This window comes from Denticeps clupeoides, chromosome 13 (genome assembly GCF_900700375.1).
Source record: "Denticeps clupeoides chromosome 13, fDenClu1.1, whole genome shotgun sequence".
NCBI lineage: Eukaryota > Metazoa > Chordata > Actinopteri > Clupeiformes > Denticipitidae > Denticeps > Denticeps clupeoides.
Window position 1 is genome coordinate 8012472 of NC_041719.1, and position 288358 is coordinate 8300829.

At 44.9% G+C, this 288358-nt stretch overlaps 9 protein-coding genes across 19 annotated transcripts in view; 7 read left to right on the top strand and 2 right to left on the bottom strand.

Annotated features, from left to right (window-relative positions):
* Positions 1-9516: 9516 nt before the first annotated feature.
* On the top strand, positions 9517-14782 carry tal1 (T-cell acute lymphocytic leukemia 1). The gene is made up of 4 exons (XM_029000775.1): positions 9517-9664; positions 11355-11912; positions 12370-12458; positions 13222-14782. The coding sequence occupies exons 2-4, from the start codon at positions 11452-11454 to the stop codon at positions 13659-13661; spliced, it is 990 nt and encodes a 329-aa protein (XP_028856608.1). The 5' UTR covers positions 9517-9664; positions 11355-11451; the 3' UTR covers positions 13662-14782.
* Positions 14783-18166: 3384 nt separating this feature from the next.
* Positions 18167-20065, top strand: pdzk1ip1 (PDZK1 interacting protein 1). The gene is made up of 4 exons (XM_028999848.1): positions 18167-18362; positions 18776-18896; positions 19176-19262; positions 19344-20065. The coding sequence occupies exons 1-4, from the start codon at positions 18296-18298 to the stop codon at positions 19414-19416; spliced, it is 348 nt and encodes a 115-aa protein (XP_028855681.1). The 5' UTR covers positions 18167-18295; the 3' UTR covers positions 19417-20065.
* A 121-nt stretch (positions 20066-20186) lies between these two features.
* patj (PATJ crumbs cell polarity complex component) lies at positions 20187-98592 on the bottom strand. 5 transcript variants are annotated; one of them, XM_028999844.1, is made up of 49 exons: positions 98475-98592; positions 97971-98002; positions 97557-97614; positions 97276-97454; positions 95183-95359; positions 94743-94882; positions 94339-94504; positions 89438-89566; positions 87462-87692; positions 86478-86580; positions 86301-86389; positions 85893-86034; positions 85253-85387; positions 82756-82835; positions 82546-82602; positions 82330-82464; positions 81302-81463; positions 80940-81008; positions 80666-80860; positions 72387-72593; positions 72046-72153; positions 70787-70990; positions 69445-69508; positions 69144-69246; positions 67902-67979; positions 67450-67521; positions 67047-67224; positions 66838-66948; positions 65352-65420; positions 64148-64265; positions 39714-39910; positions 38451-38542; positions 33821-33890; positions 32105-32206; positions 31736-31825; positions 30695-30763; positions 30341-30479; positions 29437-29543; positions 28774-28857; positions 27721-27914; positions 27329-27476; positions 26523-26609; positions 25863-25986; positions 25236-25273; positions 24945-25067; positions 24718-24822; positions 22619-22722; positions 22205-22328; positions 20187-21871 (listed from the first exon to the last, which is right to left on the bottom strand). In XM_028999844.1, the coding sequence occupies exons 3-49, from the start codon at positions 97576-97578 to the stop codon at positions 21725-21727; spliced, it is 5667 nt and encodes a 1888-aa protein (XP_028855677.1). In that variant the 5' UTR covers positions 97579-97614; positions 97971-98002; positions 98475-98592; the 3' UTR covers positions 20187-21724. The 5 variants fall into 5 exon arrangements, with proteins under 5 accessions (XP_028855677.1, XP_028855679.1, XP_028855675.1 ...); XM_028999846.1 differs by having other exon boundaries at positions 30695-30760; positions 98234-98560; XM_028999842.1 differs by having other exon boundaries at positions 98234-98560.
* Positions 98076-105766, top strand: tm2d1 (TM2 domain containing 1). Its single transcript, XM_028999847.1, has 7 exons — positions 98076-99151; positions 99575-99648; positions 99738-99846; positions 99918-100009; positions 101485-101558; positions 104533-104652; positions 105504-105766. The coding sequence occupies exons 1-6, from the start codon at positions 99018-99020 to the stop codon at positions 104641-104643; spliced, it is 594 nt and encodes a 197-aa protein (XP_028855680.1). The 5' UTR covers positions 98076-99017; the 3' UTR covers positions 104644-104652; positions 105504-105766.
* A 13873-nt stretch (positions 105767-119639) lies between these two features.
* nfia (nuclear factor I/A) lies at positions 119640-209865 on the bottom strand. 5 transcript variants are annotated; one of them, XM_029001900.1, is made up of 12 exons: positions 208560-209865; positions 204642-205170; positions 156272-156337; positions 152407-152481; positions 147198-147315; positions 144930-145057; positions 143332-143382; positions 139638-139766; positions 134585-134748; positions 132665-132830; positions 132344-132435; positions 119640-125719 (listed from the first exon to the last, which is right to left on the bottom strand). In XM_029001900.1, exons 1-12 carry the CDS (start codon positions 208584-208586, stop codon positions 125705-125707), a joined length of 1560 nt encoding a protein of 519 aa, XP_028857733.1. In that variant the 5' UTR covers positions 208587-209865; the 3' UTR covers positions 119640-125704. The 5 variants fall into 5 exon arrangements, with proteins under 5 accessions (XP_028857733.1, XP_028857732.1, XP_028857734.1 ...); XM_029001899.1 differs by having other exon boundaries at positions 134570-134748; positions 208560-209862; XM_029001901.1 differs by lacking the exon at positions 143332-143382 and having other exon boundaries at positions 134570-134748; positions 208560-209862.
* A 43332-nt stretch (positions 209866-253197) lies between these two features.
* On the top strand, positions 253198-272910 carry frem1b (Fras1 related extracellular matrix 1b). Its single transcript, XM_029000734.1, has 36 exons — positions 253198-253333; positions 254126-254498; positions 254700-254794; positions 254881-255158; positions 255256-255455; positions 255560-255883; positions 256187-256295; positions 256388-256519; positions 258161-258505; positions 258856-258998; positions 259256-259452; positions 259519-259609; positions 259703-259870; positions 260077-260285; positions 260496-260589; positions 260664-260916; positions 261000-261194; positions 262515-262700; positions 263018-263214; positions 263459-263684; positions 264304-264448; positions 264992-265133; positions 265876-266071; positions 266490-266754; positions 268082-268496; positions 269730-269931; positions 270009-270153; positions 270473-270602; positions 270672-270744; positions 270832-270981; positions 271293-271549; positions 271644-271691; positions 271880-272077; positions 272250-272368; positions 272473-272558; positions 272690-272910. The coding sequence occupies exons 2-36, from the start codon at positions 254265-254267 to the stop codon at positions 272887-272889; spliced, it is 6447 nt and encodes a 2148-aa protein (XP_028856567.1). The 5' UTR covers positions 253198-253333; positions 254126-254264; the 3' UTR covers positions 272890-272910.
* Positions 272911-273260: 350 nt separating this feature from the next.
* On the top strand, positions 273261-277511 carry atpaf1 (ATP synthase mitochondrial F1 complex assembly factor 1). The gene is made up of 9 exons (XM_029001232.1): positions 273261-273470; positions 274229-274337; positions 274651-274695; positions 274912-274974; positions 275043-275093; positions 275184-275231; positions 276594-276689; positions 276769-276876; positions 277101-277511. Exons 1-9 carry the CDS (start codon positions 273262-273264, stop codon positions 277293-277295), a joined length of 924 nt encoding a protein of 307 aa, XP_028857065.1. The 5' UTR covers position 273261; the 3' UTR covers positions 277296-277511.
* A 235-nt stretch (positions 277512-277746) lies between these two features.
* On the top strand, positions 277747-282088 carry rab3b (RAB3B, member RAS oncogene family). 2 transcript variants are annotated; one of them, XM_029000325.1, is made up of 5 exons: positions 277747-277898; positions 278182-278444; positions 279754-279872; positions 280517-280641; positions 280718-282088. In XM_029000325.1, the coding sequence occupies exons 1-5, from the start codon at positions 277823-277825 to the stop codon at positions 280900-280902; spliced, it is 768 nt and encodes a 255-aa protein (XP_028856158.1). In that variant the 5' UTR covers positions 277747-277822; the 3' UTR covers positions 280903-282088. The 2 variants fall into 2 exon arrangements, with proteins under 2 accessions (XP_028856158.1, XP_028856159.1); XM_029000326.1 differs by lacking the exon at positions 277747-277898 and having other exon boundaries at positions 277993-278444.
* Positions 282089-283573: 1485 nt separating this feature from the next.
* Positions 283574-288358, top strand: part of nrd1b (nardilysin b (N-arginine dibasic convertase)) — an 8811-nt gene continuing 4026 nt past the window's right edge. For both annotated transcript variants that reach the window (XM_029000255.1, XM_029000257.1), the window contains exons 1-19: positions 283574-283672; positions 283855-284064; positions 284145-284373; positions 284455-284536; positions 284626-284779; positions 284889-284962; positions 285417-285512; positions 285663-285785; positions 285913-285970; positions 286254-286327; positions 286431-286500; positions 286627-286704; positions 286782-286902; positions 287040-287098; positions 287189-287243; positions 287490-287594; positions 287692-287815; positions 287899-287985; positions 288183-288302. In XM_029000255.1, the coding sequence (XP_028856088.1) occupies positions 283886-284064; positions 284145-284373; positions 284455-284536; positions 284626-284779; positions 284889-284962; positions 285417-285512; positions 285663-285785; positions 285913-285970; positions 286254-286327; positions 286431-286500; positions 286627-286704; positions 286782-286902; positions 287040-287098; positions 287189-287243; positions 287490-287594; positions 287692-287815; positions 287899-287985; positions 288183-288302 (1888 nt within the window). In that variant the 5' untranslated portion in view covers positions 283574-283672; positions 283855-283885. The remainder of the gene's footprint in view (positions 283673-283854; positions 284065-284144; positions 284374-284454; positions 284537-284625; positions 284780-284888; positions 284963-285416; positions 285513-285662; positions 285786-285912; positions 285971-286253; positions 286328-286430; positions 286501-286626; positions 286705-286781; positions 286903-287039; positions 287099-287188; positions 287244-287489; positions 287595-287691; positions 287816-287898; positions 287986-288182; positions 288303-288358) is intronic.

Sequence of the window (288358 nt, forward strand, 5' to 3'; positions counted from 1 at the left end):
CATCAGAAGTACTTGTTTACGGTTCCTCAGTTTCAGTTCCTGGCATACCACGTCACACACACGAACAAACCAGTCTGCTAAACCTGCTCCTGGACAAGGAAATTACCGAGTGTTGACCGAGACACGTGGCAGGGGAAAAAAAAAAAGCTCAGCTGCAGGAGGGACACTCCTGGCCAGAAAGGCCTGAGGTGCGTCGGCGCTCGGTCCAACAGGTTCAGAGGGTCCACGCCCTTCACCAGTAACAGCGACGTGTCACCTGCTGCAATGCTGACAAACTCGGAACTCGGGTTCTGTGAAAGTCCGCCCTACGTAGCAGGCCGTGTCGCTTTCACTGCGTGGCGTGGTTAAAATGCGGCCTGTGAACCAGTTCCTCTTCTGATTACTCAACACAGTCAGCTGAAGAAGAAGAAGGAAAAAAAAAAAAAAAAACGCGTGGTTTTCCGTGATGGATGTACTGTCACTGGTTTATTTCATTTGTCTCAATAAAGCAATAATTTGAGAATGTGTGTGTAAATTGATTATGCACTCATATCTTCCAATGTGTGCATAATTTCCTTTGGGAGAATGAACACGTTGGCGGCAGTTAGCCCCGTTAAGTGGGATGAATGAGATAATTGAAACCTCGAAGGCCAGCAGGAAGCAGGGGGGCACGGTGGGTGTTGTGGGGAGGAGGCGGCGAGGGTGCGTGCGTGCGTACGTTTGTGTTGTCACGCGATCGGGGGGAAAGATAATGACCAGTGCCTCTCACTTTTGGGTCGGCACGCTGTGGCATTCGATACTAATGCAGGAATCCCGGGAAGAGCCCCGGGGTAAAGGGTGTGACCCTGCATCAGGCCCTGACGCTCACACGGAGCCTGAAGACCAGTCCATGTGTCCCGTAAGGAAACGATTGAAAAATGATTCAGTGGTGCAGACGCTGCCTCGGCAAGTCCGGGCTTGAACTCAACCCAGAGTGTGAACTCTGATGCCCTTTTTTTGTTTCTGGAAAACAAAATAATTTCACTTTCTTCGCAAAAACCCTTCAGAGTGTGAAAAAATATCAAGGAGTCAAGTAGTGGTGAAAGTGACAAAAGGCTCCAGACAAAGGGGCCTGTTTCAGGGGACGGCCCTCCAATCAGGACCCCATCCTGAGAACCCCCACAGGGGTCACAGGCTTGTTGGGGGAGGGGTGTGAAGGCGGGGTGGGAAGAGGGGGCGCATTCTTTTCAGGGGCGCCGTGGCAACCTCCCAATCCCCCCTGGATCTTTCAGCACTGTTTTCTGCCACACACCACCCCTGCTAAAAAACACAATACACAAACAGCATGGCCTCCCCCTCCCCCTGCACGCACGCACACACCCTAGGGCCACAGGGGCAGCCACCCCCCCCCAGCACCCGGCCTCATTGTTCAGACGCAGCTCCATCTGAAGAGGGGCATAAATCACAGACGCTGTGATCCTTTCACACCTATCCTTACTCCGCGTAACAACTGTCTTTAGCAGGCAGGTGACGGGGCGGTGCTACTGAGCGCACGTTGTGTTGTTTCACAACGTATCATTAACATGTAGTGGTGAATATTTAGAAGATAGTGAATCTTTTTTTTCATTGTAGGTAATATTCTAATACTTTGAAATACTGATTTTGAGCCATCAGTCATTGATCCTTGTCATCAACAGAAGGATATATTGACTTTATGTGTAATGGGGCATTATTGAAGCTAAAATTGTGAAAACAAAATGGCCTTTTTCACCAGCAGCATGCATGTGTTAAATGTAAAATTCCTCTACAGCTATTACACACCCTGAATCCTGGTTTTACTGTCCTACGCAGGCATGGTGTATTAATCGGATTTAATAATTCAGTAGATCTCCTGTGCCTGGCATGTTTATGATCTGTAAGATAATTGCAGTGTCTGTGGCATGGGAGCACGCGCCTCCGTTCTGAAACCGTGGCGATGATTATCCGCTACGCGCCACGCACATGGTGCTGCGGGCCGCCTCGTGTGTCTGTCTCGCCACGGTGAGTGGAACAGGGCATTCCCAGTGGAAGGTAAACTGCACGCCTGTCAAAATACGCCCCCCCCCGCCAGACCTGTCTCCTTCCCAGACACTGCAGCTCGGCAGACAGACGGGAGCCCCTGCACCCTCCCCCTCCACTTCCTTCCAGCCGGCACATTTCCCCCGAAGATGGCCTGACCTGGAGCCAAGAGGTCAGAGGTCAACACCTGAGGTCCATTCATATATATGAGTTATATTCTTATGGTTATGCCTAAAGGCAAGGGCCACGCATACGTGTGCCCAATGGTAAGCAGACAGATATATACATACAGGCAAGCACAATAAAATGCATGAACACACACACACACACACACACACACACACACACCTCCATGCCTCCAGCCTTATTTGAGCTTAATATGAGGTGTCTGGGTGCGAGGCACCCTAATGTAATCAGTGTAAAGCCAAGTGACAGACTCCTGGAAGCCCCCCCACGCACTGATGTCACGGCTCCAGAGCTCTGCTGCCATGCGCGGCCCGCCTGCACCGCTGGAAATGGGAGAGAGGGAGACATAACACAGAGATACCGAGGTCACTGATGGACAACATCTCCCCCTCAAACACAAACACACACACACGCTGCAGCCGGGCGAGGAACGGAGGGAATGATGAAAAGATGTGGAGGAAAGGGGGGGGGGGGGGGGGGGGGGGGGGGCGTGGGCAGGGTATTTATAGAGCAGACTTTACCGCCTGCGGTGACGGGGGGATGAATCACACACAACAACCTAGAGAGATGAGAGGGAGCGAGTGAGTGAGAGAGTGAGGGGGAGAAAAGGAGAGACAGAAGAGGAAGGGGAGAAAGAAAAGTGTGTGTGTGTGTGTGTGTGTGTGTGTGTGTGTGTGTGTGTGTGTGTGTCACATTTGCAGCTGCCTCCTCGCTGGGCTCATCTCTTTTCATCCCCCTCTTGTTCTCGCCCAAACAAACCCGTTTATAGACGTATCTCTCCACCCACTCACCTTCACATGCACACACACACACACACAGACAGTCTTTCACTGAGAAGAAAATACGAATGGCACGAAGAAGCTCCATTTTCACTAATCCACCAGGTTTCTGAGATTTTAGCCACAGCCCTGATCTCATTAAATTATGATAAGCCCCCCAACCCTCCACAAACCGCTCTGGGCGCAACGCAGCCTCCCTCATAAACCTCAACTAGTGGCGTCAGGAAAGTGTGTGAACCCCTTCCAAGCCCCCCCCCTGTACGATCATCGCCGCCCCACCACTCACCAGGGCCGCGAAGCGACACGGCACACAACGTCCAGAACGCGGCACCGCACACTGACCCCATTTGTTCGCGATGATGCGTGACCTAATTTCTGTGCTTCACTTTCCACGCCTCAGCCCCTTGCTGGCGGCCCGTACAGTAGCGCTACAGTCTGGGTTTACACGGGTTCGAACCAGAGCCTCACATGGAGGGTCGTGCACACGTGGCTTCGCTTATTAGTTAAGCGCGGTGATGTGTGAACAATCCACTCAGGTGGCCTCACGAAAAAGCCCGCCAGCCAGCGGCCAGGAAGTGGCGCGACGGTTTGGTCTTTTCGGAGGTGGAAGTGTCAGGATTGTTTTATGAGGTTGGGGGGTGTACAGTTGCTATTTGTTGACCAAGCTGTTGCTCTGCTCTGTTGCTCAGAAGGTTTTCTCGTGACGGGAAAGGTAGAGTGACCTGGTTTGGGCGGGAGGAATGTCATCTGAGAGAAAACTATTTTTTTCCCAGAAACCCACGCTCTGGTCTGAACAAAACCAGGTTCTTGTATGGCCTTATTTGGGCAGGGAGAGTAACGACAGAGGAATTAGAGGAAGGAAAGCGGTGCTACGCCATCTAGTGCCGGTTTTGCATTAAAAAGCTTGCATTTCACCGCAGATGAGGTGTGCGCTGAAGGAAAATGCCAGTACACGCATTTCCTGGGCAAAATGCACAAAAGACTAAATACATTTTTGGATATTATTAATTCCCACACCAAGCAACAAAGACACCATGTATTGTTTTTTTTTTTTTTTTTATCGTGACCAAATATATATGTAGAACTATTAAAAATACCATAAACAACAGTATTTAATTTATTTATCGATTAAAAGTAAGCGTGTGCTTTCATGTGTGTGACGTAACGGCACAAAAAAAGGTGTCGCATCGATTGCAGGGACTTTGGCGCCCTCTAGTGGAAAGATAAATCCTTTAAATTAGAATCATGCATTGCAGTCTTAAACTGGACCGCATTTTCAAAGAAATCACACAAAACCTACTTACACTCCCCTCACCTTTAGTAAGGCTGCAGTAGTTGGTGCCGCCTGTCTTGTTCTCTGTTCAGTTACTGCCATTTAGTGATAGTGAAGTGATTGTCATTGTGAAACACTGCAGCACAGCACACGGTGACACAACAAAATGTGTCCTCTGCTTTTAACCATCACCCTTGGTGAGCAGTGGGCAGCCATGACAGGCGCCCCGAGAGCAGTGTGTGGGGACGGTGCTTTGCTCAGTGACACCTCAGTGGCACCTTGGCGGATCAGGATTCAAACCTGGCAACCTTCAGATTATGGGGCCGCTTCCTTAACCACTAGGGAGTTTCCTGGTTCGGAGAGATCACGTCACATCTCCCACTACCCATCCTCACCACCTTCTATAGAGGGACCATTGAGAGCATTCTGACCAGCTGCATCACTGTCTGGTTTGGAGACTGCACCCTATAGGACCACAAGACCCTACAGCGGATAGTGAGGACAGCTGAGAAGATCATCGATGTCTCTCTTCCCTCCATAATGGACATTTACCACACACGCAGCATCCGGAAAGCCACCAGCATTGTGAAGGACTATACACAACCCTCACATGCACTCTTCACCATCTGGAAAAAAGGTACCAGTCTGCCAGACTGTGTAACAGCTTTATCCCACAGGCCACCAGACCCCTGAACACTCAGGACCTTTGCACTCTGGCCTGACACATTCACTATTAAAACTACTGTTTTATTGAGTAATATATTATCTTTTAATGCACCACTCCACTTTGCACAGCGATATCTGCACTGTTTTAATTTTTTTGTCCATTTAGTATTCATTTCACTAGTCTGTCTCATTGTTGTCTACGTGTTTTTTTCTTGCACTGCCTGTGTCCCCAGTTTGTCTGTGTCGCACACGTAACTTTATATCAGTATGTACACTTGTTAGCACCTGGATCCGGATAAATCAAGAAATCTTTTTTTCTATGTATGTTGCTGATATGACAATAAAGCTCAACTTCAATTTAATTCTTCATTTTCAGCATGGCCAATGTCATGCCTGGGTCTGGATGGCTTAAGGAAGACGATGGACGGCGAAGGGGAAAGGGAGAAAACAGTTTATTGTGCAACCAAAACAAAACCAGAGGGATGTCTGAAAAGCACTGAGAACCTTGCGCTGAAAAACAGGGAAGGGGCTCAGCTCGGCCCTGGGGCTGGCGTCGAGATCGTCAGGGTAGTCCACACACTCACAGCCGCTCCAGCGGAATACTCGCACCCCTCAGGCTCGCGGCAACACCACCAGTGTCCTTCAAACATAAACTCAACACCGACTTCAGGTTTCGAAGCGGATTAGACACGTGACACTCGTTATCCCATGAGGATCACTATCCGTGGCGGGGGACCCTGGTGAGGGAACGTGTTGAGCGACGCCAAGCGCACACTAGGGAATTGGGGCGCCCGCGGCCACACACGACGCGCCGACACAGACACAAGGTGTCAGAGCGTGTCAGAGGGGGCGGAGCCGGCACGGACGTGACAGCCAACCTCCATGGACTGTCCTGCTCGACCCCATCTGATAGTCACCTGCCACGTTTCCTGGACACTAGTTCATCAAGTTGACCTCTCAAGGTTTTCTTCCTGTTGGAGAGACTTTTTTCCTGCCACTGTTGCCTCTGGCCTGCTCACCTGGGGCTTTGAGAACTGTTCGATTTGTTATGCGCTTTGTGACAATGTACACTCTAAAAAATGCCGTATAAATAAATTGATCAATTGATAATAATCCGTGACCTGTAAAAAAAAATTGGCTAAAATATATCTTTATGCAAAAGGAATCACATCATAAATCTTCTTCTTTGTCCTTTGGCTGCTCCCTTTAGCGTTCGCCACAGCGGATCGACCAGTCTGGCCGTCCGCACAACTGAAACCGTTTTGGTGAAAGTTTTACGCTGAATACCCTTCCTGATGAAAGCCTCCCTATTTACCAGTTCTGAGGCCAAGAAATGCACTGTCACATGCATCCCCAGTGGCCGGGTTAATGTCATAAACTAGCGTACAAATCCTTAATACACCCACATGGGATAAAATCAAGCGATCATGTCAAATTTTGTGATGAAACTCCTCTTTCATGTCTACAGCATAATTTTATATAAGATAAGGTGGTACACTGTTTATACTACACAAATGAAAAATTCTATCCGTGTGCCCTAGATTCAAACATAACCCAGCCACAACTGGTCACATGTTCTGGAACGGGATTTTTCAAACTTTTTCAAACTTTTTCTCACATTTTTTGGTGACCCAATCGAAGCTGACCCCATAGTTGCTCCCACAGAATCCTTTCTACAGTAGAACACAGTCATCCATATTCGGGAAGGTTTACAATTAAATTTGTGCATATTTTCATAGTCTTCCATTTGAAATATGCAACAATATGGCGTATTACTGGGCAGCCTCTCAACACAGTCCACAACTGATTCAGCACCGTGTGATTGAGCCTGTACCAGCCCACTCAGCAATGCCATTTCCAAACAGGTTTCACACGGATTCTCAGTGGGGCAGTGGTGGCCTAGCGGTTAAGGAAGAGGCCCTGTAATCAGAAGGTTGCTGGTTCAAATCCCTATCTGCCAAGGTGCCACTGAGGTGCCACACTGCTCCCCGGGCGCCTGTCATGGCTGCCCACTGATCATTCAGGGTGATGGGTTAAATGCAGAGGACAAATTTCACTGTGTGCACCGTGTGCTGTGCTGCTGCTACAATAGCTCATGGACACAGTGGTAGTAAGTGGGATTTGAACCTGGGTCTTCTGGTTCATAGGCAAGTGTGTTACCCCCTTGGCTACTACCACCCTACTTTCACCCACACTGTCCTAGATAGAGCACCAGCGTTGAACTCAGCCACCAAGTCTAATCCGTCTCTCTCTGAGCTGCTGCCATCATAATGGACATATGCTGCCAATTTGTGGGCAGTGGTGGCCTAGCAGTTAAGGAAGCGGCCCCATAATCAGAAGGTTGCCGGTTCGAATCCTGATCCACCGAGGTGCCTCTGAGGTGCCACTGAGCAAAGCACCGTCCCCACACACTGCTCCCCGGGAGCCTGTCATGGCCGCCCACTGCTCACCAAGGGTGATGGGTTAAATGCAGAGGACAAAATCACTGTGTGCACCATGTGCTGTGCTGCTGTGTATCACATGTGACAATCACTTCACTTCAACAGGACTAAAACCTACCCTGCACTGTCCAGGACCTCCAAAAACAGACAGATAATTTTCAATTTGGGACTAAAAACATTTACAGCATTTATCAGACGCCTTTAACTAAAGCGACTTACAATCAGTAGTTACAGGGACAGTCACCCCCTTGGAGCAATTTAGGGTCAAGTGCCTTGCTCAGGGATACAATGGTCGTAAGTGGGATTTGAACCTGGGTCTTCTGGTTCATAGGCGAGTGTGTTACCCACTAGGATACCACCGTATTAAAAATGTCCAACCTTACTATTACACCTGATGGACTGTTTCACTTGGACAAAGAAAGTCTTTCCTTGTGTGGAGAAATGGTTAAAGTGTGTGTGTGTGTGTGGGGGTAACACCGATCTACTTTGATGGGACAGACTAACATGCAGAATTAACTCATGATGCTCCGAGTGTGTCCAAATTAAACGACATTTAATCAATCGACGTGGGTTCTAATTCATATTGAATTTTGCCACCCGTAACACTCGTGTGTCTGTGCCTGTCGTGTTTCCTGTGGTGGCTTCGTGTCGGGGTGTGGCAACGCGACAACAGTGGGGGGCGCTACAACATCACGCGTCTCAACCAGCGCGGTTCCCGTCCAATTTCCCGCCAGTTGTCATCGAATCTGGCGGGAAAACACGCCGACCTATTTTCAGGTCAGTCAAACGTCCTTGGAATCCCCATAAAATCAACTTTATTGATCACAGTAACGCTAAAATACCAATGATTCATATCCACACAGTCGTTCATTTCCCCGCGTCACGAAGTGCCTGTCAGTGCCACGCCCCACCGGAAAAGGGGGATCCGGGTCCTGACACCCCGGTAACTGGGGGTCGTGACTCGAGGGTCGTGATGGTGGAACAGCACGATCTGAGCTGGGAGGGGTGCAGAGATAAATCAGTATAAAAAAAACACCAAAACAGAAAAATACTTCAGTCGATCTCGAAGATGAAACACAAGCATCGTATTTAATTAGCATATTTATATATTTGGGGTAATTTATACATTTCCGCGAAATTGGGTTTGAATAGAAATAAATGCATGGAAATAATAAATATTCATTCACAAAGTTTGAAATATTGATGTGGTCTCCTAATGCACTAGACACTCGTGTGAATTTGGCCAGTTTTATTGCTTCTCCTCTCCACGATGATGCAGATTTCCCGCCACACGGAGCAGGTGAAAACGGCGACTGGACAGGCTTTCCGATATACGAGGGGAGCGGGTGGAACCGGTGGAAAAATGAACCACAGCACAGGAGGGTTCCTGCTTCTCCAGGGAACACCATCGTTCCGTTCCGGGATTATTCTAATGGTGATGGTGATGATGGTGATGATGATCGGGCCTGCACCCTCGTGGTCGGCGCCTGACGGATGGACCCGGGGGTCGGTGGCGCGCCGATAGCGTCTTATCGCCCCCCCGGCATGGTGGTCCTCCGAGGTTTACACGGATCCCAGGGCGGCGCTTCCCAAATCGCTCGGATCCCGCGCAATAAACCAACAAAAGGCGCGGAGATCAAGGGCGCCCAGATAACTCGGCCTGATATCGCCACCTGATTTTTTTTTTTTACATCAGAACCAATTACATAATATTTTATATGTATTTACTGCACGTGATCATTAATATTCATTAAAGCAATTAATATAAAAAAAAACGTTAATGAGGGAAATGTGGACTTGAACCTGTAAGCCGGTCATCGTTGCTGGATGCAGGAGTAAATAAGTATTTCCTTATTTATTTCTTCATCGGGAAAATCTTGTTGCGAATGTGTTGAATTGCCGCTAATTAATATGTGCGTTTTTACAAGCCCACCTATATTAAACACGGACTTATTTTTATGCATATCCACTCGTAATATAGTTCTATAATTTTTCCCCCCTTCGCGTTTGCCCTCGATAAAAGCCAAATAATAATGATTCATTTCATAAATAATGGGTTTAAGGGCTTATCGAGCAGCCACTGGCCGCTGCTGGCCTTATCTCGGCCGGCCACATTGCTGCCGTGTTCCGCTCCCCATGCTGAGCGCCCTGGACGTGATGTGGAATTATATAGACCTCACTTCCACACACACACACACACACACACACACACACTTACACCAGTGCATCCAAACCCCAGACATGGATGACCCTCCACAAAATGGCTCCGCACACTCCCTAGCATCAACCGCAGCCCAGCGACGGTAAGAGCCGCTCATTAAACAAAATTTCCGAATTATTCGATCTGGCGGGGCGTCCCGGCGACGGCAGATCGGATTTTTTTTTTTAATACGTTCGTTTTATTCCGTCCAACGAAACGAGGCCCGCGTCACGTCGCGGTCGAGCTCGGTCGAAGCTCGGGACGTGTTTGTTATTCCGCATGAATTTGGGATTTATGGATTTATTGTCGGCGGATGGTTTCGACGGTTTAATAATAAAAAAAAAACCCGCCGCTATTAATATCGGAAAAGTCTTTAGTTTTCGATGTTTCGTTCCCCCCCCCCAGCGTTCAACACCGATCTGAGAATAACACGGTCGAGGGAACCACTCCTCAAAGCCCCGCCGGATTCTGGAAAAGAATTTATATTCTCTATTCACGGAGCCAAACACTTTACAAATAATCATACAAAAAAAAAAAAAAACTATTTAAACCGACCGCATAGCTGAACAGGTGATACGGAGTGATCTGTTTTAAAAAAAAAAAACAAAAAAAAAACGGGCTTTAGAAAATTATTTATATAATCACGTAACCGGAGAGGCTGTTCGATGCAATTAATAATACACAGCGGCAACTCGATTAATAATATTCTAATGGAAATTAAATGGCAACTATAATAGACAGCGAATTTGAAGACCGAAAACCGTGATGCGGTTATTGATTATAATAGACGATTGGTTTGATTCGCTTCTAATTCCCGATTTAGCGGGACTCGCGGGCTGCGTCCGTGGTCACGTGTTTTCCCGGGGACGGTGACGTCGAGGTCAAGGTCGCGCCGCGGATCCGTGACCGTCGGATCCCCGATAATAAACTCGGGGTTCCCACTGCACCGGGCCGCCACGCAGTCCCGGTGCAGTGGGAACCCCGAAACCGCCTGGCCTGGTTTATCTGGTTGTGGAGGAATACCGGGAATTACTGCTTATCCACACACACACAAAAACAACTTACGTAATAATGAATATTATGTAATTAATATGAATTTTGTTGAAAATGTAATAAGAATGCGGATAAGAGCAGACACGTCAGATATGCAGGCTTAGCTGGAATTCGACGGGTTTTCTCTCCCACCGGGTCACAGTTTTTTTTTAAGGAAAGTCGTTGAATGAAATAGTTTTTTTCTTCTTCTACTTCTTGTTTGCAGACGTGGAGAGGTGTTCACGCCGGAAATGAGCAGAACGATCAGTTTTAAAAAAAGACCGAACCCCCAATTTTCCACCTGCGTCCATAACACACGTTCCAAAATGGCACCTTAAACGTCTAATAGCCAGAATGGAAATATATGTCCATAATTCAGATTTTTCCCCCTAGTCAAAGTGAACATTTCAGATGTCCACAGCGAAATTGCTCTCTCAGATTCCCCCCTACACCATTCTTCCCAGGAGAAATGACGCCACGTCACCCAAAGGGACATTTCGTGTATCCAGAATGCGCAATGTACAGATTCGCATTTTACACGCCTACAATCCACAATGTTGGACATGCAAAAAAAAAAACCCCACACATAACCGATATTTCTCCAAGTAAGAATGTTACTGTGGCTATAAATATTTTTTTGCTTCAGCACAGTATCGCATTTCCCTGAAGCAGAGCGTGAAAATCTTTGCATGTTCTGGCGTCGGTTTTGGAGAAGTCCTGCGTCCTCGTCCTTCTGTCTGTCAATGTCTTTTTCTTTTTAGGTGAAATTGAGCACATTGCTCGGGGGACTGTCAACAGAAGGCGACCGGTCGCGTCGCGCATGCTGAGCGCCACCTTCCCGGCCGAGGGAGGAAGAGAATGATGGAGAAGATGAAGTCGGAGGAGCCGGAGGAGACCCCCTCCGTCCCGGCAGAGGCGGGCAGGAAACAGGAAGGCACGACCGCCGGCACGACGGCGTCGGAGCCCTCGGCAGCCCCGCGGGGAGGGGACTGCGTCCCGGGGGACCGCTGCAACGGGACCGTCCTCGTCAACGGCGTCACCAAGGCAACGGCGCACGGCGAGCCCAAAAAGGAAGTGGCGGTGATCGAGCTGGCCAGGAGAGGAGGAGGCGGCGCCGACATAAAAGGCGGGGACAGCGCGGCGGACGGCAGCCACACGGTGCAGACCACCGAGCTGCGCAGACCGCCCGTGCCCCTGCCGCCTCCCCGGGACCCGCCGAGCGAAACTCGAATGGTGCAGCTGAGCCCGCCCGCCTTCCCTCTTCCGGCCCGGGCGATGCTGTACAGCAACATGGCGCAGCCGCTGGCCGCCATGAACAGGTATGCGGGAGAGACGTCAACCCTGCACACACGCAGTGGGGATGCAACCCTGCATGCACGCCGTGGGGATGCAACCCTGCATGCACGCCGTTGGGATGCAACCCTGCATGCACGCCGTGGGGATGCAACCCTGCACGCACGCAGTGGGGATGCAACCCTGCACGCACGCCGTGGGGATGCAACCCTGCATGCACGCCGTGGGGATGCAACCCTGCATGCACGCCGTGGGGATGCAACCCTGCATGCACGCCGTTGGGATGCAACCCTGCATGCAAGACATGTGGATGCAACCTGCACGCACGCCGTGGGGATGCAACCCTGCATGCATGCCATGGGATTTATTGTTTGTTGCATGCATTCCTTTGCGCGCGCACACACACACACACACACATATATATATATGTTTTTTTTTTTGTAAGTTGGATAGATGGTAACCGCCTGTGTGGCTTGTTTTCAGCGGCTTTGGGGGAGACCCGGAGCAGTACGGCCTGTACCCCAACCGAGTGAAGCGTCGCCCCGCGCCGTACGAGGTGGAGATTAGCGACGGTAGGAGCTTTTTACATCTTTAATTAAAAAAAAAAAAACGCTGACTCTCATAAAATGCAGGATTACATTTGTAAATTTGTAGTCTCAATTCGCTGGATGATTTTTGTGGTTTTATCGTTCGTTTGGCATCCACCTCGAGTAACAAATACGTGAAAATATTCGTATTTTTGCCACGCATTATTAGTGATAAAATTATTAATGGCCTATGTAGAAGATGAAATTATATTTTGGTAGCATGGGATAAAATTGATGATCGAGATGGAAATTTGGGATTATAAAATATCTGAAGACATTAATCACAGCTCCACTAACACAGCAATGCATTATTTTAATTATCCAAAAGCCCCAATTTGAAAATGTGAAGCTGCGTTTTGGACCCATTTTAACATACAGACCTTTAAGGAAAGAGCTGAGATTTGGAGGTGGAGGAGAATAAATCTATGCAGTGGCCAAAAGTTGCAGAACCGAAGGCGCAGTGTGTGCAGAGCGGAGATAAACGGTCACTGGCTGTAAAAATGCAAATGAACGTGAAATATGTCTTCAATGCAAATCATTAAAATCATAAGAACACAAAATGCTTGGTGGTCCCCACCCTTACCCCACCTTTACTCTGCTCTACATTATATATCTTATAAAATCTGTGGCAGGTCACTATACTGATTATGGTGGTTCTCGTTTTCTGTTTTACAGGACATTAAATATCATCATGTTTCGGTGTATGAGTGTCGCATGAATGACCTCCCGTTTTCTCTCTGTCATCCAGGCTCCCAGCCGAAAATCGTCCGCCGAATCTTCACCAACAGCCGGGAGCGCTGGCGCCAGCAGAACGTGAATGGGGCCTTCGCTGAGCTGCGGAAGCTCATCCCCACCCACCCACCAGACAAGAAGCTCAGCAAGAACGAGATCCTGCGCCTCGCCATGAAGTACATTAACTTCCTGGCCAAGCTGCTCAATGACCAGGACGGCATGGTGGTGGGCGGCGAGGGGGCCATGCGGCCCCAGGCCGCCAGAGAGGCGGGCCTGGTCAGGGAGGACCTCCTGCAGGAGATGCTGTCCCCCAACTCCAGCTGCGGGAGCCTGCTGGATGGAGATGGCAGCCCCGAGAGCTTCACTGAGGACCCAGACTCTTCAGTGGAGTCCCGGCCGGCGGTCCGAGGACTGAACCACCCCGCGCTGCCCTTGGATGGAAGCAACCCACGGTGATGGAGCTCCGCAGGAGATGATAGTAGTTTATTACAGAAATAAACATTTGATTCGATTGAAAGGCTCTGAGGAGCATCCAACCCAACCCTAAGCGGGAGTAGATACCAGTTATTGGGAATGTTGATGTTGTGTACAGACTCAAACCTTTTCTTTCGCTTTATTCTCCGGCTCAGCCACCACAGGATGCCCACCTAGTATCTAATGGTGGTACAAGAAAGGTGGACTGGTTTTCAGGTGGGTTTTTTTTTGCCCTACCTGCTGTTGTAAGCAGGCATTGAGCAAAAAATAAATAAATTGGCCGTGTGGAATGCCAAAAAAATCCAAAAGACTTTCAAAATGGTACCCTGCCTCCCCTCTCTCCCCCTAGAGCTGCAGGTACAATTGATGCTCTGATGCAAGAATGTTTCCTCAATGATTAGCACAGTCATGGGCTTCACAACATGTATTTATATCTTCTCCTGATATACGAAGCAGCAGGCAGCAGTGCCGGACCAGTCCAGATGCAGGAACGAATGCTCGCTTGTTATTGTAGGCGTACGTCTGCAACGCGTCCGAAATTGCAGATATAGGTTTTCAAGGTTTCACTCGACACAAAGGGCTCTAGCGTCCACACGAGCAGACATTTAAAGTTGGCCGCTGGCAATGTGAGGTACAAGTGCAGCGCTCCATGTGTACATAAACCTGGACTAGTGGTGTACATCCGTATTTAATGAATAATGGACCGCTTGGGTTAAGTACTGTTTCTTTTCATTGTGATTATGGTACATTATGATCATTGTCTCCTTCATCACGCACTCCTCTTCCCCGTCCATCCTCACCTTTTCTTATTTTACCTTTCCTTTTGTTGAAACGATGAACGGAGGTGTTCGGTGCGTAAGTGTTCTATCACTGTATTTGAACTTGTTGGGGTTCTGCTTTTTTTCAGCAGGCTATTGAGTAACCAGTCTTGGTACCTTTTATTCTTTTGTGTATTCAGCAACAAAAAAATAAAAGTTATTTTATTGTGACACTTAGTAGGGATACAGCCTTTGTTGTAAGGTTAAAATGAATATATCTATAAATATATGCAATGTTATATCACAGAATTTTATATGAAATAAAAAAAGTCAACGTTGAGAGAATGTCTGTTGTGGGGTGGTCTCTGTTTGAACCTCGTCGTCTGACTTGATTTATTGTGTCCAATAGCAGCGATTGGTGACCTTCTAAGACAAAGGGACCTGAAATAGTGCAGCTGATTAGCTGTTATTTTCCTATGAAAAATAGCTTCAAGGAATTGTGTTGTCGTAACCTGAAGTGAGTGGAGGTGAGTCTGCCTGCTGAAAATGTTAAAACTTGAAATAGAACATTAGTGAACATGCAGTGGCGTCCATCTTCCCCACCTCCACCTTCTGCAGCTTTCTTTACTCTTCCTGTGGAAACGTTAGAAGCACGAGGCTGCAATAGGAGTCAGAAAATCAGATTAAATGTGCCAGGTGCTTCTGCTGCAGTATAACATGAGCACAACCATTACAGCATTTATCAGAAGCCCTTATCCAGAGCGACTTACAATCAGTAGTTACAGGGACAGTCCCCCCCTGGAGACACTCAGGGTTAAGTGTTTTGCTCAGGGATTTGAACCTGGGCCTTCTGGTTCATAGGCGAGTGTGTTACCCACTAGGATACTACCACCCTTTGTCTTAATTTTCCATCAGGACATATTATATTACACTGTTCAGGATGATTCTTTCTATAGATGTTTCTGCATGTGCTATTATTGAAATCTCACCATGTTGTTGTGATGTCAGTATTTTCGTTGTTTGTGCTTGCAAAAATATGCTGTATTTATAAAGCTATGACGGGTGGTTTAAAAATTATGATATTAATTTGCCACATAAACATTACCATAATAGCATTATGTGCATATTAAATGTGTAGTTATTCATCTGCCCTGATCTGTTGATGCTTTGATCTTGGAAATGGAAAACTCTCTGGTTGAAAGGTTAGAGGTCACCGTGTCATCATTAGTGTTTTATGTGTTGTGATGACGGTTCCCATCGCCTGATAAGCATCAAAGCTAATCAAAAAGCTATTGGCTCCCCCGCCGCTTCCCAGCAGGATGCTCTGTATGTGTGTGTGTGTGTGTGTGTGTAGCCCCGAAATCTCTGCAGTTCCCAGATCAGACTTCCCATTATCAACACCACTGACCTCCCTGCCAGCCCATCTATCTTCGCTTTAAAATTCACAACGGCACCGACCGAGAACTAGGATTTATGGAATGAGCACAAATTTTCATCATGCAGCAAGCGGTCAGTTTCTGATGCGAGCTGATGCACTCCCAGAACTTGTATTTAAATGAGGAAATTGCCAAGTTAATTGGTCAATTAACCAACTCTGGATACGGGTGTCTGATAAATGCTGTAAATTGAAATGTCATACTGCAATCCTGCGTGACAGGGTACGAAGGGAAGTGCATGGAGTGATGCACCCATCATGCATATTTGGTCAGCAACGTTAACGAATAATCATACTTTTGGATTTTTTTGCAGCATGAAGATGAATCAATGTCTAGGTGTGAAAGAATGAGACTTTCTCACACACCTTAACACCACTGGGAAAGTGAATTTACACCAACACAAAATCTGGGTGAAAATGACTCTGCTCTGAAATAAATTAAATTCCAGATGTATTCAAGGAGACCAGGGTAGCGTAATTCTGCTCCAACAGCTGAGTGACGAGGAGGAAAAACCTCAGTGCAGCCCAAATATTCCCTGATTAAAGCGAACTCGACTTTAATCTCAGTACAGGGACTTCTGCAGCCGTTCAGTCTGAGCCGCGTTCAGCATTACCTGCAAATCCCTGCTCTGCCGATAAATGACTGATATATCGCTGCATAAATACACAAATAGTCCATGTCAGCCAAGATAAACATGATTAAAACCTACTAATTGGTTTAAGAAAGGATTGGAGAAATGCAGGAATCGCATGTACATGAAAGCAAAAAAAATAAAGGCTGAACAATTGGACATTTCTAGATAATCAATGTCCGTTGTGAAGCTGCTCACTGATCTCGATATGACAGTGCGAGCCCTCTGACTGAGTGTTACAGTCTAATGGATTCTATCAAGGCCTTTTCCCCCCCTCTTTCTAATTAACTGCAGCACAGTCCTCCCCATTTCCCATAAGAACCCGATCGGAACTCAGACCCTGATGGATCTCGAAGGGCCGTCACAACAAAGGACGCAGCCACGGACGGATTACAAAGAGTGAGAGGAATGTCATTAACCAGCAGAGATAACTAGACAGGGAGAGAAAAATCAATTAGGAGACCCCTCCCTCTGAGGCATTAGGTTGTGAGATGGCCCTTTGGGGGACGCTGGTGGTCCCAGTGAACCTGGGAGGGGACTGGTTCTCATCCCTGCTGTAACGCGGCGGCAGGACGGCCTGCTAGGTTCTCTCAGGCTCCTATCAGCACCACCATCGGTGGCAGGTCCCGAGGGGCGGGGGCGTGTTCGGCTGGGGGCGTGTTGATGAGTGGGCCTCCTGAAAGGAGCTGCTAATTTGGTGGCTATTGAGGAAGCGTTGGTCAGAACAAAGCACTGAGAGAGGGCCACTCACACCGAGTTGTGGAGCTGGCCAGAGCCCACGCGTCCCTGGAGACCTCCACCATAACAGTCACCGCCCCTTCTCTGCACCATCAATCAAGACCTGTTTATCCAAAGTCTCCCATCACAACACATTCAGCATCTATTCTTCTGTACTGTAGTAGTGGCGCTAAAGCTGTAAGATAAAAGCGTTCGATTGGTAAAGAACATCTGCAATTCTGTTTTTTGTGGACAATCAGTAGAATTCCTACAACAGGAAAGATGTCCACCACGGTGGACTCAAGGGGCAGTGGTGGCCTAGCGGTTAAGGAAGCGGCCTCGTAATCAGAAAGTTGCCGGTTTGAATCCCGATCCGCCAAGGTGCCACTGAGGTGCCACTGAGCAAAGCACCGTCCCCACACACTGCTCCCCGGGCGCTTGTCATGGCTGCCCACTGCTCACTCAGGGTGATGGGTTAAATGCAGAGGACAAATTTCACTGTGTGCACTGTGTGCTGTGCTGCTGTGTATCACATGTGACAATCACTTCACTTTCTTTTCTTTCTTTCTTTCTCTTATTTCATATCATTTTGAATGTGTAATAGTGGGAAACACGCTCTCCTATGAACCAGAAGACTTACCCCACTTACCCTGAGCAAGACAGGGGGGACTGTCCCTGTGACTACTGATTGTAAGTCGCTCTGCCATGGATGTAAAAGTCCTGAAATCCTCCCGGATAACCTCGAGTGAACAGTGACAGAGAGGTCGGCGTGCCGCCTCTTCTCCCGAGAGAATCATTAAATCCACAGTCCTTACACAGCACTTGTTTCACCAAGTTCAACGTCGAATGAACACGCCACCGCCCTTAAAAGATGTTTTGAAAAGAGAACTTTAACCTGCGTCGAGAAAAAAACTTGGTTTGTGTTGCTGGGAGGTAAATCATTCACTGTGCCAGGGCCAGATGCTGCGTACGAATATTTCTTCTGTTCGCTCGGCATCGCAGGACAATGTTCTTCATGTGAAGAGCTCACCAGGGGACCGATCTGCTGTTTGAATTCCGGCGTCTCGCTTCGCCATGGGGAAAGTCACCATCGCTCTGTCCCAGATAGTCCTTATCCTGGGACTGGCTGCAGCTCAAGCAGGTAGGGAGGTTTTAACTGCACTTATTACTGCTGGATGTTTCCTGTACAGAAGGTGCATGGCTTTGCGTACGAGGAGAAGGTGAAAGGGCTCGTCACGTCAAGTGCTCGGCTGTGCCGGAAACTTGAAGTATGTCAAGGCTCTTCATTTGTACAAAATGCCGTTGGGCAGAAACAATGGAGTAAATCATTAGATGAGATGAAACACAAATCCAGGAATTTTATATCCTGCCGCCGTTCTGAATACGGAAATCCGTACCGTTAGGACCTGTCCAGCGCATGATCATGCAACTCTCCACGACCACACTATTCAGGCATTCCATTAAAAATGTCTTCCCAAAACAACAACGTCATGTCCGTCCCGTAAACGTGTTGTAAATGTTGTGGTTTAGAAGGATTTCGTCCCCTCTGTCCAGGTACCACAGAGGTGGAAAGAGCGCTGCCCAGCTGGCTGATGGGAATTATCGCCGTGGTGGTTTTCCTCTTCCTCGTTTTTGTCGCTTTCCTCGCCAATAAGGCCTGGTGTGAGGAGCCCAGGTAAATCACAGGATCAAGTATTCGACCATGACCCCGATCCGCCAAGGTGCCACTGAGGTGCCACTGAGCAAAGCACCGTCCCCACACACTGCTCCCCGGGCGCCTGTCATGGCTGCCCACTGCTCACTCAGGGTGATGGGTTAAATGCAGAGGACAAATTTCACTGTGTGCATCGTGTGCTGTGCTGCTGTGTATCACATGTGACAATCACTTCACTTTATTATTATTATTATTTATGGTAGCCAGACTTAGTTTTAATGAATCATTTTTTCTGCCAAGTCACGAAACTAAGGCGGGTTCCCCCGAGGCCTGTGACTACGCCATGACCAACGGCTCTACATACGATGGAGCGATGGAAGCAGTCAGGTAAGCCTGCCCTTCCATACTCATAAACGTCCACAAGTGTTGAAAAAGAATCGTGTTTTTGGACAAGTGCTCGTGTTTCAGGAGCAGAGACCATCGGGACGCGTATGAAAACGTCGCTGCCTACGCCGTGGAGGACGCCACCACAGTCATGTGAAAAGGCGGCTGGCCTGAAACACTCCACCTGGCACCGGCCTGCCTGTGTTCTGGCCCTTTATGGTGAATTGTTATATTTATGGAACCACAAGAAACACGCCTTCGCACAAATTTCCTTTTAGACAAAACAATGTCAAACTGATGATCTGATTTTGTAAGGATTTGTGGAACAGCAATTTAGATCATTCTTTACAGTTTCACACACATGCTAAAAACATCATAATTGTCAAGCGGTCTAATGATGCTGTCTCAGTAGCTGCTCAAGCCAGCAACATTCATACAGTAACACTTCCGATGGTCCCATTCTATAGGATATTTTTGTTATTGAACTGAGAGTTCAATTTGCAGTAGTGGCTTTCACTGAAAATGGTCTTTGCGTGATAATTGTAATAAATAACTAGTATTAACGATGATATTACAATAAGTCCTCATGAAGCATGGCAACCAGGTATCAGATATATTTCATCTGAACAGAATGTGTGCATATTAAGACAAATGTCCAGCTTAATAGTTGCCGACAAATTCCAGGCTGTGGCAGTTAAAATGTTTCCTACCTGATTATGGTAAAATATCGATGACACAATTCATGCCTTTTAAAAACCTTTTTTAAAGAGTTTTAAATAAAGACAGTAGTTTTTTTGCACAACCAATGTGAGTGGTTTTGAAATAACCTTTGTTTATTATAATCAAAGTGAAACTGAAATATTCTGATTTATTAAAGCAACATCAGTTATTTCTTTCATTTTTAAGAAGCAAAGGAATGCACACTTGCAAAGTTCATATCCATTTTATTATTACACCATATTCTCTTCCTGTTTGACTTCTTTGGATGTGAAACCATGATTTACACTCAACTGGCATGGATGAACACAGCGAAGTGGCACGACCAGTCCCACTCGGGACAGGAAAAGACATCACGCTTCTCTTTTGACATCACATCCCTCACGAAAGCAACCCGACGCCAGTTTCAAAAGTAACCACCATGTTTAAAATGAAGACAGAGCGAAGGCAGACTGACAGATGTGAGGAATGTAGAACAAGGAGGAGGGAAGGAGGAAGACTATCAGTCTGATGTGGTGCAAGTTCTGCAGCAGCATCTTGAATTTGTTTCTTTTAAAGGGATTAAAAAGCAAGCAGGTCTCTGAGGGGTAAAACAAATGAAATGCAGGGAATTTTTCTGTTCAGTCGCAGTCTCTGTATCGTGATCAGTACCACTCCCCTTAGCCAGAACTGGTTAAAGAGTCCCCTGCAGAAAAAAAAAAAATACATGGATTGGAAAAGTGTGTGACTTCCTGTGTGTGTGTGTGTGTGTGTGTGTGTGAGTGTGTGTGTATGTGTGTCAGTGTGACATGTGGGGAGGACAGCATTTGGAGCAGGATATCCTTGCATTGTGAACTTCACACAGCTGGCAAAGTGTAAAAACCAGGAGCTGCAGGACATTATGAATGATTTCACATAAATTCTTTTAAATTCTATATATTAAATGATCATTTATAATTATCCGTACATGAAACTTGCTGGTCAACGACACTATTGCTACAGTAAATTAAAAAAAATCATAAAAAAAATGAAACTGAAATGTATGAACTAAAAAAAAATATACATGAAAAGGATCCGATATAAAAATATGGCTCTAAAAGCAGCACAGGGAAGCTTACAATGTTTCTGACATCAGGACAAAGCACAGAAATATTAAAATATCTACTGGCAGGCCAGACAGACAGACAAACAGAGGCAATAGTCAGCAATGGTGTCTACAGATCCTCCTCAGATTCCTCAGGTCCACGCAGTAAGACACGCAATGTGTTTTCCAGCTTCTAATCAGGGTCATGGTACGTCACTAGTCCATCATTATTAAATTCTCTGGGGTGTTAAGGCCAGGTTCAACCAGGAGATGGAGATAATGGCCATTTGCGTGTGTGTGTGTGTATCCATGTGTGTTTCTGAATGAACAGGGATGCTCATAGAAATGAGAAGGCAAAATGCTCTTTTGTTCACATAAATCTTCACCTGAAGGCAGTAAGTCTCTGCTGTGGACTGTCCCTTCTGGGTATTTGTGCTTTCTGTTTCATTGTCCAGATTCTCACGAGTGAGAGTTTCCCTTTATGTAGCAGCCCACCGTGGGGAGTGGAGGTTTTCTGTTGTGCACAGAGGAAGTTCTGCTGGCAAACGGCATACTTAAAGGGCTGAAGGCGGGGACAAGACTTCAGGAAAAGTGCTGACGTCCTCAGGAGTCTCTGGGGGACCGACTGGTCCTACAACAGGGCAGCGAGTGCGTTGTTGTGGTCCCTGGGAGTCTGAGCTGGTGGTTAGGAGAGTACGGACAGGGTGACCGCGCCCCGCTGCTTCTTCAGGATTGCCACGGCCTGCTCGTGTGTCACCCCTTCCAGGCTCTCGCCATTCACAGTTAGGATCTGGTCACCACGCTTCAGACGCCCATCCACTGCTGCTGCCCCCTGCAGGTCAGTTAGACAGTCATTTTATTATCAATATAACTGATACTAAATTCTCTAATATTAATATAACTGGCTATCTAAAATAGTCACAAACTGCCAATGAATACTAACATGAGCAAAACATGACAAAACAGGAAGATCAAACAGGTCTGATACTTCAGGCATTTTTATCTGATTGTTAATTAACCGCCCCCTGGTGGTCATAATGTTATATTTATTTCAGCTGCGTCAAAGCATCTTTTATTCCCATTCCACTTCCTGGGTCTCAGTTTCTCACAATGCAAATTTATTATGATTTTAGGATTTTTAAGTTGCACTTCACACATGAATTACCTTGCTGAAGACAGTTTTGACATAAATGGGCAGGTCCCCATGGGGACTGCCATAGCCACCCACAATGCTGAAGCCAAGTCCCTCGCTGCCTTTCTCCAGTGTAATGTTGTTTGGCTTTGGAGGTCTGGCAAAAAAGAAAAAAGAAAAAAAAAACAACACACGTTTAAAATGGCACAAAAGTGTATTACTGAAGACAAATGGCATTGTATAATGTTCTAATCCTAAAAAACATACAGTAGTACAACTATTCTCTTAACACAATAGTATTTTTATTCAAATATAATGCTATTATATACACAATATGTAATAATGTTAGGATTTTTTTTCTGCAACCCCGTGCAAAAGCTGGAGGTCAGGTGACAGAAGAGGTCGTACAGAGCAGTGTGCACACAGCAAGGAGGACCTAAGACTCACTCCGTCTCACTGTTCTGAATCGCCGTGTTGTTGCTGAGGCTGGAGCTGGTGGACATGCTCTCCACCTGACTGGCAATAGCACTGATGTTGGTGTCAGCTATCACCTGCCAAACACACACACACACACACACACACACACACACACACACACACACACACACACAAAGGAGTGAATTCACACACAGCTTAAATGTAAATTTTAATTTAACCCACACAGTTCTGCAGTGGACCATAGTCATGGTGTTCATTAGTTTGTTGTTATTATTCAAGTAATTAATTGTGATCTATGAATGCTATTCCGATACGTTAACAAAATAAGAACTCATATACACAGAGAGCCGAGGCTGATTCGAACAAGTGCAGTAGAGAGAACATATATATGTGTGTGTTCCCATCTGTACTGCGGTTTGTAGCAGGCAGGGGGGGCGCTGGCCATCGGAATCTCTGCCAAACCGCACCATCGCTCGCCTTCATTGCGGGAAAAGTAAAAATGCCTTTGTTTACTTTATTTTCCCCTTCTATTAAACCCTGTGACAGCTGGCAGGGCACTGGCAGGCATTAGGATCTTATTAAAATAATTATATATGTATACATTAATTTACATATTTAATTAACAGAGGCTATTTAAAAAAAAAAAAAAAACAACAACAACAAAAAACAAGAGGCTAATTAACGAATGGCTTGCCGACTCTATGAGCAAGGCAGTGGAACACTCCCCAGCCATTGTCTGCACTTATCTCGCTGACACACCTTCATAGGAGAGGGAGAGCAAGCAAGACAGAGAAATGCATTATGGGAATGCAGTTGAGGAGGGAGGGAGCCATGCACGATGGCTTCCTCCATATTTACACTGTATCTAATGTAAAATTCCTAGCGAGTTTCTCCATGTCCAAGTAAATCCAGAATCCACTGCGCATATGACAGGGACAAAAACCGACATGTGTGTAAGAGTGTGCGACAGACAGAGAGAGAGAGAGAGAGAGAGAGAGAGAGAGAGAGAGAGAGGGGAGAAGCGTAATAAACAGTAACTGTGCTCCTAGGAGGCGTAATCAGCGGCGTGCAGACTGGGCTCCCCGTGTTAAAAACCGCCGCATTCCTCCTGGAGAGCAGCAGATAAAACCGCATTTGCATAAAGGGCTGGGATTATCTCCCAGCACGAGCACAACCGCCAGCCAGCTGCAGGGAGCTGATAACACAACAGCAGCTCGATGGCCCAGTGACACAGCACCAACCACTTTCACACACACACACACACACACACACTACAGTCACCCACCATTTACCTACATGTATAAAATTTACAAACACTACAGCACATTACAACATTGGTTGACAGCACAAGCACACATTCATAAATGCCAGTCCAAAAACCATTCAAATACTGTACCACTGTACTATGGATTTTAATTATTATTATTTTTTTGTATTATGGGCTTAAAATCAATATATAAATACCCCACGGAAATCTAATAAATTAGACCATACAGTGGCAGTGGTGGCCATAATCAGAAGGCTGCCAGTTCGAATCCTGATTCGCCAAGGTGCCACTGAGAAAAGCACCATCCACACACTGCTCCCTGGGCACCTGTCATGGCTGCCCACTGCTCACCAAGAGTGTTGGTTAAAAGCAGACGACACATTTCATTGTGTCACTGTGTGCTGTGCTGCAGGGTTTCACAATGACAATCACTTCACTTTCACTTTCTTTCCCTTTATTATTCAGTGAAAAGAACACAGTCATATTAGTACATAAAGTAAATTCCTCCGGCTTTGGGACAAATATGTTTCCTTTAGCATTAAGCCTCAAAAGCCCTGGGGAAGAATACCATAATCTTAATTTGCACACAGTAATGTGAGTCAGCAGTATTAATGTGAAGTGACAATTCATGTGCTGAATTAAAAAATATTGGCTTCTTCACCGAAATGACTAAATGTGTGCGAACATGGTCATCGTTCAGGTTGGAATTTTCACTCACACACATGACTGCACACACAACCTGTCAACCATATCTATTTCAACATGCATAATGTAAAATGAAGCTTGATTTGGCAAAAGAAACATAGGTGTTATTTTCTGCCAAGAAGAAGAGAAATATCACCTGTAGGCTAATGTTGCCATAAGCGTTTTTAAGCATGTTGACCACCTCGCCATGGGACAGACCATCCAGAGACTGAGAGTTGATGCTCACAATGCGGTCCCCCACCTGTGGAAGACATGCTTTGTTTTAGCATTTCCCCCCCTGTGATTTGAATGTGAAATTAGTAAGAATGAATTGTCCTGCAGCAAGTTTCTTTTGCGATGGCAAAACTTGAAATGCACTGTAACCTTGAGTCGATGTGTTCGCGCTGCCACACCGTTGGCCTGGATCATGGCAACAAAGATGGGAATGTCACCCAACGGGCTGCCCTTTCCGCCTGCAATACTGATACCCAGAGCATCGCTGGGACCCTGCGAGAGAGGAAGCGCGTGAACGAGCGAAACAACGAGAGCTCACCAGCAACATGCCTGATACGGGACACAACAGAACATAATCACGAGCGCGGGATCAGAAAATTGTGTCACAGTAGTGCCGCTGGCGTCAGGTTGAATGCGTGCCACAATAATCAGGTTCCTTACGCGCGTTATCTCCACGGTGCGGAGGCCGCCGTCTGCTCCTGCAGGGACAGAGAGAGACAACACACACACACACACCAGTCACAAGAGTCTCACGCTCGCGTTCTCATCTTACACCACCTGAGAGGGGCTTCACACACCCCCCCAGACAAACATCAGCTCAGGTTAATTAGTCTTATCGTCAAGCGCCACTAATTCGGAGGTGATGAAATGAGAAGAGAAACAGCGTATCGTATTGTCTGCTGTCTCATTTCATGTAATTGCCATCGTTCTCAGTAAATTAACAGTGTCCTGTAGCGCATTAAAGGCTGATAAAAATCAAATATTAAGCCAAAGTGTCCTTTCAATGGTTTGTTTTATGAGAAGCACTTAAAACTTTCAAATTCACACCATATACAAACTGAAATTAAAGAAAACACAAGATGACAAAACAAATGGCCAACTGGAAACAACATATTTGAGGGTTTTGTTATTAATTCCTCATTAAAATAACGGTATATTGTATTTTTTAATAAATGCCTCCCACTTGTCTCTATCCATCGTAATGAACTTTTGTGGATGGTTTGTATTTGCCGATATAATCCGGCAGTGGGGAATAAATCACTGTTACCGATCCCGTGTTCGCTGTACCTGAGCTCTTGCAGGACAACTCGGCCGCAGGCCTCCTGCTGTTGCTGACAGCCTGTGTTGACAGTGGGATGTTGGCTGTGGGCACAGACATGGTGCTGCTGCTGCTGGCACTCACGTGGCTCATCTGCAGAGAGAGGCAGAGGGACAGGGTTCAACATGGACCCAATGACACGAGAGAGGTCCTCAAAACCTCTAATTCACAAAGGTCTATACTGACACGACGCGCACATAAACTTGTGTAGTTATAGAGTCGTTGTGAGTAACTGACATTTTTTTCAGCATTTATCAGACGCTCTTATCCAGAGCAACTTACAATCAGTAGTTACAGGGAGTATCATTAGTCCCCCCCTGGAGACTTTAAGGGTTAAGTGGCTTGCTCAGGGTATTAAGTGGGGTTTGAACCTGGGTCTTCTGGTTCATAGGCGAGTGTGTTACCCACTAGGCTACAAGCACCCCATATGTCCTATTGTCCATCCCACTGGTTCCCATCTAGGCTGGAGTGAGATGATATGAGAGGGTGAAGGGGGAGAGTGAGCAGTCACAGCCTGGTTAGGTGTGAGTAGCGTGGGCATGCAGCTCTGAGTGGGAGCAGGGGATGAGTGCGCATGAGGAGGAAGAGGAGGGGGAGACATGCAGGCCCCTTCCTCTTCACTTACAAACCTGGCTCCCTTGGGACGTGCGTCTGGATGAGATCCAGGAAGCTGCCTTCAGACGGCCGACCTCCAGCTGCACCTTCCCCCTGGCACACTGCAGGGCACAGTGCATGGAAGGGCAGGTGACTAACGCAACCAGGCCATCACACAGCAACAACTAAGGCCGACCAGGGCACTGCTGGAATTAAACTCCACAGACTCTGCACGTCACCACCTGAACCAGTTCCTCTATGGGGTATGACTCCCTTTCTACTACAAGTCAAAACATTCTCAGGACTACGTGACTAATCACATTGCTCAGAACTTTGACTCCTGCGATGATGCTCTTATAAAGATTACAGGCCTAGGAACAACTTGAGTTTGATCTCTAGAGAGCAAATACAGGCTGGAAAGATCTACAAGGAAGAACTACAAAGACTGACACAGACACATTATTTGTTTGTTATTATATTATTAGACACATTATTTGTTTGTTATTATATTATTAGACACATTATTTGTTTGTTACACTTTATGTGTATTGCATTCTAAATACTGTACATTTCATATTCTATTGATATGATTTATCGTAATGTGTTGCTTGAGAGACAACAACATTCAGAACCAAATTCCTTGTGTGTGGCCAACAAACATAATACTCATTCTGATTTACTGAGCCACAGTGGTTCAGGTGCATTCATTAAAAGCCCAGTGGCGACATCTGGTGGTTAAAACCAGTAGCACAGTCTGGAGGTAAAACCCTTTTTCATGTAATCCTATTTGGGGAGTATTAGTGTAAGCTGGCCATGCTTTTCTGCTTGGTTTGCTGCTCACCTTGAGGATGGCAGCCACTGTCTCCTGGGATGCCTGCCTCATGTCCTCTCCGTCTACAGACAGGATCTGGTCACCCTGCATCAGGCGACTGTCCAGGTCTGCTGCTCCTCCCTTCACCACATCTGAGATAAACACACCAGTGCCATTCCTACCGCAAATGAGGGGGGAAGAGAAGGCAGAACAAATGACAGTGAAAGTCAGCTATGCTTCATTATGGGCACAGAAATACGACCTTGACAAATAATTTGATGCTGGTTGCTAGATGCTAATTGGTGCTATTAAATGACATTTAGAAGATAAAACCATTAACTAGTTTCCTTTGCAAGCATCATTAGCGTTACAATAAAACACAATTACAAAGTTAAGTGCTGCTTTTGGTATTAATCCTTGACCTCTTGCCAACGATGCTGAGGCCCAGGCCCCTGCCAGCTTTTTTCTGCAGCTCCACAGGGAACACGTCCAGGTTCTCTTCATCTCGGTACTGGGCCTCATCCCGCAGAACTGTCAGGCGCACTTTGGCTGGAGTCTGTCGGAGAGCGGCGATGGCCTCCTCATGTGATGCACTGCGGAGGTCAACACCATTCACCTACACAGACAGACAACAAAAGAGAAGACACAAACAAGGTAAGAGCACACATTAGCTTCTAACATGCTGGACTTCAAGAGGACACGATGACCCCAGGAGAACAGGCAGATTCCAATGGATCCCTGAATGACTTTATGAAATGAAAAAAGATTCAAACCGGCAAGCTTCTGATTACGGGTCCGTTTCCTTAACCGCTAGGCCACCACTGCAGAGTCCTCTGCATTTAACCCAACACCCTTGTTGAGCAGTGGGCAGCCATGAAAGGCGACTGGGAAGCAGTGTGTGGGGACGGTGCTTTGCTCCTCACCATTGGCACCTCAGCGGCACCTTGGCGGCTCGGGATTCGAACTGGCAACCATTCAATTATGGGTACGCTTACTTACCCGCTAGGCCACCACTGTTCATCATTTACATAATGAACAAAGCAACATTAATCAATGAAAGTGCCAAATGCACAAAGTGAGTGTGATTCAAAGCTGCCAGTGAGAATATGGGCTTCTGAATATTCTAAAATTGTATACATTGAAAGAGAAAAATGCACGTTATTTCATTATAACATCTAGATAAAAATTTCAGTTAATAATGCTATTTCTATCAGTCATTAGAGATGTTTCCTAATGGCTTGACAAGTTTCAACACAAAAACACATCTATCTTCAAACTGCTGCTAACTAGGCAAAAAAAAAAAAACAGATATTCCTACAACCTTGCAGTGCTCTTTATGATCCACTAGAGGGAGGCATTGCCACAATCAGGCTTCAATTGTTAAAGGGGCCGTAAAGGGGACCATACATTATTACTATGTCATTCATGGGATGAGAGATGTTACACCCTCTTCTGACAAGGGAATCAGTCCTCACCTCCAGGATCTGATCTCCGGCCCACAGACGGCCATCCCGTGCTGCTGCCCCCTCCTCATACACCTCATGAATCACTATGGCATCCTGAAGGGAAAAAAAGAGGTGTGTGTGAGAGTAAGAAAGGGCAAATGTATATTATATTAGTGCTGCCATTCATCCACTAAAATAATACAATAAAGGTGGCGAAAAAGACAGAAAGTTCTAAAGAACTAAAAGGACAGGAAGTGCACAGGTCTTTAAATAAGACAAAAAGCTTTGAAAAACATCAAAAGTTTCAGTAAAAAAAAAAAAAAAAAAAAAGTAAGTAGCTTTTTCAGTAATTCAGCACCAGGTCTGTGTACTGCCATGGCCTCAGGCAGTAGAGTCTGAAAAATGTAGCTTTGGGCAAAAACTGGTGTACTGGCCCTGTTCAGTAAAGCATAAAAAAGGTCGTGAACCTAGTGTGATTGACCTGTGAAACTAAATGTATGGACATGTTATATACATAATATAGTAATACCATAATTACAGCCAACTGACACTGACTGCAGTCCAGCTCTAGCCCTTCTAATAAGCAACATTTTCTTATTCTTATGTGGTAAGCAGCAAATAACAACAAACTTCAACTTCAACTAATTCTGCATGAATGAGATCAGTTTGAGGTCCGATTTTAAAACACTGTACCAGCTGGGTGTCTTTGCCGCCTACAATGCTGAGGCCAAGCCCAGAGCGACCTTTGGAGATCTCAATGATCGTCTCTTGCCCAGGGACAATGGGGCATGTGGCAGGATCTGAGAGAGAGAGTGGAGAAGTGTGAGAACAGTGAAATGTAATTTTCGATTTGAGAACAATTACCAAGCATTAAACACTCATTAAGAAGACCATAGATGCAAGTGCTTTTTTAAATGAGCACATGGCTGGGTAACTCATTTTGAAAACTACCATCATTTTAATTATTTGCTGGCTTCTAATTCCTGGATAAGTAGTCAGTAGCAGATAAGATGTGCTACTCTCTCCATTCAGACACAGAGCTTATTACACATACAGCACCCTGTTGATCATGCACGGGATATAGGGACTGGCTGGCTGGAGGCAAACATGCTCAATCATGAAACAAATTGTGATCCTCTCCTCCATGTCTGCGGTACCCAATCACAAGAAGAAACCTGCCTCAGGCATACGCCAGTCCACCTGACTGAAACAATCAGATCAGGGCTGGAGGCAAACCAAACTAATTAGGAGAAGCAGAGAGATATGGGAAGGCAAATAAAAAGACTGCATAAGTACACAGGTGCTAGTGTAATAAACATGTAATATATGCATAACACATCTGTTATTACCTTTCCTGATGTTAGCTTTAGACTTAAAAGTAATCAACCAAATATCTAATTATTACCTTGTTGATTATGTGAGGACATTTAAACCTCACATAGCACACAAGCATTCCTCGAAATCAAAGTTCCTCACAGCTTGTACAAGGGTGTTTCTGACAAACTGAATACCAGCTTCTGATATATATTCTGTGTGTGTGGGCATGCCTTCTGTTTCTTCTGAGTGCAGTACAGTTGCGTGTATTAGGACACCTTACCTTTGCTGCAAAACTCAAAGTCTGGGCTGATGCAGGAGGGCGTCACAGTCACTGCTGTCGGGAGGGAGACAGGGACTTCGAGAGAGCCCACGGGAGTGGGTGTACTGGAGTTATGCGATGGTTTTGGAAGGCTGGGAGACTGTGTACATGCACAGACACACACACACACACACACACACACACACACACACACACACACACACACACACACACAAACACAACAACACTGTTTGTTGTTTGTTTTAACTCTGATGTCTCTGGTGTGCAGTTTCATAGCGTAATGATAGCAGACAGGGTGCATGTAGCAGGGCAAGAGATTCAGGCATCTCATTGTCCTGTGGTCCGCAGACTCACCAGCTCAGTAGCCGGTCTAGTGGGAGGTTCGGTGGGAAACTCGACAGCTTTCTCCTGTGACAACACCTTCTGAGAAAAAAGTTTGAATTAAATAGATGAGATATGAAGTTGGTGAAGGCAATAAGGCTTATTGTCCCCAAAAATCTGCCCTGATCAAAGCGGATGCAGTAAAAACTGATGAACTGAGATCAAGGTTATTGTGACAAATTAAAGCAAGTCTCACCACTGGGGCAGTGGTGGCCTAGCGAGTAAAGAAAACAGACTTGTAATCAGAAGGTTCCCGGGTCGAGCCACTGAGCAAAGCCCTGTCCCATACACTGCTCCCCCTGGCGCATGTCATGGACGCCAACTGCTCACTATGGTGATGGATTAAAGGCAGAGGACTACGCTTGTCAAGATACTGAAATTTCAAACTTGAGCTTGAGACAAAGGATTGTACTTGATACTATTTTCGATAGTAGAGGGGGAGAAAAAACAAACACAGGAACACAGACAATTTTTAAAAAAGTTAGGATACACACACACACACACACACACACACACACAGACATACATACAAATACTACATAAAGAAATTAATAAATAGATAAAAAATAAATACATTAATGAATAAATGTTTTAGAAAAAAAACACTTCTCACTTATGTCGCAAAAGTGTGAAATAAATGAGTGTTGTGCGATAACATACTTATAAAATGCAGAGAGACGCGAAGAAACAGCCATTGTTATAGTTAACTTACTTAAACAGTATTGCTTGACAGAGGCAATTAAAATATTCATATTATAGGGACAGGCACTCTTATTATAAAAGATATTTGAGATCAGGGGATTAAGGCTTTTAGCTTTCAGTGATGCATGTAACCTGTGGATGGGAGCAGTGGTGTCTTAAGAAACATAATCAAGATTTTGCCCTATTAACTCCAGGGATCAACACCAGGGACAGCTACCTTTGCATACAAATTAACTACATTTTATTAATGCAGAAACTACATAAAGTGACCGATTCTACAAGCCTTCACTGCTGAATTTGGCACTCCCTTACCTTTGACACAGATTCCCCCTCTTTGACGTTCTTCAAAGGTGCCTCTGGAGACTCTGGAGTGCTGGTTGTGGAGGTTGCACTGACTGGCTCCTACAGAGGAAAAAGAACACAGCAGGGAATCTCATCAACAGCGCCATACAGGTTCAGCTGCACTGAGAAGCCAAAAAAATGCTACTGGCTGACTGGCACTGCAAATAGCAGATGGGCGGGAGGCACCTGTTACATATTTAATGTTAGTGGCGGTTTTGTATCACTGAATATTGTGTCACTGGAGCTGGGAACAGTTTCAGAAGAGAACATCTGTATGCTCATTTTTTAGTGCTTTGCTGAAGTCTCTTTTTCATGATCGAATACCTCCAAAAAACTCACCTTGATGAGCAAAGACTCAGTAGGGTCCCTGCTGGGTGGTGCAGGCTCTGGTGGTACAGGCTGGTCAACAGGGGACTGCAAAGTCACTGTGCTCGACTGTGACTGCAACACATTCACACAGAAATAGCAAAGTAATTAATACCAGTTCACATCTGGGTGGTTGTAGCCTAGTGGGTAACACACTCGCCTATGAACCAGAAGACCTGGGTTCGAATCCCACTTACTACCATTGTGTCCCTGAGCAAGACACTTAACCCTAAGTTGCTCCAGGGAGACTGTCCCTGTAACTACTGATTGTAAGTCGCTCTGGATAAGGGCATCTGGTAAATGCTGTAAATGTAAATGTAAATGTAAACATCTACACCAACAATATTAACTGTGCATTAACATCCTTACTTATTTATATTCATACAAATCATAGAGCAAACACATAACAAACTGTATTTAAACATACACACACAGTAACACACAATATAAATAACAGAATGATTATGAGGCAAAATATATACACATTATGAGATGGAGAACATATATAGAATGAGAATAGAGTACAAGAATACTGAATATGAATATTGTACAGGTGAACGGAGGTAGCCAAGTGGCTTAGAATCTTGTTGTCTTGATCACAGCAATTGTGAAGTATGTCAATCAAACAATTCAGCAATGGAACTATTAAATAAAGTGGCATATTAAATAAAGGCCAATGGACCACTGGAGAACATATTTCTTAAAAAACTGAAAATAAAAAGCAACAGATAATAAAAAGCACATATGTCCTACCACAAAGTTCATGGCTTTAATCTATTTAAGTTTATATTTCATTTCATTTTCTCTTTCATAATGTTTTGTGTAAAAATATATTGTGTTTTTTGGTGCAAAAAAATCTATCAAAAACAGTTAATGTTTTTATGATTATTGAGGTTCCAGCATGACACCAGTAACCTGCTTCAAATGTCTTCATGCCGTTTAACCCACTGAGTCAAAGAAATATTGCCATTGGCACAAAAATGTGTCAAATATCACATAATATACACTGTTCAAAAAATAAAGGGAACACTTAAACATGTTGTTATGCCGCCACCAGAAAATAACCAAGAAACGTCATCACGATGTAATCGATTATGTTCTGCACTGCGTCGATGCAGAATCGTCCACATCTGCATTGCGATGCATCGATTATACAATTAATTTCAACATCCCTAGTTGTTAATGGTGTGGGGTGGCATTTGTTTGGGGAGGCCCCACACACCCCTCTGTGTGTTCGCCGAGATGAGATCCTCAGACCCCTTGTGAGACCATATGCTGGTGCGATTGGCCCAGGGTTCCTCCTAATGCAGACAATGCTAGACCGAATTTGGCTGGAGTGTGTCAGCAGTTCCTGCAAGACAAATCCATTGATGCTACGGACTGGCCTGCCTGTGCCCCAGACCTGAGTCCAACTGAGCTGGGAGATCACCTCTCACTCGGTCAGCCAACACCACGTTGCACCACAGACGATCCAGGAGTGCGACTCCAAATCCAATTTGATTTCAATTAATAATTTTTGTATAATTATTTATTAATAATTCAACTACGAACAGATTAAAGTATTTAATAAGAATATTTCATTCACTCAGATCAAGGATGCCTTATTTTTGTGTTCCTTTTATTTTTTTTTTACAGTTTCTCTTTGAGCAAGATTATGCATCTTTTTCTATTAAAAAGATTTCTACTTACCTCACTGGACAAGGGAATAGGTGGAGCAGGGAAAGGGGCGACTGCCATCTGATTGATGGCATCTTCATTCCTACATGAGCAAAAAGAAATGTCAATACATTCAGCAGTCCCATAGTTTAAATATAACATGACTATGTATTTAGAAAGAAAAATATTCATACTATTTGGACTTTTCAGTACAAGCTGTGCAGATTTTTTTATTTTTATTTATCATGACCTATTTTAACTTGCATGCACTTGCATGAACAAAATCTGTGCCTCATAAATTCAATCTGCAGATGAAGTTTAAAATTAGAGCATTGATGCTTTCACACTCACACAGACACACACACTGTGAGCAAAGCCATCTAAGAGTAAAGTGTTTCGATTTCTATTCAGTGTTTATGTATCTCAAATCCGAAATTCATCCAGTCAAAAGGATAAAAAAAACAAATGACAGTTTGCGAAATATATGCTTAATGATATGGCAATACTACATATTCATATCAATAAATATAATAAATATAGCCTAGCCCTAGTCCACTCATCCACTTAGAACACAAATCACTAACGTAGGCCTATTCACTATTCCTAGAGCCTACTTTAACTAATGAAGAGTGCCAGTGAATGCGTTTATTCTGCCTCAACTCTGCTCTAGAAGCATCAGTTGTGCTAAAAGCAAGGCAGCGCTCTTGCACGCTCTAACAAGAACACAATCACAGTCCCTCAAGGAATGAAGTATGAAACAGCCTACAGACGATACAGCCCACAGCATGGGAGTGGCTCAACAGCACACGCAGACTATGCAAGCAACTGATCAACAGATGTGATAGCACAAATCGATTTGTAAAAAGATTCAGCAGAGTCATTTCCCCCACAGCAGAGACAAATGGAAGTTGCCACAGCGATAACAGTGATGAAAATTCCCCTATATTCATTTTGATTAAGTCAACTTTCACGAGTAGCACGTCAAATCAACTCACAGCACAACACGGAGTGGAAATGTGTAGCGATAAATTATGAAAAGGTGTCACCCGGTGCAACAGAGAAGGGTGAACGCCGGCATCTCTGCAGAGTTCCTCCTAACTGTCACATGTCATCAGAGCAAGCCTCGTCGAAGCCCTTGGACACAGTCCCTCGGAAACTGGCCTCCACGTTCTCCCCGTTCAGTGCCCTCCTCCCTTTGGCAAACTGTGGCGTACGTGCTGAGCTGCCAGTGTCCTTCCTGGGCCAGGGTGGGCATCGTCCCCCTCTTCCTTCCACATGAACAGAACAGGTGTCTTCGCCGGGGAGCCGGCGCGTGAATCCAGACAACTCCTCAGATGCCACCGAGCATCTGCTTCCCATGAAATGCTCATGGCAAATCATCAAGGACCTCCTCCAGCACCCCCTCCCCCCCTTAAAACCCTCCTCTTCTCCCATTTTCTTTTCCTGCCTCCTTTATTACTTCTCACCAGTATATGTAACCCTTTTCCAATTACTGATAATGTTTTTTTTTTTGGTCAAGGTGAGGACATGCGAGGACAGGGAATTTATGACTCAATCCACAGCCTCAATGAGTCTCACAGCAGATACAGCAGATATAAAGCGGGTCTGACAGGGTCGTAATGTTGCAGCATGAGAGGTGCTGGTGGGTGTGTCACATGGCACTAACTCATATCGGCGTATAATGATAACTTGAGTGCTTTGAGGTCATCGGGAAAGACACGCTAGGCTCTGCCGTCGCATTTCTGTAAACATTTCCCACCGACCTGGTGTTTCCATGGCAACGTGCTCGCAGACCCTTGTCCTCCTGATCTCCCATCTTCCTGTTACAGCCAACCTCTGACCTGGCGTACAATATTTATAGTTGACTGCGGAGCTATGTTGTTGCTCTAAGAGCCCTGCAGCCACAGACCGCTGGGGAACCGAGTGCAATCACAACATTTTCTCAACAACAGCCTGTGCAGCGCTCTGCAGACGTGTCAACATTCACCCTGACGCTTGTGAACGGAGCGTGCACATTTCATCAAAATGTGTGACAGTTCGGATGGGAGGATGTGAAATGGATGTGAGAAGCCCGGCTGTGACAAAAACACGGGCTGAGTCAAATATATGACAGAGGTCAGCTTAAGATCAGGCCTGCGGAGGAAAGTTTGCTGGTTAACTGTGTTTATTATTGTGGACTGTTTTCAGTATAGTTATGTAACCATTTATTTTCATCTGTAATGCCTTCTAAAAATTAGGCAATTTCACAAAAAAGGATTTTGATTTATGAACATATTTTGTTATAACCTGCTCATACACAATTAAATGTATGAGCAGAGTAGCTACTTATGGTCAGTGATGGGCCAGCTCACAAATAGAAAAACTATTTAAAAATGAAGGTTTTACAAATTAAAATAGTTTTTATTGGAATTCCACAGTTCATAAAACTATACCGCAGCTACCAGCCATACTGTGTGTCAACGTAAGTGCAGAACAAGCATGCAGAATGGATCAGGCCAATGGTACAGAGTGGTACAAGGATACAGGTATAAAGGTGTGAGGTAAAACTTGCAAAAATGTGAGCAGGGCTCACTGTTATGAGAGCAAATGCCAGTCACGTTAAGCATTTGTATAATGTTCAGTTCAGTGTTCACAACAAAATATGAATGCATATCATCATCGTGGCATGTTACCTGGTTCAGGTTTTCATCTGTCAACACAAACTAAAGGATGCTACATGTACTTTGTATGTTTTTTCCCCCTACAAAAATGAGTTCAAATAAAATGAAAACAAAAAAAAAAAATAAGAGGAAAAAGAAAAAAATAAATCAAAAGAGCACTACTGCCTGAAAGAAATCCCATAGTTGGTAAAATCTCGGCTCGGCCCACAGGACTAATCAGACACACGCATGAGTGCAATTTTATCACATCAGCCCCCACCCACCCTAAAGGCCGCATCTATTATCTGATGATTACTGCTGACATTCTCCTCCAGGGCATCTCCTTAGTTATGGATGACATATATAAGATCAGGTCTGAGGTCTGAAGCTGACATTTCAATTTCCAGAAATCACACAACTGATTAACTGATTACTAGACAAGGTTCATTCTACAATACATTCTGAAATATCATCAAAAAATGTTATTCAGAAAAGAGTTCTAAAGTAAATACTAACGGTTACACCAGTTACATAAGTAATTTAGCATCCCATTGCTGCAGAATAAAATTACAAACAGAAGCATTCCCCTGCAATTTTAAAGCAACATCTAAATTGATGATGCACAGATAATGCACAGGCAACCCACTGAGTTTAATTAAGGGGAGCAAGAGAGCGCTCCTCCAGAGAGATTATTATACCAGCCGGACAGCAGAAACGAGCCATTATTAAAACATCTGCTCACCAGCACCTTCATATCTACACGCCCACACATAAGCCACATACACGATGCAATTTTACCCCCAAAGTCTCAAAGGTATGGTGGAAGGTGTGTGGGTGTGGGGGGTACTCAACATGACACAAAGGCATTGTTGTGCTGCTTGATCATTTAACTTCCAGTAGAAGCCAGTATAATAGAGCGGTATGCTAATGTCCCTATTTCCCAACCTAAGAGACACAGCAGTGAACATCTCCGCTGGGGATTTAGAAAGGGCAAAGCGGTGTGGACAAGAAGGAACAAATGGGTGGAAATGAAACCTTTCCTTGCAACTATTCCCGTCAGATGCTACAAAAGAGGGACGATAATAAATGGTCCACCAACAGAAACTAACCACAGCCAATAACCACAAACACAACCATATCTAATAAATATGTACATACGTAAATAAGTATGTGATGCAGATTTCAAGTTTTCCTGTATACAACAATTAGCCATAAAAATATGACAACCCAAGAAATACACAGGGGGGGGACAAACAATATTGACCCTTTACGTTACAAGCAGACATTTCCATGGAGACACCATTTCACTATATGTGATTTTGGGCTATATAAGAAACAAAGGTTGTTGTTGTTGTTGTATTTACTGCATTGTGTGTGACTAACAATCAGTATTTACAAAGACCGTTCCCCTGGAGACACTCAGGTTTAAGTGTCTTGCTCAAGGACACAATGGTAGGAAGTGGGGTTTTAACCTGTGACTTTGCGGTTGTCTGGTTATAACTGCACGGGCACCTTGACTGGTCTGGAGCTATGCACTTTTGGCAGGGAACATCCCACTTTTTTTTGGAGATGCTACATCGCTTTAAGGACAAAATGTTCACTTACTGTCTAGTACATGCCACCTACTTCTCCTGTGAGTGGTTATGACATGTTTTTGTATCTTGCAAACGTTGCATTATTATTATTTTTTTTAAATAAATATTTTTTTTGTTTTTAAATAAATAAATACGATTCAGATTCTCCTTTATCTCAGTGTGACAATTGAATCATAGCTGCTAACTTAAGACTCTTTTCCTGGGGAACTGCAGAGTACTGTATCCTCAACTGCTTAAAGTCCCTTTTCAAATGGATGCCAATAAAACTCCAACTGTCCATACTCAAGTCAACAATGCAGAGGCATGTCTGAAATCTTTATTAGCAATCAAAGCAATTGGAGTTGTAGCAATCTGTGCAAACTTGTGCGCAAATGCAGTATCAACAGACACCTCAGCAGCACTCTGCAGTCGCTTTGGTCTCGTCCTTACCTGATTAGAATGATCTTGACCTTTGAGGGAGCACTCTTAATGATCGCTGAAGCACTCTGGTGGCTCCTGCCGTACAGAACCTGGTTGTTGATCTAGAACGTGAAAGAGTGCCCATGGTGATTTTGAGAGACACAAACTAGGAAACCTGTCTGAGATTGGGTCCCCGCACATAAAGCACTGGAAATTAAATGACTAGCTTCCCATTAATCTCTGACAAAACCATTTGCCAGTAATGGCTGGCAAATCTTTACAGGCGTAGTGATGTGTTCAGGTCCACTGGAGACGGATAATGGCGAAAGGTCATTAAGCTCACACACTTTGGCAGGCGCTGCTTGCGCAACATCCAGCGGATGAATTTTGATGCCACTAAATTGGCAAATAGATAAGCTGATAAGTACTCTGCCGGGCACAAACACAGGCGTGCAGAAATCATTTGCAACCGTCATCAAGACCGACATGGAAAAACACATCTCACTATTCAAGGCCGATGCCAAAACATCAATCAGTTTGTGGTGCTTTCATGCAACAATATTTGGAAGGGCTGCCGATTCATAAAAGAAGTGTGTTTGTGTGCCAATACCATTGTGTTCTAGCAGACGGCTTGTTTTTTTATTGTTGTTATTGATTATGTTGTAACGAAATGTAGCTAGACAGTTAAAGAAAGACAAATGGAGCAGGAGGGAACGTGTCAGGGAACAATGGCGAAATGATGGGCACCAAAACAGAACATGCTATTATGTTTCACTCAGCGGCGATTAAAGGAAAACTTTTCAAGGGGAATAGCTTTCCATTACACTCAAAGACTTCAGGGCCCTGGGGTTTTGATGGAAATTTGGCAGTAACTCAGTCAATGTCCAATTTGGCATGTCAAGGCTTCACGCAAAAGTTTGACCTCTTTCCTCCAGATTCATTGCACCTTGTTGACCTCCTCAGAGACAGAGGAAAAAATATCCTTCCATCAATCCAGTGCAGGCGCCACAGCTGAAATCAGACGGCCTGTCCCCTCACTGTGTCCACAGGGGCCCAGACAGCCTGTCATCTGCCTGACAGTGATGGAAATGGTTCATTTTCCCAGAGGATGAATGTGGGCTCAACAGGAAAAGACTATTACCCAGAGTACCTTGAGGAAGCGCCGTTGGCTACAGTCTGGAGATAGTGCCACAAGGACATTACTGAACCAAAGCCAGCCTTAGGGAAGGCTGTCGTGGTGTATTTGTCAATAAGAATATCGATGTCACTGTATTTGTGTGTGCGTTTATATACCTCTAGGAGCTCATCGGCAACGTGGATGCGTCCGTCTTTGCAGGCAGGTCCCCCGGCAGTGATGCCCACCACAAAGATACTCATGCAGGCACGGTCGCGATTTCCTGCCAGGCTGAGGCCCAGGCCCTGACGGTCTTTCTCCAGCTCCACCAGCAACAGGTCTCCCGGCAGCTCCCCATACCTCTGCCTGATCCGTTCTGGCAAACACACACAGACACACAGCACAGAGACCACAGTTATGCCAGAGTGACACCAGTTTGAAGGTTTCTAACTAAAGTTAACTTATGCACTGACACAAAAATACACAGACAGAAGCCAAGGGGCAATGTTGGCATAGCGGTTAAGGAAGTGGCAAAGAAAGGTTGCCAGTTCCCGATCTGACAAGGTGCCACTGAGCAAAGCACCGTCCCCACACACTGCTCCATGGGTGCCAGTCATGGCTGCCTAGTGCTCACCAAGGGTGAAATGACATTTCTTTGTGTGCACCGTGTGCTTCGCTGCAGTGAATCACATCGACAATCACTTCACTTTCACTCAACACATAATCACTCTCTCTTAGTTGTATTCAGCAACCACAAGATATCAGCATGTTCAAAAGGCTATTATCTTCGTTATCTACTCCAGCCATTACCCATTCATAATGGCTCTCAGTATTGCAGTCCAAATGAAAATCTCTTCAAACAATCAAAAAAAATGTCTGATTGATTGTAAGAAAATTTCACTTCAATGACAGTATGTCCAATTGAAGTACAGCTTTAAAAATGTTAGATTTGCTTCAGCAAGACCATTGATTCTTTCAGAGGTGAATGCTGGTCCACTCTGTACCCAGATGAAATCAGAATTTTACTTACTATTGAATAAAACTATTGTGCAAAGCAAGTTTTGACTACTAGGTGGAAATAGATTCTAGGTTTTAATACACAACCATATAGGGAAGGAAGAATACTGACCACAAGAAAAACATTAGTCCATACTCTTATTCTTCTGAAACCATTTGGACCTCAACTGGCTCAGCGAAAATAGGATCTGTAAAGCATGGAGACAGCTGATGTGCTAGAGTGGTAGTTAAAGGTAAAGCCAGGCAGAGGTGGACAGTAATTAATTAATGTAATTCACTATTTTACTTGTTTTTTCATGTATCTTGTAACCCCCAGCTGATTTAATAACACATACAATCTGTGCAGCTGCATCTGCTGTTTTAGTCTGCGGAAATGTCAGTGAGAATCGGCACCTTTTTTAATGAAACCGTAAAGCAGACAATCAAAATGTTATATTATGTCATATTATCAGTGCATTACAAGTAAGGTTATTGTTTTTAATGTAATGTCTACATTAGAAACAAATTAATGTATAGATGTGAAATGTTTTAGTTGACATTAAAACCTGATGTTTCAAGATTTCGTAATGCTTCTCTCATGTTTAGTGCAACAGAAAAAGCTTCAAGTTTAGCAGGTAAACGCAACAGCTACAAACATTGCAAGCCCCGCCCCCTAATGTCCCATAAGCATCTCTCTTCTGAATTTATAAAAACACCAGCTCCTATTATAGTAAATCTAGTTAATATAGTAAATCTCACTCAAATTGTGCTATAAATGACAGTTAAGTCATTTCAGAAATTAGTTAAGCAAGAGCTTTCTTACAAAAGTAACAAAAGAACAATAAGAACTATAATAAAATCAACGTACTTCTGGTATAATACATTTGGAGGCAAATACGTTTATATTGTGTATCTCTACTTTAACTCAAGTACATAAGCTGAGGTAACTCGTCCACCACTGAAGCCAGGTTAAAGAGATCAGGGCGCTCTGCTGGAGTGGCATTGTAAAAGGCCACGCTCTTTGTGTAATGTCACTCCAGTGCTACATCAGTCTATGCTGTCAACTACACTGAGGACCACTGAGCTGACATTAACAACAATCCCCATGACTGTGAGATGAGAGCAAAGCCGCAAAAAAGGCAGTTCACCTCCTGTTTAATCAACCTCCTCATTCTGCTGGCCCAGTGCCTTGATCCTAGATGTGTAGTGTATATATACGTCTAAGCACCCGTGATACTACCAAGTAGTCGTATTGATGAGCTGGTCATCTATCATGAATAACCCATTAAGGGAAAGCACTTTACCATTAATTCTGCATACTAAATTATTTGAATGCAGGTGTGAGGCAGTTAAAAGAGGGACATCTGAACGTATGAAAAAAAGTCTCAGTTACAGGCCTCTTGCTTTTAATGAGAAATGAAACCTATCCTACAAAAAAAAAAAAAATAGTAGTTTATTTTTTTGATTACATTTCCCACTGAATACATTATTAAGATTGATGATGGGACAGGGTGGGTGACCTTTCATTGACCTTCCTCTCATAATTGCTTTTTTTCCCAACTCCATTTATGCATGTGAGCTGACGAATTAAAAGCTAGAAAAGGTACATAAATTCAGGCAAATAAAATGGCTGGCGTAATGTGGCCAATATCTTGGAGGGATGGAGAAATGGCAGTTAGACTAGGCTATGTTGGATAAGCTCCATGGCCCATTAAGCACAACTGCTGCACCACAGTGGTGATTATTTGAGCTGTTTTCACTGTAACTGGTTTTAATGTGCATGGTCAGGACTTACTGCACAACAAACAAGAACAGCTGCTCCAGTATATATTCTCTCTACGTGAAGAGGGTTAACCTTTAAATTCACTGAATAATGCTGGATTAGGTAATACAATTATACAATGTATAAGGCTTAGTCATCAAATGATATAAAGAGATGTATCCATTCAGCCAATCAATTACTCTGTTCTGGTTTCAAAAAAGGAAAGAAAATTGTTTTAAGGAAAAATGACTCCCCTAACAAAGAAGACCCTGCTGGATGGTGCAGGAGACTAATCTTACAGACCTGTGTCATTTTTAACATGGGAAAAAGAAAGACAAAAAGCCACCATCCTTTTAACCTCTTGGAACAAGGCACCAGGGAGCAAGCAGAAATGAAAGATCAATCTCCCATTACCAGCACAATGTGGAATAGGAGCTGAGTGTGTAAGTGTGTGTGGGCAGGGAGAGGTGAGCAGAGAGAAATTAGGAGATTGAGAGAAATAATAATAATGGGGGAAAAAAAACCTTGATTAAACAAACAGATAGAAAATATGATGAATATAGAAGCCCAATCAATCTTGAGAAAATCAGATTAACAGGTATCATCTGTGACCTTCACTGACTATACAAGGTCAAAGAGGAAATAATTTGTCAAAATGGCATCATTCAGCCAAAGCCCTGCCAACAGATGAATGGCAATTGAGCAAGTAATCAGCTGCTCTTCCTGCCTCAAGCAGAGTAATTAAACCTAAGGCACCGTCTGCAGAAGAGTAGGCGGGACAGGACTATTACCGAGCCAATCAGCTATGAACACCGCCGGACACCACCCCGCTGGTAAAAGAACACTAACGAGGGGAAACCCCAAGCCCCCCCGAGGTCACCAGTATAGTGGACGTGTTAGTTCGATCAGTGATTGAGCAGATCATTCATGCTATAGCTAGATTTTTAGTAAGTTGCAAGTTCAGGGAGATTTAGATATTTTTAAATATCTATTTTGCATCCAGTATACAGTATAGATAGTGTTACATGTGTTTGCATTGTATGACTAAGATACAAAATCTTATAAAGATATAGAAATAAAAAGTCACATGAAAATGTTTTTGAATTAATATGGGCAATAATCAATATTCACAATATGTATGTTTAACACCTGCACCCAGACCTACCAACATTGAACACCTTTCATAAATTTTATATCATAGTGGTGACCTCCTTTTTTTTTTTTTTTTTCAATTTTCAAAAGCTTCCCAAAGCTTAAACTGTTCCCCTGCGTTTAAATTTCACGTAAAGGCTCAGGGCTAATGTGTCCCTCTGATGCAGAGTCACCTTGAAGCAGGACACTGGAGCACCAATTTATCCCATACTCTGCCTGAGTCATGGCCGAAGGAGGGAACGCGACACTCTCGTGGCTGGCGGTTTTCTCATCGACCCCAGATGTTATCTGAAACCTGATAAATCGTATCTTTCACTGCTGGCTCCCACTTCGAGTCGTCAGTGGTCCTGTCGCTGTGGGCGCTTGGTAAACAACAAGCTCTTGCAGCGTAAGCAGCCTGGATGCTAAGCACGGCCAAGTGGTGGCATTAAGAGAGTTGCAAGAAAGTTACTTTGGCCTTGACCTTCCTGCGTGAACGTGACCTTTCTCTCCACACCTCTGAGGAAGAGCATCTGACCGTGTATTCGGTGCACAGACAAATCTGTGGGGGAAGCAGAGCCAGCTGCTGTTTTAATGAGAAATCTCTCTTGGCTCTTCAGAGGAGCTGGTCACGTCTCGGCAGGGAGCGCAGCTTCTGTTTGCGCAGTAAATTGGCTTTGGCTGTAGAACTTGCACCTGGGCTGAACAGAGATGAGTGGGAGCAGCGGGCAGAGGGAGACAAGGTGTCCTCAAGGACAGCCAGGTGACCATGGACGTTGCTCTCTTACACTTACTGGCCACCGTGCACACAATCTAAATCAGTTTAAATGATTTGTTCACATTATACGCTTTACTTTTGAACATTTGATTGGTATTCAAATTGAATCCTGAATGCTTACTTTCAAACTGTGATGGCAGACCTGCAGTATGCAAATTACTGACAAATCAACTGAACTCAACATAGGTTGGCCTTGAAATGTATTGTATCTTATAAAAGAACATCTGAAAGGAACCGGGTTAAATAGAACCTCTGTCCTGTAAATAAATTTAATTGTAAAATTTGTGATCAAGGAAATATTCATGTACTGCAAAGCTCTTCTTTAATAACATCACAAACTCTGTGGGTTTATTTAAATAAAATTATAAATACAAAATGGAAATTGATTTGCGTTATTAAACATTCATTGCTCTGCATTGTTCGAGTACGACTGTACTCCTGACGCAGAGGTATTGGTGTTGCAGGACAGCTGCAGGACCGTATTAGCAGTGATGAAGCATAGTCCTAATAAAACATTGACAGGGCTGGGCATCGCACACTGCCTCTCTCAAATGCTTTAAAAATAAAGAAATAAATAAAATAATAAATAAAAAATTCTGACGCAAAACACATTTATCTCCAATCAGTCCAGGACCTGCTGCTCCTCAAGCACGATTCTGGAATCCGCCAGCATTCTGATGTAAAGGCACTGTTCTAGCAGTTTGAGAACTATCCAAACAATATAGAACAGATCTTACTCATTTATTCATTATTCCAAATAATTTATTTTACCGCATTTGCAGCATGGCGTGACACCAACAATCATGAAAGGTCTCTCTGTGATGCTCATTAGCGTTGATCCTGAGCCCCAGGTCTGGGCTCTAAAAAGCCCCATCTTGACAGCTGTGACACTTAGATTCTCCCCTCTGTTCCACGGCGGACGTGGCCAGCAGCTCAAAGAGGCCTGGATCATAAAACACCACTTACACACCACTGTAACCGAGACCCGGGGAGAGGGGGAGACAGGAAGACCAAAGGCATTTGGACTTAAATGTGCTTCAAGGCACACTGCATCCAATGCACCAGAATTATTCTTTTATCCATGTCCTTGCCAGTTTAATTCATAAAACATTGGGTGAGGCAAAACAAGTCTAATTTGACTGACTGCTTATGATATGTCCCTTTGTCCATGTTCTGTCATTGAGAGCAGTAAGATGTAGAATGTTCCAGAGCCTGGTTGTAGCCACTCTAAAATCTTAATACATTCATTTTAATCAAGTTGTAGGATTGTCCATAATGAAAAAAAATGGTTGTCAATTAGAAAGGAACGTAAAAAACAGTGTAAAAAACAGTGTAACATTACGTGTAAATCCACACATTTGAGGCATCACTCATCCAACCTGGAACAAGAATTAAGAGAAGATTCCACTTTCAATTTAAGTAGGATGTAAACCACTCTAATGCAATACCTTGAATTGCTTCAGTGTCTCTTGGGTAGTTTAAAGGGGCCGCACTAAGAAGCACTCAGGTCCATAAGAATGTGTAACATTCTTTTGAGCCTACAGACAACGTCATTAAAAACCGCAAGGGGAGCTGACTAAAGCCAGAATGAAAAGATGAGAGCTTAGAAGAAAAAAAAATTACTTTCTCAAGAGTTCAGACTTCATCTGTATGAATTATAGCCCTATTTATCAGGCACCCTTCATACAATCTGATGAGCAGTAAAACGTACAGTCTGAGGGACTAAGATGTATGATGTATGACTTTAGCAGAAGTTTCATAAATTTTTCTCACATTGTAAAGTTGTCACACAGTTTTCAGCGAATTAAAGACATGGCTCTGTGCTACATCACAATCAAATATGAAAAAGTCCAAAAGTCCATGATAAGTCTGCACCAGGCCTCATTTCTAATTCAAGATATACAAGCTCAAGTTCGCAAATGCACCCAAAAATACAAATACAAAAGTGTGGGGATCTGCGAGAGAGTTGCTAAACACATGTATTTTTATGAGGTCCATTTACAGCACCTGTCTTTGGATTAAATGGCACGAGATCTGACAGATTACGCAGCACAAACCGAAGGCCTGCTTGACAAATATAATCAGTGTCAAAAGGTCACATTTTTGACTAAAATGACTGGCTCAATCTTATAAACATGTTTGCCAACTAATATTAGCAAAGCTTTAAGAAATAATTACCAAGACTGAATTATTTACATGAAGAGACAATCAGTCCAGTCAACAGTAATAATCACTTTCAATTCTTTGAGTCTTTGTTGTTTACTGCTGATGAACGGGCTTTCTGCAGGAAAGAGGGGGTGTAATCAAGGGAGACGCGCAGATGCGGTTTGGAATAATTCAATATTTGTCGCTGAGATTGAATTCCGTGGAGTAATCAAGATGATCTGATCGACATTGGTGAAATTGCCAAATGAGGGAAAGGTGTTGCGAATCCAGAGCAAGTAGGAGGTGAAGCAGTACAAGGACACATTCACATAGCACCCTCGACAACAGGGGACACGGACGGACAGATATGCCAACACACGCACACCCCGTACATGTCTTTCCCGTTCATGGCAAATGCATCGAGTGAGGGGAGACGTCAGCCCGCACAATGCCGGTGTAAGCTCCAGCTGTGTTAAAGTAGGCCTAATGGTAACCCAGCTTTGTCTCCTCAAATGATTCATGACAGAAAAGAAGGGGGGTCACACCACAATTCCCCTCCAGCTCCAGCAAGGCAAAGTCTAACACATAAGCACAAATCCCAGGGGACAAAGTCCTGCTGAAAGGCAAAAAGTCTCATCCAAGAGCCTCGGCTCTTCATGTGATTCACCTTCCCACTGAGGTTGTGCATTAAACGCCGCCATGAGGGAAGACCACAGGCTTTCTGCTTGTGAGGCAGTTATCCAGATCAGGCCCCACAATGACCACAATTAATAAGCGAACCAGAAGCTCCCATATAAATCTTTTCTCTCCGGGCCAGGACAAGACTTTGATTTTGCTGGTACTGGTATTGACCGCTTCAAGGAGAGTCATGTGGTGCAGCAGGTGGAGTTATTAAGTGCCTGACTCAATGATATGTCTAAACTCTTGCTAAAGAGCAGCAATGTGAAACAGATGGGTTTTGAGAGGGTGGAATCCATCAAGAGGAGGTCCTGTTGCTTAGCAGAGTCTGGACTTAATGTCCTCATGACAAATACATTTTTTACAAAACCAAGACACAACCAGGACAAGGTGATACACTATAAAAAGAAATCAAAGTTACTGTTGAATAGTGAAAAAACACTGCTACTACATTCAGATATTTACAGATGTACATTTCTATGTACATGTTTATATATACAGTTTACAGATTATTATTATGGAGAACTTATAACCGCACATCATGTCAGTATCATGACTGTATAGATACAGTTACAGCTGGAGAAGTAGATTAAACTACAGTGGGAAGAGAGCAGCAACTGCAATATAATAAGTATATATAGGACCCTGGGTCTGCAGTTTTGACTAACTCCTCCTACAACTCAACATGGCTACAAAACATAAAACACTATGGTCACAAAACAAAAAAACTATACTAAAACAATACTGAGCATCTTATATGGATGTTTGCTACACTGTTGAGTACGTCAGCTGGAATCTGCTAACTACAGCACAGCCCTGCCAACATGCACACTCTCTGCATTGTCACTGCAGTGCATTTATCACCTAACCCTGGTACAAATCGTTACACCCACACAAACCCAAACGGCAACTCTCCTCTACTGCAAGCCGCGCACCTTATAAACACTGCACAAATGCTTTTACTATCCCGCAGCACTGCCGAAACAACTCATAGCAGCTTTTCCAGAAAACTGAGTAACATCCTCTATAGACCAACAAGCCCTAAATGAGAGGGGGAAACGAGGAGGTTGTTGATCAGGCCATTCAAAGAGAGCTGCTGGTTTAACATGCAGCTGGCAAAGCAGGAAGCACTTGGAAGATCCCAAAATGTATCAAAGGTCACCCTCTGTTCATTTATGAATATGATTTGATTTAAAGGAGTATACATTGATCGGTCACAACTTTGAAACCAACTGCTACTAAAGCGCAGGTCCCTCACATGATGACTTGCGGCATGGACTCCACATGACCTTGGAAAATACCCTGTACATATTACATATAAGCAGCAGATCTGTGACGTCCTATAAGAAGCAATGAGTGGCTTCCATTTATTTAGTGTATGATATTTTCAGTAGGGTTGATACACCTCATTTTTCATGATCGTCTTATCAAGAAGGGGTTTATGTGATCTGAAAACATATTAAATATTCATGAATTGCAGGATTGCATGAGAAAAAAAAAACTAACCCTTCACACTTTAACTACATACACTGTGAAAGACCCACAAAAGCTCTAATTAAGTTATCTATCACTAAAAAAGTTAATTTTACATTTGTGATCTAAAAAGTTCATTTTTGTATGATCCTGTGTAAATATTGCATCCCAGCCTGCTCTGCCTGTCCCACCCCACTATGCCACATAGCAGTTATCCACAGATACAAGTGAAATAGAAAGATTTCTGGCATGTCAGGAATATACACATAATCATATAGAATCATGTAAATATCCAGCAAATAGTATATGTACTCTTGTACTGGTGTTTTGCAGTAGCTTTAATTGTAATTACTCATAATGAGAGACATATATTTCATGAACTTGTTCAAAAGTGGTGTGAATAGCACTTGTTTAATTGCATTCTGACACACCACGGTGTCATTTGTTCCTTTAGATTATCCAAACAAGGACTAATTCTTATCGAAATGTCGATAAGAACAAAATGTAAAAGCCCCAGATTGATGAAAAAAGTCGTTGCATGGCACAGATCTGATTTTAATCTAAACGAGTCCTGCAGAAACTCTTTCACTCATACTGACAATATCAGACAGCGCTTATTTTGTCCATAATTTGTTCATAAGCAGTACAACATTATGCATTTGCTGCAATGTGAATGATGTCTCCGCATGCTCTCAATATTGATGGCTTTTACAAATACAAACATGAACAGGACTTGTGCCAAACACCAACAGCAAGAGAGAAATTTAATGACTACTAAATAAATCTGGGCTGAACCACGAAGACTCTGTGCTGCTACTACTACATTTCTGAGGTTGCTGACAGATTGAGAGCTCACAGGACACAGAGTGGCAGAAAGAGCAGATGAATGCTGTGGATGACCCCATGCCTGAGAACAAGGAACCATCACGCCATCCCTCGCTGGACACCAGCAGCACAGCCACTGCAACTAGGGACACGGAGTAGGCAACAGCACCTGATCACATCTGCACGCCACCACAAAGCTACACACGCCGCAAATGCAGAGGCTAATCAGAGAAGTTGCAATCACACGCACTGACAGAAGCATTAGGACGCGAGCAGAGCCAGCAGCAGGATGATGTGCACTAACCTGGCAACATGGTCCATGCTTCAGTCCGCAGACATTCCTCTGCATGCGACGTCGGGGAGTGGGAGTATGTGTGTGTGTGGCGGGGGTTACCGCTCTCAGCGCTGCACTGCCGTACAGTAACACTCCCATGGGTGAGAAGTCATGTTACCGTAGGAGCTGTGTGAGTGTGTGAATGTGTGTGTGTAAGCTCTTGCCCTGACAAGAGAGGTGTGTGCGCTTGACAGCTAAGAGCTCGTACACTTACATGGCTCAGTGTCTCTCTCTCTCTCTCTCTCTCTCTCTCGCACTGGCTCGCCCTCCCTTCCCTCCATGTACCTTGCTCTCTCTCTCTCTCTCTCTCCATCCAACCTCCTCCCTCCCTTCGTTCTTTCAAAACACACACACATACACTTGAGATGCAAACAACTGCAAATAGACCTCTCTAACCACAGCAACCTCAGTATCAGCTCTATCTGAGAGCTCTATCTTTATTGCAGGCAGTGTCAGGGGTGTGTACCTGCAGTCTTACTGAAGGGGTGTGGGAGGTGCGCGGGACTGATGTTTCCTGGAGGGGCTGTATGTCCACACCAGCTCCAAATACACAAAGTCTGTGCAGAGCTGCTTTCACATTCAGTATTGCGGTGTCAGTGTGTGTCAAGTGGAAGACTGTCTTGTGAATCATGGGTGCACTGTTTCAAAAGGTAGAGAGGTGGAAGCTAGCATGCTAACAAGCCAACAGTGGCCCAATCTGATAAGATAAGATCAACTTTTATTAGAAATTGCATTTGTTACAGCAGAAAGAGGATAGAAACAGAAGTAATAGCAGCAAAATAAATAAATATGTATATACACCTGGTACACCTGTACAGTTGGTAATTACCGTTATGTGTTTGTATGTGTGTGTGTGGTTTCTATGTACATGTTTATGTATTCAGTTTACAGATGTAAATTATGGAGAACTTATAACCGCACATCATCAACTGTGAGGTCTTTGTTATAGAATCTGACAGCAGTTGGAAGAAAATATATTCTGAACCTCTCCTCCCCACATCGTGGGAATACCACTGTGTACCTCAGGAGATGATGTTCCTGGAGCATCTGCTCTCAGTAAAAGGAGTAGCGACCGGTTCCCCAAGATTTTACAGCATGATTCTGATTTCTATCCAACAAATGCTTTTAAAAAATGCATTGAGCAGTCGGTGCAGATGAGGTACTGAGCAATGCAGATATCCAACAGTTTGTCTTCTTCACACTCCTCATGCAAAACCAGTCTGGAACATTGGTGCACATGTGAGTTTTGTTAAAAGGTCCCATGACAATACAAATTTCACTTTGTTATTTTTTTAGAATATATATATTTTTTTAGAAGATTCCCCTAGCTATGGTCCTGCAATGGCTAGAAAGGGCAATAAGTAGACATTGGTGGCCTAGCGGTTAAGGAAGGGGCCCTGTAATCAGAAGGTTGCCGGGTCGAATCCCGATCCACCAAGGTGCCAATGAGGTGCAACTGAGCAAAGCACCATCCCCACACACGACAGGCGCTCCCAGGGCACCTGTCATGGATGTCAACTGCTCACCAAGGATGATGGCTAAAAGCAGAGGACACATTTTGTTGTGTGCACGTGTGCTGTGCTGCAGTGTTTCACAATGACAATCACTTAACTTTCACTTTCATTTTAAGTGTAAAGAGTGCTTTGGCAACCCAATCCCCACCCTTGACCTTGCCTCGCCTCTTTCCTCCTCATTATCATCAACTAGGCAGTGGTTGGCCTAGCGGGTAAGGAATCTGAAGGTTACAGGTTCTAATCCCAAACCGCCAAGGCACCAAAGTACCATCCATACAAACTGCTACCCGGCCTTTTATGGCTGCCCACTGCTCACTAAGGTGATTAAAATCAGATTTGAGGCAGTGGTTGGCACAGAGGTTAAGGAAACAGACCAGATATCAGAAGGTTGCCAGTTCAAATCCTAAACCACTGCCACTGAGTAAAGCATAGTCCCCACACACTGCTCCTATCATGGCTGCCCACTGCTCACTAATGGTGATGGGTTTAATGAAGAGGACATATTTGATTGTGTGCACCGTGTGCTGTGTATCACAATGGCAATCACTTCATGATCACTTGAAGCTACAGACACAGAAAAGCACGTCCTGTGGAAATCTAATTTTATTTGGTCTTGTAGTGACTGGGTTTTGGAAGTAAAATTAGATATGAGATTATATTGCTTTTCAAGGAAAAGCATCTTAAATGCCTAGTTAGCAGGTGTTAGAAATTTGCTGGGGATTCACAGGGTGCAACCAAAAAAAAAGAAAAATTCACAGAATTCAAAGAACATCATGAAACATAACAAAACTGCCTTGCATCAGCATTCTTTTGCACCATGGCCTGCAATTCTGCATGCTGTACCCACCTATTACCTAAACCAAATGGGGCATTTCCAGCTGGTCTGGACACATCTGAAGGCTCTGCTATGCTACATGCGTGAAATTGCGCCTCCACACTTTGATGCTCCAGAGCACATATGTGAAAATGCCATTTGATTGTGAAGAAAAAGATTCAGTGGGACTGTGATAAATGTGCCAATACATACAGCTATGCACTGATTGATTAATGATTGTGCTCAAACACATAGATACTCATGCTTCTCACACTCTATGTCTGGCAAACCGGGAAATTGATCAGGGTTCATAAACAGGCGGTTACTTCAGTATGAGCAACAGTCTCTCTGATATTTATTGATAAAAATGTTACATGCATACCTTACAGCACGGGCTAGCTACTGAGCTATTTCCAAACCCCACAACTCCCCTCTCCTTCGCTTCATGACATAAAAACAGGACTTTGCAGGCCCTTTCTTTTCTTATTTCTCTGATGAGCAGGGGGAAAGATGTGAGGTTGGAATAACAGCCTCCAGCGCTGCTGTGTGCTGCAGCACATGGGACAAATGTTTATCAAAATAAATGCACTCAGGGAAGCACATTAATTTGCGCTCGTGTTTTCCTCCCCTCAGCACTTTTCCCTAACACATCCTTGACTGAAGTCAATCACTGAGCTTCCACACATGTGCCTCGGCTGTCTTCACACTTCAATTATCCCGTCGTTCGGTGGCACCACAAAGCCAAATTACAGCGAGCAGGCGAGGCACGAGGCAACTTCAAACTTCATTAGAGGGCTGCAGATGAGATTTCGCTAATTCATTTGCCACCTCGCAGACGGGAATGAGGGAGTCATCAAGTGAAAGGAAGTTCTGGAGAGCAATCAGCTTTTATATCATTCTCACACAGATTAATTGTGATCATTTTTGTCAGGCTCAAAGAAATTACCATGATATACGACTGATGCACTGATGTACAACTGATACAGAAAAAGCAAAAAAGTGAGAAGTGTCCTCAAGACACACCTCTCAATTCCAACAATTCCCCGAATTCAAGAGAAACTGGACACCTTGTAAAGACCCTCAGCATGAACCATTTCCCTCTGGGACAATCTTAAACACAGCTCACACTCACATCATTAAGCATCGAAGCAGTTCATGAATTCTCCATGAGGATTCCCGTATATGCCGAGCACTGCGGCAGGCTCTGCTACAGTACAGTACTGCAGCATTCATTATTCACAAGATGGCCAATGAATTAATTGCACAATCGATTCGGCCCTCGTCTGCCCCGGAGATCAGCCATCTCATATAAACTGGCAAAATGATAAAAGAAGTAATAAGGCTGCTGTGCTTGTTCTTAAGAGGCCAAGGAGAAAAAAAAAACAATATTACAGTGGAAAGAAGTTCACTTAAGCAAGTCACTTCTGATTTAAATTAATTCCTCTGGTCACTAGATGTTAATTTGAGGGGCTGCATGGTGGTGGTTAGTCATGGCCTCACATCTCCAAGGTTCGACTTCGTGTGTTTGGAGTTTGCATGCTCTCCCTGTGTTGGTGAGGATTTCTTCTGGGTCACCCAAAAGAACATACACTATGTTAATTCATGACATGGGAAGGAAGGGAGGGTTAGCCAGGGAGAGACACAGAGCCATGTAAGCATACCAATTAACCTAGTACAGCCACGACCCCTGGTTTAAGCGGTTACAGTTAGTCAGTGTGCGAGTAAGTAGGACTTGTACATATGCATTAAAAATAAGCACATTTTCTTATTCTATATTTTCCAAAATCCTGCAAGTCCGGTTTCATTCTGGATGATGTAAACAAAGAGTCTTGCAATCAGAAGGGGGACACAGAGGGCAGCTGCCAATACATACAGCTGTCTGTCTGTGTGAATTGAGCACTGGTTCTCACCCTTTTGGCAAAGTATTGCTAAAAACCAGGCAGGATGAGTGAATTTCCATCACTCAGTAAATATTTTCACAGTATGTTGGGAGTGCATGCTAATATCCCAAGCTGGCTCATGCCAAAGCTTCAATGGTACCTCACAAAGAAGCACAAAGTCCAGAATGTGCCCATCTGGGATGACAGGAATGTTTGGGTGAACTTCATGTTGACGGGTCAAAGCACAGTTGGTCCAATGAATTACATTAATCCAATGAATTACTGGCGCTGACACTCAGCCTCTTTTTTTCCCCGTGTTTTTGGTTCAGGGTAAATATGGCTTGAGAAACCAAACCAATTTCTTTGATAAACATGAATCTGCTGGAATAATTACTAGTACAACTCATGCGAATAAACATTTCTCTGGGTTGTTTATTGAGAAGTAAGGATGGCATTTTTGTTGCACTGTAAAAGATGGCACAGCGGGTGTTTGCAAAATGTCACATTCCACTGACATCAGAATGCATGTATTTAGTTTGGTATCGACTGGGATCATCCACCAGCAAGGTGTATTACAAGCATAGAGCACAAAGTGAGCTATAGGGAAGTAGGGTGCTTCCCTGTTAGAACTAGTCTTCTGGGTGTCAGAAATAAATGTCTAAATGGTGATCTTCACTGTTCACACAGGATCTTACCTTGTTATTTTCCCTGCAGCCCAGATCAATAGAATATACTTCACTACAGATAGACAAAAGTATGCTTTAGTCAGAGGGTGGCAGACTGAAGAGAATCTGTGAACTGAGACACTTTTATTATGACTGTGGACACAGCACTAAGCTTTCATCTTACAAAAAAAAAATTACGTAATTTAGTAGGCATCACACTGAAACTTAACAGCCTTGACTGAAGCTATTTCAATTACTATTCAAACACACAGAACACTTGCTGCTTCTCTAAAAACCAGGTCGAGGAAGAAAGAACGCGAGAAAGAACACAGCTCTTAAGGACAATCAAATTATCAAGAGCTTGTCTGTGGCACATTTGGAATTCAGCAGAGGCACAGAAAGTGGTGATGGCAGGGTTTTGTTTGTGTGAATGAGTAAAAATGTAATAGCCTAAGACATTTACAGAAAAGCCGCTCAGGTGCTTGCCGGTTGAAGGCCGCACCACAGCCGCCACAGCCATCAAGAGAAGAAAGTAAAGGTGCAAACTGAAAAGCAACTCAAATCAATAAGCAATTTCAGCTTTGTGATGCTGAAGTGTAGCTGCTGCCAAAGTGTGCGTGTTTTAAAAATTACTCATGACAATACGTGTCTGAACCACATTTTGAAGCAGAGATCCCATATTTAAGGGTATGGGTTAATTTCAATAATTTATATCTGTCTTATACTGCTCAGAGCAAGGACAAAGTCTGAATTTCTAATGGGATAAATGAGAAGTAGGGAAAAATAAAGTGAGATTTAGATTTCTGCTCTAGGCCACTATGCATAAATTTAATTTAGCTCTCTGAGGACTATATGCACGATGCAATGCAGATGTGAATATATGTGTGAATAGATGTGTTCCAAATCCACAGGGACTGGAGAGGCAGGCCTACTCCCGTACCTTGGTGTGACGGGGTATCAAAGCATGCTGTACTGCTGAGCCACAAGTTTACAAAGATGACAAGTTTAAAGGTAAAGTGAACCCTTATTGTCACTTTGAGCAACAATTTTAATCAGTGATAGAGTGTGTTTTCCATCCCATACAGTGTGTGTGTGCGTCGCATAAGTGAAAGAAGTGGGACAGATGAAGCCAGGGCTATAATAAATATGCCGCGTGGTCCTGGGATTTTTCCCTGCTGCTGGAACAGACGGCCTTGACCTGGTTGTTTGGAGAAAGGTGTCCTGCATAAACAGAGGACCGCTACTGAGGCTTATCCACAGACACGGTCTATATACTAAATTGGGGCTGCATGTTAAAAGGCATTGAAAACCTGATCTGCTTTCACAGCTCTCTTTTCAGCCCTGATCTGCAATGATTCTGATGTATTTTCCCCAGTCAACGACCAGCACATAAAATCAAGAGAAGCCTAATTTATTCACTGTGACCTGAGACTAAAGAACTCAGACCACATAATTCCCAACATTCTGTGCTCGGAATCAAGCATCTACAGAAGAAAAGAGAGAGAGAGATTCAGGACCAGCTGTAAGAGAAGACGTTATGTCACTGATACGTTGTGTTTAGTAACATCTGCCATGTGGAACAGATATAACTGCAGTAAATAAATTAATACATGCATAAATAAACAAATAACCATGTGTGAAAAATGCTAAAAAATGCTTTAAAAAGACAAGTGTACAGATTATCAAAAACTTTGTGTATTGGTCACTATTGTGTATTGGTCACTATTGGTAATTATGGTATATATTGTATATACATTTCTAAATAAATAAACAGTAGCATGTCGTTTCACAGTGCACATTCAAGTTTTCTCTATTCAACAGAAACACAGTGACTGCACACAGTGCAGTCACAGCTAATCTTCAGAGAGTCTCTACAGGACAGCCTCAATGCACAATGAATGGACGCTCCAGTTAGAATTGCTGACCACCATGGCGTGGGGACACCCTGTTACTGATGGTGAAGGGAAGGCATCAGGAGAGGCGGGCAGTAATTACACCCTATGCTGCACGCGAGCAGTGAGCACAGATAAACAAGGCCCAATCCTGTGCCAGCCTGGGCATCAGTGATGCATGGAGAGCCCATTTCTTCTGTCAGGGCACTGCTGGCAAACATCCGCATCCATTCCTTCTTCTCTGCATCCTTTCATTCGCTCTTCATTCTCTGCCGAAACTAATACCCTGCTTAAGTAAAAGGATTGAGGAACAAAGCCAAACAATGGACACCTCTGGACTGAAATCACACCAGCTTTGGATGTTATACATCATTTTTGGATTCAAAATATTACAATGAAAGCAATTCAATTCAACAAAAATAATTAAACTGGAAAATGCCCAGTCTTCAGGAAATGAGAAAAATGTCCATTCACTGGGTCAACTTCAAATTTAAACCCAATCATGGAAAGCTGTGAGGGAGTAGATGAGCAGTACAACCACAGAGGTTTTACGAATCCTTTAATTAGTTAATCTAAAGTAATGTTTGGTAAAATGTTAAGCAACTACAGATCTCCTTTATAAGTAAATAATAATAATTAAAAAATCATATACAGAATTAATTGTTTAACTGTGAGGCAAACAGTTAGATTTAGCACTTTAGCTGAGAGGAGTCCTAGAAGTAAAAAATAAATCCTTAAAACAAAACATTGATTTACCATCAAACACATTGACAAACTAATTCATGAAACTGCAGCCGGTATAGTATATGTATATGTGTGTATATAGTGCATAAATGTATTCAGGCAATATTTTTTTTACTGTAAAAGTAAATATTTTATATGTATATATTTGTGCAGGAAAAATCAATTAAAAAAGAAACCCTTCATGTCAACACTGGGATGTGATCAGTATACTGACTGACATTCATCCTACGCCATAGAGGCTGCAGTGTAAACCGTTCGGGCAGCATCAATTCTCTTGGCTCAGACTTCACTCAGACTGAGCTGGTGGAGGTAAAAAGCACGCATCAAGAAAAGAGCTGTCAATCACACAGCACAATTCATTCAGAAAAGAACCAGGAACTGAGCACTCATTATCCAAAGCAATGTGGCTTCCACTGCAAAGACAAAGAACACCACAAAAAGTGCTGTATGTGATTTATTACAAAGAACTGCTTGGCTCTGCAGACACAGGGAAAATATATACATTGGAAGAGAGGAACTCATCTGCGTGTGAGAGTATGAAGCGCTGACACTTTAAATGCTGTAAAGATGCTGACTTCCAGTTTGGCTTCCACTTACGGGAGCATAAAGACCTTGACCACCAAGATAAAGGCTTCCATATCCATATATTCCATCTAGAGTTATGAGACGCGAAAAGAGACTGAAAGACAAAGGACAGTCAAAGTATCCCTCAAAACAAAGCCAGTAATTTACAATGTGAATTTTTGTTTTCCAGAGACACATTCTGCATCTGAAAACCGAGCCAGAGACACCCTTCACTCAGACACTTAAAACTTAGAGGACAATTTAGTTGCAAATCCCCAGTGTGCATGCCTTTGCATGGTGGGAGGAAACCAGAGAAACCAGTTGAGCTAATAGAGGGAGAGCACACACAAAGCTGGAACCCAGATTCAAACTCACAACCTAAAAGGAATGAGGCCAGGATGCTAACCACCTTGGCATGCCATTATAAACTCTATTTTTAAGTAACAAGACACTGCTGAGTGACATGAACTATTCACCATGGGGGCTCAGTTTTCAGCTACAGAAGGCCTGTTGAAAGGCTTACTAAATCCCATTGATTCTGGATTGATTAAACCAACAGAGAAAGCAGTCGTGGACTACTGCTATCCCAAACAAGTAAGCAAACAAGAAAGAAAACTTGGAACTCTGAGTATCATATGGAAGAACATTCCAGAATGTTCTACAGCCAAGAAAAAAAGAAATGCATGTTTCTCATTCAAAAGGAAGTACCAACTACAGTACCAAACATTTCAGTTGGGAACACGTACAATGATGCAGCTTTAGCCTGTAAAAAAAAGAAAAATGAGAAGCGTTAATTTTTGGCCCTGCTAAAAAGCTAGCTGTCCATTTTTTGTTGGCCCATTTGTCAGTGGCCATTTTACAGTGACTGATGCTTTCGGATTTGTAGCACATGTTTCATTAACTGGTCAATACCTCAGGCTACCATATTGAATATATTGACTATGGTCAGCCAATAGTTAGATGACCGCTGATTTTGGAGCAGAGGACAAGATGGGGGTCAGACAGAAACAGTGCAATGGAGGAAGGTGAGCAAAGGTCTATCTGAATTTGGTGAAGTAGCTTTACAGCCATTTCTTCTTTATCATTTGAAGATTCCTTTTAAGATCATTTGTGCCCTCTTGTGAAAGTGTAAAAAAAATAAATAATGTGTAGCACTTTAGTTAATGCTTAAGAATATTGTGTCGGACTTTTGACTGTACAATTTTACACAGTCAATTGTAGTTTTAAATTGTAGTTTTAAAAGTACACATGAACATTTGTTCACAGCTTTAATCACAATATGTGTAGACTGACGCGTTTTTATGGCCCTCGCGTCTTGTTCCTTGTCCCCTTTAATGAAAGTTGTCCAAATGTGCTGCAAATGTATTTGGTGCATTTAAGCCTGCATGTGTTCTTGTGTCTGTTGGCTTTAGTTCAGTTTATCTGCTCCTGCTCCCTCCAAAATACTGACATCACTGTGTGACCGTCAGTGGTCGAAGAACGTTACCATAAGACGAACAATTCATAATTTTAACTTTCAGTAGTGAAACTGGTGACAGGAGATTGCAAGTTACCAGTTGGCCATAAAACGTAGGTAATGTTATTTATTTACTTGATAATATCCAAGGTTTCAAGATGTACGGACATATTAATCTTTTATGGATTCAAGTCAAAAAGTCAACCTATGCAACCTTGACGCTAAGCAAGAATGCGTTAATCTGAAGTGAACTTGACAAGCACAAAAAGCTTCATGGACATTTTTCCAGCAAATCAGCACATGACACAGAACTGAGAACATGCACACTGTTAACTCTTGAGGGGAGTTGGGGTTTAAAACCTCTTCATAACATAATTGTAGGAGATAAAATGAAAAATAAAATAATTGTCTTTTTTACATACAAGTTTAGTTTTACTTAACAGGCTTCTCTGTATTAATTAAATTATTTTAGCGCCCAAGGTGCGGGCTAGCTAACTATTAGGCTAGCCATTGTTTAACTGCTAACAATGTTAAAATGACCTACGTACAAGAAATGGTGCAAATAACTAAAATGGTGACGTTTTATGTGGTTGAGAGCCATTTATCATAGCTCTTGGTTTTGGTATATTAACAGTCTGTTAGAAACATGCATTAGCATTGGCATAAAAATATCATTTTATTGTTGCAGTTTATAATCAGAACATAGGACCAAACTAGTGCTGAACTTGGGTTTTTGGCTTTATCAATCCAAAACTGTTTTGTCCTTGTTAACAGTAATAATATTTTATATTCTAAAATTATACTCTCTCTGTTTGCCATTTGCAGGAATTAACACTTAACACTTTTCGTGCGTTATTAAGCCTTTCCAATTTTCTTCTACTTTTCTTGATTCTTGGTTTATTTTGCCAAGATTCTCCACTAGAACAAAGGAGCTTTTCTGGACACAACTACAGATTATCTGATGCATTTCCCCCTTCTTTCATTCATGCTACTTCTGCAGGAGGCTAAAAATAATATTTAGCATGCCTACATTTATGCCCATTTTGTGAGCTTTTTGAGCCACCTTCAGTGGTCTGAACCTTTAATGATTTTAAAGGTATCATCCTAAATTTCCATCATGTGTCATTGATACTCAACATGGCCGTGGCCTTTAAAATAATTAGGAAAGTAAAGAGACCCCCACCCAAAAAAAAAAGCCACCCAAAGCCACATATCTCTCAGCTATTAACCTTAAGATGAAAAATTTGAAGCAACAGACATGAAAGCCCCTGCACACAGCCACAGAGAAACATGGCAAGACATGATCAGCACCCACACAACCTCCACCACACCAGCACCACAAGGCAAATCTGCTTCTCCCACAACCATGTCCACCCCTGCAGGAGTCATCTCTCATCATGGTCTATAACAAAAAACCCTCTTCATCTCCTCAAACAATACTTAGCAACAAAAACTTAAAATATTATGTTAACAAAAACGCAGGAGGGGAGGAACATTTTGTTACAACAGCTATAACATGAAAAAGTGAAGTGATTGTTAAATCTAGGGGACACATTTTTTATGTTCACAATGACAATCACTCTTAGTGAGCAGTGGGTAGCCATGACAGACACTCAGGGAGCAGTGTGTGGGGACCCATGCTTTGCTCAGTGGCACCTCAGTGTTTCGAGATTCAAACCCGCAACCTTCTGATTAAGGGTCTGCTTCCTTACCCGATTGGCCACCACTGCCTCATGATGCACATGGTCTATTCTGTATATTCATTATATACAAACCATATATATTCTCATTGTAGATATGCACCAAAAACTGTATTTTGAACATTTGTATATTTTATTAACATGGCATAAAAGCATTATGATCTCTTTTTATTATTATTTTTTTCCATCTTTAGTGTTCATAAGCAATGTCATTCCCACAGCAACTGGTCATGTGACATGACCATATAATACAGTGGAATAGTATTTACATTGTTACCCCCAGGGTTCCTTTCAGCCAATCAAAATGCCAGGACTAAGAGTGGTATGATTAGTCTGAACTGATGTTACTCAGGGAGTCCCTGAGTGAAGTAATGAGCATATCTTCATTTTAGTATTCATCACAGAGCAACTGATGCACTCTCCATGGATTTAGTTTTGAGCTTCATACAGCATAACAGAGTGTGTAGATGTATAGGTGTGCAAACACACACACAATTCATCACTACTGAGCAACAAAAATCCATAATGTTCCAACCCTGCTCAACCCCTGTTTCATCAATCAGGCTGTAATAATTAAATCCGGACAGACACATACGAGCACAATCCCTATCTGAAAGACCACACACAATATTGCAGCTATGAGCCGATGGAGCCGTGGAAAGAGGCTGCATATTCCCTTCTTCGCCCTTCGCCCGAGGCAGGCGAGGAGAAAGAGAGAGAAGAGGGAATGCAGCATATCTACTTCATACCAAGTAAACATTCAAAAACACACACAGCCCGTGAGGCTGCGCTCATTCTATTCCAGTGACTTTGCTGAAAGCGTGGAGGCTTGAATACAAATAGGTAATGGTGACGAGCAGCATAGGCCACATGGGGGGACGAGCACGCTTCGGTGACTAAGTGGCTACCTAGGGACCCTGCCTGTGCCACCGTGGCAACAGTGTGTTTTGTAGTATATCGAGGAGCGATGGGGAAATGATGGGATGAGGAGAGGGATAGGGGACTGGGAGCGAGGGGGGGTGGGGGGGTGGAGAGATGAGAAAGCACACTGCACACGACAGGAAAGGCGACCCTGTTTTCTCTCTGTTAACCTTCTCTGACATTTCTTATTTACCCTTTTGGCAAGTAAACATGACAAGTGCAACTACACACACAGTTATTTTATTTTATCAACTGGTAATGCAGTCAAAAAAACTCTACTGCTGCAGCACAGCAGAAATTACCAAATGTGCCACCGCCAAGGAGTGAGGAAAAACTCAGTTTACGTAAACAGACTGACAGCAGAAAAAAAAAGTCGCTTTCTCTGCAAAAAAGTAGCAAACAAGTATTTCTTTTTTCCCTGTTTGTGCAGACGAATTGACTAGCCAACTCCTGCTCAGAGTAGAAAATGGCAAGGAGGCAGGGGGTTGTCAATATAATGATATGCAGTGATCAATTTCTCACTGGAAGGCTGCAGTTGTTTAGGTGTGTGTGGATGCATGCTCTGAGATACCACTGGGAACCTCTCTTGTGGAGGGTCAAGTGGGAAGATGAGTCCCATAGAGGGACATTTCAATTATTAACACATTATGAGGCAGCTATTATAAACGACTCCTCTGCAAGGTTTTCATGATGCTGCAGCAAACAATGAAAAATGCAAAGCACTGCAACCACTCTCTTTTCACCTAGACACCAAACTTACAGAGAAGAGAACAGATGGCACTAGTCAATCATTCAGATCCGCATAAATTTCACCCAGGAATCTAATCCAGTGCTGCAGGTTCCCCAATGTCCTAGCAACCCCACGCCACAAAATCTGCAGTGGGATTATGGAGACTTTATATTATGCAACTTAACATCAACCTCTCATATAAGCAAGAGCCTTTGCTCTAATAAAAGAAAGCAATTTAAACAATGAATAACCTTCTTTTAGCCATTTTCAGGCATACATTCCTGTCATGTTTTTTTTATTCTGACTGTGCAATGCTGCACATAATTCTTTCACAGAATGATTATCACAGACTGTATTAAATTGAAACAGTTTGAATGTAACTTTCCCACAATCTAATTTTATTTTTTTACCTAAAAAATATTCCCAACACAAGGCCCAAAACATTAGCTAGAGTGACTAATCAGAAAGATGGACCATTCACAACAAGTTTGCAAAGAAGATCCATAAACCATCCATAAATTCTCACCCACCTGTTCAGAATGAAAAAACAGTGTTCCATTTTTTAAATCCCTGACTGGAAAATAGATAGAAACTTTGTGCTCAGAAATTTAAGGATTCTGGATTTTATTTTCGAACACATTGCAACCCTACCAGACTCTCTCCAGATCCCTCTGATCTCTCAGATTATTCAGGCTCAAACAAGAAAAAAAACAAAAAGATCTGTCAGATAAAAGAAAGTAGAAATAAAAGCTTCCTGAAGTTCTCTGTGATTAATTCGTAGCAGCTGAAATCCCATCAGTTATTGAGTGACCTGGCATAAACTGCCATGCAATAGAGCTTTAAAAAAACAAAACCAAAAAAAAAAAAAAAACCCATGCACTCAAATGCACAAAAAAAATACAATTCTTATTTATGTTTTTGCATCAGAAACCAATTTTCCAGCTTTTTCTGAATAGTCAACAGCATCAAAGGTTTTCCATTTTATAGTCAGGGAGAGCAGATTTGGCTCAGAGGGAATGTGTGACCACAGGCCATCCAGAAATCAGAGGTACAGCAACAGCTGGTAACAGCTGGACATAGCAAGGCACGATGTGGCAGTGCCAGAGGTCAATGTCACCAGTGAACTGTTCGTAGGAATGCTACAGGCCAAACTGGCCATAAATTACTCAGGAAAAAAAAATCTAATTCAGAGAATAAACTATTTTCACAGTGCAAGAAATATATGGAAAAAAAGATCCTTTAAAGCAAAACTAATGTTCATTATACAGACTTTTAATCATTTAAATATGACTGAAATCTTTTTTTTTTTGCACTGTGTAAATAGCTTTTGTGAGTCTGGAGGAAAACCAGAGAGCAAACTGCAGGGTCCAGTTCAACAGCCACTACATAGTTTGGATTTTTGGAATGTGATGTATTCCTTTTTTTAATTTACTTTGTGACATCAATTAAACAGAAGGGAAAAGTGGTCAAAACATTATGGGGTATAAATGTTACAGCTACATTAAAACAGAGGGATTCTATTGACAACCAGTAGAGGGCCACCGAACCTGGACCCCTGAGTGGGCTCTTTAAAGAGATGAGCAGATGGGCGATTGCAAGGAAGTGCCTCACCTCTAGCCTGCTCAAGTTCATCCTCCACCTGCTTCCCCTCCTCCTGGACCTGGCTGGGGGGACGGTATGGAGGAGGGGGTCGAACGGGAGGTGGGGCACCTCCAGGCATTGGTTTCAACTGTATGAAAAGAAAGCAGAGATGTGATTAAAAAAATGATAGTTGTAAAATCAGATAGGAGGAAAGACAAGTGAACGACATGGAAGTGAGTTTCAGTTCAAAGCTCAATTCCAAATCAGTTCAGTGCCTTCTGCCAGTTAAAACTCCAAAAACACAAAAAAAACGTGCCGGTCCAGTGTTACACAGCTAGAAAAACTTTAAAATCCAGTCACGCAGCATGCCTGGGCATCACTCTGAATGGCAAATATGAGGTCCGCACCCTGCAATGCTGGGCAGACAGGATACATAACAACAGCCTGTTAGCTGTGCGCTTATCCCCGAGCAATTGCCTTTAATCAAAACTAATTGTGCCTCGGTGGAGTCGGCAGCCATTGGGTTCCAAAATTAGTCATCTGTTAACATTAGATTCCTATTAGGACATAGTCAGTGACTGCACCCAGGAAATGGGGTGTGTGTGTTGGGGGGGCCTTCAACTAAGACCACTTCAGACTTGTTGAACAATTGAAAGGCTGGCTGGACGTCATGCAAATGCAATGTGCATGGAACTGTTGTGAATGTTAAAAGGAGGTTTGAAAATCAGAGAGAAAGAGTGGGGATGTAGGGATGTTCCTCCCCTCCTCCCTTGGAGCCACAGCTGCACTCCAATCAACTTAATGCACTTGTTTCATCCAAAATGAGATATGAATTTTCTCATTTAGCCGTGTAGTGAAATCTTAATTAAATTTGCCCACTGTAATTACGGTCTCTTATGGTGGTTACTAATCGGCTATCCAGAACTGAAAGTGATGTTAATGAAAGTTAGACCAATTAGGTCAATTAAAATTATTTAAATTAATTAGCAGATAAAAGTCATTGCTTTCTCTGATAAAGTGATGGGCTCAGCAGTACTTTAGGAATGAACTCGGTGTCCTCTTGCTGTCTCACTCTTCACCACATCTCAAGATGCATTTCCATATTTGTTCTCCATTAACCTCTTCCAGAGATTACCCGTGTTATTGGCTGTCCTCTACTTGGTGCTAGGTGGTGATGGTGAAGAAAGTAATGCTGGGAAGGGTGTCTTTTAGGTTTTAAGAAGGAGGATCTTACCACAGGGTTAGCAGAGGTTTTCTTTTTAGCCTTGAGCTTGCTGTAACTGGGGCCTATCACAGACATTGGCTGCAGAGAGAGAACAAAAGATGCACAGCGTGAAAACTGCCTGCTAATAGATAAGATACCAGAGCACCACAAATGAAGATGTGTTTACGTGTTCCCTGAAAAGCAAGAAATGCAAACAACAGGGCAGCAATGGCGCACTGCAAACACATCCAATTATCTCAAAGAAATGAAAAGCCTCAATTGTGCTAAAAAGGCCACACAGGACTTGAAATATGGTTGCCATCTAAACAGACATGATTTTCGCTACTCAGAGAATAGTTGAAAAAATGACTGTAAAACACTCGTAGTTTGGAAAGAAAAAGTAGTTAGTAATAACATGTCAAAAACTGGGAAAAGAGTGAAAGACTGTGGCGAGTCAGGATGGCAGACTAAATTAACTTAATTTAGTGCTACGGAGGCCCAGGCAGAGGCCGCGCGAAGGGACCAACCAGTGGGCCCCCTGAAGCCGGAAAAGACTGTGAGGAAGGAACAAGCCTGTAGCTGTTTGCAATTTGGGAGATGAGATCTGATTTCATGAATAGACTTGAAGGGATGATGACACTGCTGAAGACGACATGGGCGAATGTATGGCAAGAGTGCGGCAAGATGAACAGAGAATCTTGGATATTGAAGATGAGATTACAATGCAAAGCAAGCGTGATGAAAGGGAAAAAAAAAAACGCATCACTGCGGGCTGTGATGATGAAGATGAGCTCTAAACCAGTCCCATTAGATACAGTTATTTTCTAGTTGCATTGTACCTAGACCAGCATGCATATAATAAGAGTGAGCAGACACTGATGGGCCTCAGTCTACTAAATGCAAAAAGATGTATATCAGTGTTTTGGAAGAGGATAAATGGGTCTAAAATCCCCTTATGGACAAGGCAAATGTTATAAAGGTTTCCAATGTAAAAAATACGTTTTAATAACCAGTCTTTGAAAGAATATGGAAACGATTCATGGAAAAAATAAAAATATAGATCTGTCTGAAGATAACAAGAGTAACTGAGTATATGAACATCTAGTCTGCATGTATGCTGTTTGATACCAATGGGAGTGAAGTTTGTTTTCATTAATTTACTTCTTAGTCTTTATCTTATACTGTCTTTATTATATGTTACGTGTTTTATCTAAACTTTTTGGGGGAAAAAAAACAATCAAAATAATTTCAAAACATCAAAGCCTAAGAAATGGTCCTGGTGGTGGGAGTTGGAGGAAAACAGACATAAACAGATTTTCTACACAGATACCTTTTGAAATGAGTGTACACAAAATATAACTATTTGACTATTTTTGCTCAATTGGCTCTCTTGGCCTGCAAGATTATTACAATGGTCCTGAACATGCTGTCTCCAAATTATAGACTGTCATCAGCAATATTATTGGTAATGTACAAAAGAAATACAACACGAAGCATGCAGCAAGTATAACTTTACCCGAGGTGTGGAAGACAGGCTCTGGACAATGAATACCACTGGGCTGGGAGCTGCCTTGATAGCCTGAACAGCCTCTTCGTGGCTGGCATTTTGAAGGTCTACCCCCGATACCTGTCCAAATGTAGACAGGAGTGAGGGGCAAAGGCAGAGGCAGAGGCAATGCTAAATGATCAAAACCCTGTTCTCTCCACTACAGAGAGCTGTGGCACCTGCAGGATCTTGTCTCCGGTCTTCAGTTCTCCTGTGCGGCCAGCAGGGCTGTCTGGCAGGACCTGCTTAATGAAGATGCCCTTCAACTCTTCTCCGTTCTTTAGCCGCTTGATGACCGTTCGGCCGCCAACAATGCTGATGCCCAGAGTCTCCAAACTTTCCAACCATACCTCCACCCTGCCCACACATACAAACACATCACCATAATCAGATATGGACACTGTGAAAAGTTACCTTATAACCCTCACTGATCTGAAAAACAGGAATTACAAAAAAAGAAATAAATAATAACCAGGATAAAAAAAATGGTATTAAACATAAATTATATATATTAAACAACATTAACTATCAAAACAATATGAAAAACAGCAAATAAAAAAAGCAGACATAAGAAAGGCTTGCCTGCGTGGAGGGCCCCAGTGGCTGAAAGCAGGTGTCTCTTCACCCTCGCCCTCTTCTCTCTCTGGTAGCTCGCTGAAAAGCACAAATAACAAACTTAATGTAGTGTATTGACTCTCCAAAGTCTCAATTGTGCCATCTAGAGCACGATCTCTAAAATTTAAAAATGTCTGAAATATGCAAATAGAAGCTCTTTAAATGTAATTAAATCCAAAATATCAATCTGGTTCAGGATTCTTATTTACTTTTTTTCATAATGTTACAACGGAACACAATAGGACTCATGAATGGCATTAATGTTAAATGTTTCACCCTATGTACTCCTCACCCTGCTTTCCAGACACAATCCTTGAAATTACTATAATACTACTACTAATAATACTACTATATTACTATAATTATTCAAATATTTGTAATATATAAGAACAGTGCAGTGCAATGTTCTCCTGCTGTACCTGTTCCCTCCTCTAGCAGTCAGCATTCCTGCTGCCCGACTTCTCTTCTTTTCTCTGGCCGGCAAATGCACAGATCTGCTAGACGGATTGGACATACATCAGCACCATTGCACACTAAGAGTCCAAGATGACAATAATAACAAACACAGCACTCAAAATGGCACTGCCTGTCACAGGGTCCTCCAGAGATAACATGCTGTCATGCTTGATGATGCTTATCGGGAGGATGGGCCGAGTCATAATTTTGGAAGCCCAGGCAGTTAGGGTGTGAAAATCTAATCTCATAGAAGCCAGGTGATCTGAGAGTTTATTACCAGGACCCAGTGTGCATGATGAGAATCCCCATCTGCAGCTAACCACTAATCCCCACCCAAGCTCATTAGACTGTTGGAGGATAAAGGAGGAATCTTTACAGAAGCCCTCAGATGGTTTTCACTGACTCTCCAGACTTCTGGATGAGAGAATTAAATTGGCCACAATTTCAGGCTGATATGCATTTTAATCAAAGTGTGATGGAGTTATTCTGAATTGGATGAAAATGAATGTCAGATGTGCAGCGTTGACTGGGCTTACTGGATTTTTACAGCTCCTAGCAGAAACTGATAACAGACGGCAACAGACTGTGGGCTCATTTTTGTAATTTCAGTGGATATTAAGCAGTTATGGAATTATGAAAAAGTGAAATATACAACTTGTATTAGAATAAGTGTGCAATGACATCCTCTCTGTTGATTAAATAAGAGCATGAGAAGAGAGACTGTCAGTGATGATAGATACGATCACAGAAGATTTTTACACATATAAAAGAAATTATCGACTCTGCAAGTATCTATCTAACTATTTAAAATGTACATTTATATCACACCAGATCTTTAAGTAACAGCAATTTTGACTTATAGTTAGGTCTTCACATTAGTTATACCACCTTCGACCAGTAGGGGAGGCTGCAGATCTATCCAATAAAATTTCCAATAAAATTAGTTACTTTTGTATTTGATTCAAATGTCTTTTGTGGTTCATAATTGTAGAACAACTAGGCATTTAACATCTTAAGCATCAAAAACTTTCAGGTTTTATTAATGAAAAATGTAATGTAATGTAATTTGACCTCATGACAATTGTCACATAATAAACTGCTGTGTGGAGTAATGAATGCACTTATTGCATAAAAAAAGCAAAAGCAAAATATATTTTAAAGACACTGTTTACATGTATGTCTGTGTGTATTAATGCATGTCTCACTCTGTATCTGTATCTGTCAAAGTCAACTCAGACTCATCGTCATTCTTAGAGTCTGAATCTGCCCCACTGTCACCTACTTCAAGCCATGATGGCATGGGTTGACCTAAAACACATATGCAAATAAACACAAAACTGTGCACAAAGTGAAACTACAAAAAGATAATTTCATTACACCTGGAATTACATAATTTATATAATTTATTATATTTTACTGGGTACTTCCAAACATTATTACTTTGACTAATCTTAATAAAAAATGTTTAAATGTCTTGCAACATGACTGCACTGCTGTTTAACTCACTGTTCCTCAGTTCATTTTCACATCTCCCCATTTCCTTATCTCCAAATGTGGCATTTGTTTCCTCCTGTCACCAAGTAATAAAAAAATAAACCACAAAAAGCATTACAGTACACACACATACAGTACATTCGGAAAGTGCTTTTCCAAATTTTGCCATGTTACAGCCTTATTCCAAAATGGACAACATGAAAAATGTTTACTTGAAGTTTTAATAAAATGTATTAAAAATAAAAAACTGAGAAAGCACATATACATAAGAATTCACAGCCTTTGCCATGAAGCTCAAAAGTGAGCTCAGGTGCCTTCTGTTCCCCCTGGTCATTATTGAGATTTTACTGCAGACTAATTGGGATCTACCTGTAGAAAAAAAAAAGTTGATTGGACATGATTTGGAAAGGCACACACCTGTCTTTATAAGGTCCCACAGTTGACAGTTCATGTCAGAGCGCAAATTAAGCATGAAGTCAAAGAAATTGTCTAAACTGAGCGATCAGGGAAGAAGGGCCTTAGTCAGGGAGGTTACAAAGAACCTGATAGCCACTCTGTCAGAGCTCCAGAGGTCCTCTGTGGACAGAGGAGAACCTTCTAGAAGCACAACTATCTCTGCAGCAATCCGCCAATCAGGTCTGTATGGTAGAGTGGCCTTAGTAAAAGGCACATGGCAGCCCGCCTGTAGTTTGCACAAAAGCCACCTGAAGACCATGAGAAAGAAATGAATATGAATATGAAATTTATATGAATGCCAGGCATCACATTTGGAGGAAACCTGGCACCGCTCATCACCAGGCCAATACCATCCCTAAAGTGATGAATGGGGTGGCAGCATTATGCTGTGGAGAAATCCTGGATGAAAACCTGCTCCAGAGCGCTCTTGAACTCAGACTGGGCATCAACAAGCAGGATAACAACCCTAAGCACACAGCCAAGATATCAATGGAGTGGCTTCAGGAAAACTCTGTCCTTGTGTGGCTCAGCCAGAGCTCAGACTTTAATCCAATTTAAGATCTCTGGAGAGATCCAACCTGATAGATCTTAAGAGGTGCTGCAAAGGGGATAAGCAAAAATGGCCAAGGATGGGTGTGCCACACTTGTGGCATCATATTCAAACAGATTTGAGGCTGTAATTGCAGCAAAAAGGTGAATCAACAAAGTCTTGAACAAAGGCTATGACCTCTGAGTTTTTTATTTTAAACATGCATTTAATCCATTTTGGAATAAGGCTGTAACATAACAAAATGTGGAAAATGTGACGTGCTGTTAATACTTTCTGGATATACAGTGTTTGTTAAGGAAAACTAAGCATGTTTGGGAAGACTGAAAGAAAAGCAATTTTCCCATTTACCTGGACATCCATCGAAGAAGGAAGCAAAGCAAGGATGACAGGATGGGTTGATTTCACCTCCTCCTGCTCTTCCTCATCCACGGCCATCTCATGCTCAATGCCAGGGATCTCTACTGGGGCAGGCGTTAGGGATGCATAGCGAGGCCTACTGTCCAAGATAAGCTCAGGCTCATCTTCATCTTCTAGCTCCTCATGGATCAGAGACTGAACCACCCAAAATATCCACAGTCAATGCACAAGGACCAACACCTTACACTACAACCACACCTTCAACTAAAAAACTTAATTCATGGACATTTTATTTTATACTATACCATTGAGAGTTAGTGTTTTTCTTAGTGTGACTAAAATAAGAATGACATGGTGAATGTGAACTGATTGTCATTGTGAAATACTGCAGCACAGTTCACGGTGCACACAACAAAATGTGTCCTCTGCTTTTAACCCATCACTCTTGTTGAGCAGTGGGCAGCCATGAAAGGTGCCCGGGGAGCAGTGTATGGGGACGGTGCTTTGCTCAGTGGCACCTTGGCGGCTCGGGATTCGAACCAGCAACCTTCTGATTACGGGGCCGCTTCCTTAACCACTAGGCCACCACTGCCCCAGTGTGATGTGTCCTTAACTCACCACACAATGCACCATTTAATGTCCCTTCATTACAGCCCAATCCCCCCACAGCATCACATCTCACTCTCTTGCATGTTTTTAAAAATAGCCGTGGTCATTAGAAGAGTACAAATTGCGTGAGTGAGCAAGAAACTGAGCTGCTCTGGAGTCTGTTGCATACAAAGCAGGCCTTCTCCTCACAGCAACAGGCGGTCAGGCTGTCCTCGGAGCTCCCTCACCCCCAGATGCACTTAAAGAGCACTCTCAGCCCTCCCCTACTGCCCGACTCAGCCAGCTCAGCGCCTTTTCCCTCAGCTCAGCCCCTGTGCAGCCCCACAAACCAATTTGCCATGAAAAATGTGCAGTCTAAAATATTAATGGCACAATTAGTCTCGTTTTTAGTAGATTTACGATGGTACTTGACTCCTTACTGCAATTATATCTTTGCTGAAAATTCAAGGATAATACGCGACATATCAAAACGGGAGGAGGGGGAGTAAAGAGGAAGTTATGAATCACCTCAAAAGTTCCCTCATGAGTACGGAATCATTTGTACCTCTCTATAAAACAATGGCAATGGTAACCAGACTATTTATCATGGGGCAGGACCATGGACTTTACCCTGTGTGGCACATTTAGGCAGCCAACAATACCTTGGAGGCTGCAAGGTGGTTGTGGGTAACAGAGAGCTCCTCTAAGGGATCCAAACCATGGTCACCAGCAGACTCCAGACCAATGTTTGCAGAGCTGATCTCCTCTGTCTAAAAACATACATGTAGACATAATATACACCCACAGATCACTAAATATGGCTCAAATGTTTTAGAAGCTCTAGAGCACATACAGTATTATTTGTAGTTCTGATCAATCATCTAAGTGATCACACATCAATGAGAGAGAGACAGAGAGACACATGGAATATTTGTTGAAGGCCTATCATATCATATCATATTTGAATTGTTCAATTTCTTGGTAGCCTGACTGCTTCGTATACCAAAGGTTTCCGGATGCCTAGGTAGACTGTGCCAGGCGCAGCAGTCTTCAGCACCTCCACAGCCTGAGCCAGGGAGCAGGTGTCCAGTTGAGCGTCATTGACGTAGACCAGCTGGTCACCGGGGAGGATGCCACCATGCCTCTCAGCCACACCACCAGGCACCAGCGAGCGGATCACAATGACAGATCGAGCTACGTCCAAAGGATCCTGTGGAGGGCAGCACAGACCACATCACACAGTAACAGGGCAGCACAGACCACAGCAAACAGTAAAAAAATAAAAATAAAAAAATTACACGTGGGCAAGGGGTGTCAGAACCAGAATGAGGGATTGGGGGAGGGTTCAGTTTTGAGAGAAAAAGCTGGCACAGTACTGCCGCATATTATTTGCTGAAGCTGATTGCAGCCCTACAGAATAGTGCAAATTTAAATACAAAGATAATACAAAATAATACAGAATGAAAGCAATTGTTAAATCAAATACTTCTTAGGATAATGAGCTAGAAATTATTTAATTTATAACTGAACACCACATTATTAAGTGATAAAAAAAGAACAATCTGGAACACAAAGAAAGGCAAAACAAAGCCAGCAGTACAAAAGCTAAATGCCCCATTATTTATTACATTTGCTCACTGTCCCACACACAATCCAAATCCTTATAAGCCCTCTGAAAATATGTAAAGTGACCTAACGTGACCTTAGTGTGCTGATACAGTGTTAAAAGGGGAAACACATGGCCAGACAGGCATGGCTGCTGCACACATTCCGGTCTTAACCACACGCTGCTGAAACCTGCCAGACTGTTTGCTGATTTTTCTCTCTCTCTCTCTCTCTCTCTTTTTAAATACTATAGACCCAACAAAGCCAACCAGACTCAGTGCACAAGTGTCACAGGCGATCAATCATGTCCTAAGTCAGCCTTGCCATAAAACTGCAATTCGAAGCCAATTTGAGGCCTCCAACAATATATTTGATGACCCATATGGGGAGGGGGTGGGTTTATGTGACGAGAGACTGTATAAAAGTAATTAACAAGTGGTTATGTCATTATAAAAACTAAACAGCGGCGCTGTAATTAGCAAGGAAAGCGTACTGCCTTGGGGACAGGTAAAAGCATTTATGGTCACCCGTAATCCTTTGCGGTTCTCCGGTTCGGTGAGAGATGACTATGGTTTAGTGGGAGTGCACTTGTTGCCTGGAAAGACAGGTGTGGGGAGGAGGGTGGAAAACTGGAGACTGCCTTGAACAGGTGAGAGACAAAGGCTCTGTGCGTTCTTGCCTTCGTGCCGCTAAGCAAGATGACAAGACAGACAGCTGACACATGGCCAAGTAATGTTGAGCTACACCACTGACTTGTTGCAACAGATAACAAGACGCATCCTGTTGAGGTCCTCATGTTTCTGTAAGCAAGGAACGATGGCAGAACAGGCTGGTTTAAAAATATAGAACCCGTGCAGCCTACGTTTGTGTGTTCTTCCATGTTAGGAAGTAAGGAGTAGGCAGAAGCTGAAGGAGACCAAAGTTCTGCAAATGGTACCAGGTTAAAAAGAGTGGCAAACAAGGCAGAGGACAGTGGAGCAACGAACATTAGCATTTTAGTTCATTGTAAGCCACATTGATCTAATAAACGTGAGCATGACATCAAGCTTGATTTATGTACACATTAGTATAACAAATACTGAATCACAGACTATGACGCAAGTCAATACCCAAGAATAAAATCCCAGTGTCGCACTGATCAGTGAGTCATTTGATGGAGCATTCCTATTGGATGGAGACATAGGTTGCATAAGCAGTCGCACTACAAAAGCTAATACAACTGTCATCAGCCTTTGGAATGAAAAGAGCTTTTTCGACTTCTGGACATGGCAATGTGTGCCAAAATGGCCAGACTGAATCAAGATAGTCAAAAGAAGAATGGAAAGATGAGGGGCAGCAATAACGATTTTGGTAATGGCGCCATTGGTCCAGTAGGCCTGAAAATGGTGCAAACCAGATCCTTTTCCGGTGTGAAAACCCCCTCAGTCAAAAGATGCACTGTTCTCCAAATAATCGGCTCAATCTAGCAGCAGGTTTGTCTGAGGAGCTTTCTGAAGAGAAGTTCACCATCTTCCCAGTGCAACAATGTCTGGACGTACATTAGGAGCTGCAGACCACATCCAGCAGAGGCTAGACAGGAGACTTCAGCACAGTAGACATGCCTTAGAACTGGGTCAGCACCGAGTCCAATTACAGGCCATGATTACACCACGTGGTGGAGCTGCAGCGTCAGCAGGAGGAGGGGGGGGGGGGGGGGGTGGGGGGGGAAGCAATTTTTGGAGCGAGGTGAAGTGAGGCCTGGACAGAGGGGGTGGGGGTAGAGGGGGAAAGTTTGAGAGGGGATTTGAAGTTCCACCCCAGCTGGTTCTTTGCGAAGACACAAGCTGCATTGTCCGGCTCTGGAGTTTCAGCCAAGCATAGTCGGCCTTCAAGCACACACTCTCACACACACACACACACACACACACACACCTTCCATACACCGTCCCACATGGGCAATGATGTCAGCAGCGCAGGCTTTTGAAAAGCGGAGAGTGGCCTAGCGGGACCTGGGGTGGCTTTGGGGGGGCCGTGTGCTCAGTGAGAGTGGAAAAACAGTCTGCGGATAGTGATGGGGCATACGTCACTTGCAGAGGACAAGACCGCCGTGTTCAACGCAGATTCTCAGGCCTGTCAGACTCCAAACAGCCCCCGTTTTTTATTTATATTTCCGCTTTGGTGCGCCTGTGATTTAAAGATCCGTATAAAATGGGTCTCATCAGGGGGTGCAGCTGCTTTCCATGTTACAGGCCATGGGTCAGTTATGACCAAAAACATGAACATTTTATTTTTAATTCATTTTTGTAATGTAATTTACAAATGATCACTTGTAATGTAATAAATATAGTAAATATAAATAGAAAGGTTTAACTTTTATTAGAATATGAAAGGACATTGCCATCGGACAGGAAAGGACATCCATGATATTTACTAGTTCATCAAAAAAGGAAAATACATTTCCAAACTTCTCTCACACTATAGAAAGTAGAATCCAGAATCCTCACCACTGTTTTATGTCTTGGTGTGTGTGGGTTTCACAGCACTGCATACAATTGTAAGGCTTAATAGTGTGTGAAGAAGAGAAATAAAATAATGAAGAATAAAAAAAAACATTGAATGGCGGTTGCTGCTGAGTGTTTTTGGGCACCAAAAAGTTGATTTTCCTCCCCACAGTGTCAGATCAGCCATAAATCTGGGCCCGGTTGATCATTTCGACAAACTGCAGTCATCTGCTGTGTGTCTGAGCACTGCCTCACCGCCGCTTTAAATCTTCTGCTAAAGAGGATTCCAGGAACGCTCCCTCTGTCTTTCCCTCTTTCCAGTTCTGCCTTTCTCTACATCGCTGCCTTTTACCCCCCACCCCCCTCCTCTTGGGTGTCTCCAGAGAGAAATGGTGCTCCGGACTGATGGAGGTTCTCACGATGTGGATGACCACGCCACTAGCCGTGACCGTGAACAAGATTACAGCTTGAATCCGGGTTAACCCTTCCGTGCTTTAAGGGAGATTTTTTTTATTGGTCCTCCAATCATTAACGGCCTGCGCGATCATTATTGTGACAAGTTGCATAATGGAATTCTAATCTCAGGAACTAAAACTGGTTATCGAGAAAGCAGCCAGTCAAATAAATCAAAACTACCCGAGTACTTCAGTGGTGCAGAACCCTTTTAGAACACCATGCTCTGGCAAAGTGTGTACCGTGATCCATTTAGGAGGGCTGTGAAAACGTCCTTGACACAGATGCGGGGTTGCTTGAACTGGGGGTCTGCAATGGGACCGTGAGCCCCTGCGTGCTGCAGTTTACCACCCGGCTCTGAGCCGCAGCCAGGCGCTTGGCAGGGCTACTGCAGCAGAGACAATGCAGGCCTGACAATAGCAGTAAATTCAGCTCAGCCATAAATCTCCCGGCACCGTGCGGCCGTGCCGGCTCCGGTTCACATCAAAAGGCACTTCTGATAAACATTCATGCGAACACAGCTGCGGGCCGCAAAAGGTGCTGCAGCAGAGCTCTGCAGAGCACATCTGGTCAATGACTTGTTTGCTTTTCTGGTTGCAGTAACATTTTTTGAGGTAATGATGGACAGCAAAGAAATTCCTTACTTTCCGAGTGTACTCCTACAGTGCACAAAACAATTTATTTTACACTGGAGCAAACAGCCCTTCTCTTTAACACTGGTTATTCCGTTTCACTTTCTGTACACAAGGAGCCTTCACGTTCTCTGACGCCATTGCCCTGATTTAAAACGGATTGTTTCAGTTAGTTTTGCAGTTGTTTAACATGGTCACCTGAGGATTTATGCACACACATGGTCAGCCTGCGATTCAGCTACGGGCAGCCCCCGCACCGCAGCGGGGTGGGTCTTAAATCAAGATCCTATTCAGAGAGGTTATTACAGTATGACTTCACAGCTGGCCTCAGATTGTTAGAAAAACCCCAAATAATGACTTCTAAATGGCCCCGCACAAATCCGATCCTGCTTAAATTAAAGTGTCCCGCCCAGCCCCTCAGATCTTTCGTCGAGGGCCAGGGCACATTCATCAATCTCCATTACGCCGGAATGGCCATACAGAGGGGGGTCCCATCAACATTAATTCGCACATCAATCCGATTATGACAGTCTCCCTTGTATCTCCATACGACCAATGAAAACAAAGACAGGACACCCCATGAGTCCTACAGGGGACAATATTTGGCTTCAGTAGTAGAGGGGGTAAATTTTGGTGAGGGACACATACTGCACCTGTCAGTCATATTTGACCCATCCATTGACAGTCATACACTTGACTTCAGATGACACTCGAGTGAAACTCTAGTAGAGTTCAGAAGGGGGGAGGCAGTACGTGCTGGGGCACCATAAGTCTCCCAGGCAGAGGGAGGGTGGGAGAAAAGAAGGAAGGTGGGGTATAAAAGGGGTCTGGAAAAGCTCAGTCCGTTTTATCAGCACAAGCCTCTGCTGGAGACACAACACAAAAAATCAATTTCCACTCTCCAGACTGGAGTGTGCTGATCTTGCAGTAGAATGGAGAGCAGGGGTGAGAAACACAGGAAAAGTTTAAAAAAAAAAAAAAAAAAAAAAAAAAGAAAGGAACCAGGGTGAGGGACTAAAACTGGACAAGTAACTTTTCTATTTGCTGTTTGCTCCCCTGTCATTAGGACAGAATGTAAAAGTGACCTTTATATCAGGGTGTATGTGATCCCTCTTCAGATGCAAAGAAACAAACACACAATCACACTCCAAAGAAGCTGTACATCCTCACCCGAGGCTTAAGAGCACTGCAGCAGCGAGTGTGATATCGATAAGCGAACAGACTGCATCTGACAGTGGGGGCTCAGCTGGCAGTAAGGTGGGGGGTGGGTCACAAGGTCCGCTAAAGCCCAACACAGCACAAAACAGCAAAATCACTCTACTACCGCATCATAGCACCGTCTTGGCACTCTCTTAGGAGCTATTCAGTACAGAAACAAACAATTTCCAAAACAGGCTGGCAGAGAATCCTGAAAAAAAACAGCTGGCATATCATGGGCAGCTCATACAGGCTGCTTTCAGTTAATTTTCATTTCACAGGAGTCCGGAGAACAACGCTCATCTTTAAAATCCCAGACAGATGGGATGATGCACACTTAAGTAAGCATCATGTTGATGTATTGCTGTGGTTAAGGAATTGTCTTTTCCCCCCAAAAGCAGAGCCCTGTGTCCATCAGAATACAGCTCAGATTTATAGAGGGTTTCAGGATTTGTTCAAACGTGTTGATCCACTTTGGGAATTCAGCTGCAAAACCACAAGGCTCATCGGATTATTAACAGATTAACAAACCACTACATACATATAAATTAATTTAATGCACTCCTGGCGAGGCTGTGGGACCCTTTTAAACTGTAAAATGTTTGCTTGCACCTTAATTTTTTGTTGCACTGCTGTCTTAAAGGCTCCACTGGTCAGTGAATTATTATTAAATATATAGAGCTCTGAAATGGAGGTTGTGGAAAAATGGAATGTGCATTAAAATAAAAAGATGAGAGAGGTATATAATTTTCACCACAGGTACACTTCAACTGTGAGAGATACAGTATGCAAAAAAGAGGAAAATCACATTGTATGATTTTAAAATAATGTATTTAATGGTGCAGAAAATAAGTAGTTTGCTCCTAGAAACAAGCAGGAATTCTGGCCTCACAGACCTGTTATTTCTTCTTTAAGACGCTCCTCTATCCTTCACTCGTTACATGTATTAACGGCGCAATGTTTTGAACTCGTTATCTGTATAAAAGATGCCTGTCCACACCTTCAAACTGTGAGACCCAAACCTCCACCATGGCCAAGAGCAGACAGCTGTCTAAGGACACCAGGGCCAAAATTGTACACCTGGGACTGGGATGACTGGGATTAGCCAATCTACATTAGGCAAGCTGCTCAGAGAGAAGAAATCAACTGTTGGAGCAAACATAAGAAAATTGAATCACTGACAATCTACCTCGACCTGGGGCTTTCATGCAAGATCTCCAAGAGTGGCTACATAAAAAGCATTATTTACATTTACATTTTACATTTACAGCATTTATCAGACGCCCTTATCCAGAGCGACTTACAATCAGTATTTACAGGGACAGTCTCCCTGGAGCAACTTAGGGTTAAGTGTCTTGCTCAGGGACACAATGGTAGTAAGTGGGATTCGAACCCAGGTCTTCTGGTTCATAGGCGTGTGTTACCCACTAGGCTACTACCACCCATTATAAGCTTCTGGAGTTACCTAGACAGTATCCAGACCTCAGTCCAATTGAGAATCTCTTCCCAGTGAGAGCCCAAAATGTTTGACCTCTGTCATTGCAAACCAAGGTTACGTTAAAAAGTATTGAGGTGAACTTTTGCTGTTGACCAAATACAATTCTTTAAAATCATACAATGAGATTTTTTTTTTTTTTATATTCAGTCTCTCACAGTTGAAGTGTACCTGCAATGAAAATTAGACCTCTCTCTCATACTTTTATACACTGTATACACAGATAAACATAAAAAAATGCAGCAATCATCTTAATCTTAGAGTTGAGCAGCTAACTACTCAATGGGGAAAACTGACAGCTCCCAATGTAATCGCTCTTACTGACAGTCGTTTCAAAACATGCAGTCAGATTATCAGAACTTTAATTCAAGAATTCTGATCAGCAAACTATTAAATCTGACATTCAACAGTCCCTAAACACTGTGTCTTTTATAATGCCTCTAACTCACAAAAATGTTCGTATTATATATGGTATGATGTGATTATGTGATATGTTGGAAAATGCACTTTAAGACAAGATAAACAAAAGTGTGGGGATTTAAGGTGTTAAATGTCCATGTAATTATGTCTGTCTGGTGACAATCATTAATCATTAATTGCCTGACAGATGACTAATGTCACCACATTAAAAGGCAATCAGCCCCTACTAGGCCAGCTCTAGTGCTGCTGTGCACCTCCCAACTTTCCAAGTCAGAAGCATTGGACCTACATCACTGTTAGGCAACAGACATAAAAATGAGCCCTCCCCCCGCGAAGCGTGTAAACGCTGCCCGTCCCAGTGTCATGGAGCTGAAACAGGCGAATGCTGCAGTCTAAACAGCTTCGTTACCTGATTGCTTGGGATTCCTGATGACCACTTAGGCCCAGTTATGTCCTAACCTTGATTACTTGTTAATGAGTGGAGAGAGAGAGGGAAAGAGAGGCAGCATTACGCTGTAATGGAGTGGTTTTGATGTTTGGGTTTTGGCTGGGCTCCAGGTAAACACTGGCTTTGCCAGGGAGGTATTGCTGCTTCCTTTTGTTCTCAGCCCAACGACTTGTGACATCAGGGCACATTTCCTGTGATCAAGCTACAGGAAAAGTCATAGGGGATTAATTTAATTAGCTTTCCTTTTTTCCCCTTCGGCCCACTCTCTATTTTTCCAACAAGGACATATTGTAGAGGCTTTGCTGTGATTTAGTCAACGGCTTACAGCACAGCCACAGAGCAGAGAGGACACTTTGAGTCTCGTTTAAAGCTCAAAGCTACTGCACTTATTTGCCTGTTTATTTTCAACAAACTTCCTCCCAGGCCCAGTGCTGCTGGTCTGAGGATCAAGAGATCATGTTCCCTAGAGTTCGCATTCCGTACAGAAGAGCAAGATCAGTACAGCAGCACAAAACAGATTTCTGGGAAAGGGACAGATGTACGATTACCTACCTGGTAGTCCAGGATGCTGAAGCCCAGACCCCGCTCTGACTTCTCCAGTTCAACTAACTGCACATCAGGGCTCCAGAGGGCCAGCTCTTCTTCTTCATCATCATTATCTTCTTCCCCTTCCTCCATCTTATTCTGCCACAAACTCTGGTCAGTGTCCTCATGTTTTGTAGTCTCCAACATGGAGCTTTGCTCTGGCTTTGAAACCAGGATAAAGAAAGAGAAGTCAGTGACTTCGCTCAGGAACAACTCCCACTATAGACAAAGTCAACCGTACCTGGGTCTGGGCATTTAGTTTCACACCACGCACTGAATCTCTAGCAAACATGGATAGGTTGGTTTCAATCTTTAAAACAAAAAATGAAACAGTGAGACACCAAGGCATCTTAACTCTTATCTCATTAAAGAATTTCATTTGCATTGAATAAATACAAACATCGCATATATACCCATTCAAAACAACAAAAAGCTCGGATTAAAACTTGGTACAAGTTGATTAGTGATTTAAAAATAAAACCCTTCCATTCAAGAACACGTGAAGTGGCATTAGGTGTATTGAACACTGGTGTATTTTTATGAGGCAGCCTGTCTGACTGTGAGCAGTGGAGAAGTAAAGACAGAAATGAGAGGTAGAGAGACCTGCTCCTCCAGAGTGGCAGCAAGATGCCCTGTGTCCGGATGGAAATCGCTGCCCTCCTCACTCAGATGCCTGCAGCACACCAGTGTAAAGGGTGGTGGCACCTCCCTCAAAAATGCCACTGCCTCTCGTCTGGACTTTCCATAAAGCTGCACCTCATTCATCTAAAACACACACACAGACAGACAAACTAATGTTGTGAGCGCTAAAAATAGCGATTGGCTGGTAATTAGTAGGATGAAATAAAACCATCCCCTAGGAACGGGGATGGATACAGATAAAAGAGTGCCGACGGCTGTTGAGAGGAACAGGGGTCGGTATTTTGTGAGGTGTGGGTTGATGGTGCTGGCCTGATGACAGGAAGTATCTCAGGGAGCTGCCATTCCCCTTGATCGTTGTTTAATGCTGCCGGATGAGCGTGAGCTGTCAGAGTGCAGGGTACGCTCGCTGCCATCTGCTGCGGAGGAGAGACCCCAGGTTGTGCACGCAGTCAGCCACTTATGCCCTGCTAGCTATGTTCACACCGGGGGCTTTTTGCGAGCGGCGCCAAGTCCCTCATGCAGTTTGAGTTACGAGAGCCAGGGTGCACCGATGCATGGTATTTCTAACATGCGTTTAAAGATACCTCCGAGATCCAGGAAGAGCGAGGGTGGGTGACTGACCTCCCCCAGTGCGGGAGGCTACAGTTTCTCTCAGAAATCTGCTTCCCTTCCTGGTCCAGCTGAACTCCAGAGCCTCTTTGCCTATATTCCTGCCAACAGCAACAGGCTGAAGGCACAGCGGAACGTGTCCACCAGGCCCAAGCTGCCGAGGGGGGCAGGAAGCCAGGCCAGCAGGGGGCTGAGGGGGCAGGAGCCTGGCAGGCAGATGGCCTCAGCTAGACTCATGCCCCACAGAACCAGCAGCCACACGGCTTCCTGGACACATGGGGTTTGGTCCAGGTACAGTGAGCCATTTTAAGCTGAGAGAGAACCAGATACTGGAAGGAAGGCAACTCTGATTTGAAATCCCTAAATTTATACATCCTTACCTCAAGCAGCTCATCCTCCGGTCTCAGTAAACCATGCCTGGCAACAGGGCCGTCAGGCGCAACGGTTGAGATGTAGTGGTGTCCATCAAAGGAGTCCAGCTCTACCCCCAGGCGCATGGTATGTATCGGAAGAAGCTGAGACAGAAAGCAGTGATTTGAACAAAGACTGCAGTGCACTCTGTAGTCTTCTTACCACATTCTCTCTTTAAGTCTCACCTTTGAGTATTTCTGAAGTTCGGCGTCATCCTCAATAACCGGATCCAGTTCCACAACCTGTAATTCAAACGAGCCACCACAGACCACTAATTGCCACACACTTCACTTTTCCTGACATGTCCGTGTCATTTGTGGGCAGTGCTTAATTGTATTTACAAAACATTTTTCTTTCAATAGCCAATCACCAGATGTCTGTGAACAGCAGCCTACCATAACCTCGTAGTGCGGTCCAAGAGCCTGCTCCCACTTATCCCTCAGCTCCCTCTCCGAAAGGCCCATCTGGTTTTGGGCTGCAACCGAGCAGAACAAGCGTTTCACTCTGAGTCACCCACAGCCACGTAGGAACTAACACTCAGTGACATAATTTCCTAAATTGGTTGCAGATTTAGAAACACTGACTACACTGGGACTCCACAAGAGTGCAGATGTCATTTTGGAAAATAAATAAGAGTTATTTTTGTGGGGAGGGGTTAATCAAGGACTAATGTGAATAGTGAAATGGGGAGGTCACATTTAGGAAACAGGAAAGGGGCAGATCTGATTACAGAATAACACATTATGCTCAGGGACCACAAATGAGGATGACCCTACGCCCCGTCCAGACAGCTGTGTTTTCCCTTAAAATAAGTGGAGGCAATGAAAGGAGTCCCCAAAAAGGGGCAAACTGCAAATACATCAACGGCTGTGCAACCTGAGGAGTCCCTGAGCACACGTAACCATTCCAACACTCATTCCAAACTTCACTTCAGGTGCCAGGCGCAAAACGCTCTGCACGGGCCTCTGATTACATTTGCATTCCCCCCCCCACCAGAACTGCTCCACAGTTCACCACAAACATTGGCTGATGTTAAAACAGTGATGCGTTGCTGTTGGACATGAGTCCAGACATCTGTTAACCAGGTGCACGTGCAGGAAGGACCAAGTCAGGGGGGTGAATAGAAATTTGAATGAGCTGAACTTGAAGGTGTTTACACCATGGCTGGCTATTAAGTTCGGTGTCCAGAACATCAACCACCGATGAAGTGCCCATTCACTACAGGCTACAAGTTTGGGCCCAACTAAGGATTTTTCCTTTAAAACAAGTAAACAATACGCTGCTTTTTCAACATCAGTCAACAGCATACATACAAATGTAACATTTTGTTTTGTAGTAACACATTATTTACCCACAAACAAGTCATATTAAACATATTGTTAGAGCACAGAAATTCACTTTTCATGCTAGAAACAATGCTGGGAAGGTCTGGACAAAAAAAAAAGTTACTAGAATAGCTGGAAAGGATGCAGCAAATCTATACTGCTGTGATACAGGCAAGAGGTAGTTATTTCAATTGATGTGACACGTTCACATACATTAAAACATTATATGGTGTTACACTACATAAAACCAGTCAGTTTCGTTTTAGTTTTTCAGTGTAGTATGTTTAGTATGTTTTCTTTTAACAAGATTTGGTATAATTTTTTGATCCAAGGGTGGGACCAGATTTCTGCTCTAGAGTATAACTGATAGCAAATATACCAAGAAAGCAAACAAAGACACAAATATGAACTGATTACACATCTGTTTCAAAGGTGTTAAACTTCAGAACACACGTTGGAAGAAGAACGAAGGTGGACGAGGCACATTACAGTTCCTTCTGCTGCAATCATCTTTAAATATGCAGACAAGAAGCTTAATTCCCTCAGCGCTCCTCTTATGTCAGCTACATGGTGAAAAACGATTCCAGGCATTGTCCTCTGAGAAAACTCAAAACACGCTTATTTGTTTAGGTGCTATGCACACAGTATAATTTAACACAGAAAAAAAGAGATCAGAAAAAGAAAGAAAGAGATATTATTTAAAAAAAAAAAAAAAAAGTGGGGTATTTTGATTTAAGATGGCTATCGTTTTACAAGTGCCATGGCTCCCCTACAGGGAAATAAGCCCTTGACAAGCAATCATTGTTATCCCAGGCTTGTACTGGCTCTGTGCAACAGAACACTTTATTTAGAAATCTGGCAGGTACAGGGTCTTGTCTGGATTAATTAGGACAGAGTGTAACCCGAGCCCCCAGCACTGAGCCCCGGCACCGAGCGGCTCTTCCGCTGCTGCCGGCTCACCTATCTCCATATTTATATCTGCACAGGGCCCCGTCTAGCATGACAGTAAGAACGTTGGGGCAGGGCAGGGTGGAGATGGGGTTGGGTGGGTTCGAGTGACTGCCTGGCCTGCCCATGACCCAGGCCCAGGGGTGCGGCTCGAGATCAGTTTCCTGCACCACAGAGCCGCTTCCAAGACCTGCAAAGGCCAGGCCAACAACCCCAGATGACCCATTGTCAAACAGAAATATATATATAGAGCAAAGGAGAGAGGGCATAGAGATGAAAAGACCCAAATTTACATGGAGATTTAGGCTGTCTGAAGAGTCATAAAATTCCTTAATAACGCACAGAGGTGGGGGGCGGGTGGAGAGGGAGTGGCTGTGCTTTTGTGGATGCGAGTTTCGAGGGTGCAGCCAAGCTGTGCCTCTGAGAGCATTCTCAACATTGCTTCCAAACTGGCGGCAGATCAAATGGGTAAGAGCAGCGCAGAGCTCGGGCTCCATCAGATTACGGAGTTACTCAAAGAGTATGTATTACTGCTGCCGCTGTGGAGCTCAGGCCCGCAGTGCTGCCCCCTCACGCCAGGCTACAGCTGCAGCCTTTTACCTGCCTGCCCTCAGCTCACCTCTGCCAGGTGCCTGCTGCTTAGGCCCACCGCCAGCGAACTCCACTGGCTCCAGCACTGGAGGCTTCTGCATGTCCGACCGGGCTTTGATCTCCACTGACCTCTTCAGAGACACACGTGAGGAATCTCTATGGACTAAAAAAAAAAAAAAAAAACACATTTGAACAACGAAAACTGAAATGACAATAAAATCACATTTTCACTTGAATCCAAATACCTGAGGGGGAGCTAAAGAACACAAACCATGCTCTACTGACGATGTCAAATTTAACTGATAAGTCACAAGAGTTTAAAAACTCTTTCGATTTCGCTTTTGTAATTATTTTGTCTTCAGTGTAGACAGTTAAGGGGCCAGTGAAGCATGTTTAATGAGCACAGTCCATCCTGCTCATGCCTCCCGGTGGACAACATTCATCCATCCATTATACCGAGCTTAACACAGGCAGAACACTCTATTAACACAGCTGTAACACATCCGCCCCTGCATCCATTCCAGACACACACAGGAAGCACATGCATATTTATACACCTCCCATGTGCAGGGAGGGGGCTTCGCAATGTTATACACAGTAGAAGGAGTAATTCATACATTATCGTATAATACAACTTCATAAAACGCTTTCATGCAGAACAAACTCACCCTTGTCCAGGGATCTCTCATTGTCCATGCGTTTTGATGAGGCTATCCTCCGAGCCAGTGTAAGGTTCACTGTCTGACCGGTCTGCTTCATAACCTCCAAAACCTCCTGGGTTGTGAATCCCTGGAGGTTGACACCGTCCAGCTGCCAAGGTGGTTAAAGAAAGACCCCATGGGGAAAAGTGGGGAACAGGGCATCAGATGGGCAGAACTAAACATGGCTGATTGGCCTAATGCTGTAAAACTGTCTGAAGATAAACATTTAACGGTGTGCTTTATCTGCAGTATCTTCAATATTTAAATTGAAATTCAACTTTTTTTAAATGTGACCTGAAAAATGAATTCACTTATGAACAACTGCATATACATGGTTAAGTCAAATAAACAGAGGTAATGAAAAAGTCGAATTACCGCAATAATCCTGTCATTGATCATGATGTTCTTACACTGGTCAGCAGCACTCCCAGGTATCACAGACTTGACAAATATCCCAAATGAATCTGAATTCACAAAGCAGTATTCCTGCAGTTTAGCCTTTTGTTTTGTAGTCAATGTTTTTGCAACTCTGTGGCGACACCTCCACCTCACCTTCACTGCTTGAAGATTTGCGGCCAACAATAGAGATTCCAAGACTCTGACCTTCCTTCTTCATTACTGGCACTTCATGGATCTCATATCCCTCCAGATTTAGCTGAATCATGAAAAAGTAATTAATACAACAATGGCAACATGGCTGAAATGATCTGAACATACACATCACCAAGTGGACAGCACTGTAAAAATTCAATAATTAAATTTAAAAATCTCATATAAGGCTACACAATGTTTTTGTTCCAAGTGCATTTTAAATGTTAAGATAATGATCTTAAACACACATTAACTAACAACATGATAAATGTCAATTATATCATTAAGACTTATAGACTAAGGTGAACCCAAAAGGATCTGACTTGACTAACTCCTTTCCTAACATCTCCATTTGTGTCCCACGTAATACCTCCTGGTATTAAAAGACATAGACTTACTAACATTAGCAAAGCATTGTTGACCTATTTATTACATAGTTAACTGGGAATTTGAAGCATTTTGTATCCATAACACTAAGCAAAAGCCTTGGGGAGCTGCTATGAAGTTATGACTCTTAGAGAAATATAACAAGCTATAAAACTAACAGTGAACATGGACTATAAAAAGTGAGGTGGCAAGCAGCAACTCTGAGTGGCAGACGGCAAAATAAAGGTGGCACTAAAAGCAGAACTGCTTATGTTTCTTATGTCCAAGTTTCATGACACCTTGTCGTGCAAGGATACTAGTTGTGCAGTTTCTTTTATCATTAAAAATTAAAAGATAAATATTCTTTAAATAATCTCCTTTAACAACTGTCAAACTAATCAGACAAATCCCAAGTACAGTACATTGTTCTACTGGGTTCTTAAACATTTCTACAAAAAGATTTTCAATGACTTTATATGATTTATATGTTTCGGATTCCAAAACCTTTCAAGGTCTGGAAAATTCTAGAATTCCATGAATGTCCAGGTTTTTCCAGGTGACCGTAGATGGCCCACTCACAGTCCGACTGGCCCGCCGGGGTGGTATGGGTGGAGCAGAAACAGGTGCTGCAGAGGGAGTAGGCGGTGGAGGCACGTTAGGGCGAGACTCCCCCATGGCATCTCGTGCTATCAGCATGCGCACACGGCTGCCGCAGGCCTGAAGCACATGGACCACCTGATCACTGGCCAGACCAAATGTGGGCGTGTCTCCAATCCTCAAGATGTGGTCGCCTGTCCGCAAACGGCCATCCTGCCAAATGAAAGAATACTGATCTATTTTAAATAGCCTGTTCAAATTTGTTAAGAAAACGCTGAAACTAGCCTCATCAAGACTTAAAAAAGCCATTTAGCATTAAAAACGTTTCATGTGTGCAACATGTACTCTGACAAATTCGTAAAAGAAATATATGTGGCACAGTCTGGTAAAGCAGACATGGAATATAAAAAAACAAAAAAAAAAAAACATCAGAAAGTTTCGATGAATCGCCTTTTACACAAAATATCCCAAATGTTGCCAGCATTTGTGGGGCAAGAGGGGTGGAACTGAAACCATTAATATTGAAATGGGAAACTCCAGGGACAACAAAGGGGCATTTTTGACAGCTTTTTTGGAGCATAAGATGCAGTGGTGTGTGAAATCCAGTGCTGCAAACAAGAAGGGTTTTGTGTGCATTGTGCGGATATTTGCAGGGCGAGAAAAGAGCGGCAAAAATAAAAGGAAAGAGGAGAGGGAGAGATGGAAAGACTCAGGGAAAGAAAAGAGAGAGAAAGAGGTTGGGAGAAGGGGTGTGAACCCTTTGAATGTGAAACAGGGTCCTGAATCCAGATCCCTGCTGTATAAACCATTTTAAGAAGTTCAAACTGACACAGATTGTTTCTGAACAATTCAAATGTTCCCATGTTAACGCAAACTGCCTTTCTGCAGCACACAAAAAGAGCAGAAGTTTAAAAAAGAGAAATTGCAATAGGATCATTCAGACTGAGCACAACAAAGTGTGTCAGGACTCATCATGTCTGTGTATGCATGCTGCTTTACACCGCCTCTCTATTATAATGTCTCAATTTCCTAAATAAAAATGCTTTTATCTCACTCACAATCCTCTATAATTCCCTTATTTTGTACTCCAGGGTTACCACACTTGTCATGATCCAGCAATTTCTTCATGTGAAAAACACACACTAGTGACAGATAATCTCATACATAATATAACTACATGATTTTTTTATGAAGCTCATACGAGTTAAATTTACATTTATCAGACGTTCTTATCCAGAGCAACTTACAATCAGCAGTTACAATGACAGTCCCCCTGGAGCAACTCAGGTTTAAGAGTCTTGCTCCGGGACACCAGACTACTCATGGAAGCTCATACGAGTTAAATTTACATTTATCAGACGTTCTTATCCAGAGCAACTTACAATCAGCAGTTACAATGACAGTCCCCCTGGAGCAACTCAGGTTTAAGAGTCTTGCTCCGGGACACCAGGCTACTACCACCAATGATAAATAGTCATTTTCTTGGTAAGGTCTGACTTGGGTCTGCACACTGAAAAGCTATGAACAAACTCAATCAGATAAGTTCAATCATGAACTTAACACATCTTAACATGTGTTTTTGGTCCTGTGAGTGTGAATGTGAATGTGGGGCTGGCTTAGAGATCTACAGTCTACTTACAATGATCCCAGAAAATAAACATGAAAAAACAACAACTGGGCTCATGCTGCCTACGGAAGCTCAAAATTACTCAGTTGGTCAAACGTAGTACAGGGAAATAGTCTGTCCAGCAGCATTAGTGTTTCAACTTTCTGTGTGATGCAGAAAAGCCTATCTGAAATGGAGACAATCAATACAGCTGAAATGTAATACTGATAGGGTATCATATTTTTGGAATCAATATCTGAAAATACAAAATGAGATCACATAAAGATGACTCCCATGTTCTAGAGAGGGTTGGGGGGGGGGGGGGGGGGGGGGGTAATTCACAAGAACAAACCTTATCAGCTACACTGTTTGGCACCAGGGTCCTCACAACTACGCCAGTAGCTTTGCCCCCAACGATGCCGAATCCCAGGCCAGAGCCGTCATTTACCAGCTCTATCTCTTCCATGTAACCCCATTGCTCCTGTAATTAATAAAGAGGGAAAAACACACACACACTTAAATAGTAAACTTGAATTTCACTTCAATGCATTTTCAAATCTCTGCAGGTTCTCTGCTTAAATAATGTCAAAATAATGAGCTATAGGTCCCAGTCTTTGCTTCTCTACTGGAGGGATGGCAGTTTGGCAGTTTTTAGAAAGTGAAGACATTGTGAAACACTGCAGCACAGCAAACACAAAAATATTACACCTCTGCTTTTAACCCATCACCTTAGTGAGCAGTAGGCCAGCATGAGCAGGGTGTGGGAACAGTAACTTGCTTAGTGGCACCTCGGTGGTTCAGGATTTGAACCAGCAACCTTCCAATTACGGATCTGCTTCCTTACCTGCTGGGCCACCACTGCCCCTGAACAGTTCCCGTTTGCGCGCTAAGCAAGGTTGGGCCATTGCAAATTATTTAAAGCATTTTAATACTCATCAATCATCCACTGTTGCTTATGATGGACAGGACATCGCTTGTGTTTTGGGGGTCAACAAATATATTGGTAAGGATTAGGATAGCCTAATCACTTATGAGGTGTTCATAAAGGTGTTAAGTTGACTAAAATAATCTCTTGCACGGGGCCTTTACAAGGACATGACATTAAATCCAACACCGACCATTTCAGGAAAGTGAGGTCAGAAGACCAAGTGCAGATTTAGACCTTAAATAAGTCCATTTAGGGAATACATTTTACCATTCATCACAGCAGAGCCATGAAAAAGTTCACCAGAAGAGCAATACCGCCCAGCTTTGCCTGATAAGTACGCATTACAGTGACTGCATAATAAGCCAGAAATTCAAATTGATGTGCTAAAATGTCAAAGTCAAATCCAGCTGATGGATAGGAGCCCCATGAGGGCCTCTCCTCAGCCTTTACTCCCCCATCGCACTGATCACACACAAGCCGCAGGGCTAATCGCCCAAGTCTCCTTGGGTTCTTATTAACGAGCCGCAATCAGAACATTTCTTTTCTCTTATTACCAAGCCTTATCTGATGGGTGACTTCCTCAGCAATTTTCTCCCCATCTAATGAAACCTCTAGTGAAGTTTGCCGCAACCCCGGGAGACAGAGATTTACCCGTGTGCTCATCCCGAAAAGAAAAGAACCATTTCAGAGATAAGCCTCTCCAGCTACAGTGCAGCAGACACCGAGAGCTCGAGACTTCCACCCTGAAAAAAAAAAAAATCTTGCAGGCTGATGAGCCTGATAGCTGGGGGGCTGCAACCTAGCAAAAGGCCAATAGATTCAGTGGGTGCAAGAACCCCAAATGCTAGATTAGCGGTTAGTGTTTGGAAGCATTTTGCTTGCAAGTTGAGATACGAGAGCAGGAGCCAAAAAGAAGTTGATTCACACTGGCAGCCAAACATCAGAGCTGAGTCCACCTGGTAGCAGGAACATAAATCCCAATCCTGTATCAACAAGCATGTAAGTGGAAGTGATTGGGCACATTGCGATGGCTTCCTCAAAGACAAGGCAAGCTCATAAATTCATGAAACAAGATAAATAAAAAGTCTAAATGATAGACTTGACATATAATTTTAGAAGTTGCCTGAATAAACATTGAAAGGCGCACAGCACCAGAGCTGTCTTTGTGAGAAAACATTTCTGCTGGGAGATGACCAGGGGGCATTTCTACCAGATAATTCCTTCTGGATTGCCAATCAGGGCAGCACGTCCCACTTCTACATGTTTTTCTATATTCATATGCACTATACTTGGGATTCAAGGCATAAAAAAGGACATTTGAGTGCATGTGGATAAATGCTTTGTAGATAAATATTTTCTCAGCTTTACACAATCACTGCTCGTTTTTGTACATGAGCTGAAACTAGGATGTAATTGTTTTGAGGGGTTTCGTAAGAAACCTTTTTACACAATATATTCCTCTGAACAAAAAGGTATACCAACATTTTGCTTTGCTACTATAATTAAACCATTATATATAATATAATTATAATTAAATCAAATTAAGTTTTAGCCAGGTCTTGAACAGGTTTGGGCAGGAGCAATAAAACACAAAGCCTATTTAAATGCTGCCCAAAGGAAACCTTTGCACAAACGGTCAATGCAGAGCTTTCATAAACAAGATATGGCACACAAGTTTACTAGCAAATAGAGGTACTGTGAAACCAGAGAGTTTAACTATTTAATTTAACTTCAATTTTTTGTTCATTTACAGTCTCTAATTAGAAAATGTGTTCCTTAATTCCACTTCTATTGGATCCTCAATTTAAGTTAAATATATTGTGCAATCAAATGAACACATAATGCAATTACTAAAATGTTTTACTGTACATTACATTAATGTAGAGATTACATTAATTCATATTTCAAAAAGTCATGCTATTATCTGTCAAAGTTAACATGTTATAAAAGTTTCCACCGAGGCCTGCTGTGGTCAGTTCAATGGTTTTCCAAAGTAGAGAGGTCAGAGCTCTGGGCATCTGGGCAATTCTGGACATTGATCTTCCTTTTCTCAAAAGCCATTTCTTGGTCGACTTGGCTGTGTACTTCAGATCAATGTTATTCTTGAACGCTGAAAGTCTTCTCTAAACTTCAGTTTTCCTTCAGAGGGCAGCAGGTTTTGCACTTTTCATTATCCCCTCAGCCTCAGTCCCAAAGGAATCCATAACATAATGCAGCCACCACACTGTTTTACAGTGGGAAAGGCGATTTTGGGTGATGAGATGTTGGCTTTCTACCAAACATGTCTTTCAGAATTCAGGTCAAAATCTCTGCCCTAAGACTCATCGAACCAGAACCATTTCTCATGTGGTTATGGGATATTGACTGTATCATGCTGCAAAAATTCAGCAGCCCCAGCTATCTTTTATTCAAAAAAGGGCTTTTGACTGCCCACACTTCTGGATATTTTTGAGACTGTGCAAGTTGCCACAAGTCTTCCTGACTGGATTTACTACAACCTATTAAATGGGGTGCATTATGGGGTTTATTCAATTTAATAAATGTATGCCCTCCTCTGATACGAAAAGTTCCTTTCAATAACAATATATGATTAGAAAAATACATATGCATTACAATCCAATATTTAAGTCTAACCTCTGCATTCCCCTGTATTTAGAATCTCTGACTACCAGATCAGCATCTTTTAATGTCACTTAGAGGCATTACCTAGTTTATAGCATAATTATTAAGTTGAAAGTGAAAAGTGAAAAAAGTGAAGTGTCATTGTGATAAACTGCAGCACAGCACACAATGGCACAACGAAATGTGTCAGTTGCTTTTAACCATCACCCTTGGTGAACAGTGGGCAGCCATGAAAGGCACACTGGGAGCTGTGTGTGAGCAACTGTCTAACACAAGTATGGGACAAAGAAGCATTTCCACTCTGCTGCTGTTAACCATAAAGCCCTGAAGTAAAGAACCATAATGAAACATGTGTTCTGTGTTTAAAATACAATGAATCAATTTTTAAGTCCACATTCAAAAGTAGTAATTGCCTGGGATGTGCACAATCAATTTATCAAACTTTGTACAAAATGCATTCATCTTGGGTCACACAATTACACAAATAGTCAACGTTCTGCAAGAGTTTAAAATTGTTCCCCCCACACTCACAACAAAAACCACACAAAATTTGCAAATCAAATTTACCAACCCATGGAGGTCTGGATCTGGAGTCACACTCAAAATAAAAGTGGAAAAACACAGTATAGGCTTATCCAACTTTGATGTAATGTCCTTAAAACAAATCATAACGATGCTCAGTATTGTGTGTGGCCTCCATGTGCCTGTATGACATCCCTAAAACGCCTCTGCATGTTCCTGCTCCGTGACAGTCTGAGGTGCAACATGCCGTTGCATCTCCCAGACATGCTCGATTGGACTCAGGTCTCGTGAACGGGCAAACCAGTCCATAGCATCAATGCCTTTGTCTCGCAGGAACTGCTGACACACTCCAGCCACATGAGGTCTAGCATTGTCTGCATTAGGAGGAACCCAGGGCCAACCGCACCAGCATATGGTCTCATAAGGGGTCTGAGGATCTCATCTCGATACCTAATGGCAGTCGGTTTGTGTGACCCCCCCCCCCAAAGAAATGCCACACCATTAATGACCCACTGCCAAACTGGTCATGCTGGAGGATGTTGCAGGCAGCAGAACGTTCTCCATGGCATCTCCAGACGTGCTCCACGGTGTTGGGCTGTAAGCACAACCCCCACCTGTGGACGTCGAGCCCTCATAGAGTCTGTTTCTGTCCGTTCTGACCGTTTGAACAGATGTGTGGCCTGCTGGAGGTTACTCTTCAGTGCTCCGGCAGGGCTCCTCCTGCACATGAGACTCTCAAACAAACACAGCTCACATTGACGTGCCATCCTGGATGAGCTGTACTACCTGAACCCCTTGTGTGGGTTGCAGACTCCTACTACTAGAGTGAAAGCACCGCCAGCATTCAAAAGTGACCAAAACATCAGCCAGAAAGCAGACCACTGAAAAGGGTTCTGACAGTTTGATTTCATAGAAGTGTGATTGACTTGGAGGTGCATTGTGTTGTTTAAGTGTTCCCTTTATTTATTTTGCGGTGTACTTAACAGTGTATTTACCGTTCAGAAATGTCTATTACGGTAAAAAATGCCTACAAGGTAAACAATTATTTCACATCTTACTGAAGAACAGCCCTAGCTAGTCCATCTACTAATGAAAAGTCTTCAAAGGACAAGCCACCCACTGCAGTTAAAAGATCCTTTTTTATAATGTGATAATGTACTCATGCGGTGTGATGGCCTTACCGTATCAATAGAGGCAGGATTATTGACTGTGTCGTGTGCCACCACTAACTCCACTCTGTCCTTTTGCTGCTGCAGCAGTGCAAGAGCCTGCTGCTGTGTGACACTTTGATCTAGAGGAATCCCATTGATCGCCAGAATCTGATCATTCTCCTGCAATCTGCCACTCCTGTAGGCAGATCAAACGTACAGTGGGTACTGTATGAATATTTTAAGTAACTGTGGGTGAAACATATGGAACAACAGATTTGCATAATATTTCCGTTGCGGGGGTAAAAAATCCCTTCTAACCCATGCAGTTCTGCTTCCCAAGTGAGTGATTGCTAATGCAAAAATTATAGCAAGACACATTAGCTGTCTAATCACTAAAGTTCTTCTGAATTTGAGATTGCATCACATGGGCCCACCTGTCTGCAACACTTCCTGGTTGCACCTGTCTGATGAAGACTCCATGGCTGCCAACACCCTCAGGCCTCAGACCGACCACGCTGAAGCCAAGGCCCCCAGACAGCGGCTTTGGCAGGCTGATGTGTTCAATCTTCCTTCCCTAAAGAGTACCGGTCAGACAATTTACACTCCAGCTCGCGTCACACCAACGCATATTCAAAATGAACATATGAAATTCAGGCCTCTAAGGCACACAATCAAAATAAACATTTACAAAATCACTCTGCCAAGAGGCATGCTGTTATGGTAAGCTCATTAAATGTATCTACTCTCAGTTGATTCCAGTGGGATCAAGTTTATGTTCTAATAAATATCTATTCAGCTATTCAGATGCAAGTGAGAGAAGCTCTTGTGTGCCAGCAATTCCACACAGAAAAACACCACCACCACACTAACATACCTTAGCAGCAGCATGAATCCACATCTGAAGATGCTCAGAAGATGGGATACTGGCAGAGGAGAAGCTTGTGCCATTGGACACTAAAGAGCCCTGGCTGCTTGGAGGTCTGTTGGCACTGAAGATCAGCTGACCTTTCTTGGAAAAGCTAAACTCACTATCGGGAGGCAGGCTGTTCAGCTGGAAAAAAAAAAAATTGTAAAAAATTTTGCAATGAGAACCCTGAAACATGAATGGGTAAATCTGAGGTAAATTCTGCACCCTTTATGAAATTTCAGGATTTGCTGAAAAAAACACACACAAATAAAATCAAGTAAGGGCACTCCAAACACTAACTTTACATAAGTATCTATGAACAACATTTAAAATGAGAGGAGCCCATGGAGTTGGTTGATTCTGTAAATATGCCACAATTTACACCATTGTGAACCCATCCTTCTCTGATAACCTCAGTTTTCTTTGCTTGTCATACCACTTGTTCACAGGCCATCAAAGGACATCTCACATGCAGTCTCTATTACAGTCATCTTGAGACTACTTCCAAACTGCTATCGAACCAAACCTGCGCTTTACTTCAAACTAGTGAACCTGGCATTTGTGGACACACCCAGCACCACAAATATTATATAGCACCACAAAAATAGCACCCAATGACTCATATGTTCCTGGCAAACAGAAGCATGTGGACGAGAAAGGGAGATGTGATGCTGCGTTTCATGTATTACTGATGCACTGATGGAAGAGGATTTAAATATTCCAAAAAGAGTAGGAGCTGAGAGCTGTCAATCTACTGGTTACCTTTAAAACACACACACATATATTTACATTCATACATAGACACACATACATAATACATATAAATATTCCTATAAGAGAAAATGATTTCTTGTTTTTGTGAAACCCAGCACAGCACACGGTGCCAGCAGTGGACAGCCATGACAGGCACCCAGGGAGCAGTGTGTGGGGATGGTGCTTTTCTGATTTCAGGTCCAGGTTCCAACCACTGCCCCATTTAGATCAGCATCTCTAAATGTTGTCTTGAAATATAGAAGACATAAGTTCTATACATACCAAATAAAATACAATACTTTAAACCTACCTGAGTAAAAACTCATCAATCTGAAACACCTGATAAATATTTCAAACACCACAGCAAAAAAATTCCATTACAGCAGGATCACACTGCAACTTGACCAGGCAAACATCTGACTACCTCAACACAGAGCTTTTCAATAATACAGTGTTGAGTCTGCAATATATTTTTAGCATGCTTACAATTCCAAGGATATACAGTGCATAATGTATTCAGGAAGATGGAGGCAGGTGTGATTATAATCAGAAGCAATCTTTACACACAAGAAAAGAAAAAAAAAAATCAATAAGTTTCTCTGCAGCTCCCATCGGTCCAAAACAGGTAATGTATTAATGACCTTTAGACTCACATTGTGGAAACTTATCAGTCTCCCGCTTATTTAGTCTGGGCTGACGGAGCAGGTTCCTGGCCATTTCATCATATAATCTCAGACAGGCCAGTTAGTCGAACCAACATTAGATATTACGGCTTGATAGAGCCACAAAAAACAACAACAACAACCCCAACACGCTTTATTATACACAATTGGTTTTCACCTGACGTGTTCATAGGAGCTCGTCTGACCTTCGCAGCACTTAGAATATGAAGGTATGCTTCCGCTAGTACCATTATCTTAATTTGGCATCTGGATTGTGTATTGTTAAGAGCCACCCCCCCCCCCCCCCCCCCCCCCCCCCCCCCCCACACACACACACACACACACACACACACACACACATACACACACACACACACTGCCTGCATCAATAAGGATTTGTGCTGAATACAAATATCCATCAGGGGTGTATCAATGTCCCTGCTCACTACACCAGTCCCCTTTGGTGCACATTTCAAGCCTAATGGTTTATGTGAAAACATTAACCTCCGAAATGGTTAATTTTCACCCAGAAGTGTGGGAAGGCCACGGCACGATACTTCCTCACATTCCAGAGACTCATTCCATTCCTTCTCTCAAGCGTGCAAATACTGGTTTTTAAAATGTGCGGCATGCGCCATGTTTCACCTGTTCTTTCAGCTGTTTGATCGAGTGCTGTAGAGTCAGGATGTGGCTGAGCAGCGGACTCTGCAGAGCATCCTTCAGGGCACCCAGTCTCTCGATGTGAGTCCACTCCTCACGCTGGGAAAGCTTTGCCTGCAGACGGTCCAAGGCCTGCAGCACCTTCTGCCGCTCAAGTGTGGACACTAGGCATCCGAAATGCATTGGGACAAACGTTTAAAAATATTAGCAAAAGACTAGTGAAAAGTGCTAGTGTACCTTGCACTATACTGAAATAATAACTATACCTGTTGCAACATTTTCATACATCGTCCTCCAAGATGTCCCGATGTCAGGCTACTTTTCCTGTACAGAGTTGCTAATGTTTACTATAACACCGACTTAAGAAAATGAAGGTTAACTTAAATTTGAATAGTTGAATGGCATCATAAATTAACAACATCCTGATGTATTTAGATATTTATAAAGCATTTTATAAATCTCTCTCCCTCTCTCTCTCTCTCTATATATATATATATATTTAGCTTTGTGATGTTGTCCACCTGTCGGCTCCCCTCGCTACGGCCATATGGTAACGCCCTTGTTTTATTGTATGTCAAAATACCATTAATCTCCGTTTCTTATCAAAGAGTAGGCACAAAGTATTCCGACATTGTCATGTAGGATATTAAAATATTAATTTGTTTAGACACGATCCTTACCTGTACCACGGAAGTTGGCAAACCAGACACACCTTAAAAGGGAAGAAAGAAATCAGGAGTTTAAAATTAAATAAAAAAAAAAAAAGACTAGGAAGTAGCCCAAAACAGTTTTCCGCAACACCAGCTTGCAAGTTTGACCACAGCCCCGAAACGCTGACGGCGTGAGGTCACGTTTATGCAGGTAAAACGAGGTTAGGCGAGCCCCGCGTTCACGGGCAACAGGTGCGCATCGGCACAGCCAGGGCTTACGAGAGCTCGTTTACCTGGCAGTGCGATATTCCAACGCTATATTAGCGGGCAGTTCAGACGGGAGCGGAAGTGTTTTAAAACACTTTCAGGCAGCAGTCGGCTGCGTGGCCATAACTCACACAGCCGGGTTAGCTTAGCCTCCCAGTAAAAGCTGAGACGCGCTGCTACAACATCAACCGAGGACAGAAACTAAAACTAAAGCCCCCGACTTTGTGTCCGGAGATAAACTCGACACACATGAGCCAGTTTACTCACAAAAGTTAAACCTACTTGGATGATAAAACTTTGGGAAAATGTTTAAAGAATAAAGTCTGTTCATGGGGAGGGTGTCTACAACGAATGGAATTATGTTGCCAGACATCGCCACAGAAAAAAGCAATCGTGGATTTCCAAAAACAATATTTCTCACTAATCTGCGAATCCGACGCATAACACATCCGGGTATAGGCGGGATAGAAGGGGGTGTTAGAGTATTTCTATTTGCATCGTTGTTAAAAGTTATTCGGGCTATATGAGAAATTGTCCTCGAGGCTCGGTACTTCAAAACTAGAATAAATTCCTGGCTTACCAAAGAAGCCCAAATATATCAACCCCTTTGAACAGAAATAATGTAACATGAAGAATATACATTTTATTGGATTTTATGCTTGTTTGCCTATTTTGGGGTGCTAAAATACATTACACGAGTATAAAATTTCGCGCTTAGTACAAGAACTTGGCAACACAGGCCGTGCTGCTGTAGGTTTCGGTGTGCGCCTTTAAATCTCTCCGGTCACGGGACTCAGCGGCAGCGCCAAGATGGCGTCCACCTGGCCTCGGCTGTGTCGGGGACGATGGCTGACGCTCGTCGTGTTGTTTATCTCGTTGTACTGGGATGCACAAGGGAACCCCGAAGACGACGTTGACGACTGTGAAAGCCTCCGCCTTGGACAATATCTTTCACGCTGCAGTAACATCTGGCCGAGGCTTTAGTTGGCGTGTTAGCAATCGGCAGCTAACGTGCCGGCTAATGTGCTACTGGCACTGTTTACGTTCCTGTGGAGGTTTAGACTGAATAGAAAATGCGTTGTGATTTTGCGGCAACAGCTTTTAACACATGACTAAAAAGAAGTGATTTAGATTAACTCTTATTAAAGATGACATTATATAACCCTTACTTATGTCTGCCCTTTTCTGTGTTCTCATTTTAGGTTAATTTAATCCCCCTCAGATTAAAGGCATATTTATATTAATATGAACTAAGATTTGGTTGAGCGGGTGCAAAATTCCTTATATAATTGCATATAGCAGTTGACCACATTCAAAAGAATTGTGAAATGCAGTGACATTGTGTTAGAACTTTTAACTGTTATCAAGTATATTTGCTTGGACCCCAAAATTGATGATGCAACCCAAGAGCCAGAAAGTTGCAAGGACTTAATTGCATGGGGTGAGTCTAATATTTGCATATCTATGTAGTCTTTTGAACAGAGAGTGTTTACATTTTTTTTTATTGTTGTTGATTGTGTTTTGTTTCAGTGGAATGCAAACCTGCCCCTAATGTCACGTGCAGGTTATCCAATGGGACTCTGTTTAAATTCAGCGGAGAGGAAGTTGGTTTTAACAAAAGCGTCCCTTGTCGGAATGTGTAAGTTTTACTTTTTAATTTTTATATTGTTATGATGTCATGATTTTTTAACTGCATTTGTTTTTTTGTAGGAGTGGCTACTCATACAAGGTTGCTGTTGCCCTCTCCCTTTTTCTGGGATGGTTGGGGGCTGATCGTTTCTACTTGGGTTATCCTGCCTTGGGTAAGACTTGAGTTTATTAGTGTGTTACTGCAGCAGAAACACATTAAGTGCCTCCTTTCACAGAGTTCCTGCAGATTCTGCAGCTACACTTTCATGGTGTTATGATCCATGCTTTGTGATGAACAATTGAACTGTTCTCAAATCTCAAAGCATTCCTTGGAATGTGCAACATCCTGCACTGCCACCCAGAATGCTGAGGAATTCAGTATTTTCATATTTGTGACTTCCTCACACAATCGTCAATCTGGAGTGACATTAAAAATAATTCACATGAATTGAGATTGCAGTGAAAAAAAAACCTCATCTGTTTCCGATTTAGCACCACATCTGGAAGAGCCGATTCTGCATCTGATTCAATGCCTTCAGGGCAACAGTGGCTCAGAACGAATGTTTAATAATGTTGAACAGGTTGCTGGGCAAATGGAGTTAGTATCCAAAGCCTGTGACAGACTGAACAGTGGTCCCATTATCACACCCAGGAGCTCCCTGATTAGCCAAAGGCCACAAGCACGAAAGTGCTGAAGTCAGGCGTGGCGCGCCGCAGCGCTGTCACCTTCACCCACTGCGTGTGTAAGGCTTCGCTGTTAATTAAGCACCTGCAACATCACAAAGGGTTTTCCCCACTTAAAGCCCCCTCCTCCCCCGTTTGTTGCAGGGTTTTTCTTCATGCCGGCCGCTGGAGTTGTTTGTCACCATTGTCTTCTGGTGCGGTGAAAGGGCTGCTGCACCTGGCTCACACTTACGCCGCCACTCGCTGCAGACCTGCTGGGCCAGTAAACTGCACAAGGCGGGCGTCGGCTTTGTTGAACGGACATCTTAGCAGGCATCTCATATAATCCCCCATAACCCAACATGCCTAAGTCACCAACGGGCAATTAGAAATAATATTGTGCGTAATGTGGAGTAATTGTGTTTTTAATTGTTTAAGGGAGACTCATTGGACCAAGTTGCTTTTTGGTTATTAGGGGCTCATGCTGTTGGGTGTGCTTGGATTGTTTCCTTGCTTTGATTCGAAAGGATCTTTACTCAGTCCTGACGTGCAAAACATTGGATTGGCTCCATGTCTGTTGAGCCAATTTGATATAACCACAGGGATTGGTGGGGGTAGAGTGCAGCTGTGACTGTGAGACAGTTGCTTTTTTAGTCGAGGCATTCAGGATTTCCTCCACATGACTTTAAACATACCATGCATCAAAGGCGGCTATTTAAAATACATTTTGAATGGTGCACCTTTGCCCCGTGAGTTAATTTGCCATTAAGCTTCACATGAGTGGAGCTTGAACAGAAGCTGGGAGGGAGAAAGTCCCACAAGGCCCGTCCAGCTGCTAAACCGAGGGCACGGCAGAAACAATAGCGGCTCCTTGCACATCAGCCCAGTTAACGGTTTGGTGAACACGGGGAGTGAGCTGCAGCTAAACTGGACCGCTGTGCCTTTCTGTCCAACTCCTGCTGACATTCCGTTCCCTTCTCCTTAGGCCTGCTCAAGTTCTGCACCGTGGGCTTCTGTGGGATTGGAAGCCTGGTGGACTTTATGCTGATTTCTATGCAGGTGAGCTGTGCTCACAAATTCAACATTTCCTTTTCTCTCACTAAGGGATTATTATGTCCTTTTCTCTCGCCAAGGGATTATTATGTCATTTTAAACTTTAAAAATGTATCGCATATTTTGTTCCCAAATTATGCAAAACATAAATGACACTGTACACAATGATAGGTTCAGATGAATTGGTTATGGCTTAGTGGGCATTAAACCCATTGCTGACCCATAGTAACCGATTTGAACCCCACTTGCTACCACTGTGTCCCAAGCAAAATATTTCACTTTAAGTACTGATTGTAAATCATTTTGGAAAAGTGTGTCTGCAGTGTAATGAAAAGAATTAGTCCTTGAGGGACTTTTAAATGAGGCGAAAGTCCCCGTTTTATTATTGTTAAAGAGTGATCCAGATGAAAGGCAGCTACAAAGTGCAGGTGCAAAGCACCATCCCCACACACTGCTCTCCGGGCGCCTGTCTCAAATATTACTGTCTAATTCAGTCTTAATAGGCCTTAACCTCAGAAATAGTCTTCACAATCACATTTAAAAAATGATTACATTCAACATATTAACATATTTAACACCTTAATGGTTACTGTCTACCCTCAGAAGGAGTGAGGAGTAGAGTTCGGTTTCTCCTGCACTCTAGACTAATGGATTTATTTATTTAGTAAAACTGAGGTGAGGATTGAATGGGTCATGATGGAAGGATTTGGGAGAGATTTTCTTTTTCCTGTAGCATCAGACTCATGACACAAAGAAAATAATTGCCACAGGAGTTACCTTGTCTGTCATTACCGTCTTGTTATTGGCTGCTCTGTAATAGATGTGTATTCGGCTTGTTTTCATTTTTCTTTCCTGAACTGACCTCAGACATGTCCACAACCAAGCCTCCTCCACGCTGTTTTTAGTTCATGAGAAGCAGTTAATGAGTGATGAGTTTTTGTTTTGTCAGCTGTTGCCGTATTACCTTGCCCAACAGAAGTCACCCGAAAAGCCCCGTACCCCTACAACAGGCCCCTTGAGGCTGACCGAAGTAAAAGGCCAGTCTATTTGTTATGTTGTTAGCTGCTAACCTCAACCCCCTCCACCCCAATTAGGCTTGGCCGTTTGGACGTAGCCGCAAATTTACAAGCCAGGTGTTCTGCCCATGTTTGCATTCTTATGCAATGAAAGATATTTGTTATTTGGGCCAGAGCGAGGATTAGCTTGCCAGTGGACCAGAGCAGTTCTGGATTTCACACATTTCCATGAACTTCAGCGCACAGCAATTTTTCATTTGTGATATATAAATTTTGCACAGTTTGTTGCAGGTAATGCACAATAGTAACTTAATCACGCTAGCAATTAATGGTCCATGCATTTCACCCAGCCATATCTTAAAGTGCTAATAATCACAATTAAAGCTAATAAGTCAGCACTCTATTTATGGAATAATTTTATCTGTGCACTAAAGTATAATGGGTTTTTTAATTATTATATTCAGTAATTTCAAACAGTTCACTGTTTATTATGATAATTTTGTGTATTTAACACATTTATTATTATGAATTGACTATAATAGTGTAGTGAATGACCTTCCCTGATTGCTACAATTTATTTATTTATTTAAATTCCTTCTTTATGCTACTCAGTAGTGCTTGAATAGGCAAGGATAAATTAAGGGGTGCCATTCTTGTTTTTTTTTTTTTTTGTTTTTTTTACATGGCTGCTGCAACTTTGATTAAGAGATGCCCACCACTGTTTATTGTTCTCTTAATGTCTTATTGAGGGCCCTGAGAGAGCAATGCTTTTAAGAAGTGCTACTGGCGCGCAGAGTCTGCACACACTTACACTCTCAATTAGCTGTATGCTGTCTGGGCTCTGAAAGTGTGACACCCTTGATGAAGAGTCCCGCTTCCCAGGGGAGCCCATTTATTCGTCACGCTACTCGCTAAAGCACCATATTTTAAGTGTAACTACCCTGACTAAGAGCAGCATCGGATGCGAAATGCATCTTTGAAAGCTAATGAATAAACACCTGGGACATGCTATTATTATTTATGTCCATTGATTTGGTTTCTGGGTGTTGTCCCTCATTTGTGCTTTTCTACAACAACGAAAAAAAAAGCTGGAGGGGGGGGAGTTCCTGACAAATGATCCTGTGTAACTTAGCAATTTGCTTTTAAACCAGCGAAAGCCTTCGAAGACCGTGTGACGAATTGAATGTTAATTCACCCACAGAGACCGATGCAGGACTCTCAATTCCTTGGAATGAAGGGTCCCCTCAAGCCCTGAGAAGCTGGGTCGACAGGGAGCTAGATGGATGACCGTAAACCCTCAGTTTGCACCATTATCAGAGCAGGAAGAAATAGCTTGTGTTGGGCCCGGGCCAGTGGAGCGCTAATCTTGAGTGGTCCAGAATCGCCCGTCGTCTGAGTCGCCCCGTTCGCTGGCTGCTCTGTTTTCTTGACCCTACCCCCCTCCTTCCCTCCAGTGCAGTGTAGGCCGAGGTCCAGATGTCTTTTATCTGTTCCATCCCCTCCACCCTCCACACTTTCCTGTGACTTTAAGTCCCAAGACAGGAAGGTGGAGGCCAGGTGTTAGTGGAGAGGTGACAGGATGCTATTAGCTGACCTGAGGCGTCAAGCTCAGTCCCGCAGTGAACGCTGCATGAATGTATGGTCTACTCTCAACATGAGTGCCCTCATTCACTCCTTACCGGGCCACCGTCCTGGAGGACCTGACTACTGCAGTCACCTTAGAAAAGAGATTTCTCTCAAATTGTTGAATATGGAGCCACTTGGATGGCCTTTTTGCTTATATTGAATTTTAGTGCAGCACCGAATAAGTGAAAATAGTTGGAAATGGTCACATGTACTGAATATACCATATATGAAGCGTAATTAACTCATAAAAAATATGTGCTTTTTTAAATGCACTTGCATGTGTGAATGAGTTTTTTCAATAACATACTCACCTTTTTTTGTTTTATTCCTTTTTTCAGATCGTTGGCCCATCTGACGGTTCTGACTACATCGTAGATTACTATGGGGCTCGTCTGACTCGACTGTCAATCACTAATGAAACCTACAGAAAAACGCAGCTTAACCCTTGAAGAAAAGGGGTAAGGCTTGGTCCAGAGGGTCCTGTGAGGCAGCTTTGACTTCTTCATGTGCAGTTATTTCAAACTGTGTCCTGCTGCCCTTCAAAACGCATGTCCGTGAAAATATGGCCTCTTCTTTATACTCCAAACAATGGAAAGAAGAATTGAAATGGTCAGAACAAGGGCATTTTTTTTGCCTTGTTTCAACAAGCTCCAGCTCGTCTTTGCACCCCCCTTTCACAGCTAGAGGCTTCCAGCCCTGGGGGGGAATGATTAAATGTCAGGCTACAGAGCAAACACAGGAAGCTGACTCCAGGGAGGGGGGGTCGCTGGGAAGGGGTCGTGAGACTGCACTTATTACAGCTGGTACCAGGGACTGCATCTGTTGAACTCTCATCCTGTTGTACCAATCTTCCATCGGTCCGTGTTCTGATGGTGTTCTGATACAGATGAATGTGGACACTAATGCTACTGACCTGTATACATGAATAGTAAACAATCCATTTTACAAATGGGGGGATTTGCAAGTTATGTTTTGTTTTTTTTCTTTTCCCCTGGAGAATGCTGGCTTATAGTTCAGTGTTGGATCCCTCACTGCTAAGCACTCTGTGTGACTCCTAAAGCCTCTGCAGATGACTTCAGCCCATTGGCCTCTCTGTTGGTACCATTAGCTGCATATGGTTCTAGAAGGACTTTCAAACAAAAACAGAGCGTTGTTATTGCAGCACATTTTAAGCCTGAACCCCATTTATTTATTTATAATTTTTTTTTATTCCTTTGGGAACAATACATACTTCAGCTGCATGTGTTATTCTGTGGCTAGATCTTTGCTGAACTGAGCAAAAATAATGATCTTCTCTTTTCATCTTTAGGCTGAGGAAACCAGCAGCAGCTCTGGGAGCACATTCTGTAAATCGGGTCCTATCATCTGCACACACTATCCGGCCAGAAGAAATGCGCATGGGACACTGCACTGTCAGTGATTATGATGAAGAGGTGTAAATATATGATTAAAGTGAAAGTGAAGTGATAGTCATTGTGATACACTGCAGCACAGCACACGGTGACTCAACAAAATGTGTCCTCTGCTTTTAACCATTACCCATTGTGAGCAGTGGGCAGCCATGACAGGCGCCCGGGGAGCAGTGTGTGGGGACGGTGCTTTGCTCATTGGCACCCTGGTGGATCAGGATTCGAACCACCAACCTTCTGATTATGGGGCCGCTTCCTTAACTGCTAGGCCACCACTGCCCCAAAAACAGGATTATCTGTCAGAAGGTGTACAGGACCAGGACTGTACTGTAAATACAGCTGTACATTTGATTTAAACTCATGTTCTCTGGTATACCGTTGTACATATAAAATTTCAGGTGATCATACCAATCTTAATTCCAGCGATCAGTCACAGGGTTCCAGCCCTTGTTCTCATTCATTTTCTATTTGTGATTAAATGTTTCCTGTAATCATTTCTACATCTGGCGGTGTTTTGAAGGTCTGTAAATAAATTAATTTCCACCCATTCCCAAAAATGGCTTGTCACTCCTATGGGACGTTTGCCAGACAAGGTACTTTTGGATACATCATATGCATACACCTCTCTCTACTACATAACTCTTAAGATTGCCTCAAGCTGCCAGGGGGCTGTCATTGAGCGCGGTTATTCCCGCACTTCAAATTCTGCGGCATCACAGGACGCTTTTATATCCGTGTGATCTTCAGACAGCCCATTCTCAAGCAATGTCAAGTGCTGCTTCAGTTTCACTTGAGTTCATCGTCGAGTCCATCACGGTATTGTGCACCCTCCAATAGAGTCAGGCAGTTAATCACATTCAGGCGATCGCTCTATTGGGTGGGTGTGTGTTTGTGTGTGAGGAGAGAGTTGGCTCTAATGTTAAATGTTGACAAACGGCAGTGTCCTTGCCACAGCAAGCTCTGCTAAGATCATCATAAAACTGATTCATCTTAAAGCCCAGAGGCTCCGGCCGGTAGTTATTATTCTGCTGCGGAGGAGGTGATGTTTTGCCCTGGCTGCATGCATGCATATGTGCACACATTTCACGAAATGTACATTTGTACATTTGTCGAGAATTCTTTTAATGCTTATCTGAGGAGCGCAGCTTTACACCTGAGAATACTTCCATTGTTCCATGTCAAGCACAGTATAGTGAAATGTTCCCTGCTGTTTCTCCCTCTCTTACCCGAGATGATGAATACACACATGTAGAAAAGGAAATAAATGAAAATGGGCAGTGGTCACGGTTTTTTTTTTTTTTTTTTGCTCCCCTCCTCCCCTCTGAACTGCTTCGTCAGAACACAGCTTATCAATACCAGGCAGGGATAAGAGTCAGGAGATTTATAGGGCACTTTGAGCAAGCGAGCTGCAGAGCCGGGCGACTCCCTCTTGCCAGCCAGCCGGCCCATTCCTCATCTGGCCGAGTGCTTTATAGGAGCACAACCTCCTCCTGAGGTGTGTGTGTATTTGGAGGACACTGGACTAAAGAGTGGAAAACTGAGGATAAAATACATGAATATGGTGCTGTTTAAAGGAACTGATATCATGCCGAATACGTGATTAGTAAACAAGAGAAAGAGGTCCAAGGACCAAGAACAAGGTCTGAAAGATTTCTGAAAGATTCTAAAGTGACGCAGAGATATTCCCAACTGGAGCCCTTGGCAAGAAGTGACAGCAGAGTTGCAGGGCTGCACGGAATCAAGCAGTTAATGATACACATTTTAAAATATGATCAGTCTGTCAGAAATAAGGATGTGCTTATAGATTGAATCTGGAACGGACCACTCACAATCTTCTAAAGCTGGGATCCAAGAAAATGTAAAGCCTCATCCAAAGCGCTTACATGACCGAGACCCACAGGAATCACACAAGCCCAAATTAAATCAAATGAAGTATGCATTTACTACGTCTACAGTATATAGCAATCAGCTGATATCAAAATCCCTGACTGGTGACATGAATAAGATTGATTGTCTGTTACAAAGAAGTAGTTAGAGATACATGTAACTCTGACAAAGACCAAATTGTGGTTCTAAACCAGGCTCACTAACCTTGGGTTTGCACCCATTTAGCACAACTGATTCCACCTCTCCACTTATTAACACCCAGTTGAATCCGGTGTGGTGATACATCTATGTTGTCCAGGGCTGATGCTATCCAGTACCAGGGTTGGAGACCACTTAGGGGCAGTGGTGTCCTAGTGGGTAAACAAGCAGACCCGTAATCAGAAGGTTGTGGGTTTGAACCCCAAACCACCAAGGTGCCACTGAGGTGCCACTGAGCAAAGAACCACAATTTGGTCTCCACACACTGCTCCCCGGTTGCCTTTCATGGCTGGCCACAATGACAATCACTTCACTTTCACTTCACTTTTCACCATCACTGTGCCACACTAACATACAAACATAATAAGCTTTGTAGGGTATCCCTAGAATGCAGTACTAAAAAAATCCCAAGGAAGGATTGCAAAAAAGTGGACACATGGTCATGGGCACTCAAAGCAAATTGCTGCATGTGAAAAGTAAGATTGATTGAGTGCCATGACCCCTGTCCACTGATGAAAGCTCCTAAAATGTGCATGTGAGCTTCAGAACTGGATTATGGAGCAAAGGAAGGATGTGGCCTGATCATATTTCCGTGAAAATGTCTCCCTGGAGGCCACCAGCCCTGCAGAAATGATTTCCTTACCTGATCCAACACACCTGATTCAACTCAAGACCTAGGCGGTGATAAGCACAGAGGTTGAATCAGGTGAGTTAAATGAAGGTGAGCGATCCAATAACGTATAGAGTGCGTTCCAGGATTCCAATGTTCTGCTGGGAAACCTCAGGTTCTGGAATTCCTGTAGATGTTATGCTGACACGTGAAACCCTGCTGAGCATGTACACCCCTTCATGGTAACAGTATTCCCTAATAGCAGTGGCCATGCCAGCAAAAGAAAAAAAAAAACAGATGAGGAATGGTTCGAGGAACATGACCAGCATCTGTGGGATGTTCTGGAAAAACAATCCGAGCCGCGGAAACCCCACCGCAACTTGACAGGTGTCATTGTAACCAGATAATCAATGCAGTTCACTTCACCTGTCAGTGAATTTAATGTTGTGGCCGAGAGAGAGCGGTTTATGTAATGGGAGCTGAACGAGAACGCAGGAAAATCCAAAACATGTATCCCAGCATCCTCGGATACATTTCCTGCTTGATTAATGGAGCGCACACTTCATATTCGATTCCATTTCCGATCCTGAAAAAAATGAGTCAGTGTTGCATGTAGTTAGCCCTCGCCACATGGAAGGTTGGTGTCTGAAGTTCAGTAAAATGAGGTGCATGATTTGCTGTGTTGAGGGGTGCGTCCCCCCACCCCGCCGCGGATCTACGGCCCATGCTGCTAAGTGACTTTGACCTTCACTCTGAACGCTGCAGTGTAAGCTTATCTCCCGGGCTGCGGCCACAAGAGAACAGGGCCTGCAGTGCTAGTGACAGACCTGTGAAATATCACGCTAACCTGTCACACGCGCACCCTGGAGACCCCTACTCCCACACCACCCCAGTGACTCAGCAGAAAGACCACTACAGTGGTGGCCTGCAGAAGTAGATCGATCACTGCCTGTGCGTCGCATACAACACCCCCGAACCCTCTTTTTCTCCCCCCTCGCCTCTCCTTCACGGAGCCCGGAAAGGGGAGAGGAAAAACAGCCCGACACCGAGACTTTAGCCAAACAAAAAACGATCTTTGTTCCCCAGCTGTCCCTGATTTTCATACAGTTCGTCCCCCACCCTCTCATCTAAAGTACATCCTGTTTTCTGGCAATTTCTTGGCTCCGGTGAAAATCTTTCGGTGCTGGTTCCCTGGCCCCTCCATAGATCCATGCAGGGTCACGAGCCATGTGTGTTTAATCAAAATTCAATTACTGCACTATAGCACGCTCCAGAGCTCCTCTCGGCCCTGGGTATGGAGTATGATGGAACAGACCAACTCTAATTGGTTCAGTATGGAGCCAATATCTAGCCCAACATGTTATGATAAATCGTTTCCTGTGCTGGAGGTGCTGCAAGGTATGGTAAGCTTACGGCCCCATCCTGGTTCTGTTGCTGTTGCCGTCGGGAGGGGGGGTTATGGCTGAATCCGATGCGTCCTAACAGTTGTGCTTTTGTGTACTGGTGCTGTCAGTCACACCCTGTGGAACATCCTACAAAGGCCCCAGATGGAAGGTGGGGTTCAAAAACTGCTCATCACAATGCAGTCTCTTCATCACACACACACACACACACACACATACACAGCATATCCGAGTATCCAAGGCTCATGCGTATTTGTCTTTTGGAACGCGCCAGGATGTACGCCTCCTGCTGTAACAGCTAATGCACACCCGCTATTCAATAAAAATCTGCTTAACGTGGATTAATGAGCAGATCCTCCCCCAGACAACACTGGTCATCTTTGAAACCTTTTAAATGCCAGAGTCGCGGAACGTCAGATGGAATGTCTAATCACCAAAAATACACAGCGCTTCATCCCTGCCGTTTGTTTGGAGGCGCAACGCCCACGCCGCGAGAAAACAGACAGCATTCGTAGCTCGCAGGCCCTCTTCAAAAACCCACCCCACCCACACACCTACCCCTGGCACAACGCTGGTTACAGAAGCCATGAAATTACAGTTATGTCGGTCGGAACCGAGTGTTGAAATGAATTAATGATAAGGTGACAGGTTTCACGAAATGGTGATCGGGAATTTAATAAATAAAATCCCAAACCCGGCGTCCCTTCTAATCCGTTATTTTAATTTTCGCATGTCTTCCTGGCGTGTCACCTGATAAGCCTGTCCAATATTCACACATGGTCTCTGCTGCGGCTTTGTCAGCTGATGCTCCACTTCCCTGCCAAGCGAAAGCTGGCAGAGGCTGGCAGGCGCCATGAGGCTGCGGGCCTGCTCCTACCACCACTACACTTACAGCGCTCACCGAAATAAACGTGTCTGAGCGCTTGCTGGTGCTTTCCACCATTCAGATTCGCAGCAGAACGTGGTCCGTGCCAGTCCATCGCGGTCCAGAACACTTCTGACCATTGAAAAGACACGTCTTTTGATGCCACCCTTACAACTTCACATGATGACAGGGGACAGGGGACATTGGAAACATGCATGCATGGGCAAACAAGAAAATGCACAACAGACCACGGCCCTTATCAAAGCGCTTGATTTAATCCCTGCCTGGCGTCGGCCGATCCATTTAAAATAGGTCAGGGAGCGTGAAATGAGACGCACCTGTTTAGCATGAGCTGCTGCTCTGGTCTGCCAGGTCTCTGACTCTCTCCCTTCATCGCTGACCACTCTGGGACTACATGTTCTTTTTTCCTACCTTTCCAAAAAGCTGGATTCACGGGCAAAAACCACTAGGCACTCAACACTATTCATATTCTTATTCAGAGACACAATGGTAGTAAGTGGGATTTGAACGTGACATAGTTCTTCCTAAGCAACAATTGCCTTCTGCTGATGTGGTTCACATAATTAAACAACCAGACACTATTATAGCAATTTGTGCTGCAGTAAATGTATAAGGGAATCAAACCATTCTTCCCGATGTGCATCATGGAACCTTGACCCTGACGCTTGTTCACCAGTTGGCTGTCCTTGGACCTCTTTTGGCAGGTACTGTCCTACGTGCAGTGTTGGAAAAGTATGATCTGACTGTCCAATTCCTGTCCAATTTACACACCTCCTATGGCAGCCTCCATGGGAACAATGTTATCAGTGTGGCCAATCACACCCTCTTGAATATTTTAATATAGCTTATGGAAAATAGCTGCATTTTCAATAAATAAAATATGCTGGCTGGGAGATTAGGAGGTTTAGCAATGCAAAATTTATTTTTAAGGCAAATTCAGTCCATACATCTAGATCAGCACCTTGCTCAGACCACTGGACATTCAACTTTTTTGATACACCTTCAATGCGCACCAGCCTGGTCGCTTTTGGGAGGATGCCTTTACTCAATCAGAATATCAACGAACAACTTAAAGTGCTCTCAATTAATTTGTTTTGCATTTATGGATCTGGCATTAAGGGGACCTTAATTTGAGGTTGCAAATGAATGGTCACTGTTAAGAAGACAAACTGTTTAACGCATCTAATGAATATTGCCCAACCTTTCACAAACCCCTTTTTAAAAAGGTCTTGGCTCAGGAAGCTGCTTAAAGACACAGTGCCCATTAATGATCTGCAGAAGGAAAGGCGCAGAACGTCCTCATCATGCTCCACCGTACTGGACACATCGACAGACTCATTTAGATCTCACTAAGCATGAAACTGAAAAAAGAGGTTCTGCACCACTTTAAATTCTTAGAACTCACATGTGTTCCATGTGACGGAGTGTGTGTTCTGAAATCTGCTTGCAGTGAAGTGCTCTGGAGACACTCGTGACACTCTGGTGATGGGCCGATTTTTTTTCCCGTGGTCCCTATAGGGGGCGATGTTTCTATACTTTGCCAGGTGCCAGGGATCCCTGGCAAGAAACTGTTCTTTTGTTGCAGCAGTCCCTCTGTGTGTCTATCATGAAGGAGACATTCATCATGCACCATACAGGCTGAGACACAACACAGGAGGCACCTCAAAATGATTTGGGGAAAATAAATGAACAAATATAAAAGCTGTGAAATGGAAGTGTAAAAATGTCATTAATCTCTCTTGCATTTGCCAAAACAGACACAAGTTATGAAAAACGAGACTATTCAGGCCTGACACACTCCCACTCGGCCCAACATCTCTGATCCTGCCATCTAACTGTTCCACACACACTTCTCACTCCATCCTCCACCCAACAGGCCATGGGAACTCAATCTGTGTAAGAATGCAAACTGTGCCGCCTGCGGTATACGGGTTAGGGACAGGAGGTGGGGGCTCATTTGTCAGGTGGCAATGCACCAGTGGAGCGTGAATGACACACACAGGGCAACCAGGGCCTGACCGACACCCAGCACCTCTACACCCACTGACAGAGATGCGTCACAGCCCAGGGAGGGTTAAGAGCCAGGACGAATAAAAAAAAAAAAAAAAAGAATGGAGAGGGAGTTAATGGAGCTGAACCGGCAGGACAGTGGAGGCAGCAGCAGGGTGGTGTCGAGTACAGTACCAGAACAGTGGAGAACAGCAAACAGTGCAGGAGAATGCTGCACACAAGCTTTTTTTTCTATTTAATTCAGAGTAACTGAGATTGAATACTCATTACACTTCTTAGTACATTATGACTTATTACATTTCCTATGTATGCACGTTTATCATATTTACACTTTGTTGTAACTTTGTTTTTTTTTACTTCTTACATTCGAGGTAGTTATTACAAATGAATTTTCTTTTTTACAAAGACAATGGTTGATTTTTTGGCCAATATGTTGCCAGTAAGGGGTGTATGTGGTCTACAACAACCTACAACCATATGTCCAATAATGGCTGAAAGAATGGAAGATGCAAGGAAAGCTAGGCAGCCCACTACATGCGTCATGCACTGTGTGTGTTCTGGACCGTTGTCTCAGTGGCATGCAGTGACATACGTGCTTTACAAAACTGACCCAACTTAAGCAGAATGCAAACCATGCCGTGAATTCGTGCTTGTCTACTCCCACAAAGAGAGAGTCTATCCTGCATCTTGCTGCACTCCTGGACATCACCATCTATCTGTGTCAAATGTGTTACAATCAAAGTGCATCAAATCGGGTTGTACGGACAGTTAAACTTTGAAAGAAGTGTCAGTCATGTCGTTCAAGGCGGCATGATGCAGGGATGGACACATTCGCATGGCTTTACGGGGGGGGGGTGTTATTGCATAAAACAGATACACGCATCAGAACAGTACTCACAGATTAAGGACGCGACAGGGAAGCGATATAAGAGGCTGACATTTATACACTCACAACAGTTGCACAATCAGGTTAACAATGAACAAAACACAACGAATGGAGCCAGAGTGCCCCCTCCAGCACCCCTGCTAAAAGGGCAACAGAGTGTAACAGAAGGCCGTTCCTGAGAATGAGACAGATAGGTGAATGCAAAGGAAGGATGAATGGGTGGAGATAGAAAATGACTCGCCAAAACTCTCACATTGCATACAATGAGCACAAAGTGTACATTGTTCAGCCTACCCCCCCTTCCCATCTCTCTCTATCATTCTTGCTCTCTGTGGTGGTGGTGGGTTCAGGTCTAGAAGGCGGCCGTCCCTTACTAACCGCTGCAAGTGTGGGCCAGCTGGTCTGCGGTTTTATAAAGGCATGCACGAAAGCCAGCCGGCAGACAGAGGCGTTCATTTATTCCGCGTCCCCCCCGGTTTACCCAGGGAAACCAACGCTCCAAAAACCCCATAAAGCACTGATGTCACACAAATGTTCAGCTATGTTTGCCAAGAATGACAGCGGATTAGAATCGGAGGAAATTCGGCTTTGACTAAAATGCTACATTGCACTTCCAAACAGTTCAGGTCGTTTTTTTTTTTACACCTGCCGTGTTCCCATTCACTGGGCCCACCGATCGTGTAGTCATTAAGCACCAGGGAGGCATTGATTATGGCCCCCTGTGCTAAAAACACTGCTAGCAATTAAAGCGACTCAAGCTGAGGTTCCGCCCTGGGCGACTCATTGCCATTCTGAGTGCCGGACGGCCAGCGTGATCTGCAGTTTCCCCCGTTTCCCCCTCTTGGCGTGACCAATACCTCTGTCCCCCCAGCCAGCCTTTGATGAATGCTAATTTCTCAGTGGACAACGCAGGGCCCATAATCCCAGTCACTAATTACCCAGTCATTATGGGCTCAGGCGTGGCGCGGGCCACACATCACTGCGGGCTTTGTTAGCGAAGTCAGCAGCACGGCCGGGCCGGGCCTCTCTGACCGCGGGACGCTCGTTCACATTATTCCTCAGATAGGTGGGCATTCAAGGCCCCCAGATGGATGCGGCTTTCAAAGGGCCCAAGTCATTTATGATGCAGAGAGGTGGGCCGGGGGTAATCCCACCTAATGAGCAGCGCAGAACACAGATCAAAGACATGGATGGGCCATCCACAGGAAGGTACAGGTTCATCGGGAAACGTATGAATGTGACTCGAGAGCAAAACCTTTGTAGACTTTTATGTCACATCAGCCGCACAGCAAACTGTTAATGTAACGATGAGCCTTGATGGGGAAGCTGGATGAGTGAATCATTATGGAAGGGCATCGGCGTAGCATTTGACTTTGACGCTCAGCATTCAGTTTTAGAAGTTATGATGTTGCATCACATCCAGCGATTTGGATGCTTTGCTAAACGACTTTTAAGCCAAAGAGCAAATTTAATTTTCACTGACGCACGAGTAAAAGCCGGAGAAAAGGGCCAGTGGAGAGGAAGACACTCACGGCCGGTGATATATGACATTTTTAGTAAAACCCTGTCTACAATGGGGATTAAGAGTGTAGAGAACAGAGGAAAACAAGGAGAAAGGGAGGAAATGCTGCGCCACTTTCAGAGAATGAGGACACTATCCATGCCAGAAGACCATAAGATGTGCCTTCTGATTTGTTCCTTAAGCTTAAAGTTGCCATCTGAATCATTTAAATAAATGCAGTAATTAACCAATCAAAGGCTCTTGTCTATTTGCTTATTTGAATCCAGACTGCTGTAAACAGAGATGAATGAGCGAGAGTGAAAGAAACTTGTGAAACTTGGGGGGTCCGGGCGGCTTTACTGATCTCCCTGTGAATATCGGCCCCTTTTTGTTAAAAAAAGGAAAAAGCCCCGTCCTGCAATTTCCAGTCTAATAATTGGTGCCTGAGGCGATAATATGATAATGGGCCTGCTATCACCTGGGGCGAACTTTTCTCCAACACAGAGGGCCCTGCTCTGTCCCGCCGGGGCGGCTTTGATTAACGAGGCGGAGTAATCCCGGACACGCAGGACGGACCAGCGGCAGGATCGTTTCACCGGTGGGCCTCGCGCGTACGGGCACAGGTGTAACCAGAGTAGCTTTAAATCAAATAACGAATGTGTTTGGACGTTCTGTTCTCCTCGCGGTCTGACCAGCACTGACTCGCCAACACACACACACACACACACACACACACACACACACACACACACAGAATTTCAGGTTTCACAACCTTGAAGAATGAGAATGAGAGCAGTGGACCATTCCTTCCATCTCCCCCCTCACTTTTCTTGTTATCCCTCCATCACTTTGTTCCTCTGCTGTATTTTCTTACAGGCCACTGAAGCCCCTCTCCTGCCAGTCCCACACAGAACGTGAGTGGAGTGGAAAAACGCGTCTCGCTCCGACGTGCTTCCCCTGTTATTATCAAAGACAAGCCTAGTCGGCCAAGTCGCGGCCAAACAAAGCTAAATAGAGAGGTCAGCGGAGTGAAGGCCTGTCATGGCGACGCCATCACAAGGCTCTCGTACCAGCCTCCCACTACTCCAGCAGGAGTGCAACTGCGCTGCATGATTGAAGCTGGGCTTCAATGGGAGAACAGGCCTGAGCTGCCGGAATGACCTGCGCCAAGCGCGCCGCGGTGGCCTGAGGGACGCACAGCTGCGTGTGCCGGTGAGTCCAAGCTTGGCCCCAGTAATCCCATAATGGTAAATACAAAGCTGAAAAAAGCCCGATCCCGAGATTTTCACAGCGAACTGGTTTCAATTTGCAACATTGCCACGGCGTTCAGAAAACCCACAAAAACTCACAATGACACAAGTGTCACAAACAATTAAAATGTACCGCAATCCGCTTTATGCAGCTTTCCCTTTAAACTTGTTCACAAGAGAAAGGTAAGGCATCCTTATGACCTACATAAATAAATAGAATAATAAAGAACCAATTGTTAGAGATCGATAGCAGAGTGACAGCTACAAATCTGGCTGTTTAACTGCACATTTAAACCATCTTTTTATTGTTTTATCTATAATATTCCACATATGTAACCCCTCATGGGTCGCCACAATGGATCAACCGGTCAGGCTGTTCACACAAAGTTTTACACCAACTGTAATCCCTTGACAACATTACATTGAACCTGTTCGGCCTTTTTGTATATGAGGAGTTTGCATGCTCTCGACCAGGGTTCAACAGGTTCCTCTCGCCACCATTTAGGTGGGTGTGAGTGAATGGTGAGGAAAGGAAGTGTGCTCCCTGTGATGGGCTGGCACCCCGCGCTGGGTCCTTTAAGCTTTGGTTACCTCGCCTGCACCCAATGTCCTGGGACTGGCTCTGGAAGTGAGGGAGTGAAAGCGTGAGATCTTGGCAGATTCGTGTTATGCACCCAGATCTGTTTTCAAAATAGTTTGTGTTGCTATTGCTCTTGAGTTTAAAAGGCCTCAGGCGTATGATGTTATATGTTATTTAGGTTTTTTGAAGTATACAGGTCACGACCCCTTGACCTTTCCTTGCGGCAGCATGTGGATGGTGGATAGTAAACCATGCTCGGCTCGCAGTGGTAACCCGATGCCTCGTGTTGCTTTTGAATTATTCACAGGGCCTCTTGCGGTTTCGTCTCGGGATTGTGTCTCTCCCTGAAACCCAATGCCTAGACTGCACCACTCCCTTGGGAGAATCCAAGTTCACTGTCACACCGCCTCGCAGAGAAAGTGAGGATGGAAGACCAGTCAGCAGTTCTGCAGCCCTCACTCTGAGGAAGGAGGCTGGATGTGGACCTGATCTGGAGCCTCTGTCCGCAGTGGGTCAGTTTAGGGTGTCCGGTGTTTTCTCAAACATTTCAAATTTTTTTTTAGCTTATTAATATTAATGTATGGTGACAACAAAGACCAAAAATGCCTTTCTGAGAAACATAATATTTATCTGTAATCCAACTGTTCCTAAGCAACATCAGTCAGGCAGCAGGTGATCACATGATGCTGTGGCCTTAAACAATGCAATGAGGTAGAGTTATAATTAGATAGAAGAGATCTATCAGTGTCATTACTGTCACATGTTGTCATTCCTAGAATTTCTCTCATCTAGTCAAGATGACAGATTGTCATTAACTGTCAATTACACTGTCATTATCCATTTTGTTGGTAATTATCAACATACAGATTTTTTCATCAATTAAACAAGATTATTTCATAAATTAATAAATTGATTGTTGTGAGTAGTGATATAAAGATATGTTATAAAAATTATTTTTAGATCAAATCAGATTTTTTTCTGAGAACTAAATGCTCATTACCCATAATTACATGAAACAATGTTTCATTAGCATTGGCATGACAGCATTAATGTTACATTATAAATACCGACTGTGCTACATTGCACCATATGTTTCTGTCCAGAGCGTGTTGAGATATTAAAACCACAGAATATGTTATGATTTTAATCGAATGAATCCAAGCAGTCATCAGCAGTGCAGCAGATTATTTACCGCTGGCGAGGGCTTCCCAGACAGCTCTCTTTAGCAGCGCCGGCAGGAGGGAGAGCAGCTGCTCCGCACATTTTTTGTGTTAAACCATGGAGGCCCTGGCAGGTCAAAGCACTTTGAGGGAAATATACCAGGAATGCAGCATGGCATGGGACTGCCAGCAGCACAGCCCCGTCTCCAGCTACGCTCAAAGCGGCCGCCTCAGCAAACCCACCGCAAAGTGCTGGGATTAGCTGAAGCACCTTTTATAGAATCACATATCCTTAAAAAAACTCAGATCTGGCTGCAGCATTAAATTGATGAAGGCAGTTAAATGAATATTTAGAGCTTTGTTTCGGGGGGAGAAATCCATTTTAAGGCAACACACACAAAACAGACTGACTTGATGCAAGCTCTGTTAATGAAGGCCAGATGCACACAGTTACAGCATTAGCGTCTTTATTTCTCTTTTTTTGTTGTTGCATAGGAAATGCACATCTTGCTTCCAGTAATTGAGTCTGTGTGGACGTGGTCACACTGATGAGCAGGAGGGATGAAATCACCACACAAAATTTAAGGGACAACAGTTGAAGAAATTTGGAGAGGAAAATAAAAGGTCAGAAAGTAAAAGGTCATCAAAGAAAGAGTTCAGGACTACGACAAAAAAATTAAAAAATCGGTCACAACTAACAGAGAGCACAGAATAATCCAGTAATGAAGCGAGGGACACAAACAAATAAAGAGGTGCTTATGGTAACCATTCACTTCAGTACAAGTGTAGTAGAGGCACAAGGTTTCGTTTTTTATCGTAAAACGGATGCACTGGATGATATTGGTGGGAGTTTTCAGATGTCTGGGGTGAGAGGTGAGAATGAGGGCTGCTGTGGTGGAACAATCCAGAGGTTCAGCCCACAGAACTTTGACACTCAGGCCAACAAAGGAGGAGCATCAGGTTTAATATGGAAGGTAAAAACAGCTGTTTCCATTGTTTAAATAACAGAATATTAATGATGTTCCATTGACGTTCTATTGAATGGAATCTCTGTGGACTTTGATTGGGAGTTGGAACCGATGACTTTGATGTTGCTGGGTTGGATTAGAAACTAGAAGCTTATCTGTGTTTCGGTCCCACAGGTGTGCCTGGCATTGGTCTGGACTCATCCATACCAGCCTTCCCACTGCAGAGCTCCCCATCTGAAGAACTATCCCAGAGTCTCTGCATGATTCTCTCTGCAAATGTTCCCAGACACACACACACCCACACACACACAGTCAGATCGCTCAATGTGGGCGTTTGTCCTCGATAGTGCTGAGTGTGCCATATATGACCGCCACATCGATCCTCCTTGCTGAAGATGTCCCTGGCCGACAGGCCCTAGTGAAATGCGGTAATGCTCATTGGCGTAACTCCTCCGACTTCAGAGGGCCTCGGAGTGCGGCACCTTCCGCAAGTTTCACACAGTAAAGAGGACAGCGTGGCCCACCTGGCAAAGATTGTCTAACAAGTGTGGGAACTGGCTGCTGACTGAACGTCTGGATGGCATTTCATGACGGGAGGGTGATGTGAAATAGAAGAAAATAAATGGATGCATCCTCATTTCAGCACAAGGGAACATATTAAAAAATTGTACTGTGAGAATGAGTGTGTGTGTGTGTGTGTGAAGCCTAATTCAGAAAACCAACCAAATTACTTGAGGCGGAGGGTATAGGGCTCAGGTTTAAAGGAAGGAAGGAAGGAAAAGACGAAAATATATTTATATCTTTTTTTTTTCATAGATCTTCTTTAGTCATATTCACAACAGCTTACTAGGCGATTATGGAGGAGCATGCAAATATATCTCATGGTTATTGTACATTAGCTATTAATCCGAGGGATCTGACAGACAGCGAAGGCTACTGGTGTTAAGAAGTTGAGACAGTTACAAACAATTTTTAGTTTTCACTTTTCAGAGGAGCAATATAATACAGTTTTTTTTCACAGGCACTACATTTGTTCTTTTGAATATATTAGGTAATATGCTGGTTTGTTTTTGTTCTCAGTTCCTTTGATCGTAAGATAACGTTGAAAAAATTGACAATGAAAGAAGGCAGAGGTTGACGTTAAAAGTAGATACCGAAGTTCAGGGTTTTTTTTCGCCAGTGCATAGTTTCCATGCAGATCATACTGCGGTTTAATTAATATGCTGTCAGAAAAGCGGTGTACTGTACGCCCAATTGCCACATGTCTAGATAGTCCCCAATTTAGAAGCTGGAATTAGCACCATGTGATGGATTTTTTTTTTCTTTTTCTACCAAAGATGAAAAGCAAGAAACTTTGCAAAGGCCCATTGACATCATCTTAGTTTAAGCCAAGAGCTGAAAAGCCTTTTTTTTTTTTTTTAACTATAAAATGTCAACATTATCAGTGTACCTCTCTTAACACAGACAACTGTATGAAAAGTGTACAGTTTTGATGAGAATTTTGGACAGGCACCAAACAACCCATCTGAGTCGTATCAAGTGGAAACACCGGCTAAGAAGTGTGAGGGGAAATGAGAGGGTGTCGAGGTACCCTTGCTCTAAACACGTTATACTTTACAATTTTGTTGCCCAATCAAAGCTTAAAGGAATGCACAATAGCACTGCAGTTCAGTGTCTGGGGCGTGTTCCCTGCACACCTGCTAAAAAGCAGCCTCCGTTCAACCCTGTTTTTCATGATGCTCAACATACCACAATAAATACTTTCCACTGAGGACAGTAAAGAAACACATCGCACCAAAACAGTGCATCACACACAACAAAGGGGTAAAATCACAAAAGAGACATAAGAGTTCTTCTTTTACTTCTGGTCTACGTTCTAGTCTGGATTTTACTTTAAGTCTAGTTCTAATTTGTAACAGAAGCAAATGGCTCAAAATGGAAATGATGGGATATTAGAATGTAATATGCTACAGACAAAGGGGGTGTTAACGTTGGCGAATGGGAAATGGAGCAGATCCTTTAAATAATTTACAAATTGTAGTTTTATATTGAGGATGGTTGTATTTTTTTTTTTTTTTGTGGGTGGCATTGACCTACACTGCAAACTCTCTGCTTCAGAGTTTGTATACAGACAGAAACCACTGTTTAAAACCCAGTCAGGTACAAGTTAAAACCATGAGGGTGCAGATTATAGGAAACTCACCTAGACTTTAATCTTAACCATGGCCTAACTGACAGCATGGGTGTCGAAAGATGGGGTGTAAGCCTACCACAGGTTCGGTTTGCTGCCAAATATGATTGGCTCTGACAGCTTGATTGAGTCTAGAACAATGTTGTTAGTGGTGAGGGTGGACCAGAGAAAGAAAGGATGTGGAAAAAGTAAAAAAAAAATAATAATCATGTTGCATATCAAGCTGTTTATTTTTTTCCTGCATGGGATGGTGAACACAAAAAAGATGCCTAGATGCATTTATAATAGGGGCATCCTTTGGCTGTCTATGTCATTGTCTTCTGCCTAAACTAATTATTTAAAATGCATAAAAAAACACTCTTTTTTTCTTACCAATATCCTCAGTTACCTACTGTAGATTTAGCTTCATCAACACTGATGCAACAAATAACCTTCAAAAACATACAGCATACTTGTAACATCCATTTACAATGGGGTTTTCACCTCAACTCCCTATACTTTTCAAGTACAGGGATATTCTATACCATCGAAAGAAGAGCAAGTTTTTAAATACATACATAAAGAAAAGCAAGAAAAGAAGAAAGATGGGGGAAAAAATTACGAATTAAGGAAACAGGAAAGTTTACAACTTAAATCCAGTTCCCAGAACAAACAAACAAATAAACCAAAAAAAATAGTTCTATTAATGTGGCCTTAATACAAACAATCAGAAAATTCACAACACTATTTTTTTCCTCATTTAATCAATGTTACAAAAGTCCTGCATTATAAAATAGGGCAGCTTTTAAAATCAGTGTAATTAATAAAACTATACAACATACAAACAACAAATCTCCCATAGTCAGGTGCATCTGTCCTGTTAGCGCCCATCGCTCTCTTCTCCACCTCCGTTTTTTGTTGGTTTGTCACTTTCTGCGTTCACCTCCACTCCTGTACCCCAAACTAAATTACACACACAAAACACAAGAACAAAACGGACTGCCCACACTATTGCTTTTATATTCTTTTTCGTTTTTTTCATCTTTCTTTAAAAAGGGTGCAATTTTGTCGTATCTTACACACGCAGCCAGACCTTACTGATTAGAGGAGAGGCTGTTTTTGTGACACAAAATGTCCGTGCAATTCTTTTTCCCTTCACACTTTTAGGCCCTGGAAGCCATATATATACTTTTTTTCCTATGAAATTTCACCATTGTCATTTATGTATATTTTTAGTGCAGATAATTAAGAAAGTAATGCCCAACTCATGTCTAAAGGGTAGGCAAAAACAATGAAGGGAAAACACACGCAGGTGTAACTATAAAACCCTCACAAAAAGACAGCTAGGTCAACAATTAGAGCTCGCAAGTTTTCCATAATGTACATCGAATTGTCGTGGCTACGGTACTGAAGTATTGTGACGTTGTCTTGTTTAAGGCTTGCTTGTAACCGAGAGATAAAAGGGGGGCTAAAATCATAATACATTTATGGTCAGCTTCACACCGGATGCAGAGGGAACAGAAAGCCCTGGAGAGGCAGACTGGACACGGCTGCGTCAAGCTGTCCTGCGACAGGCGGGTCAGACAGACTGACCACCGGCTACTCAGCCAGTCAAGTGCAACACTAACTTTGGTAAAAAAAAAAAAAAAGAACAAATAAAACTAGTGAATGTCTACATGAGTGCAAGCAAGTATTGCATAATCTTATCCTCATTACTCATATCTGGGAACAAAACAGGAAGACTAAAAAAAAAAAATCATGTTAAGTAGTTTCCATTTAGAAATTGCAGCAACAACCATAAATATCAACACTCAACACACAGAGAGGAGGATGAAAGAAGGGAGAACCTAAAAAAAAAAAGTTAAGAGTGCTACTCCTATGCCCCAAAGATATTTTGTCGTGGCTCTTGGAAAAAAAGAGCGGCAGGACGTTGCGTTTTGAAATAGGCGTGGATAACGTGGACGCGAGGACTGGCCCTCGGATGGTGCGCAGCTGCTGAAAGCGGCTGGCTCTCGCGACTAAGAGCTGAGACGGAGGGGCCTGAGATGGGCTGAGACAGCTGAGGGTCACGCTGGGGATTAGAACCAGCGGTGTCGTCTTTACCGTGAGTGTTCACATGCTTCCACCGCTCCGCTCGTGCTTCAGTTTCCCACACAGTGGAAGGAGTGTTGGAAACGAATCAAAAGAAACACACGATTCTCCACACTGCAACTTGTGCAACAACTCAGGACTAGACCATCGCTCAAGGCACATTGATGAGGAACAACTGATTTGTGCAATTTGAGAACAGAAAATGAAATATATATTCAAAAAAGGGAATAAAAGATTGAAAAATAAAAATAGTGTAGGAGAGATGAGAAGCAAAGAAGAGTCAGAAGGACGTTCAGCTGGTTGATTGTGAAAGACAGCAGTAAAAATGCCCTTTTTGCATGGGCCAAATGAATAATCTGTTGGCAAGTACCTGATGTTGGGATTACGATATTGTCTTAATTCACACTAGCTCTACGTTTACTATGTAAAAATTAGTCACTAACACTAGAACATGCAGATTTTTTTCCACTTTTTAAGCTTTTATAGAATTTCGACTGACAGTGAAAGTTTATATATACGCATAGAGTAGGAAAACAAAACAAACAGAACTGAGAAAAAAGGAAAGTTCAATTGCATGCGAAGCGACGGAAAAGCTTCGCTGTCTGGTTGCATTGTTGTCTGATGATATTTTTCACATTTTTCACAATACTTTTAGGAAGTTCACCCCTTCTCTTGACTCTCTGACAGGAGTTAAGTGCTTTTGCTTTAGAGTAAGTCTCTATCAGCCAAATCTTGGACACTATCATCTACGATGCCCCAAAATCAGAGAAAGAATAAAAATTTAAATTGCCCATGTTTCAGATTTTGCCTCAAGAAAAAAAATAAAATAAAAATCCAAAGTCAAATGGAATCCTTTAAGGAATATGTGCTTTGTTAAAATAAATTAATTGCTCAGCACTTTGAAAAACCCTCTACTATCCACGAAGTGACCCAAACATTTTTTTTTCAATCTGATTGTTTATATGGCAAAATCTCTTTTAAAGGGATATTTGATCTATAATACTAAAAAATTTACACGATGAAGAAACATATGAAGCAACAACACAAAAGTACAACTCCGCTTACTTCTCACAAGGCTATTTGTTCTAATTATCTTTTTTGTACCCCAATATTTTAGAGTCCTGGAGGTGTAAGTGGACTACGAAGAAAAATATATATATTTATATATATACTTTTCAACATTTGTTGTAATGATCTATCTTACAAAGATATTTAACAATCCAACAACTATCCAACAAAATTGCACTTTCCTCAGTTCAATATTCCACTGTTTGCCTTAAATCACGTCACCAACTTGTCAGTTTGTGGAAGATCCGACCATCGATCTGCCCCTAGCTTTACACGACACTGTACGGACCTTTAGTGGGGTATGTAAAGAAATGACAAAATGTTATCTATCTAAAAAAAAAAAAAAACATGAAATATGAACATGCCTCCAAGACAGGGCACCTTTTTCTCAAAAAGCCTCCTGCCAAATTACTTCACTTTGTTGCCTTTAGAGCTCATAAAATTTCACCTGATTTGACCAAGAACACATTATTTCATCAAAAACAACATCAACCTTATTCTCAATCGTCCGCTCATCCCCTGCCTCATGACTGAGCAAAAGATGGATTTTTTTTGTATGTTTGTTTCATAGTTTGCGTCAGCGGCGTGATATGTCCATGGAGAGCAATGGCTTTCCAGGCTCCGTCAGCAGCTCCATGTCCAGCGCTGGTGGGGGAGTGTGAATGCAGGGTGGGGTCTGATGTGGGCAGGTCCTGTCCAGAGGGAGAGGTTTTAGCTGGAGGTATCTAGTCCAGGTAAAACCTCTGCACTCGCCCGTCACCAAATCGACTGCAAGCGGAACGCACAATCCAGTAAAAACCGGTGGGTGAGGGGAGCGAGGGGAGGAGCCTCCGCTCATCAGGGCGTGGCGGCCCAGGGCTGCACACCCCACTGGCACAGCGGGACGTGTCCCTGGCAGGTCACCTGGGTGTGGGGTCAGCCGCAGGGACCAGCTGAGGGAAGCGCTTTGATTATGTCCCATCGTGTAGCTCCTCTCCGGCCGAGAGGGGACCATACGAAACAAAATCAAATCAAAAACATCAACAAAAGCCAAAAATGAACGTGCACTTTTCTTATTTTTTCCAGGAAAAGAATTCTCTCCCATGGTGCTCCAATGAGAACCTCCAGTAGAGATGGCCTGCTACTATATATTAATATAGGTATATAAACCATACATATGCAGGAATATATATGGGCTATATAGATGTATAGAGTGTGTGTATGTAAGCGGTAAGTAGGCTCCTCTTGTTTCTGAAGAAGGCTGGGTCGGGTTGTTCTGCTGTAGCCATGCGTCTCTCGGATACAGGGGAACTGGCTGGGGGACGTTGGGGACGTTGGGGTCGGGTGGGCAGCAGGTGGCTTCTCTCCATCAAGACAGGTGAACGCAGGTCGCACTCAGGGGAGACAGTGGGGGTTGGGCAGCCTCTGGAGTGGCCAGTAAGAGTCCGCTGTCTTTAGCCCAAATACCACTAAAACAAAAAAAGAAAAAGAGAGAGATTCATTTTCTTTTACCTTCCTATAAAAGAATGAAAATGCATGAAATCAATATGTTCAGTATCACTGAAACGGAAAACTATGTGCTTTCGAACTTTTTTCTTGTCAGTGTGTCTGTCAAGGGGTCTGCGGCGGCTGACCATCGACTGATGGTCCATGGTCCAGTGCGGGTGAGGGGCTCTTCCCCTCGCACCCCCGGCTGCTGGGCAAGGTTGGGCCGCTGCACCTCTGTAATCCTTCAGCGGAATGGCCTTATTGATCGCACTCCCCCCCCCACTCCATTGTTCACGTTTCCAGCTAGTGAGCCCAAACGCTACACCCTGCCTCTCACTCACACCCCCGCCTCCCTTCTCAACTTTCCCTCCCTCACAAGTTCAAGTTCATCCTGGTGTTACATCATGTCTGGTTGCCAGGGACAACCAGACGGCCGTATACGTGACTACCATTAGCAAGGCTTGAACTGTGCTTCCTAGCGCTTTTCTTCTCTTTTGCTCTCGTGTCTCCTGTTTTTCTTTTTTTTTCTTCTTCCTACCCTCTCACCCTTCTCTCACTCGCTCACTCGTTCACACTCTCGCAGGTCAGAGTTCTGCTGGGTGCGTCTGCTCTCATTTCCTGCACAGTGAACCAGGACCCCCTCGGACATTACACTCCCCTTACCCCACACACTCACTCACAATCAGCCAATCAAATGCTCAACGCACCATATAAAAATGGGATTGAAATAAGATGAATAATCTATGTTCAAATGTAAAAAAAAAGAAAAAGAAAAGAAATAGAAACCCTGGTCTGGCATATTAAGTAAATGAAATAAACACTTCGGAACCCCACAAGACATCGTGGACGGAGATGGAATCTGTCCCAGCAGTGGCGGTGCCTCCCTCTCGCCGGCCGCTCCTCTCGCTCGTTTAAATTCTATTGCTCGCCACAAGAACTGGAAGGTTCGTTTTTAATCAATAGAAGCTGCTGACTCTGGGCTTTCTGCTTCGGCGCAGTGCAGCTTCCTTGCGCCTTTGTCTACTGGCTTTCAAACTTTTCCTCCCGCCCCACCCCTCCCCTCCCCTCCCCTTGTCCTGAGAAGACTTTTTTGCAAGACAGGACTCTGCAGACGGAGTGAGATAGGATGTGTGTGTGTGTGTGTGTGTGTGTGTGTGTGCGTGCGTGCATGAGGCTGTCTATCCTATATTTCACTAGTAGCTGCGTGGACAGTGGAGTAATGTTACGGATTGGTGGGGGTCTGCTGACAGTGGTGATTTAAGCTGCAGTCAATGTTCTGGAGATACTCATCAGAGAGCCTTCAACGTTCTGCCCAGAGAGGGGCAAAGAGAGGAAATCAGTGAACCAGAGGAGGTTATAGGTGTGTGGTGGGCCGGTGTCCTGTCCAGGCTTGAAATATAATTAAAAACACCACAGACACACACACACACACTTGTATTAAAAGGTAGACAGAAGGGCCGAATGGTGTAAAATGGAAAATGATGTAACCTCACACCTCCAAGTTTGTGAGTTTAAATCCCGGCTCGAAACCTTTTGTCTGCCGTCCCTGCCTGCTCTCCCCATGTGGGTTTTCTCTGGGTTCTCCGGTTTCCTCTCGTCATCCAAGTGCATGTGCCCTCTGTGGATTAGTGACTCTGTATTTGCTGTTGGTATGTGTGTGTGTGTATGTGTGGTGTGGTGGGCTGGCACCTCGAGTCCTGGAATGGGCCCTGGCAGCCATGGCCCTGAATACCAAGTGCTTTTGAAGTGTCAGTGAGGAGACAGAAGACACGCTTGTTTGGTTAAAATAATCCATAATAAAGAAGTAGGCTGTGTGAGAGCAGTCACTCCTGAAGACATACTTGATGTTACGTTAGCAAACACACATCATACACATTCTTGTAATCTTATGGATGCTGCTATGGTGACTGCACCCAGAGTGTGTGTGTTTTGGACTAAGCATATGCTGGAATTTAAAAAGACAAAAACACACAAATCACACACAAGTAGTAGTGGCACGCTCAGCTGATTAAAAGAAGATGTTTAGCGGCAGCAAAAGAAAGAGATTTGAAAGCCACATGTCGACACTCACATACACACACACACACTGCACACACTGTCATTAGGTTGTGGTGTGTTGGTGGCACACAGGATTCTGTTCAGAATGGCTGTTCTCTGAACGTACACCAGACCCTTTTTAAATTTAAGCTAATGTCACTTAAAAATTGTGACGTCCTGACATGGTTTAGGACCTCTTTGAGCTAATGGCACTTACTGCATTGGCAGCTAAATTTACTTGCAAGCAAAATGCTGCTAATGCTTAAATAATTTTGAGCTAAACACCACATTTACAGTGTAAGTCATGCCTCATATTGGACAGAGGGATGGCTGGTAGGCTTAAACTGAAACTCTTGAAGGGCCAGTCTGATTTCTTGCAGCCCTACAAGGGACAATGGACTGCTGATGCATTCTGGGAGTTTTATGTGCATTCTGTCCTGGCGGATTACAGAGACCTCCCTCTTCTCTGAGCGAGGTTGCAGACTGGGGAAAACTGTACTGCAGGTCGAGGGCGACTGGTCTCTGTGCACCCTATGCAATAAATATGTAAATGTGCAACATATCATTTAAATAATATTTTACTCTCAGTATTGTGTTCTGAAAACCTGGACCCCCTGGCCTCGGGAGGGACCTCGCTGATCCTGTCAGGACCTAGCGGGTACGCTCTGCCCCTCCAGACAAGACAATCACTGTGCCATCTGCTCATGCAGCCATGAAGAGGTGAGGTGCACACTCTTGTTTCACCTGGAAAACTATAATCGGTTTTAATGGGGCATCGGCGGCTCCCACACAGCCCCGGGTTACGTCGACACCCGCTCATGCTGAACCGGGACAGAAGTCAAGCTCAGCATTTATTTTCTGTAAGGTGTTACAGGTCACCATGAGAGTGAAACCTAATGCCTCAAGGGTTCAGATGTGATGGCTGCAAACATGTCCTCCTGGTGGAAAAGCATAAACGTGCATCCAACCGATCATCAGTGTCCTGTACGGACGCTTTTGAGGCGAAAGGGGTTTTAAATTCCCCCCCCCCGAGAGACAGACAGACAGGCATATAAAATCCAGTCATGTTGTGGTAAGACAGGGACAGGGAATGAGAGAAAGACAGGCACGAGAAGACAAGGGGATCTGTTCCTTTAAACTCCATGTCAATGGAAGAAGTAATCTCATCACGTGCAGAAGTGCTGACTCAGGCCTGGGCTAAAGTGCCTGCGGATGAGTGTCATCTCAGAGGAATTCAGACTCATGTAATGCAAACCAGCTTCGCCCAGAGAATGCCGCTTATAAACCTAACTCTCCACCCCACCCGGGTCCCTCCCAGTACCTTGCCGCCGCCCAGCCACCATTTACGGCCCCCGATGGGACGGCCAGACATTTACGGCATTATTTATTTAGATTTCACATCAGCCCCGCGCCGGGCGGCTCTGCAGGGAAGAAAACAATGTGCCTCCGCCAGTGCGTTTATTACGGCAGGAAGAGCAGCAGTAACAGCCCAGATTGTGCTAACGGTGACTCTAGTGGCTTCGGTGGCTCTGTTGCACGTGTCACGAGTAAAATATTTTTATCCTTATTGCTAATAAATTGCTAATGGCTGAGAATACCACTTACTGCAGAAGAAGCATTAGTTGCTGTGGCACGTGCATTAAAAGCAGTGTAAACATTTGCAGTTCTGGGATTAATGGCAGGAGGGGTAGGGATGCGGCTCCAGTAATGACGGTAGAAGTCGATCTCGCTGATGGCCTTTCATTATTGTGTAATTCTCCCTTTTCTGTCATCCTTAAAAGGCACAAGAGTGTGATTATCCCAGGGTCTCTCACTGAGCTCAGGGCTGAAAATTAATCTCGGATAATTAATTTTGAAAGCAAACGGGCTGGAGCACTGCCCCCTGCTGGCTCAAGGTGAAGCTGCAGCCTCTGTCCTCAAAAGTGCTGAGGAGGCCAATTTGAAGGCCGGGTTGAAACTCTGGAGTGTCTGCCAAAGGCAATGCCTTAATGTCTTCGAGATGCCTAATCTGAGAATGCTCTTATTTAATATTTTTAGCGCTAACTCCCAGTCCCTGGGGTACATTCATTGCTCAATTGTCCCCCCTTAAAATCATCATAACTAATATTTTGTGTGGCTGCCCGGCGAACACTTAACTGGAACAAATTGACATCGAGTACAAGAGTCAATTACAGACGTTATCTCCTGCTGGCACAATGCTTTTATGGAGCAAATAAAAGCAGAGAGTGTCAGAGCCCTTCTCAGCCCATCTCTACGCAGAGCATTTTTTACTGCCTGTGTGTGTGTGTGTGTGTGTGTGTGTGAGTCACACTGCGGTAGAGGTACCAAGGCTCACCCTATCTGATCTGCTATAGCACTGCCTCCTATTCCCTTTGCTCACTGTGATTAAAGATGCTGCTTATGAATCACGGCTGCGGCGTCAAACGCAGCCACGTACAGAGGGCAGCAGTGGATACATCAGCACCTTCCATGTTCCTAAATACACCGTAAAAACTGGATCGGCGGGTGTGTTTATGTTTTAGGGTTGGACAACAATTTAAAAAAAAGCCGTTTTGTAGGAAAATACATATTCACAAAAATTCACAAAAAATGGATAATCCAACATGACAGATGTACTCATAGTACATTATTCTATTATTTTTGTTTATGGTGTAAATATCAAGTATACAAAAAAATACTCTACGAATATACAGAGAATCAGTGGTGGACTAACAAAGTAAGTGTAATTTGTTACGCTACTAAAGCAGCTTTCTCGTGTATCTTTTTTAACTGAAGTATTTCCATTTGGTGAGCCTTCTATCAAGGTCAAATATAATAAAAATATTGTACTCATATGCAGTTGGGACTGGCATGTAGTGTTCTCCTGAATTTATACAAACACTATTACAGTAAATCTGATTTGGCCAATTAAGGCTCATGCACAGAGACCTAGAGATGCAATGTACTAAAGGAAAACTTATTTGCAAGCCTGGGTTTAATTCAAGTCTCGTAATATTTCGACTTTTTCCACTGTAAACAGAATCATTTTGCAACATTATTTTATTGACGTCATGGTTCTAGTCCTCAGGTGTTTAAATGCATGTGTATGAATGTGTGGGAATGAAACCAGGACAAGTAAATGGGCGGGTGAATGTTTTTCAGGTTGCCCTGTCTGGCCCAGCTGCCTACCCCCTCTATGAGCTGCCAACCTGGGAATAAGAGGGCAGCAGTCATCATTACCAGCACACACACACACGCCTTCCCACACACACACAAGCTCACATACGGCCCCCCAACTGGCTGTCTAGCCGACTGTCCTGTCGCTCTCATGCCCCGTTGCCGTGGCGCGGGGGGAGGAATGTTTACAGTTACAGTCGAATTTCTCCCACCCCCCCACCATCTCGCTCCTTTCTCTAGCTCTCGCTGTTTCGCCGCCAGTCCCGGGCGCCGTGGGTAACTTTTGTCCGCAGGAACCCTGGGGTGGGTTTACACCAGCTCAGAAGTGGAATCAAATGGTGTGACCAATCACGCCTTGGAGGAGGGGTGAGAGCGGGGTCACCGTCTCTTCACAACGTTGACAGCCCCTCCTCGGACCGGCTTTTTTAATCTACACACTGCAAATCACAGCTCAACCTGACATCTCCGACCGTAGCGTCCATGGCGTGGACTCTAATTACGGCTAACGCTGGCTGTCTAGCGCTGTCTGGCGTGGCATGGGAACAGCCGTGGCTCATGATGGCATGAAATCGCTGTGCTCTGCAGGAGACAAACGCACAGAATCTCGCCGGCTCGTGAATGTTTGTCCGAGTTTAACTGAAGCAGCACGGGCGTGATGGCGGATCTGCCGATTGAAGTAAAGGCTCAGCGTCGCGGCGGCCACCGGAGTGGAAAGGGAAGGCACGCCCGGGGCAGGCGCAAATAAATTAACAGAAACGATAAATAGTCGAGGACGCGCAAGTGCTCTGGTTCTCTGACACTAACACCTGCCTGCATTCTTCTGGCCCGGCGTGTCTGCCAGGGCGTGACAGGGCCGATAAATCGGGCCGAGCTGCGGGCGCGCCCACCTGACACGCGTCGCCCTCCCAGCTCCTGCCGGATGCTGTCAATAAACAAGCGAGTGGAGCGTTTCTCCGTCTTTCGCACACATGGCCGTCCTCCCTGAAGTTCAGCACCTCTTCGGAAGCCACAGGTCCGCGGGTGCGCCGAAGGTAAATCCTGCTGCAGGCACACACACTCAGACCGCTAGGCCAGCCGCTGACATGTGTCCTGCTGTGCTTTCCAGGCATATACAGCAGTTCATAAATCACCCTGGGGTCACAGAGAAAAGGCCTGTGTGTGTGTGTGTGTGTGTGTGTGTGTAAGCGAGGCCACGCTCATTACACCGCCAATAAATCAGTGCTTTAATGGGCCCGTCTACATTCAGATCTAAAGAGCTGCACAGAAGAAACCAAATTCCAGGGGAGAGAACAGACCCCATGGGCGGGAAAGCAACAATAACACGCGCTGGATCTGCTTCCTGCAGACAGACACATGTGTGTGTGAGAATCCGCGTGTGCAGGTTTGCAATGTGCGTGTGTGCCTGTCCTCACCTGAGGCTGCTGAGGGATATTTACAAAGCTGGGGTCTCGAGGGCCCACACTGACAAAGCGCTGGGCTGGGGATGTGCTCGGCGTGGAGTAGGCTGCAAGCACACACACACACACACACACACATCACAGAGAGAATGTAAGCATCAATAACCATTAAGCAAAGTGCACATAAACTACAAGTGCACAGAAATAGCACCAAGCTGTGAGATGCGTCTAGATCAGTAACTGAAGGCGTGGTCAGTGCAGACACCTGCCCGCTGCCCTGAGCGCCCTTCACCAGGTGCTGACCGTGGGGGTGCGTGTGGAGAAGTCTGCACTTACTTGGCGAGGTGGGGGAGTTGCCCCCTCCCTCGGTGGAGGTGGAGGGTGGTTTGGAGTCTGGCACAGGCAGGGGCACGGGACGTGCCATAGGCGGTGGGGGCGGAGGGGGCAGCATGGGGGTGGGCAGGAAGGGGTTGTGCACCTTCCCCTGACTGCTGCCATTGGGCTGCGCACAGAAGCAAGAACAGCAAAAGAAAATTACAATAAAATTATAAACGAATTCTCACCAAAACATGCTTGAGCTACGCCAAAAAAATCGGAACTTCCTGTCAAACCCGCACCTCTAACTCACACTCCTCATAATGTAAAAGCAGAGAAATGGCACTGCAAGGAGAGAGAGAGAGAAAGAGAGAGGGAAGCCTGATGCTACAGGGTCATTCCTCTTTAGTAGCTCAGATTTATACCAGCACTCACCATATCATTGAGTTTCTTTGTGTGTGTGTGTGTGTGTGTGTGTGTGTGCGTGTGTGTGTGTATGAAACACATCCAATTCTCCAGTGTCACAGAGCCCTTGCTGTAAATGCACACCATCTGTTTTGTTTGCTCATATACTATACGTAGTTTTTTTTTTTACATTTTACAAACATAGGCTATTCGTAAAGCGCACTAATTGTCGTTCTGGAACAAATGTCTGGAGAGTGAAAACTCTTAAGGACCATTTTGAAACACTTGTCGGTGCTTTACAAGCCATCGCCAATGTTTGCTGCTTCTCGGCTGCCTGGAATAATTTGTGAACCACGCTTATAAACCACTTAGCCTTTTTAATGCTGATAGTGAACAGCGCGCAAATTCACCTGAACAATAAGGAACAAGGTCTTTTGTTGACATGTAACGCTGAGACATTGTCGACGGCACTTGTCTGGGTCAGACTTTATTGTAATGCGCTCTACAGTGCTCTGCCAAAACCAGTCTATAGCCAGACTGCAGGTGCTGCAACACAAAGAAGGAGGGAACTAGAGCTCACGCCGTACCCTGCAGGCAATGGCATTCACTAAGGGGTCAAAGTTCAGGTTCAGGTTATGTGCTTTTATCTACTGTCTAATCAGCCTTTATGTTGTCTTTCACTCATATCAATGGATTTATTGTCTATGGCTACATTTATGGCGACGTTACAAATTTTTGCTAAGAAAGACCGTCACGGGTGTAGAGGGATTCAGTGCTGGTGAACAGCAATGTCCGCCAAACGGATGAGCCCAATTGCGGAGCTGGTGAGTATCTACGGACACAATCCAGTTACAACTGAAAAATGCCCTCCGGCGTGGCGTCCGCACAGATGTAAACAATACACACGGATTAAAGTTACATATTTTATATCAGTATACTGGACGTAGGTGTTTGTGCATTTTATTTTTAAATATTTTAATTATAGGCTCAGTTTATTTTATTCTGGCACAAGCCAGAAAAAGCTCACAGAGGAGATAAATTTAGATGAATCGCTTAAAAATGTACAAGGTAAAACTCCACATTATATTGATTCAATGTCTAGACACAAACATATCAAATATCAGAGGGCAGACGTGGAGAGAAACTTGCAGACGCTCCCACCAACCCTCCCCCTTACTCTACATGTGTGTACACACATACACACACATGCCCTCAAGCACAAAATTCAAGCTTACAGTACAGCCATGTGACTGTGAAAAAATAGTACACAGTGTATGTGCAAATAAAAAAATAACTTTTATGTGTTTATATGACTTAACTTTTATGTGAAACAAAAAAAGAGTCAGGACTGAAACCAGGAGTCAGACAATAAAATATAAAGCAGGCATCTCAAAAAAAAACAGAGATGGGAAGTGGACTGTCTAAAGAGAAAAAGACAGGTGAGCTCAGAGAGACAGAGAGATGGCGGGAGAGAGAGATTGAAGGACGAGTAGGGGTTTTATGTAAAATGCTCCGTCTTACATTAAGGAACCCCACCTGTCCAGCTTGCTGACCACTGTCAGGGCAGACAAGTTGGACAAACTCCTTGAGGGTCTCTTGGGGGTGGTAGCGGATAGCAGGGTGGGAGAAGTAGGAACCGGGCTGCTGGATGATTGGCGATGTCGGGAAATGGAGACTTGACGGCGTGGCGTGTGGACTCGCTGAAAGAGAGAGAGAGAGAGAGAGAGAGAGAGAGAGATGTGTTGATTAGCCAGGGAGGGCGGGGGGTGACACAAGGAGTGGAGGAAAGAACACCAGGATCACAAGTAAGCTACCCAAAAAAGTAAACACGCACACACACACACACAGTTTAAAAAGGTTAAACACGCTGGGGCCACATGCAGATGCACAGACAGAGAGGTGTACCTGCCTACAGACTGGAAGGTCTGTGCACATGCAAGCCAAAGCCGATGAGGAGTACCAACACAGCAGTAAACATTAACATAAACTTTATCCTTCTATATCATTCTGATCAGTCAGTTTGGCACAAAAGCACAAGCAAACGCACTCTTCCTTTACTGCAGAGAGGCGAGCGCTGCTGTGAAATGACTTCACAATGATGCAGTAAAAAAAAAAAAAAAAAAAACGTCTGTCCGATGATGTCAATGATGTCAAGTTGGCATCCATATTCCAATCCTCTGCTGTCATAAACGCATGAAAACACCACAACCGTACATATCAGTGCACGTTTCCCAACAGCTGTTATCATTATTCATTTTTTAAACATTTATTACGATAGGATACATGCTAATAGAGAATAAACAGAATAAACAATAAAAAGATTAAGTCATGGCCCATGCTTATCAATGGACTCTGCAGGTCTACACCTGGCTGGCAACACGTCGAGAGCCAAGATTGACAGTCATGTAATGGATTGAGGCTTATCAAGTATTTAATTGTAACCGGCACAATCTAATTACACTGCTCTTAATCGGGGTAATATTTGGTTATTAGTATAACGCCAGGGACTTTAAGCCTTGATACATTACCGGCCGGTTAATAAGTCTCGGCACCCCCCCACTACTTCCAATATCAGCGCTGGGCTCTCTTTCAGGGAGAGATGGTAAGCTGATACTACATAAACATTGTTAAAGCCACAGCTCCCTGCTGCACTAATTCACTTAAGTTTGCTGTGATTTATGGTTCTGTCAATAGAGGGTGACTGGAAACTCTGGACGCCGTGGCTGCTATGTAGGCATTGTATTTACAGTAATAATAGAATGGATGGCTTTCTCTTTGCCCTTCCCTCTCTCTCTCTCTCTCTCTCTCTCGCACGCGCGCGCACTCGCTCTTTTCTCCAGCTCCGCCTGTTCATGTCCTGCCTTTTGTCTGGAGTCAGGAATGTGAACTTTAAAGTAAGGGAGGGGGGGGGTCCAGGGTCAGACAGGTCCACCCCCCCCCTTTTAACCCCAAACACCATTCTCACAGGCTGTATTCACATACAGACCCACACAGTCAGAAGGTAAACACCCTCTTGGAGGGTGTAGCGCGCACACACACACACACACACACACACACACACACACACACGTATGGCTATCCCTGAGAGGCCAGACTCTTCAATTGAATTAGTCCTGTGTGGAGATGCAGTACTGCAGTGACTGTTGAACAGCCATCCTGACCGCCACCGTGACACACCCTCTCTCTCTCTCACTGTCAGTCCGTTGCTCCATCTTTTTCTCCTTTGCTGTACAAGTTTGGTAAACTGCATTAACAAAGTTCTCCAAGGCTGATGGAAGACGTAGGAGAGCTGTCGGGTGTTTTTGTGTGTCTGCATGTGAGTTCCGCCAGGGCAGGCTTCTGAGGAGTTGCCTTTGCTTGCCGGTGGAAAATTCTGACACCGTCCATAACCTCAGATTTAACTTAATGAAACACTTGGTGCACATGTGGTTTCTGCTGAGTGATCGTAAGATGCAGATCCAACTGGCTGGGTGGCGTTTCTCTGGAGGCAACACGTTGAGACTGGGTGATGCTGCATGCCAGAGGGGCATGAAATGCACTCTCTGCGCTATGCAGCTACCGACTCTGCATTTTAATCACATCAGAATCAATAAGAATCATTTCATAAGTGAGCCGACTGTGGGACAGTGTGATTCTGTTAATCCCCCGGAAAGCCTTTGAGGTCTGCGTTTTCAGCCGCTCTATACGTGTGGTTCCTTGCTGAGTCTGGCCACAGGCTTCAGACTGCAGATGTGTGACCACAGCAATCGCCCGCTGTGTCTCTGGCCAATGACCAGCCTCTAGTGGAACTAAACGCTCCCCAAAAGCCCCAGTGTCAATTATGCAAATGGAACCGGCCAATTATAACATCACTTTTATTTTATTTTTTCTATTTTCTTTTGGCAACTCAACGTGTTCCAGAATGATTGCCAATTACTTAAATGGCTTGCTCACATCATGTAGTTCCTCATTTAATGATGGATGTTTGGACCAAGTGTGTCCAGTAAACAAAGATTCACCATGTTTCAGGTTGTCAGCTTCAGCTGTCAGTTGTCATCAGTCCAGCGCGCTTTCTTTACAAGCTTAGGTGCTGTTCAGACCACCGCTCAACTATCACTCATTCTCTCTTATGCATGCATACCCACACACACACACACACACACACACACACAGACATCCTCCGAAAGGATCACTGCTAAAAATACAGACGGCTGTTGGCTACAGGCAGACAGTTGCCACTTGTCCTTTAGGTTAGAGATGTTTTTATATATAGCACCACTACTTCACCTTGGTTAACTTGTTTTACCAGGTAACTGCATAAAGTGAAATCTTATTGCCATAGTACGTCCATCTTGTTTCTTAAGTGCTCTTCATGAAAGTAACACAAACTTTTTAGTAGTACAGATCAACACTGTAACCCAGTGAGGCGGTGAGCTTAAAGAAATTTGAAAAAGCATAACAATGTCACCGTCGAGCTACAGGCGCTGGGCGGTGGGTGGCCCTGAGGCTAATCCGGGGGGGGGTCTGGGGTAACATGTATCTGGGAAGGCAAATATGGCAGTGTTAATGTGGCCGCTGAAAGGGAGGTCGGCTCGGACAGCTGGCGGGAGCGGCCCCACCACCGCCATTGTACTCCGTCGGCATGAGGGCCGCCGCCGCCGCCACATAAAAGGCGCAGGATTAGTTCCACTTTGCAAATCGCGTTGGTTCACTGATTTTATTTTCCCTCCATCTTGGACAATTTTTTTCCCCTCGCGCCCCCTCTCCTTGCCTGCCAACTTTCCTTGAAGAAGATATACAATCCAGTGGTGGATTATTGGAATAATACCGGAGGTGATAAAAGACCCCTTTATTTGGCCGGCGTGTTTTTGTAAGGGGTGGGCGCAACAGGTCCTCGCTGTGCTGACTGGGCCACACTGAGCGCATGGAGTCGGGGGGAGGTGAGGCAGGCAAAATGCTTTAATATGACATGAATATGGACAACTGAGGATAAGGAGAGATCTGGACATGGTAGGACACTTTTGGCACTATTTTCAAACTTGGCCTAACAGCAGTGCTACGTGCGCGGCTTGTGTAAGAGCTGCCAATCAATTTAAAATCTTTCCACTTTAAAATGAGTTTTAGTTAAAAATACTATTTGGTAAAAACATAATTGACAATCGTATTCTGGGTGACAGGAATAATAACACAACAACAAAAACGGTTGTCTGTTTCTCTTCCTCACAATATAGATTTCCTGTTTTATCTATGTTAAACCTGAGGACACCTTTGACCTTACACTAGGGCACAAGCCCCTAGGGAACATGCTTAGGGCTTGTTAGAAAATACGTGCAGCACCTACCAGCCGACGTGCAACATTTCTGTACATTAAAACTCAAGGCAAATTCAAATAAATTTCAGATGATTTCAAAAGTCGTCCTGATGAGCAACATTTGGGGAGATTTGCTTTTATAGGAAAATCCCAAATCTGACAGTGATACCACTTACTGAAACAAACTAATCCTGCCTGCCTCACTCTTTCAGCTTAGGGGTTTTATTAATTTTTTTAGGTCAGAATGTTATTGGATAGCAAGCCTTTAAGCTTCCAAATGTACACTTTGTCCAGATTTGTTCTTGTCCACAGCAGATGGAAAATATTAACACATCGCCGAAGAGACGTGCTTTCTTGGAGACAGCAAAGGCCAACCGTTCGCCAGCACTGAGGCCTCGACAACACATTTGCTTTTGCCTAGGAGTCATTCGAGGCAAATTTCTTACTCCATGATGGATATTGTGCAATATTCCATAAAGCACTGCCGATTACGCATGAGCTTAGGTGGCCAGCACAGATCAGTGAACACTGGTGGTTTGAAATATCAGTGCGGGAGCCACAAATCGTTCCAGAAAGATTCCTCCTCGACGCGCAGGCTCCAGGGTCGGGGAAAGTTTATTTTTCTTCGAATCTGTCACAGCTGAGGGATCCTTGTATCTACCGAGTAATGGTGCATTGAGAATTTTTAGGCCACATCTGTTTAAAATGACTGGTTCACCTGCAGTTTACTGCTGACAGAGTCTGCACACACTTGCACCGCGAGCACTGGACTATTCTAATTAGTAAAGCTGGGACTCCAGAGGCAAGCCTGGCATTGAGGGGGTCTTCATGTCAAATTTGTGGATGGTTCAATTAAACGGTGGATTGGAGGAGAGAGGGAGGCTTTTAATGGACGAGATAATCAGTGGATTACACTGAAAAGGCCTTAACTGATACCCATAGTGGATGAGTGATACACACACACACACACACACACACAGACACACACATATACGCATCAGCTGGAAGTGAAAGGAGGAGCTCGTCCTGTGAGCCAGGAGAGGAAACGGAGCCCACAGACTTATTTTGATGCAAATCCATCACAGAGGACACACCTCACTTCTACTTGTAGCCTCCAACAGGCCCACTCCACACAACACACAGAAACACACGTCAGCAGCACTGGTTGGCTCGTTTTGGAAAATCAAGCCTGGTCGGCAGCAATATTGGCAAAGGGGTAATGTGGCACAAGAGCACAGAGGGGGTTTTTCAGATGGGGTGGTTGGGGGTGAGGGAAGGTGGGGTTGTGTGGGACCTCACCTCTGGGTCCTGTAATGACAGGTCGATGATGATGTGTGAATGCCGTTCGGGGGGAGGAGGTCTGCGAAGGCACAGGGCTGCTGAAACCAGACTTCTCTGACTTCTTTAATGTGGTGGGCGAAGGCATCCCTGGCAAGAATGATTGATAAGTGCAATTTAATAATGCAAGGTTATGGAGACACACGCCTGCTGCACAGGGGGAAGGAGAGAGAGCGGCAGGGACGGTAGGGGTGGAGGTGAGGGGGTTGGGGGTTTGGCGTGAGGATTGGGGCCCGAAGCACAAGTGGACATGGTTCTGTCAGAACTAGTGGGGAGGAAGGGCTGCTTCAATGGGACAGTATCGTCTTCCTTCCTTCTTTATTTAAGCGGTGGGCAGTGTATGTTATACACGGACTGAATACAGTACCACTGCGTGTTGCTCACAGAGACTTCGCTTCAAATCAGTTTCATCGGGAGAAACATTTATTTCAAATCAAATACTAATATATATGAAAGATGTTAGACATATTTAGGGTTCAGAGTGGCAAGGGCTGAGAGAGGGATGAGCACTATAGCCCTCAGTGTTTACCATCTGAAAGCTTCTTCTCAGGTAGCTCAGAGAATCCATCTACACATGGACAAGTAGTAAAGTGGGTAATGAAACGACATGAAAGTCAAGTGACCCACACTACCACACTACTAGATGCAAATGTAACCATTATTTTCAATGTTAATTGTTCCTGTCTCAACTGGCCATATCTACAAACAAGGAACGGCTAACGATAAATTGTTTTTAAAGACTGTTTTTTTGTATTCCTAAGAGGTATTGTGGGATGGGTACAGTTGGGTTGGGGATTGGGAGGGTTGGTTGGTGCAGGTTAATAGGTTAAGAAAGAAGAGAAATGCGGGAGAGGGGGTGAAGATGGCACAGGAGTGACAGGTTAGGCCAAGCAGTGGAGAGGCACACAACGTTGGCACCGCATGTCACATGCGGCCCAATGGCCGGTTTAGTGCAGAGTGCAGCGGTTTAGAAGCATCGCTCAAAGCAGCAGCACGTGAACATGCATGAGTGTTAATTCTCCCTCTGTGTCTCACCCTACATCTCAATTACAAGGAAATCACCCTGAACTTCAAAGAATGTCGCTGCCATAACGCAATTCATTCTAGGATACAGCGTTCTTGATTATTACGCTCCTTAAAAAAAAAATCGTGCATTCCAACATTCCAACAAGGCATGCAAGACTTCTCTTTCAGGCTAATAAGCAATGGATGAGGTGAAACGTTTCTGAAGAATGACAAGGATGGCAGTGTGCGTGTTGTGTGTGGGACAATATGGATGGGACTGGTGTGTGTTGAAGTCACTGGTTTCTCCGGCCCACGCAGACTCCGACCCCTTTCGGGCAAACAGGATGAACGAGAGGAGGGGAGAGGGGGAGGGAGAAGGAGCGAAAGAGAGATCTGTCCCCATCCATATTCGAGGTCACCTGAGGAATCCTGTTAGTTCATGGGGGTAAAAGTCTGCTGTGCCTTCTACCAAGCGTCAAGCAGAACAGTGCCTCGCTGACATTACTTACCTACATGAGATCAAATTAATAAATATTGCACACACACGCACACACACACACACACACACACAACCACTCAGACATATGTGGCCTGGCACATCACAGGATCAATTTCAATGGACATGCTGACAGTGCTTTGGAGACAAGGTGGAATGGAAACAGCAGTCGGTGTGCTTCTCGCAAAGAGGAGCAAGGAGGAGACAGCAGATGAGCCCCAGCCCACAGAGACGAAGCACCACCACCAAAACACCAACAGAATGTTGGAGATTCTAACGTGAAAGAACACTTAATTGTCCCATTCTTTAGCTAAGGCCTCGCAGTCTCACCTGTTCTTCTGGCCCGATGGACAGAAAACCAAAAGTTTGAATTTAAATATACTTGTGCGGAGCTCGACACTTCTGGAATTGTGTGCATTCTCAAGTATTCTCTCATTCTTTTTCTTCTACAGTGACCACGCAGAGCTGAAACGTTGCCCCTCATGAATTCTCTTCACCACAAAAGCGTCTGATTGGACAGGAAAGGGTCAAACACCCCTCAAAGTTCAAGTGTGACCTCTCCCCCTCATCACAGTCTTTAGAGCCCTGCTCTGCAAATGTCCACGCTCCTCCTCCACTCCATAAATAAACGGGACTCGCAGGACCATGTGTGTGTGTCACGTGGTTCCATCCGGGGAAGGGAAGGTTACTCCTTTCCCCTTAACATACAGTAATGAGGGTGAGCGGGGCGTCCAAGACAGGCGTTGAGAGAGGGGAGGGTGAGGCAAAGGTTGGAGGGAAAGCAGGGGAGGGTGGAAAAGCAAGCTGTGGTTGGTGGGCGTCTGTTTTGTGTGTGTGTGTGTTTGTGTGTGTGAAGGCCCTGAAGTCTAGGAGTGAGTAATGAACACTTGAAAAGATTCTGTCAGTTGGAATCAAAGCTTGGTCCTACTCAGCATTTCTCTCTTCCGCGGTGTTATTACACGGCCAGCTCTGTTCCTCGTCCGTTCGCTCCCCAACCGGTCCGCCCCCCACCTCCCGTTCCTCTGCTCCCGTTCCTCCTCTCCTTCGCCTCCTCCCTGACAAATTGACAGACCCCTTCACTGGCGGTGAGGTGATTCAGTATCGAGCGTGTCTTTCGGACGCTATCTGTCTCGTTCCTCAACATGGCCCGGTCTGTTCGGCACATCAATCAGGCACTGTGAGTTGCTGCAGCATCATCTGCACTCACGTTGAATATCTCATGTCTTTTTGTAAACCTACCTCCCCCTCTCTATTCTGTTTTTTAAGGCACGCTTAGCCATAGTTGGTTATTAACTGGAACTATGTATGGTTGGACGTTCACCTTAAATGCATCAACATTTTTCACGCCTTAAGCAACAAGGCGCTGCTACTCCCTTGGACTCATATGGCAGAGGAACGTCAACTAATGTCACCTTCACCTTGCTTCTCCACTCTAATAAGCTACCGTGTCTCCTCACATTTACTACCGCACACATCACGATACTACAAATTTCATTTCAACGTCAGCAGGTACTGTGCAGAAACCATTCAATTCACTCGCATACAAATAAGGCCACCGAAGACGCACATACACACACCAACACACTGAAAACTGTAAATTCTTCACATATTTCTAGAATGATGGAGGGGCGGCGGCGGTGAAATAAAATCAGATGAATCCGGTGATCACACACAGAACACAGCACGTTCACAAACAATCCAACCACATCACTGTCACAGCTATTCATGTGCCCGTTTCCATGCATCAGCAGCCTGAATGGAGGTGTTCTGGTCCTCACAGAAACACCAAGAGCATTTCAGGTGTCCTTCCCCCACCCCGTTAAAAAATGTACATCATCACAACACAACTGCGACGAACAAGTGGCTCAGGTGCATCTTAACTGGATTACAATGGTCACGTACACATGCAAAAAAAAAAACTGATGGCATGGCTGCGCCAGGGCGCGCATGGTCTGGTCTGCAGGTGAACACATCCTGTTGTACAGGTGGTGGTGTGGAGGTTTTGTGGAGGAGGGTTGAGGGGGAAACGTCACTGGGATCAAACAGCAACGACAGACTGGACAGCACAGCGCACTACGTCCGTTCAGGTACAGGAAGAGTGTGTGGGTAGGGGGAAGGGTGTGTGTGGGGGAGGAAACATGGATGTGGTATTACCTTGTCTTGAGATGAACGTACTAGCTAGCGAGCCGCGTAGTTTATAGCCAGCTTTGAAAAGCAAGAGGAGGGGGAGAAAAAAAACAAGGGGAACAAAAAAAAAAAAAAAAAAAGAGGAAAAACAGAGGAAGGGTGAATACAGCACACAAAAATGTCTATTACTTCATCAGTTAAGCATTCATGTCAAAACTGTGTTCCCAAGACTGTCCGGCTCTGAGGAGCACAGTCGGCTCACGTTACACACACACACACACACACACACACCGACTTGTACAGATGCACATGCACGTCCATGCACACCCGCACGCAAAGAGGCAGGTGGGCTGTATCTGCTCTGTGTCAGGCCTGTTGTATTGTTGCGCGGCTACAGTGGTGCTGAAACTGAAGCCGCGTTGCTCTGAAAGCCCTGCCTTTCTAAGCCCGCTCCATGACATCATACTGGGGAGACAGAACAGGGAGGGACAGGTTATGGAGATGCTTATCCAAGTGTCTAGGAAACCAAGTGCCATTGTCGTTTATGGGACAGCTGAAGCAACTGGACAGCAGGTGACACTGCAGGTGACGCTGGAGCAGGAGGCCAGATATGAATCCTGAGGATGCTCAGCTCACACTTCCAAGCCAGGACTGTGGAAATGCATCTTTCTTAAAAAGCACAATAAAACAATCTAAACAAATTGCATATCATTTTCTAGGTTAATTAACTAAACCTCACAAATGTATTGAATTTTGAAGTTTTGCTCCTCTATACGTAGGCTGCTTCAGATGATGGCAAGACTGGTGGTGTGATCAGGAGTGACGCTAGAGGCTGGCAGCCGGGGCGGAGGTGACCCAGGACTTTGTGCCCGACGTGTCTCTGCGGGTGTGTGTCTGATTGGCTGCTGGATTTAAAGCCTCTGTCAGCCTGAAGGCTGGCCTTTATGGAGCCTGGCCTTGTGCGTGACTCCCCTGTACCTTTTTCAAAACCGCAGCGTGCCTGGGCTCTCCCTACTGCTGGAGTCAGGATTACACAAAGGGGGCAGGGGCAAGCGAAGGGGTAAGAGAGGAAAGGGAGAGTTAAGGAAAGGGAAAATGGGACGATAGGACGAAGAGGAGAGGTGCTGGCTGAAGGTGGTTAAGAGCAGGAGCAGGACAGAATAACACTGACTGTCTGAGCCACTGCAGAGACTTTCAGCAGAGCACTGATCCAGCCCAACCATTACACTCATAAACAGAACACGTATGCATTTACACACACACACAAACACACCAAATGACCATTCGATTTTGAAGGAAAAGACAAAACCGAGCCCATATTTTCTAATGTTGAGTTTATAGAGCACAATTTTTTTAGGTGATTCTTAATAGGACAAAAAAAGAAGCTTCTTGAGTTGGTGAAAGAACTAAATAAATTATTTTCAAACAGCACCACAATATGGTCCATACATAACCACATAGAAACACATACACACATGTATACACACATATAAACACTGTCCCCTCCAAGCACTGTTCGGGTGGGTGTGTTTTTGTGTGTATGTGCGTGTTAACACTTGGTGGGGGGTAAGGTTGTGGCCACAGCAGGTGAGGGCAAAGCCAAGGGGATGTCGAGTGATGCCAACCTGGTTCGACCTCGTGCCAACTGCTGGCTTGGCTGCCGCTGCCCGGTGAACGGCCCTGCCCAGGGTAGTACGACTCCTCACCCGGACTGTCCACCTCATCCTCAATGCACTTAATTCGCTTTGCAGAGCTGAAATACAGAACAAAATGAATTGAGAACTGAACCACTGCAGCATTAGTAATATCAAATATTGTGCAGTGGAGTGAAAAAACTCCACGCGCATCAGTTTATTCGCGATCAGCTGCCTCACTTAAAATAAAGCAGCCTGTCAGCAACAGGGCTTCGAGGCCGACTATTAGCCTGATGGGCAATTACAAAAGCATGTGCCCAGGTCACGTGGGGGTCAGCTGCACTAATGAAAATAGTGGTCACTTTTGACTGTGACGTAACATAGACATCTATACATTTATTGAGGAGAGCATATGTACCAAAACATCACCTCTGGCAGGATCCACCTGTCCTTTTGTGAGCAGTGTGCTGGAAAAGGTCAGTGAGCTGTGGGTTTTGGGTGTGTGTGTGTGTGTGTGTGTGTGATACAGGCTCGTTAATAACCCCGCTCTCCAGAGGAGGTACCAGATGAATGGTAATCCTCTTTAGCAGTGGCAACTCTGGCCTCAGATCAAGAGCCGGGATTGCCACAGCTCCCTGCACAGGCCGTGGTGCAGGTGGGGGAGAGAGCCCCTCTCGGGGCTGGGAGGGGGTCACGGGGCTCGGACACTGGCTGCCGCAGACCCCCACCTCGAGAAAAAAAAAAAAAAAAACAGCGGGACATCAAAGGCCTCGAATGGGGTCCTTTTCTTGCGTGCGGCTTGTGCGGCTCACCCCGGGATTCTGACGGCATGAGCTTGGTTCCATGAGCACACACACTCTCACACATGTACAAAGACGAAAACGTGCGTGCGCATGTGCCCGTGCATGCACACGCTCGCAACTGTCATCATCATTAGGGGCCTGGGAGGGTTTGATTTGCGTGCTTGTTCACAGAACTCTGCTGAAAGGCTCTAACTGCAACTTATGCGCCCATACGTCGGGCCCGACATTTATTTGTTAACGTAATTTCTGCTGGTGTTTTTCACTCATAATCACGTAATTACGCTCAAGTGTGGCAGCTAACACACTGGGCCCTTGTTCCAGATGTTTTCCTTGGCAGCCCCGGCTGAAAAGGCCACCCGAGCATGTGGCTTGAGTTCCCGTACTCTCGAACATGCTACCACACACTCGACCGCACGTTTCGCACACACACTTACATCACGTCCCTTTCTCACACACTGGTCTCTCACATGAGAAAACTTTTGAGTCCCAACCCGACACCGCTGGTCAGGGAGGGATGAAACTGCCGCCCCTGGACACCTGATGAATGTGTTTTGCACGCGGCCGTATTTTTTTAATGCGAGGTAAAAGCAAAGCGGCCGGAGAGGCATTCAGGGTGCACTTTAATTGGCAGGTTGCTGTTTTGTCTGTGATGAGACATTATGGGTTGTTTTTCTCAGGGAATGTGTGTGTTTGTGTGTGCGCTTCTTTTTTCTTCTCCTGTGCAGTGCTTCTGAGTGAGAAAACACACACCTTTGGTCGGTGGCACAAGCTAACTAGGGCATTCGTTATTTGATCAGCTTATGCTCAGGGGAGGCCTGCTCTCTGTGAGTAAGTGTATACACACACACACACACACACACACACGTAGGTCACATATGTAACATACATTTTATAAGCATGTAATTATCCATTAACTTCACACAAGTAACCAAAATCGTAAATAAATAAGCATTTTTTAAGAAGGGACCAGACTGCTTTGCTACATTAACTGAAATTTTATGTTTTATACACACACTTACAGACACACACACATACACACACACACACCCATCAGCCACTATCAGCAAACTGTGTTCACAGTTCAAACTGTGAATACGTGTGTGTTCGGTTCAACAGTGCGGGCTTTGTCATGGCGTCCATGTTCTGTAGATGGCGCAAGGTACTGGCAGAGGGAGTGTGTGCCGGTAGGAGAGGAGGGAAGTGGAGGTGCAGGTGGGCCACGAGAGTGGGGAAGCTGCAGGTGGACACACATATGCTGCCATTGCCCCCTCTTTCTCGCATTCTCTCTCTCCCCTGCCCCTGACTGAACCCATCAATCTCTGCCTGGCCATTAACAGAGGACTGGCCCGCGTTAATTAAGGCCACGGTGTATGACTGAGTGAGTGAGTGAGTGAGCAACGCTTTTTTTTTTTTTTTGGTCTGTGTGTGCAAGCATAAGGTATGTCTGCGTGTGTACCTGCTGGAGGACGTGCTGGGTAGCGGCCGCCGCATGGCTCCAGGGCTCATGCTGTAGTAGGAGGAGCTGTCCAGGTCCGCCAGAGAGAAGTTGGGCCCTGTACCTGCAGCTATGGGAGCTGTAAAAAATGTGGAGACAGCATCAGTACACAAACATTAAATACAAACATTAAAAACACTAGGGTTCCTCCACTGGTCAGAAAAGTCTAGAAGAATTTTTTTCTTCCTTAATACAGCACTATAGCAAGTTCCCCCTCCATATTCTGGGTCGCTGGTGGCCTAGTGGGTAAGGGAGCACAATTGAAAGGTTGTGGGTTCAAATGAGGTCTCCTTGATCAAGGTACTGCTCCCTGGCGGCCCACTGCTCACTAAGGATGATGGGTTAAATACAGAGGACACATTTTGTGTCACCGTTTGCTGTGTATCACTTCACTTTCACTTCACTATAGCACTCTCTTCACAAGTAGTACAACTGTCTGCCATATTTGACATGATTTCTGTTTCTTTCCTCCTTGTTTGTTATATTTCTCGCGCCTAAAGTCTAAAACACAGCCCCCCTGTCACCCTGTAGGTCACCACGAGCCACGCTGCGATATCGAGCGCCTTTGTCATACAGTACATAAAGACGGCAGGGCTCTTTATATTCATGGTGGCTGGGAGCACTATTTTTGATGAGGACAGCGCAAACGTGTGAGCCGGCGCGGGTGGTGCTGCATACCAAACGCGCTCGCGCGGCCAAGGAGCCGAGGTGGCCGGTGATGGACGCGGTAATGGCGTTCCTAATTAACATTGGAAGAGGACACGGCGAGCGGGGCAAGTTCATGAGCGGCAAGAGTGAGCGAGCACCGTCACGGCAGCCACAGGCAGCCAAGAAAGTTGAGCCCATCACCCCGTTTGATGGGGATGACAGAGTGAGAGAGGTGGAAAGAGGGGTGGTGGGAATGAATAAATAAATAAAAGGAGCGATAATTTTTGAGTCATCTCTTTATTTTAACATTTTTTTCAGGCCCTGGACCTCCCCTCTAATAGAAGTAGTGGGGTTATTTACGAGGCGCAGTAAAGCCAGCGCATTTGCATGGCTAATAGCGGGATGTGAAGTAATTTGTGTGAGAGCTAACCTGGGCACTGGGCTGCAGTAATTCAGCCGGCCGGAGCTCCACAGAGCTGGGCCGCGCTCAGCCCCGCAGTTGGCCGAGAAAAATGACCACACTGCAGTCTGTCCGACTGGAATGGAAATCAATCATAAAGGTAATCTGCAGTCTCTACCTCTTAAGGGCTTTATCAAGTGCTTTCGCTTGGAGGATTCCAAATGAAGCCTGTAGCCGGCTATCAGGCCTACATTGATCTTTCTCTTCACCTCTCCGTCCCCCCCCTCTCCTCCCTTGCTCGCTTTCTCTCTCTCTTTTCCTCCAGACTTGTACTGTTGCACCCCTAGAGTCGCTTGCACCGAAAAGTGCATTAGCAGTACTTCAATCGGTTCAATCTACTTATTGGCCACTTTTCTGCAAAGGAATGGGCTGCGGCCCTGAAGTTGCTGAGCAGCAATATGGGCTCTGTGTGTGTGTTTTAGTGAGGGATGACCCTCCGGTGACAGGTGTCAGTGTCATTTCTTAAACTAAGCTAAAACAGCTAAAACTGCTTCTGAGCTACGAGGCGTTCGCTGGATATTGGAGTGGGAGAGAATGAAACAGTGGAAGTGGGTAAGGAAAAAACTTGAGTGGATTTTCAAATTGAAGCGAATGCTGGACAACAAAAGGGCAACAATCAACTTCAGGGCTTAGACTTCTTGTCCAGCCAGCGCCCGTGTGCCCACCCCCATCCTCCACCTCGCCCTCCCTCTCATCATTTTATTGACTGGAGTGCTGTGGTATGACGGCGAGAGTTTTTTTTTTTGCTGGATCAGCGCTGGTGCTCCTCAGCCCATGCCCTGGGGTCCCTCCTTCCGGACCCTCCCCGGCCCAAACATCACACGCCCAACCGCAGACCACCCCCGAGCAGGCTTCAGATCAACAACCGTGTTCAACGGCCATGTCAAAAACTCCTGAGCTAGAGCCTATCTGCTCGCCTGTGTGATGTGAGAAGGTCAATGAGTGTGTGTGTGTGTGTGTGTGTGTGTGTGTGTATGTGAGTGTGATAGAGAGAGAGAGAGAGAGAGAGAGAGAGAAAAAAGGAAAAAAGAGCGTGAGGGAACGAGGGCACATCATTGATTTAACTTTGATATGTAACACTGATATAACAATCACAATAGAGATGGGAGTATTAAGGGAGCACAGAGCAATCATTAGACAATGGGTCTGTACGAATTACCAATGCTGTGATCACGTTGCACGTGCGGTAAAATTACACCGTATGATCGAGCGCAGCCTTAATAAACATGGACAGGCTTAGGAAACAATAGCCTGGCTTTGGGCCCGTTTGATATTTGAGAGCCCATCCATCAAACGCCTGTTTTACACCATGGCAAACTACTGAGAAAAGCTCTCCAAGACTCTCCATAAAAGATGGCTGCATTCTTTACCACGGGCCCCCAACACATGGCTCTTAGCAGGCTGATGATGAAGGCTTTCTTTTTCCCTTTTTTCTGGAGCTGGGACTGTGGCACCCAGATGGCACTGCCCACTGGCAGAAGTGGGGAGGGGAGCCGGTGGTATGCTGGTAGAGTGGAAGCTGGCACAGACCGGGTGTGTTATGCCCAGTGGTGTTGCTGGGGTGTGCCCACGGCGGTGGGGCCAGGATGAGCCGGGGCCACGGCGAAGCTTCTCTGCTCCATTATTCATTCGCTCCCCCTGTTCCATCAGATGGCCCCGTCCTTTCCTCTGCCAGCGCCGGGACCCTCCCCCTAGCCGCGGGAACCGCAGCCCTCCCTGCCCGCCCCTGGATGTGGCATGCCTCACTGCCAACCCTCCTCTAGCCCAGGGGTGGGTAAGGGGGAGAGGAGGAGGGTAATCCATCATATGTTTAATGCCATCACTTCACTTTAAAACCCAAACCAGGCAGGAAGACGTGTGTCATCACCCAACGCTGCCCCACCCCTCCCTGGCTACCTGTTCTGTAACTCTGCCAAGTGGAGCTACGCTGTCTTTTTTATAGAGCCGACGGCTCGGTGGCGGCGAAGAGCGGGGAGAACCAGCAGGCGATCCATTCACCCAGTGTCTGGGACCAGCAAGCCAGAGCTATGCAGAGTACAGGAAGCAAAAAAAAAAAAAAAGAGAGAGAGAGAGAGAGGCAGAAGGAGGGAGGGCGGATTCAAAAAGGGCGGACCCAATTTCCCAAATTACTCCAGCCTGGTATTGACCGGCCAATTATGTGGAGTTCCATTTACAAAAATGTAGCTGTAACCGCTAACTTTATGGAGACTTTCATTCCTCTCGCTCTCCCGCCCCTCACCCCCCCCTCACCCAGCCTCTCTCTCTTTTTGTGTGGCACTTTAATAGGATATTGATCGACAGCAGCAGATTCGATTGGGCTGCCACTGAATAGTGTAATGGGCGCACAAAGCCAAGGTCACCGAGCAGAGACAGGGAAGAGCCAAGGCAGCCTGTCGTCCATTCAATATCACGACCTTTCATCTTCAACCGGGCACGAGCCTGCGCTCCACCCCGGCCCCATTCACTTAAGAGAATCTCATACACTTACAGAGACACACATGTACGAGTCCAAGAGTCTAACCCTTAGGCACAAGTCACATGCCTACACCTTTGTATCATATCTCTGTCTCTCTCTCTCTCTCTCTCTCTCTCTCTCACACACACACACACGGTCTTCTCCTGCAGCCAATCATTCAGATGCCGCCGCTTAGCTCTTCCATCGGATCAATGGGAGCAGCGGGATGCGTGGCCGCCCCCCGCTACCTGCAGCCCCGGAGCCATGAGTGCGCATACGGCAGTGGCCTAATCCCCTCTTCCAGACGGAGGAATCCAGTTAGAGGCTCCGGCAAACTCGCCACTCTGCTGACAGAACGGCTTTTCGCGTGTGGCAACCAAAGCCTGTTACAGAACGCCTGCAAGCGTGCCTGTTTTAAAACGTAATGATGTTTCGCCGATAAAACGCTGTGAGTTCAGTAGCCACAGTACCGGTCACTTTTAATATGAACAGTGTAATAAACAGTAAAAATGTCTCAATGAATACCGATCACACGGATCAGGAAAGGTCAGGAACCCTGTTTGGAACTCTATGTTAAGCTCCAGCAACACAGAAAGTGTGAGACGGGAAAGAAAGGCTGGGGAGAGCACAACGGCACTTCAGATTTCAATTCGGCATTCAGCATATGCCACCCAGCGTCTCCCTTTCTTCCCACCGTGACACAGATGTTAGGATAAAAGCGGATCTCTTTGCAGCGCTGGATCAATTATGCATATTCTTTAATCTTGTTACAATCATACGCCAGGACGTCAGATGCAGTGGGTTGCGCTGACTGCGCTAATCGGGCTAATATCTCTCAACCGAAGCCCCCCCCCACCCCACCCACCAATTGAACACACACCGCACTTAAGGAGCAGGCCTACAAAGTAGCCCCTCCCCTCGCTCAGATACACACACATTGACTTCCATACGCACAAACTCATGTGCATACACTCTCTCTCGCCCACGCAAAATCTCTTTTATCACACACACACAGGCACCCAACTGCTCAGATCCTTAAGTGTGAAGTCTGTACGGGACGCGCGGGGAAGCCCCGTGGTGGCCCACCGGTCCCTGGGCGTGGCTGGGTGTGGGGCAGGGCGCTGCTGGCGTTCGTGTGGGATTAGGTCACGGCGGAGCGTGATCAATGCGCCTCTGATCAGAAGGCCCCTGCAGGTGCTGACGGGCACTTTGAATGGGGCTATTGTTAGCGGCTATCGACAGAAGCATATGGATCGCGCTGCGCTCCCTGTCACTCTCCACCCATGAACGTCTGCAATTTTTAAAGGTCGCGTTAACCCACCCCCATCTTACACTACATCCACCCTCTTGCTTGTTACGACATAGACACACATCTCTTCCCCTGACTTCCTCTGTCCTTGATTCATTTCTGCTGACTTGGGCATTTCATGAGACAATAATTCATGTTTTACAGAGACACTTCACTTCAGTTCATGTTCTGGGGCTGAGATCGGCCTTCAGCAAGTCACGCTTTCAGACTGCGAGGGTGGCGGTATTGATGAGGAAAGCTGGCATTTGACTCAGACGTTCCCTGCCCCTGCGGAGAGGAGACGGTCAGAAATACTTACTCTGCGAGACGCGCACCAGCTCTGAAACGGTGAAAACCCCCGATGTGACAAAACTGTCTTGGAAGCCCAGGTGTCCTGGAAGAAGACATAAACAAAAGAAAGGGAGGTGGTTCAGCCTGTCTGCTGATTCCAAGTTGATCAACTTTTTCTAGCAAAGAAAATTGGAGTTGAGTGAGAACATATGCAACAGATTAAAAGTTTATAAAAACACACGCATATGGATGCATACACACACAGACACACACTTGTGTCCCATATGAGAAAAGCAGGGGTAGGGGAGGGGTTTTGGGTGACATAGAGGGCAGAGCACATCTGGATTGGATCCCCAGGGTGTGTGGTGTAACAGTGGGATCTTGTCCCAACACGCAAACACACACATACATGCCCCCCCACACAATGGCACACACACACACACACACACACAAGAAGCCATTGCAGTAGGAGCTCCTGTAGAGCCCCATCAATAGCAAGAGAAGACACAGAAGGTGTGTGTGTGTGTGTGTCTGTGAGCGCGCGCATGTGTGTGTGTGTGTGTGTGTGTGTGTGTGTGTTGTAATGAGCAGGTGTGGCATGGCACCACAGTCAGTGTCCTGTGGCTTCCATCAGACAGACAGACCCCAATTACAGTGGCTATTGATCCAGGAACACCTGACCCAGGTCTCTTTTACAGAGCACTGGACCACACACACACACACACACACACACACACACTGGATAAAACCACTGATGTGATTAGTGTGATTAAAAAGCAGACACATACGTCTTTAGAATAGCCTCACTTTTTTTTTTTATTAAAAATACAAATCTGCTAAAGCATTCCTGCTGGAGCAGAAGTAAATCCCATCAGTCAGGGAGAGCAGCTTCTGATTTTGGTCTCGCTATGGTTGCCTTCAGGGATTTTTTTCCCCCTTATTTGCCCATCTTGCTTTGGTGAAATTTGTCTTCTTCCACTGTGAAAGGCGGAGACAAGAAAAATCTTGAAAAAAAGTGATGTTCCCATTAAGCTGTACATCTGGTGAGCCGAACCATAAAAACAATAGAAAAAATTTGGAACAATTAAAAAAACGAAATCAGAGAAGAATACTAATGTGTTTAGCCGTGACTCGTCCTGGTCTTGTACGGCATGTGGACCGGTGGAATAATAAATAAATAAAAGTGTGCAGTACAGGAAGGGCGGGGGCCGGGGGAGGTGGGGTAATATCTACGGCTCATTGCCGGCAAAACTGCTGACGTTGGCTAAAACCATGTGGACCCAGTCCTGTACAGATGCCCCTGAGAATGAGAGTGATAGAGAAAGAAAGGAAAGAAGAGGTGATCAGCTGGGGGGGGGTGGCGGTGCTTGAATGAAAGATTGACTCGGATGGGGGGAGGAGAATCCAACTTTCCACACGCAGCCGTACACGCTGTGAAGGAGCAGGCTCTCGGAACGGGACCCAGAAATGGAACCTACGTCTGAGCAGGGCTGCAGAGGAGAGCGGGGAGAAGGTAAGCGAGGTGGAGAAAGAGGGAACCTGGGAAGTGCCATCGTCACTCAGGCCTGCAGTACAGGGAGCATATGCTCTCCGGGTTCACCGAGGCCGTTTCCGTGAGTCGCTCGTATAGGGAGGCTGAGCCTCCGTACCTCAACAGGGATAAATCACTCCCAGCTGTGTCCACTGTACTGCACAGCCCCTTGAGGGGGGGGGGGGATGTAAAGGAGAAGTATGGGAGGGGTCGGCGAGCTCGCCTTTCGGCGTGTGAGGGGCGGCCCAAGCTTCACTTCCAAACTTCGCGCAGCAACAAGCAGGCAGCCGAGAAAACACAGCGACTGGACGGGCCAGTGAACGTCCCGGTGGAGTGTGAGGTAGAGGGGGGGGTTAGGAAGGGTCCGGGGGAGTTGGGGGAGGGAGGACAACACAGCTCCTGAAAGTGTTTGGCTTGTGCCGATCTTGGAGTGTGACTCTTTTTGTTCCTGCTCCCTGGGCTCCTGTGTGTGTGTGTGTGTGTGTGTGTTTGTGTGTGTGAAGGAGAGGATATCCTCTGGCCTTATCTTGCTGACTCTGAATTGTGCAACCACGGCCCCTTGTCCCCGAAAGACACCGGTTGGCTTTGTGAAACCGCACGTACCACAGTGCACGGAGGTCAAGGTTGAGCAGGGAAAACAACATGTCTAAAAAACAAAAAGGCGAGTCATGGCTTCCTGTGTTGGGACGGTAGGCACTTAAAAAGAACGAAACGACGAAGAGGCGGGAAAAACAACGGCGCGCCATAAACACGTTGATGAAGGTGTGAGGTTATATGAGAACCGGCACGCTCCAGTTTAACCACGACCCAGGTCATTCCACCACAGCCTAGGTCGTTCAACCCAGGTCAAGTTCAGGTCACCCAGTCTTCTAAGGTTCACGGGACAGCCCCCCTGCTGGGTGCAACTCTGCAGCCAATGATATAGAAGTTTAAGGCGGTGGTAGTAGCCTAGTGGGTAACACACTTGCCTATGAACCAGAAAAGTACAGAGTCACAGGTTCAAATCCCACTTACTACCATTGTGTCCCTGAGCAAGACACTTAAGTTGCCCCGGGGGGGACTGTCCCTGTAACTACTGATTGTAAGTCGCTCTGGATAAGTTCGTCTGATAAATGGCGTAAATGTAAATCTAGTGCCTTAGTGTAAGCGGTTTTTAATTTTCCTTTTTAGGTTTCGCTGCATGTGAGAACCTCTTTCATTCTGGGTGGGAGGTGGATGATAAAGGGGAGAGGTGAGCCAGGGCACGGAGGGAGGGGTAGGTCTGGCCGCTCCGGGCCAACGGAGGAAATAATCCCCACATCACAGCTCAGCGACATGCAAGTGCCAGACAGCAGATGGAAGGGGTTCGTGTTAAAAAATAAATACTTTATGAAATAAAGTAACTTAAAAACAACAACAAAAAAAAGACCTTTATTTGAATATCTGCATTGGACACATGCAAACGGGATGAACTTCGGCTCGGCCAGAGGAATGAGAACATCGTGTGTATGCGAGAAACAGACAGATAGACAAACAGAGACGGAAAGCACAAACAGATGAGAAAGTCCACGAGGGATGATCTCAGCGTCATATGGGACGGGGAGAGATGCGACTCATCTGCCGACCCTAATCTAAATAAACAGCTCAAAATCGAGTGCCGGGCGTCGCACAGTTCACAGGGCTATAATATAAGCTTCTACAGCAGCACGCAAATCTGCCATAAGCTTAGCATAAGCAGAAATAAATACGGTTTGTCGCATGGCCGCGACAAAGGTTCGGTGAACTGCGGCTCACCTTTATTCCTCGGAGGGAGTGTTATTGTGAACTTGCGCGTTCGGTTTCTGCTTAGCCTTTTTATTTTTTGCTTTGTAATAATTAAATCATAGTCATGTTGGAGTTCTAGGGACAGGCTCAGTTCAGTGAGCTGAGGAGCTGTTCCTTCCCATTAATTGAACTTCTGCGCACAAATGCACTCGTGCAATCTACTTATCGCATTCAGGCTTTCTACAATTTATTGCATATGCGCTTCACGGTCTCGACCCCCCCCAAAGTTCCCCCATTTGACGTAATCTTCGTGAGTGTAATCACTTCCCATGGGGTTTTGGCCTGTCCACTGTCCATGCACGGCTTGTCAGTGTGAAGTGGAGGGACGCGTGTGTGCAGCTGCAGCTTCGCTCTCTGGCCACGGCAGTACTGAGCTTGAGAGCAGGCTGAGGTGACTGACAAACGCAAGGACAAATGTCTGGCAGGGTATTCGCGGGGCAGAAGAAAAAGCCAACACACACACACACACACACACACACACACACACACCTCTCTTTGACATACAAAAATCAATGTTTAAAAATTGTCCGGAGCAGAAAAGGGAGCTGGAGAGGCTCACCATTTTCAGGCTGGTCCTTGATGTCCGCCTCATTGGGTTGGCTGGGACTGTCCGACTGCCCCGCTTCTGCAGAAAGATGACGAGAAGGATCGGTCAAACTGAACAGCACTCACACACAGCACAATTAATTTGTTCTCATCGTGTGTTGACTTATCAAATTTGACCACGTTTTGTCTGTTACAGGCTGGTGTGACTGGCCTTCGGCCTGGGCGTCCCCAGCAGAGAAGGGCACCGTGATCTTTGATCAATGGGGACGGGACAGTCTGCCACCGGCGACTGCTTTGACAGCAGACTGACAGTCACACGGCCAGACTAAAGCAAGGGTAGACAGGGGCGATGGCCAAGGAGACCGAGGAGATTAGGCACAGGGATACTCCTCCATTCTTTCTGTCTGCCTCCCATTCACACACAACTCCATCGTCATTTAACTCTTTCTCGCCCTCTATATTGTCGCTTTTTCCACAGTTTTCGGACACTGGATGACGTTTAGGCTTTGTTTGCGTTCCCTTTTTTTTGAGGGGTTATTATGTCGGGGTGCATTTGAAGGTATAAAGAGTTGAGTGTACATTGGCAGGCAACTGTAGTTTAACAGTCATCATTAGCAGCATTCCGACTGGCTAAAGATGCGTGCTGCAAAAAGAAACACGTCCCGTTACCGGCAGTTTAATGGTTTTTACCGCTGCCAAAAAATGCGCTGTAACACACCCTTCCGATGATTTAGGTGCTGGCCGGGTATCGATTTATCCACTGCAGATAAAAGTGTCGGCGTTGGAGAAATATTACCTATACCCACTCGGAACATGAAGCCGAAAGCCTCCAGGCTGCGGCGGTGATCAGGGACCGATCCCCCGTGCAGCGGGTTTTTGCGTTCGCGCTTATGAGCTTGACGAATAAGTTTCGCCTGCAATTCTGCTATCTGATTTGTTTACTTCACGGCTGAGGATGCGACTGATGTGAGGAGAGCAAGGTTCAGTGTAACTCAGCGTTGAAAGCGACTTTGTCAATGTGATACACAGCATGCACGGCACACAGTGTGTCCTCTGCATTTAACCACCACCTTTAGGGAGCAGCGGGCGGTTCGTGATTTGAACCCGCAGCCCTTCGGTTACGGGTCAGCTTTCTACACCACTGGCCCATGTTACTGTCCGTACGGGCAGCGCCGACGCTATTGTAAATGCAACCAGACTTTATTTTCTCAAGGGTCCGCTAACTACGGGGTTTATGAAGTGTCTAAAGACAAAGGCCATCACATACAATGTATGTGGAGGGGGCAAAAGATGCATGAAAAAAAGAAGGCGTAGAAGAGCCGCCAGAAGCGAATAAAACATGCAGCATAAATCAAAAAAACCCATCTAAAGAAAGAAAGAAAGAAAGGAGGAACGGAGGGGTGGGTGGGGGGTGGTGGAAGTTTAGCCATGCTTTCCAGACAAAGTAAACAATTTAGGGACTTGTTTGCATTCTGCTCAGCGTCACCGTCTGCATCAACAGCTTAAAACAAAGGCAATCTGGAGGCCGGAGGAACAAAAAAAAAACGTCCCCCCAGCAACTGCTAAGAGATATGTGAAAGAGGGGTGTTAGGAGGCAATGGGTGGGGTGGGGGGGGGGGGCAGGTCTGGGTGCTTGGGTGTGAGTGGGGGGGCACTTTCACACAGTCTCCCTGTTGCCCCCTAAACTGAGGGCTCTCACACGGTCCCCTTGCTAATTAAATATGCAAATGAGGCGTGAGACCCAGACTCTGAGAGTCACATCTGCATTGGCCCCCCACTGAGGGCCCTCAGAAACAAAACAAAAAAAAAAAAAAAAGGAAAATGAAAGAGACACTAAACAACAAACAACTAAATCGCTGCCACAAACAGGCCCATTCAGGGGTGCCGGAGCGCCTATAGAGGCGTCCCTTCTGCTGCACTCCACAGCGGCGAGGAGGGAGCCCTGCCTGAATCCCGTGTTTGTTCTCACACTATCAAAAACAGAAGAGGAGCGAGCCTCGGGGTGGGGCTGGTGCGTGGTACGAAAAAAAAAAAAAAAAAGCGGGTCCTCGGCCCGCGGGTCACCACGTCCGTTTGCACTCATCTGCCACGATATCAGCGCGTTTCACAAACAGATTCGGTTTGCCTGTTACTGTCACCGTGGCTTTGTGCGCGGGCGACTCTGGGGTCCGCCGCTCAGTAAAACACACGGCACGTCCCTCCATGCGAGCGTCGGGGTGTCTCTGCTAAATTAGCCAGGGAGCTTATGCCCCCTAATTAGATCGTTAGGGCGTCCCTCGCTGACTGGCTGGATGAGGGGACGCCGCGCTTCTCTGGGAGTCTGAGGGCACCCCCCGGCCTGCCCGCTCCCTTCCCCCAGCCCTCCTCCTCCCACGGGCCAGGGCTCTGACTCTGGGGTGGGTGGGGGCGCCGCCTGGCCCGCTTTATTATGCATGCACAAAACCATCTGTAGGGCTCCCAGGTCTGTGGCTCGGCCCGTCGCTTTCTCACCAAGTGCCTTGCTGTAATCCAATTGTGCGCTAAAACCCCGCTTTCAAAAGGGCTTTTACACACTGGGCTCAGGAACACGCAGCCCAATAAAAGGAGGCAGAAACTTAATTTAGAAATACAAACGCGCCTTTCTGGGCTATCAATGGAAGGTGAAGCTAGAGGGATTGGCTTATTGTTTTCGTAAGTATCGTCTCCAGATTTTTTCCTTCTCTCGCTCTCTCTCTCTCTCTCGCTCTCCTCCTGTCTCCCGTCCTCACTCCCTTCTCTTCTTCCTACCCACTTCCCTCTCTAGACCTTATAAAAAGATGTTGCAAAAAAAAAAAAAACCTTCAGGAATTAATTTGCCGTTCCTGTTAATCTCAGGTCTCCCTCCCCCTCCTCCACTTCATCACCCCCGAGGACCGCTGGAATGTTCTATCGCAGAAACACTCTAGACACGGGAGACGTGTGGAGAAGAACGTAATAAAAAAAAAAAGCGCTCTCTCAAGAGCGGTGAGATAAGTACAACGTCTCATTTATTAGGAATCAACAGCCGTAAAACACACACTCACACACACACACACACACACACAGTTGCCATGACTTTCTCCGAGTTGTGGCTGGTGCTGCACACACACACACACGTGCACACAGCATTACTTGAACTGATATAAGAGCTCCATTTTCAGCGCCGGGGAAGCAGCAGGGTCAGGGGAGGGGGCGGTTCCGTTAGACCCGCCTCTGTCCAGTGTTTGAAATAACCTTGACCTCTCCTCTGCCTTCTTTGCGTCACTCCATATTTAATAACCCCAGTGTTTAGACAGGACCCCTCTGCTTCTCATCTATACATCAGCGTATCGCGGGCCTGCTATTTTTCTTTCCTCCCGGAGCGCGGGCTGTTTACTTTTTATCCCCCCCCCCCGTTTTTTTTCGCAGAGGACGGAGAAGCGGGACAAAGGGGATAAAGTTACAGCGGGAGTTTATAGATCTCGTCCGTACCCGAAAACGTAAAGAGCAGCAGATGAAGCACACACACACTCTTTTTTTTTTTTTGCCCTAAAATCACGAGGACCTGTGGTCTCTCAGAGGAAACTGAGGCCTGCGCTGGCCGAACCAACTCTGTGGTCTCAAAGCGATGACATTATGGGACGGCTGTGGTGTCGCAAAATGGTCTCAGCCCTTCTGCTGGGATCCCATACCCCCCCCCCCCCCCCCCCCCCACCCAACTTCTGCAGAGTTATGCGCTCGTCTGAGACATTTCTCCCTTTGTTGCACAGTTTAATTAAACCGGGAGACAGGAACTTCTGTCAATGGGGCTCTGGGAATAAAGGGAACGCGCACCGTGTTCCATTACATGTACAATGTGTAAGAGCAGATCCGCTCGCGCCGCAGCCGGGGAGTGTGTGGGACTCGCCGGCCGTGCCAAGCTACTGTTACAGGCGGACAAAAGCGGGCATTCCTCGGCCGGCACGAAGCCCTCGCCCGCGCGCTGCCTGGCCTTTCCACAGAGATATCGTTGTCACGCGGCCGGCCACGCGGGGCAATAAGAGGCGCCGTCGATGGCTATAGGCAAGCGGCAAGTTTGTCCCAGGTAATCGAGTGGCGCCGCGACCATTTTAAACATTTAAGCGGCGGAGATGCTCGAATGGGCAAGCGGTGGGCTGTGACCAGGCTAGCAATGCATCTGAACGCTCGTCCATGTTGGGAAACCTCACCCCTCCCCTCCCGAAGCAGACTGTACGACTCGCCAGGCCAACGCGCTACGCCATCTTGCCAAGTCTTCGTGGGCTGAGTCGGGTCCAGGTCTTCTGCGTCTTTGTCCAACACTCGTTGCCTCTTCACCTCATTCTTAAGTCATAGAGGCCTTGCTCTTTCTCTGCCTCACACACATGGCGCTGTGTTGCGTGATGTGAAGGGACAGGACGTGTGTGTGTGTGTGTGTGTGTGTGTGTGTGCGCGTGACCTGAACGCTCCCAGCTGCTCTGTGGGAATGGTGTGAGTTTGGGCTGTCGATGAGTGCACCCAATGGCGCTCAAATCCACTAGCACCCCCTTCTCCTGATATGAACTACATTTTCTAGGAAAAGGGCTGGAAAAAAAGATGACGGAGATAGAGAGAGAGAGAGGGAAGGGGAAAAAAGAAGTTGGCCTTTTCCCAGAAAGGCAGAAAGAAGCAGAATCCCATCATTCCCTCGGGGATGAGGTGGAATATACAGCCCTGGGGCCGCTTTCAATTTACTCTCACCAGCTCTCTCTCTCTCTCTCACTCTCTCTCACTCTCTCGCTCTAAATAGCTGGGCTGTGAGAGAGAAGCTGAAGCTGTCAGGGATCTAATGTGTACCGCGACCTCCTCTAGCCCCGATGTGGAGAAATAGAAAGATCGAGAGAGGGTCAAGTGTCTATGTGAGCATGGATGTTTCTGAGAGGGCTGCTTAAAAAAAAAAAAAAAAAAAAAAAAAAACAGAATATCAAAATCACCTCTCACAATACATACAACATTAACTGCAAACTAGTAAAAAAAAAAAAAAAAAAAAAGAGATGGAATAATCAGTGTGTGCAAAAAAAATTGGGCAAAAAAAAATATATACGCTTGAAGCAACTGGTGAGCTCTGTGTCTCCTTTATGGATGTGATCCCATCCCACACAGAGTCCAGGCATGATTGAAAAAGCATATTGCATATTGCAGCGTTTCCAACGGCCCCAGTGCAGAGCTTCCTGCCTTTGTCTGAGGCTCCTCTCTCTTCTGTGCAGATAGAAATCTACCACTCCTCGCTGACACACACCGACATCCTCTGACCGCAAGATCTCCACATGTTCCTCACAGGACAATGGATAAAAGGCCAGAGGCGGCACGTTTGCGTGGCTCTGACCTCGGAATGTGGCTCCGGGTTGGGTTGATAAATTCGAATCTCATGGAGACGTTTGATATCGTCCCCTCACACACAGGTAAAGAATGTGGAGCACGGACACAGGGTGTTTGTGTGTGTGCCTTCTGGAGCCTACAGGACCAGCTCCAGCTGCAGGAATGCCAGTGTGGCGCACGGTGGGTGTTCAGGGCTGTCAGGAGCGTCAACACACCTGTCTCCACAGCAACAGGGCAGGCAGCCAGGTAGCGCCGTACCACCCCTTCCACCGGAGAGGGAGAAAAAAGGCCCAACTGTCCCCACAACATGGCGAGGTGTCATCGCTTTGAACATGTTCACACAAGGGAACCTCAGGGAAAGGTTGCGGGTGCTGGAGCATTTTGATGGATTTTTCCCGCTCGCCACTGGCGGCAGACGGGAAATATACCGCCCAGCAGAATCCGAGATTGTGAATGCATGAGAACTTCTAGATGAACTTGTCTAATTCCATTTCTTTCTTTTTTTATTTGAAACAAACCCACGGCCGTACACACAAACACGTCACACCGGACCAGAGGAGTAAATACACAGGCCTTCGCTAAACAGACCGGCGCCCCGAAATTTTGCACCTTCTTTGGCGCCGAGCGAACTCGCTCACAGGCCACTGACACCCGGCCATAATTCTGCGGCCAGGGAAGCCGAGATTTTATACCTCCCTCTCTATCCGTCTCTCTCGCCCTCTCTCCGAAAGAATGAAAATAGAGAGCCTCTGTGATCTTGGCAGAACGACACCAGAAAATAAAAGACGGGGTGATTCACTTTGGCAGCCAACTCTCTCTCACTTTCTCTCTCTATCTCCCTCCCCCTCTTCTTTTGCTATTTGCTCTCTCTCTCTCTCTCTCTGTCTCTCTTTCTGTCTCTGCCTCTGGCCTCTGTCTGAAACAGACTGGGAGACACTTGCCAAGCCTGGGAAACAGACGGCCAAAAACAGCACACTACCCAACCTGCTATTTCCCCGACGCAGCCTCGCTCAAGGACCCCGTCGGTGAGGAAAGCCCAAGCGCCAGGTCACTAGGCTGAGATCTACAAGCACACACGCACTGAAATCGTAATATCACCCATCTACTGAATGGGTCAGGAAAAGGTAAACCGATGAATATTTAAATTAAATTAAAATACGTATATTTAGATTTATTATGTTTAGTAAAAACAGTTCACAGACTGCTAAAATAGGATGCAAAACAACAGGAGAGTTTATAAAAAATTTTGGCCTCAAATTTATTTAGTTATTTCTATAATTTAAACATTTCAATCTGCTTCTTATTGTTATTTTTAGAATGTTCATTTCTAATCTGGTATTTTTGTAAAAAAAAAAAATGTCTAAAATTAATAATGGAAATATATTTAAATGCCTGGTCATTGCTGGTAAATATTAATAATATCTGTATTACTCCAAAGTTGGCAAATAAAATATAAATCTCAGTACACTGTGGGAAAAATATTTGCTGAACTCCAAGCCTCGAAACAGAACAGAAACAAAACAAAAACAAAACAAAAAAACGTTCTGAAAGGCGAAGCGTTCAGTGGTGAACAGCAACACAGTCCAAATCCCTGTCTCCGAATTCGAGAGCTCAAACAGATCCGGGCCGATGCCAACCAGGCAGCAGGATGCCGTTTCAACCCTCCCGACAATCACAATCGCTTCCACGGCGTCAGAAAACGCTGTTAAACCACGCAGCTAAACTTACAGAATGCGCATAAAGAAATTTTCCCATTATCACTGATCCAAATTTTTTCAGATGAGAATAATGAGGATTATATTTCTTTGCCAGGAAGGACAGTACTGACTAAATGCAGGGATATATGTGTATTTATTTTTCACCCTTAATAACTACATGGAGGTACATCCACGCCAACGTGGTGGCCACGCTGTAGCTCCTCCCCGTAGCCACCATTTTGTGTCGATTAGCCACCATCTTAGGGGTGGCTTTTCCTTTTAGTCCCAAAATGCAACTCCCCCATAGCCAAAGCGATCATTAGGAGAATGGAGTGTTGCGGTGACAACAATTTAACCAAATCCCTTTTGTTAATTACAAATAAAACCCACAATAAAAAATTCAAACAAGTCCAGCATCTTGCCAAAGTACCATTTAGAAGATCACTCTCTATCTTTTTTGTCTTCGCTCTCCTCCTACTCTTTCTCCCCCTCCGTCAAGCTTATCCCGAGTAGCCACTAAACCGCCGTGCCAGGAACAGCTATGCTAAAAGGATCACGTTAGCTGCTACCATTGTTGGATGGCAGGGACGCCGCCTTTGCCAAGAACTTTGGTGCCAAGTTCAACGGTATTCTGAATTAAAAGAAGCGGAATAGACTAAAAAAGACACACACACACACAGGCCATTAAGGACACAAACACAACAGTCTCTTGATGCTGCAATGCTGATTACACTAATTTGGTCATAATGCATTGATATTAACAATAACGTTTATCATTAGTATACCCCTCAACCCCCTCTTCGTACCCGAACCCTGGCAGCCATCTTAAAAGCCTTGGCAGCCATTTTAAAAATGCCCTCTCATTTTCCTTTGTGCAGTTGCCATCTTCAGTGCAACACCTTTGAAAACAATGGGCGGCAAACGAATTTGCCGTAGCACTCAATACCGCATTTTACAAAAAAAGCACACAAAAGCTACAAAACAGAATAAACTGTATTTACGTCATACAAAAGGCAGCTATACTCCAGACGGGCAAGATTACCATCTTGATGTAGTGCATTTTCTGTCACACATCTTATATAAATAATAAAAAAGGAAATTAAAAATTACGTACTTAATCCCATATCAACAAGGTGGAAATCACTACAGGCACTGTATGAGATGCCACATATTTTTAGAACAGAAACATACAATTATTTGGACACACTGAAACACACAACTCACCATTTTAATGGTTGTATGGTTCCTAAAAAATGGAATCGACACTGAAGAGTGCCTAGACCATTCCATTTACAGCATTTATCATTTATTCCAATACAAGAAAATCCTCAGTAGGTCCTTTACACGTGGAAATACATTGATTTTAACCCGACAATTGCAGTCTACAGAAAATCACTCAATTTGGTAAAATTACTTTGAATCACTCGCAAGTCAAGCATCCAATTTAAAATGTCACATTTCAAAACATGCCATGAATAGCATGCTTTTGGCAGGGTAACCCTCTAAGCGTGCGTTCGAGCAGGACACTACCCTGGCCACGTCTGCAGCTGAGTTCCATACGCCGAGACCCGCTCAGTGATCCACCGGCAGAGGCAAATCAATTAACGAAAGCGTGATTAACAATACAGTAGGAGAGCAGGCAGGGATGCGGTAATGGACAGGCCAGGAAAGTGGATTAGGGCGGTAGGAGCCTTGATGTGTGGCAGGGATATTGTGGCGCTGAAGGACGCCATTGGCAGAAGCATGACATAACCCAGACTGAAATAGTTTGGGAATGCAACTGATGAATTGCAGTATTGATCTGGCTCTGCCTCACTTACCATAATTATTGCACCGTAATGGATGGTATTCCTGGTGAGGGTGGTGGTCTTTTTTTTTTTCATCCTCCTATATTTCCATCTGGCTTTTTTGTTTATCCTTCCACTTGTTAAGCCCATGTTAAAAAAGGATTGTTCTCTTTATCTTTAAATTCACTCTATGTCTGTATATGTATTCTTGTACATTTTTAAGTCGTTTTCCTTAATCCTAATCTAAGATTTACCCTCAGAGTATCACAGCTATGATATCTATCCATCAAATCTAATCCTGCACCTAATCCTGGCCTTAACCTTGGTGGCCAGAACATGTTTGTGCTGGTTTAGTTGTTCTGGTGCAGGGCTCACCTTATTGAGAAACTCAGAACCTCATATAACTGGGGAAGACCCCCAATAATTTATGTAATTTTACTTTCTGTACTTTAAAGCCTCATGCAGTGTTTGGGTAAACCAGTTTTACTACCAGCACTGATAGCAGTCTTGTCAGGAACATTTTTGAGATCAATGTGCCGAATGTTTGGAACAGCACAAAATGTTCTGGCATAGAATGCAGTGACGTCAGAGGCAGAACAATCTGGAAGACACACTGGTAACATTATATATATACCAAGGGCTGAATCTGTGCAGTACCACATACATGCACTGGACCTCTTTGAAAAGGGAACCACGGGACCACATGATGTCCATTGAGGGGTTTCAGAAGATGGTTCAGAGCAATTGATTGAGCTGCCAGGGACCTCCATCTCTCAGGTTACCCCGAGTGTTACCCAGCTATGGCCTACAAGAGGGTTGCCCTGACCACATGTACACGTGGGTTTTTTAAAGTGCAGTATTCTGATGAAATTCCACATGAACTACCCTTTTATTTTAAATAATAACCTTTCTGTATAGCTACCAAAACAAACCTGGTTGATCCTGTGATTTTCTTGCCTAATAATAACATTTCCTTATAAAACCCAATCACAATGGCCTACCTGCAAATCTTTTATATATATATATATATATAATCAGCCCAATATATTCAGTTATTATGCAGGTTAGGACTCCTTCCCATGATTACCATTCATTTGCACTGAAGAATCTAAATGTAAAAAAAAATGTTTTACTGTTACCCACAGATCATTTTCGACAACCCTGCCTCTGGGGATGCTCAACTGGCAATAATCAATGAATATCATAGCTTTAAAATGAATAAAACCAATGGTACATATATATATTTGCTAACACACATATGTGCAAACACCCAAACACTGGCACACACACATATAGTGCAGAAACTGTGATATGGGTGTACACATGAGTGAGCGTGAATGAACCTGCAGATATATAAATATGTGTGTATTGGCTGGCCATGCTTGTTGAGCTGTGGACAATGTCAGCCCTGCCCATCGACCAGCATATCGATCTCTGCGGGGGGAAATTGAGAGGGAAGCTGCAGCAGCGCAGCTAGGATTTCTGGGAACTGCACTTGCTCCCTCACTCGCTTCATCTCGCTCCCACTGATTGCCCCACTCACCCACCCCACTTCCCCTAGCTCTCTTTCAGCAGTGCTGTGGAACTCTGTCCTCCCAAATCTGGGAGACATCAGAAGACGGTGCTGCACTCACTCAGGATGTCTGTCACAGATAATGCAAAGCCAGTACAGTTGTGAGTGTGTGTTGGGATAAAAGAACAGGGAAAGTGATGTAGAGGTGCTCTACACAGAGAGAAATGGCCTTTGTCTGCACTTTTTCTCCTGCATTAATGACGCTTTAAAACTCGTCAAGAGCGGCTCTTTAAGGGGTCAGAGCCGATCGGGCTTGAGTGAAAAGCGAGCCGCCGTCTCCATATACACTTTTATGGCCTGTGAACATTTTAAGCCACGTCACAGCTCGCTAGCTCCTTCAGCGCCTCGTCACGGGGATGGATTACGGCCGGAGCGCTGATTGCGACACGGCGGTGGAAGCAACATCTCAATGTCAGCCCCATTCCTTCAGTGTCTCCTCGCTCCCTCTCTCCCTGTCTATCCGGCCCGCCCCGCCTCCTTCCCCACCTCCTCCCCCTGACCACTTTACCAGAATATCCTCAATTGGCCTTTCCCCTTGCCTCACAGGAGGGGAGGCAATGCATCAGGGCTATTTATCACCCTGCAGTTCCCGCAGTAATCAATTAGTCTTCCAGTGGGCGTACCTGGCCCTTTCGGCCTGGCACTACCTGTTACGGCCCACGGCGCGCCTTCCTGCCCGCCCGGCTTCCCGGAACTGCAGCCTGCCGGCCTCTCGTCATTCCTGAGATTAGAAAACCGTCTCTGCCCCACCGAAGCCCTTGGTCAAGTGGTTTTGGTATTTGCGAGTGGGAGAGGCCTTCAGAGGAACGCGCCACTGAGAATTTCAGCTTCGCTCGCTGTAATGAGGGATGTTACTGATGTTAGTGCCGAGATAAATTTTGGTTTTACAACCGTTTAACATTTCAGCGTTTTTTTTTTTTTTTGAAAATTAAAAGACTGATCACGGCTATTTTGGATATTCCTTTGGTGACTAAGTCACACAAGTTCATGCTCATTTACATTCAGGCACACACAGCCAATACAAAGGGCCTTGCAGGCGGCAGTGCCCCCGGAGTGCCAGCTCCGAATCACCCTTTCCCAGGGTTGTCAGAGTGTACGGGCCACGGCCGTGGGCCGGAAGAGCGAGAGTGGGGTGATGGAACGAGGAGGGAGGGGTTGTGCATGGTGAGACGGGGTAACCCTGCAGCATAACCGAAACAGCAGGGGGGAAAAAAGTCAGGTGACGGCGGATCAATGAGGCAGAAATGCAGTCTGGGATTCAGCAGATTTTGAGGGGGGTGGGAACGGCGTAAAAGGATCCGAACACACCCCCACACCACCAATCACCAGGGCACACAAAGAAGATAGATGTGTGTGTGTGTGTGTTTGGGGGGGGGGGTGCTGAATAGGGGGCACTGTTTGCTGTCTGGTCTCCGCCGTGCGGCACAGCCTGTCTCACTTCAAACAAAGCTATTGGCAAGGGAGAGGCGGCACCGCCGTTTCCAGGGCCGACGGAGTTTCAAAGCAGTTAGAGAGGGCATCAGTCTGGAGGGTACAGAGGCCCAGGCTGGCATACTTGGCTGACGCTGCGGCCAGGTGGTCTGGGCACATTGGCAAGACACTGGCACGCCGCCCTATGCAGATGGCTCCCTGTGCCTTTTTAGGTGCCATTCTCTCTTCTTTGACAATGTGTGCACGCACACACACACACAGACACACACACACACACAGACATATGCCTGCCTGCATGGATGGTAATAATTCAAAACAGTTCTCTTTGCGGACAGAAGGATTTTGAATTGATCATTTGCTACTGCCCTCTGCCCTGCCTGAGAGGTGGGTTGCATCCGAGGTGTCAGCTGTGCCACCCTGTCTTTATGGGGACTGCTCATTATAAGAGTAGCCATGCTGCCATTCTGGGTGATGGGCATGAGCACAATCAACCTGTCCAAAATGCGACGAAGAAAAAAATCCAGCACGCTTAAATATTTTAAATACATAAGCTTAGCAGGAGCATATATAACGCTTGCGTATATGTAGAGATACACATGTTATAATCTTTAATGTAAAATAAAGCCCACGGGCCAGGTTGCTAGGGGCTTGGAATTAGGTTCTCTGGTTGTGTGTGATGCTCCCAGAACATATGGAGGAGGATTCGCCAAGCACCGCTCCACAGCTGTCAACACCCAGCAAAGACAGAGCCTGCCTTCGCCTGCTAGAGGGTTGTGCATGCGTGCGAACGCTCGCACACACACACACACATACACACACACACACACACACACGCAAGCTCATACTCAAATGCACCTCAAAGCTGCATGTAAATACACAACAAATCACAGAGCTAAACAAATACTAGCACACGCATCCACACATTCGCACACACAGTAACATGAACGTTAGACCAACCAGCCAAACAACCAACAAACAAACAGGAAAAACAAACAAAAATAAACAAACACCAACCATGCAAGCTCCAAGATATCATAATCTTCAAATGTATTAGGTGCGCTAAATTAGCATTATACTAAAAGGCAAAATGTTCTCTCTTTTTGAATTCAAACTGGACTAAATTGAATAATCCTCTCTTTATTTTTTGTATAGTTCAATATTGTAAAATGTTATGCATATGTTTATTATGTCATTTTAATAGCACTACTGCATATAAAATGCCATACTTTTACTTGTGAGAACTGAGAAATCCTCTCTGACAAACAAATAAGCAATAAAACAAATATGCAAGAAGATTTATAGAAAACTTCAAATGTAGTTGTTTTTTACACAGAAGCCTAAATTAAGAAATACCACAGACGATTTCAAGGAATTAGGGTCTGTTCCTTTTAGGTGTTTTTAGGCTAGGTGTTTTAAGCAGCATGCAAATCTCCACAACTAAACAATGCTCTACTGTATCCATGCAGCGACACAAAGCACACTGTACGTATTAATCACAGCATTCACGTCACCCATTCGCATCCCTGAACAGTTAACAGAGGCCTTGCATGACCCAACCTAGAAAGCCCAGCTCAGAGCCCACCTCTGCTCAGCTGCACCTCTCCAGGCCCGCTCCCCGATCCCACGGGCCGAGGCTGGGACAATGCGCCATTATTACCGAATCATTATCTGCCTCTAGCGCTGACAGCGAAATCGCACACACTCTGAAAGGCTCCATTCTCATGGTGATTAGTCTCAAAACATTTCCTCATGTTACCCGCTCAGGCCCGCTCTTCCACAATGCACCGGTGGCAATTACGGCCCCCGAGCTGAACTGCAGCTATGCCCGCGACTTCTCCGGCACGTCCATGGACGCGGCGAAAAAAGGGGCAGGGCTTGTGAAGAAGGGGATGTTCGCGGGTGGCTGAAGAGGGGTCAAGTCCCCCCCCGCCCTACAGGCACTCGCGAGAGAGGTGCCGGGAACGACCCAGACGTCCTCCGTCGTGTGAATGGTGTCCGCGGCCTTTCAGCGCTCTCACAATGTTTGGACATTTTCCTTTGTCCGCGACACTTATCCGTCTTTCAGCTTTCTCTACGATAAAATCCCTTTTACGCCGGCCTTCTTGTGAATGGAGCTAATCTCCCACACGCTTCTACAGAGCCCCAACAGCCTCGCACCTTCCATGCGCCACCTCGTCCCCGGCAGTGGCAGCGAGTGAGAGCCAGCTCGTTGCGTACAGTACAACCAGAGCAGACATCTTCGTGTTTAAACATCGCCAGTGCTCTTTGCCAGCCCATTAAAAAAAAAAAAAACAGCCACAATTATACAGCCGTTGTCTTAAGTGCAAAAGAACGATAGCGACAATCTGCAGCCTTCCGACATCAATCATTATGCCCCGACAACAAATGCCTTGAAAACAAATACTAGACAGCTTGGCATTTGTTACACACTTTCCCAGCTTATTTTGAAAAGGAAACCACAGATGCCCTTTTGATATCTGATTGCATTTTTTCTTTTTCAATTTTTTTTCCCCTCTCCGCTCACTCCCATGTGCAGAAGCAACAGCCCAATTACTGAAATCTCCACTATGAACACTTTTCCTCTGATAATATCCATCCTGTGAAATCCATTAAACTCCCCTTCTGATCCCCCTCCAGGCCTGCATAGACACACACACACACACACACACACACCGTCTTGCTGAGGTTTCAATTTGCCATTGTTTTTTTTCATATAAACACACATATGAAGAATGTAAAAAAATAAAAAAAATAAACGAGCATCAGTGAAGTTTCACACTGCAACAAACACGGAAATCGCATTTGTCAAAAAAGTGGAACCACATCAAAAAGAGATTTTAATCCTGTCTCAATACATCGCTGTCCTCCTTACTATTAATAGCATGCAACGGGAAGGAACATTATGGATTTAATTTATTTATTGTGTCATGTATTAAGATCCGTGCTAGCGAGAGGTCCCTCTTGGAAAATTAAAAACAAAAAAAAATCTTCTATTTCCTGATAACCTATTTATGCATCGTAAGGAAATTTGGCATTAACTTCTACGCAGCACCCTCATTACTGAAGACGAACTTGGCTTCTCTGCCACTCTCTGCTTCTGAGGTTTGTTTTGGGTGTTTTTAGAAAATGTAACTATTAAATTTGCATGTATGGTAAACAAACAGGCTTCCGTTTTATATATAACCATTCTAGACACTGTCTAGAAATACAACACGACAGAGTGACAGAGTGATTCCCACACCGGTTTCAGTTATCAATGAAAAGGACATTAACAGAAAATATTGACAACCTTATTGGTCGAAATGTCATCAATAAAACTTTGGCTCATTGAAATCTTGTTTTTCACATTTTTATTTTTTCGAACTAGAATCAACACAAAGGGGGAAAGGTTTTGGCCAGGAACGTGCGAAGACTGCTCTTGTGCCTGCCTTGCCGAAAGGTGCCGTGCCCAGTGTGCCCAACTGCTACTGCCGGCAGGGGCGGGTAGGTGTTGCCAGCTCCCCCGTCCCGCTCCCTCTCTCGTTCCCCCCCCCCCGCTGGTTTTGTTTGAAAAGAGCGGTTACGTTCACTTCATCTGTGCCCCAGAACCCGACCGCAGGCCTCACGGCGTGGGGCATTTTATAAACACCGGGGGCCGGGCATTAATCAGTGGTGCTCATTCCACGCTCGTCTGATGCTAATAAATGAATTAGAGAAGGGGGGGGGGGGGGTGTCCGTGGATGGGCTTTTTTTTTGTCTATTTTGGACTAGTCAAAATTCCAAAGTACAACACTTTCCCTTTTGCCAAAACCAAGATAAACACATGCTATTACTGTGATTATAGAAAAACCAGCGTCTCTCTCTCGCTCTCTCTTTCTCCCCGTTCGCTCTGCGGCTTGCTGCGACTCAGGGTTGCTATTACCGACAAGCGTGTACACATGTTTCTCGTTTATTTGAAGGATTTTAATTCCAAACAGCAGTTTACAGATCTCTCATTACCCAACTATGCTGGGAAGGGGAAAACGATGACAATAAAAGGGGTAAAAAAGCCGGAGGGGAGGGAAGAAACACGCACACGCGGAAAAAAAGGCCCCACAGGCTTCCACCACAAGAACTTTCTCCGCTACGCCCTTGTCCTCGCGGCACCGATGGGGCTGCAGGCCGCCGCGCGCCTGCGTTCACGCTGCAGCGGGCACACAGCTATCAGGAAACATGCTACCGTAATTCGCGTAAAAAGATGAAAACCGCTCCGCCTGGGTTCGCGTGGTCGCCGTGCCGCACGCCGTTATGAAGAAAGCGCCAGAGACCGAGGTGGGGGTGGGAAAGGCGCTCCTTTGTTCGTCTGGCTTTGAGGGCGAAAGCTTGCCAAGAGCTGTGGTTTCGCCCGCCACCGTGTTGCTATTAGACATGGTTATGGATGGAGCGGCGTAATGACAGTAACACAAGCCATCCCCACAGCCGGCGTGTTCCGTCTGGCCAGCCGTTTGGCTTCTGTTCCGCGCGCCTCCGTCCCGCGCGGCTCCCACGCGGCAGCTGCTAGCGTTTACGCCGCTCTCTGCCAGGGTAATGCTGGGAACCGAGGACGCCCTGGCAGCTCGGCGAGGGAATCGGGCGTCAAGGCTGCTGCCGCTGCGCTAAAGATGAAACGCGACCGGAGCTGTATAAATACTGGCCTCTTTGTTGTGTGAAATGCACTTTAATCCCGACCAACGGATGCCTGTTTATACTCCTTTTGTTGGACTGCGGTCGGCTCGTGAAATGGGCCGTTGCGTAGACATAAAGGACGAACCGCATCAAATTTCATTTCCCTGTTGCCATAATGGTGTCCTCGTCATTAGGAAAGCACGTGTGCAGCGTTGCCACCGCTAAATTAGTGTTATTACAGTTTGCGGTGCCTGGACGACAGGTGCCTGTATTTGGTCATAATGAGATGCTTTGCATTGTTACTAAACCGTTCCTGGCCAAAAAAAAAAAGACAGAAGCATGCCCTCATTCATTACCGACAGGACCTGGGAATCAAGGGGCGGGAGAAGGCCTCTGACAGGCTGCCGGAGCAAAAGAGAGAGAATGCAGATGCTAGTGAGTGCAGACTGCAGAGACCACCGCTGACACACCCCTGCGACCTCATCTCTGGCATCCTTCCTCTCCAATGACAAGTTCAGTCCAACACACACACACACACACACACACACACACACACACACACACGTTCTTTCGGTCTCGCTGCTTTCGAGCGCGGCAGTTTGACCCTCCGGGTCTGGCACAGTAACAGAGGAGTCTGAGCTTCCAGCCAAAGCTGCAAATGTAGAGGGAGGAAATTCAGTTAGGTGCAGCAAGAGATGAGGGCCACGCCGGGCCGTCGGCCTTCACTATATCAGCGCTGAGTACCGGCGGCTCGGATATAAGCTTTCGCTTAATTCCAGGGCACGGACATCTCTCTCGCCATGGACTGTAAATCCAACTCCGACAGAGGGCCGCGTGGAGGGAGAGGGGAGCTGGGATCGAGCTCGTTCTCCCCGCCATGCAACTGCAACTCGCTGGCCATAAAAATCAATTCTACTGCCTTTTTTTCCTCCTGAAATAATGCTTCACTAGACATTAAAGCAGCGATGGAGGCAAGCAGGACAATAGATGAAAAAAGGACCATGCACAGAAAAGAGGGATACTTCTGCTGAGCATCAGGGATAAAATGGCAGTAATAACGCTAATGCACAATTATGCCAGACTATTTAAAACACTGCAATAGGACAGTAGCGGAAATGTGAAAGACAAATATAAGTATGCAAAAAAAAAGTAAATATGATCAAATAAATATAAGTAAGGTTAAAAAAAAATGTCCTTTTGAGGTTGATGTACTACATTTCAATAAAAAGGATGTTCAGCTGCAGGCCAATAAGAACACGCCTAAACGATTTAGCAAATAAAGGAACATTTCCACAGAAAGAGAGGAAGACGCCTGATGACTGTTAAGTGGACAAATAAAAGCCACCTGAGTGGCCGTTTCCCTCGTCCAGTCACACTGCCCCGCTCACTCCCGGCTGCGTCACCATGTGTTATTTCATCGACTTTTGGCACTAATCTCTTTACACTCGGTCACAGGCCGGCACGTAGGGAGTAGAAATTGGTGCGTCAGAGCAAGTTCCCTGCGCGGTGTCAGAGACTGTCTCCCTACCCCCCTCCCCAGTCCCGCCACCTCAGCCCCATTCCCAGCTCTTGGACGCGGGCCAAGAAGGGAAATCCATGAAACATGAAGAATGCGAGCAGCACGAGAGCTGCACCGCCGCTCGAGAAACTTTTCCACCCACCGGCCCGCGGCTGCAGGACCGCACGGGACAGTTTTAAGTGGCGCGAGGGCTCTCGACTTTAAAAACCCCAAAAAAAACTTGATTTAATTGGGTGTTGAGACAAAGCAGGAGAGGGTGGGTGCTCGTGTCGGAGCCTCCCACCCGGCCAGGCAGACCGGCGTGCGCCCGGATCGGGACAGAGGACAGGAGCCAGAAGAGAGGGAGTGAGAGCGCAGACGGAGGCACAGAATGCTGTCGTGGCACGTCACATGATCCAGGCCATCTGCTATTGGTCAGGAAGCAGTACAAATTTGTCCGCCATGTAAGGAAGGCTGGAAGCGATATTCTCTCTCTCTCTCTCTCTCTACCTCCCTCCCCACATGATCCCTCCCTCCCAAGCTCTCTCTTGCTCCAAATCTTAAAATGGCGGCAGGAGAAAGTGTGCCAAAAAGGAGGCAAACCTGACGCTTTCATTTTTTTCATTTAAAAAAGAAAAAAAAAGTCTCCTTGTTTTCAATCCCATAAACCCCAAACAGGAGAGCAGGAGAGGTTTGACTAAAAACAGAAGAAGCATGCTTTTTTTTTTTTTTTTGTCAATGCCGGCTGGTACGGATGGTTGAGGGGAAGTTTGAAAGTGGGCCAGGAAAAAACGTTAACCATGGAGAGTCCGGAAGGCTGAACCCAGACACGGTGGCTTCCCATAGGTTCACGAAAGCAAGAAATGCAACAGAATTGACATCAGTTTTTTTTTTTTATTACCTTTCTCTCTTTCTCTTTATTAATTAATTTAGGGCCTATATATAGGGCGTATAATGGCCCTATTAGACACATAAACGTGTCACAATGTCCCAACCTGTACCAGATCAGCACGGTTCAGTGTTGCGTGCATGAATATGACAAATATTTGCCTCTAGGCTAAAGTTCTGTTGCAGGCCAAGAGATGTGGGGCAGTGCCAGTCGCGGCGGCCCTAATGCCACGCGAGTTAACTATCGCTGAAAATACACGCAAATGGTAAACAATGTACGGTGGTTTTCCCCACAACCCTGACCTAGATTTTGTGGACAGCATTAGTTCTAGTCTTCTAGTCTTTTGTTGTCGCCGGTTTTGTTAAACACGGCACAAAAGAAATTTGGACAAGGCCACTTCTACCAGGGGAGCACGGCCGGGCAGTGATAATAGGTAGCTGTGTCCCAGTTTACATTCAGAGGTAAAGAGTTTAATTCCGTGGTCAGGGCTCCCGCCTCTCTGTTTAACTCATATCCGGTGACACGCTCCACTGCAGGGGCTCACCATGACAGGCCGCGCTCACATGAGCGGCCCGGTCGGCCAGCTCGGGCCGGCGATATGATCGCCGGGTGAGCGGGGGGACCTACCTTTTGTTTTGTTTTTTTTGTGTTGTTTCGCCGCCGCGCTAAGAAGGCCAGGAGCTAATCGCATCATGTCTGCTGGCTTCCCAGGCATCAGTGAATCATATGAAAGAGGATCACGGTGGAATGTTCTGTTCCCAGAGGCTGGCCCTGATAGAATTAACCCTGCCGAGGATCCTTTCCATCGAGTTGACCAGCCACGGGGCCGGGTCAAACCGATCATCTTTCGCCCGCGGCCTCGGGGACAGGCTCGCGCTATTAAAAGAGGCGCTTATGAAACTATCTTGCCGCTCTATCCGCCCCTGCTGCTCTTTCACTTTCGCCGTCAGGGTCTGCCGACGAGACGGTCCGTTCACGCAGCTAGCCCATCTGGGCGAGGCCGACGGTGGCCTTTTCACTCGACAAAATTCATCTGCTAGCTGCTTATTAATTATTATTTTTCTTTTTCTTATTAAACACGGATAAAAAAAAACAACTAAGTGACAAAATTGGAAGAGGTTTTCTGAAGCCTGGATGCTGAGCACATCAGCACGAGCAGACAGAGGCGCAGATCTGGTGCGATCAGCAGAGGACATCAGTGTCATCTTTCCCGCCGCAGACAGTCATATCTCCAACACTTTCTTCAGCTCGACCCCCAAGTCGCTTCTCAGTCCATCCCAGACGGGACACCCGGCACGGGGCGAGAAGAAACGCCGTCTCCCGCGCTCAGTGCACTCCGTCTGATGAATTTTTAAAAACTATTATTATTTTTCCTGTTGTTCCACTGTACCTAATACACAGTGGCAAGCTGTTAATGACCCAAACAATTGCTGTTTCGCACATCCATATTTAATTTCAACAGCTGAACAAATTACATATTTATGCTTTATAAGGGGGGGAGGACTGGCATTCGGGTTCATTAGCTATGCAGGCAGGTACAGGAGCCCCATCTGCAGCTACATCTGTAGCGCACGAGCCGACGACTCCAGCTTGCCACGCGTCAGGAACCCTGCAGCGCCATGCAAGGCCGCCCAACAACAGTGAGCTTTACTCTCTCTCTCTCTCTCTCTGCCTACCTGTTAGCAACACGCAAACAGCGGTACTCTTATGAGGCTGAGCCGGTCGCCCTCGCGTCTCTCCGGCGCGGGCTTCGCGGGGCTGAGACAGATTCCTGAGGTTACCGTACACACAGCTTTCCAGCTGCAGAACAGGACAGTTCGCTGTTTTTTCATTTTGTTGTATTGGATCGTTCATTTTTTTAGTTGATCGTTACACACAAAGGTGTGTAAAGGGTGGAGAAAAAAAAACTACATGGCTGGAAGGCTACTTAAACTCATATAATTAAGGCGTACACTTGTTAGGTACAGACTCATTTAGAACTTTAATTAATATTTCAATTAAGCGCTGAACTCCCAAGATTAAATCATTGTAAATCATGTGCTAAAAAAAATTCCCATTTTGCACGCACCATTCATAAATCATTTCTACATGCTCGCAGCACATAACTGTATCAGTGTGCAGTGGCGGGGGCATAAAAGTGACAAAATGCATTAAAATAATTATGTCATTTTAATGCACTGAGACAAATGATTATTTTTTGGACCCTAAAGCAATGCTTCTTCTCTACTGTTCTTTGATCCTGGACCCACACAGACACTGCATGACAAGTCAAAGCACTGGTGTCGAGGCATCAGCTGAGCAAATGTACAAAAGGTGGCAGAAGTATCTGTCAGACTCACTTATTGTCAAAATCGCTCTATAGAAGCCGAAAATGTGACACCGTTAACAATCTTGTCCAGGACTCATGGAGATGGCTGTGAAGGCTGAAACAAACCCCACGGCCCTTAAATGGTATCATGAGGCACTGCCCCGAGGCAAAAGAATGCCGTAACTAGACATTAATGGCAGATATCACCAGATCCCATCATCTATCAGATATTTTACGTGAGTTAAGACCTGGGACAGAAATACTTTGAGCGATTTGCAGAACAGCTGCTCTCCCTTGTAAAGTACTTACTACGCACAGAACGGCTTGTTCCGGCGCGCTAACGACCTTAGCGAGGATAAGGCGGCTGATCCGCCAGTGTTAGGCTCATTATTGTTGGAGGGGATTTTGAGCTGCTTTTCCTGTCTGGTTTCTCGGTGCTGTGACTCCAGTGCTTGGAGCTTTTTTTTTTTTTTCCCCTTCCCTCTTTACCTAGGAATCTCCGAAACGCGTTTGAACAATTTGCCAAGCAAAAGAGAAGTGACAAGATGACCAGTCTGTGTCAGCAGCGGTAAAAGGGGAGGATGGCAGGCGCAATGGCAGTTAAGAGGCCAGGCAGTGCCACCACTGGCTCTCAGTGTGGTCGTACCGGCCGCAGGAGGGGAACGGAGAGCGGGAGACGGGAAAACCACTCTTTCACATGCATACGCACTTACACACAAAATATAGCGGCCTAATTCAAACTTCCAACTGCGAGCCAATTCACAGATGAAATGCAAATGTGCATCTTAATCCAAGCCCATATGATTAAATCTGGATTTCATATAACCAGATATGAAAATATTATCATAATATATTATCATAAAAGCTCATAAAAGGCAGTGGTTGGCGTGGCGGGTAAGGAAGCAGACCCGTGATCGGAAGGTTGCCGGTTCGAATCCCGAGCCGCCGAGGTGCCACTGAGCAAAGCGCCGTCCCCACGCACTGCTCCCCGGGCGCCTGTCGTGGCTGCCCACTGCTCACCAAGGGTGATGGTTAAACGCACATTTGAACACATTTCGTTGTGTCACCATGTGCTGTGCTTGCTGTTCTTCACAATAACACTTTCAAAAGTCTTAAATACTGTAAACTGCAGACAACTAGGGTCCATAGCAAAAAACGTGAAAATGGACAAAAAAGCCTGGGAAGAAGGAGCGAGATGTGAAATGAAAAGTGTAAAGAAGGAGAAAGAGAGGATGAATGAGGTGTGTTGGGGGGTGGGGGTGAGTTACAGAGAGCTGCGGGCAAGAAGCTCATTGAGATTCACACTGCACTGTGACTCAGCCCATTTTGGTAATGGAGAGCACCAGCCACCTAAAGATGGAAATGGCAATTTTTCAAACTCCACATTTTATATATAAATTATGCCCACCACTTGCAAGTGGGGGCCAGAAACGCTCTCAAGGTCACCCTCAAATATTTTGGATGCTTACGGTTGAAGTGTAAGCACTGGCGCAAGTGCTGAGGATAGCGGTATGAGTCTGAAAGGAAAGAGGGCTGCCTTTTGATGTGGTCCGAGCACTTTTTCGGAAAGATCAACTTCGCCCATGTGGCCAGGCGCACTCGTGGATGGTCCGGAGTCGGTTTTCACGTGCAGCATTTTAATGGTTTGAACTGGGAGGAGAGTGTGTGAAGCCTTGGGTTAACCAGGGTTAACCCCTGTGTAAATATGCTGGAGTGTGACTGCAAGTCTGGACTGCCCTCAACGTTTAATTACATGGGTGCTTTTTGTGCAAACAGCAAATGTTTATTCAGTGGGTTCAATTTTCAAAGCTTAAGCAAGAGTGAAATGTATCAAAGTTTTCAGGGTTTGGTATGTTTGCGTGAGTTTTAGCCTTAGGGAACACTGACAAATATGCGCTGCGCTGGTCAGTGGCCACAAGAGTCAAGGAACGCAATCTATACCACTTGGTAACATAACCCCGGCACTCTAGCACGCCGCATACTTTTAGCCACTTAACTTTACCAAGCAGTTCCTATTCTCATTGACCACCAACCTTAACACACACACACAGATAACATCCTTTTACATTCCACCAGACCAACCCACTTAACAACTTCTGACGACTTACTAAGCACATGACCAGTGGACCATACAATTAGGAGCTAATGGGACAGGGGCGGTGCGGGTCAAAGCACTGCAGGGCGAAAAGCATCCATGACGGAGATAAGAGGCTGCTTTGGGCAGGCTAATTCAAGTGAAAGGGAGTTCACACCAAAACTGGAGCTCTCTCTAGGAATGAGAGACCTGTGATATGTTTCCAAAAAAAAAAAAAAAAAGGCCTGTAAATGGTAATACATATCCAGGAGATTTGGTTCCCCTCGTGTTGACTCCACGGCTATGACCTTGTTTCACATGCACAAGCGAAAAAAAAAAAAAAGCAGAACGTGGCAAAGCCGAGCACGGCCACAGTTAGCAGTGGGGCAGAAATGCCCAGCTGGCACGCTCCTTCTGCCACCACTCGACTCAGATGTGCGCTGTCCTGCCCCATCCTGTCCTCTCCCCACGAGGCTGATGGGAATCAGAGGGGAATCCTGAGAAGTCAGGCTAATAGCGCTTAATCGCGCGGGATTGCTGGATTAGGCCTGGATTTCCTCCTCTACCCCACCTGTGTGCTCCTCTTTGCGTCCAGACGGGAGGTGTCGTAAACACGAGCAGCAGGACAGAGGCAACCGGATGCGCCCTGGACACGTAGCGTGTTTAACCCCCGAGGTTAATCGGGGCCCACTCTCTCTGTCAGAGCCACTTTTCCACCGAGAGAAGCGTTGCGGCTCAACACAGATTGCGCTCCCTCATCCTGTTAAGCTTATGGCTCAATAGCATCTGCATCAATTCACACCGATTCTAGGACAGAACATCCATACGCAAGGGTTCACTTTGTGTTCACCGGCTACGTGGCAATCAAGTCGGGCCAGCTACTGTCATGTTGTCAGACGTCCCTCGTCGCATTGAGAACAGTGCGTTGCTCTACTTCCTTCCCTTTGATTGAATTCAGAATAATCCACCACATTTCCCCCGTAGATTCTAGTGGCCCTAAATCATTTCGACAGCTTGTGGAACGGCAAGTTTTAAGCTCTTCTGCAATACTTGTGAACCATTACAAGCTCAGCGCTAATCTCCACCTCCTACATTCTATTTAAATGCGCTATTCTTTCCATGCTCCCTGCATGAAACATCCCTCTCTTGGCCTCGGCTACCTTAAACGGTGCTGAAACTGATAGCTTTTATCAAGGGATGAGGGGGGGGAAAAATCCTCTGCAGCTACATACCTTGCAGCATGTCATACGAGTGTGAAATCAATTGGCTGATAGACTAAGTTTGCACGTGTGACACCTCCTTGCTAATACTCGCAAGTGACTGGCCTTGCGTTGTCTGGTGCGCTCATCGCCGCATTGCTGTACTCTCTTCACTGAGCCGACCTCTTCATCCGCAGGAATCAGATCAGACAGCGTCCGTCCTCCATGTGAGCTCCCGCGGTGTCCTGCCATGCTGGCTTTGTGCGCGGCACAGCACATGGTCGAGCCAATGTCCAGCGGCTTGCACTGGTGTCTCTCTCGTCCCGTATCGATCGCCGGCAAAGATGATGGGACACACTACCTCCGCCCTCACCCCTGCTTACGTAGTTAGCGGCCGAGAGTGGATGTGTGTGTTTTCACAAGGTATTATTGATTCCTCAGTGGAAGGAAAGATGGTGGTGAGGGACATTTTTCAAACTCTCCCCGGCTTTCGTCCCTGCACCTCCTCCTCCTCAAACTGTTCCCAACCCACGGGTCTTATTGCCATGCATTCTGGCAGCCCAGCCTTTAATATCTATCTTAAGAGTTGACAATCTTTCGGGGCAATTAAAGCAATCGATACAGGCCCAAGAGAAGCCTCTCAGCCACAGTAATAGCTATCACTGCATAATGAATAATGAATAACGCACTGGCCAAAACGAGACCGGGGTGGGGTGGAGGGAACCGATAAGAGTCACACACCAGACCTCTTGTAAAGGATGGCAAGCTGGATCTGGGTCCTCCTCCTACTAACAAGCCTTTCCTGCTCTCTGTAATGTGGGAGTAATGAAGACTTGAAGGATCATGCAAAACGCATAGGCTACAACAGCGCACCAAAGGGTACTTCCCAAGGGTTGCTCCTTGCAACCCTGTGATGTTCTGTTGTTGCATATGTTTCCAGATCAAAGAAAGGGAATAAGATTATCTGCTAAAACCCCCCTTGAAGAGTATCAGTGACTGATGTTAACTTTGCAAGGGGACGGCTGGATACCGTGGACTTCTATACGCTAAAAGCAATGTCTGTGGGGAACCGGCGGCTCTAGGGCACAAGGACTCCTTGATTCTATCCTCCATTCCCCCTTGACGAATGAATGGGCCATTGTCTGGCAACCCCCCATCCCATTAACATGTACAAGCCAGGCCCCAAAAATAAACTTGTGCATCAATGGAAAAAAAGTGAGTCCATAAAATGTGCAGGAGCTCGCATTTCAGATGGAGGGAACAGCCTTCATAGTATGGCGCAAGAGAGCAAATGGGGTTAATGGGAGTCCATTGACTGATCTTCCTGCCTGCATTTCTTGCTTGAACAACCATGTCTCTACACAAGAGGCCAGTCATAATCTCTAATCCTAAATCTGAAGAAAATGAAGAAATGTGACAAATTAGCGGTGTGAAAGCGAGACAAGATCAGGGATATGCATGATGATTTAATGCAACCACAAAAAGCTATTTCTAAAGGAGTGTAATAAAAATGGCATTTCACATTTAGCACTGACTTATGATGTGGTTTAAGTGAATAAGGAACGTTGCATTTGAAGTATTAACATCATTTGCATGAAAAAAAATCCATTTGCCTGCATTTATAATTGTAAAACAACAAAACAAGAGCCCTAATTGGGATTCACTGATTTTACGAGCTAAGTAAACATTCACAAGACCCTTGTGAGTGCAAACTCACAGATACGGCTTGTTCTGTGTGTGAATGGAAAGGGTTACTGCTACGCCAGGCCACATCACCCTTCCTCGCCATTCTTACAGCCTCACTCCTTCTCTCTCTCCTCCTCTCAGCTGTTCCCCTGGCAGGCAGAGACCACTGCCAGGCCCAATCATGGCTTTAGGCCCAGTCTCACGATCAAATCTTCAACTGTTACACGAGTGGAGCCAACTAGAACTCCGCACAGTGAGGACAGTGCACCTTTCCAAGACTTGGTTTGTTGTATATCTGAGAGCCAAAACTGGACTCACACGCGGCATTGCTGGCTGCTCGCACTGGACGTGATGCAGCACAAACCAACAATGACTACGAAGCATTCCGAGCCGTGCCTGCATGGCCCTGTCCTAGAAGTGAAAGAACCATCACTCACTGAGGCGGCCTGTCAAGCAAAACCCACACCCCCTCGGTTTCCTTTCCTCTGTTTGCTCCAAAGGAAGTGCGGTGTCAAAGTGAAAGGGGCTGCCAGTTAGTCTGACGTACAGCCTCAACACCTCATTCTGTCATGTGCAGATTAACCCAGATTGCACAACAGCAAGTTGGCCTGACCCCTGCGCTGACCCCAGTGACCTATGAATTTAAGCATGACTAAAGCAATAAGAAAGCCTTTCCCTTAGGAGGCCCGCACATAAGCCCAGCTAGCACAAGCCCCCCCCATTTGGACAACCCCCCCTCCCAGGCTTGCCTTATAGACTCTGTCAGGCAATCAAAGGTAAGATATTACATGAATGAAGCTGACAATAAAACGCAGCAAACAAATAGATCACAATTCATTGGCAGTTTGAAAGTGTACGAGAGTGGTGGTAGTCTTACTAGTAAAAGTAGTAACACACACAACAGAGGGGGGTTGAGGCAGCTTAATGGGATTGTGAACTCCTGATGGACAAGAAGGTTAATCTTCTGTTTGGCTCTATTTTTAACAGCGTCTGTCCAACATCACAGCCAAATACCTACAGTAGCTTACAACTGAAAGGCTCCACAAAACTCGCAACAAAGGATGGCAAGTTGGGCAAAATTTGGCATGGGATTTGGCTCCAGCATGTGGTGGCCATTTGAAGACTACAGACCATCTCGAGACAGAAGACCTCGTGCCCCAGCCCATAAGCAGCGGGCACTGTCCGTAATCCCTGTTTGGGTTTCGGGGCTACCACAAGCAAAGCGACAAGCGCACAAGAGGAACATCATGCCCTGTAATGCTGTTAAGCTCATAATAGCTTCAGCCTCCTGTTATAGAATACACAGAAGATGCCAAACCTTCAGAGAGGAAGACAGCTACCCACCGAAACAAAATGACGTCTCCACTCTTCCTCCTTTTTTAACATAACTTCATTTTTTAGTTAAAAAATGTATTTCTTCAGCGCTTTTTTCCTACCCTCCCTCAGGGGAGATGCTTACAGTGCCGAGACCCCCCTGTGAGGGTCTGGCGGTGGGCTGGGGGCAATGCAGCGGAGGATGGAAGCGAGAGGGAGGGAGGCCTGAATTGGGTGGTTGACTCTCTGATCTGCTTCCTGTGTGGCTGTCCGCCTGTGGCGAATCCTTCATCTTCCCCCAGCTCTGCCCTTCTGCCCCCCACCCCAAAAGCCCACCCCCACAAAACTGTGTGTTCCTCCCCGTCTGCTCTCCGATGACCCGCCCCCCCCTCCCTCCCAGCTCCCCGAGGAGCCACCCCAGCCTCCCTGCTCTGAGAGAGAGCCCACAGGCTGTGGAATACAACAACGCCGCAGCCGTCAGTTGTAACCCCGGCGTTGTTCCGGCAAAACGCTTGAAGAATGAATTTGTGGCGAGTTGTTTATTTATTTTAAAATTCCTTTTAAATTCCTTCGCAAGCCAGAGAGATTAACATGCGCTGCTCTTAATAAAGAGGCAAAGACGGCAAACCGAAGTGTAATGCTGAGGTCAGACCGATTAAGCCTAAGTGTTATTAGGAGCGGGGACTGGCAGCGGAGGGGTCAGTCGGGGACAGCGTGCTGACCAACAGACAGAAGTAGGTCAGGGAGCAGCGGGTCCGTGACCCGCTGACCTCGGCGATAGCATCGCGCCCGCTGGCTGGAGATTACTAGCCGGGTTTTGCAGCAAACAAACAAAATGCACAAGTTCCCAAATCGAATCAGGCGGAGAACTTGGGATGGCAGGGAGCTAAATGGAGGAATAATCAAATCCTGATATCAGGATTTTTTTCTATCCTCTCAGAACCCGGAAAACCGGAAGGAGCGGTGTGTGGAGGTGACGGGAGAAGTTTACTTCAAGTTTACTTCGGTCATTGTTCAGTGATGGAAGTGGTGGGGGGATCTTGAAGGATCGTGGAAGTCTTGTTAAGACTCATGTTCCGAGTGAAGCGGGGTTGGCCTGGTGGACGAGGTGCCGTAATTACGGGACAACGTGTCTCGGCGCCGATCAGAATGGGGAGCACTTTTTTTGGCGCGCCACTTGTGCTGCCGCCTCTGGCCCGATTGTGCTGCCGGGAAACCCTCACAAAGGAACAGGGGGAGTCCACTTAATCCCCACGGGGCGCAGTCACTCAGCGAGGCAGCGGACCACCACTTTCATTTATCTATTTTACCATTTCATTAGTACCTCGCTCCAGTGAAGGACTTCCATTTCTTTGTCTTATTAATCCTCGCAGTGAAACGAGTGTCGCAGCAGAACTTTCCTCGGCTATCTGCTGAGCATCGAACGCCTCCTCGTAGCACCCCCCCCCAAAATTCCAAACGATATTCCAAAATAAAAAAAAAAAAGTAAAAAATTAAGAGAAGACAACGGGAGAAAGGGAGTTAGTCAGAGAGCGATGTGGGGGGAGGTGGCTCTCTCTGTCTGAGAGGAGGAATAAAAAGCCCAGCAGGACTTATGACTGCTGGAAGCTTAAGAGTTGTTATCCTAGCAACTGGAGATAAAAAAGCGTCTCCCGGAGTCCGTGGGAGACTGGCTGTGCGAGAGAGCAGATCCCCGAAGCATTTCCTGGTGCAGAGGTCCTCAGCTCCTAACGCTCTGGCTCGGGGCTGAGCAGCAGATAAAGACTCCCTCATTGCATCAGCCAGGGGGGTGTGAAAGGCCGCCATGATGCAAGGGAGGTCAGGGGCGAGCCTTCTGGGGATGCATCCTTTATTTATTTATTTGCTTATTCAACTGTATGTTTATTTCGCATCTTTTTGGGAGTTTTTCTTGTTGCGAAACACCACACACCGGAAGAAGAAGCGTTTCTCGGGCATTAATTAAAACGTCTTGTTATTCGGAGACCAAAAAAAAAATGTTTTCAATTTCTGTGATGCTTCAGCTGCTAAAGATACGGCTCTTGGCTATCCGAGGCTCATGGCGTTGCGGCGAGAGCTTGCCTTGGCTCCCTCCTACTTAGTGTCTATGGCAGAGAGCACACACACACACACACACACACACACACACACACACACAGTCTGTGCAGCCCCTTGCGCTGTCTTGTTTTTAATTACACATGCCATGTTTTCACCGCGCACGTGCTGCACGCCGCTTTCAGGCCAGTCGCCGAGCGCCGGGCGCGCCGCCTGTCAAGCTGGGCCGCGGGTCGCCCGCCGAGACACACCAGAGAGGGAGGAGAGTTGCCGGGATGCCGGGCCGGAGGTGGGGTCGGGCGGTGACCACCATGTCCGGCGGACGCCACTGGCGGTTACTCTCGCAGAAGGTGCCGGAAGAAAAACGCCGGTGGGACGCCAGTGTTTTAAAAAAAGCAATATGAAGCAGAATTATTGATGAGCCCCCGACACGAGCCGTATGGAAGGGAGCAAAGAGACCTGCTTGTCTCCCGCAACCATGTGTCCTGTCTGTTTCATGGATGAGGTTTGTGTGTGTGTGTGTGTGTGTGTGTGTGTGTGTGTGTGTAATAAACTGTGTATTTATTGTCTGGGGTGTAGGGGTGCGTACCACAAGTCTGTTGTCTACGAGTGTGTAACGGAGTGTGTGAACTTGAAGTGTGTGATCACACAACGGCAGCTGGCGCGGCAGGCAAACACGCAGTCAGACAGACACATCAAATGTCTACATCCCCCGTTTACTACCCTTCCGTTACCCCTCTTTCATCTCCATTTTGTCAGAAGGAGGTTCAGCTCACGCGCCAATGGCTGGTGGATCTGGCCACCAGTGTCAGGACGAACCCCCTCTGCTGCGAGCAGCACGCTGTAAAGCGAGAGACACATTCACGTTCATTAGACACACTGGTCTTCAGAGAGGGTTGTGCATTTGAAGAGCAGGTAGGGACTGGCTTCTACCGCTGGATGGTTTTAAAAAAATTATTTCCAATCTTAGTTTCGGCGGTTTTTTAATTGTTTACTCCAGGGGCCACGTGACTCGTTGTCTGTTTGAGCGAATGTCACAACTAGAATGAATAAAAAGACCTTCTGTGAGAGTCGGACCGTCCCATCGACAATATGGGCCCAGCATCTGTTGATATTTAATGCCACCCAGCAGACACGGGATCCACCCCCCCCCCCCCCCCCCCACCCCCCCTTATTAATTAATTTATTTATTTACTCTAGCTCTTGCTTTTCATTTATCCGCCTGCTCCTTACAAGGGTGGGTGCAGGCCAGCAGCCCACCGTGTACCCAGCTCTGTACCACAGCTGCCGGGGCACAGGAGGCACAGGGCACTGGAGCAGAATGCGCTTTAATTAGGAGCCCAGATGAGAGAGCTGCGACTGTACCATCCGCTGGCTCTGAGAGCTCTTAAATATTTATCAGCTTACGGGGTGAATCCGCATCGCCCCCCTACACCGCCCCCAAACACACAAACACACCTCCCGCTAGCTCCAGAAGCACAAACAGACTTCTCTCCTGGCCAATAACAACCACTGCAGGAAGGACCTCCTCTAAATTTTGACGTATACATTTCATTTACTTATGTACAGTGTACAATAAGAGTCTTTAGAGGCTCTCTGTAACTAGTCAGGTGCCCAGGTCAAAGGGGCACACCTGGGGACGGCTGGTTAGAGTTAAGCTGAGCATCACCCTGTGACGCGGTGAGACTTTAATATCTGTCGGGCAGCTGGGTTTTCACACAAGCCAGGGCCACTCTCCACACCTCCACAGCCCCCCTACCTGCTCAGCCGGCATGGCTACACTCTCGCTCGCTCACAGAAACAAGGTCACCGCGCCTGGACACTGGAAATATGGGAGCGTGCGGCCTTTTGGAACAACGGCCATTGTATTAAACTGTTCATTGTGTAATATGGGCAATCAGAACAATTGACATTGCAAAGCAGTGTTCGCTCAGTTAGAACTCGAGGAGAAACTTCTACTCCTTCGAGGCAGTGGTGACAGTGGTAGGGGGACTGGACCCTAAGTAGGGGGGTGAGCTGACCCCAAACCTGTCTGGCTGGTGACCACGGTTAGCTGTCGATCCCCACGTTCCAACCCCACCAATACACATACGCACACTTCAGACCGGCAGCATTCTTAAAGTGCTCAGGACTTACAGTGCGAGAGTGAGGGAAATGGAGGGGGGCCAAAAACCAAATTTAGTGCTAGTCAGCATCTTTGTTTTTGCGTAGATCGGTGAAAGTGAGAGACAAATGGACAAACCTCGTGCTAAGTAAGAGATGTTCAAGAGTAAATACAACCGGGCCGGTCAGAGAGAGGGCAGCAACGGACACACACATGTGGTCGCGCCAGACTGAGACATAAGCAGGCAAAAGCCATGTCCCAGAAGCCTCGGAGGTTGGGCGTCTTCCAGCACAGTGCATCTGCTCTGGCCTCCGAGCGAGAGAGAGAGAGAGAGAGAGAGAGAGATCAGAGGCAGGGCTCCAGTGTACAGTGCGGCAGACCCGTTCTGGCCGGGTGTGAAGCCGGCTGAGCCGGTGTTTGCTGCCGGCAGCTGATCCCTGCTCAGGTCTCGGGTCTTCGCGGGGTGAGGGAGTGCACATTTTTGTCACACGCGCCTCTAAAGTTTCACAGCACAACAGGACTCTGTAAGGTTCCGCTCGCTTCTGCCGCGCCCGCGGGGCCCGGCGCTCTACCTCTCTCCCCCTTTCTCTCGCTCGGCGCCGGCGCTATCAGTTTCCTGCCACTTTTTATGGGACTCATGCTCTGAGCTTAAGAGGAGGACGGCCTACATGCAACAAGTACAGCGGCAAAAAGAGTCGGTCAATAAAACAGCGTGAAAAATGAGCCAACGGTCAAATGTAAACATGGTTGGGGTCCACACGCCCCTCGCCAAGACCCGAGAGTCTCCCCCGAGAGAGAGAGATCGTTTACAGCTGAGAACAATTAGGGCGGGCCGGGAGTGACTCCACTCGCTAATAGAAAAACATATTTGAAAATCCCCGAAAGGCCAGAGACTAATCAAAACCACATCGCCATAGTTACAGCTGAACATATGCATGTTGTACACCAGACACAATCAGGCACACCATTATATACATTATGCAGCAGGCAGTTTCTTTCTATCCCTTTGTCTTCTATATCCACAAAGGCAAATCTGGAATCTGCTCTTATTAAAGCATGGAGAAGGAGATTGGCTGTGAAGGCCCAAAATGACATGCACACAGATAATAATGCAGATGGGTGGACTTTAAAGTGAAGTGATTGTCATTGTGATACACAGCAGCACAGCACACGGTGCACACAGTGAAATGTGTCCTCTGCATTTAACCCATCACCCTTGGTGAGCAGTGGGCGGCCATGACAGGCGCCCGGGGAGCAGTGTGTGTGGGGATGGTGCTTTGCTCAGTGGCACCTTGGCGAATCGAGATTCGAATCGGCAACCTCCTGATTACGGGGCCGCTTCCTTAACCGCTAGGTCACCACTGCCACCAGTTGGCATGATGGTACAGCAAAGTAGCTATGGCCCAGGGACTAGAAATAAAAAATAAAATAAAAGAGTAAAAACATGGTTTGGTATGTTTTTTTTTGTTTTTTTTTTTCACCAGAAAGGCTAGTCTATCGTGATATGAAACCACGCCGGAGAGAAGGAGAAATATTTTGACCGCCGCGCGGGTTGCATAATCGTGCGGTTGCCTAAAAGTTGTTATGAAACAGCCGGCTCAATTCTCGTCCCCGACACACAACGGCGCAAATGGACAATAGCGCACTGTGGTACGAAGCGTTTCGCCCCCCGTAATGAAACAACAGAGTCCGGGGGCAATTAAAGCTCCATTGCAAACAGATGTTCAAATCAAATTCTTTAATTCCAACCTCGCCACCCCCCTCTCGGCCCCCCACCCTCATCTCTTCAACTGATTAGGCCACTTATGGCGAGAACTTGTCTCCTCTTCTTTCGAGCCCGGTTGTGCTCCAGGGGTGCAATCACTTTTGTGTCTTTTTCAAACAATCGTCACAAATCAAAGTGCAATCCCTTTAATCATCTAAAGCCCTGCTTTCAAACACCCATAATCAACGTGCGTACGCGCATTTGTGTCATATTAAAGCCTCGCGCTACAGACATCGAGTGATACACAGTGAAAGTGGATGCATCCACTGGACTCTCTGTTCAACAGAGAGAGTGGAAGAACAGAAAAGAAAATCTAGAGAGAGAGAGCTACTGGTCAGATCTATGAACAAGTGTGACATGTATGTAGTGCCTCACTACTGGGTAGTTCAATATAAAGCTATGACAAAAGCTATACGAGCAGTTTGAAAACTTGCCATGTGATGCACGGGACACAGAAAACTTGTCTCACTCACAAACTTTGACAAGAAAATTCTGTGAACGCCATAAAAAGCCAGTACTTTTGTAAGAAAGTACCACTGTATGAATATTTAAATTAAGCCTGATGCACTTTTCAATGTAACATATATAAACTGAACTTTGAATGTCTGAGTTATGATAATAATTTAAATTCCATCTAAATTAGTAGAAATTTTACATCGTGAGAGGTATCCGTCTGCGAATAAATACATTAAATACATTGAAATTAAATGATGTTCCACATTATCTGAGTACCCATATTAAATAAATAAATAAAAAGGACAAGTAGCATTTTGGTTTCATTTTCCAGAGAAAATGACGCAGGTGAACAGCATAGCCAGCGGCTGTCAGGGTGCCCTGCCGCGGGAGACAAGGCTCTGAAACCTGATCCACTCTGATCAATCACACACACACAGAGAACGGGCAGAGGGGTCCCGTGGCTTTCCCTATGAAACACACACACACACACACACACACACACTCCCATTCATTGTCTTTCATAACCTTGCATATCCACTTGGGCACATAAACACAAACATTACTTGTTCGCAAAAGACGCTTGAGTACACAAGACATGAATGAACACTAATCGAATGCGCGAGGTGATGCGTGCCAAAAGGAACAGAGCAGAAAGAAAAATGTAGGTAGATGTGTCTGAGAACAATGCAGGAGCTGTCAGAGGTCTGGGCCACAAGTTCAGCTGTGGAAGTGGTATATTTTCATGTGGGTGGTCTTTCTTTTTGTTATGTGAGATATAGCTAGCAGCAGATAAACGGGAGAGGTCGGCCCAAAGTGCAAACCGCCGCGACCATTCCAGCGCCGTCACTGTTGACCCAAACGGGGACACTGACGACAACGGCGACGACAACAACAAAAAAAAAAAACACAAAGGCGGACCCCTCTTGTACGACACAGCGCATCAATTATGCATCGTGCAGATTAGGGTACGGCAGCCACGGCAACACAAACAGGCTGGGGCAGCCGCGTTATCAGCCTTTCCAAGCAAACCCCTACTTAAATTCCCCCTCTAATTCCCTCGCACCCGGCCCGCTTTCCAGATGGGCCCTGAGCCTCGTGGCCTGCCAGCAACAGCTTGCGCTGTGTTTGTTGAAAACAAAGATGACGGATTAAATATCCTGTGCTAGTGCAAGGGACGAAGGGGGAAGGCCAGTCATAATTCCATATTTCCAGTAGAAATACGTCCATTTAATAAAAAACACACACACACACACACATTTTCATCAAGTCCGACAGTATTATAAAAGCATCCATCCTCTGAGTGTTGCCATGGCGTTATCTTGGGCTAGTTAGAGCCCGGAACTCTAACCTGCCTGCTGAACAGGGGACGCACACTTTAGCTCCCACGGAGGTTTCAATGCACATTTGGTTGCTTCTTTTTGTTTTTTTCATCTAATTGTTACATTTTAATGTTTCTTTAAAACACCTTTTTCAATATTTAAACTATGATCTTCAGCAGAAAAAAACTATAAGAAGAAATCTAGAGCCTGCCCCCCGCGCCCTGCTAAAATTTAAAAAATGAGTCGGAAAAGCGTTTTATTATTGATATTTGAGATACGCTGTGAAAAAAGGAAACCTGGTAGTGACCACACCTCACTGGAATGGCACTCCAACGCATCTCATTAAGTATCACTCTGCCGTTGTTTTTATCTGTAAGCTGCTGCATGAATGATGTGGCTTCGGAACAGCACAATAACAACCAGAACTCTATTATCTCATGAATTAAATGTTTCATAACGGCCACGAATAAATATGTAAAGTGCTGTAATTGAGCGCACGGTATATAGCATAGTAATATCTCCCTCTCGCGTATTAACCCTGAAACGATATACCCCACACCGCTACAATAAACTATGTAAAACGGTTTCTATTTTACACAATCTGCCCTTGATTTTCCTCCCAAGATTACATGCATATATAAAGTAAACATATAGAGGAAATCTCCCAGCGACTACAACAAACAAATCAATGCTCAACGCAGTTCTTATTACTGAATACATGAATTCACTCTAAGCCAGCACGTCTTCTCCGTCATATCATTGATCGTTTGAAATGAAACCATCTGAGATATGGCAGTCGCTCCATCAGGCCCTGTCCAGGTCCGGTTGCTTTTGTGTCCTCATCTCTGGGTTCAAGCATCCTTCTAACATTTGACGGCTTTTTAAAGCAATCTGGAACATTCATAAAATGCCTAGACCAATTTCATAATGAAAGGCAACTTCTGAAGTGACGTTAAATAGCTTTGGCCTAGTCAGGCAACTGAAAGTGTGATTAGAATTAAGGAGTGCTCTTTTATTGGGATCATTAGAGTCTATGGCTAATGGATTTTTATTGCTCCAAAAAAAAAAATTAGACCTTTAAAGATGACACAGCAGACCTGAACTGAAAGTGGTGCATTGACGAGTGATAGATTTTTGTCTGTATTCCTTTGCATACTTTTCTCTGTGGTGAAAAAAAGAGACCTTTCTCTACCCACAGAGAAAAACAAACACGCTATAGTATGAATTATGTCTGGGGTCGGCATGTGGAGCAGCTCTGCCTTGGCCGCACAAATTATCCTCTCCGCCCAGCGCGAGTGCTACAGCCGTGGCGGGCCGGGGTAATGATATACCCCACGCCCTGCCATTTCTGCCCCGTGCAGGCACGCAAAATAGAAATGTCATCTTTTTCACCCCTCAGAAACTGCCCCCCATGCTGAATCACAGGGAGAGAGGGGCTGCAAGAATGCGTGAATGGAAGATGGGGGGAACGAGGGAGGCAGGGAGCAACAGAGGATAAGAGAGACAAATGCAGACACACACACACACACACACACAGCTCTCTCATGCAGTGTTCACGCTACCTACTCTCAGTTGGACGTCGCGGTGCGCTGACTGACCACGCAGTCATTTATCACACAGAACCACTCGCTGTCTCATCAATCAACAACGTAAATGCTCAAATGTCAAAATCTTTCAAACACCTTTTCATATACTAATTCGACATTTTATTCCATGTACCTACCGCATTAATAAAATGTACTTACTAAATAATAAAGGGGAGCTGTCTGTGGTGCTGATGCACTGAGTGTTAAGTGGTTAATAGAGGGTTACATTGCAAAAATGTCCAATGAATGTTTGATAAACCTAAACGATTGACCAGCTTCAACCGCAAATGTTACAAATTTCAATGGACACCGTCTCTCGGGTGTGGGTATACTTTTTTGTTTTTCATTAAAAAACATAATGAATATTATTTTATATGCAAATGTTGAGAGCGCAGTCTGTGTGATGCCTGCTCTGACCTTGAGATCTACAGCTAAGACTAAAAAAAAAAGATTTGCTTTGGTCCTGTCGCATCAAGGCAGGATGTCACACCATGCCAACAGCAGAGAGCCCAACATCTGTTTTGCATCTCCAGGAAACCTCCAGCCCCCTTATACGCTGCATATTTTCCTTTTGGCCAAACCTCACCTCCGATATCTGATAAAGAGAAACCGGAGGACAGGGGAATAGCACTGAGCCGCAAGCAAGCCGAGTCTTTCCGAACAACGCCGGGGCCGCGGGGATCGATCTAGCAAACACCACTTCCCCTTTCAAACCAGCTCGTGCTTATGCTGCTGGAACAGCAACAATGGCCCGAAACTACTATTATGTTTCCATGATTAAATAATCCCCAAATATGATTGGAATTAGCAAGTGTAATATGACAAAATGCGCAAAATGGCAAACAGCACTGAAAGTGTATCTGGCGGCATCGCCGACGGGGCCACGCATGCACACGAATGGCACAAAAGATGTTGCCGAGGTCAAGAAACTGGGATTTTGCCTTCTACTCCAAACCAGGCCTTTGTTCCTCTCTGCTCCCCGAGATCATTATCGCGTCACCGAAATATGTAATGCAGCCATTATGGCCAATTTTAAAAGGCACGGGAGCGGCCCGGCTGGAGGCTCGGGCAGGCGAGCGGAGGCCCGTTTTAATTGCCGCTGAGGAAAAGAGTCGTTAAAGTGCAGCCAGCTTTTATCTTGACCGGGGACGCTGCAGGATTAAGTCTCTTCAGACGGCCCGCATTGTTTTCGGAGGAAGAGGGGGGCGGGAGGCGGGGGGTCCGGACGCAACAAGTTATGCAGATGAGATGTTAATTAGGCAAATGGCGAGGCCGAGTTTGTGCCGGTCTGAACTCGCCCCATTGGAATGGGAGTGTGGGAATGGAGGAGTCTGCGACACCCCACCCGACCCTCCGCCCCACTCCTTCCTCTGTTTTAGGCACCCCCCTCCCTCTCTCCCCCTTCCTCCGCCTGTCGCATCCTCTGCACTTCTCCCTGCAACGCGCATTGACGCGTCTAATTACGACCTCGGTCCGACTGACATCCTTTAACGTACGGCAAATAGGTGTGCATACAAAAGACGCTGCTGTTCGCCTGGTCGAGGAAAAAGGAAAATGAAAAACCCTTCCCCAAAACGTTAGCGATGCGACCCTTGCTGCGCGGGTCCCATAGAAACGGGCTCTCATGAGGTTATAATGGGGCATAAATGAATGAATGGTGATTCACATGCAAATGAGCGGAGAGGAGGCAACTGGAAGTTTTGTTGTTGTTTTTTCTCTCTTTTTTTTTGTTTGTTCCTCGTTCGAGCATCCAGTTCCAGTCAGATGCTTGTTTTCCATGTTAACTCTTTCCAGGCCATGTCCAGAAGAAAAAATTAAATACACAATTAAACATCGAGCTATCTGCTTGGCAGATTTAAAAAATAAATAAAGTGCAAAATAAATACAGTTGTTATGTTTCACCATTGACGTGGTCTAAACCTGGCAACCCCACAAACTATACCACTTATATCTAAAGTTAAACCATTACAATCGACCTGGTCAATTTCATATAACACACAATCCCTAATCACATAAACACACAAAAACAGTTTTAAGTATTAAAGCTACTTTATAAAATTGGAGAATGAAACTGACTGGATTAACCAGCAAGAGCTCATTTATGAAAATGAGGGCAATTCTTTCACTTGCTGGTGCCATCTAAGTAACCACGTTGTCTGGGATCCATTCCAAAGTTTGACCCGCCAAATAACAGACTAACAGTCAGTTTGCTGCTGGTGCTGATCTGCGCTGATGACTACCGGGAAACCTCAGGATGATACTTGTCCAAAATATAAAGTGATTGTTCCTTCAGCAAAGGTCTGGTAAAGGCACCAAGAAGAATCAGCAGCCACCAAACACCGTCATTTTAATTGCGTTACTGGCAACAATAATAGTTAAAAACCAATTTGCTCACAGTGGACATTATTCCATCGTCTGAAGATTCAATTAAAAAAATTTAGCAAGAGATCCCGGAGATCCATGCATCGTGGAATGTGTTGTGTTCCTGCACTGCAGGCTTCCACAAACCAACAGAAGAGTTTCGCTACCATTGCCTTTGACCTTCCAGTCCTCTCTCTGTTGCTTGACAGAACGTGAAATATACTTATTTTGCTGCAATGTGCAATTTTCACGTAATGGCCTCAACTTTTGACAGCTTCATATCCCTCTAACCACAAGCCCTGACCATATGCTAAAACTTTTACTGACACCTAGTATCAGGCAACAGTTCGTGTTGAGTTCACTAAATCAAACGTTTTTTAGAACCTTTGTCTGGTGTGTATTAATATATATATATTGTGCTTAAATGACACTGAAAGTAAAGTTCTTGTTTTTCTGAAACACTAGAGCACAGCACATGGTGACACACAACAAAATGTGTCATTTAACCCATCACTTTTAGTGAACATTGGGCAGCCATGAAACACGCCTGGGGAGCATTTACATTTACATTTACAGCATTTATCAGACGCCCTTATCCAGAGCGACTTACAATCAGTATTTACAGGGACAGTCTCCCTGGAGCAACATAGGGTTAAGTGTCTTGCTCAGGGACACAATGGTAGTAAGCGGGATTTGAACCCGGGTCTTCTGGTTCATAGGCGAGTGTGTTACCCACTAGGCTACTACCACCCAGAGAGTTGCGTCCTTGTGTGGGGACGGTACCTTGATCAAGGGCAGCCTTCAGATTATGGGTCCATTTCCTTTCCAGCTTGGCCACCACTGCCCCGTTATATCAAAACACAATGGTAAATTAGGACATTTTAAAGGAAGGGTGGAAACAGATGACTTTCAGTGGTGGGCAGTGGGCAGTGTGGGCCTAGCAATTAAGGAAGCAGCCCTGTAATCAGCAGGTTGCCGGTGAGCAAAGCACCGTCCCCACACACTGCTCCCTGGGCGCCTGTCATGGCTGCCCACTGCTCACCAAGGGTGATGGTTAAAAGCAGAGGACAATTTTTGTTGTCTCACCATGTGCTGTGCTGCAGTGTTTCACAATGACAATCACTTCACTTCCACTTTTCGTGGTTGGTTTGTTGACCATTAGGCTACTACAACATAATGAAAAATCGTTTCGTTCATCTGGAGGATTTATCCCTCGTTCTGAGTATGCATAAATGCTCAACATTGGCCAGAGCAATGCGATCGGGACCATTAGCACGGCGGCCTCGCCTGCCGGCACATTTTAGAGGGCACAGCTTTGCGTGGTGTCAGTTTTGGAATGAAAGCATTTTTGAAGATATAAGCCGATCCATTCTCGCCCGCCCCCTCTCGTTCTCCTCTCTCCACCCTTGAAAGCATGTGGTGACCCAGGGATGTGTAAAATGGGGGCCAAATGAATTGCTTGGGCACTTGAGCTCCTCTCCCCCATTACAGCAGAGCTGCCCTACCTGTGTTGAGTCAGCAGCGCGCTCACTCTATCCGTCTAATGGACAGCGGCGGAATTTAATTAGCAGGAAGCCACAGAGTGGGGGCCTGAAGATTCCCTGGGACGGAGAGACAGCGATCGCTTCTTTGTGTGTGTGTGTGTGTGTGTGTGTGTGTGTGTGTGTGTGTGTCCTTTCCTTTTAATCCCACCTGCATTTCAACATGTGAAAACCAGATATCTTTAACACACGCAATCGTGTTCAATAAAAACACTGATTAAATACTGCTCAACGGCAGACTGCAGAGTAACAAGTCGTGGCTGAAGAGCTCCTACTTTCACACCGAGAAAGTAGGAGCCACCGATACCCGATGCGAGGGCGCGAGAAAGGGAGAGGGTAAAATAAGTCACTGCCTTTCGCCTGGCCGGTCACAGTAAGAGCAGTTGGGCTGGTCTCACGGTGCAGAGTTCACATGATTGATTGTTGCCTTATCTCTCTATATCTGACTTTGAACCGTACCCTCCCCCCAGCGTCCCATACCAGTGCGAGGCTTCTGCAGTTTATTTGCAGCCGGAGGTGGGGGGGCATTATTTGCCTTTCCACACTGCAAGTCCAACTTTCTAGGAAGAGGACCCCACCTGTAACGGGAATGTTGGTATTATACAGAGAAATGCATGGCCCGGTCTGCTGAGAACATGGCAAGGTGCTAAAGGCTTCCCACAGAGCTCTCATGTCAAAGGTTTAAGACGCACGCAACGGGACAGGAAATGCATGAAAAATGTTCTTCTGCTCTAGGGCTGAGACTCTGACCAACAGGTGGCACTCTCTTGAATTCAGGTCTATGGGACACTCGGTGCCAGTTTCCCTCTGCTCTGTTTCAGCTCTCTGGGGCTAAACGTTCTGAACAATATTTCAGAGTACCGACCAAAAACCAGAGGGGCCAGCGCTTCTCTCCACCACTGGGATGAACTCCTGACCGAAGTCTCCCTCAATCCACAAAGTACGGAGTGCTGTAAACCAGTTTTGTGGATAAGAAGCAGATGAAGCAGGCTGCCGCATGCCCACCACGAGGAATGCAGGTCCCAGTTAACCAAAAAGTCAACAGGCAGGTCTAGTGAGAACACCTAACCCAGCATGTCCTCCGAAGCTTCTCCCGGCTTCCGCACAATATGTTCCAGGAGTAAGCACATCCCTGCGCCCATAAATAAGGGTGGAGGCTGGAAAAGAAGGCCCATGACAGTTCTCGCCGTCCCTATGGATGTCTGAAACCAAGAACATTTTTTCGATATTATTTATATCATCTCTTTTTTTGTTTATTTGTTGGTTTTTTTTTTACTCCGATGCCCAAGAATCACTTTAACTGCGTATGCTGGGGGCCAAACCATTTACAAATGCACCCCATGTGAATCAGTAACGCGTAATCGCTAACATGTTCGGCGGCCGTCCAGTGCGTTCTTGAAGGAGCACCATCCCGGCCGCAGAAATAAATAAAAGAGTTCAGCATGTGCTAAGGCTTGTGGTTTGGCACCGAGTGAGTCACAGCCTTATTATACTTATTGACTTATTTATTTATATTTTTGCAGCTCCGCAGACAGATGGAGGGACTGAGGGTAGTGCTGGGGATAAATAGCTCAATAATTTAAAGTCGATTCCACACTCGGCCCAGGCCCCCTTTCCGCTTTCAATTATTAAGAACCAACATCTGACAACATGAACAGAAAAATTATGAAAAGACAAAAGCACGACCTCACGCTCCAAGCAGCAAACTTTTAATTGAACGAGTCTTGTTGTCTTATGTTTAATCCACTGTGTTTGACTCTCAGTTAACAGGCTCTCAATTAACTGTTCTCACACCCACAATGCCAGGCGTTTGTAAAAGTAATACAGGAACTTATCAAAATAAGGATGCACCCGTATGAACAGTCTCAGTAAAGTTATAAAAACTTTTTTTGGTCCATCACTGGTGAAGATCTTTTTGAAAAATTGAATAGTGAAGCAACCAAGGAATAAAGCCAGGGCTGTAAGAGCTAATTAAATGCTGACATTTGGTTGGCCTGTAAACTCACCAGTACAGTGTGTAACTCCCAGGTCTGTTTTCAATTAGTCATGTATGCAAAATGGTTTTTCTTTTCATACTTGTAGTCTTTTGCTGCAAATTACACACACATTCCTGAGAAAGAAATGTGTTGCCTGACAAAGAAAATACATTTTATTAAATGTAAAAAATGACACATTTTTTTACACATTTGCCAATTTGGTCTTGATGTTTTTTTGATGGATTTAAGACAAAACTGAAGCAGATCTGCCTTGAAAAAGCAGTGGCATGTTGGTGAAAGAAGCCTACATGGCTATAAATCTGTCTCTCTCTGAGCAGCAGATGGGCTTAAAGGCTACAAGGACAGATCAGCAATTGAGCTGACATATTCTAACATCACAACAACTTAAAAAAAATACACAGATTCTCTCTCTCTCTCACACACACACACACACACACACACACTGTGTTACAGCCTGTGATTCGGCAGCAAAGCTCTAGTCTTTCTTCTATATTTTACCAGCCATACGGTAGTTTATTTTTCACTTCTCTCACCATCTGTAGCAACTTTCCCCTACAGACGGCCACAGCTGTCCTGTTTCATGTCTGTGCTCTCCTTTTATATCACTACCCAACTGGTATCAGCACACAATAGTCTCCCTCGTTGCTGAATTGCGAGGCCTTCTCCCTCTCCGTGGCCCTTCTCTCAACCTTTCAAGGCACAAGGCCGACAGATACAATTTCATAAAACAATCATACAAAGTTTTGTTTAAATAATTATGACAAGATGTGTGTGTAAACAAAAATTCCGCTGCCATGGTGTGGCTAATGCCTCGTGGAGAAAATTATGCATATTCCTCATTTCTCAGTCATGATTCTGACAGCAGTGCAAGCAGTCACGTGACAAAATCAGTATAGATCAGTTCAATATAGATCAGTTCATGAACATGCCACAGACGTCCGTGTCTAATCCATTTCTGGCCTGGAGGCCCGGACAGGCATAAGGGAAGCCAAGGTTCAAAGCAGGGGAAAACACTGTTGGTCTGCTAAAATAGTGGGGTGTGAGTTGTGGAGACTCCAGAGAAGCCGACGGGGAGAAGAATTTAATGACAAAAGTGACACAAATCAGAACAGCCAAGAGGCAGAAGAGCAGAATTTAAATGCTATACATTATAATATGCAAAACTAACCATACTAAAAATGAATAAGAATTAATCTGTATTGATGTTGCCCAGCCCTTTATTATGTTCAGAGCCCTTTAAGTAATAATGCTGACACACTTGAATGAAATGTGATGGGACAAGCCCACTTCGTGTCACAGGAAGCCCTGTGACCATGCATGCAGCTTCTCACTGCATAAAGTAAAATGGGAAAAACCGCAACAAACTTTCGGGAAAAAAAGTGGCAGGGTAATTAGATCACTCGCACACAGTATCCCCCCCGCCTCAGGCCTGCACAGCACATGAGCCGTCTACCCACCATTCAGCGTGCCGGCCTCATCAAGCCTCCCTAATACAATCAAAGATCTCATAATAAAGGCTGAGCAAGGGGCTAGCTGGCTACTAGCAGTGGCTTAAGACAATGGGGCTCTTGTTGAATGGCGTGTGGATACAAAGGGCCCATTCTCAGAAGTGAGCAAAAGCCCCGGCTCTGAAATGGAGGAGACGTCTACCCTGCTCCCTCAAAGTCCTGCAGGATCTGGCCCATTAAGGGTGGCTCTGCTTGCAATGCACGATGGGATTTTAAGCACCAGTGACTGGGGGGTGGGGTGCTGTGGTACGTGGCCAAGGTAAAAAGAATAACTACGGACAAAAGGATGAAAAAGAGACAGCGCAAGTGAACGGAAAGCGCAGAATATTAGAAATCACGTTGAAATTTTTTTCGGACACCGTGGAAAAGCTACAGCGGAACTAATTACAAAACAGTCTACTCTGCCAGTCATGAATGCGGTCTGCTATACAACACAGACGAATAGTGCCGATCCAAGGGTGCAGGTGCACCAGCTCTCCCAAAAAAAAGGATTAGGCAGCACCATTTGGCTTTAAAGCAATGCGGTGGGGAAACAATAGAGGAGAAACAAAAAACATCTATGTATGTGCAACTTCAAAAAAAAAAGTGGAGCAAGAGAACATGTTCCAAATCTGTGGGGACGGAGATCCTCATCTGACAACAGCCATTAAATGGATTACCCAAATTCGCTGAGCAATCGGGTTTTCTCATGGAGGGACAGGGCTCTACAAACACAACAAAAAAATTGTATGATATTTGCACATCTGATGCCCGATCTGTGGTGTTTAATTCAATGAAAAAGCACCGACAACAGTTCAAAAGGAGGTCATAATGAATTCTATTACATGCGACTTTAACTTTCGCCTCCCGCCACATGTGAGCCAGCGGTCTCCATCCAGAATTTGCTGTGAGCCGGGTCCTAATGCCCCACAACATGTCCGCCTTCTCATTTTTTTTGTGAATGGGCACTAACCTCGATCTTTAATGAATGGTTATGTGGCTGTGTCTGTGTGTGTATGAGGGACACGGTCATTGTTGCAGTACCGGCGCTGGCTGATAGGATTTAAAGAGAAGGGAAAGCCTAAAATGAGAGGGGGGGGGGGGGGTGTCCCTGAACCACAATGTGTATGGCACTAACCACAACAAAGGTTGTGGGCTAGCCCACAATCGCCTTAAATAGCTCCAAATTATTGTTATTCTTCAGCCCGTGGAAAAGGGGGGAAATGTAGAACGGCTGGAACTCGACATGAGCCAAAAGTCAGCCACGAGATACTGGTAGATGTTTTTGTGTCTTCTCGTTCTGTTGCCTACCTGCTTTCACAGCTCTTTACGATAAAGCCAGGCAAAATGAACAGTGTCATTCTGTAAAACAAAACTTGACTGACTTTTGAGGGAACGTCTGCATGCTGTGTGGAACGGTCATCAGAAGTAACAAGTTCAGAAAGACACACGGCACAAATCTCTTTAAGGGCTCAGGGGGAAATAGGTCAAACGTCTTTACAGACATTCAACACACGCAAACAGCCTGTTCGTTTCTATCGGCAAGGTCACGTAAGGTAAGTGCAATATAAATATCTATCAGCCCGCCTGGAAACGTTCACATCGGACTCCTGCAAGAGGGATGTTATCTTCCCTTACCAGCAATATCCTTCCATTGTGTGGCTCCCAAGGAAAAAAAAACAGAGCAGTGACAATATATTTCAATAACCGTGCGCAACCATCATTTTCAGCTCCTCTGTTGCAAATGATCAGTATTAAAGACGTGTCTTTTCACTCATGTCATCTACGAATGGACTTTTGGATTATCGAACTGAAAGTTTAATGGTTGAAAAAAATATTACATTTATGGAGATATATATATAAATTATGGAGATTGTTCATATTATACTTAAAATCTTCTTTATAATAAAACATCAAGACACATCAAGTGCAGATATGGTGAGTATGTAACAAACTACTAGTTCTTTTTGAAGGATTTAAGGCATTAATTAAAATGTAAAACACACACACACACAAAGTCAAGCCATCTGTTTAAAGTGGGGACTTAAAAGAGGTCACCCAAAAACCAACAAAGGTCTGTTCACTTGACTGGACACAAATGAGTATGGATGTTTATCCAAGAGGTCAAAGGTCTTGAAGAGGTCAACTCACTTGAAGATAAGGTTGTGACCCTAACATCTTAACCAACGACCTTTCACCCCTCACTGAGTGCTCCTGTGATTCTGACACCCTGCTGGAGGGTGGAGAATTAGCTCATAAATTAGCCCTGGCCACGCCGCCTGATCCGGCGCGAGGGAGGGCTGCTCAGGGGGCGGGGTGCTTTTGACAAAACATTGTTCTTAGCGTTGACACACTATCCATCCTTGTGATGGCTGAACACCATAGTTCATTACTCAGGCAAAAGAGACAGATTTGAAAGAGTGATGGCCTCCCCACACCAGACCCAGACCACCGATCCTACTCCAAAAGATGGAAGAGAGACCTTGAATGTCCCTTCAATTGGTTAACTTGACACCTAAACACAAACGGTGACTTGTTTTGTCCTGCTGGTTTAGTTACCCCTTTCCCAGTAATTAGTAGTTAGTAATCAAGTACGACTTGGAATTTATTGCAGCATAATCAGGTCATACATTAGTAATGCACCCGATATGGTGGCAGCAAAGCGAGCTACGGCTATAAGTTGATAACAAGATCGGCAGCGTTATCGCAGGAGCACACTGGGAAGAGGACCCTCTTGCCAGCCCTTACTCCAATAGCACTGATGGATAAATTTAATTATGGGCATCAGCTGCCCTTAAACCCCCCACTCCCTCCACCTTAGGCATCTGAGTGTGGGCTGTGGCGCTCTTCAGATGGCTTTTAATCAGCGGAGCTCCACTGCTTTAAATAAGACAGAGGGAGAAACCTGATCTTGGAGGATGGCTTGAGAGAGGGGGCGATGGGATTAACAGAGAGAGAGAGAGAGAGAGAGAGAGAGAGCTGGCCACCATGTTTGATGGGTGATCCTCTTATTCTTACGCCATTGCATTTTGTTTTATCGTATTTTTAAATAGTGATCAGATGGTTTCAGATGGATACTGGGTAAAGTGACACTTATCAGCTCGCGCTTACTTGGTCAAAGCGACTCTCACGCTCCATCACATTTGCCACCAGATTTGTCCAGGTCTGACCGTCCATTCCTGCACAGTCCTAAGCTGTGACTGGGCTGCGAGGCGGGGCGGGGCAGGGTGGAAAAACCACAAGTGCACCAGCTCGCATGGACATGAAACAGGTCTTTGCTGCCCGGCTCGTGTAAGCCTGAGCTCCGGAGAGGAAATGAGTGTAATTAAGGTGCGCCGCTCGCCGTTTTTGTTTTTTTGGCGAACCAAAGCGTGCGCCGCGCCTACCGCGTGAAAGGCGCTGTTTGTGGCGCTATCAGAGTGAGACAGATCCCCCCCGCTGCCTCCTGCCAGTTAACAGTTTCTTCGTCAGATTAAATCGCCGGAATCCTGACCGCCTGTCAGTGTGCGTATCTAAAAATTACGCAAAAAGGATTCAGATGAAGCCAGGGCACAAACAGAGTTTTTAAAAGTATAAAAAAAAAAAGATTAATCAAACTAGTGTCTATAGATTTCTGTTCTCGTTTTCTCATTGTTGTGTGTACATACTGCCAAAGGGGCGGTTTATTACCCCTGGTTACAACAATTAGAATTTTTGGCAAAAAATGACAAAAACACTCTCCAAATGATATTTAGTTCAGCAAAAAAAATTTTAAAAAAAGCCCCTGCTTTATTACCGGCACATTTATTAGGGTACATGCATGCAAACACTGACATTCGCAGTGAAAAAGCATCTCTTTCTTTCAGCCTCATTGTTTGCGATAACAGGCTTTGGATGGAGCCAACTTCCTAAAAAAAAAAATTCTGGTCCATCTTGGCCAAAACGGTGAATGGACGGCCAGAGAGAGGAATCTGGCACAGATGCCCGGCTTTTTCTGGGACTACCGCGTTATTGGCTGCTGATGAAATTAAGGGTGTCTGCCACAGATAACATTTGTTACTGCGTACGTACAAATAGGAAAAAAAGGGGGGCGGGGGGAGAAAGTGCAGGGGTCTCTTCAAGGTGAGACGATGCATGGACGTGGGGACAAATATATGGGAGGTGCCCCATATTTTGCATAACTGTTTTGCTTTACAGCATTTTAACAGGGATGAAAAATGCACACATTTGTTGTCGGAAATATTTAAGTGGCCGCTGTGTTTGTGACGTTCGTGTGCGACGTCTCTCCCGCCTTGTACATCGTGAGAGGAGTAAAACGGGACTTACCTGCATGCACAAAGTAGGCCAGGTACAAGTCGAGTTCCTTTACTGAAACTCCAATGTGGTGCGGCTGCACACACAGGCCGGGGTTCGAGCACTGCGGGGACTTCACCAGCCTCTCGCCATCAGTACTTTCGAGCGGAATACCTTTAAACAAAATCACCATGACCAGGTCCAAGCGCCACACTTTGTCTGCCTGGCGCAAGCAGTCGATCCTCCTCATCTTGCCCTTCTGGTCGGGGTTGGAGAGCACGCAGCACGGGGGCTTCTTCCCCGTGACGGTGAGTACGAAATCTTCCCGGAACTCGGGCCGGATGTCCTTGCGGAGCTTGGCCAGGAGCCGCGAGGCCCACTTCTGCTTGACCTCCGGCTTCTCGCTGAGCAGCTCATCCTTCACGGCGCGCTCCTCTTCCTTGGACATGCGCTTCTCGTGCTTCTTGAAGTACTTTCTCTTGCGGGCCTGCAAGTTGAACCATGTGTAGGCAAAGGCTCGCACGTGGGGCAGCAGCGCCTCGATGAAAGGATGGAATTCATCCTGCCGCAGCAAAGAAAGCAGAAGAAACAAACACATCTTAGACGTGCGCGCCACAAATAACCGCGATCGAGCAAGCAATACAAGTAAAATGAAACGTTACATTTACGTTTACAGCATTTACCAGAGCGACTTACAGCAACTGGAGCAACTTAGGGTTAAGTGTCTTGCTCAGGGACACAATGGTAGTAAGCGGGATTCAAACCCGGGTCTTCTGGTTCATAGGCGAGTGTGTTGCCCACATGGCCACTACCACCATTACAAGGCGTTACGGCAGCATTTTAAACCCCTCTTTCCTGACAATAGGCACACAGATCACCGATTATCCGATCTTTTTTTTTTTTTTGCCAGTTCCAGCAGTAATAGTTTCTTTTTCTCCTCTGTGGGGACGAGCTCACGATAACGCCAGCGTGTTCCCGAGCTGCCAGCCTAGGCCATATCTTGGCTCTCTGGCAAGAATGCAGGTCTGCTAGGGTCTGCCAGGACGGAGAAAAAGCAACAACCGCGCGCGGGAAAGCGGACCGTCTATTTATATCCCTTTTTCTCCCTGTGAACCGACACATTGGGGCGCGCCGTAGCACGCGCCGAACGCGCAACGGAGCGCCGGCACAGTCCAGAAGCGGCCTACACGGCCACGCACACGAGCTCAGGAAGGGGGGCGGCGGCGGAGGCTGGAACGGCTTCCACCTGCATCTGGCCGAGAAACCGATTTTGGGTCGCTGTGCATCACGTGATATTAAAGAATGCCAACATGGCAAATCTCCACTGGCAAGGTTTCACAAGGACTCCAAAAATGTTCTCTTTTCAAGAATTTGCAGGAAAATAGCATTGAGTGCGAATATTTTCACAAAAAAAACGTTCACGCAACAAAATGCTGTTACACACGACGTATATAGGATGATGTGGGTCTCAGTCTTACTGACCAAGTCTCCTCAAGTCATGCATCACAAACAAAAACTGCTATGGTGCGAGCAACGAAAAGAACGGAGGCGCTTGTAAATAGAAACGCCTGAATTTCAATACATTCAAATGTGGCCAAAACAGCACATTAACTGATCCTGACTGTAATCACAAGCGATTTATTTAGTGGATCTACATGGACTATTTGATGTGTTAAATCTCCGTGTGTCTGGTAAAGAATGAAAAAAAATTATTACAAAAATCAATATCAATCAAAGTATTTCTATTTGGTGCTGCGTCAATAATACAGTTATGTGATTTTATTTTATTTTATTTTTTTCAAAATTAGCCGGGCCCTCTGACATCCTTTGGCAACTGCATTGTTTCTTCATGGATTAAATCCAGTAAATGAATTTTCTTATCTGCCGTCAGCGACTCAGAGCCAAATTCTTTGAAATCTCTCTCCTCTGGAGCAGATATTATCCATTGTTGCTTGTGGATTTTCAGTGCACTCTACATGGTACACACAGCAAGGATTTGCTCTGGATAATTCTATTCTATCAAAACAAACCCTTACGGAAAAACATCCATCAGACAGGTCTGAGCGCCTGCTTCACATCTGCGTATGTGTGCGTGTGTGTGTTCCTCTTCAGATGCACGGATCAAAATCTTCAAATTCACTGGTGCAAAAGGCCAAATGTCCAGCTGTGCTCCTCGGTGACAGACAACAGGCCAGGGGCATAAAGTTAGGGAGAAGTCTTATTTAAAATCTAACCCCCGCTCCCGGTAACGCGGCAAAGTAATTACAGGGGAGTCGACCGCAGGCACTTTCTCCTTTTGTTGCGCTCTCCCCGAGGAAGTGGGCTACAGAGAATCAAGTGCTAATGCTGCCGCGACTCGGGCCAGGCGAGGCGAGGAGAGGCGAGGAGAGGAGGGAGCAAACAATCACAGCCCTCCTGCTCCTCTCACACAGCTCCAGACCGGCCAAGTGAAACAAAGAGCGTAAGTAACAGTCGGTGTTAACCAAACTCGTGACCACGCTAAGCTGGAGCCTCCCCACATCGTCGCAGGCCGGGGCCTACAACTCAGACGAAGATTTTACATGCCATATTTTTTTAAAAAAATAAATAAAATTATTCCTACTGCCTACATCGTGTACTTCATTTTATCGGCCAAGAGATACCTTTCCGTTTTATTTTAAATGAATCCGGAACCTCGCGGATGATAAATCACTCGATATTTTTGTCCAAACACAAAACCGAACACAAACCACCGGCTCAATATTTTACAAGCAGGCAGCTGCTCACCTTGCTCTTTATTTGCTTATTTATTTACTTATTGATTTATTTGCGAAATTTTATACAGATGCATTATTTATTACAATTGCCCAGTAAAATCTCCAGTTTCATTAACCACATTAATATGTTCTAAACTGACAAATAATGCTTCACCACAGGAATTATGTTTCCAGTAGGAATAAAATCCTTTCTGAGGCAAGATTATTTTAGATTCTGGGTCATGTGTAATAAGTGAAGGCTTTTCTCATATATATATATATCTATCTATCTAATTATGCATGCAATCAATATCGGTGCATAAAAGATCCGATAATTTCATCTCGGATCAAAGAGGCTCCGCACGTTCATGAAGTAACACGCATTTACACACACACACACACACACACACAAAGTTCATTTGCATATGCACGTTCCTAATTATACGAGCTGGATTTGACAAAAATGAATCTCGACTTAGGTCATTTGTGTGTTTGTGACTTTGGGTGCCTTACCTTACCTAACCCCCCCAACACACACACACACACATACACACACACACGTCTCTCGCGGCCCGAACTTTCCTTCTTTCCTCTCGACGCTGTCTGGACGGCACCAGAGATCTGCGACCCACGTTTAATCGCAATTTAATATTTAATCGCACTATAATCGGTGTCCCTGGAATGGAGGGGTGGGACCGCAGGTTTCGAGTCTCTCCCGACGCCGACTCCGGTCGGAAATTAAATTAATGTCACACGCGAACAGGCGAATGAAGTAGGACCGCGGAGTCGGAGTCAGAAAATGGAGAGAAAGTTTGGTGTCCGCGCCGTCATTCCGTCCGAAGTGACAAACTCTGCCCCCTCCCCGCCGTACGAGAACCGCCGACCGCGGGGAGAGACGCGCGGTTCCCGCGCCGAGGACCGTGACCCCCACCTTCCCAGAAAGTTGCGATTGGAATCGCGCACCTTCTAACGCACAAATACGTATACATCTATATATATATAACTATAGATCTATATCTCTATTTCTGCGTGTGTCGGTCATGTGGCTCAGGTGCCTGCTGCACATAAACTTACTTCACTTTTTTTTTTTTAATTATATACATATATATATATATTATATAATTTATCTATACCAAATAGTATAACCGCATAATCCCGAAACCAGAACAACAACAACAACAAATTCCCCACAATTCCCCCAGAAAAGCGGACTTACCTGCGTCAGGCATAGCGGAGAATACATATCTGGCGATATATCTTCAACTTGGTAAGTAAGTGTGTGAGTGTGTATGTGTGTGTGTGTGTTCTCCTCGGCGTGTTTATGTATGCAGTGATGTGTGTGTGTGTGTGCGAGTGTGTGTGAGTGTGAGTGTGTGTGTGTGGGGGGGTGTATGTATGCAGGATCTGGGTGCGTGTCCGTGTGCGCCTGATGGCTGTCTCCGTGTGTATGAAAAGAGGGGGATAAAAGAAGGAGAAGAGGGAGAGGGGGGTGGGGTGGGGGAGAAGAAGGAGGGTTTAAAAAAATAAATAATAATAATAATAGTAATAATGGTAGTAATAAAAAGCCCGGCTTCTTCTGCTTTCACATCTCCAGCTTCGCGAAGTGCGGGCGACGCTTGAACTTTAACCCCGCCTCGAGTTACGCGCCTCGGCTCCCGCGTCTACTGTGCGCCGCAGTTAAAGCCGCAGCGCCGGGCAGAGTCTTAACTTTCACCAGCGGCCGCGAAGGAAGGGGGGGGGAGGAAAAAAGCGTCAAAAAAAAAACGAGAGAAAAAGTCCCAAGTCCAGAGTTGCGTCGCTCCTGCTCCTCAGAAGACCGACTGGCGGAGAAGCGCCGGGAGAAGAGCGCGGGAAGCGGGAATCGCCACCCGCCGTCGGCCGTGGGCGCATCGCAGGCGGCGGCGGCGGCGGTCGCTCGGCTTCCCCGGCGCGGAGACGGACCTCGTGTGGCTCGCCGGGAGCGCGGCTCTCCGTCATACCACCGCGACAGGCAGGGTGGGGGGGAAATGTGGCACTTTAAACTCCCGCGTCGCTGCTCGCGTCGACCTGAGAATTATTCTTTTCTTTTTTTAAGTATTACAAAAAAAATATATATCTAGATGTACGTATATATATTTATGCATATAGATGCAGGGAGGGATCCGCTCCGGTCCACGGTCCACCCTCGGTGCCCCCCGCTCCCGCCCGGAGCGCAAAGAACTCTTCAGCCGCTCCGCTTCCTGCGCGGGGGGGATTTAAAACGTGCGCGCCGCGGAGAAGTTGGCGGCGGCGGCGGCGCGTCGGGATTCCGCCCGAGTCCGCGGTTGGTCGAGCCAGGAGAGAGAACGCCTCTCCTCCTCTCCTCCTCTCCTCCTCTCCTCCTTCCTTCCTTCCGGCCGGACGGTCGCCGAGAACGGCCCGTGAGAAGCCGGCAGGCGCTGCGGCTGCCGCTCCCCTCTCTCCGCGCCCCGCGCAACTTGCCCAACTTCTCCTCCTCCTCCTTCTTCTTCTTCTTCTCCCTCGTTTTTTATTCGAGCCGACGCGGACGCTCCGCGGCATCACACGCGGAGGGAACACGGCGGCGCGAAATGTGACGAGTAACGGCGCCGCGCCGGCCACTGGCGGCGGGGGTGGGGACGGGGACGGGGACGGGGACGGGGGGAGAGTACGAGGCGAGGTTACCCAACATTCCCACACGCAACAGCGCCGCGACCCCCTGACCTCGGAGGACGTGAACTGTGCTCGGGGCTTCTTTTTTCCAGGAATATTACTTTATGGACCCGGGGACGCAGGGTGACGGACTGGTGTTGTTTTCACCTCGGGGAGCACATGCGTGCATTTCTGTCGATTCCAGTGGGGAGGATGTGTAGAAATCAGCAGTTTTTTTTTTTTTAGTTTTAGTTTTATCTCTGATGGATCTCAGATTATTGTGGTGCCACCTGCGCACACAGTGCTGGCGTCCAGCAGCATCCAGCGCCGCGGCGGGACGGGACGGGACGGGACGGGACGGCTGGCAGCAGGCCTGGCCCAGAGCCGCTCCCTCCATACTAACGTAACTGGGGAATAGAAGTCGCTAGGGCGCCCCCTAGAAAGCGTCCGGGGAAGCGTCCCGGAGCCGCGCCGCCAGATCCAGATCTACACGTCTGAACGCAGAGCGCTGCGCACTGAAGTGGGAGTGTGGACAGAAGGCTTTGCGCCGCTCTCACTGCGCCCCGCGGCTCTGACGTCATCAGATGAAAGTTCGCAACCAAAATAAATAAATAAATATATGAAATAAATATTCCTGCCAGGGGTACGCGGGTCACACTAACCTGCTGTAATCCCAAGGCCATCCTCCCCGTGCCACAGGCGGCGGGGCGGCTCGCCTCTGGTTGGAGAGGCCGGCGGACGGGGGGGGCGGGGCTAGAAACCTCGCTCCGATCCGATTGGACGGAGGTCGGGTCGCTCACCGCTGTCCAGGAATGTGAGTCGGTGGAGCTGCGCGGTCACGACGGACGCGGCGGCGCGCCCGTCCCGTCGCCGGTGCGCACGCATACGCCGAACACGTGACCGCTTTTTTCGCGCTCTCGTATAAAACCTGGTCCGGGCCACTATCGTTACAGCCGCGCATATGTGTGTGTTTGTATAAGCGAGCGGCGTGAGCAAGTCGGATTCTGATTGGCCCAAGAGAACTAAAACCGAATCATGTACAGAAAAAAAGAATCTGAAATTGACACTTGGCCAAGATGCAGAGAAGTGATAACGTAGTACGCGTTAAAAGACAGAATAATAATGGACTTACAAACACGTTGATCATTTTACATAAATCACCACATTTTTTACGGTGGTGCTGTCAGTTTTGAGATTTGGTCCAACTTGGACTTGGACACGTTTTATCCAGTAGATTTTTTTATTGTGGATTTATTACGTAATATACGAACAGCACACAGTCACGACCTGGCAACCCTTTCGAGCAGTATCGCATGCACATGGCTGGATCTGCGATTGGCGAAATGTCGGTGCGGCATCTGATATTATAATCTCGTCTGTACTCAGTTTCTACACGCCAGAACGCGACACGTATTTCCTGAATTATAATTCAGAAAGCTATACCGAGCTGCGGGCCTGCTGAAACGAAGGCCTAAAGGCACGAACCTGGGCTTCTTGTGTCGTCGTGTACACTAACTTGAAAATTGCGCATGAGTTTTACGAACGTGTGGTTAACTCCTCCGTAAACGAACGAGGGAATTCTTTTTTTTTAAATTTATTATTATTACTACTATTATTTAAGTCACTTATGTCCTTAAATCGGAGTGAAGTGAAACACGCAGGTCCGAAACGCAGTTCTTTTTCAGCACCGAACCACTGAACAGCTCCGCGCGTCGCACCGCATCCTCTGCGGTGTCCAGGTGAGAGAAGAAAAGAAAAAGCGTCCGCAAAACCGGGAACTTTGGGAATGTGAAGCTCGAACCCGACCTTTCACGACTGACCTCGGTCGTGTTCTAGCGGTGCGCGTAAATTAATCTACTGTAACTGGTCTTAAAAAAACCCCACGGGATCGCGCGTAAAATTGATTTTATAATAACGGAGAAACCACTAGAACGTGGAGCTGGGTGCGAACTCTGTCCAAGGGGGATCCTCGCCAGAAGCCAGGAGAGAAATAAAAAATGTAAAAAAAAAAAAAATAAAATAAGTGAGAGCGGGCATCTGATGCGGATTTACCATATTTTCCCTAAATATGCCCACAGTTTTCCAGACCAGCAGCACGCAAGGCCTTCCTTTCATCATACGACCATCAATAGCTCATGTTCATCCTTCAACAAAAAAAATGCTACAGGTGCGCAACGAATCTCTAAATTTGCATTCGTATTTATTTTATTTTTTATTAAAACGGTTTCCATGTTCTGCCGATTTAGTGATGGAATATTTCTACAGACGTCCTTTCTTAGTTGTAACATTTCCAGCACGAATGAAGGACAAAAAAAAAAAAAAAGCTAAATAAATGTTCTTAAATTAAAAGAAAGATGGTGGGGGGAGTTATTTCGATTTTTTTCTCCCTTTGAACACGCAGCCCAGACTTTGCCAAAGTGTTACGCTGCGAGGCATGAGGGACGCCTCACCAGAAATTTCTGCCAAGTTTCTACGAAAAAAAAAAAAAAAATGCCGAACGCCGAGCCAGTCATGCCAGGGCTCCCCGAGAAAGACGGGGTGCTGAGCGGGAAGCGAGACGTGGCGGCGACGCGAGGGGGGAATCGGGGAACTTTCTAAGGACATTCCGGACAAAACACTTCAAAAGAAAAGAGGCGCGGAGGTTCGGTAGACAAAGGAGGCGCTTTCTGGACTATTCTTCCTCCGGCCCTGGCTGTCGGTGTGGCAGAGTGACGGGTTCCACGCCGCCCACGGACACCTCCAACCCGGTACGTGGCGCGTCCCGCATCCGCGGCGCTCGAACCCGCGTCTTAAACACGCGTGTTAAAACTCGTTCTAAACAAACAAAAAAACACGCAGGCAAAATGAAATAGCTTCATTTCTATATATAATAGCTATATATATATATATATATATATATATTATATGTGTGTTTTCTTCGTCATTATGAACTAGGTGAACTGTCGTTCGTGGGCAATGCAACTTTTCACCCACTCGTCACCTACCGACCTCTTCAGGCTCCTGCAGCTATGGTGACAATATTAATTATACTTCATACAATTCATACGAATACTTCATACGAGATGAAAACAAAAACATCACATGATATGACAACAAAAAACAAAAAAACCTTCATCTTCATCATCATCATCATAAGAGTCACCTGACATTAGAAAAAAAGTCGTTTTTTTCTCGCTACCTCTTAATCAGCATAAATGGATTGAAGGAAGCCTATCAAATATTTTCTCGGATATAATGTAAATTAAATGCAATTTTAAAATTATATATGTATATATTACAAAGACCGCGTGTGATACAGACGACATCAAGCATTTCGAAATAATGCTACGTTAGGACACCATTATTATGATCGTTATTAATATTATAATTAGTAATGATTTGTGCAAAACGCGACTATTAATCGCCCCAAAAGCACTGATATTACAAAACGTAAAGGTGCACCCGACATGTTGCTAATCAGGAGACTAATTAAACGTCGGGGAAAGTTGACGAAACGCAGGTCGAGGCTCCATCTAGAGGTCACGGTCAAAAACGACAGCAGACGAGGCCCGTCCGATCACTCCGACCAGCGAGGAGGACTTCCATCTCCGACCTGATTAATCCCGGTTTCAGCAGATTCAGCAGGCCACTGTAAATGGCAGTCGGTGAAGAATAAGAACCGTGTTTGCAATATTGTGTTGACTTGTAATCACTTAATCGGTCTGATGGAATTTAGAGATTGCAAAGATCACCGGTATTTTAAGCATGGTTTATTTAGGGTGAATTTAAAATGTTCTATCACAACGGGGTAACAACTAAATTAAATTGTAAATTGAGTTGAATTACACACACATTACACTTTCCTAAACATTGCCACTATTAAAAAAGTTTTCAATAGTCAATAACGTTGTTTAAATGATTAAATTGTAGGTTTTGTTGAATTTGATTAAATGAATAATATTTTTTGTAGACTGGCCTGTAATAATGACGCGACGTAGTTACAATCCCCAATGTGACCGCCAGAGGGCGCGCCGGCGTTTGTTCTGCTCATATCGTATCTCTCATTAAACCAAACACTCTAAATGTTGTTGTTTTTTTTTTTTTACATATTTACCTGATGTACATGCACGTCCCATCACAGGGTTGTTTTAATACAACGCTCGGAATGTCATGTTTGTAATGATATTTTTCAGGGGCCAGCGCCACGGCGGACGTGGTGCGGTGGTTGATTACACTCTCCAGTCCTGCTCCGCACGAGTTGGGCCTTATGAATAAAGCACACAATGTGCGCATCTGAGGATCTGCGTACTGTAAGCCAACCACCCCCCACCCCCCACCCCCCCGCAGCTCAGCGCACGTGCGGCACCTCTTCATTAGACGGACCCCCCCCCCCAAAAAAAAAAAAAAAAATGGCATGTAGTACGACAGAAGTACACACACACACACACTCACATGCAAACGCAGTGAGCTTTGGAGTGGTGGCAGGCGCGTCTCCATGGCTGCGCTGGGTGCCACCTGCTGCCAGTGAGGTGCCAGCGCTGGAGCGGGGCCAGGACGCGCAGCTCCCTCCATTCAACAGAAACGCAGCTCGCCTCGGACCTGGAACTTGGTAGGGGGCAGCACTCTGTTGCCCGTGTTGTTTTCACATATTTTACTTCAGAATAAAAAAAAATAAATTATATACATATATAGATATTTAAAATAAAATATATATATAAAATGCCATTGTTGGGAGGGGGGGCATTATGGGGCAGTGGTGACCTAGCAGTTAAGGAAGCGGCCCCATAATCAGAAGGTTGCCGGTTCGAATCCCGATCTGCCAAGGTGCCACTGAGGTGCCACTGAGCAAAGCACCATCCCCACACACTGCTCCCCGGGCGCCTGTCATGGCTGCCCACTGCTCACCGAGGGTGATGGGTTAAATGCAGTGTACCAGGTGCCAGTTCATATTCACCTAAGGTAATTACCAATACCAGAAAAAAATGGGTTGTGTATTCTACGAATAACAATGCAGGAGGAAAAATAGTAAAAACTCAATAACGTGAACCCTTCGGCCATAAGAAGGAAATATGCGGTAAATCTCCTCTGCACTAAAGCTTTCACACGTTGCTCCAAAAACAAAACCACAGCAGATTGGCCACGTGTGATCACGCACACACACACACACACACACACACACACACACACACCATGCTTGGTGAGCCTCCGTTCTTGTGAGGAGTCCAAATTTCTTTCTTAAAAAACAAGCCTTCAGGCAAGTTCGGTACATGTGCAAGCTGTCGGAATAGCCAGGCATATGCTGGCCATGGCCCACACTTTTCAACCCCCCCCCCTCCCAACCATTCCTTCTGCCGGGTAACAGACAGGCAGAGACGGAGAATGGCAGGAGTTCACCAGACTCTGTCATGTCACACCGTCGTCACATACACCGATCGGCAATATCACGACCGCCTGCCTAATATTGCACCCCCACCTCGCTCCTTTCCTGGAAAAACAGCAGATCAGCCAGAGATGTTTTTCCAGCTCCATGATCAGATGGAACTTCTTGAACCTCCTCACACGTCCTTCAAGAAATAACCAGGTATCAAACATAACATCTATATGAACGTCTTGACAGAAAAGAGAGCGCTGCACGTAACTGCTCCCTCTTTTTACCCATAAAAAAAGTGATTGTCATTGTGAAACACTGCAGCACAGCACACGGTGACACAATGAAATGTGTCCTCTGCATTTAACCCATCACCCTGAGTGAGCAGTGGGCAGCCATGACAGGCGCCCGGGGAGCAGTGTGTGGGGACGGTGCTTTGCTCAGTGGCACCTCGGCGGATCGGGATTCGAACCGGCGACCTTCTGATTACGGGGCCGCTTCCTTAACCGCAAGGCCCCCCACTGCCCCCATAGTGCATCCATCCATATAATGGACATGAGCGAGCCACATTCCTCATTTGCTCCATGGTCACCGGCCTTCAGGGGCTTGGCATGATCATTTTGCTGCGATATACAGGGGTGTCACTGTCACCAAATCGTAGTTATTCACTTCTCGTGGTTTTCATGCAGTAGCCGCCCCAGCGCGTGCACTTCGTACGCTGGGAAGGTGCCTGGCAGTAGACGGTGCTCTAAATAAGGGAATAAAACCAACAGCTCCACAAGAGAAAAGGTAATTGGACCCCGAAGAGGTGACAAAAAGAACGCGGGGAAACAACGTGTTCGCTGTGTGATTCAACAAACAAGCGCACAAATGCACAAACGCACAAGCGCAGACGAAACAGATGCGCGACGTAACCCATCAACCTCCGAGCTCATCTAAACACTATCAGGCATCTGGCGGCTCAAAAGAAGCGCTCAGACGACACAGGTGGACACACACACACACACACACACACACACACTCACTGTCGGGGACTAACCGGGAGAATTGGACAGGCGACTTGGATAAAATGAACAAAAAAAGGGGGATCCTGCTAATTACGCTCCATCCACGTGGAATATATTCAGGGCGCAGCCGTGCATAAACCTGCCCGTGACGTGCTCACAAAGCCAGGGATATTACATAAGACACCCCGGTCTCTCATTCGCACGAAAATGGCCGGGCTTCTCTTTACCGTCTACTGCCAGACGCCTTCCTGTCGGTACGAAACGCATGTGCTGAAAAGCCACGGTGAAGCCACGAGAGCATGCTGGCGCGACAGAACCACGAGAGAAGGTTCCTGAAGCCCTGCTGCCCCTTCTCCACGCCCCGGGCACGCAAATGACGAGCAGCTCCTCTCTTTGTGGAGGGCATCGCGCGTGTTTTGTGCACGACCATTAGGCTTTCATGTCCGCGATCATGGGGGGATTGGCGGCGCCAGGGTATTGTGAGCCTTCCCATCAGCCTTGAGACTGGATGCCCATTCGGGGTCCTCTCCCGGGGTGTGACTAACTCGGGGCGACAGTGCCAAGGAAGGAGAGGGCGCTGGCTGTGCCAAGAGGGCTCGCACCCTTCTCCACTGTTCAAGGCTGGCTTTGTTGTGGGCGTGCTATCTTCCTACAACATGTGCTTGTGTCAAAGCAGGCAACTGGCAAAAATCCCTCATCTAAAATAAGCCCAAATCCTCTTTGTGCACTCTCTCCCTTTTACTGTCTCTCTCTCTCCCTCTCTCTCTCTCTTAATGTCTTCATTTGCCATATATTGAATTAACTTAAAATTGTGGAGCTGTGCATGTTCTAATAAAGGTGGCAAAAATGTGTGTCTTGATAACGATAAATGATAAACCTAAAACCAAGACTAAGTTGTTGGTGTTGTTTGTTGTATCGTAACTGGTGTAGCTTGTGATTCTGTTTTTTAATAAATGTTAGTCAATGCTGTGATCAAGGAAGATGTCCGGCCCTTGTCATTAGGCTTCATCATGGTTTACAGTGTTTTAATCTAAGAATATTTAAAAGGGCTTTAAACATATGAATAATTTGAAGAATAAAAAATAATAATAATTGTTTCCCAATAATGGTTTGTTGGCATTAATGTAGACTTGAAATTAATGACACGGATCCTGCTTCGGATTAAGATCAATGTCTCCCTCTAGTGGCCACTGTTGGTTATGACGGATTTTTCAACATATAGGTATATAGAGTAAATAAAAATTAATACAATCGCATAAGTAACCTTGGAAAGTATTTGGAAAGTATGAAACTTTAGGACCATGCCCTTCCCATTTTGGATCGGGACCCTATTATAAACGCTCTAAGATTACTTGTGAAAAAAATGGTTTTGAAGGAAAAAGGTGTGGCTTCAGACAATAAAAATGGCTAATGTCCCTAATGTCCCTGTCTTCATTTCATCCATCACATTTATAAAATCGTGTAAACACCCACTGTACAAATTGCCTACATTCACTTCACTAGGGCCAAGCCTGCTTCATTAATTGCACTAATATACTCACTTCAGATAGGTCTGTCTGAGCTGTATTGTTCCTTATTATCATAAGTAAGCAGCGGTGGCACAGGACTACGGCAGATCTTGACTAGACTAATGTGCACACGGAGCAGCCTGCCAGGCCCGAGTGACTGATGAACATGGCAGGGGTAGAGGCCTCAGCCTTCAGACAGGCATGAGGGATGAGCCTGGGAGAAGTGGGACAGAAGCAGCCACCATCATTCACTCCTTCCGCACTGAATCCTCAGCAAGGGGATGAGATACTTGCAACAGGCTCTGGGTGTGTGTGTGTGTGAGTTTGGGAGGGGTATATAATTGGAATATTTGTCCCTGTAATGCATTATTACCTCATGTGCAAACAATGTATATTGTTTTTGTTTAAAAGAACCCAAGACGGTCATTCCATTCCACCTATTTAACTGCATTAGCTTAATTTAAACAGCTAAATAGGCATAAACAGGCAGTTAAACAAAGTGTGTGTGCCGAGAGGCGGTGTGTGAGCTGTGTGTCGCCGGATTCCGCATGCAGCATGCGTGACGGTGTGAGCACTTGACTGGGTTGGTGCAGGCCAGAAGACCACACAGCAACAAGACAAATGAGGGAAGAGCAGCAGAGGAAGTGTTTACATTTCAGCTTCACTTTCAATCATAGTGATGTGCTGTGAGTGGTCCGGAGAGTGAATGGGGGTCTATTTATTCTTCTATATGCACATGAGTACTCTCACACACACACACACACACACACACACAAAGGGGTCCCTCCCACTGTCTCTGTTTTTCGCTCTCATCGCCAGCTACCTGATCCAAGGCTGTATCTCTCTCTTTGTAGTGCTGCATTAAATAGACGTGGCCTCTGAAGAGAGTGGGGTCAGCGCTTATTTCCGCAGCACTTAATGAACAGCACATGGTAGGGCTTTTGTTTTTTTTTTCTCATTCTTTTTTTTTTCTCTTTCATTCAGTTGTCTTTGTGTGTGTCGTCCCAAGCCCCCTGTGACCAAAGAAGCATGGGCCCTTGAGGCAATGGGCTGAAGCAAACACAGCAAGACCCATGTTCACCTGGCACCAGCGAGATAAAGTCGGAGACTTCACTCTTTAGACCGCACACAATTCAATCAAGGTTTTTATTTAGCCATATCAGACCCATTGAACAATGACATTTCCATCCAACCGGCCATTCCCTAAAGCCACTTTTTTTAAGTCTGGGTCGAGGGACAGCTGGACTTCATCCCAACGATCTTCGGTGCACAGTTTTCGCCTCGCTAATTCTCTTTCTTTAGACAACCAAAAAAATAAATAAAACGTGAACGGCATGCAGAGAGCAATCGTGATGCAAAGCAGAGAGGTTAAAATTGCTCTGATTAGGAATTAAACTATGTCCATGGTTGTGAGGTGCTACCGCATGTGCATGAGTTTGACAGGGCTGGGGATCCGGTGAAGGATGCGGCACATGTGAATGGAGCTCCAGGACCATCTGTCAGGCCCACATCATCACTCATTATCTGGTTAAGGTGCTGGCCTGATGCAGAGAAGAGCGAAGAACAACTATTGTGGTGCTTTTAGTCGCGCTGCTACGCACGGCTTTTACTGCTGATGCCACCGAATGTGCTCAATATGCAACAAATCAGGTAATCAATGAACTTAGAAACAAGACTTGATTGATTTCAATTTAATCTCTAATTATTTAATCTAATTCATGGATATACCTGGTGAGAATTTTAAACATTATAAATGCTTTTTTCGTCTCACGAATATATGTTTTAAATAAAAGTAAAACTTGGACAGATGCAGCGGACGGGCCCAGGGAATTCTGCCGTCATGAATATTCAGGTGGATCCTGTGGTAGAAACAGCTGCCGGTGGGGACTCACATGCTGCCGCAGTTGTGTGAGGCCACTACCTGCGCCCAGCAGCTCCGGGATCCCCATCGCGCCACCGGTCCTCCCAAATCGTTCTCCAAATCGCTCATTTCACTCACTACATCATTTTTGAACTACATAAATGGTCAAATTTTGGCCTTTATGGTATATTACTGACGTATTGCCTGTAAAAAGTACGGTGCGAAACTTGCACTTTGGATCCAAAACCTCAGTTAAACTGAGTCAGGTCACCCACATCGTGACACAGGCGTCACGCAATCAAGTTTGCTGGCCCAGTCCTCATCACCTTCAATAATAATTGTTTTCCCCGTCCCTTATTTCCCAACGTCCTGCCTTCTTTATCTTTTCAGGACATCTTTTGCCATGTTTAAGGAATTGAGCAACAAGCCCTGGGGCTACTTTCCAAACAGTTTTTTTCAGGGTTAAATCAAGTTCCCAACCTCCCCAAAAAAAAAAAAAAAAAAGAATGAAAATACTGATTTTCTTTCCAAAATAACAATTATAACATCTTTTCGTTTTACCAAGGGAATCAAGACAAATCCTCGTTTGTCCAGATGTTCCAGCTGCAAGCAACAACTGTCCGCTAAATCTGCCAGGCCTCGGGAGATCAGCACTCCGCACATCACGTTCTGTTCCAAACTCGAGCGAAGTCGAGGAAAACGGCCGAACGCGCACATCTCGCCGCTGACACCCGAATACAGAAATACAGAAAAAAGACATCCGCGGCCTGTTACTTCCGGGCCGTCGTGGATGTTCAACTTAATACACGCCGGAGCAGCCAGGCTTGATTTAAGCGCCACTGCGAACAAAGAAACTTCCTCCCTGACCCCGAAACATATGCCAGCCAAAACTCTGCAAGTCCAACCCTTCCCTGCACGAGTGTGAAATCGAAAAAGGGATCAAGTTGTATTTATCTTATCACTTTAATTATTTCGTTTTTTTTTTTTTTTTCCCCTCTCCAGCTCTTTTCACGGTGCCCCAGTTATCAGCCTGATACGCCCCAAATCTGTTTCGGAAACCTCTGTGTCATGGAAGTGATGCAGAGAGACGAACAGATGGGATAAATTAATTAGCCGATGTATGTTTAAGTAGAAAGGTATTTATTTGCATGAGTGGCCAAGGGCCGGAATTAAAGGGGAGCGGGAAGGAGAAGAGGGATAGGGGAGTATTTTTTTTTTTTTTTTCGTACAGAAATCTTTGCAAAGCCGGCATTTTCACAAGCTAGCGAGCTATCAGGTTGCGATGCAAAGTGGTTTTGGGGGAATTATAAATAAATACCAGCAAAATAGGCAATCTGGCGATGGGGGTGAGCTCTTTGTTTACCGGGGCGACTCCGGAGACCTGAAACGGACTCTCAGAATAAATAAATACAACCGCTACAGGAAGTTCAGCTGTTTCCCCTCAGGTCCAGTTTAGTTTTATTAGCTACAGTTCTGTTGAGATACCAAACAATGACTTGTGCACCCCCACCCCCAATTCCTACAGACCCCACTCTCACGAACATGTGCCTTTTTTTATCTATTTCTATAATGATATACAAAACATTATAATGTATATAACATTTTCACGCTTCTTTTTCTACTGCTGACCACACTTTGAAAACAGGCACAGGTAGAGGTGTGCAGGGACAGGTGTGTCAGGGCACAAGGGCCTTTTTTTTTTCGGAGGCGCGCAGCAAAAGAACAGCTTGCTCTCAGCAGGGGTCCTGCAGAAGGAGCAGGTGAAAAGCTATCCCCCTGTACCTCTTTTACAAAGTCTACCTGACACCGTTTTGGGAAGGGGAGGGGAGGGAGGGAGGGAGTTGTATGGGGTAGCACAGGGAGCACAGGAAATCAGGCAATGTCGTCCAAAGCGAAGACGCCATCTGGCAAATGTTCCTGTGGCAGCGGACCCTCTGAAGTCTGGAGGAGAGCGGCCGGGCCATGAAAAGGTCAGCCGATCGCGCTGTCACATTCCCCGGAGCATTCGGCAGCTACGTGGACGGACTCGTCTGGCAGGGCTGAATCTATTGAAGAATGTCTGGTAAACAATCGCTAACCTATAGCCACGTATTCCCACATGTGCTGCTGTTCATTAACAACTTCCCTGATTGTACCAGTAGGGGGCATCTTACCCTGCTCTTACCCGGACCTGACATGCAGTTGGTGAGGTTGGAGCAGACCGGCACAGAAAGAAATGCTGTGCCACAATGCCAGACTTCCATCTGGTCGACGCACTCAAGTTCTTGTTTGCTGTCTTCAGTACAGCCCGTGTGGAGCCCTCTCCATCGCTCTCCTCAGAGTTTCTCCGTCTAGCCTGGCTCTTTGGGAGGCGGGTGCCTCAGACGCGGGGGCCTTTCTGCTCACCGCCCTGCCGCTTCACTCCTGGCCAAGACACCTAATCTGGGTGGTTAATGCTCCCAGTCGACCATCAGGCCGGCCCTCCTGGAGCGCTCTCACGTTTCAGCTCCGAGCACCTGCCCCAGTACCTGCAGCCCATTTCAGTTCACTACTACATGTTGTGTCTTGCTTCTCCACGTTGCCACTTTTTGCTCAGCTAGCATACTTAAATAATAGATTTGAAATTTTACTCAAACTTGAAATTCATTGCTCAACTCTGAAAACTATTACTGTATACGCAGATACATACGAGGTGTGTGCTTGTGTGTGGGTGTGTGTGGGTGAGAAAGAGAACATGGAAGCAATTTGGACCCAAGAGAGAGCGCTATTACTCCTCGGCTGACTTGGATTAGGAGTGAGGACGGTCGGGGAATGGCCCATTGATTGCAAGAGAATGAATCAATTTTAAACACAAGGTGCTCACCTTCCCAGGGCCAGCAGTGGAACCTGGAGGCTGTGAGAAGCCAAAGCTGGAAAGCACCCAAGAGACATGGGGCTCAGCTCCAAAACCACTCAGGTGCATGAATCTCAAAGGCTCTTTCTTACTCCATCCAGCTGCACTGGACCATTGAGTTGCCGCGAACAACGTCCTGGCGTCCACTCAAAAAATCTCTCACCCAGCTCTACTGACAAAATGGGGGGGGGGATTTTAAAATGCACTGGTCCTGTATTAGAGGAACTGGATCCTGGAAGGTTGCGGGGCTGCTCAGGTTCTTATCGGCCAGCCCACTGGGTCACCTTGCTCCTTGGGACAGATGGCAGCCTGTGACCACGGCTCCGCCAGGGAATGTTCTCACTCGTCTCAGACTTTCACACCAACACGTTCCCAATCGCCTCAACTCACTTCCTCCAGCACTCGACTCTAACTCAGTGTGCATCTCTACCACTTCCCAGTGACCAACTAGGTCCAGTGGCCCGAATGTTCCACTTCTGTGTTCCAGATCCCCAACACATGGCACTCTCTCCTCCTCTGCCCTCCTCTAGCCCACCCTGTGCCAAGCAGCAGGACGACAGCCGGCCCCCTGCTAGGCCTCCCTGCCAACAGCCACGGCCAGAGATGGAGGGAAAAGGGAGGGGGGGGAGGCTCAAGCTCCTGGATGTGACTGGGCTACAGATGTGGTGCCAGCTTTGCCAGGGGTCACCTTGGTGTAGGGTAGTGGCAGGCTGTTCCTCCCCAGCTGCAGCTGGCACTGCATTTAATCTGCCTCGGAGGGCAAGGCCACCGCCAGCAATGTGTGTCTGATACAGATGATCCACGCGAAGCAAGATACACTTCCGGCCACCGCACCGCAAGCCTCCCGAACGTCGGCTTCCTGGACTGCGACCCACAAAGTAAAGTAACCGCCTGGGAACTCTGACCTTTGTGTGAAACAAAGGTTTGGCCTCTGGAGGTGCCCCCGCCAGCTGCTAAGTCTCCCCAGAGTCCGCGAGGTCAACGGCTCCCCCTGTTGGAGGCATGTGTAACATGACGACAGGCTGCAGAGGGTCACCAGGTGCCCCTCGCTGGACAGCCGTAAGTAATGGGGTCTCCCGGCTGGGAAGGCACAGCTCTGAATCACCTTAATTAGATTTTTGGAGAGGGCGGGGTGTGGTACAGGAGCTCAGAATGGAAGAGCTCCGGTTAGCGCCGCTGGTTAGCGTCCGTTTTTATGGTTTAGCCTCTGCACCAAAGTCCCGGACCGTCCCAAGGTTCCAGGGCCTCATTGCGATTCACTCAATGCTCCAGGTTAAACACTTTTCAAGTACATGATATGTGCGGGAAAAAAAAAAAAACTGTGGCAGCAAAACAAGCTGTTGTATCAAAAGCTCAGAGAGGCTGGCATCTTTGTGACCTTCTGAAAATAGGCCAACGCCTCCTAATCATGGAACAAGCAGGGTGTCACAGGAGTAATTACAGTTTTTCTCTTCTCATATTCTAATCTGATTTTCATGACATCTGCCCTGTTCTCACAAAGCATACACACACACACACATAATGTCCTCTGTTTGTCCTGCATTTTCTCTCACAGCTCCGCCATCCAGGCCATAAATTCGTCCCCTAATCATCAACGGAATGATAATCTCTCCAAATCCTATCCTGCTCTGAATGAATTAAGTGGCAATCTTGATTTTATTTGCTGGAATCAGCTCATTTGACTAATTGCCATCAGTGTGATTGGGTTTTTTTTTTTAAACCCAACGCAAGTGAATTAATAGTAAAACTGTCAAAAGGCCATACATTACAGTTAGATGGCGGGCACACGCTAACACATACTGTACGCACCAACTCGTAGCCACTGCCATGAGCTCAACCAGCTGTGTGCACACCGAGGCAGCTCCTATTTCATGCCTTTCTGCATGCAATGGCTAAGGAGCTGCAGCGAGGATTAACCCCTTCACATGTCAGTTATTGTGGCTGTTTAAGGGCGGGTGGGCTCAGTGGGGCTTCCCAATCAGACAAAATCACCAAACCAACATGAACGACCCCAGCGTGGCAGGATTAAAGTCTGCAGCTTTGTGTGTGCTGGGAAACAAGGCCTGCAAAAGTCATCACAGCCAACTGTCAATTAGAAGTGTTGTTTGCCACCCGGAAAGTTGCTGTGGGTGAAATACACCACTAAAATACATTACGCCATGCCCATATAAAGAATATAGCCCGCGCCGCTATCATATACCGTATGTTTAATTACAAGACAAGGGAACATAATGTTCCCAGTGCGATATCCAGCCTTAAACGCTTACAGCTATATTGGACGATCGCTGCAGATGGGCTTAACAAGAGGAAACGGCGCTGCCAACAAGGGTGTGGAGCAGGTGAGTTGGAGGAAGGGATGAGAATACAGGACAGGAGGAGTTAACTGTACTGGCCAAGATCCAGTGATAACAGCAAAGCCCCCACACCGCAACCCCCCCCCATCAAATCTGCACACACGACCACCCCTTCACTGGCGACTGACACCTTTTTTTTTTGGCAGCAGTGATGGGTGGCTGGAAACCAACAGGAAAGCTACGAAAAAAGGATCACTTCACACCACACACACACACACGCATGCACGCATGCACACACCCTGTAACACACTCCTCCAAATACCAGATGGTGTTTTTGGAAGCTACTTCAGTTTCATTTTTTTTTTTCCCCTATGTCCAGTTTAAAAAATAGAAGAATGCACATTTGCACACACAATTTCAAATCTATACAATTCCTATAAATAAAGCTGGATGGGTTTAAAAGGACGCTTTTGTTCACAAATAATTGCAAAACTTTTCACAGCGAATTAAGAAAGACAAGGAAAGTTTCTCTCTACTCTTCTGCCGCGCCTCTGTGGCTAACGCCCAGCGCCACTGACCTCAACGGCCTGCAACTCTGGCCTCCCGACACCACCGGACACAAAGTGAGGTGTGTTTGTGCACCCCGCGGCGTCAGTGAAAGAAACAACACACACGCAGGACAGCCAGACGTGGTGGCTGTCTCCAAGGAGCCAAATGAAAGCGGCAGCCTTATCAGAAATCTCCGCTGGGCCGGGGAGGGAACATCTTCACTCGCGCTTGTGCCCTGCTGCAGGACGGGCCTCAGAAAATGGCACCAGTCTGGCCCAAAGAACCAGCTGTCTTGGCCAGCAGCCACTGTTCTCTTGGGACAGGGGGAGAGAGGGAGGGGAATAGAGGGATGGGTACAGAGAGATGTCGAGAGAGAAGAGAAAGAAGGGAGTGATAGAGGGATAAGGACAGGGCACGGGAAGGGGGGTACCCTGCAGAGACCGGCGCGGCACACACAGCCATGCCAGGAATAGAAAGGGGTCCTTTTTCCCACGTCGACCCCTGACTCTTCCAGACAGCAGGGGCTTCACACGCATCCCTTCCGCACAATTGATCCCTTCATTCCATGGCATAGACACAGAGCATGGCTTAGACCAAGAGAAAAGGAGAAAATGGAGAGATGGAGAGAGAATGCAAAGGTAAAGACATAGGGGGAAAAAAATGCAATGTTATCCACCTTTTTATTCGCCATTAAATATAAATAAAGGCCCAGAAATCAAACACATATTTGTGTTTTTTTTTCGGAATCATTTGGCCAACGCGTTTAAAAAACATATCTGATTATTTATGCCATGCAACGCTCTTGTTTGGTGGCTGTGCCAGCTCTGTGCCCTCTCCATGTTCTGTGTAAATTACTGGCCGGTCTGGTTGTGAGGGGAGGTGGTGGCGTGTCACCAAGCAGGTCATTTGGCAAGAGCTGGACCGGCGTGTCCTGTGACAACCAGGCCTTTGGGAGCGGCCATCGCTTTGCTGACCTACTGCAACATGGAGGGGCAGACAGTCACAAAAATACGGAATCATTTTAAACAGTGACTAACCCAGTCACGGGCAAATTACTATTCTGAACAGCAGACAGATAAAGACGGGAACAAAGTCAAGCGTTTTAAAAACACTTTTCTTCCTCTGAAACGGCAAGGTAAAAAATGACACAATGTGACAAAACAATGTACAATAACACATGAATATGAGATAAAATATGATTTTCAGTATGTCTGAGAAATGGACTCATACGTTCAATACAATTTAACTGTATTTAAGACTATATCACAATATTCATACTTACAATATTCAAATTACAATGAGGACATTGATCGGACCAGTTGGCCCTACAATGATTTACAACGTAAATCTTAAGCATAAAATGCAGGAATGTAATTTGCAACCCCCCCCCCCCCAAAAAAACCCTCTTTTGGTATAAACTTAATTGCAGAAACTTTTTTCCACAGAAACACAAGCGAATACAGGTAGAGCCATTTCGCCTTGTTATTAAGCTCCCCAACTGCACCACCTACGCAAGAGGACGGATACCTGCTTCAGGACAGATAATGAAATAAACATATGGATCAAATCAGGTCAGAAAGTTTTCAGTTTAACGGCTTGGCTGTGGTCCAGGACCGCTCTCCACCACAGTCTCTTTTCTCGCACACAGACAGGTCCAAATCAGATTTTTCTATCCCACAACGCACTTGTTCGCAAGCCAACAAAACAAGCCCATGCCAACTGAGCCTTCAGAGAACACCTATGCCAACATTTGCACCAGCAGTACGGGAATCAATTACAGGAATTTCAGTTTCTGGTCGGGAGTATTAATGGCTACAAACGCACTGCGTGTTGTGAGAGCTGGACAACGGCATTCTGCAGAAGGCTCAAATATACGTCCGGCGCACAAGGGAGCCAGAGACACCCTGAGGCAGAGTTCTCTGCGTAAGACTCCAAACATATGAACGGATATTACAGCCTTTGCCTAAACCATTCATAATGCCTCAATGTCAAGGTTAAAAAAAGAACTGGACTGAAAGCATTTGTAATGAAAAAATATATACACGGCGATGTGGACTGACTGTGTTACGTGATAGATCTCGGAATGAAGCGTTTTAATTAATAAACCTTTGGAGTGGGGGGGTGGTTAATAAAACTGACGAAGATTAGTCCTACTGTCAGCCAATGCTGTGACTATCCTCGTCCCATAATGACAAATTAATTCCTCTTCCACCAGGAGAGCAGTGATTCATCCATGGCACATACTGCCACGCGTGCTAACAGATTGATGCACACTGAGCTGGCTGGACATCGCGCGGCGGCCCCCGGCACCCCGGCCCTGCTCGGGAAGTCTCCGCAGGGAGAGAGAGAGAGAGAGAGAGAGAGAGTGGGTGGAAGTCAAACCACACCGAGACCAGGGGGAACAGGCAGCGTGCAGGAAGTTCAAGCAGACAATTTTAATCCTCCAATTTCCTCCTCTCTAATCATTTCTCCCCAGTCCATGGCGGAGGCCAAATTAGAAACATCTTCCACCCAACAAGACACTCACATGGTTAAGCGTAGCAAAAACCACACACACACACACACACACACACACTCACAGAGTGGACCATGTATTGAAATGCAGGTACTTCTGAAAAAGACAGATTTAAATGTATGTGAGTCTATTACTTAAGAATAGCACACACCGCCTTTAAACAAAGGCTAAAAGTCTAAAACTAAGACGGAAAAAAAAGTTTGTAGCACACATTATTGATCTTAGGTTCAGGTTTATACGTATTTAGATATTTTTACATCATATAAAAAAATATATATTTAAACGGTATGCTGCAAAGATGACAAACATCCTCTTGAATATGAGGAACGTTGCAACAGAAAACAATAAACCAAACTAAATGTCACAAAAACACTTTTTCTTTTTTTTTTTTTACATCATTCAATTAAAACATTATACGATGTGATAAGGGATTTGAATTCACCAAAAGAAAAAAAAATACAAAATAGAGTTTCAGGCAGCAGCACAATGAGTGTGTTTCACTAATGGCCGGTGACTTGGAATAATTAAATTAAGCCTACAGAATGGCACTCTAGCAGTCTGGGGACTCCGGGACATTTGCCGGGTCGCAATGGTAAAGGAAAAGCGGCGTACGCCAGGGCGCTGGCTTTTACTGATAATTCAAGAAACAGCCCTCAATTCTGCTGTGCACTACTATGCAGCCCCCTACCTAGATGCCTTGACCCTTACCCCTATGGGCATAATATCTGCTCACATTCTCACATCCAGTTCTGCCTCTTGGGCAGGGTCTTCAAGCTGACAAGTGGATTAGAAAAGATGCACTTGTAGAGGAGAATTAAATCCCATTAGCCCCTCAGGAGGCGCAACATCAAATCGGAGCATTAACACGCTGGTGGCTGGAGACACCCGCCACCCCATCAGCCCCCAACGAGCTCAAGGACCCCCAGAGAATAATCAGGGTTAATTACAGTGGCTCGTTTCACACAGAAAGTCTGCATGCAATCCAAACATACATAAAACATTTAACATGGCCATATATGGGGCTGGATGACCTTCGAAAATGGGTTTAATGACAGGGTTACGCAGTAAACACCAACAATGGCGAATACATTTATATACGACACAGGTGGAACTTTTTTTTCTTTTTTTAATTAGATGCAATATTTATTTTTTCATTCAACCGAATAAAGACTGCTCACTGCAATCAAATATTTTGATACATAAAAACTGCAATTAAGAAAGCTGAAACGTGGATGAAGATTAAAGAGCAAAACAAGGACACTTTCAGGTACTGGAAAGGGCTGGATGAAAGCGACCCCAGTAAAAAGGAGAGACCACGGGGGGCTGAATTATCCAGTCTGTCGCTAATTGTGAGGAGGTAAGCCTATAGAGGTATCAGTCTTAATCAGCTCATCTCTCTCGTGCTTTTTTTTTTATCATCAGCACACGGAAAAAAGCTCTTGAAAGACAGATACAGCGTTTCCTGAGAAAATCCAGACATTTTCAATTCAGGAAACCAGACAAAACAGATAATAATGAAAAAAAATAATTTTAAATTAATTTCTAAAATTACTTGCCAATATGTCAATATATTGAAAATATTAACAAAATTAAATCATTAAACATATTCAGTTACATGACACAGCTGTTTAATATAAAAAAAATGCCACTATTCACAGAAACTGTAGGTTTTCAATTTTTTTTTATTTGTTCCTGGCCATAAGACCTTAAATACAGCTTAATAGGAGGATATTGGTCAGAATTAAAAATTTCCGGAAAACACACATCCTCTCTTATACCACACATTCATCTCGAATGCAACTAAGCACGGATTCAAATATCCATATTTTTCCATTTACAACTACAATAATACATTTGCTCAAAAGCACGGTAGTAATATATTAATATAGTAATGAATTTACTCACAACTCTATCACAAAAGATAAATGGATTGTAACTAAAAAAAGTGCTATTAAAGAAACAGAAGATGTTCAAACTAATAAAATACAAATTGAAAAATCTATTTAAATTAAAATGACCATAGCACGAGGTAATAAATGGAGTTAGATTTTAACTACAATGTAAAATCTAAATGTAAAAACAACATAAACCTCCCTTAAATATACCAGACCAACTTTCCGCCCAAATAAACACTTAAGCAGCATTTACAACAGCATATCTCCAAAAAGAAAAAGGTTTGGCTGTTTACTGGAAGCCGATGAGTTTATTGGAGGCACAAGGCTGACAGAACCAAAACAGAACCAAAAACGAGTAAATTCTCATGACTAATGGAGCTCATGGGATTTTATTATTATTTAATTTTTTACTTTTTAATGAAAGGTTCAAAATGTTGTGGTGCCCGTTGCTGCTTGCGGAACCCAGAATTCCAACACACCGCCACCCAGTAACAGGGGGAAAAGTAAGACTGCCACTTATGAACCCTGCCTTTTGTCATCCCAATTTAGGATCTTGTGCTAATCTTCAACTTTTTGGGTTCCACTGGAGGACAGCACCGCCTCAACAACCTCGAAGGGCCGAGGCACATCCCGCAGGAACTCAGGCGAGGCCGCCGGTGTCGCGGCAGTGGCCTGGACCAGGCAGGCACCGTGAGGGGGGGGCGGGGGTCCGAAATAACCAGAAGGAGGAGGCACGGGGCAAAGCTCTGAAGCTCAGGTCCTCTAAGAGGAGAATAATGAAGCTATTGTCTCCCACACACAACACAACTATCCTTCATTCAATCTGGCAAAGAAAAAAAAAAAAAAAACAGACACAAAGTTTCCCTGCCCCCTTCCAAAAATTATAATAATGAAGGCAATAATAAAGTTAATAGCGGTGAAGAGGCAGGGCTAATAAGCGCTCCACTAATGAAGGCTTGACACAAGGGTTTCAAAGCCCCCTTTTTATCTGACCCGACTGGACTCATTTGTATCTGCTGCTCACAATAGACCATTGTGGGTCCCGTCCCCCCTCCTGCCGCTCCACTCCCACGTCCACCTCTCCACGGCTTCAGCAGGAGCGACAGGGAGGTCAAAGGTCGTCTGGCCCCGCTGACCGCAACACGCGAGTTAATCTGGAGTCCGGCTCGTTTCTCCCCGTCTCTCTCTCTCTCTCTCTCTCTCTCTCTTCCTCTCCGGCACGCACTCTCCCCCTCTCTCTCCCTCTCTCTCTCTCCCTCTCTCCTCCTCTGCGCTTTAATTGCAGGCGGCGCGGCGGGGTCGGAGCCCGGGAGCGCGGGGCCGCGCCGGAACTTTTTGCTCCCCGCCGAGCGCGGCTCCTGCGGCGGGGAGAAGAACGCGGAGCGGGTCGGGGTGGACGGAGAGCCGCGTAAAGTTGCGCAGGCGGCGTGGACAGACCGACAGACTCCGAGGTGGAGGGCGGACAAGAAAAACGTTACAACACTGACACGAGAACGTCACAAAAACGTTTTAAAATCCAGCTTAAGAAGAGCCGGGAATGGAAGTTTTTTTTTTTTTTTTTTATGAGTGACTCGAGTTGACTCTCTGATGAAGGATGCGATGAGAAACAGGTAGGGAAGTTAAAAAAAAAAAAGTGGAAAGAAGAGGATAAAAAAAAAAAATAAAAGTGCATCTTTGATCGCTGCCAACTCACCATCCACCAAGTCCTGGCCGAGATGTCGTAGCAGAGCTGCCATTTGATGGAGCCTTCCGAGGTTTTGCCTGCCATTATGCTGTCAGCGAGCTTCATCTGATGCTAGTGCGCTCACCGGAGATAAGACACCTAATTGAGAAAACATTTGCACTGGCATGTTGGGCAACATGTAGCCCGCTCCATACCATATGGAATCATGGGTAAAAAAAAAAAAAAAAAAAATCCTTGACAATGAACCAATCTCACGCAGACCCCGTGGCAAGGTGAGCGGCAGTCATCTGCTCACAGAGCGCGGCGTCCTTAAAAAAAAAAAAAAAAAAAAAAAAAAGGCAGGATGATGAGCTCTCTCTCTCTCTCTCTCTCTCTCTCTCTCCTTCCACATCACCGAGTGCCTGGGGTCGTTTCACCCCCTTCTTCTCCTCTCTCTCTCTTTCTCTCTCTCTCTCTCTCTCTCTCCCTCTGTCTTGCTTTAATTAGGACTCGTTCTTCACTCTCGCCACCATCATCATCGTCCCGTTAACTTGGGCTCTGAAACTGTTCCTCTTGTGTCGTTGTTTTTGGAGGAGCGGGGACATTTCGTAGGACAGAGTCCCAGGTAAGAGAAGTGGAGGACTGAACCGCCACAGGCTACTGGCCTGTTTTTTTTTTTTTTTTGCTGGACAGATGGAACTGCTTAGAGACTATCATGCAATGTTTTGGGGGTACGTGTCTCCCAGTCTCCCCCTTCCCAGGCATAGGTTTTATCCCCCCCCCATCCCTGGCAGGGACCTTTAAGGCGCAGACAGATAATGGAGCCTAACTCGTGGTTAAATTTACTGTTTATTAACGTTTGCCGGTTCAACATTACACCGGAGGAGGACAGATTCAGGACAAGGTGCTCCGGATAAGATCATTGTGTGGTAGTGTCCGACATATCTCAACTTTTCTCTACCTTATTTTAAATTGATAACTAATTTAAACATACTAAAAAAACAGGACATGCATTATGCTTAACTGATGTGTTAAAAAAACATTTAAAAGTAAAAAGAAGTTTTAAATAAAGTGTTTTCTTTTTTTCAAACACAGAACAAAGTTTCACAGTAAAGGGCCACTTAAATTCGGTTAGTTTGGGTATTTTGTGCGTTTTTCTTCATTAGAACCGTTAGTCTGTTTCTCTAAAAGACCAGCAGCTCTGAGAAGCAGAAGCCAGGCGGATCCGGGAATGAATACACACTCAGATCTCCCTCGCAGCAGCTCAGGTTCCGCAGCCAGGAGAATACCTGAGACAAGTCAGGGAGAGCCGGTGCGGCCATCCCATCAAACAGTTCCCCCATTGTGGTCGCGGCCGTGGAATTTGATTTGGGTGGTGATACTCAAAGGTGGGGAGAAAGGGGGAGCACACAGGTAACCTCTGCACACAGTTTCAGCCGGATAAAACACCTCCGTCCTCTTATTATATCTTAAGAAAACATTCAATGTTCAGGACGTTTACTGGCATTTTAATGTTTGCAAAATGTGAAAAAGAAAACGTATTTTTGGTTTTTAATACTGAGTGTGAGCTGCTTACTACTTGCTGTATATCCATGTATTTAAAATTGAAGCACATATGGTCAGATAACTTATGTTTAATTTGAACAAAATCTGTTTTTTTAAATGCATTCAAACTGTACTACTTTAATAAATCAAATAAATCCCACGTAACAACTAAATACTGAATGCCTACATGGACACTGTAGACCATTTTACACAGTTTATATAAACTGTATTTATTATTCAACTGTACGGCACTGCAGTTGGACGGTGGACAGGAGTCCTGCCAAGCGGACAGCAAGTGCTGTTTACTGTACACACCTTCCAGGTCATTAGAGGCCAGAGCACACACACACACACACACAATGTGTTTCTCCTCTAAAACCCTGGCGCTCTTAAAACCCACACTCAGTGTTTTCTCCTCTAAAACAGGTATTAATACAGACAAAATGGAAAATGTATTAACAATTTATTCGTTTTAAAGAAAGAAAACATTTCTGGTGCCTCTAAATCTGAAATTTAGATCAAGTAAATTACAAAAACCAAGGCTGTTTTCAACCATTCTTTATTTACCCAATAATTACACATGAATATTGAACACATTCATGATTGTTATCAGACAATCAAAATATCTAGAGGACAAAAAGAAATGAGCATATTTAACATCTGATATTTATGAGTTTTTGTTCATCATACACACCTTAATTCTACACGATTTTCCTTGGTTCCTCAAGTTTTATATTTGGTGAAGAATATGTGTGCCACTGGGTGTGTTTTAGATGTTGTCCTGTGGAAGGCAGTGTTGCACCAGTTTCATCGACTCTCACGTCACTACGTCCACATCTGGCAAGACTGGCTTGTTCGGATTGACATTTCAAGAGAAGAAATATTTCTGAAGAATTAATTTCTGCCTGCAAGGGAAAAAATATATATATAATCACTGCTGTAATGTATTTACTGTACAATTTCTATTCAAATTACGTGTTACAGAATACACATTTACTGGATATTTGTAAAAAGGTAGGCTTTTTACAGTTGTTTACACCAGAAGTGGGCATAATCGCACAAAGAGGGTTAATTCAGTTTGTTTAACTGAATCAAAATTCTTCAAACTCACCTTTGTTCATTACTGAGAAGAATTTTAATGTAAATACCTGCATGGCTTACTGAATAACTGTGAACAATTAAACTATCTATAAATGCACAGCCCGTCAATGTAATTAAATTCAACACCTTTTTTTTATAGTTTGTGAAGCCTGATTATATACGAGCCTTCACTGTTCCTTCAGTTTCTTTTAATGCAGTAGGTCTGAAAGAACCTACTTGAACGCAAGTTGCAAATTGGTACTGGAAGCCTGCTGTGAAACTAGCTAGTAGCATATCCAGATCTAAGAGTCCATAATTAATACGAAAACAAACAAGTCCATCAGACAGAGTGGAAATTTCTTCTCCTTATCGGGTACAGAGACTTTCGAAGTGGCAAGCATGACAAACCCCAGAAGCTCCACTCCAAACAACAGTGTTTGTGTTGGTGCATTTTTGCCCTCTGATTGCGGACAGATGCCTTTGTGTTCCAGATTGTTAAACTACAGAGCGGATGGCGTGTGGCAAAATTTGTAATTTTTTTTAACCTTTGAAGTTAGCTGCTGGAGCATCAGAGCACTCCAAAAACATTCAGCAAAACTGTAATGCAAAACTTCATCCATTCTCTATTCTGATAGAAATGGGGCTTTATTGGTGGCACAATTTCCATTCTGCATCCAAGATTGATTCCAAAAAGAGATCACATCCAAAAATCAACCATTTGTTTCTGTTTTTAACTCTTTGACTGAATTAAATCAATTTCAAAGTTCATGGCAATGTGATGGGCCTATATTTCAAGGTTATTTTCATGAATACTTAAAAGTTCACACATATTAAAAATGCTAAGCAAAAATCCATAATCTTCCTTCTTCCTAACAGGAGAAGGAGAAGCTGAAGGAAGATTGTGGATATTTTGAGTATTTTAATATTCTCCTTCTCCTGTTAGGGGTCGCCATAGTGAATCAAAGGGTCTGGTTGTCCACAAAATTGACCTGGCAAACTTTATTGGGCTGGATGCCCTTCCTGACGTAACCCACCCCATTTACCCGGGCTTGGGACCGGCACCAAGAAATACAATGTCACATGCGTCCCCAGTGGCTGGGTTACAAAACCTCTATAATTACTCCTCAAAATCTAGCCTGCTAACCCTGCAGTGGACAGAGTATGATTTTACTACAGATTTTTTTTATTAAAAGATTACTGTGTATCACATTTGTCAAGATATTTCCCTTCACATTCATTGACTAGACATCTGAGTTTAGATATTTCAATTTGTTAAAAAAAAATGTTGAATATTATTTTTGTTCATCTAAAGATAGGTGAAATTATACCCAAAATTAGGCTGTAAATAAATTAATTTAAATACTGCCAACAACAGAGAGACACTTTCAATTAGGGATAGTTCACAGATGATCAAACATTGCAATATTGCTTCCATATCAGTCACCACAAACTAGGACATAATGATTTTAAGTGTAACAACATAATAAAAGACAGACAAAAATAGACTGTCACAAAATCTACTGTGATGCCCATGTGAGGCCAGCCTGCTGCATGTCTTACTGTATGCTGGATACTTCACTTCACAGCACTGCTAAAAATCAATGCTATGAGGAAGTTATTCTCACCTAATCTGCATCAATCGGTAAATAATCAATACTGAGAAATCCATTATATTCTTTTAGCTTCATTTTTATCAATTTGACTAAAAGTTTCTTATTACCTGTCATCCATAGAAAACTCAGAAGACAATGACCTCTTCACAACAGATTAATGACTGGATGGCACACATGACCTTTCTCTGGTCGCTTACTCCCCCCGCCTTCTTTTTCGGAGAACACCTCATAGTGTCCTTCAGTACTATTTATACCCAAGGACCTTTGAAGACATCTTAATGGATCATCAGAATGTGCTCATCAATTTGGGCTGAGAGATGATGTGATGGCCAAGTTAGAAAAAGCACAGAACTTTTTGAAGGATTTGTTTATTTTGAGTAATTATTAAACTGGGACTTGTGCTCTGAGCAGAGAAAGCCCTGCAGACTAGTGGAGTGGCTGCCAGACAGCGCTGAGGTATGCCAAATGCCACAGCGTTACATATTTCCCCCAAACAAGACATTGTGCCACTCTGCCACTTACGGCGACAGGCACTTTTTGTGATGCCAGGCGGTTCCCCTCAGACACACCCACTGCGCTGATGTCCGTCTCGGCACATCCCCACAAATCAGGGAGAGTGGTGATGAGTGGTGGCCAAAACTGTCACAGGAATTTCCCATGTCAGCCAACAGCAACCAGGGCATGCTGTTCTCGTGACATTCACCCGTGACCTGTGCGCTCAGATCACCCCTCAGCTCTTTCCACCTTTTTTACTGCACATGTGCTTTACTCACCATGCGGTCAACAGCACATGCACGCTTCAGCAAATAAATTTTGATCCCTGAAGTCAACAAAATAGTTTCAACATATGTTCCCCTAGTTTATGCTACATTGCACCCTACTTACAAAAAGTAAAGCACTTTCTGCAAACTTTTGCTCAAAAGCTCCACTCAAGTCTGAGCTTTCAGGTCTTGATGGGTGTGACCGATAAAGTCAATCAGCAAAGCTGTTAAACTACATACCTAAATAAAAATAAATAATTGAGCATGATTTCAAGACACTTTCTCACCACAGCTTCACCCTCCGTACTGAAAAAGGCTGGCACGACACTAATCTCAACTCAGGACTTGGCTGGGCCGAGAGCGCGGACTCTTCCTCGCCAAGAGCCTTCACACTTCCTTTGCAGTCTTTAGGATTTTTAGCAAGATTACACCCAGGAAAAGGTGTCTTGCGAATTTGACTTTATGCCCATATAAACAAAAAGTTAAGTATTATATTAGCACACTTAATTTACATTAGACCCTTAATTTGCTTAATATTAAAACAATTAGGAGTGACTGTAAGGTGAAAGATTATCTATGTCAGTAAACTACTTAAAATCCCAGAATCTTCAGAATTGCTATCCATGTATTGTATGTCATATCCTATTTGTTTTATGTTTTGTACTTGAAGCTTTAAACTTGAAATAATGCAATGATCGTAATCGTTCACTCTCACTAAAAAACATCAGTGTGAAAACACAAATATATTCATGTTGGTGGGTGTCTTTATTTATGCTGGCAATGATTATGCCTTAATTTTTTTTGTCTATGTGATTTCTGGTTCTACAGGACAGTTCTTCAGGATCTCTAGAAAGTTCCAATGAACCCTGGTTGTTAATAATATGTTCACATACCTTGATTTGTCTATAACAGGAAAATCAAACTTGATTTACTTAATAACAGGAAAAGAAGAATGCGTCAATGTCACATTCTTGTTGTCAAATTTACCACATCTGACAATATGTGGCTTTCCAGGAGATACCACTGTGATCTGAATTACTGTAAACACACAACAAGTGAAGAATATTAACAAGTACATAACTGCATTTAACCACAACAGCTAATAACAATAATCCATGCTCTGGCATATCAATCACCTCTGTACGACAACACATGACTACTACAATATTCAAATTATCATGCAAAATACATAAAATCATTTAATAAATTAAAATGTATTATTCTTATTCTTCCTTAGGTTACTCACATTTGGGGCCACCACATCGGATCAAACCTTCCTGATACAACACTCCCCATTTGCCCAGGCTTGGGAGTGGCACCAAGAAATACACTGTCAAGTGCGTCAAATATAACATGAAATTCATAGATGAAAAATTGTGTGCAGAGTGATTGTGTTGTTCCTGACCTCAGTGGATGAAGTATTAAATATTTGGAGATTTGTTGGGATGGTCCTCCTTCTGTTAATAGCATGATACGTTTTGAAACATGCTTTTATAAATGTCATATAATGTCATACTGGCAGCCAAATATTGGGATATGATATAAGACAATACTTTGAAAGTCAACACATTTACTGCAGTTTTTAAATGCACAGATATATACATTAACACAGACTTTAAATGTATGGACTTATACTTAATTATAAGTTTATGACTAAATGTATAATTTCTTAGAAAGAAATTGAAATTTAGAAGGGTGGATAGAGCCAATGGTTTCAGTAGCAAAAGTTAATACCACAAGATAACATTAAAAGTGAAATCAGTACCAGGTTCTAAAAACCCATGTGAACCCTTCGGTTTTGGTGAAAGGGAATCTTAAATATCCACTTCCTTGCATAATACCTCCTTTGTAGTTACTGAAGATCAGAACTTCACAAATAGCTCTTCTCCCCAGAGTGAACTACCTGAATACTGACTAATTAATCATTGTACCTCTTTCAGGGCTTCTTCAATGGCTTATGGAAAGATGCGACTTTGATCAACCCATTTCAAAGTATTATAGTTTCACTTTGCAGACTTAATTAGCCTGTCCATCTTTGTGACAGTTCAGCGAAATGTGTCCAGACAAGAAAGTAGTCCTGGAACGACTGTAAAGCAAAACAGCTGAATAAGATTGTTGACGATTGACAGTATCTGTTACATTTAAAATTAAAGCCTTCATTCTGCCTCAGCCCTTTGAATAGGTGTCTTTGTACGATTGTTTGAAAGCGCTCTATTATGTCAAAGGGGGCTTTTTAAATCTGCAAAGAGGACAGACTTAGAAAGTGCACCATAAATCGCACTGAACAGGGACCTCCAAAATTAGACCGCACTAGGTTGATGAATGAAGACATTAATTGAAAATCGCCACTATGGGTGAAAAACATTATGCGTTTTTTTTGGCTAAGGGCCGTGCATGCTAGAAAAGGTGCTGAAAGAAAAATGAGACAAGGCAAGGAAAAATAGCGAGCCAGAGACACAAGGTAGTGAGAAGGACAGGGACATGAAGGATTGAATGTGATCCCTTTCAGGTAAACCAGCAAACACAAAATTCGGACTCACAATATATGGCCATTTTGGATCAGGCTTAGAATTATTATTATTTACTATGCAGCTTTTTACTCCATCAAAGGTTATGTAGACAACATACAATTAAATCATTAAAGGTTCAGTTGATGGGTCTGGAAAGGTCAATTTAGAGCTGACACAAGTGACAGGAAACAGAAATATCAAGGCCAATCTGAAGCCCTTGGTGTACATCATGAACCCATTGCATTTAGTAGATCCTCTGGTGGTAAGTAATGGAGACAAATGCAATGGTGACCCTGTCCCTTTACTGCATTTTACCATAATTAATTTGATCTGCCCACAGTAAGGCTCAGTGCTTCGATGCCTTCTGCCACTGTGAATCATGGTCATGTGCTAGCTACTCCAGCCACTGACTGAATGCAAAATTCTAATAATAAAATAATATATTGAAAAAAAGTATGTATGTTGAATTTGCATGAATTTAACATCTTCTTGTGGAGAAAGTCACCATCTAGCTCCAATCCCTGTTTTCATGCCTTTGGAAATGTGGGTTTTCAAAATCCAAATATAAAACCCAAAATGATAACTCCTTTCATGCTGTGAAAAAAGTGTTTGTTTTTTGTGCATCTAATTGGACAGACAGCGATCTTTTTTTCATTCTGGAGAGGGAACACTGTGGAAACATATGTTCACCAAACCCAAGCAGATGTCCTTCTTGTGGCTCCAGCACTGGCCCAGTTGAAGCATGTGAGCTTCAGCAGGCTCTTTGTGCTCGTATGCCACATGCACCGTATCCTCTGGTTTTATCAGTCTCCATTTTGTAGATTCATAACATATTTTTCCTTCCTCTAAAGGTCTTTGTATAATCCAACCAATGAGCTGCCTATAGAATTTTATGTCATTCAAGGAACTCTGAGAAATTGAGCCAGAATGTGGAACCAATGCCATCTGTAGTATTCTTCATATTTGGCAACCACTGAAACTACAGGGCATATTAAGAGACATGCAAAAGCAGACTGGCAGCAACACTGGTGTGTTGCATGCAGAAAACATAGAATCCCTTATAGAAAAATCATAGAATCCCTTGGATGTCATGATAGATTTTTAATATCAAGAAAAGAACAATTTTATACCTACTCTTGATGCCATGTAGACATGTAAGTAAAGTTGAAGAGATCTGTGCAAGTAACAAAATGGCATTATTTTATACATCCAACTGTAGCTTGTATGTATGTAGTTCCACATTGTTCCAGAGCTATGAAATCAATATAAGATATTTTGAATTTAAACAAAACATGGAATGTCTAACAATTTGTCTGGGATCTTTTCCGGTTGTTCTTTGGGGTCTGTAGCCAGAAAGACACCTTGGCTTTCCAAAGACTTTCGAGAATAGTTCCTGGGTCTGGTGTGTTTGCAGTTATGGTAGGTTTCGGATCACCAACTCTAGAGTATTGCACTTTGACCCATTGTGATGCCAATAACTCTCAGATGAAGTGGAATTAGAAATTCACAGACTGGATGGCTGGGATTGCCTAAAGCAAAACATAAAACCTCTAGTTCCTGAAAAAATAATTGTCATCTGAGGTATATTAAAAAAATTCTGTTTCTTTCCATATTCTTTTCACTTTAGCCGATGGCGTTCATTTCAGGAACGACTGATGCTGTGCATATGTGAAGACTTGACACCAAATTAGTGAATGACCATTATTATGTTAAATAGGCTTGGCTCAAGGGTATCATTTTAATACCCTACATTTAGTTTGAAAACACCCTGCATCAGCATCATGCACCGGACCCCACAGCTAAACTGTAGAATCCTAAACCATTATGTCTGTTTTTGATTTTGTACAACCCCTAAAACTCAATTTCTACTTACTTACTATGTACATAGCTCGAGACAATTAAGGGGATAAATGAACACCAGATATTTGTATATAATGCAAGGAGGATGTTTTATCCTGTGTAATTTTGTGGTTAATGTGAGACATTAACTGTCATTTAGATAACGGCATATTAATTACAAATCAATACAGACACCCTCATATTCCTTGATTGCAGCACTGAACGCTGTAATGATCCACGGGACTATTTGCACTACAGGGACATGGGTGATTAAAGGAGATTAATGACAATTAATAATGCTTTGGACCGCCACTGTGTCACCTGAGGACATCCCCATTAGTGTCTGTGTCTAATTACTGTAATTACCCCATACTTGTCCTCTCTAAACAGTCAATTACATAGTCAAACCTCTCCCTCCAATGACACCATATTGTACTGTGGTTAAAGTCCTGTTTGACTGAAGGAACAAACCTCTTAATGTTTCAAATCTTTTTTTGCCTATTACAGCCTGCAGTATAATTTGTATTGGCAATTTGTATTGCTGTGTTGTTAACTGTGTGCTGTGTTACTACTGAGTTGGACTTGAACATCTCAAGTGGAAGACAGCCGATCCAATGTGTTTCTTCTTATTAGAGGAGCCACAACGATTAAAGTAGATCGCAAAGCCTTGTCCAAGCCTCTATACAGGATCTGAGACAATCAACCCAAAATATATTAGATGAAGTCTATTTAATGTACAGAAATGAAATCCGGGCAAGCAATCTGAGCATGAATTATTAAAGGAAAATGACAACCCCCTAATGATGGGGGTTAAAAATTCCTTTCTTCTGGCCATTCACAGAGCATAGATTTCATTAAAACCTGAAGTCAAAGACATGCCAAACATGCACTTCATTGGCAAAAATATAGGTAGTTTAATTTTAGGTGACGGGCAGTGTGACTGACCTGAGATGGCTTTGTCGTGCTTATGGGGCAGTCATCGTAATGGCTGCCTTATTACACCATAATATGACCCATTAGTCAATGAGGTAGCAGCCTCATTGCCTTCAGCGCATGACTGAGCCTTCACCGCATGCCATATTTATTCCTTCTTTCTTTTTTTTCTGCCTGGTTTCACCTCGCCTTTCCAAACGTATGCAGGTCAAGTCACCCAGCCCTGTAATTCCACCCTGAGCACGAGAAACAAACAACGCGAAACAAACTAAACGTAGGAGAGCAGGAAGAGGAAGGAGGAGTGGGAGAACAGAGACCACCATATGGATGGAGCACTGGGGGCTTGGGGCAGTGAAGAGGAAGAACTTTGGGCCTGTTGTGGCCGGGCCAGGCTGAGCGGGGGGCAGCGGGGGTCTCCCTGCGCCTCTCTCCCCAATCGCCCCGGTGGCACACGGAGAAGGCGGGGTAGGGGCGCCGTGGGAGGACGTGGGAGGAGGGGAGGCAGAGCCTGCCAACAGCAGGTGTTGGTCCATCCTTTAGGGAACAGGCAGCAGGCGGGGTACTGATGTGTGGCAGAAAGAGGGGGCCTGGCAATCTGCTACACAGTGGTGGAGCGTCTGGAAGCGCTGAGATACAGGATAGAGTTAGAGGGGCCGAGAGACAACGATGGAGAGCGGCATTAAGCCCAGCATCACCTCCGCGTTGTTTTTGTGGCTTGCGAAAGGTAAAACCAGCCATGGTGACTTGCTAGCCAGCTTGTGGTCTCCACACCTGCTCTCTTTGGCTAGCGGTGAATAAAAAAAAACAACAACAATATGGCATCTCTGTGGCGTAATGCCTCTCGAGCTAATCCTGAACACAGCTGTCCAACCGCTCCGGTCCAGATTCATCACACAAACGTCTCCCTTCACCACCCTTCGCAGTCTTACTCTTCAGATCCCATTCGGGATTGCCAGCTCTCCTCCATACCCAGTTAATCATTAACCACAGTTCAAGCGCTTTATTTTCACGCTGTTCCATGGGTGTCCCTCTGTCTCAGTTCATGTCAGCCATGATTTTATATTGTCATATTATATGATTTTAAGTCAATTTGTGTCATTTCTTCTTTAACAATCAAGCAAATTGTAGATTTTCTTGTAGAAATTCCCCTGTCTGGATGTTGTTCCTTTACTGTAGTTGCTTGAAATATAAATAGCTTTTTTTACTGAAGTGAAAGTGAAGTGATTGTCATTGTGATACACAGCACAGCAGTCTGCTTTTACCATCACCTTTGGTGAGCAGTGGGCAGCCACTGGGACGGTTCTTCACTCAGTGGCACCTAGGTGGCACCTTGGCCTATCCGGATTCGAACCAGCAACCTGCTGATTCTGTTTACGGGGCTGCTTCTTGGCGGATCGGGATTCGAACCGGCAACTTTCTGATTACAGGGCCGCTTCCTTAACCAGTAGGCCACCACGGCCCCGAAGTTTACTGTACTTTATCTATTATTATTTCTATATTTTATATAATTTTAGACAAGTGATCAGTTAAAGCATCTGACACAGACTGGGTTCCTTTTTTTAAATTATTTGAGTCAAAGACATTTCAGAACTCTACAGATGCCATAAGAGCATCAATTTGCATCCACCTAAGAAATTCATGCATCGAAACAGTTAGGTGCTGCCGGTCACATGCACACAAGGGTTCTAAACACCCCCAGCTGACGATCATTTGGCATGGTTGTTCTGTTCAGTTGAAGGTTGTGCTACATTTATACAGTTATTTTTTATGTTTGTGGTCATTGTGCCTTCGTTTTTTTCATATATTAAACTTTATCATATTTCACAATGTTGAGCATTTCCGCCTCCTCCCTTTCATGTGGCACGACAAGTAGATTTTTATAATGTCTGAGAAGTCCACTGAAACTACAATAAAACATTTACATTTACAGCATTATCCAGAGCGACTTACAGTCAGTAGTTACAGGGACAGTCCCCCCCTGCAGCAACTTAGGGTTAAGTGTCTTGCTCAAGGACACAATGGTAGTAAGTGGGATTTGAACCTGGGTCTTCTGGTTCGTAGCGAGTGTCTTACCCACTAGGCTACTACCACCCTGATGCTGTACACTATATTATGCATCATGCAACAACCATGAAATATTCCCTGTTATACCACCTGCTACGACTCAATGCCACTGACTATGCAATAAATAGGCCAAAGGTAATATATACATTTCAATACTGGTTTCTAACATTAGAAATGACAGATGAAAGCTGTTTAGTTGAACACCACACTTTGAGTAAAGCAGCATCTTTCACTTCATACTGATTGTCATGTGCTATTTCCACCAATAGAAACATGTGCTCAGTGCAGAAGTGGCATATTATAGGGAACCTGCCCAGCCTTTGACAGATTCTCTTTCCCATGTGAGCACATGTGTGCCAGGCAACCCCCACACACTCACACCCAAACCCCTATCTGCCAGCCATGCCATTTTTTGAGCGGCAAAAGTGACACAATAAACAAAACGGGCTTTACAGTGCATGTGTCCAGGCCGGCTGGCTGTGAGGATCGCCTGGCAGCGGGCTCACAGGCAAGGGCCTGGCTGAGAATTGCAGTGTTTGAAAAATGAAATCTGGTCTCTGTCCCAGCCACCCCCTCCCCGTCCCCCCACCGCGCCGCTGCCGCCGCCCGTTTGCGGCCAGGTCTTCAACTGCAGCCAACAACTCTGGATCGGGAATCTTCTCCGGTCCTTCATTCAACGCTCCCTCTGTGCCACACGCCCCCCCAGGGTTCATCAAAGAGGGTCACTGCTGCGTTTTAATTTCTGTGTGTGAGTGAGCATGTGCGTGTGCAATACAGGAAAAAAATTCACAATAAATTAAAAGTAGGAATGTAAATTAATAAAGGCGTCTTGTGTGTTAAATGTTTAAGCAATGTACACAGCTCTTTTTTTTTTCAACAACACCTGCGTCTTTTGTCCTCCCAGTTTGGTTTCGTGTATCTATAATAGATGCGTCAGCTCTCTAACTGCTCAATATGTTGAGTGCTTCAGAGGCCTCAGGTGTGCTGTGCTGCACACACATCCTGAATGTTTTCCTGTTATGGAGGGGCCAGGGACAGTTTAGCATGGGCAGTTTCCATAGTCTATCATGCACGCTACATACCAGTTCTCTATATGATGTTCTGATTCATGCATCAATGTAACCTATTAATAGGCATGATCAAATTTGCATACTTCACTGTGCAATGTTTTACTGAGATCAAAAATACATTTCTCAACTCATTTCTTTTTTTGTCTAATGACTAAGAAGACATTTACAATTTATTAAGCTGCTTGGCGATATTAAAATTCACAGCCTCTGGGCACAATCTGACCCCAAAAAAATAACCAAATCCATGTGACTTTGTGGCCAAAACAATAAATCATATAAATATATTAATCATGGTTATAAATCTGTTTCTAATTTGCAAGACAGAAATGTGTGCGTGTATGCGTGTGTGTGTGTGTGTGTGTGTGTGTGTAAATTTGTTTAATCAAATTTAAATTACAAATGCAGCAAATACATACCCTCATGCATTTTAAATTGCTGACTGGCGAATAAAGCAGCTTTCCTTTTTAATCAAGTTCAGTAAATAAATAAAGCCATTGGCTTCGCGTTGTCTGCAGTAGCCTGTGCACACAGTTCCACCAAGGATCCAGGAGGGGGAAACCTGACAAGCGCAGTGGGCCACATCTGCGGTTTTGGAGTGCAGGGAAGAGAGTAGACGTCTGGTGACACTGAAAATAATATGTAACTACATGGACACATACATTTTTTCAGACTGGTGATTAAAAAAAAAACTGGTGATTAAAACACACACAGCATAATCAATATCCCAATGTTTTTTTTTTCACTAAACCCCAAAGAAATGTAGTCATATTGGAAGTGAAAATAATAAATATTGGTACCAAAAATAATACATAATGTAAAATAATATATAATGTAAAGAAGACATGTGATACCAAAACTTGGTATATCTTCCATAGAAGACAGGCTGGTCACTCATCTTATTTGTAGGCTTCCAATCCCCTAACCATCCCCACAGCACTTTTTTTCATTCACTCATTTATTTTGAGACAAACGTAAGATTCTCTGCACGGAATACCTCCGGGTCCAGCCTGTCCAATGGTTAACAGTCATCAACTGATTTTGAATTAATGGACACATTTGCATAATTGAGTGTTTTATTTATTTATTTATTTATTTAAGATAAGCCTTAAGCATGTCTGTGTTCGCCTGTGTTCGTGTGTGTTCGTTTGTAGCCAGTCTGTCAGTCAGTCCACTGTCTCTACTGTCACAGCCCATCATCTTCACTCTCCGCAATGACAGGGGCTGATGGGCGGGGTGGGTAACCCGCGGTGACGGGGGGGGTGGGGTTGGGGCACTCAGATATGTAAAGTAGGGGGCGTCTGGACAATGGCCGAGCTGTCAGCAGAAGATGCCAGTGCTCGCTGCGAGGAAGATTGCAGCGAGGGTCACTGAAAATGTATGCAAATCTGACATTTCAGAATTCATTTGCATGTGTACACATCAAAGTTTTTCTGTTTTAAATTTTTTCTTTAGTGGCCGAAATGAAGGGCCTGATTGGTGGACTGAGGGCTGAGACATCCCTGTCTGTCAACTCTAGAGCTCATTTAGAAAAGTTTGACATGACACCTCCAGATCAGTTTCCCCTTTGGGACAGCACAAGAATGTCTTCAGGATAGACAATGTCCTGTGTACCTCAGTGTCTGGTGTCCTACCTGAGCTCTGTCCCCTGAGCTCTGACATTGGAAATTCTATTTTCAAGTTTGTACCTGGGAGAAAGTATTGCAGTCACTTCTTCTCATCCTAAATGTCATGAAACATTTTCTTAGAGATCAGCATCATCAAGAATTATATTAACTGTATTATTATTAATAAACCTGTATGTTTATTATATGTGGACTAAAATGCATGCAAATGCCGCATCTGATAACTTAATAAAGCATAAGATGCAGTGGAAGGCAAACTACTGAGTTATGTAAAAAAATTAAATATATATATATATATATTACATAACTCAGTAGTTTGCCTTCTACGGCATCTTATGCTTTATTAAGTTATCAGATGCTGCATTTGCATGCATATATATATATATATATATATATATATATATATATATATATATATATATATATATGGTGTGTGTGTATGTATATATATATATATATATATATGTGTGTGTGTGTGTGTGTGTGTGTATATATATATATGTGTGTGTGTGTGTGTGTGTGTGTGTGTGTGTGTGTGTGTGTGTGTGCGTGTGTATATATACACACGCACACACATACACACATGCCATCTGGCATGGGTTCATTCTCTTACTCTAATTATAAAAGGGGCATTTTATTTCTAGTGCATATAATTTTACTGATACGCTACACTACACAACACAATATGCACACAAATACACACAGACACCATGGTGACATAGACACTGTGTGTCTAGAGAGAGAAAAGAGGGTCTAGGTCACCCAGATTTGGCAGGCCCAAGCTTTTGGCTCTCCCACACAATCTGTGCTTATGGTCTTGGCAGGTCCAACCCCACAACACCCCTCCCCCATCCCCGAGATGATCTGAGGCCACCACCTTTTTCCTGTCCCCAGCTCAAAATTACACACCTGCCTGGCACAAGGCAGTGTGAAGTGGATAGAGAAAATGAGAGCGCAGAGTGAGACATTGGATAGAAAGCTCTGACTGCTGACAGTAGCCAGCACCACTCCCCCGACTCTCTGATGTCAGCTGGCTGTGAAAGGCAATGGGGTTCGCGCTGACCGGAGACTGTGATTAAGCACCAACTGGGATCCGGCCAGAGCACTGGACCCACGCCACGCCAGCCCTGTCTGTGTGCACTGCACAGCCAAGATTCGCAAGTCCTGCTGCGGCTGTGCCCGTTGCAAACGGCACGGCCCATGTGCGCCAGTGAGCCAGGAAGAGATGTAGCTCTCTCTGTTCCTCTGTGTTTGAGAGACTGGACTGCCCGGGTGAATCCGTATGCATGGGAGAAGTGTGCCTGTGTGCAAGCAACCAGCTCTCAGCAGATGAAGAGGTTTGAGAGGTCCTCAAGCTGGTCACATGCATATACTCACATGCAGACATGTTAGCATGGTAATGCCAAAGTAAGATGATTATTGTGGTATTGTTAATTTTGAGATTTTCTAGCAAAATAAAAAAGAAGGTCAATAATGAAATACTGCTTGTAAAAACTGTGTGTATGTCTACTTACGCCAGCAAAAAAAAAAAGAAAAGAAAACCAAAGTCTTTGAATTACAGCCCCTTTGCGGTCCCTTGCAGATCTGCCAGGCATATGGCTGGGCTTCTATATTGTAGGCCAATGGGAATACGGAATTGAAATGCCAGCTTCCATGGCAGGACAAGGCCTCCCTGGCAGGAATGACAGCAGTTACGATCTCTCAAGAATTCTCTACATCTCCTGTCAAGCAGAGGAGAAAAACAAAGACAGAAGCCTCCTCTTTGGGCAGAATGTGATGATGCATGAAGCTAGGACGCCGGCCAAGTCTGCTCCGGCCACACTCCCCTAATGCGAACGCACCGCCCTGCTGCTTCACTGCTCACCAGAGGAGACGCGCTGCCGCCGTAGCCGCCGGTTGGCCCACTCATTCTGCTGTCCTGTCACACCAGGGCCCAGCCTGGCATGCCTTACGTCACCCAAGACTTTTGGTCACATCGCTGCACTCCATGATGGGGAAAAACCAGAGCAAAGAGAGTCATTACAGAAACTGAAGGCTCAGGGCTGTTTAAAGATCTGATACCACCAAACACTAAATTGTCTCTGTGTTGCATTACTGTGCAAAACTCCTCTTTGTGTGGGGACATCGAGAACATGGATCAGGCTTAGCAGTAAAATGCTCTGTCCAAATCTTGGCTCCAAATGTAGACTCTGGATTAGACAGCACAGAGATTCCCACAACAGAATACATTGAAAATCAATGTAGAATTGCTAGTAATTCAATATTGCCACTACAATTGTAAACCCCTAGCATAACAATTAGTTGAGGGTGATCAAACCACACAAGATTGAATCACATTATTGTTTACGTCTAGTATTTTCAAATCAACACTTACAGATCCAAAAAGTGTCAAACATGCAGTTAATGTAAATGCTTCAATAATTTCTGTACATGAACACTAAAACTGATGGGTTTTTTTCCTGCGACATCCTTGGTAGGGATCCATCCAACACGCCACCATTTAAAATGCTAAAGGTATGCAGTCAAATTTATCCCAGACCCCCATGGCATGAATGTCTTGGTGTTTCAGTTCTACATAGGCAATGTAGCTCAGTTACTCCTGTGCTTTGATTGGGTAGTTTATTTGATTAAAAGACATGTGAAGCTGTCATTAGTGATGTGTGCCATATTAGGACTGACCAATCAGCACACAGCAAAAACTAGCTCAAACCGTCCTCCAAGGCACAATATGTAGAGGGTATTCTTTTCATGTTATGTTATACTGTACTTGTTGAATTATGCAATGATAAAAATGATATTGCCCCAGAACAAAGCTTCTGAACAGTAAAGATTGCAAAATCTCCCAACAAAAAGTAATATAAATGTACTCCTGCTGAGAGCCCAAGGCATCGCCAGGCCATGATAAAAAGCCACACTGCCACCAGTCATCTGCTTATGTCTCTGTGCCACACTTCCTCTCACCTCTACCAAATGCCTAGGTTCACACTGCTAGCCTACATGAACTATTCATGAGATCTTATTTTTCCAACAGATTGGCTGCATTTGTCCTGGACATTAATATGTGTACATATTACTGGCTGCTATGGTGGGGGATGGAAGTGCAGAATCGGGGTGATGGTTGGGTATGAATGAGGAGTAAAAGTTCATCTGAGAGCAGTGGAGACTCTGTCCTCGTCCCCGCGGCAGTGAACGTGCTGTCGACCCGCCTTCTCATTTCATGTGGAAAAACAAACTAATTACGTGGAAATATGATAATTTATTGTGCTGCGGGAGTTGCCCCTTTCTTCTCATTAGGGGTATGAGACCTCACCCAGTCCCTTGCATCCATCCCCCCTCCACTTCTCTATCACTCCCTCTCTGTCTCTCCATCACCCTCATGCTCTCCTCCTCTACTCAGCTAATGTGCGTTATTTCTCCCAGGGAGCATTGCCCTTTCACGAGCCATGAACATTAGAAGCCAGTCCGGGGCGGTTTGCATCAAAGTTGGCTCCATTTGCATAATCCCTGGATTAATTTGTGCCGCTGGTGAAGGTCATCACGGTCTCCCATGATTCCTCATAAGAAGATCTCCCTCACCTTCCTCCCGAGGTGAGGCTGTGGGTCGCGCCTCTCCACTCTCTCCTCTTCTCATCCTTCAAACCATCAGTCCATCCATCAGGGGTGGAAGACCAGCATCTGACCGAAATGAAAACATTGCATTTGACAGGTCCTCCCTGCAGGATGATGTCAGCCAGAAGGATCTATGATCTTTAGGCCCTCCTCAAGAGGAGGTCAGGCAAGTTTGCTCTTACTTTGAGAGGAAGATTATCTATCTATCTATCTATCTATCTATCTATCTATCTATCTATCTATCTATCTATCTATCTATCTATCTATCTATCTATCTATCTATCTGTGCCTTAGTGTGTGTGTCCTGCATTACAGATCTATCAGTGTCACTAAAACTAATTACCATCAGATGGTGCCACAGTAGAAATCCTCAGATGTAAGGTGCCGTTTTTTGTGCCGTGGTTGGCAGGCTCATCCAGCACCATGGCTGCCATTGATCTTCAGGGCAGGAAAGGGAGCCAACAGCAACAGTTTCTGCAGCAGCAGGTCTGTTGGCTGTTGGAGCACACAAGGATGTCACTCTATTTCTGAAAGTGGTGTGGATCTGATGTCTTCACCTTTTTCGGCTCAAAGTGTGATTTTCATACTTGTTAATTAAAAAACTTTTTTTTGCTTACACTTTGCGAGCAAATTGCATTTCCAAATTGCGATGGTGTCAAATAAAAGTTTGGTGAACTCTATGAAACACTGGGCACTTAAGGTTTAGAAACTGATGATCTTTTATACAGTTTAAGGAGGCATTTTCTGCAAGGTACATGAACTTGTCAACAGAGAGAAGACTTTTTCAAGGCAATTAGTGCTTAATTAATTACTAGAATGAATGAAAATGTGTTCTTTCATATTAAGAACACGTTCCAAAATTACAACAAATGAATTGCTTGTTTTGTTACTTGCTTTCAGTCAAACTTTGTTAACTGCTATGTAAATTTAATTAAATCAAGAGTTAATAGAGTAAAAAGAAATAAATTGCATTTGTACTTCAAGCCAAGCAAAAGTCAAAGCCCATGCATGACAGAAGCCCCAGGTGGGCAAATGTCCAAACTCGTGCCAAGCTTGTGCTGCCACAAAGTCATGAAGCAAAAGGGTACCAGTCAGAATGCATCAGCAGTGAGTGGACACTTCAGATGCTATTAAAACCATGAATTATAGTAGCCCTGGCACTGGTTCAGCTCTGAGACAGCGTCAAAACTCATTTCCGGACAGATCACGAAATAGCCACCAACTTTATGCATCTTTTGACAATCCTTGCCACTTATTCAACAGCAATGCGAGATTTTCTGCTGCTTGAAGCAATTTACTGATCTTTGACCTGGGTTTGGGCCTTGGACTGGGATTTTCCTCCATGGAATTAGTATGTTCTATTGGTTTTTGCAGGGCGTTCTCACACATTCAGCTGTTTAAGGAAATTATTAAATGAGGTCTTTTGTGTGTGTGATGATAAATGGTGAAAAGATATCCTTTAAATTCTACACTTGCTTAATTATGCATAAAAACGGATGTCTGGATGGATGGCCAAATTATGCAACCTAATGTTTTATCCCAATAAATGTACAGCATGTAGCATTTGAGATGATAGAACTGGCCACTGGCCACACTTGGCCTTGTATCAAACATGAATAATTAGATTGGTCTCTAAACATTGTGGATCAACAGTGTTGTGGAGGTAGTCGTGCATGAGCACATATCTGTGTGGCCAGATAAACAGGAGCTCCGTGTAACGTTGGTATTGCTGCAGAGCCTCAGCATTAAGGACGCAAAGTACTGGTACGCCACAGAAATGTTCGGACCTGGGCTGCTGATCTCCTTGAGACATTTTGCTGTTGTGCACTGACTGCAGATAATGTGAGCCAGCAGCAAGATTAGCCCCTAAAACACACTCTTGGGATCTGCTGCCTTCCATAACTTCAGCAATGGATGGCAAACTCCGACCAGCAGCTCTGGGCAAAAAAAGGGTTGAGACTGCCGGTAACAAGTGGCTGCGTTTTGTGTCAGCATCTCGTTAAACATGCCTCAACACATTCCTGATTGGTTTTAGGGCTTGATTAATGAGATCTGACATCCGTGCGCCTTCAGCTCGACCCACATTCAGCACCAGAAATGCTCCATTAATCACTGTTTACCGGGACATGTATGATTTTCTTATGGGTTTTTGCATGAGAAATTCTCTCTTTTTTTTTTCAGAAAATGTCTGGAAAGTTCTTGCTGCTCCTGCCTGTGAATGGAGTTGTCGTTAGCAAAAACAAGGGTGCTCAAGTCTATCAAGTCCTACTTCCTTTTGCGCCATGTGTTTTATCACTTAGGCTCTCTGAAGGCTTCCAGCGTGGCCCATGCAAATATCTGAGATGCTGAAAGACAGGGCCGAAGTTAAAGGGCACATTTAAAGGTCATGCTACGTACAAAAAGTTACATTCGGTATTTTTTTTATTCCCTCTAGGAGTGGGTCAATTTTTTGTCAAACTTCAATGTAAGGATGGTGTGTAAAACTTTACTTGCTATTCAGCAATAATAACTACAAGAACAAGGTAAAAATAGGGGTAAACTAGAAATTCACCAATAAGCTAAGAGAGGAGGAGCTATATCTTTGTCTTCTAGGTCAGGCCAGGGCAAAGGGATGACCCCGACTTGTGTGTGTTTGTGTGTGTGTGTGTGTGTGTAGTTTTCTTGAAAAAAAAAGTCTTTTGTTTTTCTTTTCTTTTCTTTCTTCCTACCTCCCCCCCCCCAAATCAGAACACCCGCTTCCCTCCAGGAAGTTTTCACAGCCATAAAACATCAAAGGGGTGGCTGTGCAGTGAACAGGTTTGTGTTTAGAACTTCTCAAGAGGTTAAATGAGATTAAAGGTTTTCTGCTTAGAAATGTTGATGTTCATTCATCGATTCTTTCTCAGTGTCTTTCATTTCTTCCTTCAGAGTGTTGGAGTGGAGTCTCACACGTGTCTCCTTTAGGGAGCAGGAACATCTGGACTTGTGAGTGTCAGGCAGCAGAGCACTCGGATTTCCTAAGTTTTGAGGTTTGACTGACCCCCCCACCCCGCCCGTCGCACACTGTCTGTGTCTTGCATTCTGTCCCCCCTTCTCTCCCTTTTCACTCTCTCTGTGTTACGCAGCTCCTCTCAGGAACATGCTCAGAGAAAAACTCTCTTTGTTTCTTTTGTGAAGTGTGTAGGCATCGCGGAGAGTGAGGCCAAGGGAGCGACTCCGGCTGAAGGTACGTGACAGAGACTCGGCGGTGTGTGTAAAGCGCCTTGCCTGAAAATGATAAGAGCAACAATCCCACTTTCTTTTTCCTTCTTCTCGCCTCTCTTTCGCTTTCTTCTTTCTTTTCACCCTTCCTTGCCTGGAAGTTTCTCAGTTTTTATTGGCTTCATGCTAATTTTACAGGCTAGCAAATTTTCTCAAATGCTTTTACTCTCTCATTACAGCTACTGCTTGGCAGGTTTATTGTACTGCTTCTCATTTATGCACACTCATCCAATCAAATAATTCAAAGGTTCCTTTATTTCTCCTTTCTGTGACTGAACAAAAAAAGAGCTAAGCTCTTCTTTGATAGATTGTTTGAATGGTGTGACTTTTGTTTTCCATTAAATTAGTTTCCTAAAAAAAACTCACAGAAAGAGGAGAGAAAGTCAACAGGAAACTATTGGCTTTTAATTTTTTGGCAGTTTGGGACAACTTTTTTAAACTTTCTTCAGAGTAAACAGCATTTTGCCAAACATTTAGCCCACATGTGAAGCTGTGGCCTCAGTCACTCCTGGCTGCATTCAAAGTGACTTTCTGCTTTGATCTGTCCCCGGACACCATAGCCAGCACCTCACCAGTTTCGCTGGTTAACCCCTCACCCCCGGCTGAGCTCAAGTCTGAAATGAAATAGAGGGTGAAACCCCCTCAGCATGCTCACAGTTGGCTCAGCATGCCTGGTTCACAGCCCAGGACTGAGAAAGGATTTTCCAAGTTTTTCATGACAGTTGATGATGGACTTCTTTTCATTTTTTTCTTGCAGGTTTTCATGCTGAGAGCTTATGGATGGCAGCTGAGCGACCTCGGAAGGCCTTACAGATTTGACGGGATGCATTTGCTATACCTACGTCAATGAATACTGGAGAAACTTTGCTTTTTCGTTGAATATTCTAGCGATTGAAATGAAGGTGATAGCTCTTCAATGGATGCTCTTCATCATGTCACTCCTCTCGGCCTGTGTCTCTGCCTATGGCCTGATACGATTGAATTTGGGAGTTCAAGTTCCTAGGGGTCAGTCAGTGTTCGTTACTGACAGAGAACTCCAATTGGGCATCAGCGGAAACTTTGAACCCTGTAAAGTGGAGGTGGTGCACAATGAACCACTTACTCAGAGAGTGGGCAAGCTCACCCCTCAGGTAAGTGTCAATAGAACACCATCCAGGCCTATTGTCCAGCAGCTTGTGGATGTCCGCATGTCACAAATCCTTTAAATTGTCACCACTGTGTGCAGAATCTTGAGCAAGTTGAAATGTATACAAAATCAAGTTTCTCTTTATTATGGAGATATTTTGATATTTATGTGTCGATTTGACTATTAACTTTCTTTGTTTGCACAGGTATTTGATTGTCAGTTTCTACCAGATGAGGTACAGTATGTTCACAATGGCAGCCCTTTGTTGGAGGAGGATGCAGTCTTGTTGAGGGTTTATAGGTACAATAATTATTAAACTGCCATGTTATCTTTGCTACATGTGGATGGAGAAAAGTCATCAAAAGACTTGGCATTGTTTTCTAAAGGTTCACAGATTCTGAGACCTTCATCGAAACTCTAGTGTTGACTGTGAAGGTCATGGAAAGCAGCAGTAAGCTTGTTCAGTTTGGGAACACATCCCTTCTGGTCCAGGAGTTTTACAACCTCTCAAATGCCCTGGACAGCAGTGTCTTGACCTTCCAGACTCAGACTGAGGTGGTGTGTACGGTCCGCCTTCTCACCTCAGATACGAATATGCCTGCACTGGGTCAGCTGGTCATGGAGGACCCTGCTCAAGCAGACCAGTTGCCGGGGCCAAGAAAAGGTAAACAGGTGTCATTGGATGATGTAACCAGTGTCCTCTAATCAACAACCTTGTAGCAACATTTTCATTTATCTGGTGAAAATGTTCCTCTTCCAAGGCAGACAAGCAGGATTCACTTGTCCTGGGAACAAGGCCTGTTTGCTTGGCACCAGGGAAGTCCAGCATCTTAAAACCACATGCAATGAGTTTCTCACTGCCGGTCTGAAGTACCAGCATCTCAGACCATCTTCACCAGAGACTGATTATATTCCTATAAGGGTGGAGCTGCGAGACAAAAGCTCGCGAGCCTTGCTTGAGGTCAGACTTTCATCTTAATGATACAGATCCTGTACATGTAACAATGGAAATGTGACAATAACAGGCTAATTGTCATCTAAATATCTTCCATCTTCCTTTGACAGGCAGAGAGTATTTGGCTGCCGGTAAAGATCCTTGGGGCCATGCCAAACCACCCACCCAAGGCTGGCGACATGTCCACATTTATCCTGGAAATAGACCAGTTCATCCTCACACCAATGACCACTACTGCGCTGGACGCTACGGATCACGAGACACCCCAGGCTCGGCTTGTCTTCAACGTGACCAAGCCTCCTCCTGAAGGCTACATCACCCACCTGGAAGACCACACCAAGTCTGTCAGCTCATTCACTGGCCAGGACCTCCACGAGATGAATATCGCCTTCCAACCCCCCAACAGCAGCTTCTCAGGAAGGAGGAAATATGAGGTGTCATTGGCTGCCTAGATCGCGTAGTACACTGTAAAAAAAAGTTTTTACCGTTACACTGGATGAAGAAAAAATTTAAGGCAACTGGTTTTCTTAAGTCCTTAAGCATTCTTAAGTTCCCTCAACTTCACACTAATGTAGTTGTAGCATAGGTGTGAAGTTGAGAGAACTTTGAAATTCTTTGCAACTGGTAGCCTTCAATTTTTAAGTTTTCCCAACTTTTTTTGACAGTGTACGATTTTAGGCTAGAGCATGTATTTTCAAAACGTTCTTCAAATTTACATTGTTTGAACTCTTTTTAAGGTTGAGTTTCAAGCAATTGATGACTCTTATGCAACCAGCCCTACAATCACAGTTCACTTCTACATCAGAACAGCTGAAACAAAAGCCCCACGAGTCTCTTGGAACATGGGTAGGCCACAGTCCACATGTAACAATCCATGATATTCAAATACCACAATTCAAGCATTTCCCTTCCCACTGATTCCTGCATAAACTGAACAGGTCTGGACCTGTTGGAGGGTCAGTCACGGCCAATCACCTGGGAGAACCTGCAGATTGTGGACAATGACAACATCAAGGCAGTCACTCTGGTTGCCGTGGATGGTCCCCTTCATGGAAGACTGAGTGTTCGAGGTGAGAAAATGTAGTAACTGTTTGTGAATCATCTATGTTGGCTGATTATACTGTACATTTGAACAATGACACTCCACCGTACTTCAAATGCACAACACTGCTGAGGCTAAGCTATTTGCCAGAATCAGTGGGGGACATGTCCTCTCTGCTGTCATCTTGATGTGCTTGTACTGTGCTGGGTAGGCGTGGTGCTTGTCACTGGTGCAGCATATGTGAGGTGGCCTGCATGTGTTTGCTAATCAGGTGTAAAATGGACCGTCGACACTTTGCCAGGGGGGCTTGGGCGCAAAGATGTCTCCAGAGCAACGGGCGTCTGCCCTTCCACTCTACTGCACTTGGGGGACGAGGCTTTGTTTGCGCAGACCTTGAACGAAGCAGATTGTCAAGACTTATGCAATTTCATGCCATGCTGCACAGAGAGCAAATGAAGACCCCCCCATCCCTTTTTTAAAGGTAGAACATGTCTGTTAATGGGGGATATTTATGTGTCAAAGCTCAAGTGCACCAGTATCTGCAGTAATGCTTATTGACAAAAGTCTCTCACGCATACATGATTTGAATGTAGAATCTTAATTAAATGATTCTCTCCTTTACTTTTGGCACTTTAATACCTAATACCTGCTAAAAACAAAACGGGAAAAGCTGCTTAGAAGCTAACTGAAGCTGTTTTATGTGCAGTCCTATGGGCCTGGGCTGCTCTCATCCCAAGTACCGGCAGCCACAAGTCATTTCCCACTTGCAACCGCACTGTAGCTTTAACTCTTGTTTACGCTCTCTGCCTAATGTGTTGAGACATAATCTATATGAAACAAAGCGGAGAAGAAAAACTGCTCCAAAAGTTTGGCATGGGACCTCAAAGGCTCTGGTGGCCACGTTGGATGGATTCTGTTCAGTTTGAGTTCTGGTCCAACACCACAGACTCTTGCTCTCTTTGGAGTTCTGACTGGGACTGGGAATTGCTCACCTGTACCACAGACTCTAGGATTTGTCCACTGGGGAAAGTCACAGTTAGGTTGGTCCAACGCCTTCAGCCAAATGGAAAGCTGCCTTTACCTCCACGCAGTGTCCTCTGAGCTGGGCCTCTCTGTTGGGCAGACGTCCCCCTCTTTTTATTGGGACTGCTGCCCATAGCCACCTTTGGGCCCAATTATGAAGTTGTTTCTCCATTGGATTTGTGGGCGCCCGTTTCCCCTGGTAAAGGTACTAATTAGGTTTTACTGGGCGACCATTCTTCACTCAATCTGTCTGCTGACCTTGCTCTTCTGTTTCCCTGGCAAGCAGGAGCGGCCCCGGCTCGCTGTGGGCAGCACACGCCTGCCTGGGAAGGCCGCCATTTTCCTTTTTGTTTTCATTGATGGGCAGAGCGGCCCCAGCCAGCTTATGTGTCTCTAGGCTAAGGCAAAATTTGTTGTGCTTTAAATCCCATTGTGAAAAATTAATAAAAAATTTAAATCACTAAGGAACATGGTTGTGATAACATAAACCAATACAAAAGTTATATGAGATGCCAAATGTTTAACTTGAAAATTATTACATTGTGTATTTAAGCATGTATTCAACTGAACAGTATTGTCATCAATATTTGAACATCAATTTGAATGTGACTTTGAAAAGATGTTTTGTACGTGTCTTTTACTGAAGGTGGGAAAGGCTTCATGTTCAAGGTTCAGGATTTGCGAGATGGTGTGGTTGTATACCATCACTCAGACACCGACACCACCCGTGACCACATTGTCTTCCGCATCACCGATGGCCGTCACAGCATACGGCACAAGTTCCCCATCAACATCCTGCCGAAAGACGATACCCCGCCGTTCCTCATCAACAACGTGGCTTTTGAGGTGCAGGAGGGGGGTTCTGTTTCTGTGCAGGAGTACATGCTGCTGGCCTCTGACCTGGACTCCAGTGATGACTATATCCTGTACCAGCTGATCACTCAACCTCGAGCTGGAGAGTTGGTTAAGAAAGCCTCAGCACACGATGTGGGTAGGTGAGCCCTGAACCTCTAATAAAACTGACAACCACCACAACAATGTCTTCTGGGCAGTAGAAACACCTTAGGTGAAAACTTGCAAACTTGCAGCTTATAAGGCCCAGTGTAAAGTTAAGGCACCTTAACAGAGGCTGAAAGCAGTGAAAGATAAAAATACATCCAGAAACTGTGTCAGATAGCTGCAAGTAATGCTTATTACCTTTAACCTAAGGGTTCAGCACCAAAGACAGCTCTTCATTAGTCACTGCATTACGTTATAAGTAAAGAGTAGGCAAATTCTTTAAAGTCATGTATCTTGTAAATATAATTCATCCTTGAAAGCACAATTTGCTCATCTTTGCAGGTGTACCAGTGAGCAGCTTTTTCCAGAGAGACCTGACTCAAGGACTGATATTCTATGCTCATTCAGGAGAAGAGGTGTTTGACGACACATTTGATTTCACACTCTCTGACAGTCACCAGCCTCCTAACCTCTCAGAGCAACATGTGAGTGTTTTTTTTCCAGGGGGAAGTCTAACTAAACTACAGGTGTCTTGGACAAGACTATAAAAAGAAATATGCTTTATTCTTTTTTAAAGAGATTGTGTTATAACATGTATTACATTGTATTTTTCCCAGTCAGTTATTAAACTTCTGAAAAGTGTAGTTCAGTGTAGTTCTTTTTTTCAACCAAGGGTAAAATGAATCGATCATATATTAAAAATATAATGTACTATTGATCTCACTTTCTGTTTTTTCCGCAGACTGTGGTGGTGCACGTGTTTCCCGTGAAGGACCAGCTGCCCAACGAAGTGTCTGGAACTGTTCGCTCGGTCACAGTGAAAGAAACTGAAGTTGTCTGCATCACCCAAAGCCACCTTCATTTCAGGGACCCTGAACACAAGGACACAGATGTGGCATATTTCATCACGCAACCCTGCTTCAGTCCCACTAATCCTGGGTAACACTACCGTTTCTCCCTTGCTTCTATTCAAGCCATTGTTCAACATTAATTGCAGCATTGCAGGATGCAAGATGCTGGCAGGCTGTTCTACACTGACAGCACCAACTCGATGAAGAAAGATGCCATGGTCCCAGTTCTGAAGTCATTCACTCAGGTGAAACCTGGACACCTAAAAGATGAAACTAAATATAAAAATCACCCACTAGGTCTGCACAATGGTTTGAACAGCACATCTACTATTTCCCAGAATGCTGTGAATCACCATAAAGTGGGCTACATGCCTCCCAATGAAGATATTGGACTAGAACCACTCTTCGTACAATTTATCTTCTCAGTCACTGACCAGCATGGTGGCACAATTGGTGGAATCGTCTTCAACATTACTGTTACTCCAGTTGATAACCAGTCACCGGAGGTACAATTTTTTGTAATTTCTTGTCAAGTAACAATGTAATAATTTAAAAATCCCTTGCATATTGATCACTCCCATGGTATTGATGCTTTAATTATTTTTTAATACATTTTTCCTGAATCTTTTGCCTGACCTCTACATACAGCTTGATTTACAATTTCATCTGTGAATTTTCATCTTCTTCATCTGCACACTTTTCTGTTCTACAGATGTTTGCAAACCTGATGCGGGTGGAGGAGGGCGGCGCAGTGTTCCTGACAGAAGAGCACCTGTTGGTGCGGGATGCAGACACCCCGCTGGACCGTCTCCGGGTGCATGTGAACACCCTGCCACGCCATGGCAGGTTGGAACTAAGGGGTGTCACTCTGCAGGAAGGGGGTGCTTTCCCTCTGTTAGATCTGAGAGCCCTGCACATCAGGTGGGATCTCATCCTCTGGCACTTCAGTTAGAGCTCTGTAGACACAAATTAAAACTGCAATTGATAAATTTGAAAAGATTATATATATATATATAAAGTATATATATATAAAGTGTGTGTGTGTGTGTGTGTGTGTGTGTTTGTGTTGTGTTTAATGTTAAAATAAGATGGGTTTGAATGTTCTTTTTAAATACATTTTTTATGAAATAGATATATTCATGACGACTCTGAAACTGTGAAGGACAGCATTAGTTTCACGGTGACTGATGGCATCAACTCAGTGCAGGGTGACTTGCTTGTGCAGGTGAGGTCTAGCACGTCATAGGTTTATTAATGTTGGAGTGGGCATCTGAGATGAGTTTTTCTTTCTTCTTGCAGATCTTCCCTGTTAATGATGAACCCCCTCAGCTGGGCTCTGGTCTGTGTCCGGGTCTGTCGTGTGCAGAGGGAGGTCATGTGAAGGTCACCGTGGAGTGTATCTTTGCCACAGATGCTGACAGTGATGATGCTCAGCTCAGATACATGCTGGCCCGGACACCAGCCCATGGGGAACTACAGCGAGGAGGGGTCACCATGGACAAATTCTCCCAGAAGGACCTTGTTGGAGGACTCATTTACTACCAGCACACAGGTCAGATACGAATCAGACGGAGTATTCGAGATTTTGAAACTATGTTTCCTTTCTTGAGAAACAATCATTTTCCATTTTGTCAGGAGGTGAAATTGGGCTGAACCCAGTGTGGGACTCTGTTACCCTCATTGTCTCTGACGGAGAAGCTGGAGGGACGGATGCCTGTTGCCAGAGTGATTTCATGCCACCACCTGTCCCCTTGCATGGCTCACTTCCGGTCTATGACCTCAACATCACAGTGCTTCCTGTAAACGACAAGCCACCATCAGTCACTATAGGTAAGTTTATGTGAGCCTTTAAACATTTGTTATGAAGGTATTGAATAAATTGGTTCATGATTACTTTATCACCCTAATTACTGCCATTGCCGTTGCATTATCATTTTCACCTAATCCCGTTTTGGCAAAATGCATGGAGCGCTTAATCCGAAGGACAACGTTTGTCCTGCAGCATTTCTTTTAAAAAAGCAGGACAAGAAAATTGATGCGAGGGGATGAGTTACTTAATCAGCATCACACACCCAACGCTAGGAGTGGCAGGGGGCAGACGAGGCAATTCGTCTTCGTGTGAGCACATTCCAGGGAATCACTGAGAAAAGGCTGCCAAAGACAGGGATTTAACTGCAAACCCCTGGCATGAAAAGAAACTTTGTGGTTATCACTGGAGAGCAGTGACCACTGGCAGACAATGGGAAGATGGGGATGAGGCGATGGAGGGTGTTCGCATTGAAACGCAGAAACGGGAGGCACCCATGATGAATACTGCCAGGAGTGGAAGCAAGGCCCAGGCGGAGTCATGCAGCTCTCCATTGGGAAAAGACAAAAGAAACACTCACAATCAGTAGGTGCCTCCCTCTCATCAGTCTGCTGCCAAGACGTGTGTTTCCCTCGCCACTGCACGGCCGATGTCCTAATTCGGTAATCCCTGGCAAACAACCACCAAGAAATATGTAATTCCTCAGGCCTGCTGCTGCAGTGGCTCCTGGAAATCTTGCAGTGGGTTTGCATGGAAACGGGAGGTTTGTTTAATTAATTCCCGCTGAATAAAGCAAAAGACTTGTTTGTAAGAGCATTAACACTGGCCAAATCTGCAATCCAGCATTCTCTCTGAGGATGCTTGGTTTATCACTTATATCCCAGACTGCTGGTCATTTAATCCCCCCTGCCTTGCTGCAGAGCAGATCCGAGTGCAACCCCACCGGTGCCCGTTCGCCATTCATTATTTATCCGCTCGGTAAATGGGAGCAGATGCCAGTGAGCGCGGGCATGATGGCTTTATCAGCACCCAGGTGGCAGCATGCTGGCCAGGAGCCGAGAACGGAAGGAGCGAGGGAGTGAATGGAGAAGGGGGAGGAGGAATGCATGGGATGGAGAGAACAGAAATGGAGATAAAACTGACATGAATGGATAGTAAGATATGAGAGATGGCACAGCGAATAGATGGAAATCAGACCATGTCACAGTGGTGACAGTAATCCATTCCTCACCGGGTCACCACCAATTACAGTAAATCACAGTATGCCACAGAACAGAACACAATAGTTAACAATCAGTCACTGTACTGACTTATTGCCTTTGTGATTGTCCTGTCCCTCGCAGGTAGTATATTTGCAGTGGATGAAGGGACGTCTGCCTGTCTGTGCGGCGGGTTCTTGGGAGCCTTGGACTTAGATACAAACCCAGAAGATCTGGCCTTCCACATAGAAACACCACCTCAGCATGGCTTCCTGGAGAACACGCTGCCCTCGCCGGGCTTCGAGAAGAGCAACGCAGGAGTTCGAGTGGGTCGGTGTCACGCCTGCTTTGAGTTAAGCCTTTGGTTCCCAGACCTGTTCCTGTTTCTCATTGCAAACGTCTGTATTTCCAACTGGTCGCCATTAGGCAGTTAACAGTCACCTGCTCCTAATTTAAGTAGGGCTTACATGAAAACATTCTGACAGTGTACCTGGGAAATGTTGTAAATAGCTGTGAATGTGCATGACTGCTGCATATGAATATAACAGTGGCAAGGGGAAGGACAATGAAATGGTGTGGAATACAGGTACAACCTCATATTTTCTTTTCACAGAAACCTTCCTTGAAATGGTTTTGTTCTCTTTTAGACACTTTCAGCCAGCTCCATCTCAGCTCTGGCTTTATAAACTATGTCCAGTCAGAACATGTTGGCGCAGAACCGAAGGGTGACCACTTCCTGGTCAGTGTCAGCGATGGAGTACACAGGTCGACACCTGTACCCTTCTACATCATTATCAACCCCACTAACGACGAGCCGCCCTCACTCACCCTAAACAATTTTACTGTGAGTCAAACCAATAATCAATGGCACTTTAGCAACATAGCATCTTATCTGCACAGTAGAGATCCACTATTCTTTATTTTCCCCCCAAAACTCTCAAGATCACAATCGATAAATGTCAGAATTCTTTAAAAAGGTGTACATATTTCAAATATTTCACCAGCATTCAGAGTCATGTAAGGAAGCTGCCAGATTGTGAATATGTAAAGGAGAGCTATCCAGTCACCATTTTTCTCCCCTTTCTCAGGTTAAGGAAGGTGGGATTAGAGACCTGAGTCCTGAAATTCTTTATGCAGTGGACTTGGACTCCCATCCAGATGCGCTGACCCTGACAGTCATGCTCCCGCCGGCTCATGGAGCCTTGCTCAGCAGCAGTTACAGCCTCGAGATCGGCCACCACAAAGACGTGGGCCATGAAGTTCAGCATCGCAGCCAGCCAGTGCACTCCTTCACCCTGCAGCAGCTGAAAGAAGGTCAGCGTTTTCACAGAGTTTCTTGACATTTTTCATTTCAGTGATTCAATGACAGCCTTGTTTGTGTGCTCAGATTTATCCTACTCGATGGCATATTTTGGGTATGGGGCATTGAATCAAAACAGGGGGAGGGGGCCGAGGGGGGTGTGGCATCCCATAGTGAGGCCAGCCGGCCCCCTCCTGCGTCTTCCAGAGGGCACTGGTTTGTCATCATCGTCTGGATTCCAGCTCTGCTTAGCAGATGTTGGAGACAGAGGTCACAGAGAGCCTGTGGTGCCTGTGCCTCCCCTGCAAAAGTCCTTCCAACCACTCGCCATGCTGTTACCTCATAGCCACCGCACTCATACCCTCGTTAGCAAGTGCCACAGCATAGGTGAATCACTCATTAGCAAAGAAAGGCTGCCTGGGAGTTGTGTCGAAAGAAATGTTTTAATCTGACATTGGATATCAATCTATACCACTGATGACACTGATGTCATATTAGCCATCGTCATGAAAACCCAGGCATGGGCATCCAGTAAATTTGCCCTCCTAACATATGTTTAAACTACATGAATATATGTATTTCCTCAATTTTTTTTTTCCCTGACTCTTTCAACCCCATGGTCCCCGGTGATAGGGATGAAAGTGGTGTACATGCACGATGACACGGAAACCCTTCAGGACTCCTTCAGCATGCAGCTGACAGATGGCAAGCACACAGTCCAGGGGACAGCGTGGGTCTGCATCCTACCAGTCAATGATGAAAAGCCACGGTTGCTAAAGTAAGGACGCCCTGGGACAAATTGCCAGCCAAAAAGGCGGATGAAATGAGAGGTTGAGCTGGGGGAGGGGAGGTGAAGAGGGGACTGGGACACTGTGTGTTTGTTTGAGTCCGTGTTCTCTGCTGGGTTATGAGCTCGGGGGGGTCAGCGCAACCTGCGCTGCACATGTGCACATGTGGCAAGGGAATCTGCGGTGTCCCACTGAATGAGTGACTGAAAATTAAGTTACATCCTTGACTAAGTCAGGCCTGCTTTATCCATACTGTGTTTTTCCTGAGATCAGTTTTGACTTGACTCGATGCGTTGGCAGAGGCTGTCACTTGTAAACTCTGCCTGGGCAGAAATAATGTGTGTTTTTGGCAGACACTGGCTTCCTTGTTTATGCATCCTTTTGGATCAGGGCTGACAGGCCAGTCCCTTTTGCCTTTTGTTCCTTCTGATGTGCCGGTTGGAATGCACAGGCTTGTTAATTTATTTAAGGAATGGATTTACTGCGCTGGGCCCTCAGCGCTTGTCACCATTTCCCCTCTTTTCCTGTCACAGGAATGCAGGTGTAGAAGTGGAGGCCATGAGCCGAAGGGTCATTTCCAGTGTGGTGCTAAATGTTGAGGACCTGGATACACCAAGCCATGAGATCTATTACATCCTCAATGTTATACCCAAATTCGGTCTTCTCCAGCTGAAGGTCATGTGTATTCAGCAAAATATACATCTGTCACATAGAACCAAGTAGTCTCTCCAGGATTTTATAATGTTGAGGTTATTATACATGTATTTTCACATTATATTAACACAAATTCAACCTGCCCTGTGGAAATCTGTTGAGGAATTTCACCTTAACCAACAATGGCGGTTGTCATGTCATGTAGTTACATGACATGACATAATAATAACACACATCAGAAATAATAACACACATCAGACAGGTATCGCAGAAAATGCTTCAACGAGTGTTATTCAAATTGTTTCATATTTGCTACAAAAACTGCTACTGAACACAGAGCTTTTTTATTCTCAATGATTCTCCTAGGATTTTACTGCGAAAAAATTGCAAAGCACAGCACACTCTTTTGTTGCAACAAAATCAGGCATTGGAGGCTGCAACGATTCCCAAAAATGCTACAAAATCCTCAAGAAATGTAACAATTAAGTCCATGTGCTTAATTCTAAGAACTTGGTTTATCCCTCCTTACTGATACACTGTAAAAAACCCTACAACAAAAAACAGTAATTCATATGTGTACAGTTTTATCCGCTGTTATAAACAGTCTCATCCACCAGCTTGTCTTGTATTTAGTAACTGTGAGCTGATGAAGGGTTAGATGATCCAGTAAGAGAAACAGAATATCTGAACAGAATAACTGAGTAACAGAAATAGACACTCATGACAGGAGGGATTGACATTTTGTGGATGTGTGTTTGAGCAGACAGAGGTCGGGTGGACTGAATTGGTGGCAGGGATGAATTTCACACAAGAGGACGTGGAGATGAACCGGCTGTGGTATGCCCACACCAGCTTAAGTGACTTCAAAGGATACGACCGATTTGTCTTCTATCTCAGCGATGTGGACAATAACTCCCCTCCTCAGACCTTTTACATCTCTGTCCACACTACTCAAAAAGGTGAGAATGTAACCAGCAACTGCAACTTTGTCTTAACAATGGAGTGAAGGTGGCAGAGACGTCAAAGCTTTATCAGACAGACTATATATAATTCAGAACCAGGCTTTCCCTGTTGCCACCTGGCTTTGCCAGTCCGGTGAGCATGGAGACCTGTGTATTGGTGGCCCTTATGGCCCTCTGCTGCCTAATCCTTAAGGAGCCCAGGTGAGAACCTTGAGGCACTCCGGATGAACGGCCCACGTGAATTATTAAAGAAGGAAAATGCTGGAACAGCTGCAACCTCCGCAGCACAGGTCCCTGGTCATTGCCCCATTTTCATTTTGTGCTACATGAAATGAGAAATACACATTTCGGGTTTAGAACATTTGCTTTGATATTCCATAATGTTTCATCAGCATAAACTCTTTTCTTCACCTAGGTGATATTGTTCTGGTCACAAAAACAGTAACGTTGATGGAAGGGGAGAGGGTTGTTCTGACTACCGACCACCTCATGGCCACAGACAATGGAAGTGCATCAGAAGAGCTATTGTACACCGTAGTGGACCAACCCAGACATGGGCACCTGCATGAAGTTCAGCATCCTGGGGTAACCCTGACCACTTTTTCTCAGATGGACATTGCAGCCCATCGTGTGTGTTACACCCATGACAACAGCAGATCTGAAGACCAAGACTCTTTCAGGTCAGGCCCCTGAAACAGATACATATATAATCCACAATAATGTCCAATAGTACCTTTAATATTTTAGCAATAATACCTTTAATAAAGCTATTTTAGGCGTCTTTGAATTCTCTACTTTCATAGAGAATTGATCAGGAAACCAAGACCCAGTAGTTTATTAGACAGGCGAGGGTGTCTAATCACCCTGAAGCTGCATGGCTGACCTGTCCATTGTGTCGTAACACTCTATGCATGTGTTTGTCACCCAAAACCCTTGGCTGCATTTCACCACATGGTCAGCTGGGAGTAAACAATCAGCCAATCCCGATGAGAGAGTGGCGCTCAGACCACGGTTGTTGAATACACCCCGGTCACTGACAAACTCTGTCATAAGAGGCAACGGTTGATTTTTCAGTGAAGAGCCCACTGCAGATCCAGCCAGTCATGTTTTGCCACTCAAACTTTAAAAACCCCAGGATGCTACATGGCACTGTGGCGCAGCTCCATTGGTAAACAGCCCACATGTGTGTCACCACTGACAGCCGGGGTTTGTGCTTGTGCCATGTGGGTGAAGCATTTTGTGACAGCAGCACATCATATTGCGTGACACCTGAGCAAACACCTGTTTGTCAGACTCACCCCTGACAGCAATCGCCCTGGCCAGGAGTGAGGCAGAAGGTGTTTTCAAAGTGCTGTTTTATTCCAAACCCCCCCTCTATGTTGCCGTGACAGCAGATGATGAATGGGGATTATTAAGAACATAATAATGCTGCCTGGCATTGCTTACATGGCATCCAGAGATCAGTCCACCGACAGGGATCCCTGGGCACAATTACTGAGCAAAAATAGGACAATGGCAGCACCAGATGTTTCACCAGTTTGGCAGAGCAAGCAGACCTGTATTCAGCAGGGTTGCATGTGGTGGCGCTCGGTTATTCGCCGTGGCTGCCGGGTGCCAGCTGCAGGGCTTCAGGGTGCTGTGTGGGCATCTTTGAAAGTGTGTATGGGCGTGACCGTGTGTGTTTTTGTGTGTATGTATGAGAAGCAGATTGTTTGGCAGGGGATTGTCTCCTTATCCCCCTCTTTTTCTGCTCTGCTTCCCCGTCACAGTCACAAACTGGACAAGAGGAATCCCCTCTAGACACACACCACTCCGGTCTGACATAACAGATCTTCACTTAATACCAAAGCTTAGTAAAAACGGCTGTTGTGGAACATAGCTATATATTTTTATATATATGAAGCCTTTTTATTAATTTAAAAGACAATTCAATCAATTCATTGATTGAATATAGCAGGTTGAATAGCAAGTTGACCCCTTATCTAATGTTCTGGTTTAATTCTACAGCTTTGTCATCACCAGTGGTCTGACCTCCAAATCTGGCTCCCTGCAATTCGTGGTGGAAAGCAGTGATCGTATCCCACCTACCCTGAAAATAAACACGGGCCTGCAGCTCTCCGAAGGGGCTGTGAAAATTATCACCCCCGAGAACCTGGAGTTGAGCGATCCAGATACAGCACTGGAGAACCTGACCTATACCCTGACTCAGATGCCCCAGCATGGCTGGCTCCTGCTCAGGGGCTTTCCTGTGCCCCACTCCCGCTTCACACAGGCCAACATTCATAGCATGGAGCTGGCTTATCATCACCAGGGTGGGCCAGTCCGCATCGACAGGTTCAGCTTCCTACCCTCAGATGGAACAAACACAGGCTATCTGGCACATGGGCAGTTACAGAATGAGCCTTCCATCTTTACCATTCAGGTGAAAAACTTGTTTCTGTGTTCAGTGATTTTATGATTCCTTTCAACTGTTTATATGAACTTATGTTTAAGAAATACACAAGTTTCACATTCAATCAACAGCTCAATTTATTTCTATAAAGGAGGTGAAATGGTTAACATGAAGCATGCCAGAAGCATTGCATGCAAGATGCTCATGTAGGCCAGGTGTTTGGTGTTTGTCTGGAGTTTGTCCCTTGCTCAGTTTTGTATCGAGGGTCCCCTGACCCACCACACGCTCTGAAATTCTGTTGAGTAGCCAGCGAGGCGGCTAACATGCTGGCCAGTACCACATGCCCTGGGCTTCAGAGAGAGCGTTGCTCCGCAGGCCCAGGTGAGGCCATCATGGGCAAGAAACGTTTCCCTTAGAGCCTCCTGGGGGCCTTTTCTTTGTCATTTGGCTGGACCCGCTATGTACCTACGCCAGTCAGAAAAGTGCAGAATGCTCAGCTGAATGCTCAAGCTTCCTACCCACCCTAGAGAGACTGTGTTCGGAATCCTCATAAATAATACCTTAAACCTTGCCCACATGTTTCAGTTTTCAGTTTTCAGAAGGGCTAACAATAGTTCACGACGTCAAGCTGCAATAAGCCTAGTCAGCCAAGTTTAGAAGGAAGGGATTTTGTAGTAACAATGGGAGACTCTGTCAGTTACTGTAGGCTTCTGGCAGTTGGTACAGGAAGGATGTATCTGCCAAATTAGCACAGCACAGTTCATTAAATGGACAAAATTGCTTTATTTTTACAATTGTCATGTACAAAATTGAGGCCAATATATCATGAATAATATTGTATATTCAGTATAACATATTAATATAGCATTATAATGAAGTGTACTATATTGTGTAATACTATTAGATATGTAGTGTGTATATATATATATTTTTTTTCCCTCAAAATAAATAGCTTCTAATATTTCTAATGCTAATAAATAATCTAAAATAATGATTATGGTAATAGTTTCTGTAGCCTGTATAATCACATTAAATTCACACTCTGTTGCACATAACATAACGAGAGCTCCCTCGTCTGGTCTTATAATATCAGTGCAGGTAAATGCTAAAAAGTGCCAAGCCTGCTTTGTTACTTTGAAAACTAACTTTTCAGTATGTATGTGACTCCATTGCCATATGAACACATTGTCACTTCACCTCAACACTGTTATGAAAAATAAGCTATAAACTATATTACACGGAAACATTTGTCAAAAATGACAGGTGGAGCACCTGGACAAGATGCCACCAGGTCTTGTGACCAAGACGATCCCCAGCAGATTGGAGAGTCTGCAGAATGGCCTGCAGGTTATTTACATCACCTCCAGGGAGCTCCAGGCCTCAGACCCCGACAGCCCAGACCAGGAGTTGGAGTTCACTATCGTACGACCCCCTCACTTTGGATATCTGGAGAATGTCCTAACAGGCAAGAGCCTTTGATGTAAAGGAATATAGCATAGGCCAGGTCAAATGCAGGATGCTGAATATTGTTCATATTTACAGGAGGTTACATCAAGGGGCGCTTCACTCAGAAGGACCTGGACCAGAAAGCGGTACGATTCATCATCCCTGCAGACGTGGAGGTGACAGCTGACAGCTTTGAATTTCGTGTCACAGACCCAGCAGGAAACACCATGCTGCCTGAAATGTGAGTCCACAGGTCGATTGTATATGAACTTAAGTTCATTTTTCAGGAATATGTAACCTCGAAACAAGTTTTCTAAAGGAAATGTAAAAAATCTGGGGTATACTGGCTGCACTCCTGCCTCGTTACAAAAACACCTCAGACCATGTACTTGCTTCTGTGAAGGCTTACATAAATTATTTCTAGTTCTGTTTCTTGTTCTTTGTTTGCAACCAGAACTGCTGGGATTAGCTCCATCTTGTAAAATATGTAAAATATGAATGGGTGGATCAAAATAGATTTGTAAACCTTGTAATAGCAACTGTTTGACTGCCTCTTTAAGGATGGAGTTGAGGTGGTCTCGGGTGGAACTCTCCACTACATGTTACCGTGTGTGTGAGAATTCTGGGACGCTGTCAATTCAGGTGACACGTAACGGCAACAGCATAGACCCTGCCTACGTCACCATACAGGTACAGTTTCTACTGACAAACAGGGCAGCACAATTCATATAGTTGGATAACTTCTAATGTTGGTTGAAGGTTGAAGACGGAACTGCTAAAGTGGGCAAGGATTTCACTCACAGCACTGCTACACTGATTCAGTTTGATCCAGGTATCCAGAGTTTCTGCAAAGCTCACATGATTCCTTGTTCTGGTGTCATGTTAATAGATCCATACTTCTCAATTTCTTTCTGATCAGGGGTAAACATCAAAACCTGGAACATTTATCTCAATGATGATGGCCTAGAAGAAAACCATGAGAAATTTGAGGTGGTTCTGGAAGCACAAAGGAATGCAGTTCTGGGTCCTAAGAACAGGGCCACTATAGAGATTGTAGATCCAAGGGGAGGTAAATTTGGAAATTCTATACAATAGTTTCATATCACATATCACAACTTTTATTGCCTGCAACTTTTTCATTTCCGCCAACTCATATTGCCTGTACGACTTGGGCACTGAGGCCCAATCCCCGACTCACACGCTACTTTTATGTGGTGCTCAGGGAGAAGCAATGTATAGCCAAAGGAGCAAAGTTTTTTTGCTCTCACTAAATTTTTTCCATGTGTGCAAATTCTATGCACGGTGTGTATTAGTTCACTGCTATGGAAATATTTAAAATCAGTGTTTTCTTGTTGTTGTTCATTTTTGGTGGCCCACTAGGCAAATGTGACCCTGATGACCTCAGTCTCAAAGAGAATGAAGAGCACAGGCCGAGTGCCCATACACCCCATCCAGCTCCAGACAAAGAACCTGATCCAGACAGCCAAACAGAGATTTTATGGGAAAGCCACCCTCCTAGGGGGGATGTACCAGGTCGCAGGCATTTCTTGGATTACTCTGTGGGAGAACCGCAGGACCAGGCTTACCAAAGCCAAGAAAGGAGACCATTTCAAGTTCTGGGCACCAACAGTCATAGAGTGAGCCAGGCAGTTTTAAAAGAAATGCAATCAGATCACATCCAGATCACATTCTTCACAGAATTAAAGTAAATGTTTCTGTTCTGTCCCCCAGGTACATCTCTCAGAGGGAAAGTGGAGCAGCGACGAGAGGGTTTGGAAGGTAAGTTTTCTGGGTGCATGAAATTTTTATATGAGCCACTAGTGTAGACCCAATACAGGCTGGAACTTGCATCCAAGGTTTAAAATATATCTATTTGGAGAAAAGAAAATTATTTACCGATTGATATTAGTTCTCAAAAGCTCCACACAACTATCCAATTAACCATTTGAACCAAATCTTTTAATAAGGTTCATGAGGTGTTTCCCTTGAGGATTTTGGAGGAAACTGTCATAAATTCAGAGCCTGTACCCGGAGCCCATCCTGCTCTGGAAATCACCCCAATCTGGACCTGGCCTGGGAATTCTTTAAGTGGAATTAGGACAGAAGAGGTCCCCCAAGGCGATTCGCCTCCTCCTGGCTCTGACCATGCAAGTCTACAGCATGAAGTAAATCCCATGTTCTAACTCTAAATCAATATATTGTGTTGCTTTAAAATGCCATGTCATGTCATAAAATGTCATGAAATTCAAAACAATAGTAACTGCGGTTAGTTGAACATAATACACTGAAAACTATTTTTCTTTCTACTGTCTCCCTGTTTTTTTTCCTTCTTTCCAGTCTGTTGAAGCAGCAAGTCTTGCCTGTCCAGCCGATTGGATCTATTACAGGAAGAACTGCTACATCCTGGGGCCTGGGTTAGCCAGCTGGAGCAGCGCTCAACATGCATGCTCTCTGTTGTACGTAAATACACCATCCAGATCCTAATCTCGTCCGTGCATAGGCACTCCATTTACTTTTTCAGTAATATTTATGTTAAAATGTTCTGCTTGGTCTCCCCTAGGTTTAACAGTCATTTAACTAGTATCCACTCCAGAACGGACATGAGGAGGTTGTGGAGGCTCGCTGGAAAACAGCCATTTTGGATTGGTAAAAAAAATACCTAATGCTGCATGGCAAATAGGAACTGACTCTTCCTCACATTACTGGACAAACATGGGCAAAATTCAGGTCTGGGCTTTTCCCATTGTACAATTAGGATGTGGTTTTTCGGCTTATAGGACTCACTGGAGCCCCAGGACAATGGAGTTGGACCAACAGCAGACAACTATCATTCTCCAGACTCGAGAAGAGCAGAGGCTCACAACCTGCCATTGATGTCTGTGTGTTGGCTGAAACCCAGAAAAGATGGACACAGAAGAGCTGCACCACTGGAATAGAATATAGATATATTTGTTCCACACCAGCTCAAAATATTTGACAGGATTTTTAAAAGATGATAAAAGATGCCAAAACAGTATACTAGCAAAGGATATTTTTGTAAAAATACTAAGGTACACTGTATATTTTTTAAAATATTTTCTGTTTAGAATCCTGTCATATTTATATAGCTTTTTATGTACTTTGCTGTAATTTATAAAGTTAAGATGACTATCTATGCTGTAGTTAGTAATACTAGATTTGTTTATGTAACATGTTTGAATAAACTGTGGTATTAAAAGTAAATATGCATAATTCATATGATAATTTAATATCATAATATCAATTACAGAGAGTCTTTTATGGTAGGGAAGGCAATCGTTTAGAGAGGAACCCTTTTATAACGGTTCCATTTCCACCCGGAACGTTATTAATGTGTGACGAGAAAAAAATGGCGGCGGCCATGGTCCAAATGACATGTTTGTACCGTGGGATGCTGGCGGTCAGAGCAACGGGGATTAGACCGATCATCCCCGGCCTGGTACCGTCACAGTTTCGGACTTTCTCGGTGAAGAAGGAGCCGGAATTGGAGGATAATCCTTATTACAGTAAATATGAAGAGAAGATAAGGCTGCTGCGCAGGTATGCTAAGTGCCTGGAGCGGACCCTGTGTAATTCGTCATAAATTGAAAATTTGTGTTATTATTACACCGGTATGAATATGTCCATTTAGTCAAAAAGTCTGCCTGTTAAGTTTTTTTAATATACATTATAGTACAAAATCGTACGAGGCAATAAATACGTAAGAAGAATGATTAATTATTGCCGTTGTTTAACGATGTGTGTTTGTGGAAACGAATCGCTGGTCTTGAGTTTTACCCAAGAAAAACTTGGACATTGTAGGACATATGCAGTGGTGCATGTTCAGGAGTAAAAATGGTACCGTACTGTGATTTTGTCAGACGGGATGGAGGGAAGTGATTCTCATTGTGAAACACTGCAGCACAGCACACGTTGACACAACGAAACGTGTTGTCTGCGTTTAACCATCACACTTTGTGAGCAGTGGGCAGTCATGACAGGCAACCGGGGAGAAGTGCTTTGTTCAGTGGCGGGATTCGAACCGGGTTAAAGAGGGTTTATTGCTCTGGATAAGAATGTAGATTAACAGAAATATGCAACATACAGAGCATCACTGTTTCCACATTTTGTTATGTTACAGCCTTATTGCAAAATTTAATAAATTCATTTTTTTCCCTGGAGTTCAACACGCAACACCCCATAATGACAACGTGAAAAACATTTGCTTGAGGTTCTAGCAAATTGATATAAAAATAATGAATACATGATTGATTCAAAAGTGTGAAAATTTAAAAGTGATTACTTTTTTCTCCTTGTAGTTCCAAGCCACAGGAGTTTAAAGCCAGACTGGAAAAGAGGGCTGAAGTGAGGCCAGAGCCTCTGGGACACTCCAAACAAGCAGAATTCATCAGACACCTGGAGCAAGAGGTATAACACACCTGGGGACTGACCATGTATATGTATGTGTGTGATGTATATGAAGTGATTGTTATTGTGAAAGACAGTGCCCCTCTGCTTTTAACCCATCCCCTGAGGAAGCAGTGGGCAGCCATGACAGAATAACCTACATGCCCAGGGAGCGGTGTACTTTGCTCAGTGGCAATTTGGGGGATTGGGATTGGAACCGGCAACCTTCTGATTATGGGTCCTCTTCCTTAAGCGCTAGGCAACCACTAGTATGTGTGTGTCTTGTGTCTTGAGTCTTTAATGATTGAAAATACATTCTTCTTGGTTTTTGCAGCAAGACAAACATAAGGAAGCCACTGGGGGATTCACCAGAGATAAGGTACACCACAGGGATATTTTGATTTTACTTTTGATTAATAAAGAGATATTATTTAGCATGAAATATTGAATAATATCACTCTTGCAGTGCACCATTTGGCTATATACCTAGGTTTAGGTCCACCGCTTTGCATTTCGTGGAAATCTGACATTAGTGAATATGTTTATGTGAGTGATAATTAACATCTTTTTGACATTTACATATTTTTTTTCTCAGACTCTTGGAACAATCCTCAATCTTGACATGGTTCAGGATAAGCCTGGAGAGGAGATAGGAGAGGTAGTTCAGCTGCATAGCTGTTACTTCTTTCTTGGTAGTACTGAAATAATGTCATTTTTCTGTTGTAGCTTTGGATGCAGTACTACGCCAATAAAGATACGATCAGTGCAGTCATTCCGGTATGTCCCTCACAGCATTGGCTGCTCCTGTTTAAAATACGCTGCTCTGTTTTTTTTAGTTTATAATACATCTGCTGTAATGCATTTCAGGGACACATTTTTGAAGTGATGTTCGGCAGAGCCAAGTCGTGCCCTACAGTAAGCATCTTCTCTTACATGTTACCACAAAATCTGTTTTGGCTCATAAATACACACAAACACACACAAGAATTAGTACGACTGCATTTTTTTTCCTTAACTGGGACAAAATTGAGGAAACATTCCACATGGAATTTTTAAACTGTCAAGTGATGTTGTAATACTTAATTATTTTACTAAATGATGGTTTATTTACTTAGTGTCTTGTCGGTTCAGATCTAACAGTCCTGATGTAAGACTGCTGATTAAGAACAGTGCATGGCTATAGTTCGGTTATAGATTTAATCTGTAGCCATACACATATGCAATAAGACTATAATAAATAATAAACTAAATTGTAATAAATGGGTTTACATAAATCATGCATAACATAACCTTTTCTGAAGGACATTGTGCACTCCAACGCTGCAAAAAATCTAGGATAGTCCGAGTAACTTATAGGACTTGGTCCTGACAGCATACCTTTATGCTTTTACTGGTCAGGAGGATGTGATACTATTAGGATGTCATCCTGTTAAATCTGATTCATTTATATTTGACATCTTCCAGTACATTTACAATATGTCACCACAAGATGGCAGTGTTGACATGGACACAAGCTTTTTACTTCAACACACACACACACACACACACACACACACACACACACTACAGGCCAAAAGTTTGGACACACCTTCTCATTCAATGTGTTTTCTTTATTTTCATGACCATTTACATTTGTAGATTCTCACTGAAGGCATCAAAACTATGAATGAACACATGAGGAGTTATGTACTTAACAAAAAGCAGAGACCTGACCTCCACAGTCACCGGACCTGAACCCAATCGAGATGGTTTGGGGTGAGCTGGACCGCAATGTGAAGGCAAAGGGGCCAACAAGTGCTAAACACCTCTGGGAACTCCTTCAAGACTGTTGGAAAACCATTTCAGGTGACGACCTCTTGAAGCCCATCGAGAGAATGCCAAGAGTGGTCAAAGCAGTAATCAGAGCAAAGGGCGGCTATTTTGAAGAAACAAGAATATAAAACATGTTTTCAGTTATTTCACCTTTTTTGTTAAGTACATAACTCCACATGGGTTCATTCATAGTTTTGATGCCTTCAGTGAGAATCTACCAATGTAAATTGTCATGAAAATAAAGAAAACACATTGAATGAGAAGGTGTGTCCAAACTTTTGGCCTGTACTGTATATATAGCTTGGTTTTACCATTTTGGGTTTCTGTAGATGTTTACATTTAGAAGTTAAGAACATGAAGCGATTTAAATTTATTTGAATGTTTGTTCATTGATTTAGTTTTTCCGTTAAATGCTGACATTTTGAAAAGCCATTTTACTAAGATCACAATTTTTCCTGTCCATAGTTTCTATATGCGTTGCCCCAGAAAGAAGGCTATGAATTCTTTCTTGGTCAGTGGTCTCGCCAGGAGCTGCATTTCACTTCTCTCATCAACGTACAGGTACCCGTGTTGTGTAAGATCACTTACTTCACAGTTTTGCATGTTTTTGTGATGTTCAACCTTTTGCTCCCTACCCCAGACCATGGGTGAGAATGCACCCAGTCAGCTGATCCTCTATCATTACTCTGACCTGCTGAAGGACAAAGGCATTGTGCTCATGACTGCTGAGATGGACAGCAAATTCATCGTAAGTCATTTCAGAGATATCACATAGATCATGAACTTTTGTTCAAGGTCATTGTGAGAGATTAAAATATCAACATGTACAATCATTGCCTATGACCTGAATCAAGTTTTTCTATTGAAAGACTATATGAAAATTATTTATTTTCTTAGTGTACAGAAATATGCACTCTTTATGTGTTCTGTGTTTAAATAGCAAATTCAAATCCCCCTTTTAATGGTCCACAGAATGTTCAGCAAGCACAGTGCCTGGCCAATCAAGTGCAACTCTTCTATGCTGCTCAGCGGCGGGAAACCTTCCGCCTGGTCGAAACTTTTAACCACAGTCCTGTGGATTTCAAGCACATGTCTGTGATCGCAGAGCTGGAACAGAGCGGCGTTGGCCCAGTACTCCCTCCTCCTGCATCCGGAACGAAGTCGTAGACACAACCCGGACAATAGACTGATTTCTGCGGTGGCCGAGCAGAAGGACTGAAAAATGTGGATGGCGTTGAAGAGAAAGCGGTTTTGGAATACGTGTGTACAGGTGTGGTTCTAATGAATTGCCTCTGCAACATAATCTGTGTGAGCCTTGCTGCGTCCTCTGTCGAGGGCTGTTTTATCGACATGATGACTGGCAATAAAAGAAAAAAAACCTTCGTTTTTCTCTGCAGACATTTTGTGTTATGAATGCTTTGTCTCTTTTATCTTTTTATATGAATGTTCTTGCCATCACAGATTAGTTTTAAGTGAAACCGTGCAAACTGCCTACGAAGTGTGCAGGGTTACAGTTTCCACTCCTGTGATGAAAAAAGTTGCAAATGAGGCACGAAATGAATTTTTTTGTCTTATGTATGTAGGTTATTCTAAGGAATAACAAGTCGTTGGAGCCCATTTTCTTCTCCTCCACCTTGTCTGGAACGCACAGTGGCCCACACCCGCCAGAATACATCATATTGTTGTTATTTTTAATGCTAACCAACGCATCTCATTTAAATATTCCTGGGAACCAGCGGTCCAGGGTGGAGAAGGCAGGACGGAGGAAAGGTGGGAATAAATGGCGTTTGCGTGCTTGTGCGGTGTGAATGGACGGGGACGGGGACTGGGAGGTTAAAGGGGGGGCGGTGGCGGCGGTGGGGGGTCTCAGACGCGCCCTTGTTTTCGCCAGAACGCACCTGTGCACCGATCGATCACTGATCCATCGGTTTGTTGGTTCTTGCCGTCGCTCGGCGCGAATTTATTTCTGGAGCTCTGACGCGACGGTGCGCCGGTCGGATCCAGTCCCCGACACCGATCGCGGCGCGTCGCTGCTGCTGCTGCTGCTTTTCAGGGCCAGTCGGAGCGGAACTCGCCGACACGCATCCTCAGATGGCAAAAGCAGACCAGCGCTTCGGCCAGAGAGATGGATCGGACCAGAACTTCGACTACATGTTCAAGCTGCTCATCATCGGCAACAGCAGCGTGGGGAAGACGAGCTTCTTGTTCCGATACGCCGACGACTCCTTCAGCAATTCGTTCGTCAGCACGGTGGGCATCGACTTTAAGGTGAAGACCGTCTACAGGAACGACAAGCGGGTGAAGCTTCAGATCTGGGTAAGATCCCGATTCGTGTTTGTGTCCATTTTCGGGGAGGTCACGGTTGCACGTTGGCCACGCAGATTTTACTTTTTATTTCTATGGTCAGTTCAGTGATGGAGGAGGGGGGCGTCTGCCTCATTTAATAGAATAAAGCCAGAAGGGGAGGAGATGTGCGTGCAGACCAGCTGCAGCATTCAGCAGAGCCATTTTCCTGGTAAAAGGATGGATGGAAGGAAGGATGGAAGGAAGGAAGGAAGGAAGGTAGCGGCTCATCCTGTGCTTGCATCATCAGCAGCGGTTGTCATGGAAGCAACACTTCACGCTGCTCCCCGGCAGAGCTTGGTTCTGAGGCAATTAAAACCGGCCCCTCAGGGCGCGGGGGCCGTGTGAAGCTGTGCCACACAAGGGCCAGTGATGGGAAGGAGTGCAACAGACCCTCTGGAGCAAGTAGCACAAAATATATATATATTTTTTTTTTGCAGAGCACGGTGCCTGTAGTCAGCGTGGACCGATCCACTTTTAAAACGGATGCCGCTGATGGTGGGAGTTCACGAGCAGTGAAAAACCGCCTCACGTCTGATGGCTTTAATTGCTTCCACTGAATGACACAATCTTTCCCGGAATAATATGGGCTTGATGAGCGGCCCATCGCCATGATAAGGGTCCATCGCCATTCACCGCGGGATGAGTCACGCAGGCAGGGTGAACCTGAGCCATTAACGCGGCCTGTTTATTCACATGGAGCGCCAGGATGTGTCAGGTCACGGTTAAGCGTAGTGCTTTGGTCAGAAAGATGCCCCTCGGGCGATGAGGCGGGCGGATCACGAGAACAGGGCCTCGCGTGCAGGGCAGAAATTGCCATTGTGATGAACAGCGCGGCTGGCAGCGAGTCAGTCAGCAGCCATGTTACGGTTTCTCCGCCTCCCACACCGAGCTGACAGCTGACACATCCGTTCTGATCAGCGCTAATGATGACCGAGGCTGGGCGGTGTGTCGGACACGGCTGATATTTACCATGGTGAATAAATGTGTGAACTCACGCGTCGTCGCCGCTGCCATCGTCAACTCTGGAGGCAATTAACAGTCGGGGGGGGCAGGGGGAGTTGGAGTTGCTCTGCTCTGATGTAACGCGTTGTAATAAACTCAATTGGCATTTGCTCACAATTCTAAGAGCATTATAGCAATAATGGCCAATATAGTAATACACCCATTTGCATTGTTTTGCCTAATTCCGCAAATGCATCCATCATGCACTGGTTTTTATTGATAATTGATTGTGATTGACTTCACAGCTCTAATGTGGTGTTATGTTACACTCGTCTAGGACACGGCTGGGCAGGAGCGCTACAGGACCATCACCACAGCCTACTACAGAGGGGCCATGGGCTTCATCCTCATGTATGACATCACCAACGAGGAGTCTTTTAATGCAGTACAGGACTGGTGAGTTGTTGTTTTTTTTAGTTACCCTTCGTGGAACATCTATCTTTAAGACTTTGTGGTTTTCGGCACAGCACATGTAAGTTCCTGGGTAGGTTGAAGAGACAAGCCGTGAAGCAAAGTGTGCTCGGAATTCAGAAGTTACATTTCTCTCTAGATCTGTGTCAGACAGCTCTGTTGAACATCTCTAAGCTCAGTGTACAGTGACCGTGACATCTCACTAGTGCCATTAAAAGGATGTATCACACACCAGTACTTCCATGGCACCCACATAAACGCCTTGTTAGCTTCCTCTGTTTTTTTTTTTATGTTTTTGACATTACACCTTGTAGAGCCAATAACATGCCTTTTCTGCATTTTGGACACATGCTTTCCAGGGGCATACTGTCCTGCTACCTTAAATATAGAACATATCAGGCACATGGCTGGCAAAGTCTATTTATATGTCACCGGTCATTTAGCAGAATAAAAAAAAAATAAAGGTGACCATGCAAACTGTTTACTTGGATATGTTGAATTATGCAATTTCATGAATAATTATACTATTTTATGAATTCTCAGGTCTTCTTAAGGTAATCAAACTAGAATATCTTGAGACTAGTTATGAAGCAACGGCGGAGGCCATAAATCATTTCTGCTGTTTTCAGGGCCACCCAGATAAAGACGTACTCCTGGGACAATGCTCAGGTGATCCTGGTGGGAAACAAGTGTGACATGGATGAAGAGAGACTCGTGCCCTCAGAAAAGGGCAAACAGCTGGCAGACCAGTTAGGTGAGCTTTTTGGTTTGTCATTCGGCAAAATGTTGGTGCTGCTCTGGCAATAACAGGATTTGTTCCTCGTTAACAGGATTCGAGTATTATGAAGCCAGCGCCAAGGAGAACATCAACGTACGACAGGTGTTTGAGCGGCTGGTTGACATCATCTGCGTGAAGATGTCCGAGCGTGTGGATGCAGACCCGGCCATGGTCAGTGGGGCGAAGAACACTCGACTCACTGACAAGCCCCCGCAGCTACCCCAAAACTGCTGCTGATGCCTCCGCAGCCCAGTCTCCACCCCCTGTCCTTCATGCCCCGCCCTCCCACATTGTGCCCTGCACCCCCAAATAGCCCCTTCCTTTTTTAGTCTTTCTCAACGTAGCTCTTGAGAAATCAAAGTGTCGATTCACTTCTGTCACTTTCTCCTTGGCCTCTCGTCCCAAAATAATGAATGGGACTCAAAACAGGGTCCACAGCGAAGCACAATATTGCCTCTGTGACAAGAGTGTTCACTGCCAACGCACAATCCTTCACATTACATGATAGGTGGTAAATATTTGGCATGGACCTGTCGATGGCAGTCACCTGCACAGGTCCTTTGTCCAACAATGTAATTTGCAGTCATTCTCAACATTCGTCTGTGAAGGTTGACATTGATCATGGCGAGTGAGAATACGTTCAACACAGCCGCGTGAGGTGCAAATTATTTTGCATCATAAATGAAGTTTTAAAGGTGGCTTGGTCATGAGTGATATTACCCTCTATCACCATGTTGGTACTGTAAGTGTTTTAAGACCTTTGAACACTTTGCAAACAATGTTGTAAACGATAGAGTCTTGTAACAGTAATGCTTCATAGTCATGTGATTAAACTTGAACTTAAAAAGGAGAGTCTTACAGAAAATAACAGAACATTCTATTTATTGCACAGTATATGTAGCTGAGTGTTATATACAATTAAGAGTTAGATGTTTAGACTGGCCAAGGGTCTACAAGCTATTTTCTTGGATTAAAAAATCTCGTTCTCGTTGTGTTTAGAGGACAGTTCCGGATTATTTGTGTCAGTTGTGTGAATGTTTATGTTGCCAAAATCAAGACAAAGTAGTGAATTATTTCACATGATATACACACTGGAACAGTCCACACTGTCTGAAATAATGTGTTTCTCTTATAATCATTTTATAATCAATATAGTAATAACAATGGTTTTGTTCAATATATGCCAATGTTTTATGTAATTATTTATAAGTAAATATTCTGGATCAGGACACTGTATTATAATGGTCATAGCAAGTAGATGTTTATTTTTATGCAGTTGCAAAAAGTATACATGGTATGGTAGCTAATAGTTGTCAGTTAACAATTGACAGATAGATCAATAAAACACAGGCACAGTGATTGTACAGACTAGTGTAAATGTACATTTTAGAAGCAATTTGCAACAATAAAAAGCACAAATGTTTCTTTGTCTTGGATTTTTTCCTTTCAATGATGGGAGGGTTTTCAAATATGTCTTTACTAATGATGCTCTGTGCTTATACACTCCCGTTGGAAAGTTTGGGGTCATAGAGAAATTTTATGAAAATAAACAAAGTGGGATAATAAATTCTAGTCTGAAATAACGATGTACAGTACGGGCCAAAAGTTTGGACACACCTCATTCAGTGTGTTTTTCTTTATTTTCATGACCATTTATATTGGTAGATTCTCACTGAAGACATCAAAACTATGAATGAACACATGTGGAGTTATGTACTTAACAAAAAAGTTGAAATAACTGAAAACATGTTTCATATTCTAGTTTCTTCAAAATATCCGCCCTTTGCTCTGATTACTGCTTTGCACACTCTTGGCATTCTCTCGATGAGCTTCAAGAGGTCGTCACCTGAAATGGTTTCCCAATAGTCTTGGAGGAGTTCCCAGAGGTGTTTAGCAAGGTGTGTTGGCCCCTTTGCCTTCACTCTGCGGTCCAGCTCACCCCAAACCATTTTGATTGGGCTCAGGCCCGGTGACTGTGGAGGACAGGTATCCACTTTTTGTTAAATACATAACTTCACATGTGTTCATTTATAGTTTTGATGCCTTCAGTGAGAATCTACCAATGTAATTGGTCATGAAAATAAAGAAAACACATTGAATGAGAAGGTGTGTCCAAACTTTTGGCCTGTACTGTAGTGTAGCCCTACTTTGCTGATGTGCCTCTTTAATCAGTGTAATTGTTTTCAGCTGTACTAAAGTAATTGAGAAGGTTTTTCTAATAATCAGTGAAGCTTCAAACCCAGCATTCCACTGGAACTAGTTGCTAACAAAGTTCCTCTGTACATGTATACAGGTATTCCGTCATTAATGGCCATATCGAGCTACCTCAGTCATTTACAACACAAACAGTGTCTGAACGGGAGTTTCTTCAATAGAAACCCACCTGATTTCTATTTAATGCAACAGACAATATTTTCCAATCAAAACGAGGTCGTTTCTAAATGACCCTCCATCCAGCGACACTGTCCTCCTAATATACTGGGTGAGCAGAATCTCCCGGGCCATGTTCGCAAAGTCTATAGCCATGAACAAATATAATCAGCAACTTCGCAGAAATGCTACATTGAAGAGGTCAACGCCGATGTTGTCGGCCGAGCTATTCTGTTCATCGAGACGCGCATCTCGTAACGAGTTAATCGTCGACATTGGGGTGGCATGTTTGCACGGAGGGGCACACTTCGACAGAACACCGCGGAATTTGCTAGCGCTGGCTTGCTGCTGCTCTTTGGGCATTTGGCAGCGCTTCCAGCTCCCTCGTGTGGTCCGAGTTTCCGACACGCGGATTATTAACCCCTGCGATTACTTAGATTAGGGCGAGATTTGCTGTAGTCTGACGAGCAAACCTGCCGTCCATTTACGTTTCAGGCATTAGGCGGGTCATTGGCCAATAAAACACCAGCTTGTTGTGTGGCCGTTCTTCTTTAGCCAATCACGTAGACGTTAACTGGGCGAAAATAACGGGCTGGTGGACGCGAGTGCAGCAACAACAAGACGGAAGGAAATGAAAGTAAGAGCTTGTTCATCAGTCATTTAGTGATCATGCAGGTATAGACTATTGCGTCAAACAGTCTACTTAATGTTATTGTCCATGAAAGGGTCTTGCATCTTCATTGGCATCTTTCTGAATAAACAGAAAAACATCAAAAACTGCGCATGTTACAGAGTAACATCATTTCTTGTATTTTGCAGTGCATCAGTGAAAAGCCTTAACAGCCTCAAGATGAATAAATCTAAAAGTTCGGCCGATAGTAGCACTCAAGTATCAGCGACCGATGATGGGGAGCCACCACCGAATGATGAAGCCAAGGGTCTCCTGAAACACGGGGATCCGGCTGGATGCAGGGAAGATCTGGGCGATCCGCAGATCATCAAGTCCCCTAGTGATCCTAAAACATACAGGTGAATGAGTTACGTTAAGCAAAGAGGTGACCTGCCTCAGGTGGGTAGCGATGAACCTGGAGCTGTCTGTCATTTCACAGGTATGTAGTGCTGAGTAATGGACTTCGGGCTCTGCTCATCTCAGATCTCAGCGGACCAGGCAACGTCTCTGATGACTCAGCAGGAGAAGGCGAGGAGCAGGGTGAAGGAGACAGTGAGGAAGATGTAAATGTTGATGAGGTAGAGGATGGTGATGATCAAACTGAGAGTGATGGTGGTGAAGACCAGGAAACTGGTGACGTAAAGAAGAAAATTAGTTCAGTAAAGCAGGTCAGTCTCAGTGATAATCCGAACAGTGTAGATTTTAATATGCTTGTTTTTAATGCCTTAGTGATTCGCCTTTTGTATCAGTCTGCTGCAGCTCTCTGCATTGGCGTGGGCAGCTTCAGCGACCCAGAGGACCTGCCCGGTCTAGCCCATTTTCTAGAGCATAGTGAGTGCTTCATTCTCATAAGTGGCTATTTAATACGCTGATCAGCTTCTGATAACTAAAGGTGTCGCCGCTGTTCATTTCTCTGTCAGTGGTTTTCATGGGCAGTGAGAAGTATCCTGCGGAGAATGGCTTCGACGCCTTCCTGAAGCGACACGGGGGCAGCACCAATGCCTCAACAGACTGCGAACGGACATTATTCCAGTTTGATGTTCAGAGGAAGCACTTTAGAGAGGCTCTGGACAGGTGAGACATCCGTGGGAATGGGCATGAAGACCGTCTGTTTTTTTGGTTTTGCAATGCTATGCACTGTGGCATTTATATTTCCATTCTGCACCGCTGCTTTTATCCACAGGTGGGCGCAGTTCTTCATATGTCCCCTCATGATCCAGGATGCAATTGAAAGGGAGGTTGAGGCAGTCGACAGTGGTGAGCGAATGCCAGCTCGTGTAAATGGTGTCCATATTCCAAATAATTCAAATTCAAATTTTATTTGTCACATACATAGTCATACACAGTATGATATGCAGTGAAATGCTTTGGCGACTGCTACAGACCACAGTATTGCAAATATTGCAAGTATACAATGATTACCAATATGCAAATATTGCAAACATAACCAAATATTACACTTTTATGTCTTAAACGTAAAACATAAAATATGTGTCACAGCAAGATATAAAGTGAAAAAAATTGTGCAAGAATAAAAAAAAAGTAAAGAGTTTGTGCAAAAATTCTGGGGGGGATTGAGTCCAGAGTGATTGGAAGTGAAAGTGCTGGAGTGTATTGGACTTCTATGAAGTGATGTGATTGTTTAGAGCTCGATTAGCTCGAATGATGATGGAAACAGCTGTTTTTACAAAAATGTGACTTTGCTTGACAGAATACCAACTAGCCAAGCCATCTGACTCTCACAGGAAGGAAATGCTGTTTGGAAGCTTAGCCAAACCCAAACATCCTATGGGACATTTTTTCTGGGGTAAGGTCATGCAAAATGTCATTTGTGTTTAAATGCGATTTGTTGACTTTGTAATACTTTAATTCAGATGATATAAGATATAAGATATCATTCTTTTGTTCAGATGTAACATTACCTCAACATTGTCTTCTCACCCAACTCTATTTGCAGGAAATGCCCAGACACTGAAGCATGAGCCGAAAGAACTGAACATCGATACCTACCAGCGTCTGCAGGACTTTTGGAAGAGGCACTACTCTGCCCACTACATGACCCTGGCTGTGCAATCAAAAGGTGCACAACAAAAGAAATTTACTACAGATTTAACTCACCCATTATTTCTTAAGGTGCAAAAGGCAGCACCAAACACGACACCCATTTGGCGTGTGAAAAGATTTGACTGGACTGTGTCTGCCTGCAGAGAAGCTGGACACGCTAGAGAAGTGGGTGGGAGAGATCTTCACCAGCGTCCCTAACAAGTGAGCTGTTTCTCCATCATTTTCCTAGAAATGTATATTTACAGTATTTATCAGACCCCCTTATCCAGAGTGAATTACAATCAGTAGTTACAGGGACAGTCCCCCCCTAGAGCAACTCAGGGTTAAGTGTCTTGCTCAGCGACTCAATGGTAGTAAGTGGGATTTGAACCTGGGTCTTCTGGTTCATAGGCGAGTGTGTTACCCACTAGGCTAGTACCACCCATAGAAATATACATGACGTATAAATGCAGGCTGTAGGACTCATTGTTTTCTTCCCCTTCAGCGGCCAAGCAAAGCCTGACTTTTCTCAACTGCGGGACCCCTTTGACACGCCCGCATTTAACAAGCTTTATCGAGGTATATGTGTATATCACGTATCATGTGATGCATGTGCTTGGAATGGCTTTGTCTTATGCATGTCTATGTTTTCCATGCATATGCGTGTTTGCCTTGCTTGCAGTGGTACCCGTGAGGAAGGTCCATGCCCTCACCATCACCTGGGCATTACCACCACAGAGTAAACACTACCGGTGAGTTCTTGTATCCTCCTACAGCACATAATAGAAATTTCATAATTAACATTACTTCCACTTTGTTAACTGTAAAAAGTAGTTCAACTGTTTTGTTTTGTGGCAATGTTTTTTGGCTTTAAATAGAGTGAAGCCCTTGCACTACATATCTTGGCTTATTGGTCATGAGGGTACTGGCAGCATTCTCTCGCAGCTCAGAAAGAGGTGAGTCGCAAGACAGCATGTGCACTTAAACTATGGTCAAGTAAGGTCCCGTTGGTCAAGGTTTGTGCGTTATGCAGATGCTGGGCCCTGGCTCTGTTTGGTGGAAACAGTGAGACTGGCTTTGATCAGAACTCCACCTACTCCATCTTCTCCATCTCAATCACGTTGACTGACGAGGGCTTCCAGAATTTCTACCAGGTCAACAGCCGACATTAATTTCATATGATTTCATTGTATTCTGAGAGACATGACGAACAAAATTGAGGGACTATGAGACTAAATGGGTTTATAGAAACACGTGATGAACCTCGATTATTTTATTTCTTCTCTTGCAGGTAATTCACATGGTGTTTCAGTACTTGAAAATGCTCCAGACACTCGGACCTCAACAGAGGTTGGACTCCATGTTTTATTTATTTATTGCGTGTTTAAAAGTCTTGTCTTAAGGTATGTTTGAATAATAACCCTGTACTGTTTTCTCTAGGATTTATGAAGAAATCCAGAAAATTGATGCAAATGAATTTCACTATCAGGAGCAGGTATGTTTGCAGGGTGACTATTTGAATATGAGTAATGCAACCCCAACTTGCATATTCTCTATCATAACAAACAGCACTTACCGCATCAATGAACAGGCCTATTAAAACCAGGCAGGCCATAATCTGCAAATAATGTAATAACAGAGCAATGACTGATGTGTGGGTAGCAGTATGTGGTTAAGATTAAGACAGAATGCTGCTTGAGCAAATGTAATTTTGTTATAAAACCCTCAATATGATTCTCAGACAGACCCAATTGGATTTGTGGAGAGTATTTGTGAGAATATGCAGCTGTTTCCCAAGGAAGACTTCCTGACTGGAGACCAGCTTATGTTTGAATATGAACCGGGGGTACTGTATTTACCTACTCAAGAAATGCCTTTCAGGGATGTTCTTTAAATGTTTCACAAATAGGTCATATGGATCTTTATGCATTGTTTCTTTGAAGGTCATTTCTGCTGCATTATCACTCATGACCCCTGAGAAGGCCAACCTTCTTTTGCTGTCACCTCAGCATGAGGGCCAGTGCCCTCTGAAGGAGAAGTGGTTTGGGGCACAGTACAGTGTAGAAGGTTTGCCTTCATCGCTTCAAGTGACATATGATAAATGGAAAAGTGAAAGATCATAATTATTATCATAATTATTATTGTTGCAGATATTCCTCATGAGTGGAGAGATCGCTGGACTGGAGATTTTGATTTGAATCCTGACCTTCAGCTTCCAGCTGACAATAAGTTCATTGGTTAGTTTGAAAAACAGCCTTCATCCTGCATTAAAAGCATCAGAGTCTCCTAATCATTGTTTTATCTGCTAGGGTTCTGTTTCTAATCCTTTTAAATAGATGGAATTGATAACATTTTTTGTGATATATTATAAATGTCACACATCTTTTCATTTAAAAAATCATGTGTTAAGTCAAATTTCACACTTTCTTTACAGCTACTGATTTCACTCTGAAAACATCAGACTGTCCTGATACAGAGTACCCTGTCAAAATCGTCAGCAATGAAAGAGGATGTCTATGGTTCAAAAAGGACAATAAGTTCAAGATTCCCAAAGGTATTAACAACATGTTTCAGTGCATCTTAAAACTATCCATTTATAACAGTTACATC

Coding starts and splice junctions, on each gene's coding strand:
- frem1b (XM_029000734.1), top strand. CDS start 254,265: ATGAAGGTGATAGCTCTTCAATGGATGCTCTTCATCATGTCACTCCTC. Junction 259,453..259,518: donor TTCAGTCCCACTAATCCTGG/GTAACACTACCG, acceptor GCAGCATTGCAG/GATGCAAGATGCTGGCAGGC. Junction 272,559..272,689: donor AAAACAGCCATTTTGGATTG/GTAAAAAAAATA, acceptor TTCGGCTTATAG/GACTCACTGGAGCCCCAGGA.
- atpaf1 (XM_029001232.1), top strand. CDS start 273,262: ATGTGTGACGAGAAAAAAATGGCGGCGGCCATGGTCCAAATGACATGT. Junction 274,338..274,650: donor TCAGACACCTGGAGCAAGAG/GTATAACACACC, acceptor TGGTTTTTGCAG/CAAGACAAACATAAGGAAGC. Junction 275,232..276,593: donor GAGCCAAGTCGTGCCCTACA/GTAAGCATCTTC, acceptor TCCTGTCCATAG/TTTCTATATGCGTTGCCCCA.
- tal1 (XM_029000775.1), top strand. CDS start 11,452: ATGATGGAGAAGATGAAGTCGGAGGAGCCGGAGGAGACCCCCTCCGTC. Junction 11,913..12,369: donor CCGCTGGCCGCCATGAACAG/GTATGCGGGAGA, acceptor GCTTGTTTTCAG/CGGCTTTGGGGGAGACCCGG. Junction 12,459..13,221: donor CGAGGTGGAGATTAGCGACG/GTAGGAGCTTTT, acceptor TCTGTCATCCAG/GCTCCCAGCCGAAAATCGTC.
- rab3b (XM_029000325.1), top strand. CDS start 277,823: ATGCTAACCAACGCATCTCATTTAAATATTCCTGGGAACCAGCGGTCC. Junction 277,899..278,181: donor GAAGGCAGGACGGAGGAAAG/GTGGGAATAAAT, acceptor GCTGCTTTTCAG/GGCCAGTCGGAGCGGAACTC. Junction 279,873..280,516: donor TTTAATGCAGTACAGGACTG/GTGAGTTGTTGT, acceptor TGCTGTTTTCAG/GGCCACCCAGATAAAGACGT.
- nfia (XM_029001899.1), bottom strand. CDS start 208,586: ATGTATTCTCCGCTATGCCTGACGCAG. Junction 152,482..156,271: donor CAAGGACCAGCCTGAAAATG/GTGAGCCTCTCC, acceptor GTCTTCTTCCAG/GACACCTGGGCTTCCAAGAC. Junction 132,436..132,664: donor CAACTCCCCCACCTCGCCAA/GTAAGTGCAGAC, acceptor GTGTGCTTGCAG/CCTACTCCACGCCGAGCACA.
- patj (XM_028999844.1), bottom strand. CDS start 97,578: ATGTATGAAAATGTTGCAACAG. Junction 66,949..67,046: donor CCGGAGACAAGATCCTGCAG/GTGCCACAGCTC, acceptor ACATTTGGACAG/GTATCGGGGGTAGACCTTCA. Junction 27,477..27,720: donor CTCAGCATCGTTGGCAAGAG/GTCAAGGATTAA, acceptor CATTTGCGGTAG/GAATGGCACTGGTGTGTTTA.
- tm2d1 (XM_028999847.1), top strand. CDS start 99,018: ATGGCGTCCACCTGGCCTCGGCTGTGTCGGGGACGATGGCTGACGCTC. Junction 99,649..99,737: donor CAAGGACTTAATTGCATGGG/GTGAGTCTAATA, acceptor GTTTTGTTTCAG/TGGAATGCAAACCTGCCCCT. Junction 99,847..99,917: donor AGCGTCCCTTGTCGGAATGT/GTAAGTTTTACT, acceptor GTTTTTTTGTAG/GAGTGGCTACTCATACAAGG.
- pdzk1ip1 (XM_028999848.1), top strand. CDS start 18,296: ATGGGGAAAGTCACCATCGCTCTGTCCCAGATAGTCCTTATCCTGGGA. Junction 18,363..18,775: donor ACTGGCTGCAGCTCAAGCAG/GTAGGGAGGTTT, acceptor CCCTCTGTCCAG/GTACCACAGAGGTGGAAAGA. Junction 19,263..19,343: donor GGAGCGATGGAAGCAGTCAG/GTAAGCCTGCCC, acceptor CTCGTGTTTCAG/GAGCAGAGACCATCGGGACG.